Source organism: Bidens hawaiensis, unplaced genomic scaffold (assembly GCF_021521415.1).
Source record: "Bidens hawaiensis isolate Kalapana, Puna unplaced genomic scaffold, B.hawaiensis_p1.1 tig00025295_1, whole genome shotgun sequence".
In the NCBI taxonomy this organism is placed as follows: Eukaryota; Viridiplantae; Streptophyta; class Magnoliopsida; order Asterales; family Asteraceae; genus Bidens; species Bidens hawaiensis.
This window is the reverse complement of record NW_027494034.1, coordinates 1-208,765: the sequence shown is the minus strand read 5'-3', so window position 1 is coordinate 208,765 and position 208,765 is coordinate 1. Positions and strand designations below refer to the sequence as shown.

The 208,765-nt window shown below is 37.7% G+C and overlaps 1 protein-coding gene, 1 long non-coding RNA gene and 2 pseudogenes across 3 annotated transcripts; 1 reads left to right on the top strand and 3 right to left on the bottom strand.

Moving 5' to 3' along the window:
• Positions 1-5,854: 5,854 nt before the first annotated feature.
• Positions 5,855-6,829, top strand: LOC143571264 (replication protein A 14 kDa subunit B-like; annotated as a pseudogene).
• LOC143571265 (uncharacterized) lies at positions 6,051-174,622 on the bottom strand. The gene is made up of 3 exons (XR_013142067.1): positions 174,447-174,622; positions 174,202-174,349; positions 6,051-6,080 (listed from the first exon to the last, which is right to left on the bottom strand). It is a non-coding gene; the product is annotated as an uncharacterized LOC143571265 (long non-coding RNA).
• Positions 141,672-176,027, bottom strand: LOC143571263 (alpha carbonic anhydrase 1, chloroplastic-like; annotated as a pseudogene). Its single transcript, XR_013142066.1, has 7 exons — positions 176,011-176,027; positions 143,160-143,215; positions 142,784-143,115; positions 142,465-142,571; positions 142,285-142,387; positions 141,893-142,071; positions 141,672-141,812 (listed from the first exon to the last, which is right to left on the bottom strand). The product of XR_013142066.1 is annotated as an alpha carbonic anhydrase 1, chloroplastic-like (transcript).
• On the bottom strand, positions 175,088-176,298 carry LOC143571267 (alpha carbonic anhydrase 1, chloroplastic-like). The gene is made up of 4 exons (XM_077056738.1): positions 176,146-176,298; positions 175,592-175,821; positions 175,275-175,381; positions 175,088-175,202 (listed from the first exon to the last, which is right to left on the bottom strand). The coding sequence occupies exons 1-4, from the start codon at positions 176,213-176,215 to the stop codon at positions 175,088-175,090; spliced, it is 522 nt and encodes a 173-aa protein (XP_076912853.1). The 5' UTR covers positions 176,216-176,298.
• Between the last annotated feature and the right edge of the window lie 32,467 nt (positions 176,299-208,765).

The following is a 208,765-nucleotide window of genomic DNA, read 5'->3' as shown; positions in this document are numbered from 1 at the left end:
GGTGACCCATGACCCGCTTATGTTTTTTACTATAAAATTGTTTATTAATTATAAATAATATCTTTTTCTTTTTAAATTGGATACTAAATTTTAGTATATTCCTATTTTTTAGGATTTTCATATCAAATAATTGGTAAGATTAATTTTTAATTTTTTTTTACCAAAATTATATGTATAGGAGTTAAAGAATAATAAAGCAATAAATTTGATTGTTTATTGGATTACATCGAAACAGAAGGCAAGCGGGCAACAAGCTGCGCCGCTACCCCTTTTTGAATCGCAAAACCCAATCTTTTAAAAACTATATTTGCTGATCTTGGAGATGTTATAACCCGTTTAACAGATATCTGGTTTTGGTAAGACCCATACCCATGAATTTGGGTTAAATCAATGTGAGGCCTCCATTTAAAAATTAAGAAATCTGGTGGCTTCCATAAAAGGGGGAGCGACCACATCGCGAAACATAGGATTTTTTGGGTTTTCATTTATATAGACTATATATATATATATAGGGAGAGGATCAAGAGAAAACTCACATTTAGAGAGAAAACTAAAAAAACTCCTAAAAACTTCTAAATAATTATTTTAAATTAAAAATAAAAAAATATTTTCAAAATTCTGTTTTAGCCATTATTCTTATATTTTCTTATATTTCACTTGAAAAATATAAAAATAAATAAAAAAAACCCGCTGTAATACACATACGTATTACTGTGCGATACCGTTGTATTACACATATGTATTACTATGTATTTTTGAGTTTAATAATGTTTTATTGCATATATTCAATATTTGTGTATTGTATATGTGTAATAGTGTTGTATTATATGAAAAAAAAAATAATAATAAAATAAAAGTCGATGTGGTGAACATGTGCGTTAATGTTGTATTACACATACGTACTAATATGTATTAGTCTTATATTGCATATATACAATAGTGTGTATCAAATATGTGCAATAGTGTTGTATTCTATGCAATACAAACACTTTTGCATATATGCAATGCACACTATTACACATGCGCACTATACCAACGAGGTTACCGACAAGTTTTTTTTAATTTTTTTTTTGAACCAATAACAACATATAAGAATAATGAGAAAAAAAAAACTTTAAAAAAAAATAAAAAAAAAATAAAAATATTTTTTTAGAAATTAATAAATGATTAAGAATAAGATTCGAATGTAAACCCCTTTCTACATAGAATTCAAATGATCATCATTGTAAGTACCATTCAAATTAATTTGCGTATATAAAAGCTTATCAAGCCTAAAATTGATATGCATAGTATTCAACGATGGTCCTTTTCATAGGTGTGAAGACCATGAACAATTTTTTAGTAAGCATTACATCTCATGAATGCTGTTATCTCCCACGCTACAAGTTTAATACATATTATTTTAAATAGACAGTAGATGTAGGGTTTTCTTTTTCACTATTTAACCCTAAAGTATTTTTTATATAATCAGTTCTCTGTATATATGATTGTTTATTGGATTACATCGAAACAGAAGGCAAGCGGGCAACAAGCTGCGCCGCTACTCCTTTTTGAATCGCAAAACCCTAAAATAGTAGAAACTTCGGCTAGGTATATTCTAGTGCTATTTTTTTTAATAGCTAAATTTTTTTACACGTATTCTAGTGTTAATCTTAGTGGCAAGAAAGCAGGGCCGTCTCCGAGAATTTAAATACCTAGGACGAGCATAAAACAAAAGGTCCGCAGGCTAATGAGTAACGAAATATATAAGAGCATGTTTGGGATTGAGTTTGAAAAATGCATATTGGCTTAATAGCTTTTTCAAAAAGCCATTTTGAAAAGCCAGGACTTGGGGCTTTTGAAAAACTGTTTTTTTAACCCTTTCAAAAAGCTAAAATAAAAAAGATTTTTATGATTGACAAACACATTTTAACTTATTGGCTTTTTGAAAACACCAATAAACCAATAAACATTTTTCAAACTCAATCCCAAACATGCTCTAAGATATTTTTTTAAATGACATTAACGTTATAATAGTAAAAATAACAAAATTATAGTAATAAACTCAAATACAATAATAATTAACGTCTAACCGATGATTCGTGAAGCTCTTCTAGCATTCATGACAGCAAATTGTTTGATCATCTATTCGCAGTTTATACTATCTAAGATTTCTCTCTCGATGACTATCATTGCTAATCCATTAAGTCTTTCTTGAGACATTGTGGATCGTAAATAAGATTTTAATAACTTCAACTTTGAAAAGCTTCTTTCTATAACTTAAATAGTTAACAATATTCTATATGCAATCCTAGCATTTGGGATTTTTTCTTGGGTCTCGTTCAAATGATTCAAAACTTCAATAGGGCTACTAATTCCATGGTATATAATGTGTCTAATGAACTTAACTTTATATAAAGTTCCTCGCCATTAATATCCGATCTTCTTTCAAACTTAAGTGCATTTTTAAGAAAATTACAAGATAACTTAAGATCTTCATCTTCAATTTCCCTCAAGTTTTGTGAAAACAAAAATCCAAATAATTTCTCATAATTTTTGAACTGATCAAATATTGTCTCAAGAGAAGTAATAGCTTGATCAATAATATATAAAAATAATTTACTTTAAAATTCTCTTGAGGAGTAAATGAAGCTTCTTAGTTACTTGAACACTCATCACTTTGTTTTTCCTTTTAATTACACGTTTTTGTGCAAATGTCGGGTCAATACCCATTTTAAAAGCAATCTTCTTAGCTTCATCTATCGCTTTTGAAAAACCATTTTCTCTAAAATCCTTGAAGAAGTCTATCAACCGGTTTATTTGTTATTATCGTTTTTTTTTTAAAACTTTTTACTTAGTTTGGACTCAATACCACAAATGAATTATGGTAACTCAAAAATTGGGCCCAATATGTAATAAGAGGATTAAGATTTGTTCCTATTCTATAAAGAAATTTAACATATATATATATATATATTTTTTTTTTTGTGCCCCCGAAAAATAGGTGCCCCAGCCAGCTGTCCGGGATGTGCCACCCAAGAGCCGGCTATGTAGGAAAGCTTGGGTTCTTCAGTGCAGACCTAAATTCGATCTTCACTTGTATCACTTTGGATGGATACTGGAAATAAATGATTTGAGTTATGCCCTGTTTAAGGTTGTCAGTTCAGATTCCAAGCCCACACAGGTTTTCTTCCCATCGTGTGTTAAGTCAGAGAGTTCTGCTCTTGTGACGGCACAATGGCTGTCAAGTGCCAGCCGACGGTATGGTTTCCCGAGGGAACGCCCAAGCCAAGCTCTGAAGCCATCGTAGGCTCAGTTAAGACAACATAGTCCGGCCAAAATGGGACATCGAGACTCTCGAATTTAGAGAGTGCGGTAACTTAGATAAAAGAAAGTTGCCGTTATAAAAAAAATAAATAAACCTCTACACGTTTGCCTCTTAAAATACAACAAAGGTTTATAAATATATTATAAATAAATATATTATAAATAAATAAATTATAAATAAATAAATTGTACAACACGATAAGTTGACCCGGTAGTCTAGGTCGTTTTGTTTTTAAGTGACTACTGCCTAACATTTGTTCCACTAAATACTTTTGACTAAGTTTTAGCTAACAGACACTATGATGGAATTAATCTATTCTAGAAGCTACAAACTTTACAGGAGAAAAATGGCATCCAATGATAATTGATAAAGAAACTTAAATATGTTTTCTGCAGTCGCTTGAGCAATATATGAGTCATAAATAGGTTAGCGAGTCAATTTGTCTAGTTATTGCTCGATTTCGAGAACGGGTGGCGTGTAGGTCTGGCTAACTGATACGTCACCCATTCTCGGGATCATAGGCCTATAGATCTCTATGTTGTGTATGATCCTGGAAACGGGTGGTGTATCGGTCAGCCAAACGACTTATACACCACCCGTTCATGGGAACGAGGAATACGATCCTAGGCCTATACACGTATGGCTTGATAATATTATTTTTTTTCTTGTAAAGTAGATCCACATTCAAATCAAAACTCTTCAATTGTTTGCGATTACCACTTATTGCTGGAAAATCAGTAATGGAGTATCCCGTATCCATGCCCATTGAATCATCATGCCCCACGTCTGACCCATACTGTCAACCACCGGTAATCAAAAGAAAGATGCACGATGTGTGGAGTTATTTCAACAAGTATGTTACAACATGCACTTCACATACTCCATCTCAAAACCAAACAACAAACATTAGCCAATCTAGTTGAACTTTTATCACTTTGAGAGGATACTTGTTCTTGTCGCGCAGTCAACTAACAAAAGACATAGGATTAGCTATAAACTAGTGTGACAGATGAGAAGCTCTTATGCCAGCATGTTTGGTTTGAGACCGAAGCTCTTATCTCAGCACGCTTTGTTTGAGACTAAAGTTCTTATGCCATAGACATAATATTGACCTACATGAGATTCTGTTAGTTTGGGCTAAAAGGTGGAAACTATAACTATTATAACTGACTTAATAATTAAAGAGAATTTCACGAATGGTCCATGTGGCTTGATTCAAATTTTATGCATGGTCATTAATGTTTAAAACTTGCATTCATGGTTCTTAACCACCAACTTTGGTTAATTATTGATCCAAAAAGATAACCTGGTTAACTTTTGGTGTTAAATGGTGCACGTGAGGGGTAGCTTGGTCGATTTAATTATTTCATTTCTCTCATCCCCCAACCTTAAACCTCAAGACTAGATCTTCTAATCACAAAATCAAAGATGGTTCATTGTTAAGAAATGTACTAAATCTTTACCATATATTGATTACTATGTAATTATGTAATTTGGCATTATGTGATCATGTATGCTTTGTATTAACTATCATGGGTGGTTTCATGAAATCAACTCAAGCAGATTTTCAAATCATAGATCCATTATCCAATCAAAACGCTTCAATAACCAAGACTCATATCTAAACATATTATAACCAAGAGTTAACATTAAATTAATAGTACTTCTTTTTAATATAACCTACATGAAAAATAAAACATGGTATGAACTCTTAAATGCTCCAAAAGTTGAGTACCAATTATGGCCATTTAATTGATATTTGGCCATAATAATCAACAACATTCTAAAATGCATCTATTTTATGCTTTACAAAGCCACCACACACGTCACACGTGACTAGAAATAAATGGTCTCAATAAAATATCTTATTTACCTTACTAGAAACAATTGAATTGATAGTTAAAAGAAGATTATTAGAAGGTATGAACTTCATCTCAAGTTGGTATAATTTTTGAAACAAAAAAGAATGATAGCAAATAACTAGAAAGAGAGAGAAAGATGAGAGAACTAAATAGACCTAACTACCCATTCACATGCAACATTTGATACCAAAAGTTAACCGGGCTATCTTTTTGGACCAACAACAAAACCAAAGCTGATGATAGAGAACCATACATACACGCTTTAAATATTAGCGATGCTGCATAATATTTGGCTCAAACCACAAGGAACGTTCGTGGCATTCACTCTTTAAATGATTTTAAGTTTAAAAGTATATGTTTATCCTCTTCCAAGCTTTGTCTAGTGTAGGGCTAGATATTTGTGCTAACAAAGCCCTATAAAAAAGGCCCAAATGCTCTGAAATCAACTTACTAGTTGGCGGGAACCTTTACCGCCGTTTTGACTTTAGGGCTCCAAATATATAAAACAAGCCCCATTTGAATAAATTTCAATTTGCCAGTTAATTCTTCAGATTCTCAGCACACAGCAACAGGTTAGTACCGAATGCTCCTCTTACATATTGGTCACATTTTATCTCTGCACACCAACTGTTCGACAAAAGTCCTGTGTGATTGAATAAACTTTAATATGCCATGTTTGTAGTTGATGGATACATCAAACCCAGCTGTTCTTGTGAACGGTGATCTTCTTCGTGGGTCGAAGAGTGCGGACAGTGGTTCAGGTTGTACCGCCTGATGCCGGTGGTCTGACGGGTAGATCAACGGACGAAAAGCAAATTGATGTGAAGGGTCAAATGCCGGCGCTCTTACTACTTTTGTTCAAGTAATTGGTGTTGCCGATAGTGCACAATCTATTTGTGCTGAAATTGTGACTAATTTTGGTGATACATTTGGTATGTTACTTTTTTCCCCAAAGATTAAAACTTGTTTCTTGATATGTTGGTCTAAAAGAGGCATGTTTATGATACCGAAAAAAACTGAACCCATATAGCTAAACATAAACAAAACTGATGGTTTCGTTTTATGTTTTTGAAAATTTGAACTTTTGCTTTGGTTTTTGGTTTTGCGTCTAATTAAAACCGAAAAAACCTAACTGCAATTGAATGTATAGATTTTCAAAATTTAATTTGTTTTTTGAGTAATTATACTAATTTAATATATAATTTAACTCAAATATTTTAGGCAAAATATATGATAACCAAATATATTATTTAGTAATATAGTCATAAATTTAATAGTTTCGGCCAATTTTTTCTTTTTTGGCCTTAAATTTTAAAGCCCAAATGGTAAAGCTGGAAAAAAAAACCGAATTGAACCCAACTATAACCTAAAAAACCAAAAGCGAACAATTATGCACACATTCTACTCTAAAATAAAGCACTGGTTACTAGTAATTATGTTCTTTATTTAATTGGATTTGTTCAGGTATCTCATTTACATTTGGTGTTAAATCAGTGGTCTGTATCTTGATTTGTTTGATTATTTTATGACATGATTAAATCTCATTTTATTTATAGTTATTTTGTATCTATACGTTTTGTGTATTGTTATTGTAGATGCAAATAATTTCAACCAGCTTTGCCAACTTGCTAATGGAGATTTCAGGCATTTGTTTATTTGAAGACCATGTGTACTACAAAATATAAATGGATCAGAAGAGGCATGAAAGTTTTTTTAAACCTCTTTATTTTTGTTTGTTTGTCAATGATCTGGTATTGGTATCGATAAATATAGAACTATCAAACATATTATTCACAGTTTCACCCTCTAAATAACTTGCTATTTGGAGGTAAAAATTTCAATTTTGACATATCTATGGGTAACAAAGAATAATGCAAAGCAAAACAGACTAACCAAGTTGAAATTTTGATACTTAAGCCCATCCAAACTGTTTTATTTAAAGTGAAGTTTTATTAATCATATTTTACATGTGACGCAGTTTTATGAAGATTAAAAAATGTGGATGCTGAGTGTTTAGAATAAACCCAAATTAGCCCCTACCCAATTTACTCATTTGATTAGTTATTCATTAAATCCATTTGCAACCTTAATTTAAAGATTACACTTGGCGGGTCTAGACATTTAACTCAGTGGGAGCAAAAATAACTGATAAATGATCAATTATAACAAAACTAAATACATATCGTAATTTTTATATGATTTTATCTTTTGAAAATGTTTATTTAAAGCTTCATTCATTTGCTTAGTTTCTAGTATTTGTATTATATGTACTTTAACAGAATATAGAAAAGCCTTCCTATTCGTCATCTTCCCTTAATGTTCGTGACTTCTGCTTAGTAATATAATCACCATTTTGTATATTGCTTTGATCACCGATTGTCCAATTCAATATTTTATTGGGTTGGGTTGGAAGAAATTTATAGCATGTGGGCCTAATAGGAAAAACTAAAGGGAGCCTAGATATCTTTTTACCAAAAACAACACTAAAAGAACTAAAATTTACAAAGCCTGTCAAAATCTGGGTGGGGCCGTAATCCCCCCTGAATAGAGGTGCACAAAAAACCCGAATTCCGAAACCGGACCCGAAAAAAAATACCCGGAACTGGTTTTTGTTATACCCGGGTTTTTAATACCAGAACCCGTACCCAACCCTACCCGTAGGGTACGAATAGGGTATGCATTTTATTACCAAAACCTAAACCTGGAAAAAACCAAAAAACACCCAAAAATAGGGTTTTTCAATATCCGGAAATAAGGTATTTAAACACCCGGTTTTAGAATACCCGGTTTTATACCTGACCCGAACCCGATGCATAGGGTTTGGTTTTTAGAGACAATACCCGGACCTGAACTCGACCCAGGTATTACCAATACCAGATTTTCAATACCCGGTCATACCCGAACCCGGGTATTTGAGAAACCCGATTTGTGCACCTCTACCCCTGAACAATGCTTCAGTCCACCACTGCTTACTGCAGCTCTATAGCTTAAGTGTTTATAACAGACGCGAAAGCATGTTATTTGATCATATGTTCAAAGTCATGCTTTTAGTTAGGAACCACTGAGATGCACAATTTGTATAAGCTCATTTCTGGAAACCTATATGGGTATAATGTGGGATATGCTTTTAGGTACTCTTTGAGTTTAACAGGGCCGGCTTCAGGATGCTGACACAGTGAAACACAATGCTAATGATTTTAGTATTACAAATCATTTTATGTCACTGAGAGTTACACAAATTGAAATGAGTATAACTTTAGGATGAACTCTCATACGGTTTAAGATGTGTGGACTGTGAAGTGTAGCCTATATCCCAATACCCAACGAATGGCATGGTTCAAGGGGATGATGATGAAAAGTTAATGATACGTTGGTCTACGCAAGTTGTTGGAACGTATTCCGAAAGGGGAAGGCTCCTACCGAGTTTAAGAGAGAACGGAGATCGGTTTTAGATTAAAGAGTGAGTAAGTGTTGTATTATTTGTGAATGAATTACATTGTTCCTCCTCTCCTCTTTTATAGAGGAGAGTATCATACATATTATCTACCGGGTTTATTAACATTGTACGGGTCCTTTGGTCCATTCTGCTTTCCTTTGGCCCGACGAGTTCGTAGATCTTTATCCCAAGGTTCCTGTCTCTTATCCCGGGACATGCGTGCATCGGGCCACCCACTAGATTAGACGTGTAGCATGTGAGGTTTCCATGGCAAATCATTTCCCTCTAAATGAGCTTCTAGAATGTTTGGGCTATTGGGCTTCTTGTTGTTGGGCTTGCTCTTGTTATTAGGTTGGAGCCTGCTCATGAGGTCCATTTCATGGGTAGGCTCTTCACAAGTTAGCTTGATGTACGCGCTTAGTGAAGTGTTGATGTTTGTATAAACTAGCCATGTTTGGTTAACTTAGGCCTTATTCATTAAGGCAAGTTATGGAGATAATCATGTAGATATCACTAGCTCCAAAGCTGACATTCAAAGTGAATGATCACAAGATTATATATAGCACTTAAATTAAAACCTAGATGATTTACATGACCATCAATGCACCATCTAGTTCTATCAAAAATAAATGAAATGCAAGTATTTTGTGAAAGGATATGAACATGAGTAACCAGCTTTCATGAAAAGGTGGTCTCATTAAAATTGTTGCTTAATATATATGTCACAGATTCATTAAAAGGTTTTGGTTAATCTAACTATCTATATAATTGTCTACCATAAAATCCTACGTGTCGCTCTGACTTCACTACCCACCCCTTCTAGAGCCTTCGAATTGCTTGATTTTTGAATAGAGCTCTCTCATTGATTTAAGCCAGTTTGACCTCGTTTAACCCTTACACAGGTCATAACATCTCAAATACGGGTACCGTTCCTACTAAATCATTGATCACATAACTCTCCTTCACTCCACAAACCCTAGCAACACTTCAGCCTCCATAGTTCCTCTTTTCAGAGTTCCAAAGATTCATGAAATCCTAAACCTTGATCAGCCCCTTCCTCCTCATTATACGATCTTTTCTTTGTGCTTCAATGTTAGGCCCATGTCTACTTTGTTTTGGGGTTTGAGAAAAGACGGTGGGTCTAAGGAGGAGAAGAAAAGCTTAATAATCGCATCTGTTATCTTAATTCAATTTGAAGAGGTATGTTACAGATTAAGGTTATGTTTGGTTGGAGGTAATGGAATAAAGGGGGAATGGAATGGAAGAAGGAATGGAATGGACAAGGGAATGAAATGTATAATTACCATTCCTTTGTCTTGTTTGGTTAACTTATAGGAATGAAATCAATTATTAATTTTTGTTGTTTGGTATCCAAAAAAATTGTAGAAATGAAATACAAATAATAAAAACACTCCTATCTCAAAATACTTTTTACCCCCCGGCACCGCCCCCCCCCCCCCCCAAAAAAAAACTCTACAATGGCGACGGTGGTAGCTCCGGCAACGAAAATAGTGGTGGCGGTGGCAGTGGTGGTGGAGGTGGAGTTAGTGGTGGTGCTGATGTTAGTGGTGGTACCGATGGTTGTTAGGTGGTGGTGTTGTTGAGAAAGTAAGGTGAAGGAGGAATGAAATGAAAAAAAAGAAGAGGGGTGGGAAGGAATGGGATTCCATGTGTAATGGATGATTCCATTCCATTAAGCAACCAAACACCACTTTTTTCATTCCAGCGTAATGAATCATTCCATTCCTACTATCATTCATACATAACAAACACTACCTAAATCATAATGTTCAATTTTCCTTCATGAGTTCGTTGTTTTAACGATTTTAGAATAATCGATTATTAACCCTAAATACATAACAAAAGTCATGTTTTTTTTATTTGTTAAATACTATCTATACAACACCATGCATTTGAATAGATATGCTTTAATGAAAGCTTTGTGATGAGTAACATATTTTGGATTGCAAAGCAAAGTTTATATTTACTTTGAATGATCGAATATAATGATGAGTATTGTTTATTGCTTGATGATCGAGGAATGTAATGATGAGTATTGTTTACTTTGTACATTGTATTTAATGGATGCATACCAACTGCTTGATGAAATGCCTGTGCGAGATTATAAATTTATTTTAGTTCATCAACCAAAGGCCAAACCAATTTGAGCTAATTTTACATGTATGAAGAAAAAAAAAGTGATTTTAGCTACTTGGCGTGTGCTTTGGTTAAACTGTAACTTGTGATTTATTTTTTTAAACTGTTAACTTGACATTTTGTTAAAACTTTGCGATCAAGTTTCAATCTTAAGTTGACCAAATAATAATTAGACCTCCAAAGTAACTTTGGCAAAGTGTAATTAGTGTCGTCATAAGTTATTTGTATAGGAAAGTTAGATATTGTTCATTTACACGAATGAACAACATCTATACCAGTATTAAATTTTAAGGTTTTAGGTTTCGTTGACTTAGATTGATTTTATTACCAAATTACCCTAGGGTTTTTAAAATTAATGTTTTCAGGTTATGAGTCGGGCAGGTTGTCACACCCCGATTTAGGGCCTGGGTGCGACGTCCCGTGTTGGTATCTGGTTTTGTAAATATATCAGAGTAGCGGGTTCATTTTAGCGGAAGTCTTAAAGTGTTAAAATCTTAATTTACATTATCAAAATTTCTCGGGAATTAAATACCCGAGATTTTAGTTTACAAAACAGTGATATTAATATTACAAGGATTGAATAATATTCAAAATTGAGCCATCTCAAGCGATCATCTAATGACTCCAATACTTGTATATCATTCATTATCTAGTTACCTGCATGGGTTGGAAAAATACGCCAGCTATATGCTGGTGAAACGTTGACTCGATAAAACAATTTATAACAGTCGTTAAATACAAATATAGTTTTCTGTTTCATCAACTCAACAGGAACGCCTGTCATTCCCGGTATTTGTACCACTGCCCTACACACACAATTTAAAGGTTCCCTGAGTACATAGCCCCTGTTCGGAGACAACCTTCCCCTAGGCTATGTATCCCTGTTGGAGAACTGGTTATGACTGAGTTGGTTTTGTATGTCAATTATCAGTTATGTTTGGATCCAGACACATGTGTATTTGGTCTGCGTTGCTTTTTGTTATCTATTTTGTATTATAACGATTTAGAGACAATAATCTCATGCAAACATTTATCAGACTCTTTGCAATAAACAACCTGTCTATTACAAGAGTAAAATCAGTTCAGACCATAAAAGGTTAACGTGTTCACCTTGTATTATCAGTTTTGGTGATATCAGCACTTCTTTCCTCAGTATGCTATTGACCTATATTTGTAATAGGCATGCATAAGTATCTAGAAGGTTTATCTTATTTAGCAGACTTTAAGTCTGTTTCAGTTTCAACAGACTCGAGGTCTGTTTAGCAGACTTGGAGTCTGATTCAGTTCAGCAGATTCGAGGTCTGATCAGCAGACTGTTAGGTCTGAACTAACCTTAGTAAAGTTATAGTCGTTTTATGAAATTACTTGGTATTTACATATGACGTTTGGAATAGCACGCTTTGGCCTAATAAAGGATATCACGTTGGCAAACTTCTTCAGATAAGTAAACGGGTCCCGCGGTTGATTGGGATGTGTACGAATTACTTTCCTTAGGCAAGAAGAGTCTACTAATGCTATCCCCCTTCCAGTTACTACGTTCCCGTCAAAATATATGGAAGCAATATTATTATATTCAATAAAACATTACTTTGAAAATAAGTTATGTTTAACGACTATAATCATAGCTAAGTTCTAATAACTATATAATAAAGTAACTTAACCATAATCCTACCTTAGTCAGCTAGTCGGAAGTGAAAACTAAGAAGATCGGCAGCAGTTCAGCTCATGCTTCGCTTACGAAATCAACAGCTCGTTTAACAGCGTAACAACACCTCGTTTCTTAGCGAATTCAGCCCTCGAAACCTCGGAATGCTCTAGCATGCTTACAAATGCTAACTATGTGAAATCTAAGGTGAAAATGGGATGAATGGGGCTGAACCCGTAGCTGCACTTTTATACTCGAATTCTGCAGACCATCGCGTAGCGCGATGGCCTTTCCCCAAGGCCGTCGTGTAGCGCGACGCCGCAATTAACCAGGAGACGCCACCTGTCGACACGTGGTTGGACACGTGGATTTGATTACTTAACAGGGTCTCGCGTGGCGCGATGTCCATGGTAGGTTGACCGTCGCATAGCGCGGCGCCCCACATTTTCTTGAACTGTGTGATGGATCATCGCGTAGCGCGATGGTTTAATCCTATAGACCATCGCGTAGCACGATGGGTCTTAATACAAATTTTCATTTTTAAGACCACATTCTTCGGGAATGTGGTATTGATGGGTTTGACACTGATTATGGGTGTGCGATGGATCGTTTACGTACTTCACTTCCCGAATTTGAACTTAGCGGGTTCTCTAATAAGGACACTGCCCCCATAAAGTCCAACATGCTTTGGCGAGTGCCTTATTTAGTGGAATCGCCCAGAGTTTAGAAGCGAAGTTTGATCTATCTCCTCGCCAAAAAGCAATGTTTGAATGCCTTCGAGCTCCTCGGGCTCAGGATTTTTTAACGGTCATCCCTATTGAAGGATTAGGTCAACACATGTCGGGGTTGGAGTACCGGGCTACCCTTAAGTACTGGCTAATGATCCCTATGTTTCCGATTGATGAGCCTTGCCTAGTTTGCCGCAAAGTCTGTTTGGATTCCTTTGGGGACCATGCGGTGCATTGCAAAAAATTGCCTGGTTTTAAAAACAGACATGATTTGGTTAGGAATTTTCTGTGTGATGTTCTTAAACGGGCAGGGATCTCTGTTAAAAAGGAGGCCCCTGTTAACTTTCTTACGGATCCGCTCGAAGGGAGGTCAACGTTACGACCAACTGATATTCTTGTGTTTGGGTGGGCAGGGAGGAAACACGCTTGTGTGGACCTTACAGGAGTTTCTCCTCTTGTCGAGCTCAGGGACCGCGGATTTGTTGTGGGTCAGGCTGCGTTGAAGGCCGAATCGGGCAAAGTTGTCAAATACGAGAAAGCCTGTTTAGAAAATCAACATGTGTTTCTCCCCTTTGCGTTTGATACATTTGGGTTTCTGGCCCCGGAGGCTGTGAATTTTCTAAACAGGGTTCAGCGTGTCGTACAGAGTACTTTTTCGTCTCTTACGACCCAACGCTTTGTTTTTAGTAGAATTGGTTTTGTTATTCAAAAGGGGGTTGCGGCGCAGCTTGTTGCCCGTTTTCCTGGCACTTTATTGTAATCGTTTTGATTTTAATGAGAAATTGCGTAACAAAAAAATATATATATTATGACAAAAATTTTTTTTAATCCTTTAACTTTTAGAATTTGCACTTTTAGCCTAAAATTAGATGGGGTATTTTCACGGTGTTATACAGGTTACGCTTACAGGTCTTGGGGTTATGGGTCAGAATGATTTCAAGCCGGGTGCGTTACAGGTAGGTTTGCTTCATACTTTGGAAAAAAGGTTTGATACTGGTACAATAAATTGTTCAGCTTTAAAGAGGGTGTACCCAAACACAAGTTCGAGGTAAGGCTGAGGGGTGTGGGGCGCTAACCTGGGCGTGTGAGTCCCTCCGCTCGCGCCCCCAGGCGCTAACCCCACACCACCGGGGCGCGAGCCGGGCGCGAGCGCGGAAATCCAGGCAGGCGTGAGTGTGGTCGCGGGAGAAGAGAGAGGAAAAGCTGGTGGGCCCGCCCAAAAGAGCCGTTGAGCTCGGTTTTTTTTTTTTAAAAAAACCTTTAAAAACTCCTATATATTACCCCAAAATCAACCCATTTCAACCATATCAAACACAACTTCAAATGCTGATGGAAAAACAAAAGGAACGTATCCGAAAGAGGTTGATCGAAGAAGACCAAGCCGAAGAATAAGAATAATGTTTTTTTAGTACTTTAATTTTTATTTTATATTTAGATATTAATGTGTTTTTTTTAATGTGTGTTTTTTTTAATAATTTATGAGTTTTTTTAATAATACGTTTTTTGAATATATTTATAAAAAAATAAAAAAAAAAATCCGCTGGAGCCCCTGCTGGAGCCCCTCCACACCAGGGCCAGGGGCTCCAGCGGGGGCTCCAACACCCATCTTATCCAGTTTCTCTCTCTGCCACACGTCACAATATTATTGGCTGGAGCCCCCACTCGCGCCCCCGTTAGAGCCCCCCACACCCCTCAGCCTAACAATGGGTGTATAATTTCATCATTTCAAATTACAAACTGATGTAACTAATAAGGACTTTCTTTTTTGGCAGATAACGCAAACAACTACAACCACACAAACAACATTTTGTGCATCTTTCTACAACATTATATTATTACTTTTGAAGTCTCTTTGTCAACGTATGGAAATTTGATAGATTAGTATATGGATATTGGGGTCATGTGGTATGATAATGACACTATAATATTTGTTGTCTTAATGTGTAATTGTTGCAGTGTATTAACGTGTGAATATTAGGGTCATGTGATATGACATTGAAAATCTAATGCTTTGCTTTACAATTGTTTGCAATTTTTGTTAAAGTTATTGATTAGTTGGATCTTAGTAATGAATGAGAATAAAGCCCCTTTTTTCTTATTGAAGATTCTATCTCATATCAGTGGTGGGTTGTTGGAGGTGGTGGAAGAGAGTTGATGGCGGTGTTTGTAAACGGTGGTGGCGGCGGTATTTCCGGTTGCTATAGTGACTGGCGTCCAAGGTAAACGTTTGGAAGGAGGGAGGTGGATGGTGGTGAGTTTATCATAATCAGAATTAACCTCTTCATGTAATCAATTCAGGTTCGTTCGAAGTCTGCTTACAACATTTTATTCTATTATTGTTGTGATAATTTGATTATTATTTTGTGCAATAAAATCCATTAGGTATTGAATTCAGTTAAGGATTTGATTGAATTGAATAGTTGTTGTTGAATGTAATTAGTATATGATGAATTGATATTGTATTAATTTGATTGAGATTTTGAGATTATTACTGTAGTTGCAAAGCTTTCAAGATACCCATTTAAAAATGGTTGAGATTGGATAAACTCATAAAAGTGTGCATCAATTTTGGTTTTTATGATGTCTCAAGTGGATCTTCCTCGTGAAGCTGTTAATTAGAGTCGGTGTAATTACAGTTTAAGAAGATGGAGAGATGTTCTTGTACATCCTCCAGTTTTGATTGAAAGTTTTGAGCAAGGAGAGAGTGTTGCATATTATGTTGATGACCTTGAAGGAAATGAATGGCTTTAAAAGTATTAGATGATCTCATTTCTCCCGCTCAAATTCAAATGACATTATATTTTTAGATAGTTGCATTATATTTTTTGATAGCATTTATTGTGATTATTATGTTTATTTCCTTCTCACTTTAGAGGATTAATTTGTATGCATATATACTATTGACAACAGACTCAAATTGTTGCTCTTCTCACCAATTACCTTGGATGGAAGATTCAAATTGTTGCTTTTCTCCAAGGCTTAGACCTCCACAGATTTATTGATGGCTCTCACCCCGCACCTGCCGAAACCATCGTCACTGATGGAACCAACAACCCAAATCCTGAATTCTCAGCTTGGTTTCGCCAAGACCGTTTGCTTTTCGGGGCTCTCGTCGGTACCCTATCCGAACCCATTGTTCCCCTAATTTCCAACGCATCATCTTCTTTAGAAGCTTGGCAGATTCTTGCCAAAACTTATGCATCCCCATCTCGTGGGCACATAAAACAACTCCACCACCGTTTGAAACAATGTTCCAAACGTCCAGACCAATCCATTACCGAGTACATGCAATCCATTAAGACAATCGCTGATGAACTCGCTACTCTTGGAAAACAGTTGGATGCCGAGGATGTTAATGATGCTGTCCTCGCAGGGCTTGACCAAAACGCCTACAAGTCCATTATTGACTCCGTTCATGCTCGTGACTCAACCATCTCCTTTCATGAACTTCATGAAAAATTAATCAACCAAGAGCTCTCCTTAGCCGATGCTATCAACCCCACTATCAACATGCATCAACCTGCTACCCGCTTTTGCGGCTAACACCTGTCAAACCCCTACCAGCTGCAACTCCTCCAAACCGTGGCACTCCCGAAATAACAACTCGGCTGGCATTTTACCAACCCCTATTACTGGTCCCGGTTCGTGTCCCTTTTTAGGCAAATGCCAATGTTGTGGCACTAAAGGCCATACCCTCACTTCCTGCCATGTTTTCAAAAAGCTTTGCCCACAAGTTTTTTTTACCCACTTCTCAAAGAAACAATTCACAGGGGACACCACAAGCATATTGCATGGGCACCAACCACAACACCTACCTTTCCAACCCACCGTGGCTATTTGATAATGGGGCCTCTCATCACATCACCAATGACCTCAATGCGTTATCACTCCATACCCCGTATGACGGGACCGAGGAATTAGTCATCGGCGATGGTTCATCCCTTACTATCACTCATGTTGGTTTAATCACTCTTAATTTTTCAAACGTTTCTTTTGTCTTGCATAACGTCCTTTGTGTTCCTACTATATCCCGTAACATCATTTCTATTTCTCAATTATGCATGGATAACAACGTACTAATTCAATTATCTTTCATGAATTTTGTTATCAAGGATTCCCAAACCAACGCTCCTCTCCTACATGGAACAAGTAGCCATGGAATTTATGAACTCCGCCCCACCAAGCCACCTCAAGTCTTCTCTTTGCAATTCAATAAAGATCTCCTATGGCATCACTGTCTAGGGCATCCTCAAATTAAAGTTTTGAAACATCTATCTTCTTTTGTTCCTTCCATTAAACTTTTCATGATTATTGTAATGATTGTTGCATTAATAAAAGTCACAAGCTCCCTTTTCATAATTCCTCTTTATCATCTAATGCACCTTTACATTTAATATTTTCCGATGTGTGTCCCGTTCACTCTTATAATGATTTTAAATATTACATAATATTCGTCGATCATTTCACCAAATATACATGGATTTATCCCTTAAAACACAAATCCGATTCCTTAACCACATTCATTTGTTTCCAAAAGCTTGTAGAAAATTTTTTCTAAACAAAAATTAAGCAATTCTTTTCTAACAATGGAGGTGAATATATCAAGCTTGCACCCCATTTTGCTTCTAGTGGCATAACACATCTTACTTCCCCACCTCATACACCAGAACATAATGGATATGCTGAAGGCCGTCATTGACACATCGTCGAAACGGGTCTCGCATTACTTTCACATGCCAAAATGCCTTTGAAATTTTGGCCATTTTCCTTCACCACTGCCACATATTTAATAAACCGCTTGCCCACCTCTACACTTAAAAATGACTCTCCATTCTTCCGCTTATTCCAAAAACTTCCTAATTATGATAAGCTCCATTATTTTGGTTGCTTATCATACCCATGGCTACGACCTTACTCAATCCACAAACTCCAACCACGTTCAATACGATGTATTTTTGTGGGCTACTCCTCTTCTCAAAGTGCATATCACCTCCTTGACCCACTCACTAACAAAGTGTACACCTCTCGTCATGTACATTTTGTTGAACATCAATTTCCCTTTGAAAACCTCACCAAGACTCATACCCCACCTTCACCTACACCTGAATCATGGCTCCCTCTTATCATCACTCACATACCCCCATACATCCCTCCTCAAACCATCCAACCTACACAACAATCTTCCTTGCCCAGCACCCTTAATTCTTCCTCAATCTTAAACACAAACCCCATCCAACCTATGGACACCCTTCCCACCAACACCGAAACCCACCATTCACCACAAGAAAATTCCACTCCAACATCATCCACATCCAATACATCTTCTGCTCCTATCTCCCAACCCGTTACACAGCCACCCACCAGTCGGACCCACCGTAAACCAAACCTCAAATATCATAACTCCGACTTTGTTTTATACAACACCACCACCCAACCATTTCCCGAACCCGCTAATATTACTCAAGCTCTTAAATATTCTGCTTGGCGCAAGGCCATGCAAAATGAGTATGATGCTCTCATAAATAACAACACTTGGACTCTCGTTCCCCCCGATTCTATTCCCAACTTAGTTGGGTGCAAATGGGTTTACCGAACTAAATTCAAACCTGATGGGTCCGTCGATCGACTTAAAGCACGTGTCGTTGCTAAGGGTTTCCACCAACGACCTGACCTAGACTATATAGAAACCTTTAGTCCGGTCATTAAACCCGCCACTCTCTGCATGATTCTTTCTCTAGAGGCCTCTCAAAATTGGTGTCTTCGTCAACTAGACATTAATAATGCTTTTCTTCAAGACGCTCACTGAAACCGTGTACATATCTCAACCACCCGGTTTCATCGATCCTTCTCTCCCGACCCACGTTTGCAAGCTTAATAAAGCCATTTATGGTCTTCGACAGGCATCACGTGCCTGGTATGAAGAACTAAGGTAATTTCTTATCTCAGCTAATTTCAAACCCACTGTCTCGGATTCTTCTCTTTTTGTCCATCGTTCCACCACTTCTCCTATTTTTGTTCTTGTATACGTTGATGACATAATCATCACCGGCCGAAACACCGCTATGGTAAATGATTTCATCACCTCCCTTTCTGCTTGCTTCTTTCTTAAAGACCTAGGTAATCTTTCCTATTTCCTCGGGGTCGAAGTTTTACCACACTCACATGGTATCTTTCTTTCTCAAGCAAAATACATTCTTGATATTCTTAATCGAGCTAACATGATGGATAGTAAACCCGCATCTACACTTATGGCTACCTCGGTTCCTCTCAATAAAGAAGATTTTTCGCCCATACCTAACCCCACAGATTACCGAACACTTGTCGGTTCCCTACAATATCTTTCCCTTACCCGGCCTGATGTTGCATTTACTGTTAACAAGTTATCACAGTTTATGCAAACCCCCACCACTCACCACTGGCATGCTCTCAAACGCCTGTTCCGGTACTTACAATGCACCATACACCATGGGTTACTTATTAAACGCAACTCACCGTTGCACTTACATGCCTTCACCGATGCCGATTGGGCTGGTGACAAACTGACCTATTTTAGCACTTCTGGATACATCGTATACCTTGGCTCTAGCCCAGTATCCTGGAGTTCCAAAAGACAGTCTTCTTTGGCACGTTCTTCCACCGAGGCTGAGTTTCGCGCAGTTGCCTCAACCACCGCATAACTTCAATGGATAATGTCTCTTGTGTTGGAACTTGGATATCGGTCTATTAGTTGGACTCGGTATGCCCAAGACACATATTATTATTGATGTGGCTAGTACGTTATGATCCAAGTCGGGTCATACCCAATAACAAGCTAGACAAACACAAATAATATTTGTTTATATATGATATGATCATAACAAATAAATATTAACACTTGAGTTATTTAGAAAGGGGTTTCTAAATACAATATACTTGTGAAATAAATAAATCATATGGATGATTTATACTTTGAGAGAGAGCATTCCATAGTGTTATTTAAGATGGTTAAATAACAATATGTGGAAATGGTTACCAAGCATGTTACCTATATTGTGTTATGTTTATTTTGGGAAATAACACAATTGAGTTTTATGATATAAAAGAAAAAAATAATAATAATGATAAAGGAAGAGGGTGGCCGGCCCCCCTCTCTTTCTTTCTCCCTTATTATTTTATTAATATATATTTCCTTAGTGGGTGCATGCAAAGGGTGTGAATGGTGGACTTGTAAGGTGCCATTTTGAAAGACCAAACAACTCATTCATTTTTTTTCACAACACAAGAACAAGATACAAACTCTTCTCTCTAGATTTTCTTTTCTTCTTGTATTTGGCCAAAAGGAAAGGAAAGGGAAAAAGATTATCAAGTGTTTAAATCCTAGCTAAGAAGGTGTTTGTTGCAAGGCTTGGGGTATACAAGCTTGAGGAACTCCCATTGAAGTTCTAGCCAATCTTTTCATCATCTCTTTTACTCCTTCCTTGGATTTGAAAGGTAGTCATAACATGCATGGACTTATAGTGACATGCATGTGTTTGATAGTATGCATTTTGTATATGGATCCGGGATTGGGTTTTGCATGTGTAAAATCGGTTTTATACATATCAAACTAACAAGATTTAAAACTTTTTATCCGCTGTGTTTTTGATAAAAGTAAGGTTTTATCGCTTTGATAATCTTGTTAAAACCCAACAATGGCATCAAGAGCCGCTTATACGGATGCATGCTTCATTAAAACAAAAAATTTTCGGGTTTATGGCGGGTTTCACCATATGGCCGAAAAGGTTTTTGGGGTTTTGGTTTCCCCATGGTTTTTCAAGGTTATACTTTACATGCATGTGGTAATCTTGAAAAACTAGGTCATTTGGATGATTGATTGTATTGTTTGGACATAACCCGAAAACTTTCGGTTTGGTTAGATATGGCCGTAAGTTTTGAGGGAAAAAGGGGAACCATATTGGTCTTGTATTATTGCATATTTGGATGTGTATTGGATGTTCATAACCTAGCCTTGGCCTTGTGTTTGGTTGAATGATTGTGTTGATGTGTTTGTTCATTCAAGTGGTTGTTTGTTCATTCGATATGGTTGTAAAATTTATTTGGATTTGTAATCTATTTATTCATTCATTTGGTTTGTAATAATAAGTAGATTAGATGCATTTCTTTTACTAGAAAAATGTATTAGGACATATTTTGTAAAAGAAGATGCAAGGATGGAGGCCCAAATAAAGTGAAGACCACAACACGGGGGTGAACACTTGGAGCATTTGGATGCGGGATCAAGTGGGAGTTAACCGACACAAGATTATGTCCTTTCGGCTCCCTTAGGAAAGACCTTTTTGACACACTTGTCTTCGGTCAACAAGTGTAGTCAACATTAGGAGGCTATGGTTATGAACTTGTGGTTGTATGTTTTATGCTTGCATTGTTGATTTTCTTTTGTTTGTGTTATTGCAATATGGTTTGCTAACTACTTAAAATCAACAACTAGCATAAAATTGGTTCCTTAGAAATCGTTAGGTAATAAAATTGGTTTTATTAAAGTCTAATGATTTCATAATAAAATGAGTTTTATTAATAGGAATTTTGAAAATGGGGTTTTCAACTAAATACCATACATTTGAATGCATGCAAATGGAAGGTACATAAAAGGTTTTCCAATCTAGAATTTAGAAAACTAAAATCCATTTTATAAAATAAGTCGAACACCATCCTTTTGTACAACACTCGAATCACTTGGGAACTCGGTATGGGATAAAGGTCACCTAACCATGTTGGAGGAAACTTGTGAGTTTGAGGTGGGTTTACCATACTTGTGGGATAAAGGTCACCTAACCACATGTATGTGTAAACTCACACGTGTGTATAAGTAGGATGACTTAAATTGGAAACCATGTAAATAGGGTCACCGAAACATGGTATACAATGGTGTTGATGGGATTAGACATGCCAACTAAACATAAGATATTTAACCGATCCCATAAAACTAGAAGTTGCGAAGGGTTGCAATTGTCAAACGTTGACTACCTTGTTAATTTAAATAGTAGGATAAAGGTCACCCTAACTACTATTTGAATGTAACGTTGGGTTCTAGATTTTAATCATTAATTGTCTTGGAGACATAAATGGTATTAATGATTAAAATTAATTATTGATATCGAAAATACTAAAATTGAGCTTTGTTATATTTGTAGATGGCCGCAATCAACAACCCACATACCGTTATTATTCCACCCGTTAACAACCTATCACTTAGATCTATTCTTGACAAGGATCGTCTAAACTATTTAACTTTATGGATTGGTATCGAAACTTGAGAATCGTTCTCAAGCAAGAAAAGAAATACTACGTATTAGAGGATCCTATTCCCGATGAACCTAGTGTTGACGATGTCCAAAACCATAACGATTGGGTTAAGCACAATGAGGATTCGGTGCAAGTTGCTTGCCTCATGTTGGGAACTATGATTCCCGAAATTCAAAAGGATTTTGAACTTCATGGGGCATACGATATGATCACCCAACTTAAGGAAATGTTCCTTACACAAGCTAGGGTGGAACACTTCGAAACGGTTCGAGCACTTTGATGTGTTGTAAAACACACGTATTTTCCGCACCTTTTATCTACGTAATATATTATATTTTATGTGTTTTTACTCGTTTTAGATAGGTTTTACATACATTTATTAATCTTGTAGGTTTTGGGTAAAAGAAAGGAAGAAACCGGGACTTTTCGAGCTTTTTACGAGCCTTTTACGCATACAAGTTCAAGACAAAGCTCAAGGCCCGACCCGTATGCATCATGGAGGCCCAAGACCATATTATATTATATTATATAAAAAAAATAAAACCCTAATCAGCCAAAAGAGCTGCTGGACGGAATCAACAGCAGCACAACAACAATCAACAGCAGCACAACAACGGCAACAGCAGCAAACAACAGCTAACAGCAGCCCGGAACACCCAATATCCTTTCTTTCATAACATTGTTCAACAACTTTAATTCTCTTGTTTAATTGTTAACTAGTTTTGCACTTGATTGAGAGATTGAATTGTTTATGATTAGTGTTGATCATTGGATGTTTGTTAAGATGATTGGTATGAGTTTAATGATGGTTTTATTAAGTGTTTGCTGCTGTCCAAAAATTATGCTCGGCTAATCTTGTTAGTTATACCTAGAAATGATGATTCTTGTTAGGTTTTGATAGGTTTTATGGATTGTTTGATTGATAGACTTGAATTGTTATTGTAAAGTTTGATTTAGACATGAAATAGGTTGTGTTTAAGGGCTGGAAATTTTGGTGATTTATTGCATAAACCCCGTGTGTTGATTAATTAGTTTTGCATTGATTGATCGATGCATTGTTTGATTCTAGACTTTGTGTTTAGGGTTTGTTTGCGGTAGGTACCACCGTAGGGTTTTGTTGCATGATTTATTGGATTAAGTACAGCGGTTAGACACCTTCTTTGAGATCGAGAGGTGATAGGAAGTAGGGTCGTCTCATTGCCTTTGCATGCTAGAATAGGAATTGCGCGAGAGCGAGTTCGTTTCTTGTCAGGTTTAGGTGTTTTGAGCGACTAGTTGATCTATTTTGGTTTAAGTTGAATTGTTTTTCTATCCTTGGTTGTGTAGTATTCATTACCATTAGGGTCGAGTATTGGTGAGACCGAGAGGTGATCCTTCATTAGAACACGTTAGTAATTATTTCCCGGTTTGGTCGTTTTAGCCGATTTTGAGTAGTTTAGGCTTGTTGAGTGAGACCGAGAGGTAATCCAGTGAGCCCGAGCGATCCTTAGTCGTGTCATCTTTAGGGACCGGTGTCTTGAAGTCATCCAATCCATTAGCTTGTTAGACCTACAATTTGATTCAGACCTAGGTAGACGTTTTTCTCCCATCCGAAGTTAACACTGTCAGTTTTCCGTTAAGTTTTCTATTTTTGGTAACTTTTGTCAGTTAGGTCAGTCAGTCTAGTTAAGTCATTTTATAAAAACAAATTTAAAAATCAAAAATTAATTAATTATTATTCTTAGGTAGGTCGTGTCTAGGGTCGTAATCGTTAGCGTCTTTCGTGTCTTCGTGTTCGATACTCGGACTTCCTAGAGTTATATTACTTGCGACCGGTACACTTGCCGGTTGTGTGTGGTTAGGATTTTCGTTTTAATTAAAGCTTCGTTGTGAGGGTTATCCGACGCACATCACACTTCATGCATGTCTTATGGAAGAAACCCAATCCGTTTCCTCCTACGTGCTTAAGATGAAAAGCCACATTGATCGTCTCGAGCGCCTTAATTGTTGCATCTCAAACAAGTTAGCCACGGATATAATCCTAAATGGGCTAACCAAGAAATTCGAGGCTTTGGTTATGAATTATAACATTAATGGGTGGGACAAGAGCATTGGTGAGCTTCATGCAATGCTCAAGACGGCCGAGATGGGAATGGGTAAAAAGGTTTTACCCGTTCTCACGATCAATGAGGGAGGCAATAGGAAGAGGCATCACCCAGAACCTAAGGCAAAGGTTGCCAAAGGTAAGGGACAAGTGATGGCTAAGTTAAGGGAAAGGTGAAAGCGGGACCACCCAAACCGAAAGAAAAGAAGCCAAAGGTTTGCGCGGAGGATCCGTGTTTTGGATGTGGGGAGATAGGGCATTAGATGAGGAATTGTCCAACCTATCTAAAAGAGTTGAAAGCTAAGAGGGATGCGGGGCAAACCTCGAGTATAACTTTCATGATTCATGTTGATCTTAATATTATTTCCTCTAACACATGGGTATTGGATACTGGATGTGGAACTCATATTTGCAATTTGTTGCAGGGGTTCAAAGGAAATGAAGGATTCAAGAAGGGAGATATTAGTCTCTTCATGGGCAACAGAGCAAAGGTTGTTGTCGAAGCCCGAGGGGACTACGTTTTGAAGCTTCCAAATGGTTTGGAAGTTATTTTAAATAATGATTTGTATGCTCCTAGTTTGACTAGGAATATTATCTCCGTTTCCTTGTTAAGACAATATGGTTATGATTTTAAGTTTATGGATGATTGTATTTATGTTTTCATGAATGATGTATTTTATTTTAAAGCAATGCCATCTAATGGCATTTATGAATTAGTTCATGATAACACATCTTATGATAACATGTTGTACCAATCAAGCACCAAAAGACTCAAAATGGATTTGAGTAAGACTTATCTTTGGCATTGTCATCTTGGTCACATAAACAAAGATCGCATACATACACTTCAAAAGAATGGTCTTTTGGAATCCAGTGATGATTCATTTGATAAATGCGAGTCTTGTATGTTAGGAAAGACGACCAAGGACCCCTTTAGTGGAACAAACCAAAGGGCAAAAGACTTATTAGGTATCATACATTCGGATGTATGTGGCCCTTTTAAGGCAATGACAAGGAATGGTGAAAGATACTTCAATACCTTTATTGACGACTATAGTCGTTATGGGTATGTGTACTTGTTAAGACACAAAGATGAAGCTTTTGAAATGTTCAAAATCTTCCAAAATGAAGTACAAAATCAACTCGATAAAACCATCAAAGTACTTCGTTCGGATAGAGGAGGTGAATACCTAAGTGATGCTTTCCAAGATCATATTAGAAATTGTGGGATCATCTCACAACTTACTCCACCCGGAACACCACAACACAATGGTGTGTCTGAGAGGAGAAATAGAACTCTATTAGATATGATTCGATCTATGATGGCTAGAAGCACATTGCCTCTATCATTTTGGGATTTCGCTTTGCTCTCCGCGGCCCGTATTCTAAATATGGTCCCAACCAAGAAAGTGGACAAGACACCTTTTGAAATATGGAATGGAAGGGCTCCATCATTAACATATTTAAAGGTATGGGGTTGTGAGGCTTATGTCAAGATCAACACCCAAAACAAACTTGAAAGTCGGTCCACTAAGTGTATCTTTGTAGGATATCCCAAGGACTCCATAGGATATTATTTCTACAACCCAACTGAGCAAAAAGTGTTCGTTGCTCGAAAGGCCGAGTTCTTGGAAACTAAGTTCCTTATGGAAGGTACTAGTAGAACGGTGGAACTCGAGGAGGATTGAGAACCACAAGCCGATACACGTTTGGTTGACACTAGCAATCAACAAGAGGTTGTTGAGAATGATGAAATGGTTGATCAAAACACACCAAACGTTCGCAAATCCGGTAGAATTAGACATCCACCCGAAAGATATGGATTTTTCATGGATGGATGCTATGTGGTAGATTCGGATGAACCCACCACATATCGTGATGCAATGTCACAATCCGATTGTGACAAATGGCTTGAAGCCATGAACGTAGAGATGCAATCCATGCATGACAACCAAGTATGGGATTTGGTTGTACCACCTCTTAATTCCAAACCGGTTGGAAGTAAGTGGGTTTTCAAGAAGAAAACCGATATGCATGGAACCTTGGATACTTATAAAGCAATAATTGTAGCAAAAGGTTTCACTCAAACTCAAGGGGTTGACTATGATGAAACTTTTTCTCCCGTAGCAATGCTAAAGTCTATTAGGATATTGTTTGCCATAGCCGCACATTATGACTATGAGATATGGCAAATGTATGTCAAAACCACTTTTCTAAATATGCATCTTTAGGAAGATGTCTATATGGTTCAACCCGAAGGTTTTGTCGATCCACAACATCCTAACAAAGTATGCAAGTTAAAGAAATCAATCTATGGATTGAAATAAGCATCTAGAAGTTGGAATCACCGTTTTGATGAAGAAGTTAAGAAATTTGGATTCATCAAAAATGGTGATGAAGCTTGTGTATATAAGAAAGCTAGTGGGAGCATCATTACCTTCTTAGTATTGTATGTTGATGACATACAACTATTTGGAATGATAGTCCAACCATGGAAGGTGTAAAAGCATGGCTTGGAAGTTGTTTTTCCATCAAAGATCTTGGTGAAGCTGCCTATATTTTGGGAATAAAGATCTATAGGGATATATCAAGGCGGTTGATAGGTTTAAACCAAAGTGCATACATTGACAAAATCTTGAAAAGGTTCAAGATGGAGAACTCTAAGAGAGGTTTGGTACCTATTCAAAGAGGAACGATATTGAGTGTGTCTCAATGTCTAAGCTCAAAGGAAGAGCAAGATAAAATGAATGGGATCCTATACGCATCGGCTATTGGATCCATCATGGTATGCAATGGTATGCACTAGACCGGATGTGTCATGCGCTTTAAGCATGACAAGTAGATTCGGTATGCCCAAGACACATATTATTATTGATGTGGCAGTACGTTGTGATCCAAGTCGAGTCATACCCAATAACAAGCTAGACAAACACAAATAATATTTGTTTATATGTGATATGATCATAACAAATAAATATTAACACTTGAGTTATTTGGAAAGGGGTTTCTAAATACAATATACTTGTGAAATAATAAATCATATGGATGATTTATACTTTGAGAGAGAGCATTCCATAGTGTTATTTAAGATGGTTAAATAACAATATGTGAAAATGGTTACCAAGCATGTTACCTATATTGTATTATGTTTATTTTGGGAAATAACACAATTGAGTTTTATGATATAAAAGAAAAAAAAATAATAATGATAAAGGAAGAGGGTGGCCGGCCCCCCTCTCTTTCTTTCTCCCTTATTATTTTATTAATATATATTTCCTTAGTGGGTGCATGCAAAGGGTGTGAATGGTGGACTTGTAAGGTGCCATTTTGAAAGACCAAATAACTCTTTCATTTTTTTTCACAACACAAGAACAAGATACAAACTCTTCTCTCTAGATTTTCTTTTCTTCTTGTATTTGGCCAAAAGGAAAGGAAAGGGAAAAAGATTATCAAGTGTTCAAATCCTAGCTAAGAAGGTGTTTGTTGCAAGGCTTGTGGTATACAAGCTTGAGGAACTCCCATTGAAGTTCTAGCCAATCTTTTCATCATCTCTTTTACTCCTTCCTTGGATTTGAAAGGTAGTCATAACATGCATGGACTTATAGTGACATGCATGTGTTTGATAGTATGCATTTTGTATATGGATCCGGGATTGGGTTTTGCATGTGTAAAATCGGTTTTATACATATCAAACTAACAAGATTTAAAACTTTTATCCGCTGCGTTTTTGATAAAAGTAAGGTTTTATCACTTTGATAATCTTGTTAAAAGCCAACACTATTGTCACTTCGACAATCTATTGTGACAATCTAAGTGTTACACATTACACAGCAAACCCGGTTTTTCATTCTCGTATGAAGCATCTCGCATTAGATTTTCATTTTGTCCGTGAAAAGGTTCAAGCAAAAACTCTTCGTGTCACCCACATTTCTGGCGACGATCAACTCGCGGATGCTCTCACTAAACCACTACTTAAACTCTGACATCATTTTCTTTTATCCAAGATTGGTCTTCTTCCCAGAATGTCCATCTTGCGGGGGCATATAGATGATCTCATTTCTCCCGCTCAAATTCAAACGGCATTATATTTTTAGATAGTTGCATTATATTTTTAGATAGCATTTATTGTAATTATTATGTTTATTTCCTTTCCACTTTAGAGGATTGTTTTGTATGCATATATACTGTTGACATCAGTGATTAAATATACGATTACATTATTTCTTTTGTATCCTCATAAAAAGTTCTCTTGCTTATATTGGGATGCACTTTTAAAGATGCTTTAGGTAAGAGTGAAACTTTTGTTTGCTTTAACATTCATTTATGTTTCGGATCGATAATAGTGAATGGTTCATGAATGTAAACGAAGAATATAATTGAATAGAGTTTAAAATAGTTAAAAGGTAATGGGAAGAACATGTTTAGCCTAAAACGTTAATAAAACTAGACAAATTGTAATTGACCTGAAAAGTTTTTAAATGAATATATTGTTGAATGTAAGCAAACTAACTTGGTAAAATGCAAACTAACATAAATGAACTTAAAGGGACAAACAAAAATGAAATTAAATTGTCCTTTTTTTAGTTTTGACTGCTCAGGAGAAACAAGGATACAAGGACAACAACATGCTTTATACAAGGACAACAACATGGTTTATAAAGGATAAGGTCATTTGTTGTAAAATATTTATTATCTGTTTTTGTTTTTTAGAATTTATGAGCATTATCTATATTATTGTAATTAGCTCATTTTGTAAGGATATATTAAATAACTAGATTATGAAATAGTTAAAACTAATGTATTTGTAAGATTATATCGCTGGCATATTATTAATAATTGATGGTTTCTTGTATTGCCACAGGTGTTATAAGTTCCGCACATATGAGATAGGCGTCCTCACTATATTATCAATTATGCATATGCTTTTTTGCGATTCTTTCCGTTCAATAGGTTTAATCAATTCATGCTTTCATTGTTCATTACCATCAATTCATGATTTTTGGGTGCTGTGTGTTAAGTATTGGTTAATGTGTGGTATTATTTTTATTTAAATTGATGAACTCTTGGTCATTTGAGATTTACAGCAAGAAATATTAAAAAAACTAAAAACAACCCGTATAACACGCGGGATTAAAACTAGTACTTAATATATACACATATCTGAAGTATAAGTCCAAAGAAAGTTCTGTATAAAAACTCCTACACCCTCCCTCTTTTTCTACCTAAATCTTAAGTGCCTTAGATTTGTTCTAGCAGATTTTCTGCAACTTAATTACATGGTGAAAATGAGCCTAGCTTGCCTAAGTTCGAGCTCGACGCATTTAACTTACAATATATCAATCTCAAGATTGTCTTGTTTTGAGCTCTCTTCTAAAGCATGACTCGCTTGTCTATTATTTCTCACTTAATTTATTTATATATAACATAATATATATTATTTAATTAGTTTTTATCATAATTAAACATATAGCAATAGTTATTATGTGTATGCATAATATAATATAAAATTTTGATTAAGATGAACCAAGTATAGTATTGTTTGCATCAAACCAGAAGGCAAACATGCTTTATTTGAACTTTTACTTGTTTGTTAAATAGATATTATATAACTAATAGGCTTGTTTAGGCTTCCAAGCTTGTTGAGCATGATAAGTGAAACTTGGCTCTGACTTGACGAGTATCTTTTTAGGCTCGAGGTTGCTTAAGCTTGACTAGATTTGAGCTTATAGCTAGCCGATTTCGAGCAACTCATGAACGCATTTTCTCATTTACACCTCTAAACTCAACTACCGTGACCAAATTTTAATTTTGAAAAATATAACACATCACTAAAGTATTAACCAAGTTGCAACGTCTTGCCAATATTTTTTCTTAAATGAAAGCAAAGCGGAGGCACGCCATAACTAGTGGTTTTGGGTTAATATTGTAGAGTAACTTCCTTGTTTTAACAACCAAAGCTGAGCTCTCAACTGTGATTTGTTTACAAAGGCGTTATTATTCATCCATCTTACATTATTAGATGTATTAATGTGTATCAGTTGTAAATCAGCTATGGTTGGATGCATATATTTTTAACAGCCACTTGATCACTGGCGGACACTAACCCATACAATCATTTTGATTCCAGCTTCAGAAGGAAACCCACTATCGGGGAGAAATCTCATTAGCCAACCTGGAACCCTCTATTTTTTGTCGCATGTGAAACTTGAACCTAAGATATCACCTCAACCACTTTGGGGCTAAGATAGTTTGATCTAAGGCGGCATTTATGCAAACTAAAACATAAGCATTAGTTTTCTTAGTTGATGCAAATGAATGAGATGTTGGAACATGTGTATGCACAATCGAGTTAATAAATTGTAGCAATCTTAACGTCATCGACGCTTCAAGGTTAAATAGTTATAACTTATATTCATTCAATTTAACGATTTTGCAACTTGTGAGGTTAGTTGGTACTTGGTAACTGAAGAAACACTAACCGGACCCACGACAGATTACTGATAACCTGGGGGTTAGATAGATGTTTCCCACGAGGGGTTAGACCCTTGGAAGATGGTTCTTCTGATAACCTGCAAAACAGACACCGTGAGCTCGTCACTGAGAAGGGGGGGGGGGGTTCCTCCTTGTGACCACCCTCCGGCGTGAGAATCAGACTAGATTGCTCTTTAAATATAAAAGTATATTAAGAGATTGCTAGAGCAGATATCAGGTATAATATGATGATAATGTGATAAGATATGATAAGATCAGATGGTCATACCATTTGTGGTATTTATAGCCGAAGGTAGGTTTCCAAGGAGGTATGGCCGGCTGCAACAGTGTTCCTGTTCACCAACAGTAGCCTACGCACGTGCCCTGCTGGTAGTTGGTGGGTAGGTAGCGGCTGATAGCGACCAGGCCTGCTGTATACTATTCCTTTTCCACCAACTGTCAGCTACGCACGTGGTATGACAAGAGTTGGTGAGTAGGCAGCGGCTAATAGTGACATACAGTGTAGGAGCATGCTGCTCGCCGTACTGTTGTCTATAAGCTGTCGTATCTTTAGTCAGATCTTTTTCCCATACCTCGTCAAGTACAGTACAGAAGATCTTCCCGTATCGTACGGACTGGCTTATTTGGGCGGGAGTATTCCCCCTCCCGCCCTTGTGCGGGATTGTTCCCGGCTTCGCTCATTCCTTCAGGTGACACTGAACGATTGAGAGCTAAGTGCCTTGTGCGTGTAGCCTTGCTGCGCGGGTGGCCTTCCCTAATGGCTTGTATCCGAGGCTGCGGGGACAGGCGGAGTCCTTTACCATTGGGAGGCATTTCCTGCGGGACCAGCTTGCGTACTGCGCGTAAGGACGTCACGTCTCTGAGCATGGTTGGTCCTGCGGATCCAGTTGGTTTCTGCGCAGACGTCCCTGTTTAAGGTGAGTCTTGCGGGTCCAACTGGGCTCTGCTGGGACCTACCTCTTCAAGTCCCCCCCAGTCCAATGTTCTTCTCATGCGTGTTTAATAAAGTGAGGTGAACTTTTGGACTTAAGCAAAGGGTTTTGAAGAGTTTTTTAAGGTTTTCCCGCGGAAGTCCTTGTCACTTGCAGAAATTCCCGAGTTTCCTGCTTGGTCTTTGGGTATGATGCGGGTAGGTCTGTAACCTCCTCGCAAGTCAGGAGCGTTGAGTCCCACTTGTGTGGACTCTCCATGAGGTTTTGGTAGTTTTGAACATAGTGATCAATTATGTTAAAACCACCAATTCCATCCTGGAGCTTCAAACAACGTAGTTCTCGACGTTCCCGCTATGCGGGGATGTTATTTCCGTTTCCGCAAGCATTGCCCAGAAGATCCTTCTTGGTTTCAATTCCCAGCGGAGCGCTAGGTATGTGAAGGGTTTTGCCTTAACACTGTACCAGCGCTCGTCTTACGGTTACTTTACTTCCAAGGTATTCCTGGCGTCAATTCCCTGCGGGTGCTAGGTATGTGAAGGGTTTTGCCTTTACACTGTACCCGCACCCGTCTTATAGTTACTTGGTTGCCGAGGAATATTTGGCTTCAATTCCCTGCGGGTGTTAGGTATGTGAAGGGTTTTGCATTTACACTGTACCCGCATCCGTCTTACGGTTACTTGTTCGCCAAAGTTTACTTGGCTTCAATTCCCTGCGGGTGCTAGGTATGTGAAGGGTTTTGCCTTTACACTGTACCCGCGTCCGTCTTATGGTTGCTTATTTGCCAAGGTTTTACTTGGCTTCAATTCCCTGCGGGTGCTAGGTATGTGAAGGGTTTTGCCTTTACACTGTACCCGCATCCGTCTTACGGTTACTTGTTTGCCAAGGTAAGGGGTATTTTCCCGCTTACTTTTTAATATTTTCAAAATTTGAATTTTGAAATTCGAAGGGTTGGTGGAAAGATAGGAACAGTCCAAACCTCTGAAACGTCGTGCGACGGTTTCTTCTGACTGTGTCAGGACGTGCAGGAAGTTATGGTGACGTGACAGTACATGGTCATTCCAGACGCTTTTCAGGCGCGTGGGCGCGATTTTTCGGGCGCGTGGCCGCGAAATTACTGGCACACGTCCTTTCAACAGCTGTTTCCAGCTTGCTTTTTGCCACGTGTCATAGTTTCATTGCACCTTCGATTTCTCTCTCCTCCGCATTTAATTCACCGCATTAATTGCGATTACTATATAAAGGGGGAGAGGGTTCTTTGTAATCCACACTTTCACCCTTCTCTTCTTTAGCGATTTCCGGCAAATACTCCCCTTTTCAGGCAAGCATTTTCCCGAAATCGTTTTCTTCTCTCTGCAATATGTCTTCCAATGATGCTGAAGCTGTAGCCGACGATAGGAGTACTGCTGGCGAGTGCCAGTGTGCTCTACCTGTCGATCAGTACCAGTACGTTGTCAGGAAATTCATGCTTGAGTCTCTTGAGCCTGAGTTTCCTGAACCCCACCAGACTGTGTACGATGCCCCCAGTGGCAAGATCGGGGTATATGCTGCATTCTTTGTTTATGGGAACCTTAGGTTCCCATTGACAAAGTTTGTGTACCGTGTCCTGGAGAGGCACGGTGTGCACCTAACCGAGTTGCATCCGATGGCGATTGCCAAGATCCGGCACTTCGAGTGGGTGTGCCGGATTCTGGGTATTGAGCCCTATGTGGACCGCCTGATGACCTTCTATACTTGGAGGTGCATCCAGGGGTGGTACACCTTGACAACCCGTATTAAGGGTTTGAAGATCTGCGTGACCGAGCGCAGTCTCCGATCGTGGAAGCGGGAGTTCTTCTACGTTTCTGCCCGTGCCATCCCCATTGCCATGAAGTTTAAGAAGGGGCAAGCGCTTCCGAGCCTTCATGCTTCCAGCTACCAGGAGGCGGAATGGTTCGCGAAGATATCCCGGGTCCAATCTCCGGTTTACCGGTTTGCGGAGTCCGGGATGGTGATGCTGGGGATGAGCCGGGTATGGAAGGATGCGTCCCGGTTTCCCATCCTTCTCGAATACGGTTTGAACTCTATTCCTTATGGTATGTCTTGTCTTTTTTGCTGATATGAGTTTGTCTTCTAACTGCTTTTCTTTCAGAGGGGAACAATTTGGAGTCGCTCCTGTACCCGCGGGAAGCTGACGGTCCCGTGCGGGTGGGTACTCGTGCTCTTGACGAGAACGAGTTGCCCATCCTGGAGCAAACGGCGGATCGGTTTGTGGAGGTCTATCCGCTGGGCCACGAGATCCTGAGCCAACGGCGGCCAGGTAAGGCGATACTCTATCCTCAACCCCTCAATGCTGTACCCGCTGCTGGAATTCCTGACATCCTGTCTTCTTCTGAGGAATCCGCAGATGGTCCTCCGCTGGTGCGGAAGAGGAAGGCTTCCGGTGGGAAAGGGAAGGAGAAGGTGGCCTCCACAGCCGATCCAGTGGTCCTATCTGACAGCGAGTCAGATAGTGAAGAGGTGGCGGGGAACCCTGGTGGTGAGAAGACCACTGTTCCGGAGGCTACGACTGTTACCTCCGGAGAACCATTGACGACGACGGTGACCGGCATCAAGAGACCGGCTCCATCGGGCTCGTCCCCGCCCGTCCGTACGTTAGGCTCAAGAAAACCCGTAAGTACAAACATCCTTGTTTTCGTAGATTTATCATACTTCATAAATTTATTAACCCTTATCTTCTTGTGCAGGCGTGGATGTTGACGCATTCCAGGGTGGAGCGCAGAGGAGTACCTCTCCGCCGATGACGGTAGGCTCGGTCAGCCTACCTGAGGCGACGACCCAGGCGCCTGCGCCTGCTTCCGCTGGATCAGTTGCTCAGTCCCTTGAGCCGACTGTTCCAGCCAAGATGACGTCACCGCCGGTGGTAAGTGCGATTTTTACAGCATCTTTTACCGAGCCGGCGGTTACGATTGCTGCAGATTCTGCTGGCAGCGACTGCGGCGGTTGCCACCATGCCCCCGCCACCGGCACCGACGGCCGGCCCATCAGGTACGCATGGGAGTACTCGCCAATCTTTGCCACCTTCCCATCTGCCTGACCTTTTGGATGGGTTTCCTTTGGGTTCAGGTGATGGGTTCGGCGGCTATCGGCCTGTTATAGACCCTACAGGTGCGTAGGGTTCCTTTGGCCCTTTTTCACTTTTATTTTTTATCATCTTTTCCTAACTGCTTTTTTGTTTTTGCAGTGTCGGATTCCAATGAAGTGTATGTTCCGCGATGGAACATACGCCGAGGAACAACCCTTCGTACCCCTGTGGAGTGCGTGGAATGGGCTCGCCACGCTGCTCCCCATGGTGCGTTGGGGGGAAGCCATGGCTAGCTACCAGGAGGGTAGGCTAACCAATGAGCTTCGGGTTCTCCAGGCCCGGATGCAGCCACGCGTCGAGCTGCTTTGTCGTGAAAACGACAAGTTAAAAGCAGCTCGCGCCAAAGACGTATCTCAAGCGCGGGCTCTTCGGGAGGAGAACCAAAAGTTGGCCGCAGCTGCTGCGGAGAAGGAGAAGGCCTTCAAGGCCCTCGAGGTTGAGGTTCAAGCGCGACTCGAGGCCCGCTCCAAGGCTGCCCAAGCTGTTAACGAACAGCTTCGGCTGGCTAAGGAGACTGCGAGGAACGCAACCGAGAGGGCCACCAAGGCTGAAGCCGTTGCTGAGCCTTTACGCGTGGAGAACGAGGAGCTCAAGGCCAAATTGGAGGCTCTCCAACGTGCTCATGATGCCTTGGCGATGGAGGATGCCAAGAAGCTTCAAGAAATCCTGGACCAGAGGGGCGTGCTTGATCACACCGAGCGGAAGCTTAAGGGCGTTGAAGAGGCTGCTGCAAAGGAAGTGCTACTTGCCAACCTTAACAAAAGCGCAGCCGAACGCGCCTGCACCCAAGCTCAAGTCGCCCTCCAAGAAGCTCTGGTTGCCAAGGAATGGCTTCTTCGAGAGGCGTTGCCTCAGGTATGTTTAGCTTTACGTCTTCACGCTTTCCTTTGTACATAGAAAAGGTGTTTGACACTTGTATATTTTCTTTGTAGGTTGTGCATCGGGTCTTCTCAGAGACTACTTACGATGATGCCATGAGCGCAGCCCTCAACGCTTTTCACGAGGATGGGGAACGGGCCGGCTTCCTGCTTGGTCTAGGGTTCGTTGAGAAAGGCTTCCCGCCTTCCAACTTCCCTTTGTACAATGTTGATACTGAAGCCATATACGACCAAGCAGTAAATCAATACGCCGCCTTCCCGCATCCAGTGGTGGAGAAGGTGAACCAAGTAGCTGCTGCTGATGATGGGCTAGCTATCCTCAAAGCTTTCCTTGAACTGCCACGCTCTACCGATGGGGCTGGTCCAAGTGGAAGTGGCCCTGAAGCCTGATCCTGAAGATCCCTTCCCACTGCTAGGATAGTTTTAGCTTGTATAGATTTATTTTCTTCTTTTCGTAGGCGGGTAGTTACCCGGCCATTCTTGTAATAATTCATTTGTGAAATATTAATCTTTTTGCGTATAAGATTGTTATTTCCTTCTTTGGGTTTCTTGCTTTATAAACTTATGACTTGCATACTTAGTTTAAATTAGCAATTTTCCAAGTGTAGAATAAGTTAACCTGTTGAACGTGGTTGATAATAGGTGTGAAGTTTTGCTTCCTCTTTCGTGATTGTGCGGGTAGAACCGTCACTTGCACCTAGTAGGATGGCGAAACTTTACCCTTATCTGACCTCCGTGTAGGTTTTCCTCATCTTTTGAGGATAAGTTAACCTTTGAACGTGGTTGATAATAGGTGTGAAGTTTTGCTTCCTCTTTCGTGATTGTGCGGGTAGAACCGTCACTTGCACTTAGTAGGATGGCGAAACTTTACCTTTATCTGACCTGCGTGTAGGTTTTCCTCATCTTTTGAGGATAAGTTAACCTTTGAACGTGGTTGATAATAGGTGTGAAGTTTTGCTTCCTCTTTCGTGATTGTGCGGGTGGAACCGTCACTTGCACTTAGTAGGATGGCGAAACTTTACCTCCCACGGATGGCGCCAATGAAGAAACACTAACCAGACCCACGACAGATTACTGATAACCTGGGGGTTAGATAGATGTTTCCCACGAGGGGTTAGACCCTTGGAAGATGGTTCTTCTGATAACCTGCAAAACAGACACCGTGAGCTCGTCACTGAGAAGGGGGGGGGGGGTTCCTCCTTGTGACCACCCTCCGGCGTGAGAATCAGACTAGATTGCTCTTTAAATATAAAAGTATATTAAGAGATTGCTAGAGCAGATATCAAGTATAATATGATGATAATGTGATAAGATATGATAAGATCAGATGGTCATACCATTTGTGGTATTTATAGCCGAAGGTAGGTTTCCAAGGAGGTATGGCCGGCTGCAACAGTGTTCCTGTTCACCAACAGTAGCCTACGCACGTGCCCTGCTGGTAGTTGGTGGGTAGGTAGCGGCTGATAGCGACCAGGCCTGCTGTATACTATTCCTTTTCCACCAACTGTCAGCTACGCACGTGGTATGACAAGAGTTGGTGAGTAGGCAGCGGCTAATAGTGACATACAGTGTAGGAGCATGCTGCTCGCCATACTGTTGTCTATAAGCTGTCGTATCTTTAGTCAGATCTTTTTCCCATACCTCGTCAAGTACAGTACAGAAGATCTTCCCGTATCGTACGGACTGGCTTATTTGGGCGGGAGTATTCCCCCTCCCGCCCTTGTGCGGGATTGTTCCCGGCTTCGCTCATTCCTTCAGGTGACACTGAACGATTGAGAGCTAAGTGCCTTGTGCGTGTAGCCTTGCTGCGCGGGTGGCCTTCCCTAATGGCTTGTATCCGAGGCTGCGGGGACAGGCGGAGTCCTTCACCATTGGGAGGCATTTCCTGCGGGACCAGCTTGCGTACTGCGCGTAAGGACGTCACGTCTCTGAGCATGGTTGGTCCTGCGGATCCAGTTGGTTTCTGCGCAGACGTCCCTGTTTAAGGTGAGTCTTGCGGGTCCAACTGGGCTCTGCTGGGACCTACCTCTTCAGTAACAATACCCCTCTGGCCCTCTTAATATAATCATAAATGTTGCTTTCACGCCTACACCATATTCGTTGTACCGTGCACTATTCTAAATTTAAGCATGCAAGCCATTGCATGTAGGCCTATAAACGAACCGAACGTTCGGTGAACTATTCGTGAACCGTTCGGCGGAATGTTCCGTTCGTTCATTTGTGTTCATGAACGTTCGTTTATGCTTGTTTATTTATGTCCGTTTATGTCTGTTTATTTATGTTCGTTTATGTGTTAATAGAAAATAATTAAATATTATCTAGATAGGTCATCTGCTTAAATGTTTTATATTTGTTAATTTGTGTTTATTTAAGTTTTTTCATTTAAGTTCGTTTATGTTTATTGTGTTCATTTACATTTGTTCATGTATGTTCGTTTATTTTTGTTCAGTTATGTTCGTTTAAATTTTAAACAAACGAACACAAATGTCTCTTTTTAAATAAACGAACATGAACAAAAATATTTGTTTGATTAAGTGTCCACGTTCTTTTAAAGTTAAATGAACGAACACGAACATTCCTTTGTCCGTGTTCATTCGAATTGTTACATGCTTTCATTTTTCACATTGATGAATACATCGGTCTTAATCTCTAAGCTCTGCCGATTTTATTTGTGTTCGTTTGTGTTCGTGAACACATTAATTTCCTTAATTAACGAACACGAATATAAAATCTCGTTCGGTAAGTGTTCGTGAACCGTTCGTGAACACATTATTTTCTTAACGAACGAACATGAACAAGCCTTGTTCATATTCGTTCGGTTCGTTTACAGCCCGAAATTTACATATTGTAATGTTTTTGCTATTTGAAATTTTGACGCATGGAAGAATAATAGACTCATATTCTTCTTTAGTAATGTTTTTTTTTAATTTTGTCATGTAACGTTTTAATTTAAGTTAAAAGTTTAACCTAAATTAATAATTTATCTTACTATTAATGTATTTTAGTAGTTGATATAATGTTTAATATACATAAATCTCGTGTATATTTTATTTAATATTTTATTAGTTTTGTTCGGTTTTATGTAAGATTTGTATATTAATAAAATATTTTTATATTTTAGGTTCTGGGTTTCAGTTGTGGTGAAAAGAGGACGAAAAATAAGTGAAAATGAGTCAAACCGGAGAACCGGAGGATCAGGAAACAAGCCGGACTAGACCAAGAATGAACCGGACCGGACCAGGCCGGTTCCTCTCTCCAATTGCCGGAGCGTTGCGCGACGGGGTGGGGCCAGGCCCGCCGCGCGGTGCGGTGGGCTAACTTCCAGAACCTTCCTATGATTTTTAGGGTTTGGGCTTGATTTTTCCTATATAAAGACCCTAAACTCAACCTTAACATAACCTGAAGAAGCCATCCGAATTTGTGGAGTTCCAAGGCTTAGGATTGCAACTTTTGAAGGTTTTAGAGTTGAAGAATTATTTGGTGGAGTGCTCATTGTTTGAAGATGAAGAACACGGGTTCTATCTTTTGTTTTCTTTCGTTTTCCTTTATTATCACCATGAATTCTTCTTTGATTGTTTTGTTTAAACTTAAGATGCTTAGCTAAATTGCATGAACTACTTAGGCTTATGATGAGCCTACTTTGACGTTGTGATTTGACTTGGGATTATTTATCGTTGTGGTTTTTATGATTTAATAAAAGATTTAACTATATTAAATTGATGCATATGGGTACCTAGGATTGTTTGATGAGTTTTATTCCATAGTTTCCTTGATTATTGTTTGTCATATGATATGTTGTTATTAGGTCAATTACTTCGTGTTCTTGATTATTTTATAATTGATTTCATGATAAGATCATAGGAATAATATTGTCAAATAAACTTAAATGTGCTGCTAACCTAAAATCTTTAAAGTGATATGTTATTGATAGATCTTTATTATTTAATCTTGCTAGATTTAGTTCTTCGTAAGGAGTTCGTCTAGGTTTGATTAGTTATTATTGTCTATTAAATCAATTAAATATATTGAGTTGCCTTTGATTTCTGCGCTGTAAGGTAGAATTTCATTATAAAGGAACTAAGTCCTAATTAATTAGGTGACCGTAAGGGAACTTGATTTTTGATACTGGTGTGCGTTAAAACTTATTAGAAACCCATAGGTTTCTTCTTGAGAAGGGTCAGATGTCCTGTTTGGGTTTTCTTTTAAGTGTATATTTTACGATCCCAGTCCATAACAAAATAGTTTTTCCGGTTTATTAACAGCTGAAATTAGGGAATTCTAGCCTAGGTAGTTTTCTCATAGTCATCTTATTTAATCAACAAACTTGTGTTTTCGTTTAAATTACTTATTTTCTTAACTTAGTTTTTAATAATTAGTTTAATTTTTATATTTTAAACAAAACCCCCTCAAACAAATCTACATTAATAAGCCGTGTCTGTAGTTGAGTCTAATTAGCAAATAAACGTAATTTAGAGAGTCTTGTGGGCTCGATATTTGGACTTACTTAGCTTTACTAGAGTCGATCGGTTCACTTGTAGGTTAGTAATTTAGTCGAGTTTTAGACTAGAGTATTACTTATTGTCTATTTTAAGTTAATTTAGTTAATAATTATTAAACTATTTTTAGCACATCCGTAGTTTTATAATTTTATTAAGCGGAAATGATCTGAATGTCCATTTTATCGGCCAAAGTAAACAAAATTTACATTTAACCAGTTTTTCCTGAAACGTCAACCCCAATCCAGGTGGCCTGCCTAGCATCAGAAAAAATCTCAAAGATTCAGCCAAAAATATTTTTAACCAAAAAATCACCTGACAAGATTTTTAACCAAAAAGCTTCAACCAAGCGTCAGAAAAAATCTCTAAGGAAGACGGAAAAAAATATCGTCAGAACACGAGATAGGACCAGTCGGAAAACTAAAAAGTCTTGTTGAAAACCAAAAAAAATATCGTTGGAAGCCAAGAATAATCTCGTTAAAAGACAAAGAGAATCTCACTGGAACACCTATAAAATCCCATTGGGATGCCTAAAATACTTGTCAACTGAATGGCTTTTTACAAAAAAATCTGGGTGTCTCGAAATAATATTGACACGTGACATGACCTGGTTGGACCATTGAGTGAGGAGGTAGCTGGAGCACCAACAAAGCATGAAGTAGACAAAGATGCTTGGAACAACTTGTGAACCACAATTTTATAGGACCATAGTACCATAGTACTACAAGGGAGCATAGTACTACAAGGGAGTGGCTGGCACTAGAGCACCATGGTCTTGCAATGGGCTTGCAAGTGGCGTCGCAAATGGTGGCTTGTAAGTTGCATGCAACGTCTTGGATATCGTAGCCATGTAAGAGATCGGCACAGCAGAAAATGGTTACACGTGGTAGTGAAATGGTGACGCCTCATCAGTAAACCTTTATAAGAGAGTGTTGAATACTATGGTGGTCGTAGCAAGGTGCAAAAGTCGACCGGGTAATAATATCTTTAGAACTACAGGTGTGAGATTCTATAACTTGTAGTTCGAATAGTACCAGGAACAATGTGGTAAGAGACTTAGAGCCTTGTCTATGATACAGGTGGCAGCAGAAGTGGTGACGACTAGGGTTTGTATATACTTAGAGTGTGACATTCGTCATTTTTGGTTTACTTTGGATTTGTTTTTGTTGTAAACATGACCCTGTTTTGATTTTCGTATCTTTGGATATTAATAAAATGATGGATTTTATGTTACAATCGCGTTTCATACTTGTCGTGTTGTTATATCATCCTTAACGGTCCTTAACTCACTTAATTTACGCTAAAAATCGGTTTTAAACAAGTCTAGGGCCAAAAACGTTAAAAAATAAACTTTCTGGAAAATACCTCTCGTCATGTCACACCACCAGGCACCCCTTTGTTGGTTGCGTGACACCACAAGGTAGCTACAACAACATATTTGGTTTTCGTTTTCGTTTCCAATTGTTTAAGTACCTGAACTCGAGTCTTTTCCATCCAAACCAACCAAGATTTATCCCATAAAATTTTTTTACCAACTATAAAACATATTTTTCTCCAGATTTCTTTTATTATTTATATTATTTTAAAATAAATGGTTTTACTTTAATTTCAACTAACCAACTTCACGCAAACCATTAGTGGAGAGTTGGGGTTAGTATATGCAACCTTGATTTATAATATAAGTGCTTGCCATCGATTTTAGCTGCTCGTACTTCATACTCTTTCTAATTTCAGATTTTCAAGGCTTCTTTCACTTTTTCTTAACAGACGAGAAAGATGATCGGCTGCAAGATTTTCAGGACCCTTTTTGCCCTTGATTTTGATGTCGAATTCTTGTAGAAGTAAAATCCATCGGATCAGATGGGGTTTTGCATCTTGTTTGCTAACAGGTACCTAACTGCTGCATGATTTGTGTGAAGATGGTGTCTGAAAGGACTAGATAAGAACAGAATTTATCGAAAGCGAATACTACGGCCAAAAGCTCCTTTTCTGTAGTCATGTAATTCTCCTGAACATCATTGAGAGTTTTGCAGGTGTAGTAGATCGGATGAAAGTGCTTATCGTTCCTTTGTCCTTAGTCTGCTCCAAGTGTAAAGCCACTTGCATCACACATAAGTTTGAATGTTAATGTCCAGTCTGGAGCTACCATAATTGAAGCATCCACAAGCTTGCCTTTCGAAATTTGGAATGCATTCAAACACTCTTCGGAGAAGATGAATGGTTCAAGAAGTTGTGTCATTGTTCGGGCTATTTTTGAAAAGTCTTTTATGTAACGACGATAAAAACCCATATGGCCAAGGAAACTTCAAATGGATTTAACGGATGTGGGTGGTGGAAGTTTTGAAATGTTTCAAAACCATAAAATAGAATTTTTCCCAGTTTAGCACAAGGTTGGATTCCTCATATCGTGCTAACATCCTTTTTAAATTTTCAAGGCAAAGATCGAAGGAATCGCCAAAGATGGAGAAGCTATCATGAATACTTCCATTGAATCCTCTATCATATCTTGAAAGATAGCCAACATACAGCATTGAAAAGTAACTGGAGCATTGCGTAACCCAAAGGGCATTCGTCGGTAAGCAAATGTTCCAGAGGGGCATGTGAACTTTGTTTTCTTCTGATCTACAGGTGAGATTGGAACTTGAAAATAACCAAAGAATTCGGCAATAAAGCAGTAGTGCATCTTTCCTTATAGACGCTTAAGCATCTGATCGATGAACGGGAGAGGAAAATAATCCTTCCTAGTGGCATCGTTGAGTTTACAGTAACCGATGAAAGCTCGCCATCCCATGATGGTTCTCATAGGAATCGGCTCATTCTTGTCATTGGTTACTACTGTCATTTTGGGACTACTTGAACATGAATTATCCAAGGAGAAGCTGATACGGGTAAATCAAACCCGCGCCAAGCACTTTGAGAACTTCCTTCTTCACCACATGTTGCATATTTAGATTCAGTCGACTTTAGTGCTGCACTACGGTTTTGAAGTAATTAGAATCTTGTGGGTACAAAATGACGGGCTATTGCCTTTAATATCCATAATTTTCCAAGTGATGGATTTCTTATGAGATTTGAGAACTTCGAGTAGTCTTTCTTTCTCATCTCTCGAAAGGTCGGAATAAATGATGATAGGTAAATGAGACTTGCCTTCAAGGATAGCGTACTTGAGGTGCGTGGGTAATTCTTTGAGTTCTAGGGTAGGACAGTCTGAGCCAGAAATAGTGCCATAGTCGATCACTACAGGGAAATTATACTGAACATGGCCATGTTGAGGACAACACAACCCATGTTTTCCTAATTATTTTTTAAAATCTTAATCTAAAAACTAAAACTAAACCTAAACATGCTAAATTTTTGTCGTATTCAATAGCTTGACTCGCGGTTATGCCAGTTTAGTTCATGGGATGGAGGTGAAGTACCTCCATCATGGTTTCTAGGGTTCTCCTAAGTAAAGTTTAAGTCGGTGACCCTTTACCTTAAAGTTATGTTTATCTTTTTGAAAATGTTCAACGATTCCATACTCAAAAACTTCTTTAACTATGAAGGGTCCGGACCATCTAAACTTCAATTTTCTGGGAAATAAACGAAGGCGAGAGTTGTATAGCAGTACCTGGTCGCCTGCTATTGTTTTTCACCTTTTAGACGTGCATCGTGAAGTATTTTCTTCCTTTCCTTATAAATCCTTGAATTGCCATATGCTTACACCCTCAGCTCGTCTAGTTCGTGTAACTGCATGAATCGTTTTTCCCAGCAGATTGCAGATCAAGGTTGGTGGTTTTAAATGCCCAATATGCTTCGTGTTCAAGCTAGGCTGGAAGATGACATGCCTTTCCGTACAACAATTTGAACGGTGTTGTGCCTATAGGACTTTTGTATGCAGTAGGGAAAGCCCAAAGAGCGTCGTCTAGTTTCTCATACAAGTCCCTACGATTATGACTGACAATTTTTTCCAGGATGACGTTTGATACCCCGATTGGTGACTTCCATCTGACCACTTGTTTGTTGTTGGTAAGGGGTAGCGAGTCGATGATGAACCCCATATCTAGCCAATACTTTTCCACTTGCGCATTGCAGAAGTGTGTTCCTCGATCGCTTATAAGTGCTTTAGGAATACCGAAACGAGAGAATAATTTCTTAATAAATTTGACTACCATCCTAGCATCATTAGTGGGTAAACCTTGGGCTTTAACCCATTTGTATATGTAATCTACTGCAACTAGGATGTATCGTTGACCAAATGATGTTGGAAATGATCCCATGAAGTCGTTGCCCCAAACGTCAAATACTTCACAGACCTGGATTGGTCTTTGTAACATTTCTTCTCTGGATGAGATGTTGCTTGCACGTTGGCATGCATCGTATGAGCGAACCATTTAATGTGTTTCTTGGTAAATGGTAGGCCAATAGAAGCCGGCGCCAAATACTTTCTTTGCTGTTGCCGATGCTCAATGATGACCTCTTGATGGTCCTCATGACATTGTTTCTGTTTTGGTTAAAAGTTAACGAACGTGATTTTACAACCAAATTAGTAAAATGGGACTAGGTGCTTGTAAAAATGACTTAAACACAGAGATTTGTTGCGAGGAAAAAAACCTGTTATCCTTAGGATAACAAGAATAAAACCCCGGGTGGTGAAAACTATCACCACCGATTTATTAATAACATAGTGGTTACAAGTGTGGAGCTGAAACTCGATCGTGATTACAGAGAATGTGAGTACTAGTAAGTCTCGTGTGTATAGAGTGTGTGTTATGATCCAGAATCTAGCTCTATTTATACAAATAATAACCTAACAAACATTCCTAAAATTCCGGAGATACATTTAGTCACGTTTCCTTTTTTAACACGTCCTATTAACTGCAAGTGCGGGTCTTTAGGCAATTATGGCGACATCTCTTGACCTGGTAAACAAGGAAAGACGGCGAACAATATTGTTAGTTATACAACATATTTAGGATACCCGTTACCTTGGAGAATACCATATTCTGGAATTATCCTGAATATATTGCTTGCTGAAGATGCTGAAAATCCGAGCCCTAACAATTGTCCCCAAATTTAACAGTTGTTGGCATGGATTATAGCTGTAAAATTTTTGAAATTCGAACCCCGCGTGGCGATAGATTGGCCACCCGTGTCAGTCTTCCGTGAGTGAGTACACCCTAGGTCGTCCATATATCTACCCGGATAAATAATGCTTTTCTTCATCGATTTCTTTATCCAGGTAATATTCTTCTTTCTTTCTCTTCCATATCTCTGGGTTTCCAAAAGTAGGATAACTTATCTTCAATCTGTATGTTGATATATGTATCTAATTGATATGCTTTATCTTGTTTGTGCAGCTTTTGAAAGCAAGCTAAACTCTTTTTACCTCATCAACGAGGAAGAGAGGACCTTTTTCTTCCAGTCGGCCATTCAAGAATCCTCCCAGTCAGCGGTCTCCGCTATGTCTGGTAGAAGTATTAACATGTTAGTTAAAAAATTTAAGGATCAGAGATACTAACCAGCGTTGTCTTTGTAGGCAAATCAGCTCCTGTTTTCATTCTTGACGATATTGATAGCATGGTCTCCACCCGTAGCACCAAAAAGAAGGAAGCCGTTCCTGTTATCCTACCAAAGCCCGAAAGCAGTCGTGCCAAGGGATCAAAAAAGAGGAAGACCCAGGATACCTCCGACTCCTATCCGACATGTGATCTTGAGTTCAACCAGGTATGTCTTTGTACTTTATCCTCATATCTTGTATATAATGTGCTGAGGATATTTTGACTTAAGCAGGGGCTAGGATTGTTATATTCCAAATTCAACTATCTCTATCACGAACTCCTTGAGGCCAACACTCGTATTACCGAGATACTGAAGATTGGGACTGCTAAGACCAATATTCTCGACAAAAAGAGCAAGGAGAACGAGGACCTGAAAAAGGAGCTCGCATTGGCCAGGAGGGAGTTGGTTCACCAGGAGGCAAGTGCTTTGATGAGGATCCAAGAGGTTGCTGAGGGAGCCAAGAAATCCGCAGCGATCTCGATCTTTCATTCTCGTGTCAAGATGGCTAAGGAGGCCAAGGTTGCTGGTGTCGACACTCCTTTCTGGGATGTGGTTGCTTGGGAGAGAGTTTTGGCTTAGCTTAATGGTGAAAGTGTGGAGGTGGCTGGTCCGAGTGAAGAGGAGGAGGCTGTGGATGTGGCGATCAAGGATGCAGTGAAGGTGGTCGGTGATGAGGTGCAATTGGGCGATGATAACGGTAAAGAAAAGGCTTGAGCCTGATTTTTTAAGGTTTATGTGTTTGTGTTTGTGTTTGTTGGTCTGATGTTGGGTTGTATGGCTGTTGAATAATTTTTATTTTCTTGTCTTGAACAAGTAAGCTTAGGATAATAGGATACATGGGTGGAGGGATCTTGACTTTCCAAGACGAAGCCCATGTTATCTTGACTTTTGGACATCTGGCAATGTTCGGGTGGAGGGATCTTGGTTTTTCAAGACGAAACCCAGATGTTGCCTTTTTTAATTTCCTGCATTTATGATTAGTAATAATATAATCTTTTGGATTTAAGCATCGTGTTTATAACTTATCCGAATAAGTTTTGATTGAAATATTTCATATCTCCAATTTTCTGAAATAAATTATTCCGAGTATAATGTATCCTGAAAATACGCTTCTCGAACATTTTGAGGACTACATATCTTTAAGACTTTTAATAAAACATCTTGAGGTTCATGTATCCTGAGCATAAGATATTTTAAAGATTATATATTTTTGGAAAATATAACCAAAAGACTTATTAGGAGTGAAAATAAAATATCTTAAGGATAATATATCCTTATGCCTTGTGTGAGTTATAAAAATCAAACCAAAAGATCATACCTTGAAATATAAATTGTGTGATAAAACTAAGTGTAAAGAGTACCTTTGTGGGGATCATTTATAAATCTAGTTAGCTTATATATGATGTCTCCAACTGTTGAGCAAGTATCATGTTTCTGGAATTTTGCGAAGTCAAAAACAACTTTGTAATTTAGCGATTTGTCCGATCTTCGATCTATTGAAACAAAGTTAGATAATCCTTGCAATAAAGCCCATTTACTGGAGACAAAGCCTTTGTACTGGCGATAAAGCCTTTTCACTGGCGACTAGGCCTTTACTTGAGAGACATGCAAATGTCTAAGCTTGAGATAAAACTGGGGAAAGTCCTAAACATATGGGCATGAAAATGCCAAGACTTTAGATAACATGAAAATGTTATAAACCTTAGATAACATGAAAATGTTATAAACCATATGTGTGACACGTCTGCCACTTATCTTAAGGATTCGGTATATAGCCAACAACAAACGGATTATCAGCTGGTCTGGTCCGCCTGCCTCGAACTATATCTGAATCATCGTGCGCTCTAGGCGGCGTTAGAAAGGTGAAGACCTTTAAACCTTAGAAGATATCAAGGATATCTTATTCGTGCGCTCCAAGCGTTCGTTAGCAAGGTGAAGACCTTCAAACCTTAGAAGATGTCAAGGATATCTTATTCGTGTGTGAGGTGATCAGCCTCTGACTGTTGTGAAGATGACATATCCCTGGGATAACTGCAAAACACTAAGCTCTTAATGAGGGGTGGTTGTTAGCCTGGCTAACACCCCTCCGATGCTTAAGTCAGTAAACTTGATTTAGAGATAATAAAGTTCAAAAATATAAAAATAGATGAGGGAACATACCTTTATCCTGAGGAAATGAACATACCAGTTAAGGATATTAACAAAAATATGCCTTAAGGTGGATAGCATTCCAAGCTCTTGGTATAGGAACACCTTCCATAGTGATTAATCTGTAGGCCCCTTTTCCTGCTTCTGAATAAATCAAGTAAGGACCTTCCCACTTTGGAGCTAGCTTTCTATCTGCTGGGTTAGTGGTATGCTAAAATGCCTTTCTTAATACCATATCTCCTACTTGGAATATTCAAATCCTGATATTCTTGTTGTAGGACTTAGCTATTCTTTGTTGGTATGTAGCCATTCTGATCCTGGCGAGATCTCTGAGTTCATCAATGGTATCCAGGTCTTCAGTAAGGCTTTGGTTGTTGGACTCAGTATCTTGGATGCTGGTTCTTGCTATGGGGATCACCATCTCTGTAGGGATAACAGCTTCGGCCCCAAACACCAAGGAGAAAGGTGTTTGTCCCGTTGCATTTTATGAAGTGGTTCTATTAGCCTAAAGAACAAATGGTAGTTCTTCAGCCCATTTTCCCTTCTTGGATCCCAATTTCTTCTTCAAATTGTTGATGATGATCTTGGTACTAGATTCTGCTTGACCGTTAGCTTGAGGATGTACTAGAGTTGAAGTCACCATCTTGATTCCCCGACTTTCACAAAAGTTGGTTGTTCTACTACTGATGAACTGTGATCCATTGTCACAAACAATCTCTACCGGGATACCAAATCTTGTCAGGATATTGCGTTTGATGAATGTGATCACATCCTTTTCTTTAACTTGGACAAATGCCTCTGCTTTGATCCACTTGGAGAAGTAATCTGTCATGGCCAGCATAAAGGCCTTTCCACCAGGAGCCTTAGGGAGCTTTCCCACAATATCCATTCCCCATTTCATAAATGGCGTCGGGGATATGATAGGATATAATGGTTCAACTGGTTGATGCAAGATGTTGTTGTGTCTTTTAGAAGCATCACATTTTCTGGAGAAGTTCATTGCGTCCTTCTTCATTGTTGGCCAGAAGTAACCTGTCCTCAGTATCTTGGATACTAAGGCTCTACCCCCAGTGTGGTTTCCACAATCACCTTCATGTATATCCTTGAGAAATTCTTGTGCTTCTTGATATTCTAAGCATCTCAAGTATGGACCTGCAAGTGACTTTCTATACAAAACATCATTTAGGATAATACACTGGGTTACCTTCATTCGGAAAGCTCTTGTATTTTCTCCTTCTGGGATCTTGTTATCCTGAAGATACCGTATTATAGGATAGGTCCAGGATACTGGGTCATCCTCAGTTTTTGAAATTTCCATAATTTCGTGGTTCTCCTTTGTTGTTGGAGTCAAGATATGTATGATGGGTATCTTGATGTCATCAGGTATCTTGAGAGCTGATACTAAATTTGCCAAAGCATTTGCTTCAGTGTTTCTTCTCTTGGTACCTGTACTATATCAAATGTTTCGAAACACATAGCTAATTTCTTAACTATTTCAAAATATTTTACTAAGTTTTCTGCATTCACTGAATAAGAGCCATTAAAATGGTTAGCTAGTAACAAAGAATCAACATAAACTTGAAGATACCTGACCTTCATATCCTTAGCTAATTGTAAACCAGCTATTAAGGTTTCATATTCGACCTCATTATTAGTAGTCTGAAATTCACAGAATATAGATAGAGGTATAATGTCCCCCTGTGGCGATTTTAGCAGGATACCTAGACATGTTCCTCTTATGTTGGAAGCATCATCAATATGCAAAGTCCAACTCTCCTTGATCTCCAAATGTTGAACTTCCATTTCTGCTTCCTCAAGTATATCCTGGCTAAAATCAGCCACAAAGTCGGCAAGTTCCTGAGATTTGATTGTTGTCCTCGGTTCATACAAGATATCATATGCACTAAGTTTCACAGACCACTTTGCCATCCTACCTGACATTTCTGGTTTTCTCAAAATAGCTTTAATAGGATAGTTAGTTTTTACATGAATAACATGAGTTTCAAAATAATGTCTTAATTGAGTAGAAGCCATTATAAGTGCTAAAATTAATTTTTCAAAATAAGAATACCTGGATTCAGCATCTAGTAGACTTTTACTTACATAATATATCGGATGTTGTTGACCTTCGTGATCTTTGACGAGTACAGCACTGATTGCATTCCCCGAAACAGCTAAGTATAAGGATAATGGTTCACCGTCAACTAGATTCATCTTGAGTGGTGCTGAGGATAAGTATTCCTTCAGGGATACCAATGCCCTTTCTTGCTTCTCTCCCCAGTCGAATTTTTGATTTTTCCTCAGGATATCATAGAAGTCTTTACACTTCTCTGAAGATCTTGAGATGAATCTGTTGAGAGCTGCTATTCTACTTGTTAACCTTTGGACATCTTTGACATTTCTTGGTGATTTGATATCCAGGATAGCTTTGATATGCTCAGGGCTCGCTTCTATTCCTCTCTTGGTAACCATGTATCCAAGGAACTTTCCTACTTTGACACCAAAATGACACTTGGCTGGGTTCAGCTTCATGTTATATTCGTCCAGGATGTCAAAGGCTGTTGCCAATTCTTTGAGATGATCCTCAGCCTTTCTTGACTTTACCATCATGTCGTCTATGTAGACTTCCATCGTGTCCCCCAGCTGGTCTTTGAACATCATGTTAACTAGCCTCTTGTATGTTGCACCTGCATTTTTTAGTCCAAAAGGCATTGTAGTATAACAGTATATACCTGTGGGATTCATGAAGGCTGTATCTTCTTGATCTGAAGGCTCCATTTGAATTTGTTGAAATCCTGAGGATGCATCCATGAAGGTTAGCAGCTCGTGGCCAGCAGTTGCATCCACCATTGAGTCAATGTGTGGGAGTGGAAATGGGTCTTTTGGACAGGCCTTATTCAGGTCTGTGAAATCCACACACACTCTCCACTTTTCATTTTTCTTCTGGACAAAAACTAGATTGGCCAACCATCTAGAATATTGGACTTCTCTTATCATCTTGGTTTTTAGCAGCTTCTGCACTTCTTCTTTTATGATAGTATTTCTCTCAGGAGCAAACTTCCTTCGCTTTTGATGTACCGGCCTGAAAGATTTATCTATACCAAGTTTATGAGTAATTATAGATTTAGAGATACCTGTCATATCTTCATGTTTCCAGGCGAAGGTAGAAGCTCTTTTCTTTAGAAAGGATATCAACTCCATCTCAATATCCTCAGGAATACTTGATCCTAATAATACTTTGATCTCAGTATCTTGAGGATCCAAAGATACTTCCTTTACATCCTGTTCTCTTGCTTGCAGGACCTTCCTTGGCTGTTTCTGTAATAGCTATGCTTGAGTAGGCTTTGTAGTCCACTTCATTGATGAAGCATAACATTCCTTGGCATCTTGTTGATCACTTTCGATTTTGATGACTCCCTAAGGACTTGGGAGTTTCACACATTGATGATAAGTTGAGGGTACTGCCTTCTTGTTGTGGATCCAGGGCCTGCCTAATATCACATTGCAACAAGATAATGAGTCAATAACACAAAATTTTTGTAGAGAGTTAGTTCCCTCAATATATATTGGAAGTTTGATTTCTCCCAAAGTATTCTTTGTCTTGCCACTAAACCCTTCGAGGACTGAGGATTTCGGGATAATCTCCGTTTCTGGGATATCCATCTTCTTCAAGGCATCCATTTGGATAATGATCACAGAGCTTTTTCCATCAACGAGTATCCTGCGCACAAAACAGTTAGCTATCCATAAAGTGATTACCAAACCACCATGGTTGGGATCCACAAGATCACATCGATCCTCCTTGTCGAAGGATATGATCTTTTGAGTTGTCAGAGTGGAAGTGCGGAGAGGTCTTTCTCCGTTGTCCATCTTTGTTTCTTTGGAACACTTCTTAGCTGCTGAATATGAGGTTCCACAGATGTCGGATCCTCTTGAGATAAAGGATACAACCTTAACTCTGGGTGGAGGAGAAGGTGCCCTTTCAGGAATCTTGACAGGATCCTGACTCTTGTTCTTGTTTCTTCCAAACAGTTCTGTTGGTACATGATGTCAGTAGTTCAGTGTCAAGTGTCTGTAATCGAGTTTGTTAGATTTGTATTTGGATGTAAGCGAAGTTAGCTCACAAGTTCGCTGATACAGGCGAACTTATGAACTAAGCGAAGTTAGGGACAACTTCGCCTGAACATGCCAGGCGAAGTTGTCGTGTTTATATATGGCTAGGTTACGGCTTAGAACGTGATTTTTGATTGTATGAGTCAGTTAACGTGTTGTGTAATCGGTGATCATTGATATCACGTGTTTTTAGTTGCAATACAATGAGTATTTGTTTATTGTAACGTGTGTTCGATCGTGTTAACGTATATCGTCTTCTACGCTCATAACGTCTTACGTAGGGATTCCGCACCTACGTAGAACGAGATATTCCGTGTAGATCCGGCTGGGAACCTACAAGTTCCTTCAGGTATCCTTTGCTAAGAAGGTATCCTATTTCTTTCCGAAGTGCTATGCAATCTTCAGTGCGATGGCCAAAGTCTTCATGGAATGCACACCATTTGGGCTTGTCTTTGATGGATCCGGGCTTTTCATTTTTCTTAGGCTATCTGGCCTTGTCACCTAAATCCTGCATGGCACATATCACACCACTAATATCAATATTAATACAATATTCAGAGATTTTAGGATACTTTTCATCATCTTCATCTTCTTCCACGGCATTTATCCCGGAATTATCCTGTTTGGAATATGGATTTGTCCTGGAGAACTTTTGTGGAGAGTCTGATTTCCTGTTGGTAGACTCATACTTCGGGATAATCAACTTTCCATGAGCCTTCTTGTCATCCTCTAGCCGAATGTATCTTAACGCCCTGTTTCTGACTTCATCAAGATTCCTGCATGGAGTCATGACAAGATCATCATAGAAAGAAGAATCCTTCCTTAATCCCATCTTGAAGGCTTCAATAGTAGCTGCCATGTCAAGGTTGGGGATTTTCAAAGCTTCCCTGCTAAATCTGGTTATGTATTCCCTTAAGGATTCATTGTTATGCTGAACAATTCTATATAACTCACCTGTCATTTTCTCAAAAGATCTACTACAAGAAAATTGATTATTGAACAAGTTAATTAAATGAGAAAATGTGGTAACAGTGTTAGAAGGAATACTCAATAACCATTTGAGGGCTGGCCCCGTCAATGTTGAACCGAATCCCTTGCATAGGCAAGCTTCTTTGATGTCAATGGGGATGGGGTTGATCTCCATCCTTTTTTTATACTGAGCTACGTGTTTCTCAGGATTCGTAGTGCCGTCGTACAACTTCATGCTGGGAGTTTGGAACTTCTTGGGGATTTCTACGTAACATGTAGGCCAAGTGAACCTGGATAACCTGTCGTTACCTGCGGGGACTTCAGCTATGGGACGTATTATCCCTGGGATATTGGAAATCATGTCTTTCATTTTCTGAAATTCCCTTGCTATCTCTAGAGATATCCCCTTATCCTGCACAGATCCACGATTAGTGTATAAATTTGCATTAAATGAATTGTTACCGAGATTGTGGATAGGCCTTTGGTATCCTGAGCCTTGACGACAAATATTTCCATTGAGTGTATCCTCAGGATAAGGTGACGTCTGCATTGGGATATCATCCCCGACATGCACTTCAGAGGACACCATGGGAGATCCTAATGAGAATACGCCAGCTGGCATGGTTGAACGAGGATGCATGTTGATGGATTCTGGCCTTGTTGGTCTAGGTAATTCCAATAATACCGAAAGATAAGTTCCCCCGTATCCTGGTTGCTGCTGAGACGGAGTACTTGTTGATTGTGTCCCCAAGGATCCGAGATTCTGAAGGATGGATGATCCTGGAGAACCAAAATCAAGAATCCTGGGCATGATTGGAGTAGCCTCCTAACCTGGCCTCTTTTTGATCCCTTCAATCTCCTTAAATAGCCTTGAGTTGGTCTTTTCTTGATGCTCCATGTGTGTTTTGACCTGTTTCATCAAAGCCAAAATGTCATTGTTAGAAATAACCGGGTCTACCCGTGTAGAGGATCCCGCGAATGGTGGAAGTTCTCCTCTGGGCTGAGTATTATTCTTCGGCAGTGGTGGAGGTCCTGGGGTGACATTTGAAGCAACAGTGACCACCGGAGCAAAGACTGAACTGGTTTTTGGTTGTGAGGCCATTTTCAAGAGAATGAAAGTGATTGAAAATGAAATAAACGGATTTCAAGGATTGAAGCACCGTAGCCCCACGGTGGGCGCCAAATTGTTTTGGTAAAAAATTAACAAATATGATTTTACAACCAAATTAGTAAAATGGGACTAGGTGCTTGTAAAAATGACTTGAACACAGAGATTTGTTGCGAGAAAAAAACCTATTATCCTTAGGATAACAAGAAAAAACCCCGGGTGGTGAAAACTATTACCAACGATTTATTAATAACAAAGTGGTTACAAGTGTGGAGCTGAAACTCGATCGTGATTACAGAGAATGCGAGTACTAGTAAGTCTCGTTTGTCTAGAGTGTGTGTTATGATCCAGATTCTAGCTCTATTTATACAAATAATAACCTAACAAACATTCCTAAAATTCCGGAGATGATTTGACTCCTTCCATTTAGTCACATTTCCTTTTTTACCAAGTCCTATTAATTGCACGTGCGGGTCTTTAGGCAATTATGGCGACATCTCTTGACCTGGTAAACAAGGAAATACTGCGAAAAATATTGTTAGTTATACAACATATTTAGGATACCCGTTACCTTGGAGAATACCATATTCTGAAATTATCCTGAACATATTGCTTGCTGAAGATGCTGAAAATCCGAGCCCTAACAGTTTCATAATAATGCGTGTTTCTTCTCCATGCCGCATCTTCAGATGATATAATCAGCCCCTATGCAGAATAAGTAAGAATCATCCCAGAAGTAATACCAGGCTTCAAAGAATAATTTCTTCCTTTGCTGACAGGTCCTTTGAGAATGATTCCGCTTGTTGGACTCGGTCTGCCCAAGACACATATTATTATTGATGTGGCTAGTACGTTATGATCCAAGTCGGGCCATACCCAATAACAAGCTAGACAAACACCAACTATATGATATGATCATAGTAAATAAATATTAACACTTAAGCTATTTGGAAAAGGGTTTCTAAATACATTGTACTTGTGAAATAAATAAATCATATGGATGATTTATATTTTGAGAGAAGACATTATATAGTGTTATTTAAGTTGCTTAAATAACAATATATATATATATATATATATATAAGACTAATTAACTTTGCATGATACTTATGTTATACAATTACTAAGAAATAACATAAGATTATATAAATGTTTTATGTTATGAAAAGAAAATATAAAATTTGAAAGGGAGAGAAAGAGAGCCCCCCCCTCTCTTACTTCTTTCATTTTATATTATTATTATTATTATTATTATTATTATTATTATTATTATTATTATTATTATTATTATTATCCTAGTGGGTGCATGCAATGGTTTGGATTGGTCACTTGGAAGGTGCATTCAAACAAAAGACTTCTAGCTTCTCTCTTTCATTTTTGTATGCATCATAATTCACAAGTAAATTTCTCTCTTCCTCTCCTTTTTCTCTCTAAATTTTCGGCCAAAAAAAGAGGAGCCAAGGGAGGAAGAAATTTTGAGTGTAAATCCTAGCTACAAGGTGTTTGCTTGAAGGCTTGAAGGGGTATACAAGCTTGAGGAACTCCTACCTTAAAGTTCTAGCCTACCATTCATCATCTCTTTCACATTTCCTTTGGTTGTGAAAGGTATTTTTGACATGCATAAACTTATAGTGTCATGCATGTGTTTGATAGCATGTATTTCGTATTTGGATCCAGGTTTGGGATTTGCATGTATAAAATTGGTTTTATACACTATAAACTAACAAGATTTAAAACATTTATCCGCTGAGTTTTTGGTAAAAGTAAGGTTTTATCACTTTAATAATCTTGTTAAAACCCAACAATGACATCAAGAGCCGCTTATACGGATGCATGCTTCATTAGACTCAAAAATTTTCGGGTTTATGGTGGGGTTTTATCATATGGCCGAAAATTTTAGGGGTTTTGGTTACCCTATGGTTTTTCAAGGTTATACTTTACATGCATGTGGTAATCGTGAAAAACTAAGTCATTTGGATGATTGATTGTGTTGTTTGGACAAAATCCGAAAATTTCAGTTTTGTTAAAGTTTAGGCCGAAAGTTTAGGGTCAAAGGGGAACCATTTTTTGGTCTTGTGATTATTGCATATTTGGATGTGTGATAGATGTTCATAACCTAGCCATGGCCTTGTGTTTGGTTGAATGATTGTGTTGATGTGTTTGTTCATTCAAGTGGTTGTTTGTTCATTCAATATGGTTGTAATATTTAATTGGGTTTGTACTCTATTTATTCATTTATTTGGCTTGTAATAAGTAGATTAGATGCATTTCTTTTACTAGAAAAATGCATTAGGATATATTTTGTAAAAGAAGATGCAAGGAAGGAGACCCAAGTGAAGTGATGGAGACCACAACACGGATTGAGCCCTTGAAGCATTTGGATGCGAGATCAAGTGGGAGTTCACCGACACAAGCTTAAGTCCTTTTGGGTCCCTTAGGTGAGACCTTTTGGCGCACTTGTCTTCGGTCAACAAGTGTAGTCAACATTAGGAGGCTATGGTTATGAACTTGTGGTTGTATGTTTTATGCTTGCATGGTTGATTTACTTTTGTTTGTGTTATTGCAATATGGTTTGCTAACTACTTAAAATCAACAACAAGCATAAAATTGGTTCCTTAGAAATCGTTAGGTAATAAAAATTGGTTTTATTAAAGTCTAATGATTTCATAATAAAATGAGTTTTATTAATAGGAACTTTGAAAATGGGTTTTTCAACCAAGTACCATACATTTGAATGCATGCAAATAAAAGGTACATAAATGGTTTTCCAATCTAGAATTTAGAAAACGAAAATCCCTTTTATAAAATAAGTTGAACACCATCCTTTTATACAGCACTCGAATCACTTGGGAACTCGATATGGGATAAAGTTCACCTAACCATTTTGGAGGAAACTTGTGAGTTTGAGGTGGGTTTACCATATAAGTAGGATAAAGGTCACCTAACCACTTGTATATGTAAACTCACATGTGTGTATAAGTAGGACGACTTAAATTGGAAACTATGTGAATAGGGTCACCGAAGCATGGTGTACAATGGTGTTGATGGGATTAAACATGCCAACTAAACGTAAGATGTTTAACCGATCCCATAAAACTAGAAGTTGCAAAGGGTTGCAATCGTCAAATGTTGACTACCTTGTTAATTTAAATAGTAGGATAAAGGTCACCTAACTAATATTTGAATGTAACGTTGGGTTCTAGATTGTCTTGGAGACATAAAGGGTATTAACGATTAAAATTAATTATTGATATCGAAAATACTAAAATTGAGCTTTGTTATATTTGTAGATGGCCGCAATCAACAATCCACCTAACGTTATTATGCCACCCGTTAATAACCTATCACTAAGATCTATTCTTGATAAGGATCGTCTAAACTATACCAACTTTATGGATTGGTATCGAAACTTGAGAATCGTTCTCCAGCAAGAAAAGAAATACTACGTAATAGACGAGCCTATTCCCGATGAACCTAGCGTTGACGATGCCGATAACTATAACAATTGGGTAAAGCTCAATGAGGATTCGGTGCATGTTTCTTGCATCATGTTGGGAACTATGATTCCCGAAATTCAAAAGGATTTTGAACTTCATGGGGCATACGACATGATTACCCAACTTAAGGAAATGTTCCTTACACAAGCTAGGGTGGAGCGCTTCGAAACGGTTCGAGCGCTTCATGCATGTCTTATGGAAGAAACCTAATCCGTTTCCTCCTATGTGCTTAAGATGAAAAGCCACATTGATCGTCTCGAGCGTCTTAATTATCCTGTCTCAAAGGAGTTAGCCACGGATTTGATCCTAAATGGTCTAACCAAGAAATTTGAGACCTTTGTAATGAATTACAATATGAATGGATGGGACAAAAGCGTTGGTCAGCTTCACGCAATGCTCAAGATGGCCGAGACGGGAATGGGTAAGAAGGTTTTACCCGTTCTCACGATCAATGAAGGTGGAAATAGCAAGAGGCATCACCCGGAACCTAAGGCAAAGGTTGCCAAAGGTAAGGGACAAGTCAAGGGCAAGTTCAAGGGAAAGGCAAAAGTGGAACCACCCAAACCAAAGAAGCTAAAGGTTAGCTCGGAGGATCCATGCTTTGGATGTGGGGAGATTGGCCATTGGATGAGGAATTGTCCAACCCGTCTCAAAGAGTTGAAAGCTAAGAGGGATACGGGGCAAACCTCGGGTACAACTTTCATGATTCATGTTGATCTTAATATTATTTCCTCTAACACATGGGTATTGGATACCGGATGTGGAACTCATATTTGCAATTTGTTGCAGGGGTTCAAAGGAAATGAAGTATTCAAGAAGGGAGATATTAGTCTCTTCATGGGCAACGGAGCAAAGGTTGTTGTCGAAGCACGAGGGAATTACATTTTGAAGCTTCCAAATGGTTTGGAAGTTATTTTAAATAATGTTTTGTATGCTCCTAGTTTGACTAGGAATATTATCTCCATTTCACTTCTAAGACAATATGGTTATGATTTTAAGTTTATGGATGATTGTATTTTTATTTTCATGAATGATTTATTTTATTTTAAAGCAATGCCATTTAATGGCATTTATGAATTGGTTCATAATAACACATCTTATGATAACATGTTATACCAATCAAGCACCAAAGACTTAAAATGGATTTGAGTAAAACTTATCTTTGGCATTGTCGCCTTGGTCATATAAACAAAGATCACAAACATACATTTCAAAAGAATGGTCTTTTGGAATCAAGTGAAGGTGATTCATTTGATAAATGCGAGTCTTGTATGTTAGGAAAGATGATCGAGGACCCCTTTAGTGGAACAAACCAAAGGGCAAAAGACTTATTAGGTATCATACATTCGGATGTATGTGGTCCTTTTATGGCAATGACAAGGAATGGTGAAAGATACTTCATTACCTTTATTGACGACTATACTCGTTATGGGTATTTGTACTTGTTAAGAAACAAAGATGAAGCTTTTGAAATGTTCAAAATCTTCCAAAATGAAGTACAAAATCAACTCGATAAAACCATCAAAGTACTTCGTTCGGATAGAGGAGGTGAATACCTAAGTGATGCTTTCCAAGATCATCTTAGAAATTGTGGGATCATCTCACAACTTACTCCACCCGGAACACCACAACACAGTGTTATGTCCGAGAGGAGAAATCAAACTCTATTAGATATGGTTCGATCTATGATGGCTAGAAGCACAATGCCTCTATCATTTAGGGGTTTCGCTTTGCTCTCCGCGGCCCGTATTCTAAATATGGCCCCAACCAAGAAAGTGGATAAGACACCTTTTGAAATATGGAATGAAGGGCTCCATCATTATCATATTTAAAGGTATGGGGTTGTGAGGCTTATGTCAAGAACAACACCCAAAATAAACTTGAAAGTCGATCCACTAAGTGTATCTTTGTAGGATATCCCAAAGATTCTATGGGATATTATTTCTATAACCCAACCGAGCAAAAAGTGTTCATTGCTCGAAAGGCCGAGTTCTTGGAAACTAAGTTCCTTATGGAAGGTACTAGTAGAACGGTGGAACTCGAGGAGGATCGAGAATCACAAGCCAATACACTTTTGGTTTATACTAGCAATCAACAAGAGGATGTTGAGAATGATCAAACGGTTGATCAAAACACACAAAACGTTCGCAAATCCGGTAGAATTAGTCATTCACTAGAAAGATATCGATTTTTTATGGATGGATGCTATGTGGTAGATTCGGATGAACCCACCACATACCGTGATGCAATGTCACAATCCGATTGTGACAAATGGCTTCAAGCCATGAACGTTGAGATGCCATCCATGCATGACAACCAAGTATGGGATTTGGTTGTACCACCTCTTAATTTCAAACCGGTTGGAAGTAAGTGGGTTTTCAAGAAGAAAACCGATATGCATGGAAACTTGGATACTTATAAAGAAAGACTTGTAGCAAAAGGTTTTACTCAAACTCAAGGGGTTGACTATGATGAAACTTTTTCTCCCGTAGCAATGCTAAAGTCTATTAGGATATTGTTTGCCATAGCCGCACATTATAACTATGAGATATGGCGAATGGATGTCAAAACCGCTTTTCTAAATGGGCATCTTGAGGAAGATGTCTATATGGTTCAACCCGAAGGTTTTGTCGATCCACAACATCCTAACAAAGTATGCAAGTTAAAGAAATCAATCTATGGATTCAAACAAGCATCTAGAAGTTTGAATCACCGTTTTGATGAAGAAGTTAAGAAATTTGGATTCATCAAGAATGGTGATGAAGCTTGTGTGTATAAGAAAGCTAGTGGGAGCATCATCACTTTCTTAGTATTGTATGTTCATGACATTCCAACCATGGAAGGTGTAAAAGCATGGCTTGAAAGTTGTTTTTCCATTAAAGATCTTGGTGAAGCCGCCTATATTTTGGGAATAAAGATCTATAGGGATAGAACAAGGCGGTTGATAGGTTTAAACCAAAGTGCATACATTGACAAAATCTTGAAAAGGTTTAAGATGGAGAACTCTAAGTGAGGTTTGGTACCTATTCAAAAAGGAATGATATTGAGTGTGTCTTAATGTCCAAGATCAAAGGAAGAGCAAGATAAAATGAATGTGATCCCATACGCATCGGCTTTTGGATCCATCATGTATGCAATGGTATGCACTAGACCGGATGTGTCATGCGCTTTAAGCATGACAAGTAGATTCCAACATAATCCGGGAAGTAGCCATTGGATGGCGGTTAAGAGTATATTGAAATACCTTTGAAGAACTAAGGATATGTTTTTAATATACGGTTCTGGTGAGGAGTAACTCGTTATAAAGGGCTACACGGATGCGAGTTTCCAAATCGATCGAGATGATTCTCGATCACAATCGGGATACGTTTTCGTTTTGAATGGTGGGGCAGTCTCTTGGAAGAGGTCGAAACAAGATGTGGTAGCATTGTCCATCATAGAATCGGAATACATCGCAGCCTCATTGGCAGCTCGGGTGGTCCGTACCATTCAGGACCCTCTAGAAATCTTTTGTGACAACGAGGGTGCGATTGCTCAAATCAAGGAACCTTGTGCTCATCAAAAGACGAGGCACATTGAGCGGAGGTTCAACTACATAAGGGATGAAGTTGAGAAAGGAAAGATATGTATTCGCAAAGTTCACACCGATCAAAACATTGCGGTTCCACTCATGAAGCTCCTTGAAAGGCCAAAGCATGAAGGTCACACTTGTGCCTTAGGACTTGGATATTGTAGTGATTGGATATGATCTAATTTGTATTTAGATATCGGAAAAATTGTTATTTTCACTCATTCATATGATTATGGTTTATCATTATGACATTTTGAGTTATGTTCCATTTTAGCATGTTTAAATCCATGAATAATTTAATAATTATTCTAAATGTCCATAGTCGCTCATAATTGTGAGAACAAGTATGAAGGTAAGACTATTATGAACTTGGATTGGTAGATATTCATAAGGTATGAATATAGAGCAAAAGGTTGCTGCCAAGGTTTATAGATATTTATGGGATATAAATATTGGACTGACCCGAATGTTACTACATGGAATCTTTGTGATTGATCATAAGTAAATTTGAGTAAAAGACGAATATCATAGTATCCTCCGACCTGAGATACATATTGGCTCTTCATATTCACCAAGTATTATGCTTTGACTTAGTTCTTCGCTACTCTGAAACATGACAGTACATAAGTCTAAGATCAAGTATAGTACTAGGTGATTGTGAAAGACACATGTATTCAAAAGGGGATTTGTCCCTCTTATTCGTTGAGAGCAAGATGTCTAAGGCCTGCAAAGTTAAATCAATAGAGAATGATCACTCTGTGTCTCTGGATTTGACATGACATCTGTGGCAAAAGGATAAATGATAGATTCACCTAAATCATTTCAAGTAAGGGACTTGAAGGGGATGATGTTATTGAATGGCACTTCCTCATGCGTATTAGGGGTAGTAAACCGTAGTTAGGTGGTATTTGCTACTTGCATCAATCTTCTATGTATCTTGTGCAAGTGGGAGATTGTTGGACTCAGTCTGCCCAAGACACATATTATTATTGATGTTGCTAGTACGTTATGATCCAAGTCGGGTCATACCCAATAACAAGCTAGACAAACACCAACTATATTTGTTTGTTTATTTATGATATGATCATAGTAAATAAATATTAACACTTAAGCTATTTGGAAAAGGGTTTCTAAATACATTGTACTTGTGAAATAAATAAATCATATGGATGATTTATATTTTGAGAGAAGACATTATATAGTGTTATTTAAGTTGCTTAAATAACAATATATATATAAGACTAATTAACTTTGCATGATACTTATGTTATAAAATTACTAAGAAATAACATAAGATTATATAAATGTTTTATGTTATGAAAAGAAAATATAAAATTTGGAAGGGAGAGAAAGAGAGCCCCCCCCCCCTCTCTTACTTCTTTCATTTTATATTATTATTATTATTATTATTATTATTATTATTATCCTAGTGGGTGCATGCAATGGTTTGGATTGGTCACTTGGAAGGTGCATTCAAACAAAAGACTTCTAGCTTCTCTCTTTCATTTTTGTATGCATCATAATTTACAAGTAAATTTCTCTCTTCCTCTCCTTTTTCTCTCTAAATTTTCGGCCAAAAAAAGAGGAGCCAAGGGAGGAAGAAATTTTGAGTGTAAATCCTAGCTACAAGGTGTTTGCTTGAAGGCTTGAAGGGGTATACAAGCTTGAGGAACTCCTACCTTAAAGTTCTAGCCTACCATTCATCATCTCTTTCACATTTCCTTTGGTTGTGAAAGGTATTTTTGACATGCATAAACTTATAGTGTCATGCATGTGTTTGATAGCATGTATTTCGTATTTGGATCCGGGCTTGGGATTTGCATGTATAAAATTGGTTTTATTCACTATAAACTAACAAAAATTAAAACATTTATCCGCTAAGTTTTTGGTAAAAGTAAGGTTTTATCACTTTGATAATCTTGTTAAAACCCAACACCGCTGGCTTTGTAATTTTCTATGTCAGTGAACCAAGAATGATGTCCTTCACGACTCTAGATATGCATAAGAAATTCGTGCGGAAAAGTTGTCTTTTGTCTTAACCCTCGCCATTTCTTGTAAAGCTGGGCATTCCAAATGAGAAAGATGATTGGCTGCGACATTTTTAGAATCGCTATTTTCCCTGATTTCGATGTCGAATTCTTGTAGAAGTAAATCCATTGGATAATATGGGGTTTAGCATCTTGTTTGCTGAACGAGTACTGTTGGTGCATGATGTCAGTAGTTCAGTGTCTAGTGTCTGTAAAGATGAGTTGAGGACCAAGAGAAGGAATGATAGAGACGATGATCCCAATGCGTCGAAAGATGCAGGTGGTGAGCTACCAAGAACTACTCAAGCTCTTGGAACTTCCACAACTCAGGGGGAGTCGACAACTGCAGCTGGTGGTGATGATGTCAGTAGTTCAGTGTCTAGTGTCTGTAATAGCGTTTGTAATGTTTTATGTTTTGTATAAGCGAAGTTGCTAACAAGTTCTCTGATATGGGCGAACTTGTTAGACAAGCGAAGTTAGTGACAACTTCGCCTGAACATGCCAGGCGAAGTTGTCGTGTCTATATAAGGTTTAGGTTAAGGCTTATTTAACTACACACAGTTTTCCAGAGAGTATTCGAGAGAGAGAGTCTGTAATCAAGTGATCTTCGTATCACGTGTTTAAGGTTGGTATACAACGTGTTTGATTATCATATCGTGTGTTAATCGTATTGTTTTCTATACTCGTAACGTCTTACGTAGGGATTCCGCACCTACGTAGAACGCGATATCTCGTGTAGATCCGGCTGGGAACCTACAATTGGTATCAAAGCTTTTGCTCGATTGTGTGGTTCGGGATTATCACGCGGGTATAGAAATCGTTCCGTTCGACTATTCGCGGGACGAGTTTTCTGAGCTTTTGTGCTATACTCTCCTCCTACAATCTTAAACAACCCATAACACCTTCACAAACCTCGAAAAACCCAGAAATCTAATCTGCAGAAAGTTCGTGTTCATCAGGCGAAGTTGCCGTCACTGTTAGTAGGGTTTCGGTGAAGATATAAGGTTAAGCGAAGTTATCCACAACTTCGCCTACCTCTTCAAGTTTGCTTACCTCAAGCGAAGTTACCCACAACTTCGCCTACCTCCCAAGTTCGCTCAGATTAAGCGAAGTTATTCTCAAGTTCGCCAATCCAGCGAATTTAAGAAAGTGAGCGAAGTTACAAATTCACGCGAAGTTAAGCTTTAAGCGAAGTTATCCACAACTTCGCCTACAGAGCTGTTTGAAAATAAAATTTTTGATTTTCGGATTTCTTTGAGTTTTGAGAAAGATGTCTTCGATAAACATTACTGAACTGGTAAAGATGGAAGTAGAAGCGGGGTCGGCTACAAAGGCACCCAAGATGCTTAAGAAAACTGATTATGTAGCGTGGAAAGATCGTTTTGAACAATATGTCAAGTATCAAGATGCCAAGATGTGGGTATGCATACAAGATGGTTACATTCCACCTACTGCTGAGTATGAGGGTCGTGATCAGATCAAGAAGTAAAAAGAGATGGAAGATGAAGAGAAGAAAATGTATGAAGCCGAAAGCAAAGCTCATGCAGCAATTACAATGGCTCTTCCACAAGAGATTCTGCACACTTTCAGAAAGTATAAGACTGCTAGAGAGCTTTGGGAAGCTCTTGAAAACCGTTTTGAGGGCAATGTGGGAATTCGTGCTTCGAAGATTAAACTTCTAAAAACCCAATTCTCGGTCTTCAAGTATCTGAAAAATGAATCACTTGTTGATATCATCACTAGATATTATCATCTGATGACTAAACTCAGCAACTATTCAATTGCATACAAAGAAGATGAGATTGTTGAGAAGCTTCTTGATGCTCTCCCACCAAAATGGGAGATGTATACTGTGTTGATGAGAGAAGATAAAGACTTTGCTGACTATGACCTGGAGACAGCAGTTAACAAGCTAAGAACGTTTGAACTGAATATGGTACGAAAGGAGACACCTACCGATCAGGTTCAAGATCCGGGTATGTATGGTGCATAGGTTAACTCTGGATCAAGTTCGAAAACTGAATCATCTGCTTATTACTCTAAGGGAGAGTCAGGCGCGAGCTCAACACATGAGGGACATGTATCTCTCAACATGAACGGTGATGTGTGCTATGTAGCTGGAGGGTCAAATGCTTCTCAACCTCAAGCGACCAAGAGTAGTTATTCCCCAAGTGTTTCAAACAACAACTACTCGAAGATGCCCATGAGTGTCAAATCTGCTGAACAGCAGTTTGCTCTCTATGCATCTTTTATTGCTTCGTATGAGAACTACATTCAGGGTAAGATCGTTGATCCTGCAGTTTTGGAAGAAGACTATGACCAGATCGATGCTGATGATCTGGAGGAGATGGATCTGCAGTGGCAGATGGCCATGATAGTGAGAAGGGTAAAGAGGTTCATGAAGAAGACTGGCAGGAAGTTTGTCGGTGAGAGGCCAGGGTTTGATAAGACGAAGGTTCGCTGCTACAACTGTCAGCAGAATGGCCACTTTGCAAAAGAATGCAAGAATGAACGTGTAGAACGCAGTCAGAACAGATCTACACAGCAAAGTGGTAGTGGTAATGACTATAGAGCCATGATTTCCAGACAGAACGAGGAGTACAACTGGAATCTGCATGTTGAAGAAGTATTTGAACAGGCCAACTTGGCAAACATCGAAAATGCAGATAGTGAGAAGGGAACTGGCGAAAATGAAGCGTACATGGCAGATGTAGCAGACCAGCTCTCCGAGGTAAGTATCGAACTCCCTTGTACTAAGTGTGAACATCTGTCTGAACAACTGACAACTCTAACTGATCAGTTTGTTAGTTTGGATGCGCAATATAAAACTTTAAAAGAAGATCATCATTTCACTAAAGCTAGAGAAAATAGTTACAAAGTAAAAATTAAAGCTAGTGAAACAGATATTAAAAGTCTTAAAGCAAAGCTTGCTGAAAAAATTAAAGTGATTGATCTTAGCTATGAAGTTCTAGAAGAGAAAACCAAACTAATAGCTGAGAGGGAAAAACAGATAGCTGATCACCAGGTAAAAGTGGTGGAACTTAACAGGAAACTTGAACAATTCAGAAATTCCTCCGCTATACTTGATCACCTCGTTAGTGATCAAGGTTCCCCAAAAAGGGGAGGAATTGGTTATCATGAAGTTCCACCACCTTTCAATCATAATTACACTTATGACCCTAGTAATCAGAAATCTGTCGATGTTGACTATGGTCAGACAGTTCCAGTTCATGTCACTGCTAAAGAACCAGAAGTGAGTAAGCCTGTTGCAAGTATTAAGATTTCTGCTCCGAGTCATGTCTTATCTAACTCAGACAAGTCCTCTGAGTCGTGTGAGACAAAACAAGAGGAAGTGTTACCAAAAAGTGGAGAAAAAAATAAAACACCTGAAAAGAAGTCTCCACTAAACCCGTATGTCCCACCATATGTGAGACAAACGAGCAGTAATACAGCCTCAACATCTAAGACAACTTTTGATAAGAAAGTTGAAAACAGGTGTTGTTTTAGATGTAATCAACAAGGACATCTTGTTGCTGATTGCCCTCTGAAGCAAAAATTCAGAGGTGTGAGGCCTTTAAAATCTGAGAAAAGAGCTAACAGTAATCAATTTAATGATAAAACTGAAAACCCATCGAATTTCAGAAAATGGACTAATCCAGGTTTTCAAAGAAATAGATCTCAGTTTTTCACTGGTAACACCCAAACCATAACTAATAATTCATTTAATTCAAGACGGTTTGGATGGCCTCATAGACAATCCACAAGAAGGTATCCTGTTAGGACTCACAGAAATGATTATGATACTAACTTTGGACAGCCAAGGTACGGGATGTATCGACCCAAGACCAAGAGGTCTTGGGTCCCAAGATTCTAATAATCTGCTTTAATCGTGCAGGAACAGTTGAACAGGGCTTCCAACAATCAATGGGTTGTGGATAGCGGCTGTTCCCGGCACATGACGGGTAACAAGAAATTGTTACAAGACTGGAAACCTGTTCAAGGTGGTAGAGTGAGTTTCGCAGGAGAGAGCGGTGGAAAGATCACAGGAATTGGGACTGTGACTAACGGGAAGATGACGCTAGAGAAAGTTAACTTTGTTGAAGAACTGAAGCACAATCTGCTGAGTGTTTCGCAGATCTGTGACAAGGATTATACCGTGCATTTCACGAAGAATGAGGCGATAGTGTTGTATCCTGGTTTTAAGATACCAGAGGACTGGATTGTTATGAAGGCTCCAAGAGTGAAGAATACGTATATCATGGATACGAGGTCTACTGAAATGGCCACTGAAGAATCGTGTCTTTTGTCGAAAGCGACTGAATCAGAGTCCGAATTATGGCATAGGAGAATGGGGCACATTCATCTTCGTAAGATGAACTACCTTGTCAAAAATGGGCTTGTGTTGGGGGTTCCCTTGAAGAATTTCAACTTCGAAGACAAATGCTTATCATGCAAGAAGGGAAAGCAACACAAGAAATCCCATCTCACCAAGAAGGTCAATTCAATTGTCAGTACCCTAGAATTACTTCATATGGATCTCTTCGGTCCCGTGAATGTAAAAAGTCTAGGAGGAACATTTTACTGCTTGGTGATCACTGATGATTTCTCTCGATATTCCTGGGTATATTTCCTGAAGACAAAGGATGAAACAGTGCAGATGGTAAAGAATTTGGTTACCAAAGTTGAGAATATCATGGGGAAACGGGTTAAATTCATCAGGAGTGACAATGGAACTGAGTTCAAGAACTATGAGATGGAGATCTTCTGCTTACAGAAGGGGATAGAACACCAATACAGCGCACCGTCCGTAACAAAATGGAGTGGCTGAGAGGAAGAACAGAACTTTAATTGAAGGAGCTAGAACCATGCTGGCTGATTCGAAACTTCCCGTGGTGTTCTGGGCTGAAGCTGTTGCAACAGCCTGTTATATCCTTAATAGAGTGTTAACTGTTAAAAGATTAAATAAAACATGTTATGAACTTATGCATGGGAGAAAGCCCAACTTGAGTGGTCTTGAACCATTAAGGTCCCCGTGTTCGATATTAAAGACCAATTCTATATTTGGTGAAGTAGCCGACGAAGGAATCTTAGTCGGATACGTTGTTGGGACTCCCAACAGACGGGTCTTTAATACATCGACCAGCAAGGTTGAGGTGGTGTGTAACACTGATATCACAAGTTACAAATCACCAAAACCAAGCACGGGACCCGCTGGGGTTTTTGACTATGATAGACTTTTTAAATCTTTTAACATGCCTTATTTGGATTTTGCAGAAGATGAGGAACGAATTGTTACGAAGATGATATGCGATGAGGAAGACACTTTGGTGCAAAGACCACAGTATGATGAATGTCAGTCTTCCTCGTCAAATGCTGTCAATACTCCTGCTGCCTCTACTGAAGAGGAATTCATCAATCCATTTCACTCTCAACATCAATCAACCATGGATGAGCTATCTTCGAACTTGGAAGATAATCTAAATGTCAGTTTGGTTCCGACTACGAGAATTCACAAAAATTACCCGTTGGAGAATGTGATAGGTGATCTGTCCGCCGGTGTACAAACAAGAAAAAGCGTGAATGAGCACACCTGTGTTTACACAAGCATTAAAGACACGGGCATTATCAACGAATGCTTGTACACCTGCTTCATCAGCCAGATTGAACCAAAGAACTATCAAATGGCTCTTAAGGACAGCTCGTGGGTCGAAGCCATGCAAGAAGAGTTAGCTCAGTTTAAGAAAATGGAAGTATGGAATTTGGTTGAAAAACTGAAGAATGTGCATGCGATAGGCACGAAGTGGGTCTTCAAATGTAAGAGAGATGAGAAAGGGGTTGTTATCAGGAATAAGGAGAGGCTGGTTGTTAAAGGCTTTAATCAGCAAGAGGGGATTGATTACAATGAAGTATTTGCTCCTGTGGCAAGATTGGAAGCCATTCGACTGTTTTTGGCATTTGCTGCTCATAAGGAGATGAAAGTTTTTCAATTGGATGTGAAGAGCGCGTTCCTAAATGGTAAAGTCGATGAGGTTGTGTACGTTGAGCAACCCCGGGTTTTCCTGACCCAGACTTTCCCGATCACGTGTACAAGCTAAGTAAAGCGCTGTATGGACTACATCAGGCACCTCGTGCCTGGTATTCAACCTTATCAGATTACTTGCTTGAGAATGAGTTTGAAAAAGGTAAAATTGATAGCACATTGTTCTTCAAGAGAAAGGGTAGCGACTTTCTGCTGGTACAAGTCTACGTGGACGACATTATCTTTGCTACATCAAAGGTCGCCATGTGTCAGGAGTTTGAGGCCGTCATGAAGAAGAGATTTGAAATGAGTGCCATGGGTGAACTAACTTTCTTTTTAGGATTGCAGGTTGATCAGAAGAAAGACGGGATGTTCATTCATCAGACGAAGTATGTCCATGATGTTCTCAAACGCTTCAAGATGGAGGACAGCACTCCATATGATACTCCAGTCTGCGTCAATCACAAATTGGGTGCTGATTCAGACAACGATGCAGACGTGGACCCAACCCAATATCGGGCTATTATAGGTTCTTTAATGTACTTAACTGCTTCTAGGCCTGATATAATGTTTGTTGTTTGTCTTTGTGCACGCTTTCAGGCAAACCCAAAAGAATCTCATTTGAAGGGTGCGAAGAGGATATTGCGGTATCTCAAAGGCAAGCCGAAGCTGGGGTTGTGGTAATCGAGAGGAGGAGACTTGGAGCCAGTCGCTTACACAGATTCTGATTATAGAGGGTGCAATCAGAGTCGGAAGTCTACAACTGGTGGATGTCAGTTTCTTGGTGGCAGACTAGTGTCGTGGCAATGCAAGAAGCAGACCTCGGTCGCAATTTCAACCTGTGAAGCAGAATACATGGCAGCATCCAACTGCTGCTCCCAGGTTCTTTGGATTCAACAACAGTTGCGCGATTATGGTCTGAATTTCTCACTTACTCCTATTTGCATTGATAACACTGTTGCTATCTCAGTAACTAACAATCCCGTGAAGCACAGTAAAACTAAACATATTGACATACGTCATCATTTTATACGGGATTGTGCTGAGAAGAAGCTGATTGAGCTCGAAAAGGTTGACACGTTAGATAATTTCGCTGACTTGTTCACGAAAGCGTTTGACAAAACTAGATTTCAAAACCTTGTTGAGCTAAATGGGATGATCAATCCCGAGTAACCATGTCATATGTTTGTGTTTATGAAAAAAAAAAAAAAAAAAAAAAACGTCACTATCGCTTAGAATTATGTCGGTTGCCTCAGTTTGAAGAACATGTCTTCGGATATGTTTGGTCCTCATTTCTACTTGTAGAATATGAGGATAGCCATTAACCAGATGACTGAAAGTGACCGGGGCGGTTTATGATGAGTTTTTCATTCTTTCGCTGAAAATTAGTCGATCATACTTAGTTAGAAGGACACATACTAGTATGTGGTCGGTCCAGCTGATCCATTGGATCTTCGGGATAGCCGTTTCCCTGAAGACTTTGAGTTGGTCGGGGCGATTGATGTTAAAATTTTTCTTTTCGGGAGATGAAATTATTTTTCAAGTCTACTACTTCGTAAGAAGTACCTTTACTATGTTTAACAGAAAATTGATCTAACCTTGGAAAGTGATAAATATACTAACTCTGTGTGCTTAACTAGTGAAGTTATAAGGCCTAAAAGACTTTAGAACAGTCATTGTATGTCATGATAGCTTTTTATGGTGCGTAAAAGTAGAAGTGATACTAACTAAATCTATTCGATTTTATGTGGAAACTCCTTAAGAGTTGTGCTTGTCTTCATACATATCTTTCCGAATGATAGGCAGAAAAGCGATTACCCAGTCATACACGAGCCCGTGAGTGTTCTGATTCCCGTGAAGATAGAGTGTCAAGACGCTGCAGTGATCCAGATTCGGGACTTGCAGTTATTTTCTACTTGAAGTTGTGTATATACATGTTAGATTAAAAAAAATGTATGTATTCTAGAGTTAATAATGTTAATGATTATCAATCAAGACGCAAGAAGTTGAACGGGAAACAGAGTCTAAGATCGAAGAGTAATTACTACTTAATCTGACACTACGGGTCGAGGTCAATTCGGGGTGACATGGGGAAAGCCAAATACGCCTTGAGAATAGATAGGAGGCATCATAATCTCTGAGTTGTTGCCCACTTAAGTTTTGAGCTTTTTTGAACCTAACTCGTATCACAGAAACGATGAAAACCATTTTAAGTAGATTACCTGCTTACAACCTGTTTCTTTATGTCATAATACAGCTGAACACGGATCTGTGTGACAGTCACGAAATTAGTATGATTCCTGTTCGGATCTTTTCTAAAACATGGTAGTCCCTGTCGAGACTGAAATTTGATCCCGTGTACTTTAATTTTTTCAAATTTTTGTTACTTTTGTAATTGTTTGATTTTATACCTGGTTACTTGGTCTTGATCGTATCATTTAACGCTTTAAAGGATGTTTTTTAAAACTTTATTGAAAATTGTTAAAAGTATAGGTGTTTGTTTTGTAATTACAGGCGAACTTGTTGATAACTTCGCCTGGAATAGGCGAAGTTGTCGATAACTTCGCCTGTACTAACTTTGACCCTATATAAAGGAATTTAAAGGTCAAACGATTTCATTATTTCAAAATACCAGCGAATTTATCCTCTGATATTTCAGCGAACTTATCGATATCACAAATCAGTTTTTGTTACCTCGATTCAGATCAAATTAAAGGTGTGTAAGGTTAGATTATCATATTATCAATGTTTTTGAGGTTGATCATCGGTCGTTTCGACTCGATTATCGACCTCGTCTTTCGAAACCTTAAACACCCGATTTCAAACCTGTTTTTACGTGATAGTAAACTACTTGAACGTCTAAAACTTCATAAAATCATGTATTTCGGAGTCCTCGATCTCCGAAATCATCATCTACACGTCGTTCAAAAACTATAACTGTTGCCGATTCAAATTCGGCGAAGTTACAGTTTAGGCGAAGTTATCCGTAACTTTGCCTGAGGTTTAACTTCGCCTGATTATTGATTTTGAAACAGCTTATGAGGCGATGTTGTGATTAGGCGAAGTTATCCGTAACTTCGCCTGGACTATTTTACTTAACTATTATCAGACGAAGTTCAAGTTGAAGCGAAGTTGTTTCCCAACTTCGCCCCAACTTTAACTTCGCCAATACAAAATTGATCACAACTTCGCTCATGGTAACAGGCGAACTTGTGATTCGCTTTGAAGTTTATCTAACTTAACCTGTTTGTTGCAGATATGGCTGCTGTTGTTGGAGCAGGTGGTGCAGGCGGTGATGACGGAGGTGATCACCAGAGACAGTTCTTCCCGGGTCACAACATGTACATAACATTAGACCCGGAGGTGAGCGGAGTTGATGATTTCCGCGAAATCATCACTTTTCTTTTACGCTCGAGGATATTCCACGCAATTACAACAACTCTGCCAATATCCTTGCCCAATATTGAGGATTTCTGGCAGACAGTGGAATACGACTGTAGAGTCGAGCCCCCGGTGATGCGCGCAACCGTCAACAATCAGATTGTTCAGTTCTCTTCTGAACAAATCCGGGCGGCTTTACGATTTAGGAACGAGACAAGGGATGACCCAACCGAATTTGTAGCTCCTTTCCGTGATGGAGCGTTTTTAAGGATGGGATACTCTGGTCCCTTGGGGGATACACAGAGGAGGAAAGGCTTTCTACTAGACCAGTGGCGCTTTCTCATGCATGTTATGATCGTTTGCATGTCAGGGAGAAAGGCGGGCACTGATGGCATGGGCGCGACCATGCAGTCAGCGATGACTGCTCTGACTTACAACAAGCGATTCAGCTTTAGTCAGATGGTCTTTTATGAGATTGATCGTCAACGAAGAGCGATGGCGCGTGAGCGATTCATCATGTATCCAAGATTCCTACAAATGATCTTGAATCATGTTGCTCCAACTCTTCCTCAGCGACGTCCGATCCGATATGTTGAGAGTGTGAACAAACGGATCTTCGCCCAATGCAGATCCTCCAGTGCGAGGAGCAAACCTGAGCTTCGTCCTCGTCATACTCCACTCTTTGGGTTCTTAATCAACCCGGGGTATGTGCCTGCTCGTGGGGATGAGTTTAGGGACCCGGCACCACAACAGGCAGGAGCACCTCAAGCTATACCTGCTGCTCCTGTTGTGTCACCGGAGGAGAATGTGGACCTTGACGCAGAATTTGGTGGTCAAGGCTTCTTTGATATGGATCGGGTGGATCCAGAGGAAAATGTACAGGTCTTGGTAGCCCAAGTGTCGACTTTGAATGTTACTAGAACAGCTGCTACGGTGGCTGGTTCTGATTCTGATGTTGAAGTGGCAGAGGCGAGAAGGATTATAGTGACTCGAGAAAGACTACATTGGAAAAGAAAGAGAACAGATGATGATGACGAGTCAGACTATGAGGAAGAGGTACAACAGTTGATAAGGAGGTCAAGAAGGGAACGGATAGGTGCAGGATCGGGAGCCGGTGAGAGCTCTAGGGTGGTACGTTTCACTCCACCAGCACTATCCGGTATGACAATGGTTCCCTCATCCCTACAGGTTACAAGGCCAAGCGCTACGGGTGTTCCCGTAGTGGCTACCTCATCTACATTTGGCCTCCCACCCACTACTTTCCAACTTTCGACTCCTGAGATCGTTTCATTGCCGCCTCCGACCGTTACTCCATCGGAGGTCGTGGCACAATTTATAGAGTCGACTGTTGTGGCCACTGCAGGGTTATCAATGACGATACCACCTGCGGTTACGTCTATTTCTATTTCTGAGGTCCCGGTGACATCGGAAATCCCTCCTCAGTACTCTCAAGACATATCACAAATGAGGTTCGATTTCGATGCAACCCTCTCAGACTCAGAACGAATAGCAGCACTTGAACGGGTCATAGCAGAACAATCAAGGGTGAACCTTATCCAGACCCAGGCTATTCAACGCCTAGTTGCAGAGAATCAGATGCAGTCGTCCCTGCTGGTAGAACATGGAAAGATCATAGATGCTCTGAAGGAGTTATTGGCATCTCAGGGGGAGACGAGCTGTAAAGGCGATGAGTTGAGGACCAAGAGAAGGAATGATAGAGACGATGATCCCAATGCGTCGAAAGATGCAGGTGGTGAGCTACCAAGAACTACTCAAGCTCTTGGAACTTCCACAACTCAGGGGGAGACGACAACTGCAGCTGGTGGTGATGATGTGGTGGTGGTGGACGTAGAGGAGATGGATGATGGTTTGGTTGGTGATGATGATGTATTACCGAGTGATGTGATAGAGAAGATTGGAGAAGATATTGTGATTGATTATGAGATTGAAGAGGGAGAGATAGTAGAAGAGAATGTGGAGCATGACATTCCAGATGTTGAGAAAGCCGATATGAGTAAAGAGATGGTAAGTGATGAGTCTGAATGGGAAGAGCAGCCTAGATGGAAAGAAGGCTACCCTCAGTGGTTCGTCAAAACGAAGAAACCGGCGGTCCCTACAATGTTTAAGAAGAGTTACAACATTAAAGGCTATGCTGAAGCGAAGAAAGGGATTATTTGCTGGATCTATGATGAGCAGTTGAGGCTCTTCGTGATTAAAAGGTATGACGGTGTTCAGTATTTTAAAAGACTGTTAAGATCGTTGAATACACTGCCGGAATGTGAAGTGAAAGACTTAGCCAGATTGGGGTTAATCAATCGAAGTGACGATAATATGGCTAGAGTTATTGGGAAAATTGTTTGGAAAGAGAGTATAAAAGAGAATAAATTTGAGCTGTTAAAACCACAAAAGGGAAAACTTGTTGAAGACAAGGATAGAGGTTTGAGAGCTAATGGAAAACCTTGGATGATTATGAAGTATAAACCGATCCGGTGCCTTAAAGAAGTACCGATGAAACTAATGCCCAAGGATGTGCTTAAAGACCTAAAGTGGTGGTTTGTAGATTGTGAGACAGCTGAGGCAGTGATGGAAGACGAGGATGAACAAGAGGTGCTAAGAGTTTACGATCCGATGCATTTGGTAAACTAATCGCAAGCTGATTTGCAGGTGTTGAATGACAAGAAGATATTTTATATTCCTGCTTGGAAAGACGAAGCGAGGAAATATCAAAGAGTTGTCTCGGTTTGTGTTCGAGAAGGAGTGCATGCTTGAAGATAGAAGATTGAAGATTACAAGACACGTGTTTGAAGCTAAAGAGATGAAGCTACTGCCAAGGGGGAATCTGTTGGTGCATGATGTCAGTAGTTCAGTGTCTAGTGTCTGTAATCGCGTTTGTAATGTTTTATGTTTTGTATAAGCGAAGTTGCTAACAAGTTCGCTGATATGGGCGAACTTTGTTGGTGCATGTCGTGTAACAGATGATCTTTTGTGTTTGTTAGAATTGAGAGCAACGGTCAAAGGGGAGACTGTTGGTGCATTTTGTGACCGTCGCTATGCAATTCTGACCAGCGGAACGCCACAGGCGAAGTTAGAACAACTTCGCCATAGGCGAAGTTAGCACAACTTCGCCTACTGAAGCCCAGGCCCGAGAATGTTTTATATATATACACGTGTGTCTTGTTTAGGTTTAGTGAATCTAGAAATTAGTGTGTGTTTTGAGCAGTTTGTTTGTTTAGAGAGAGTAAGAGACAAGGAGAGTCGTGTGAGACGACCCGAGGTAGAGCTCACCTCGGGTCAGTCGTGTTTTCTGTTTGGTTACGGTATGTAACGTGTTTGTTTGATTATTATATAAGAATCTCCAGATTTGATTAAAAAAAAAATAAAAAAACTGTTGGTGCATTTTGTGACCGTCGCTATGCAATTCTGACCAGCGGAACGCCACAGGCGAAGTTAGCACAACTTCGCCTTAGGCGAAACTTCGCCTAAGGCGAAGTTGTGCTAACTTCGCCTGTGGCGTTCCGCTGGTCAGAATTGCATAGCGACGGTCACAAAATGCACCAACAGTTTTTTTATTTTTTTTTATTTTACGATAAACATTTACATAGACTTCAGAGTAGTAAACAACTGCAAGTCCCGAATCTGGATCACTGCAGTTTCTTCACACACTATCTTTACGGGAATCAGAACACTTACGGGCTCGTGTATGACTGGGTAATCGCTTTTCTGCCTATCATTCGGAAAGATATATATGAAGACATGCAAAACTCTTAAGGAGTTTCCACGTAAAATCGAGTAGATTTAGTTTGTATCACATCTACTTTTACGCACCATAAAAGCTACCATGACATACAATGACTGTTCTAAAGCCTTTTAAGCCTAATAACTTCACTAGTTAAGCACACAGAATCAGTAAATCTATCATTTTCCAAGGTTGGATCAATTTTCTGTTAAAACATAGTAACAGAACTTCTTACGAAGTAGTAGACTTGAAAAATAATTTCATTTCCCTAAAATAATTTTTGACTTCAATCGCCCCGATCAGTTCAAAGTCTTCAGGTAAACGGTTATCCTGCGAATCCAATGGATTAGCTGGACCGACCACATACAAGTATGTGTCCTTCTAACTAAGTATGATCGAATAATTTTCAGCGAAAGAATAAAAAGACATCATAATCGCCCCGGTCACTTTCAGTCATCTGGTTAATGGCAACCCTCATACTCTACAAGTAGAAAATGAGGACCAAACATATCCGAGGATATGTCCTTCAAACTGAGGTAACCGACATAATTTTAAGCGATAGTGACATTTTTTTTTATATATATGCACAAAAAGCATGGTTACTTGGGATTGATCATCCCATTCAACTCAACAAGGTTTTGAAATCTTGATTTGTCAAACGCTTTAGTATATAAATCAGCGAAATTATCAAGCGTATCCACCTTTTCAAGCACAATCAGTTTCTTCTCAGCACAATCCCGTATAAAATGATGACGTATGTCAATATGTTTAGTTTTACTGTGCTTTACGGGATTATTAGTTACTGAGATCGCAGCAGTGTTATCAATACAAATTGGAGTAAGTGAGAAATTCAGACCATAGTCGCGTAACTGTTGTTGAATCCACAGAACCTGGGAGCAGCAGTTGGATGCTGCCATGTATTCTGCCTCACATGTTGAAATGGCGACTGATGTCTGCTTCTTGCATTGCCAGGACACTAATCTGCCTCCTAGAAACTGACATCCTCCAGTAGTTGACTTCCGACTCTGATTGCACCCTCCATAATCAGAATCTGTGTAAGCTACCAACTCCAAGTCTCCTCCCTTCGCGTACCACAACCCCAGCTTAGGTTTGCCTTTGAGATATCGCAAGATCCTCTTCACACCCTTCATGTGAGATTCCTTTGGGTTTGCCTGAAAACGAGCACAAAGACAAACTGCAAACATAATATCAGGCCTAGAAGCAGTTAAGTACATTAAAGAACCTATAATAGTCCGATACTGAGTTGGGTCCACATCTGCGTCATTGTCTGTCTCAGCACCCAATTTATGGTTGACGCATATTGGAGTATCGAATGGAGTGCTGTCCTCCATCTTGAAGCGTTTGAGCACATCATGGACATACTTGGTCTGATGAATGAACATCCCATCCATCTTCTGATCAACCTGCAATCCTAAAAAGAAAGTTAGTTCACCCATAGCACTCATTTCAAACCTTTTCTTCATGACGGCCTCAAACTCCTGACATATGGAGACTTTTGATGCAGCAAAGATAATGTCATCCACGTAGACTTGCACCAGCAGGAAGTCGCTTCATTCTCTCTTGAAGAACAACGTGCTATCTATCTTCCCTCTTTCAAACCCATTTTCAAGCAAGTAATCTGATAAGGTTGAGTACCAGGCACGAGGTGCCTGATGTAGTCCATACAACGCCTTGCTTAACTTGTACACGTGGTCTGGAAAGTCTGGGTCAGGAAAACCCGGAGGTTGCTCAACGTACACAACCTCATCAACTTTCCCATTTAGGAACGCATTTTTCACGTCTGACTGAAATACCTTCATCTTCTTATAAGCAGCAAATGCCAAAAACAATCTAATGGCTTCCAATTGCCACAGGAGCGAACACTTCATTATAATCAATCCCCTCTTGTTGATTAAAACCTTTAACGACTAGCCTCGCCTTGTTTCTTATAATAATCCCTTTCTCATCTCTCTTGCACTTAAAAACCCATTTTGTGCCTATCGCATGCACATTCTTTGGTTTTTCAACCAAAGTCCAAACTTCCATTTTCTTGAATTGAGGCAGCTCCTCTTGCATGGCTTCGACCCACGAGCTGTCCTTTAGAGCCATTTGATAATTCTTTGGTTCAATCTGGCTGATAAAGCAAGTGTACAAGCATTCATTGATTATGCCTGTCTCCTTAATGCTTGTGTAAACACAGGTGTGCTCATTCAAGCTACGTCTTGTTTGTACACCGGAGGACACATCACCAATCACATTCTCCAAAGGGTGATCTTCCTGAATTCTCGTGGTCGGAACCGAACCGACATGCAAATGTCTTCCAAGTTAGAAGAGAGCTCGTCAATGGTTGTTCCTTGCTGAGAGTGAAACGGATTGAAAAATTCTTCTTCAAGAGAGGCAGCAGGAGTATCGATAGCATTTGATGAGGAAGGTTGACATTTATTAAACAGCTGTCTTTGCACTAGATTTTCTTCCTCATCAAGGATCATCTTCGTAGCAACTCTTTCTTCTACTTCTGCACTATCCAAATAAGGTATGTTAAAAGACTTAAAAAGTCTATCATAGTCGAAAAACTCAGCAGGTCCGTTGCTTGGTTTTGGCGGTTTGTAACTTGTGATATCGGTGTTACACACCACCTCAACCTTGCCGGTCGATGTATTAAAGACACGTCTGTTGGGAGTCCCAACAACATAACCGACTAAGATTCCTTCATCGGCTACTTCACCAAATTTAGAATTTGTCTTTAAAATCGAACAAGGGGACCCGAATGGTTCAAGACCACTCAAGTTGGGCTTCCTCCCATGCATAAGCTCATAACACGTTTTATTAAGTCTTTTAACAGTCAAGACTCTATTCAGGATATAACAGGCTGTAGCAACAGCTTCAGCCCAGAACACCACAGGAAGCTTCGAATCAGCCAGCATAGTTCTGGCTCTTTCAATTAGCGTTCTATTCTTCCTCTCAGCCACTCCATTCTGTTGCGGAGTATACGGAGCGCTGTACTGGTGCTCAATCCCTTTCTGAAGGCAGAAGATCTCCATTTCATAATTCTTGAACTCCGTTCCATTGTCACTCCTGATGAACTTAACCCTTTTATCCATAAAGTTCTCAACTTTGGTAATCAAATTCTTCACCATCTGAGCCGTTTCATCTTTTGATTTCAGGAAATATACCCACGAATATCGTGAGTAATCATCAGTGATCACCAAGCAATAAGAAGTACCTCCTAGACTTTTTGCATTCACGGGACCGAAGAGATCCATGTGAAGCAATTCTAGAGTACTGACAATAGAATTGACCTTCTTGGTGTGATGGGATTTCTTGTGTTGCTTTCCCTTCTTGCACGCTAGACATTTGTCTTCAAAGTTGAAACTTTTCAAGGAACGCCCAGCACAAGTCCATTCTTGACAATGTGGTTCATCTTCCGAAGATGAATGTGCCCCATTCTCCTATGCCACAATTCGGACTCCGATTCGCTCGCTTTTGTCATAAGGCATGATTCTTCCGTGGCCATTTCAGTCGACCTCATATCCATAATATACGTATTCCTCTCACGTGGAGCCTTCATCACAATCCACTCCTATGCAATTCTGACCAGCGGAACGCCACAGGCGAAGTTAGCACAACTTCGCCTACTGAAGCCCAGGCCCGAGAATGTTTTATATATATATACGTGTGTCTTGTTTAGGTTTAGTGAATCCAGAAATTAGTGTGTGTTTTGAGCAGTTTGTTTGTTTAGAGAGAGTAAGAGACGAGGAGAGTCGTGTGAGACGACCCGAGGTAGAGCTCACCTCGGGTCAGTCGTGTTTTCTGTTTGGTTACGGTATGTAACGTGTTTGTTTGATTATTATATAAGAATCTGCAGATTTGATTATCCCGTTCTTGTATTTGTTCGTGTATGTGTTTATGTACGTGTTTGTGTTCTTCATCTTTACACCAATAAACGAGTCTAGGAGGATTCCACACTCCTAGACCTCGTGCGGATCTCGTATCGATCGGCGACGCCCCGGGGGGACTTACATGTGGTATCAGAGCACATGACGGGATGGGCGGAAGATGAAGAACAGCACCGCAGGCGAAGTTATGGGATTCAGGCGAAGTTGCCGTCACTGTTCGTAGGGTTTCGGCGATGTTATTGGCCAGGCGAAGTTAGCAGCCAAGCGAAGTTTTAGCCAGGCGAAGTTATAGCCAGGCGAAGTTATGGACAGGCGAAGTTGACTTTAGGCGAAGTTAACGAGAAAAAAAAAAGGTGTGTTTTGGAGTTTTCGTCTGTATGGCCAGGTGTACACGATTATTGTGAGACCGAAGATGTTGTTCCGTCAACGAGTGATCTTGTTATCTCTTGGTCTTACGTGTGAACAAATATGTGTCAACTCTGGATATGGAGTTGAGTTTGTGAATGGGATATTGTTTGAAACTGGATATTGACACATATTCGGGTGTTTGTGGGCAATGAAATTGTTGTTGTTCGAGGTTGACCAACTGAAGAAAGTCAAATTGAACTGAAGGTTTTCGTCATTACTGGATTGCGGTCAGAGCATATTATTTATGTTATTTTTAAGGCGTTCGAGAATTGGATCCTGAAACGTGATGCTTATTTATTAGAGTGAAAATTCTGGAACAAGTTGGATTTAATCGGGAACTAAAGTGTTTATGTTCTTGATCGTTATCCCTGGTGATTGAAGATGCTTCGGATTAATTAATGGTCATGTGTTAGATTCTGTCAAGGTGGTTTTGTGATGAAATTGATCACTTGATGTTGAGTTGTTGAAGATTAAACCTTATCGTATGCCGACGAGTTGGTGAAGTTGTGGAGGAAGCCCAACTTCACGTGTTGGTGAAGTCAGATGGACTCACGTGATTGGTTGAGATGATCTATTGGTACGAGGATGCATGCATTTCAAAGACCTCAATCTATATTGTCGGAGAAGCTTACACTGAAGGGGAGATCTGATATGGAAGACGTTGGGTGATTGGTAGATTTGTGAAGCTACATGACAGATTCAGACACGGCTGGTTGACTGCAAACAGAAGATCATCAGTTAAGAGGGGGACTGTTGGTGCATGTCGTGTAACAGATGATCGTTTGTGTTTGTTAGAATTGAGAGCAACGGTCAAATGGGAGACTGTTGGTGCATTTTGTGACCGTCGCTATGCAATTCTGACCAGCGGAACGCCACAGGCGAAGTTAGCACAACTTCGCCTTAGGCGAAGTTAGAACAACTTCGCCATAGGCGAAGTTAGCACAACTTCGCCTACTGAAGCCCAGGCCCGAGAATGTTTTATATATATATACGTGTGTCTTGTTTAGGTTTAGTGAATCCAGAAATTAGTGTGTGTTTTGAGCAGTTTGTTTGTTTAGAGAGAGTAAGAGACGAGGAGAGTCGTGTGAGACGACCCGAGGTAGAGCTCACCTCGGGTCAGTCGTGTTTTCTATTTGGTTACGGTATGTAACGTGTTTGTTTGATTATTATATAAGAATCTGCAGATTTGATTATCCCGTTCGTGTATTTGTTCGTGTATTTGTTCGTGTACGTGTTTATGTACGTGTATAATCGTGTTCTTTGTCTTTTACACCAATAAACGAGTCTAGGAGGATTCCGCACTCCAAGACCTCGTGCGGATCTCGTATCGATCGGCGACGCCCCGGGGGGACTTACAAACTTGTTAGACAAGCGAAGTTAGTGACAACTTCGCCTGAACATGCCAGGCGAAGTTGTCGTGTCTATATAAGGTTTAGGTTACGGCTTATTTAACTACACATAGTTTTCCAGAGAGTATTCGAGAGAGAGAGTCTGTAATCAAGTGATCTTCGTATCACGTGTTTAAGGTTGGTATACAACGTGTTTGATTATCGTATAGTGTGTTAATCGTATTGTTTTCTATACTCGTAACGTCTTACGTAGGGATTCCGCACCTACGTAGAACGCGATATCTCGTGTAGATCCGGCTGGGAACCTACAAGTACTCAATTGTCGCATGATCGGTGCAAACTATGGCTTTTGAAAGAAATAGATAAAAACGAAATTTGTCAAAAACGAATACTACGGCCAAAAGCTCCTTATCGGTAGTTGTATAATTTTCTTGAGCATCATTAAGAGTTTTGCTAGCGTTGTAGATTGGATGTAAGTGCTTATCTTTCCTTTGTCCTAGAACTGCTCCAACTGCGAAGTCACTCGTATCACATATGAGTTCAAACGGTAGTGTCCAGTTTGGAGCTACCATAATTTGAGCGTCTACAAGTTTGTCCTTCAAATTTTGGAATGCATTCAGACATTCTTCAGAGAAGATAAGTGGATCATTCTTTTCAAGAAGTTGTCTGGATCATCCTTTTCAAGAAGTTTTACATTGTTTTATTTTACATTATTTTACATTGTTTCATAAACCTTGTGTTTTATTTGTTATTACTTATAATCCTCTTGCATTAGTTAATTGAATCGGTTTTGATTAATTGATTGCTTGTTAAACTCGTTACTTGGTGTTTTGGGTTTATTTGCGGGATGCGCAACCGTAGGGATAAGTGGGTAATATATCATCTAAAATCAGTTAGAATACATCTTCTTTGAGACCGAGAGGTGATAAGAAGTAACATTGTCTCATTGCTTTTACTTGTTAGAATTAAGACCGCGCGAGAGCGGGTTTTGTCTTGTCAAGTTTGAGTGTTTATGTGCAATTAGTTGGTTTAATTTGGGTTAAGTTAAATTGTTCCTCTATCCTTGGTTGCGTAGTATTCGTCTCCATTAGGATAGTGTGTCGAGGAGACCGAGAGGAGAGTCGATATTTGAACACGTTAATAATTGTTTTTCCGGTTTGTTCTTTAAAAATCAACTAAAATAAGTTAAAGTTTGTTAGAGAGACTGAGAGGTAATTTGACTTTCTTAAACAAGTGTTGGTTGTGTCATCTTTTATAACCGGTGTCTTGAATATTTTCAATCCATTGTCTTGTTATTTCTGTCAACATGATTCATTCCTAGGTAGACGTTTTTATCACTGCAGTTAAAGTTTTCAAAGAGTTTTGTTAAAGGTTTTCGTTTAATTAAGTTAAGTAGTTTAATAAATTCTAAAATAAATCAAATGAATATTATTTTGGTAAGTCTTGGTTAGAGTTTTCTTAATCATAAACGTTTTCACGTGTCTTTGAGTTCGACATCCGGACTTCCTTGATGCTATACTATTTATGATCGGTACACTTGCTGGTTTTGTGTGGTTTCTATAGGATTTTCGTTTTTATAAATTTAAAGCTTAATTGTGATTCGTTCTTTATTTATATTATACATTTTCACACATCAAGTTTTTGGCGTCGTTGCCGGGGACACGGTTTGAGGCGTATTAAGAACGACTCGAGTTAAGACTTGCCTTGTTTACTACTTGTCTTTCTTATTTGTTTTGTTTGTTAGTTTAAAATAGTGTAGCTAATTATAATTTCTTTTATTTACTACCTGTCGTACAAAACCGTCTTCCAGTTCATCTACATCCGTCGGTAATACGTTCTCTTCTCTTACTTTTTCTGAACCCGTCATTAGGGATAGGATTATGGGCGACGCGAATCCACTACCAAGGAGGACAGTTGCAGACCGGGCCCGTCCGGTCGATGCTGGCACGAGATCCAGCATTGCTCCACCAGCTATAGGAGTTCAAACGACTTGGCAGATTCCATCCAATGTTCTGAACATTATTGCTCATTCTGCTCAGTTTCACGGGTTGCTCCACGAGAACCCGCATTCTCATCTCACTCGAATTGCACGTATCTGCGACACGTTTCATCTTGCCGGCGTATCCGAAGACGCCATAAAACTCCGAATCTTTCCGTTTTCACTCGTTGATCATGCGAGTCTGTGGCTTGAGTCCCTCCCACAGAGATCCATTGCTACTTGGGCTGCCATGCAGACCCAATTTCTTGAAAAATACGATCCTCCAGCTAAGGCCGCTCATTTGCGTAACCAGATTCATTCTTTCCAGATGGAGGACACCGAGAGCTTCTACGAGGCGTGGGAAAGGTTCAAAAATCTACTCGCGTTATGTCCAAACCACGGCCTACAAGACTTGGCGGTTGTCGAGAAGTTCTACAACGGAGTGACGTACGCAACTCAGAGTATGCTCGACACAGCTGCAGGAGGTAACCTACTGACAACGAAAGATACGGATGAGTGCATTGCCTTGTTTAACGGTTTAGCCATGAGTGGATACCAGCGACCACCAGTCAAGAGTACCAAAACCGTTGATTCCCTATCACGCGGCATGCATTCGGTCGACACGAGTACCGCACTTGTGGCACAAGTTGAATCGTTAGCAAAGATCGTGAAGGACTTGCAGGTGAAAAGTAAGTTATGCGAGATCTGTAGAGGGGGACACGATACCGTTCAATGCCCCGTAGGTTTCCAGGAGGAGGCATTCGACTTCGTTAATAATCCAAACCGAAATCAACATTCTTTCAATTCTTATAATTCGGGGTGGAGAGGTAACCAAAACTCAAACTGGAGGAACGGAAATCAGTCCGGCTTCCAGCAACGTCAGAGCCTATTCCAGGATTCCGGTGAGGGAACGAGTAGTGTGGAGAAGAAGCCCACGTTAGAGGAGATGATGGCATAGCAGACACATATGTTGTCGCAGTATATGACTCGGGGGGACTCCCGTCACAAAGAAACTCAAGAGAAATTCCGGGAACACGAGTCATTCATGAGAAATCAAGGAGCGTCAATTCAAAATCTTGAGCGTCAGATGGGAGAGATAGCAAGTCGTCTAAATGAGAGGTTGCCAGGTACACTTCCGAGTAACACTGAACATAATCCGAAGGCGTTTGCGAAGGCTGTGACGAAAAGGAGCGGTGCGGGGGCACGCAGCGAGCCCGTGATTCAAGAGGCGACGAGAGGAGTCGTTAACGAGCCTGCGGTAGATGTAGAGGAGCACGTAGACGAGGAGATTCAGTTGGAGTCTCCACCGGCCAGGGTGCATCAGAGGCACAGCCCAGGAAGTACAGCACAGGCCGAGAACCAGCCACTACCCAGCACACCACCGAGAGTCCACAACCTAGACTCCTGTATCCCGGGAGAGTCCGTAGGGATAGAGACGAGGAGCAGAACTCCAAATTTCTTGATCTTCTGAAGCAACTTCATCTTAATGTCCCATTCCTTGAGGCACTCACGCAAATGCCCAAATATGCAAAGTTCCTTAAGGATATTCTTTCGAACAAAGAGAAGTTAGCCGAAGTCTCTTCCATTCCTCTGAGTGCTGGTTGCTCTTCCATTCCTCTGAGAAAGTTACCAGAAAAGATGTCCGATCCTGGGAGTTTCACAATTCCCTGCATCTTGAGTGATAATACGGTCGTCCATGCGCTGGCAGATCTTGGTGCCAGTATTAATCTCATGCCGTATTCTGTGTATCGCAAGTTGGGTCTAGGCGAACCGAGGCCTACCCGTATGAGTATCCAGCTTGCTGATCGTTCTGTGAAATACCCCCGAGGGGTGGTCGAGAACATGCTTGTTCGTGTCGACAAGTTCATCTTCCCCGTGGACTTTGTCATCCTGGACATGAACGATAACGATAGTGTCCCACTCATCTTAGGCCGACCATTCCTTGCCACTGCACAGGCATTGATCGATGTCTGCGAGGGTAAATTAATCTTAAGAGTTGGGGATGAGAACGTCACCTTTGACGTTCGACAGTCACTGAAACACCCCAAGGCTGCTGATGACTCCTTATACTTCATTGATACCATCATGGAGCATGTTGGGGAGTTTCTCAGCGAAATCTGTGGAGGATCTGCCTCCGACACCCAGATTCCCGATAGGGAGATTCCAGAGATTGAGATGGTTGCCATAACTAATCAGTCCTTTGATTCCGACACCGAGTTGCATACCCCTGAATCTGGCGTGTCTGCTGAGATCGTACGAGACGATCCGATGGACCGACCTTCGGTCGAGATTCCTCCTTCTTCCTTAGAGATTAAGGATTCGCCTGCCCACCTTGAGTATGCATTTTTAGATGAAGAGAGGAAGCTGCCAGAAATCATTGCATCTACTTTGACGGAGATCAAGAAGGCGAATGTGGTTATCTTTGATATCGAGGGTTGTCATGAAGAGCTTGTGGAGGATACCTCTATGGAAGTAGATGATACGCAATTTGACCCAGGAGGTGACATTGAAGAAATAGGAAGATTAATTTTCAGGGAGACATCACAGAAGAGGGAACATGTATACTTGGATCAAACGAACTTGAAAGTGAGGATACGACATACGAAACAAAATAAAAAGTTGACACACGACAAAGATGACATCCTCCTTCATTACACGACTCGTATAAAGTTTGGTCCGGGCAAGTATAAGTCTTGGTGGTCCGACCCGTTTCAGTTTTTCAAAATCTCTTTAAATTTTTCTGGTAAGTTTTTCCTGACTACTAGTAGACGAATAAAACGAAACGGGTCGAGTGGGAAACGGATAAAGGAGAAGCCACCTAATTGAAATTGAGATTTGGGGTCAGGCTAAGGACCCGTTAAACTAAGCGCTCTCTGGAGGCAGCCCGAGATTTAGAGTTTTGTTTCTTTTATTTTTGTTAATTAAAAATTTTAAAAAATTCCAAAATTCAAAAAAAATATATATTTAAAAAAAATCAAAAAAATAAAAAAAAATTCAAAAACACAAAAATATGTTTATTTCTTATGTTTTTGTTTTCTGTTTTGTACGCCGCTACATGCGAGCGAGTTTGAGTTGTTACAGGTATTATTATGCGCATGGTAGCTCTGATGGCGTTTTGGAACTGGTTCACCCGTGGTTACGGCCGCAAATGAAATGCTATACGGTCGTTCGAGTCATATACAGACGATGAAGAATCTGCATCTAAACCAGGGGAGTAACCCGTTCTCTATTTTAATTTCTGTTCTTTAAAGTTTTTATTTTATGCTTTACGTTTTATTTTTATTTTATTTCTTTTCCTTGTTCTCATCGAGGACGATTTCGTTCTAAGTGTGGGGATGAGAATTTATTTTACTTAGTTGTAGAAAAAAAATAAATTTAAAAAAATTAAAAAAAAAATAAAAAGTTTTCATTTGTTTTTCGTTTTCGTACGTTGTTTAAGTTTTTTTTTTAAAAAAAATGTCCCTTGTTTTTAGTTTCTTTTGCGTTAAAGTCGGAGATGATGATTTTATTCGGAAATCGGTTTTTCAAACTACTAATAATATGAGATAAATAAAAGAAAACGCACTTAACTTGGAATGTGTCGGTAGGCTCAGTCTTGAAAATGAAAGGGCAAATTTGATAAAACGGTTTAAACGGAAATCTTTTGTGGGTAAAGCGTCTTGTCCGTGGAAAATAAGCAATGAAAGGTCGGGCCATACTCAAGCCTCAAATTTTGGTATGAAAAATTGGAAATATTATGAGTTTTAAAAATCTGAATACGTTATCATATGATGCATGGGTAGGTTTAACGTTAGAGTATGCCGTGTAGCCTGTGATATAAATCTTAAAATGATAGTTTAGTGTTTTACACCTCATCGGCGTATGGTTTTATAACCTTAAATCCTGTATTGATGGGATGCTTCGGGTCCGGAGACCATGGGTCTGTATGCAATCTATTTAGCTGGGTATTCACAATTCCTAAGTGGGGTTGTGGATATTTAAAATAAAGCCAAAGAGCAAACCCTTTTAAGTCTATAAACATGATCAAAATAGTACGAAAGTACAAATACACTACAGACTTGATCATCCATGCTGTTAGTCATGTGGGGTCCCCTTGCTCGCGTCTCATTACCATTAAGAAACGGACCACAAGGGACACGCTATACTCACCTATGGTGAAGGATTTGGGGTATTGCTTGATAACGGGGGTATGTCATGTTGTGGGGAGCACTGGCTATAAATAATTGAACCTTAATCATATCTAATGGCTGCTTGGTAGACTTTGATGCTTAAGCTTAGGTGGATAAACAATACCCTTGATCGTCTTAACTATTCATAAATATGGAGCAACAAAGTTTTAATTCTGCTAATTTTGAGGTTTAAGTCAAGTTGGGGTGGTCTGGTCTGGTAAAAGAAGAAAATAAGCGGGTCTTAATTGTGTAAACCACTAAGTAATATTATTGTCGGATCTTATTTGTCCCAATAAAGATTAAGGCATGGGTTTAGGTGGACAACAATATCGATGATCGCGGTTTTTGCGTTTTTCTGAGCTTTAAAATCTAACTTATATGTTTGATTTAACTTTGATTTTCCGATTCTGATCCAACTGCATTAGACTTTTTCAGGGACGAAAAAGTCTAATGCAGTTGGATCAGAATCGGAAAATCAAAGTTAAATCAAACATATAAGTTAGATTTTAAAGCTCAGAAAAACGCAAAAACCGCGATCATCGATATTGTTGTCCACCTAAACCCATGCCTTAATCTTTACCGGGACAAATAAGATCCGACAATAATATTACTTAGTGGTTTACACAATTAAGAATGGCTAAGGAAACTTCAAATGGATTGAACATATATGTGGGTGGTGGAACTTTGGAAATGGTTTCTACTTAGCTCTATCCTTGTCTAGTCCTTCTAGAGAGATCTTGTGTCCAAGAACAATGCCTTCCTTTACCATAAAATGACATTTTTCTCAGTTTAACATAGGGTTGGCTTCCTCACATCTTGCTAACATCTTTTTAAGATTTTCAAGGCAAATACTAAAACAGTCTCCGAAGGCGAAGAAGCCGTCCACGAAGACTTCCATTGAATCCTCAATGATGTCGTGAAAGATAGGTACCATACAGCATTGAAAATTAACCGGAGCATTACGCAGCCCAAAGGGCATTCGTCGGTAAGCGAATGTGCCATAGGGGCATGTGAACATTGTTTTCTCCTGATCTTTAGGTGAGATGGAACTTGAAAATAACCAGAGAATCCGGAAAGAAAGCAGTAGTGCATCTTTCCTGATAGACGCTCGAGCATCTGATCGATGAGCGGGAGAGGAAAATGATCCTTCCTAGTGGCATCGTTGAGTTTACGGTAGTCGATGCAAACTTGCCATCCCGTGACGGTTCTCATAAGAATCCGCTCATTCTTGTCATTGGTGACTACCATCATTCCCTTTTCTTTGGGACTACTTGAACAGAACTTACCGAAGGAGAATTAGATATGGGGTAAATCAAGCCTGCATCAAGCAATTTGAGAACTTCCTTCTTTACCACATCTTGCATATTTAGATTCAGTTGCCTCTAGTGCTACACTACGGGTTTTAAGTCGTCTTCCATTAGAATCTTGTGAGTACAAAATGACGGGCTACTGCCTCTAATATCTATGATTTTCCAAGCGATGGCTTTGTTATGAGATTTGAGAACTTTGAGTAGTCTTTCTTTCTTATCGCTCGAAAGGTCGGAATAAATGATGACAGGTAAATGAGACTTGCCTTCTTGGATGCGTACTCGAGGTGTTTGGGTAATTCTTTGAGTTCTAGGGTAGGCGTATCTTTGATAGAAGGTTTGGCTTTAGGCTCTAGATCTCTATCTACTGTTTCAAATGTTTCCTATGAGTTGCTCTCTTATTCTTCATCTTCTTGACAAACAACTTGTTCTTCGGAATTGAAGACATGTGTCTTCTCCTCAATCATTTGTGTGTTGTATTCTTCGATTTAAGTTGTTTTTCGTAGATGAAAGCTAAATATTGATTCACATATTTCCAAGAAGTATGTTGAATCATCAATGTACCTTGGATGTTTCATTGATTTGCCTATGTCGAAGGTTACCTCCTCATCCTCTACCCTGAGAGTAAGTTTGCCGGTGCAAACATTTATGAGTTGTCTATCGGTAGCTAAGAATGGTCTTCCTAGGATAAGGGGAAAAAAGTTGTCTTCTTCCATGTCTAGAATAACGAAGCCAACTAGAAAGACGAATTTATCGATTTTGACTAGCATGTTTTCAACTATGCCTCTTGGGTATTTTACTGATCTATCGGCTTGTTGAATGCTCATATAGGTTGGAGTAGGTTATCCAAGTTCTAGTTTGGAGAAGTGTCACACCCCGACTTAGGGCCTGGGTGCGACACCCGTTAGTTGGTATCTATTTTGAAAATATATCAGAGTTGCTGGTTTTTAGCGGAAGTCTTTAAAATATAATATTCATTTATAAAATGTCGGGACACAACCCCGTTGAATATTTCAAATACCTGTCTTTTGAAAATATATTTCTTTATAATATTTTGAGTAAAACATTTGAGCCATCAGATCACCTCTAATGACTATGTCTCTAATCTTCTATCAGTCTTGCCTGTCAGTTCTATTCTTTACAGTTTCCCTAAAATGCGGGGGGGAAATACGTCAGCACACAGCCGGTGAATGAAGCTGACTCAGTTCAATACCATTGTGAAAACAACAATAATACCTTTGTGATAATACTCATTAGGCACCCAACTCAATTGGGTTAAAATTTCCCTAAGTACATGTACAATTAATCATATACACAATATCATTTTTCTGAACAGTTCGTAGACTTCCAGAGGCATGTTTGATGATATGCATGGCCTCGGGGAACTCCGAGTCACCATGTATAAATGGATCCAGACACATGTATACTCTTAATTTGAGTATGCCCGTTTCTTATTATTGTAACACAAAGTTTTAAGGATTCGTAAATCCCATACAAACAGTTCAGACTTTAAAAGAGTTGTAAAAGTTTAGGGCGTATTCACCTTTTATGATTGTGATCAGTTTCTAACACTGATTCCGGTATATTGATCAGTTTCGGTTACTGACCCCTGTCTGTAAATCAGTTTCTGTTATTGATTCCTGTTTCAGTTTTCAGCTTTCTGATTGATTAACTGATTTTTATCTCGGACCTATAGTACGAGATTAACATTTGTATAAATATTTAGATCAACGATCTAGCTTCAAACCTCGTAGTCTGTTTTGTATAGCTGTAAACTTGATAATTTATTTGTTTGTATAAACATGTGGACCTTTAGTCCCTTTGTTTATTTATTAATTAAATATCATGTTTCTTATTCAGGAAGAACATTTATATCAGGTTTCTTCTTCAAGAAGAAACATTACTTTAACTATAACCTGTGTGAATGAATAGTATATTTCTTAATCATTAAGAAATAATATTTTAACTATACCTTTGCATGTAAACGATTACGTTTCTAAATCATGAAGAAACAATAATTAACTATAATCTTTGCTTATGAAAAGCTATATTATGTTTATCAGTGATTAAGGTTTGGGCCATACCCCCGACTATGGTCTAAGGTATTATAATAATAATAAAATTATATTTAAACAGAACCCCTACCTCACACGGGTATTCGGAGTTGGTTATCTAAGATCGATCGAGCGGCACTTCTACTCTACATCACGTACTACACCTTAAACTGTCAGAGCTTCGGAGCTTGGCACGTTCCATGAGACCAGCACGCTTCTCGAGACTAACTATGTGAAAGTAGTGTGTGAAAAATGTGTGTTTGAGGTGTGAGTTGGGAAGTGCCGATCACCCCCCCCCCCTTTATAGCTGAATTTGGGTACCATCGCGTAGCGCGATGGTCCCTTCACATAGCACATCGCGTAGCGCGATGTAAGGGGAATGACGCGTGGCTGCTGACTCTGCCCTAGCGTCTGCCTAGTGTCCCCCAGTTAAGACACGTGTTGCTGCGTCATCATAGTCCATCGGGTAGCACGATAGGTTCCAAAATTCAAATTTTTATTTTTTAGTCCCTCGTCTTTGATAACTTGTCACTTCTCGATCATACTTCCATTTTCCAAAAACACTAAAGCGGCCCTTATGCGGCTCGCGGCGATGCGAGAAAAGTGCAAAGTGCACCATCAAAACGCCATATTACGCCCATCGCCCGAGTCCGTGTCCGTGTGCATGCGCGGAAGGTGCGAACTATGGAGAGTGGTTAGCCACATTAAAACATTTCTATGGAAACTTGCTTCTTTATAAAGAGCTTCCATTTCTTTTCTTATTTCCATGTGGGATGAAACTTTTCTTCCTTATTTATACCTATGGGGAGTGCTTCCCTTTTCTTCCATCTTTCCATGTAGGATGGATTTTTCTTATTTTCTTAACATAAGATGTTTTATTTTTCATATTTCATTTTTCCTATAACTTATCTTGAGAATATTTTTAATCCTTCAACTTTCAAAGTTGACAACTTTAGTCCAAATTAAATATGGGTTTTTCCTAGGTGTTACAGGAAGACCGTATAAGACATTAAGTTAATGCTAGCTCCTAAATCGGCTAAGGCATTTCTGATAAACAAGTTTCCTATCAAGCAAGGGATAGTGAAACTTCCAGGGTCAATCATCTTCTTTGGAAGTTTGTTATAGAGAATGGCGGAACATTGTTCACTGAGTATCACGTGTGATAGTTCTTCTAGCTTCCTTTTGTTGAATAGAACCTCTTTTAAGAGATTTGCATATTTTGGCATTTGGGAAATGGTGTCTATGAATGAAAGGCTAATATGCAATTTCTTAATGAGTTCTAGGAATTTGCCATAGTGTGCCTTCATCTTTTCCTTCTTCAGTCGGGTTGGATATGGAATTGGTGGAACATATGATTTCACAAATTCTTTAACAGGTTTAGGAGTAGTTGGATTTGGATGATTGTTGGCTATGTGAAGAACCTCAGTCTCACCTTCAGATTGAATTGGTGTGACTTATGAGTTGTTTGTAGTAGTTCTGCCACTTCTTAAGGTTATGGCATTGGCTTGAGCGTTGAGGTTAGTAATTATGTTACTAGGGAGTCCTGCAGGCGGTCTCTCGGAAAGTAGCTGGGCTAACCGACCTACTTGATTTTCAATGTTTTAAAAAGAAGCCTTCTGGTTCCTTAGCTCTACTTCGTACTTCAGGAATCGGTATTCGGTCAATTTATTTGAAGCTTCAGTGCTTGCTATGAATTGCGTAAGAAGAGACTTCACTGTAGATCCACCAATTGGTTGTTGGCTAGCACTTACTCCTTGGTTTGAGACGGTTGGTTTTCATTGAAAGGTTATTTATCAAAGCCAAGTGGAGTTTGATTATTGGCTCCATCCCTCCAGCTGAAGTGAAGATGGTTTCTCCAACGAGGGTTGTAAGTGTTGTCATACATGTTATTCTGTCGACCTACGAAATCACATTCTTCGATGGCTATACTTTGGCAGTATTTGACTTTGTGATCTCCCCCACACCTTTTATTAATACTTATTTATATTAATAAATTTTAAAAATAAATACTCAAATATAATAATCTTTTTATATTAATACTTTTTTAATTAATAGTTTTTAAAAATATAGAATTAAAAATAATAATTAATTTTTTTATAAATACATTTTTAATTAATAATTTATAAAAATATATTAATTAATCTTTAAAAATACAAAGATGAAGTAGCAAGTTCAGGCGATGTACCAGTCTACATCGAGGGAGATTTGGAGTTATAGACTTACCCCTATACGCAGATTAAGGCAAAGAGCATCGCGGCTTTGAATTCGAGCTGATTTTTTTATAGCGACGTATGTATTAAAAAAGTGAATTGTTTGAAAAAACAATGATACAAATACAGAAAACACACACACACATATATGCTGCGTATAGTTCTATACATGACGTATTACTTTTAATTGATGCCTGGGGGGGGGGGGGGGAATCCTTATAAGCAACATATAGTTCTATACGTGGTGTATGAAAGGATCCCCCTCTCCCGAGAGGATGTCTAGAGAATTCTCTATTTAAATAACAACATACGCATTAAACAGTCAAAATTAATGTCCATTCGTCTTAAGGATTAGACATGTTGAGTTTGTGCAAAATATTGATGTAATTCAATCTATATAACAGTATTCAAAAACTATTTTACTGACGTGTAAGAGTCATGTTAATTTATTTAGACCGTTATCTTAAATACTCTTTAGAAGTATTTCCAAATTTACATATATTTGCACATCATTGAGTTACAATCCTGTATATAGAGGTGTGTATGGATTAATGAGGGCGTGTCACACAGGTATGCTAAAAATTGAGAGGATTTGAAGACTTAAAAGGTGTGTATGAAGATTCATGAATGAACTTGTATATATTTATATATTTAAATATAAAACTAAATTTATAAAAATAAAAGTACGTAAAATTCATTAAAAAAACAACACATATTTTGTTTGCCCTTGTAGCATGTCTTTGTCGTTAACATTAATAGCTCTCGACACATATGTCTGTGGCATTTCAAATCGACTGTGAAGACTTTGTAGAAGAATCAAGTATTCATTATAATGAGATGGATACCTTCCTCTAGAGTGGTATTTTTGTAGAAAATTGTAAAAATATGATAGTAACGTCTCAAATACCTAATAACCGACTGGAGCAACTTTTGAAACGGATACCGGTTAGAGTGGTATTTTTGTAGAAAATTGTAAAAATATGATAGTAACGTCTCAAATACCTAATAACCGACTGGAGCAACTTTTGAAACGGATACCGGTTACATACCAATCTAGTTGAGTTCACTTAAACCAAATACTTGGTCGAATAAGTGAATCGAACAGGGGGGCTGAATAAGATTTTCAAAATGTTTGAATTTTCTTCACAAACTCTCATTTACCGACTAAGGTGTTTTTTACGTGACAACTAAAAAGTTAAAATATTTTCATATTTTTTAAATCAGTTATATATGTTTAAATTTTAAAATATTTTTGATGTCTCATTCCGTTTTTCTATAATATCAATTAACAAAACCAAAAGATTCTCCGACGTAAAGGTGGGGCCGTATACAAGATTCGTTTCATAGTAAGTGGTAAAATTTAATGAAGAAATACTGTAAAAATCCGAAAGATTATCAACTGTGTCATTAGAATTGAGATTCATGCCGACGTAAAATATTAAAGTGGCTAGTTAAATCAAAATGTTTAAATAAGCTCTAGTTAAATCAAAATGTTAAAATCAAGATGAAAATCATAGACGGTAACGCCTCCTATTTTCAACTTTAAATAAGTTCAAATAAGTTTAGACACCATCCTATTTTCAACTTTAAAGCTTCTTGATTTAAAGACTACTATGATTTTCAATCTTCTTACATACCGTCTACTCGTATGAAGTTTTATAAGTCAATCTCAAAAATCACGTATTGACTGTGCATTCAATTATCATTTTAGTATTAAAAGACAGGTAAATATCACCTTGTATAAATCATAATGTTTCCGCACTACTACAAAAACGTCCATTAACACTAGTCAAAAAAATGTTTTATAACATGAAAAGATTGGCCGTTGAATAAAGTGTAATCCTTAGCTTTAGAAAGAACAGTATTCAAAAAACATTAGAAATAAGAAGATATAACTAGCGGTGTTTATTGAACACACTTATTAACACCGTTTAACCAATATTTTAAAACAGTTGACATCTCGTCAAGTTAATCCATTTGATTTCTATTTTTTTTTATATAAATTTGATTTGTAAATAAACCGTTAACATCTTCAATATAATATCTCATGTACTCTTTCCTAATTGCTAAAATATCTGATTTCAATTACCATTTTGTGATACTATTAATTTTAAATATATAGTAACCATTTGTATATTAATTATGGTTTTTCACTTTCAAAATAATTCTCTATATATTAACTTCATATCATGTAAGTTTGGGCGTCAAATAATAATGAGTATGAACTTTAATTACAATGAGTTGATGCGATTAAAAGCCGTTTAGGTTTAAACTTGATTGGTTTATTTTATTTTATGTTATTTCTTTATATTTTTAATTGTTTTATTCACATATACATATTTTTTTAGACCGCTAACTCAAACATCATTTACACATACACTTAAATTTACACATTTGTCCGCTATAGAACTAAAACTTTCAAGCATTTAGAACGAAACACTTTTTTACGCACATTAATTGATATCATTAAGCTACAAATCATTTGATATTTATATACACATGTAATTACCTATATGAAACTCAAACTCGAGTTCTTGTTTAGAAGAGGTCCAATGCATACTCGGGCTTAGCTCTATTTGAATTTTTAGCGAATCAATCTGAAGTTACTTATACGGGGTACAGCTCGTTTATGTTGAAAATAAAAAAAAACACTTGTATCTACTTTTTAATATCAATACACAATGGCTCAGCTTTGTTGGGGCTAGGGGTTGCCCCGGCCCTTCCCGTTTTTCTGGTCGGTAGTGTATATTTTCCTATATTCGGCCGAAAACTTTTATAGGTGTTGGAGCTCACCCCCCCCCCCCCCCCCGTATTGAGCTCAGCCCCCAAAAATAATTTCTCCATAGAGTAATACTGATTCCCACTGATTTTATTTTATAAAAACCCAACATTTGATTTTATTTTATATAAAGTCTGTTTGTTATTAACTTATTATAATTTACTTTTTTTTAAAGAAATTCTAAACTTTAAGGGCTTGTATTGTAAATATGCTAGAGTTTTTAAATCAATAAAATATATCAAATAACAAGTGACGGTTTGAATTAGGGTTTTGCACATATCCCTTCGCGCCTATGCACACGTCTCCAGACTCCATCGGCAATCCAAACGTCCGTCAAAAGGTGAAACGGAAATAGCTGCAGCCTGCATCGATCGTCCACAGCCGCCAGCACCAGCCGAACTGCCACCTCTTCGGCTCTTCTCGCCACCAACGCCAACTGGAATACCGGAGCCCGACATTCGTAGCCGGTAATACTTAATTTGGGTTGAAATTAGAGTTAAATTGGGTTAAAATAGGGTCGATTTTGTATAAACTCAGAGTCAAATTGGATGAAAATTACTAAATTAGGTTCAAATCATACTGTTGCTTTTTTATGAACTCAGAACTCGATTTGTATGAAACATTTGATTCAAAGTCCATAATCAATGAATTCAAAGATCTTAAAGGTCGTCGGGCAGCTTTATAATTCTTCAATCAGGTACTCATTCTCAGATCGTCTTAAATATTTTAGGTCTTTCGTTGTTGAAAAACTATCTATTTGTTTTTTTTTGTAAGAATGGTCTTTTGAATGAATAAAGAAAAATTAGTTATTTAGATTTTATATTGTTTGACCCGACCTGAACCGCCAACTAGAAAATTTTTATATTGTTTGACTTTGACCGACTCAAACCGAACCGCTAACCCAAAAATTTTTGGATCCATAACTTCGCCCCCCCCCCCTCTCCCTCCCGATAATTTTGCTCATGTTTCGCCACTGTCAATACATGCATGATTATGTATGCACGTATTCACTCACATATAAATTTTTGTATCGTATATATTATAGTTAAAAACTCTTCGATTTCCCTTCCATAGACAAAAAGTCTTACCTAGTAGAGTTACCTCTATCTAACACCTAAGAGCTTGTGAGAATTATTGAGGTGAATGATTAGATGCTGAAGATCAAGACCCCACCTTACAAGAAAACGTTAGTCATTTACATGGTATTGACCGTGATTTGGTCTTGTGACCGGATCTCCATTCCATGCAAGAGTACGAACTTTGTGAGAATGATTTTATTATAGTATAAGGTAACGTATAAGACCAACAAAAGAATTATGGCATGATGATAATTCAAGAAGTTTTTTAATAACAATAATCGTCGACAGCTACACGTTTGTGATAAAGTCGACATTGCCCGTTCAGCAAGGCATGCAACTAACTATTAAGTATTAACGTCTAACAAAAATGATAATATATTGATTTATATTATGATATTTAATGTATAGTAAATTTATTAATATTTTTTTATCCATTAAAGCTTTGCATTCTTTATTAGTTGTTATCCCGGCGCGTTGCACCGGTGTACCTTCATTATAGTTGTTTCTACATCTAACTAGGCAGACAGTTATACCGGTGTACCTTCGTTGTAGTTTCTCTGTTTAGCTAGGCAGTTAGTGCGATTTGTTAATTGTTACAAAAGTTCCTTCCATTTACGGTGCTACGTTTAGCTAGGCAATTTGGTGTACGTTTTACACCAACGCTTATCGTCTATCTCCCACCTTGCAACAATCGCGTCGGTCACACGATTCAAGCACACATAAAACATGGTACGTTATAATAACTTTACTACCACACCACCTTTTCTATTACTTGATAGTAAGAAATCTATAAATACAAAAATCTATTTCTATTTAAAAAAAACAAAAAAGTTGAACCAAAAAACAAAAAAACGAGGTTTGAGCAGGATCAAACTCGTGACCGGTCATTCATTACAATACTACACTATCGCCACAACAACTTCAATGATTGTTACTATAGTTGCTTTCAACTATTAAATACTAAAACGGATTTCGAAATATTAAAAAAAAAAACTTCGTGGCTGCCACATGACAGCCACTGATTGGACATTACCAAAACCACTATAGCAACTTAGGTTTCCTTTAATATATAGTATAATAAAAATAACAACCAAGCTTATTTATGGTTTTATGTGGTAAAAACCAACCAATGATGAAGACATTTACCTAAACCTGATCTTAAATGAGCTTAAAAAGTGATATAGATATTAAACATTCAATTACACTTTTAAGAATTCAAAAATAATAATACTTTAAAGGGCTGTTTAGCAACCTTTACACTTGTAAGTGCTAAATTAACGTGGTTTGGTCTTAGTGGGGGGCCTACATCCACATGCTGCAACTAGGGTTATTTCATTAAGCTCAGACAAAAGGTTATAATTACATGATAACGATATATATAAAGAATAAATTAGGGTTTACAGCTTGGGCCACAAGAAACCTAGCATGGGACAAAATCGGGCCCAAGATCTCTAAGCCTTCACACACCCAATAATCTACCACTCGAAGGCTTTCGCGATAAACTCCAGTCCGCCATCCAAGCACAAAGCAATCCGGTCATCCCGTAACTCCAGTAATCATTAATGACAGAAATCCTCCAAGCCTCCAGTTCTAAGAACAAGCTAAAACTTCAATAACAGAAGTTCTCCAAACCTATAGTTCCCTAGGAACAAGCTAAGATTTCAACCAATTCACCTAATTGTAGCAGCCCTTGCATCAGTTTCCCGAAAGACCCATTGAAACTCCATAGAGCTTCAATTTAGTCATCACAGACCCGGCCATAACAAATCCCGCCAATGACTCATCCTCAATCTCAACCGGCTCCCACTGATTCGCATTATCGGCTCCGGAGACTTCTAGAGGAAATAGCGCTCTCCAAAAAAATGGCAAGCACCCAGGAGAGATTTTATCATTCGGAATCCCAGTCTCAAAACCCAACGTCACATTGTAACCGTGTCAGAACACTACCCGCGGTCCCACTATTACAAAATCCCCGTCCAGGTTTAAACCTCCGAATACGCTCAAGCTGACATCCTTGTAGCTCCAGGATTCATGCTTGTAAAATGAATACACTTAGCTCTACTTGATTCAGCAAGACAAGACTTTACAACTGGGAAGTTAGTTCACTTGTTCTGGCTATACATAAACTTATACCTTTCCAAAGTCTTCAACATATTCACCAATACTTCACTACAGTGGGTAACATGAAGTGAAGCACCCCCGAATCTTGAACCAAAGAGTCTCACTGCCTTCCACTGAGTCCCAATGCTCAAACCCTGACACATTCTCAGAAGTAGAATTTCTTATCTTTGGACATCGACTCTAAAGATGTCCACACCTCCATGCAGCCCACCAAGTCAACTGTGCCCAGCTCCCACTGTCCATGTTATCCCAACCCATTGCCAAACCAACACTCCATAAGATGAATCCCCAATTGTACTTCCCGATAAACGTCTTCATCTGGCACAAGATCCCAGATCCCATCAAATGTCATACTACTTATCACCATCGAACAAGATAAAACTTCATAGTTCCAAACGAACAAGAAGTAGCAATCACAGTTCCAGACCAACTAATAGACAAACGGTTATAACAACAGTAGAACTTTCATGAAAGCAAGCGGTACCAAGGATTCTTTAATCGTACACATGATCAGTTAACCCAAACCCTAACCGAAAGATATTCCGAACAAGCAATAGTTCATATGACTTGCCACTAAGCTATTTTTTCACTTATGTCGTTACCAGCACACACAATAGGAATACTTTAATCATTGATGAATCCTCACACATGCTTGACAAAGCCCATATCATTCCACAAACTGTGGTCTCCATGATACCGAAAGCAACGCTCCTCGTCAATCAAAAGTAATCACGCCGCTTTCATTAACAAAATATTTTAAACCCGCCGGTTCCATTTTCAAATGTTTATCCCACGTCAAGATCACATCCAAGTTCTCTTGACAAACCAACCAACCGAAATCCAAACCGTCAAACCTTTCGATCACGGTCATCCTGTCTTCAGTCATAACAATAACTGATATAATACTTAACATACATAATTCTCGTGTATTTTATTTAATATTTTATTAGTTTATGTTCGGTTTTTGTTAGGATTTGTATACTACTAACATATTTGAATAAATGTAGGTCCCGAGACTTGTTCGTGGTTAAAGAGGGCGAAAAATGATAAAAAAAATGAGCTAAACCAGCGAACCGGAGCATCAGGAAACGAACAGGACCGAACCAGGAGTGAACCGCACCAGACCGGGCCGCCCCCCCCCCCCCCCCACCTCATTTGGCCAAAGCGCCACGCGACCGCGGAGCCCAAGCCCGCGGCGCGGTGCTGTGGGGGTTTTTCCAGAACGTTCCAACGAATTTTGGGTTTGGCCCTTGTATTTTCCTATTTAAACACCCTTAAACTCAACTTTAAACATAACCTGAATACCCTAGCCAGCCATGACGAATTTAGGAGCCTTAGAAGTGATCTTTTGGAGGTTTTGAAGGCTTGGAATCATACGGTGGCGTGCATGTCGATCAAGAACGAATGCCACGGGTTTTATCGCCTTTAATCTTTCGTTTATTTTGTTTTCCACTATGAATTACATTAGTATTGTTTTGTTTGGAATTACCATACTAGGCTAAACTTTATAGACTGCCTAGGCTTATGATGAACCTTTGTTGATGTTTGATTTTGACTTGGGATTTATTTATCGTCATGGTTTTATGAACTAGGAAAAAGTTTAATTATATTAAATTGTTGTATATGTATGCTTAGGGTTGTTTGTTAAGTTTTATTATTCCATAGTTGCCTTGATTATTTCTTGTCATTATGATAGGTTTCTATTAGGTCATTTACTTTTTGTTTTTGACAATTTTATGATTGATTTCGAATAAGATCATAGGAATAATATTATTTAATTAAAGAAACCTAAGTGTGCTGCTAACCTAAATAGCTGTAAAGTGCTAGGTTATTGATAGGTCTTTGTTAATCAGGATTGCTAGATTTAGTTCTTCGTAAGGAGTCCGTCTAGGTTTTGATTGATTAACTTTGTCTATCGAGTTAATTGAATATATTAGACTGCCTTTGATATCCGTGCTGTATGGTAGGATTTCGTATAAAGCAACTAGTTTGTAATTAATTAGGTGACCGTAAGGAAACTTGATTTTTAATACTGGTGTGCGTTAAAACTTATTAGGAACCCATAGGTGTCTCTTGGGAAGGGTCAGGGGTCTAGTTCGGGTTTTCTCTTAAGCGTCTATTTTACGATCCCAGTTCCATAACTAAATATTCTCCCGGTTAATTGATAATTGAAACTTAGGGGATTCTAGCCTAGGTGGTTGTTTGTCATCATCTGAATAAAGTCCAAGTTCTAAGTTTAGTCGTCTTTAGTTTTCTTAATTAGTTTAAATTAGTTTAAAATTAGTTCATTAGTAACCCCCCCCCTAAAAAAATAATAAATAAATAAGTCGTGTCTGTAGTTGAGTATAATTAGCTAGTAAACGTAATTTAAAGAGTCTCGTGGGTTCGATATCCGGACTTACTTAGTTGTACTAGAGTCGATCGGTTCACTTACTGGTTAGTAGTTTAGCTAAGTTTAAGAGTCTAGAATTTATTACTTAGTGTCTAGATAAGCGTGTTTTTATATAACTACTTTTAGCACATCAGGTTTTTGGCGCCGTTGCAAGGGACTCTTGGCGATTGCGTTATTAGCTTTGATTAGATTTATCTGCTACATACGTGTTACTTGTTTTGTTATGTTTTGTTTTGTCTTTGAGTCGTAGGAGTTTAATTAATTTTAGTTTAATTTTAAGTCTAGTTTATTTTATTTATTCTTAGTTTTTATTTTCATATTTACATAGAGTTTGTTGATTTGGTCTTGTGCGCTTCTCAGGTTTATGCCACATCTTCGTTCGCAAGGACCACCTCCATTAAAGTCAGAAGCCAGTTCATCATCACCGATCACCATAGATTCTCCACCGAAGTCATCACCACACAGTTCACCGCCGTCGAGTCCCAGAACCATTCCCGATATTCAAATGGCCGACAACCGAACTGTTTACCAACAAGCCTTCCAGGGTTTCACCGGAGACCACTCGCCCATCATCACCCCCGTAATCAATAATGCTAATTCCTGGCAGATTCCATTTTATGTCATAGCCAATCTAACCCAAAGTAATCTATTCCATGGCCGTGACGATCAAGACGCATCAGCACACATCAACCGTCTTACCCGTATGTTCAAAACGTTCAATTTGCAAGGTGCTAATAAAGATGCCATTTTTCTCCATTTGTTCTTACTTACAGGTCATGCCGTCACTTGGCTCAATTCGCAACCTGATGGAGCATTCACTACTTGGGAGGCACTGCATATCGCTTTCTTGAAGAAATACTTCCCGCCTGCAAAAGCTTCTCGCCTTCGTGATCAGATCCACTCTTTCCACATGGAGCCGGATGAGCCGTATTATCAAGCTTGGGAGCGTTTTCAGAGTTTACTGGCCCGTTGTTCATAGCATGGTCTTACTCCATGGGCTCTTGTTGAGAAGTTTTACAATGGGCTGACATATGAGACTCAAGCGCGTTTCGACACTACTGCTGGTGGTAACTTAATGGATAAGAAAAATGTAGTTGAGTTTAATGAATTATTTGAGAGTTTTGCCCAATCTGAGTTTACTAAAAAGCCACGTAACGGAAATTCAAATCCTATCACTAGTACACCCTCATCCGTCCGAGTTGTGCACCAGGTTAATCTGGATACTAGTGTGGTTGCTGCCTTAGAGAGTCTAGCCAGTGAGATTAAAAAACTTAAGGCCAAGATAGATAAGTGTGAGTTGTGTAGAGGAGAACATGGGACTTTAGACTGTCCACTGATGAGTCGGGAGCAGGTAGAGTTCATAGGAGAGCAGAGTAGGGTTCCTAATGCATTAATTGGTAATAATAATTCAAACTGGAAAAACTATAAAAATAATAACCATAAATCTAATTTGTGTTCTTCGGTACCCCCTAGTTTCCAATCAAATTCAAATCTTAACCGGGGGCAAGATCAGTCGTTTAGTGGGAATCAAAATAGTCAAAGTTCGAATAATGGGCCAGATCTTAGTAAGAAGTTGGACGAGATGATGCATCAAATCCTTACTATAGATCAAGTTACTCAAAAGAACCTTGCCGATCATGACCTGCTTTTTAAAAATCAACAATCGGCTCTACTCGACATGCAAAGGTCCATTGGCGATATTGTTCAACGAATGGATGAGAGACCCCGGGACAGTTTTTAGGTTCTACTCAGCAAAATCCGGTAGCTCGGTTAAATGCCAGTTCTACTCGTAGTGGTAGGGTTTTAAATCCGGAGAGAGAGATTGAGGTAGAGGAGAGAGATGAGTTAGTTGATGAGGAGATAGTGATGGAGACTCTTGGGAGGGTGCAACCTAGGCTAGGCCTAGAAAGTACCGCACCAACCAGTGAACCCATAGTTAGAGGGAGTGAAGAGAAGAAACCGAGAGATATTAGGCCTTCACCGCTTATAGATCATGCTCGTGTCCCGTATCCAGCCCGTCTTAAGAATCAGAAATTTACTAGAGAATACGGGAACTTCTTAGATATGTTTATGCAGCTTAGGATTAATCTTCCATTTATCGAGGCTCTCCAGCATATGCCGAAATATGCCAAGTTTTTGAAAGATCTTCTTAAACGAAAGGAAAGTCTGGAGGAGCTTTCGACTGTTCCACTGAACGAAGAGTGTTCGATAGTAGTTCTCAATAAGGTACCCAAGAAGTTACCCGATCCCAGTATTTTCACTATTCCATGTTTGTTCGGTAGGGATACCTCGTGTCAAGTGTTAGCAGACCTAGGAGCTAGCATAAACTTAAGGCCATATTCGTTGTTTGAGAAGCTAGGCCTAGGATAACTCACCCCACTCGTATGTCATTTTCTTTAGATGACCATTTAGTAAAGTACCCTAGGGGGAACATAGAAAACTTGCTCGTGAAAGTCGATAATTTGGTTTTCCTCGTAGATTTTGTGGTTTTAGATATGGAGGCCGATGAGAGAGTTCCTATTATTTTAGGTCGTCCATTCTTGCGTACTGCTAGGGGACTTGTTGATGTTTTTGATGGTAAGATCACTCTTAGAGCTAGCGACGATAGTGTCACCTATGTTGCTAAATCCATGAGACACCCGAGTGGTCAAGACGGTCTCATTGATCCATGTCATCCCGTTTATGCGATTGAGTATTTTATTCCCAGCATGGATCCACGTCTTGAGCACCCCCGTCTCGTCAGAGTTTGTATGGAGGAAGAGAGAGAGGTCGCGAGTTCTCGAGAGGCGATGGAGTTGGATAGAGAAAGAGGTGGTGGAAAGCGAAAGTTTGTGGAGTTTGGAGGAGTTAGATATGAGATTGGTGAGTGGTCGTATCGTGATGCAGTTTCTTGGAGGACCATGGAGTTTGACCGTGGTGGAGGAACCTCAACTTAGACAGTTGAGTAGTTCACATAGGAGAGTGTCTTGAGTAAGAACTCAAGTGTAGAGTTTGTATATTTGTCCTATAGTTATTTTTTATTCTTGTCGTGTCACTAACGTAGTTTTTTGTAATTCTTCTTTGTTTTTTCTTTTAAGTTTTTGCAGGTATTTGAGCTATAAGAGATCCCCATGAAGTATAATGCAAAATTCAAGTGTGGGGATGGAGCAGCCGGCCTATATACTTTTTCTTATTTGCTGCTGTTATTCATGTTTTATGCATTGGTTAGGTTGGTCGGTCTGGTAAAATACTTTGAATGTTTTAACATCTATCAAGTTGATAAGATATGTTTTAGATATTATTTGATGTGTTTGCCGCTTCCGTTCGTGAGTAAGAGAAGGAGATACTGTTTGATGCGCATGTTCGGAGTTGGAGGGCAGTCATGGAAGAAGACTTTGGCGTCATATTTCATGCGCATATTACTAACTAAGTCTTTTCCATTATCTAGCTTGTTTATTTTTGTTTTTCATTTTTAGATTTTTAGTTTTTTGTGTTTCAAATTTCTTTTTATTTTTAATCCTTATCCTTGCATTGAGGACAATGCAAAATTTAAGTGTGGGGATAGTACATTTGAGTCGTAGTTAATTTAAAAAAAAATGGAAAATGTCCCTTGATTTTGTTTCTTTTTGCATATAAATGGGTGATGAGGATACTTATCGGGGATCGGTTTTTCAAACTACTAATAATAAGATATAATAAAAACAAGAAAGCACTTAATTTGGGATGTGTCGGTAGGCCCAGCTGATAGTGAAAGGCTTTTGAGAATGTAATAAATATACCTATAATTAAATCATTATGTCTTGTGGGTTCTCATCTTAGGAAAACAGAAAAACTGAAACGTCTAAAGTAATGAATAAGCACCAGCGTAGGTTAAAACCTTGTAAATCTTAAAATTTGATTTCATCTACATAAGTAATGAGCATATAAGTATACATACATACATATATATACATACATATATATATATATATATATATATATATATATATATATATATATATATATATATATATATAAAGTTGAAATGATCCAATAATTTAATGTGTCTCCCTCTAGGATAGTGACTTGGAGATGACATCTATGGATGAGGATCGATAAAAATAATAAATAAAATCCAACAACCTATGTGTTTTTTTTCGAGTTGGTAGCTTGACTGATAGGCCTCTGGGTGAGGATTAAAAGAACGTTCATGTATAATGACCAACAGCTTACATGCTTCTTACTGGGCTAGCAACCACGCTGAGAACATCCATGGGTGAGGTCTAAATTATGTTTAAATATTAAATTGCTCAAATAATTCAAGTATTTATTTATGAAGTTAAATTTTAATAGTTACAAGTTTTTAGGGTGCACTGGTAGAATAAATCTTTTTTAGTTTTCTCTTTGCTTTGACATTCCGGAAAAAAATTAGGTGGATATGTGATTCTAAGTGTAAGACCCTTAGACTGAGTGTTAACTTGAACTTAATGTTAAACATGATTAAAGGTCTGATCTGTCAGCGGTTGAGTTTAAGTGGACAACAATATCGGCAATCGCGGTTTTTGTGTTCTCTGAAATTAATTAAGATAACCTATATTTTTTTAAGACCGTGTTTCTCCATAGCAGTGAGACTTTTTCAGGGACGAAAAAGAGATAAGTGTGGGGATATTTGATATAATGCTTAATATACATAATTCTCGTGTACATTTTATTTAATATTTTATTAGTTTATGTTCGGTTTTTGTTAGGATTTGTATACTACTAACATATTTGAATAAATGTAGGTCCAGGGACTTGTTCATGGTTAAAGAGGGCGAAAAAAGATAAAAAAAAATGAGCTAAACCAGCGAACCGGAGCATCAGGAAACGAACCGGACCGAACCAGGAGTGAACCGGACCGGACCAAGCCACCCCCCCCCCCTCATTTAGCCGGAGCGCCGCGCGACCAGGGAGCCCAAGCCTGCCGCATGGCGCTTGGGGGGTCCAAAATGTTCCAACGAATTTTGGGTTCGGGCCTTGTATTTTCCTATTTAAACACCCCTAAACTCAACCTTAAACATAACCTGAATACCCTAGCCGGACATGAAGAATTTGGGAGCCTTAGAAATGATCTTTTGGAGGTTTTGAAGGCTTGGAATCATACGGTGGTGTGCATATCGATAAGAACGAATGCCACGGGTTTTATCGCCTTTAATCTTTCGTTTATTTTGTTTTCCACTATGAATTCCGTTAGTATTGTTTTGTTTGATTTTACCATGCTAGGCTAAACTTTATAGACTGCCTAGGCTTATGATGAACCTTTGTTGATGTTTGATTTTGACTTGGGATTTATTTATCGTGATGGTTTTATGAACTAGGAAAAGGTTTAATTATATTAAATTGATGCATATGTATGCTTAGGGTTATTTGTTGAGTTTTATTATTCCATAGTTGCCTTGATTATTGTTTATCATTATGATAGGTTTCTATTAGGTCATTTACTTTGTGTTTTTGACTATTTTATGATTGATTTCGAATAAGAACATAGGAATAATATTATTTAATTAAAGAAACCTAAGTGTGCTGCTAACCTAAATAGATGTAAAGTGCTAGGTTATTGATAGGTCTTTGTCAATCAGGATTGCTAGATTTAGTTCTTCATAAGGAGTCCGTCTAGGTTTTGATTGATTAACTTTGTCTATCGAGTTAATTGAATATATTAGACTGCCTTTGATTTCCACGCTGTAAGATAGGATTTCGTATAAAGCAACTAGTTTGTAATTAATTAGGTGACCGTAAGAAAACTTGATTTTTAATCCTGGTGTGCGTTAAAACTTATTGGGAACCCATAGGTGTCTCTTGGGAAGGGTCAGGGGTACTGTTCGGGTTTTCTCTTAAGCGTCTATTTTACGATCCCAGTTCGATAACTAAATATTCTCCCGGTTAATTGATAATTGAAACTTAGGGGATTCTAGCCTAGGTGGTTGTTTGTCATCATCCGAATAAAGTCCAAGTTCTAAGTTTAGTCGTCTTTAGTTTTCTTATTTAATTTAAATTAGTTTAAAATTAGTTCATTAGTAAACCTCCCCCCCCCCCCAAAAAAAAAAACAAATAATAAATAAATAAGTTGTGTCTGTAGTGGAGTTTAATTAGCTAATAAACGCAAAAAGAGTATCGTGGGTTCGATATCCGGACTTACTTAGCTGTACTAGAGTCGATCGGTTCACTTGCCGGTTAATAGTTTAGTTTAAGAGTCTAGAATTTATTACTTAGTGTCTAGATTAGCGTGTTTTTATATAACTACTTTTAGCACATCAATAACAAACAGAAACAAATCGAAAACACTGAATAGAAATAACAATGGCGCGGGCCTGAACTTGACGGTTTCTACTGAACACTTTCAAAACAACCGATCGGTTCCGACGATAATAGATAACTCAGAAACTAAAAATTAACCATAAACAGTTACCTCTGACTGATTTTCCACGGAAAAATCTGACCCAAAACATTTGTTCTTCACAAAACAAGATTCCCCAAAACACGGTTGATAATTAGCAATCAAACCTGAACTCAGAATTAAGAACCCTAACCTTAGACCATGTCGTATTCCAAAAGTTTATAACCAAAACCTAATTGACTGCTTCGAAGAGTTTTAACCCGGTACTTGCGTCTCAAACCACCCACCACGACTAACTTGAACTTGATCGAAGACCATGTCATCCCATAAGAATTAAAAAATTCTTATTATTATTTTAATTCTTTCCTATTTCCTTGATGCATTGAATAACCATAGACAACAAAAAAACACCTTTTTTTTCCTACTACTTGTTCGCACAGATTCCAATGTTATTAAATCTACAGAATTGCACAAGCTAAGAAAAAAAGAAATAACCTTTGTTTTCTTTAGCCGCAAACACCGTGAAAAAGGAAGCATGTGCCGGCATCAGGGAACCAAACCTTAACCGACCTCGATCTTTAACCTCAAACAGCCCCTAGCAACGATCCCTATGGATTTTTCTAGTAATCCAGTCGGCAAACACAACCGACGAAACCAACCTTTGATTAGAATCTTCCAATTTTCAGACGAGCGAATGGGATAAGCAAACCTCTACGAATCGTCTCAGTGCAAAACCGTGTGTTCAACAAGCCAAAGCTCTAATACCATTTGTTAAGATCAAAGTGGTGATGCAAAAGCGAAACAACACACAAACGAGCACAAACGATTAAACACGCAGTAACAGAAGATAATAAATGACGCAAGAACTTTAACGTGGTTCGGACCCAGTCGGGGGGGGGGATACATCCACGGGCTGCAACTAGGTTTATTTTATTAAGCTCAGACAAAAGGTTACAATTACATGACAACGATATATATATAGAGAGAATAAATTAGAGTTTTCAGCTTGGGCCACAAGAAACCTAATATAGGCCAATACCGGGCCCAAGATCTCTAAGCCTTCACAAACCCAACATTAAGGATGTGGCACATGAGTGGCAAACTAAGGGCTATGAACACATGAGAAGGGACATAGGGATAACATTCTCATTCAACATCATTTGAAGCTTAATGGTTAAGAGGCTTGTTAATTGATTTAGTTAGATGTGTCATTTTGGTGAACCAAACAGTTAGGGGTTGTTTGGTAACCTCTTAATGGTTAAGTTTCAGAAACACGCTGAATAATTCAGATGATACCTCTTAATCGGTCAGACTTCTTATCGATGCAGCACAATATTGCCAAACGCCCTTTAAGGTTGACTGATTCAAAGGTAGTTTTTTAATGGAATCATTGATAGGCTACCAAACCATCCCTAAAACTTATAAGAAATTCAAAATTCAACATGTAAGTTATTATTTATATATATTTTTAAGATTATATGTTATTAATAGGAACAGAAACAATATCATTATTTATGTATAGATTATTATATAGTTATGAGACAATCCTTACCAAAAGTATTATGTAATTATTTATAAACACTGATTGTAATGAAAGGAGCAACGATTGTGACATTCTTACATGGTGTTACAAGTCCAGGCTCAACCCTAGAAACCGTCCTTCTTCCGGCTGCCTCTTGGCTCTTCCACCCATTAATCCTCCATAATCTCCATCACTGTTCTTAATATTCCTTATTGTTCCATCTCTTGGATAAATCAGCTTGTTCTATGAGAAACGGCATTCTCGGTCCACGGCCTAACCAAGCTACTCATGTTGCATGCGCGCCAACATATACTGAACAAGCATTATACACGATGTCTCCGCACCCGCCCGAGACCTCGTGGTATATGGATAGCGGCGCGACCAGTCATACGACTAATAACCCGGGTAAATTCCAATCTTTTTTTAATAATAGCATTTTACAAAATATAATCGTTGGCAATGGCACAACTATCCCAGTAACCGGGTATGGCCACCAAACCCTCCCCTCACCATTTCCCCCACTTAAACTAAGCAATGTACTTTATGCACCAAAATTGATCAAAAACCTTATCTCCGTTCGTCAGCTTGTAACCGACATTTGGTTTTCTATAGAATTTGACCCATTTGGTTTTCTTGTAAAAGATTACAAGACTCGAATCCCTATCCTCCGGTGCAATAGTAGCGGTGATCTTTACCCACTTATGCCATCCCTCATTTTCAGGATGAAATCACCATCCACTTTTGCTGCTATCTCTCAAGAACTTTGGCACCACCGTCTTGGTCACCCAGGCCAAAATTTATTATGTTCACTTAAACGTTCTAGTTCTATTAATTATGAGACTTTGAATAAAGCTATTTGTTCTTCTTATGTGTTTGGAAAAAGTACTTGTTTACCATTTGTTGAATCTAATACTTATACATCTTTTCCTTTTGATATTATTCATAGCGAGCTGTGGATGTCGCCCGTTTTGAGTAGCGGCGGTCATCGATACTATATATTATTCTTGGATGATCGCACAATTTTTTTATGGAGGTACCCATTGGCTAGGAAATCTCAAGTTTACTCAGTTTTTTGCACATTTTACAAACTGATTGAAACACAATTCGAGCGTAAAATTAAAACCTTACAATGTGATAACGGTACGGAATACATTAATAACTCATTTCAACAATTTTGTGCTGCTAACGACATGCTATTTCGCCTCTCATGTCCACGTACGTCATCCCAAAATGGCAAAGCGGAACGCAAAATTTGCGCGATAAATAATAGCATCCGTACACTTCTAGCCCACGCCTCTCTTCCTCCCACTTATGGCATTATGCACTTGACATGGTCACCTACATTCTCAACATTCTACCAAGCAAACTCCTAAACTTCTCCAACCCCACTCAACTTCTCTATAACCGTTCCCCACTTTATGACCATCTTCGAGTCTTTGGATGTCTATGCTACCAATTACTACCCTCAAACACTATTAATAAACTAGCCCAACGCTCCATCTCATGTGTCTTTCTTGGCTGCCCCTCTAATCACCGAGGATATATATGTCTAAATCTCAAAACAAATCAAATCATTATCTCACGGCATGTCGTCTTCGACGAAACCATATTCCCGTTCACTTAAAACACCACACCCCTGTCATCTTATGATTTTTTATCAAGCCCCCCTCATCCTCTTTTGTGGTCACATGTCGATCCATCCCCTCACCTGTCACACCCCGATCCAGGGCCTAGGAATATGACCAGCAGTTGGTACCTGTTTTTGTAAATATATCAGAGTAGCGTGTTCATTAAGTCTTTAAATATTAAAATATTAATTTACATTATCAAAATTACTCGGGAATTAAACACCCGAGCTTCAGTTTTACAAAACGGTGATATAAATAATACAAGGATTCATAGTATTCAAAAATGAGCCATCTCGAGCGATCTTCTATGACTCCAATCCTTGTATACATCTATTGTCATCTAATTACCTGCAAGGGTGGGAAAAACACGTCAGCTATATGCTGGTGAAATGTTGACTCGATAAAACATTTTTAACAGTCGTTAAATACAAACATAGTTTTCTGTTTCACAAACTCAGCAGGAATGCCTGTCCATTCCCGGGATTTGTACCACTGCCCTACACACACAATTCAAAGGTTCCCCGAGTACATAGCCCCTGTTCGGAGACAACCTTCCCCTAGGCTATGTAACCCTTATGGAGAACTGGTTAAGACTGACTTGGTTTTGTATGCCAATTATCATTTATGTTTGGATCCAGACACATGTGTATTCGGTCTGAGTTGTTTTTATTATTTATTTTGTATTATAACGATTTTAGAGATCATATCTCATGCAAAAATTTATCAGACTCTTTGTAATAAACAACCTGTCTATTACAAGAGTAAAATCAGTTCAGACAGTAAAAGGTTAACGTGTTCACCTCATATTATCAGTTGGAAATATCAACCTCCTTGACTTCAGTATGCTATTAACCTATATATCATAATAGGTTTGCATAAGTACCTAGTTGGTATTATTCAGCAGACTTTAAGTCTGTTTCAGTTTCAGCAAACTCGAGATCTGATCAGCAGACTTGAAGTCTGATTCAATTCAGCAGACTCGAGGTCTGATCAGCAGACTCTTAGGTCTCACCTAATCCTTAGTATAGTTATAGTCGTTTTATGAAAATACTTTGGATTTACATATGACGTTCGGAATAGCATGCTTTGCCCTAATAAAGGATATCACGTTGGTAAACTTCTCCAGGTAAGCTAATAGGTCCCGCGGTTGATTGGGATGTATACGAATTGCTTTCCTTAGGCAAGAAGAGTCTACTAATGATATCCCCCTTCCAGTTACTACGTGCCCGTCAAAATAATAGTTTTGGTAACATTACTTCACTTGGAAGCAACATCTTTACTTTATAAAATATTACTTGGAAAATATTAACAGTTTAACGACTGTACCCTTAACTAAGTTATATCTATGTATTTAAAGCAACTTGTAAAGTAACTTAACCTTAATCCTACCTTAATCGGCTAGGCGGAACTTAAGAACTTAAGAAAACAGCAACACTTCGGCTTGTGCTTCGTTCACAAGATCAGCAGCTCGTTAAACAGCGTAACGACACCTCATTTCATTGCGAAAACAGCCCTCGGAACCTCAGAACGTCCTTGGCACGACTCCGTAGGTTAAGTGTGTGAAATGAGTGTGAAATTAGGATGAATGGGACTGAAACCCGTAGCTGCCCTTTTATAGCTGAGTTTTGTAGACCATCGCGTAGCGCGATGGCCTTTTCCCCAAGGCCGTTGCGTAGCGCGACGCCGCAATTTACCAGAGGCTGCCACGTGTTGACACGTGGTTGGCCACGTGTCCCGGTTTACTTAACCTGGTCATCGCGTAGCGCGATGGACCAGTTGGGTTGGCCGTCGTGTAGCGTGGCGCCCCCCTTTTTCTTGAATTGTGTGATGCTCTGTCGCGTAGCGCGACGAAGTTCATCAGGAGACCATCGCGTAGCGCGATGGGTTTCAAAACTCAAATTTTTCATTTTCAGTCCTTTAACTTTCAGAATTGGCATTTTTAGCCCAAAATTAGATGGGGTATTTTCACGGTGTTACATCACCCCGGTTTTCCTACACCGTTAGCACAACCCATCCCGTCCTTCCCCACACTTACCTCCTCATCACCTTCCAGCAACTCCAACTCACCCTCACATGCCATACATGATTCTCCAACATCTCCCATATTAAATACACACAAACACACACACCCATGCCCACTGTTACCCAGACCAACCTACCATCCCACTCCTCACCCACCTTAGAAACATCACCCACCTCGGCTCCTCCCTCGCCGTGGTATGGATGGCATCTCCAAACCAAAGCGTTTCTTCAACCTCCACTCTTCCACCATCATACCCATTCCTAAAAACCCAATCCACGCTTTATCCATACCGGAATGGTCGAACGCCATGGCTAATGAATTTAATGCTCTTATTGAAAATGAGACTTGGGAATTTGTGTCGCGCCAACTGAATATGAATATTATACGTAGCATGTGGTTATTTAAACATAAAGTACATTTGGATGGCACTTTGGAACAATATAAGCACGATTGGTGTGTGATGGTTGGTTACAAAAAGTGGGTATGGACTGTGGGGAAACGTTTAGTCCCGTGGTAAAACCCGCCACGATCTGAACCGTGTTGTCTATTGCACTTTCTAAATCATGGGTGATACACCAACTAGACGTCACAAATGCCTTTTTACATGGAAAACTTAATGAAACCGTTTATATGTATCAACTGGTGGGTTTTCGTGACAAGCGGTTTCCCAATCATGTATGCTCGTTAAAGAAGTCTCTATACGGTCTTAAGCAGGCTCCACGTGCGTGGTACCAATGGTTTACCAATTATGTGCTCTCCTTGGTTTTACGCAAAGCCGGTGCGATACCTCGTTGTTCATCTTTCAAAGAGATGATCAAACCGCTTACTTGCTACTTTATGGCGATGACATACTTCTTATCACAAATAGCGATTTACTTCGACAACGCCTAATGCGTTGCCTTTCTACCGAGTTCGCCATGAAAGAACTCGGACCGTTGAGCTATTTTTTGGGAATATCAGTCAAACGAACTGGTGATACAATGTTTTTGTCTCAGAAGATATATGCGAAAGGCATCATCAAGCGGGCCGGTATGGAATCTTGCAAACTGGTACCTACTCCGATTGACACGCATGCTAAGCTTAGTTCAATGTTGGCGAGATATTCGATAACCCAACTTTATATTGAAGTATGGCAGGTGCGCTACAGTATAACATTTACTCGGCCCGACATAACATACACCATCCAACATGTTTGCATGCATATGCATGCGCCTCGATCGGACCATTGGGATGCGTTATAATGGATTCTACGATACGTTCAAGGTACATGTGATTATGGTATAACTCTTGGTCCTTCGCCTACACCTTCTCTGCTAGCCTATACCTATGCGGACTAGGCGGGTTGTCCAGACACATGTCGATCCACGTCAGGTTATTGCGTGTACTTTGGCAATAACCTCATCTCATGGTCGTCAAAGAGACAAGCTACATAATCTCTCGTTCGAGTGCTGAAACTGAGTATTGTGGTGTTGCAAACATTGTGGCCGAAATTTGTTGGCTTCGCAACCTTCTTCTTGAACTTCATCACCCGCTCTCGCGTGCCACACTTGTCTATTGTGACAACGTGAGCGCCATTTATCTATCTGGCAACCCCGTTCAACACCAACGTACGAAGCATATTGAGCTAGATATACATTTTGTTCGCGAGCAGGTGCAACGAGGACGTGTTCGAATCCTACACGACCCCTCTCGGTATCAAGTAGCAGATATTTTCACGAAAGGTCTGCCGCGTGTACTTTTTGAAGATTTTCGATCCAGTTTAAGCATACGGTCTCCTCCCGCTTTGACTGCGGGGGTATAATAGGAATAGCAACAATATCATTATTTATGTATAGATTATTCTATAGTTATGAGACAATCCTTACCAAAAGTATTATGTAATTATTTATAGACACTGATTGTAATGAAAGGAGCAAGAATTGTGACATTCTTACAATTATATACATGTATCTGGATTCAATCCAGGTAAACATATTCGAGTAATCGAATGGATTTCATCTAAAATTCATCTTGAACACGTGAATTTTTTTAAGCTAATCTAATACACAAGCACAAAATAAAACAAAGGAGTGTCACTGATAAGCAATTCGTCACTAATGCCTTTATAAAGGTGGTTACCGAAGAAAATCCACCGGTAAATGCCGTTGAAAATATGGGGGGCAATCTCAGTTCTGACAAATTGCCGATGGAATACGCAAAGTATATTTCAACTAAATACTGACGAATTTTAATAGCAGGCCCCCCTCTAAATTTGGCTGACATAATATCAAGTGATTCGGGTTTTCTTCTCACGCTTAAGTTTTAGATCTTTAAATAACATACCGGAATTGCTTTGTAAATAAGTTATATTTCAACGACTAGTTCTACATATACACATTGTTAAATAAATAATTAGTTAGTACTTAGTAGGATTTCCTTTTTTTCCCACGGGAAAATACGTTAAAAAACCTATAAATTTCTAACAATTTGTCACCCTGAAATATGATATAAAATTCATTAGGTTGTAAACGAACCGAACGATCATGAAGAAGGTCTTGTTCATGTTCGTTCGTTAAGAAAATAATGTGTTCACAAATGGTTGACGAACACTTACCGAACGAGATTTTATGTTCGTGTTCGTTCATTAAGGAAATTAATGTGTTTACGAACGGTTCATGAACACAAACGAACACAAATAAAATCAGCAAGGCCTAGAGATTGAGACCGGTGTATTCATCAATGTGAATAGTGAAAGCCTGCAAACGAATCGAATGAATATGATTAAGGGCATGTTCGTGTTCGTTCATTTAACTTTAAAAGAACACAGGTACTTAATCGAACAAATATTTATGTTCATGTTCGTTTATTTAAAAGTGGACATTTCTGTTCGTTTATGTTCGTTTTTTAAATTTAAACGAACATAACTGAACAAAGATAAACGAACATATATGAACAAATGTAAATGAACACAAACAAGCATAAACGAACTTAAAATGAACAAAACAAAAATATGAAGCCTTTAAACAAATGACCTATCCAGATCATATTTAATTATTTTCTGTTAATACATAAACGAACATAAATAAACAAACATAAATGAACATAAATAAACGAACATAAACGAACGTTCATGAACATAAATGAACGAACGGAACATGTGTTCATTTTTGTTCATGTTCGCTCGTTTATTAAATAAACGAACATAAACGAACCTTCCGCCGCACAGTTAATCGAATGTTTGGTTCGTTTACATGCCTAAAATTCATAATTTAATTATTTTAATGCCACTACAGTATAGTGACGTTTCTCATATCAATATATCATCATTCCTAGATTTATTTGACAATTTTCTTGGAATACGATTTAGACATAATCTATTCAACCGAAAAAAAAAGAGAGAAACAAATCGACAGATACAGGGGGTTTTACCAACGATACAAGGATAATGGTTAGATATGAGATCTTATGGTTTTAGGTTTGAAACCTGACTTAAGAGTTTTACCACATTTTTTATATATGATGTTTCCAAGTGAGTCAGACATAAAACGTCAAAATTAATATGGACGGCTGGTATCCTATCTTAAGAAAGCATACTCAAATATTACAGGTAATTCCAAACATTATTAGAAAAACATATATATTCAACACAACATGTATTTCGGAAATCGAGAGGCATGTGACTTTCATCTTATCTGTACTTAGGTATCATCTAGCAATCTCCTTATGAAGATTATTCGATATGTCCACCATTTTTAATAATTAACTTAATTTCACATGTATATTCTCAATATCACAAATTAGTTTACATGTATATTCCTTCTTTCTTTTTCTAGTTCTTCTTCTTCCTCTTCTTCTTTGTCTTTTTTCTTTTACTGTTTTTCAAAATAAGATAATACATTTTTGTTTGTCTTTAATAATTATTTGTTTCTAATAGTATATACAATTAAATTTGTCCCACAAAGACAAATACAGAGTTAAACTACTATAGAAGAATTATTGAAATAATATGAAACAGGGAATTGAGCAATGCTCAATTATTATATATAAACAAATTCTGGTATCGTCAATAAAGATTATTTGTCTTCTCATGAGTATTTCAATAATGATAATAGTAAATACTTTTTATATATATTGTAGCGATTATAAAAGGACCGATGGAACGGCAAACACGAATGAGTAAGTTAATTGATATATAACTTTTATCGTCTCTTTAGGTCACGCTAATTTTGATAGTGTGTGTTCGCCATTCCATCTTCTCACTAATATTGGTATGATCACCACTATTATGTTTAAGGAATGCAGAGAGTCAGAGACCACATTTACAAATTATACTTAATCTTGATAGCATAACCACACACAAATACAATGTGAGCGGTGAATATTACAATTCACAATTAACCTTATAGAGCACTTCTCCTTTAATCTATGAACTTTTTTTTTCTTATATGAAATACGTTTTAAACTTTAAAGAGTTAGAGGTCACTAAGAAATCATTTACAAGTTTAAGTCTTACTATGTAAAATACTTTGTCAAATTTCAGAAAATGTTTAATTAAATACTATGAAAAGTATGTTTAAAATTAACGAGGTCCGGTATCGAAAATACCGATCCCGAAAATCACCAAATCTTGGTGCCTGGTACCGAAATATTTGATTCGGTACCGGTACGGGACCGGGACGGTACCGGTATTAAAGGTAAAAATTCGGGAAATACCGGTACCGGTACCGTACCGATCCCAAAACTCAAAACTTTGGTGCCGATTCGGTACCGAATACCAAATGCTCATCCCTACATGACACAATCTTGTAAGTCATGGCAGCGATTGACTTTTTCGAATGTGCATCTATGCACATCGTGTCTATTTTTTTTCTTGATATTTTTTAATAAAATAAATTAATCATTTGAATATTTTTTGGGATGATTGGAGAACGTTAGGTAAAAACATATGAATAATTATACTTAGTATTTATACAAAATGTCCATATTTCATTAGTATGTTATCAAATAAAAAAATATATTACACAATATAATGTGACCATGTATGCCGTATGCACTAACAGTTTCTTTGTTTTTATGATGAAAAAACATGTAATAGAGCTCCAAAATATAAACTACACGCGTTAAGGAAGCTGCATATAACCGTGTTCCCATTTGTTGTTGAAGTATAAAGGGGATTATCCCCTTTAATCAAATGCTCCCTTTTAAACATAATTTTAGACGAGATATGAGAGGTGTGTGTTTAAGCCTATATTTGTCCAATCGGATCAAATAACTACTACGAGGCATTTACGTAGCTTACATATACATATAACACGTTTCAAAATAGGCAAAAAAATGTAACGATCATTAAACATTAATAGAGGGCCCGTACACATCAAGGGATCTCTATTTATAGAGGAGACCAATAATCTTCATCTCTTGTATATGACACTTGTATTATTATTGTAGTATTGACCTGAAGAGGTAGGTCCCAGCAGAGCCCAGTTGGACCCGCAAGACTCACCTTGAACAGGGACGTCTGCGCAGAAACCAATTGGATCCGCAGGACCAACCGTGCTCAGAGACGTGACGTCCTTACGCGCAGTACGCAAGCTGTTCCCGCAGGAAATGCCTCCCAATGGTGAAGGACTCCGCCTGTCCCCGCAGCCTCGGATACAAGCCATAAGGGAAGGCCACCCGCGCAGCAAGGCTACACGCACAAGGCACTTAGCTCTCAAATCACTCAGTGTCACCTGAATGAATGAGCGAAGCCGGGAACAATCCCGCACAAGGGCGGGAGGGGGAATACTCCCGCCCAAATAAGCCAGTCCGTACGATACGGGAAGATCTTCTGTACTGTACCTGACGAGGTATGGGAAGAAGATCTGACTAAAGATACGACAGCTTATTGACAACAGTATGGCGAGCAGCATGCTCCTGCACTGTATGTCACTATTAGCCGCTGCCTACTCACCAACTACTGCCATACCACGTGCATAGCCGGCAGTTGGTGGAAAAGGAATAGTACACAGCAGGCCTGATCACTATCAGCCGCTACCTACCCACCAACTACCAGCAGGACACGTGCGTAGGCCACTGTTGGTGGAACAGGAATACTGTTGCAGCCGGCCACACCTCCTTGGAAACCTACCTTCGGCTATAAATACCACAAATGGTATGACCATCTCATCTTATCTTGTATCACCATAATATACCTGATATCTGCTCTAGCAATCTCTTAATATACATTTATATTTAAAGAGCAATCTAGTCTGATTCTCACGCCGGAGGGTGGTCACAAGGAGGAACCCCCCCTTCTCAGTGACAAGCTCACGGTGTCTGTTTTGCAGGTTATCAGAAGAACCATCTTCTTTGGGTCTAACCCCTCGTGGGAAACATCTATCTAACCCCCAGGTTATCCGTAATCTGCCCGGGGTCCGGTTAGTGTTTCTTCATTGGCGCCATCCGTGCATAAAGCTAGAACTTTATTTTTCTCCAGTTTTTTCAAACTTTCTGCAAAGATGGTTAAAGAAATTTCGGTAACCACAACCCCAGTTACTGGGGGGAATACCGGCAACACAGTATTTACAAACACTACCCCGGTTACCCAAGCCGGGGCAAGTGAAGTAAATTTTACGAACACTACCCCAGTTACCCAAGCTGGGGCAAGTGCAGTAAATAATCGCTCACTGGGATTCACCGACACCCAGTTTGAGAAACGAAGACTCCCCCGCCAAACTCTCGATGAAGTTAAGGCATGGGCGGAGGCACGACAAAAGGAACTCCAGGCTGAGTTGGACGAACGCTTGCGTTCCGTACAACAGGCCGACGAATTCGAATACTTGGAGGATGACTCGGAGGAATCCGACTCCGACGCGAACCCTCGCCACAGGGCAAAAGGGAAGCGTAAGGAAACGGACTCCCAACCGAGAAGGCATTTTGGACAAGCCTTCAAACCAAAAAGCACAGGAGGAAGTCCACGTGACTTCTCCAAAGCATTCAGACCAAACGTTGCAAATGCGGGAACGTCCAAATTTGCAAGGGACATTGCGGAAGCAATCGCCCCGAAAAGTGCCAAACAAATGTCAAGCATAGGCACATATGATGGTATCTCTGACCCCGATGATCATTTGAACAGATTCATAGCGGGGGCAACTGTCAGTAGTTGGACAGAACCTACGTGGTGTTACATGTTCCAAATGACGCTTGTGGGGGCTGCTAGAGCGTGGTTCGATCGTCTACCGGTCAACCACATCTACGACTGGGCAGACTTCCAACAGAAGTTTAGCCAACACTTCAGCCAGCAAAGAAAGTATACCGAGGAGCAATGGACAATCCTCAAATGCATTCGAGAGAAAGACGAATCTTTGCTGGACTTCATCACTCGCTTCAACTCGAAGAAGCTTAGTCTGGGTAACATTAGCGAAGATCTTGTTCGAGCTGCTTTTATTCAGGGCGCGAACGACCCAGAGCTCATCCGCACCTTAACGGGTAAAGATGGCATGCCATCCACATGGGATGCCATCATGACAGCAGCTAAACGCTTTGCGGAAACTGAGAAGCAACTGGGTAGAGATCTCCCACAGAGCACAAACCTCTACACCCAGAAGACAAGGGAAGACAACGTCCTTACCGCCCGATTAAACAAAAAGCGAAAGCTAGGTATTTGGCAGTCAAGGATAAACTTTGACACCTCATCCAGCTTGCAAAATCGGTTAGGCGGAAGGGATAACGTACAGTCAAACAAGAACTCCAGATGGACGCCGCTCACCAAAAGCGTCACCGATATATTCGCCACCGAGGAGCTCCCATGGCCAAAGCCTCAAATAATCCGACATCGTCACAATGCTGATCGGAGTAAATACTGTGACTTTCACAGGACCAAAGGCCACAACACCGAAGAATGCATAGACGTAAAGGACATGGTCGAAGCATTCGTCAGAGATGGGACGCTCGCGCACCTCGTGGCGCAATGAACGCTGAGCAGGCTGATGCGTGTAGAACCCCAGCTGGGGAAAACACGAATAAAATTCCAGCTTCGATATGGAGACTACATGCTGCGTAAAGAACGAGATCCCGAACCAGGTGCGTATCGGCTCGATGGCACTCCCATCCCAACAACATGGAAGGGAGCTTATTTACACAGTTTGCATGTAAATCAATTCCAAATTTGTAAAGAAAAGGCCAAGAGCCACTTCTAATGGAAATGATTCTCCTTAAAACATCGATGCTGATGATTTTACATTTAATACTTTATGATGTATTCAACACTAATATGCTGGTTTTCACCGCATAATTACGTGGAAAGTCGTTGCATGGGGAAGGCGGCAAAACCCGCATAAACCCAAAAAACGACAAACCTTCACGCAGGTCAGTTGAAGGGGAAAAGTTCAGTCATCCCATTAAATGAAAGTGCCGGTCTATCCGCATGAATCATGAGAGGAAACTGAACACTAACCTATCAACAACCGCGCGTCGAACGGTTTATTTATTCAACACTAATATGCCGGTTTTCACCGCATAATTACGTGAAAAAACGTTGGCTGGGGAAGGCGGCAAAACCCACATAAACCCAAAAAACGACAAACCTTCACGCAGGTCAGTTGAAGGGGAAAAGTTCAGTTATCCCATTAAATGAAAGTGCTGGTCTATCCGCATGAATCATGAAAGGAAACTGAACACTAACCTATTGACAACCGCGCGTCGAACGGTTCAAAACAAAATTCCTAAAAAAGGATGAGGAAAACCTACACGCAGGTCAAATATGGGTAAAGTTTAGCCATCCTACTAAGTGCAAGTGACGGTCCTGCCCGAACAATCACGAAAGAGGAAGCAAAACTTCACACCTATTATCTACCACATTCAAAGGTTAACTTATCCTCAAAAAAGGATGAGGGAAACCTACACGCAGGTCAGATATGGATAAAGTTTAGCCATCCTACTAAGTGCAAGTGACGGTCCTACCCGCACAATCACGAAAGAGGAAGCAAAACTTCACACCTATTATCTACCACGTTCAAAGGTTAACTTATTCTAAAACACTTGGAAAATTGCTAATTTAAACTAAAGTATGCAAGTCATATAGCGTTTATAAAGCAAGGAATCCAATAAAAGAAGCGGTCTTACCCGCACAAAGATTTATATTTCATAAATATTCGTTACAAGAATGGCCGGGTAACTACCCGCCTACAAGAAAATAAATCTGTACAATAAAATAAATCTATGCAAGCTAAATCTATCCTAGCAGTGGGAAGGGATCTTCAGGATCAGGCTTCAGGGCCACTTCCACTTGGACCAGCCCCATCAGTAGAGCGTGGCAGTTCAAGGAAAGCTTTGAGGATAGCTAGCCCATCATCAGCAGCAGCAACTTCATTCACCTTCTCCACCACCGGATGCGGGAAGGCGGCGTATTGATTTACTGCTTGGTCGTATACAGCTTCGGTATCTACATCGAATAAAGGGAAGTTGGAAGGCGGGATGCCTTTCTCAACGAACCCTAGTCCAAGCAGGAAGCCGGCCTTTTCCCCATCCTCGTGAGAAGCGTTGAGGGCTGCGCTCATAGCATCGTCGTAAGATGTCTCTGAGAAGACCCGATGCACAACCTACAAAAGAAAATATACAAGTGTCAAACCTTTTCCATTTACAAAGAAAAGCGTGAAGACATGAAAACATACCTGAGACAACGCTTCTCGAAGAAGCCATTCCTTGGCAACCAGAGCTTCTTGGAGGGCAGCTTGAGCTTCGTTACGGGCGCGTTCGGCTTCCATCTTGTTAAGGTTGGCAAGCAACACTTCTTTAGCCGCAGCCTCTTCGACGCCCTTTAGCTTCCGCTCTGTATGGTCAAGCACCCCCCTCTGGTCCAAGATCTCCTGGAGCTTTTTGGCGTCTTCCATCGCCAAGGCATCATGAGCCTGCTGGAGAGCCTCTAATTTGGCTTTAAGCTCTTCATTCTCCACGCGTAGAGGCTCAGCAACAGCTTCAGCCTTGGTGGCCCTCTCGGTTGCGTTCCTCGCAGTTTCCTTAGCCAGCCGAAGCTGTTCATTAACAGCTTGGGCAGCCTTGGAACGGGCCTCGAGTCGAGCCTGAACTTCAACCTCGAGGGCCTTGAAGGCCTTCTCCTTCTCCGCAGCCAATGCGGTAAGTTTTTGGTTCTCCTCCCGGACAGCCCGCGCCTGAGCTACTTCTTTAGCACGAGCTGCTTTTAACTTGTCGTTTTCACGACAAAGCAGCTCGACGCGCGGCTGCATCCGGGCCAGGAGAACCCGAAGCTCATTGCTTAGCCTACCCTCCTGGTAGCTAGCCATGGCTTCCCCCAACGCACCACTGGGAGCAGCGTGACGAGCCCATTCCACGCACTCCACAGGGGTACGAAGGGTTGTTCCTCGGCGTATGTTCCATCGTGGAACATACACTTCATTGGAATCCGACACTGCAAAAAACACAAAGCAGTTAGGAAAAGATGATAAAATATATATATATAAAATGGGCCAGAAGAACCCTACGCACCTGTAGGGTCAATAACAGGCCGATAGCCGCCGAACCCATCACCTGAACCCAAAGGAAATCCATCCAAGAGGTCAGGCAGATGGGAAGGTGGCAAAGATTGGCGGGAAGCCCCATGCGTACCTGATGGACCGGCCGTCGTTGCCGATGGCAGGGGCATGGTAGCAGCCGCCGTGGTCGCCGCCGCGGTCGCTGCCGCGGAATCCGCAGCAATAATAACCGCCGTCTTGGTGAAGGATGCTGTAAAAATCGCACTCACAGCCGGCGGTGACGTCATCTCGGCTGGAACAGTCGGCTCAAAGGAGTGAGCAACTGAACCAGCGGAAGCAGGCGCAGGCGCCTGGGTCGACGCCTCAGGTAGGCTGACCAAGCCTACCGTCATTGGCGGAGAGGTACTACTCGGCGCTTCACCCTGGAATGCGTCAACATCCACGCCTGCGTAAGGAAGAAAAGTGTTAAAAGATTAAGCTATGAAGATAAAAGCTAAAGGAAAGTTGTACTTACGGGTTTTCTTGAGCCTAAAAGTACGGAGAGGCGGGGACGGACCCGATGGAGCCGGCCTCTTTGCGCCGGTCACCGTCGTCTTCTTTGGCTCTCCGGAGGTGACAGTCGCAACCTCCGGAGCGGTGGTCTTATCACCACCGGGATTCCCCGCCACCTCTTCGCTCTCGGTCTCCGAATCAGACCGAGGCGCTGGATCGGCAGTGGAGGCCTTCTCTTTCCCTTTCCCGCCGGCAGCCTTCTTCTTCCGCACCAACGGAGGACCATCTGCGGATTCCTCATCAGAACATACGATTAAAGGAATTCCAGCAGAGGTTTCAACATTGAGGGGTCGAGGGTCGAATAACGCCTTACCTGGCCGACGGGCACTAAGGATCTCATGGCCTAGCGGATAGACCTCCACGAACCGATCCGCCGTTTGTTCTAGGATGGGCAACTCGTTCTCGTCTAGAGCGCGAGTTCCCATCCGGGCGGGACCGTCAGCCTCCCGCGGATTAAGAAGCGACTGCAGGTCGTTCCCCTCTGAAATAAACAGGAAAAAAGTTATAAGCAATTCAGAATCAACAATAAGAGACAAATCATACTGTAAGGAACAGAGTTCGAACCGTATTCTAGGACGATTAGGATCTTTTGCGCATCGGCAGCCTTCCACACCCGGCTCATCCCCAGCATCACCATCCCGGACTCCGAAAACCGGTAAACCGGAGATTGGACCCGAGATATCTTCGCAAACCATTCCGCCTCCTGGTAGCTGGAGGCGTGAAGGCTGGGAAGTGCTTGCCCGTTCTTGAATTTCATGGCAATGGGGATGGCGCGAGCGGATATGAAGAAAAACTCCCTCTTCCACGCACGAAGACTGCGCTCGGTCGCGCAGATCTTTAAACCCTTAATACGGGTTGTCAACGTGTACCACCCCTGGATGCACCTCCAAGTGTAGAAGGTCATCAGGCGGTCAACATAGGGCTCAACGCCCAGTATCCGGCACACCCACTCAAAGTGGCGAATCTTGGCGATCGCCATGGGGTGCAACTCGGTCAAATGAACACCGTGCCTCTCAAGGACTCGGTAAACAAACTTTGTCAATGGGAACCTAAGATTCCCATAGACAAAGAATGCTGCATAAACCCCGATCTTGCCTCTGGGGGCATCGTACACGGTCTGATGGGGTTCAGGAAACTCAGGCTCGAGTGACTCGAGCATGAACTTCCTGACAACATACCGGTACAGATCGCCGGGCAGAGCACACTGGCACTCACCAGCAGTACTCTTGTCATCGGCTGTAGACTCGAGATCACGTGAAGACATCTTGTAAAAGAAGACGATTTCGGGAAAATGCTGGCCTGAAAAGGTGAGTATTCGCCGGAAATCGCTAAAAAGATGAAGAGAAGAGTGAAAGTGTGGATTACAAAGAACCCTCTCCCCCTTTATATACTAATCGCAATTAATGCGATGAATTAAATGCGGAGGAGAGAGAAATCGAAGGTGCAATGAAACTATGACACGTGGCAAAAAGCAAGCTGGCAACAGCTGTTGACAGCTTGCATACCATTAATTTCGCGGCCACGCGCCCGAAAAATCGCGCCCACGCGCCTAAAAAAGCGTCTGGAATGACCATGTACTGTCACGTCACCATAACTTCCTGCACGTCCTGACACAGTCAGAAGAAACCGTCGCACGACGTTTCAGAGGTTTGGACTGTTCTTATCTTTCCACCAACTTAGAATTTCAAAATTCAAAATTTAAAAATATTAAAAAGTAAGCGGGAAAATACCCCTTACCTTGGCAAACAAGTAACCATAAGACGGATGCGGGTACAGTGTTAAGGCCAAACCCTTCACATACCTAGCACCCACAGGGAATTGAAGCCAAGTAAACCTTGGCAAACAAGTAACCGTAAGACGGGTGCGGGTACAGTGTAAAGGCAAAACCCTTCACATACCTAGCCCCCACAGGGAATTGACGCCAGGAATACCTTGGAAGTAAAGTAACCGTAAGACGAGCGCTGGTAGTGTTAAGGCAAAACCCTTCACATACCTAGCGCTCCGCTGGGAATTGAAACCAAGAAGGATCTTCTGGGCAATGCTTGCGAAAACGGAAATAACATCCCCGCATAGCGGGAACGTCGAGAACTACGTTGTTTGAAGCTCCAGGATGGAATTGGTGGTTTTAACATAATTGATCACTATGTTCAAAACTAACAAAACCTCATGGAGAATCCACACAAGTGGGACTCAACGCTCCTGACTTGCGAGGAGGTTACAGACCTACCCGCATCATACCCAAAGACCAAGCAGGAAACTCGAGAATTTCTGCAAGTGACAAGGACTTCCGCGGGAAGAATCTCCATGGAAAACCTTAAAAAACCCTTTTCAAAACCCTTTAAGTCCAAAAGTTCACCTCACTTTATTAAACACGCATGAGAAGAACATTGGACTGGGGGGACTTGAAGAGGTAGGTCCCAGCAGAGCCCAGTTGGACCCGCAAGACTCACCTTGAACAGGGACGTCTGCGCAGAAACCAATTGGATCCGCAGGACCAACCGTGCTCAGAGACGTGACGTCCTTACGCGCAGTACGCAAGCTGTTCCCGCAGGAAATGCCTCCCAATGGTGAAGGACTCCGCCTGTCCCCACAGCCTCGGATACAAGCCATAAGAGAAGGCCACCCGCGCAGCAAGGCTACACGCACAAGGCACTTAGCTCTCAAATCACTCAGTGTCACCTGAATGAATGAGCGAAGCCGGGAACAATCCCGCACAAGGGCGGGAGGGGGAATACTCCCGCCCAAATAAGCCAGTCCGTACGATACGGGAAGATCTTCTGTACTGTACCTGACGAGGTATGGGAAGAAGATCTGACTAAAGATACGACAGCTTATTGACAACAGTATGGCGAGCATCATGCTCCTGCACTGTATGTCACTATTAGCCGCTGCCTACTCACCAACTACTGCCATACCACGTGCATAGCCGGCAGTTGGTGGAAAAGGAATAGTACACAGCAGGGCTGATCACTATCAGCCGCTACCTACCCACCAACTACCAGCAGGACACGTGCGTAGGCCACTGTTGGTGGAACAGGAATACTGTTGCAGCCGGCCACACCTCCTTGGAAACCTACCTTCGGCTATAAATACCACAAATGGTATGACCATCTCATCTTATCTTGTATCACCATAATATACCTGATATCTGCTCTAGCAATCTCTTAATATACATTTATATTTAAAGAGCAATCTAGTCTGATTCTCACGCCGGAGGGTGGTCACAAGGAGGAACCCCCCCTTCTCAGTGACAAGCTCACGGTGTCTGTTTTGCAGGTTATCAGAAGAACCATCTTCTCTGGGTCTAACCCCTCGTGGGAAACATCTATCTAACCCCCAGGTTATCCGTAATCTGCCCGGGTGTCCGGTTAGTGTTTCTTCATGACCGATTAAGTCCATTTTTATCATTAATGTTACTTGTAGAGTAACAATATGCAAGTAGTTGGTAAGTTGTCACATCTTTTCATAAGCACGTAGGTTGAGGATACCACAAAATTTAACGAGTCTCAGAGCATTCTCATTCCATCCATTATCTTCTCTTTCATCTTTAAATTTTTAAAAAAAAAAAATCAACTAAAAGCTAACTCTATCCCATCCACTATTTGTTTACCCCAACCTTAAATTATAAAAAGTTGTTATACCAACTTTTTATATATAAAAAGTTACTATTCATCATTCTTTAAATTATTGTGAATACATAAAAACGAGAAATATAATAAAATAATTGTTTGTGAGTATGATAAAGATAAAAATGATAGATGGGTTCTGAAAGATTTTTAAAAATGAGTATTAAATTTTAAAAACTATTAATTTTAGTTAAATTATAGAATAAAAAATGATGGATGAAATGTGAATGCTCTTAATTATTGATTGATGACCTTGATCTAAGGTTGGAGCGTCCATCCACTCCCTACGTACACATTTTTTACAATCTCTCTCATATTAGCCTCACATTCTCTTTCAATCCGTCTTTCACCGCAATCCATCTTTTATACATTTTATATATTTATTGTTTTTTAAAAACCAAATTAACTAAACTATTAAAAAAACAAACTAACTAAACTATTTTAAAATACAAATTAAACAAACATAATATAAAATTAAATAGGAATATTGGCCTCATATAATCCCAACTATGGCCCATTGGCAAATATAAGGACCAACTATCGAAATGGCAAAATATAATCCCAACTACGCATGTGGGTGGAAAATTAACGGGAAGTTAACCTTCCGTTAGTTTTTGTGACGTGGCGGCTGAGTTGTCACGTAACCGGCTGACTGGGATGCTGACTGGTATATTAATTAAAAAAAACATATAGATTAAATTAACGAGGATGATGACATGGAATTCGTAATATACTAAAACCTAATAATTTCGTCACTCCTTAATCAATTGACCAGTCACCATTCACTCTCACCCTAATTGTCTCCTTAATCAATTGATCGCCGTTTCACTCTCACCCTAATTCTCTCCTCAATCAAGCCCCAATTTCTTCATTTTCGTCTGCTTCACTCCAAACCCTAGAAACACTGACAATGGGTGATAATATTATCATCGACTTCAAGACAGGTGGGAAATTTGAGGTCGAACCTCCGAAGCTAAGGTATGTTGGTAATGTAAAAACTACTTCATTAGAGTTAGATGTTAATAAGCTATCCTTTTTTGAGATACTTGGATATGTAATGGATTATGGTCCGTATGAAAAGAAGGAAGATTTGTGGTTGTATGCCATGATACCCGGTGATGGACGTGTGAAATTGTTGGATAGTGATAGTGTAGTGCATGAGATGGTTTCCTTGTTAGGTGCATCAGAACGTTTGATCATATATGTACAAACCCAAAAGATAACCAAACCAAAGCCATCGGAGCCCAATTATCCTCAAGCCAAGCCCATTAACATGGAATCCCAGCCCACCCAGCCCATTAACATGGAAGCCCAACCCACCCAGACCATTAACATGGAAGCCCAGCCCATTAACATGGAAGCCCAGCCCACTAACCCTCAAGCTCTTGCTAACCCAGTCCTAGTTATTGCAGCCACTTCTCCATCAACTACCTTAAGTCCTCGTAGGTATTCCAAGAATACAGCAAGAAAGCAGGTATTCCCAATTTCACCAGTTAAGATTTCAACACCAGTAGTCAACATTTCATCACCACCAATTGTTCAAACTCCACCTTCACCACCAATTGATAAACCTGCATCCCCAATTCATAGTAGTTCATATGAGTCTACTGATGTTGGATCTGGTGATGATTCAGAGGATGAATCTTATAATTTCAATCTGGATGATGATGAGGGATCTGAGGATGAAGAGTTCAGGAGCTCATTTGTTGCAAGAAAACAAGTGAATGAACGGGCTGTTGAAAAACAAAAGAAGCTTCTTGATGATTTGTTGAAAAACAAAACAAGTGAAGATGCAGATGATTTGAAACTTCTTAAGTCATGTGGGGACCAGTCACTTAGACACATACAGTAGTTATGAAGATTCAGATGGTGATGTTCACACACCTGGAAATAGTGAAGATGATGAAATAAGAGGCAACAAGTACAGAGAAAATGTTCCAATTGTAGGTAAGCAAACTGATTGAGCAAATTTTAACTGGTCTGTTGGAATAAGGTTTATAAGTAGGGAGGCTTTTAGATCAGCTGTGAAGAAGTATGCCGTGGTAAATGGTAGGAATCTGTCTGTTTCTTCTAGTAACAAGCACAGAGGTGGCAGAATAAGTAGTAAGTGTGTAAAAGGGTGTCCATTCAAGTTGTTTTGTTCATATGATACTGGAAAAAAAGCTACATGATTAAATCTGTAACAAATGAACACAGTTGCCAAAGAAACATGAAAAAGAATAGGCAATTGACTAATTTATACATTGCTACTGACTTTTTACCAATGTTTAAAGCAAAACCAAATTGGTCTGCCAAAGATATTCAAGATGTAGTTAGAGAAAAGTATCATGTGATCATAAACAAGTGGATGGCTTATAATGCCAAGAGTTGTGCTTATAAAATGTTGCATGGGTCAATGAGGGATCATTACAGCAAACTTGGTTCATATATAGCAGCATTAAGAAAGGCAAACCCAACATCAACATTTGAACTAGTTACTGTCCCACCAGGATACAATAGGGAAGATTTGGAAGCATCCCCAATAGAATCTTTTTTCAGGTACATCTTAACTTTTAATGATTATATAGTTTTAGTTAATATATAGAAGCTTTAACATAGAATTGGTATGTTTTCAGGTTGTTTGTATGTTTTGATGGTTTGAAAAGGGGGTTTCTAGCAGGTTGTAGGAAAATTTTGTGCCTAGATGGTTGCTTCCTTAAAACCTTTCTGGGTGGTATTTTATTGGTTGCTATTGGTAGGGATCCAAATAATCAAATGTATCCTGTAGCATGGGCAGTGGTTGAGGGTGAAAACAATGATAGTTGGGAATGGTTTATGCTTGAGTTAAGTAAGTGTTTAGATGTGACTGATGATGGGAAAGGTTGGACATTGATCTCAGACCAACAAAAGGTATTTGTGACTTAATCATTTGTCACATTTACATACATATACTAATATTTTGGTCTGTTGTGATAGGGACTTGTTAATGCTATTCATGTGGTGTGGAAGAATGCTGAACACAGAAACTGTGCAAGACATATTTTTGCCAATTGGCATAAAGACTACAAGGGTGAAGAGTACAACAAACTTTACTGGAGGGCATGTAGGGCTTATACTGAAGTTGATTACAATGCTGCAATGAAGGAGATGTATGATATATCACCTGATGCAGTGGAAGCATTAACAAAACAAAACCCTAAATGCTTCTCAAGGTGCTTTCTTGAAACTGATACCAAATGTGATGTGATAGTAAACAACATGGCAGAAACTTTCAATGGAACCATAGTTGCAGCTAGATCCAAACATGTCATTGATATGTTAGAGGATATTAGGGTGCAAGTAATGAGCAGGCTAGCAACAAGGTACACACAGATGTTACAAAAAAATGTGGTTGTTTGTCCTAGGATTCAAGCTAAGATTAATAAAGAGAAAACTTGGGCCCATAAATGTAAAGTATACCCCTCATCAACAGTTGTATTCCAAGTAAGTGATTTTGATGAAGACTTTGTAGTGGACATATGTGAAAGGTCATGCACTTGCAGAAGGTGGGACTTAACTGGTGTACCATGTAAGCATGTTTGTGCATTGGCTGGGTTCTTGAAAACAAATGCAGAGGATTTTGTTAATAAGTGTTATCTTAAGGAGCAATACTTGAAGGCTTATGAATTCAGTATTACTCCTTTGCCAAGTGAAAGGTACTGGCCACATGTGGACTTACCTCTTGACCCACCTCCTGTGAAGAAAATGCCTGGAAGACCAAAGAAAAACAGGAAGAGAGACCTACATGAAGATCCAAAGAAGCCAGGAAGGTTGACTAAGCATGGAGTTGTTATGAAATGTAGTTATTGCAAGTCCACAACGCACAACATCAAGAAGTGCCCGGAGAAACATAAGGGTAAAAAAGTGACAGATGTGAAAAACAAAAAAGGAAGGCCAAGAGCACAACCAAAACCAACACCAACACCAACCCCAACCCCCAACTAAGGGTGTTTCAACCCAGTCAAGTCAACATGTGTCTGGTAAGTTTCATTTTTTATGTAACAATATTGTCTTGTTTGTTATTTAATCATGTATGTTTCTCTCATTTATGATAGTCAGGTTCTAAAAGGCCAAGGGGATGGGACAGACTACCAAAGGGTAGATTCACCAAGGCCAAGTCAAGTCAACGAAGCCAGTCAACCAACACAGTCAACCAACACAGTCAACTCAGCCAAGCCAACCAACATATTCCTCTGTTGCAACAAGGAGTAAGAGCAAGGGAGACAAAGAAGCTAGTTGAATAGTGTTGAATTTGGTTGAAATGTGTTTTTAAGACAAGTAATCTACTATTTTGGATGAATGTAATCTGTTCTGGTACTAGTAACATGTATGCTATGGTTATTTTGTATGACTTTATGTGTGGTTATTTTGTATGACTAAATGGTTATTTTTGGATGAATGTAATGGTCAACTGTTTACTTTTTGGTTTGATTTTGACCAAGGGTATTTTGATCATTTCTGGAATAAGGGTATGGTTATTTTGTTAGTGCAGATTGTTAGTTAGTGCAGATTGCTTATTAGTGCAGATTGCAGATTAGTTAGTGCAGGTATGGTTATTTTGTTAGTGCAGATTGCAGATTGTTAGTGCATATTGTGGATTGTTATTGCTTATTAATGCATATTGCAGTTAGTGCAGATTAGTGCACATTGATGATATTGCACATTACTTAATGCAAACCATTGCAGTCATATTAATACAGGTTGCACATTGAATTCAATAACAAAATGATGTGTCCAAGTAGATTAAACAATTGCATTCAACTTACAAACAGCCAAGTCAACATAACAAAATGATGTGTCCAAGTCAAAATAAGAAACTGATTATCAAACCTAAAACATCCAACATATTGCTATCATTACAACTATTAAACCTAACACAATTTGAAGCTTCCAATTGTTCTTTTTCAGCAAACACAGATCCTTTAGTTTCTGGTTTTCTTCTTGCAAAAGCATGTTCTGTAACTTCAAGTTTTTCATCCTTAAATCTTCAAGTTCTTGTTCTTCTCTGGTTTTGCATATGCATTGGCCATGCTCCTTCAAAAACTCATCAATCTCTTGTTTCCACATGAAGAATTTGCAATCTTCATTCTAAAAACACACAAAGATTGTAATTGACCAACAGAATTTGATAATTTGTACATTGGACGGGAGTACTTACAGGCAATAAAGGGCACCCATAGAACTCTTCTCCATTGCGAACACTTTTATGCCCAGCAACTCTAACAACCGAAAGCAAATCATGTTTACAATACACCTTCCCATCAAAATCAACCATAAACCTTTTAGGGTTTTTCTTACGGCGAGATGACGAAGTGGAAGACGAGCTCAATTCCATGGATTCGTGTTTCTAGGGTATTTGAATGATCCCAATTTGGGGGTTTAGGGCGTAATTGAACGAACCAGGTGGTTTTGATTTAATCTATATGTTTTTTTAATTAATATACTAGTCAGCATCCCAATCAGCATCCCAGTCAGCTGGTTACGTGACAACTCAGCCGCCACGTCACAAAAACTAACGGAAGGTTAACTTCCCGTTAATTTTCCACCCACATGCGTAGTTGGGATTATATTTTGTCATTTCGATAGTTGGTCCTTATATTTGCCAATGGGCCATAGTTGGGATTGTATGAGACCAATATTCCAATTAAATAACATTATAATCAGGTATGTATTTCGAAGATATCGCACTGACCTCATTCTTTATGATCATATTGTGCAAAATAACGCTAGTGTACATGATCTTTCTTATTTATCTAGGATGCATTACCCATGCCGATAATCAATTTATTCACAATTTCGATTTCAAAACACCAAAAGCCTTTTAACGCTTTTTTGTCTTCTTTTTTGTTGCGAAAAATGGATAGTGGTTGGTTTATTTTATAGTTTTAAATTATTTAATAAGTTTTTAATTTAAAATGTAACGGTAATACAATTTGAAAGAGACATTGGAGGCAGGGTGAACAAGACGGCTACGTCTGGCCGGGTGACTTTTGTTTGGCCTCGAGATATCCGGGGCGGTGCTCTTGCTGGTACATGGGCACCCCCGGACCGGTGATTGTACCCTGTCCACCCTAAGACAAGGCAGGCAATAAACATTGAAGTTTATTTCTTCTTTTGTAAACCATATGATTAATTCAAATATTTATAGTAGGGTTTAGATCAAATAATTATTTTTATTGTGAGAAATGTACAAATAACTAGAGTAATTATGTTAACATTAGAGTTATTGTTATTACTCTATAATTTTTAAACTAAAGTAATTATTATTTCATTATTTTTCTAATATAATTACTTTAGTTGAAAACTGTAATTAATTATTTGTATATTTAGTATGCTAATTTTATTTCTACGGTATCCACCACTTTTATAATAATAATTACCGAGTAAAGTAATAATTTAACATGTGCCGTTCAAATAATAATAAAAATAATAAATTATTAATTATTTTTATTATAATTTCTTTTATCATGGATTTTAACAATTTTTTGTCTTGAATTGATCTACACTTGAACCAAAGTTTCTCTCTTGTATAAATATCTTCCAATTTGTACATTTAAAACGCTCCCTCCCACAAGTATTTTATGAAAACTTAAATCAAGTACTGTGAGTCACTGAGTCCACCTAAACATAAACAATGCCGCAAGTAGATTCAGAACCTCAACCTCCGGCATGCCACGTCGGCGACCGTAGAATCACGTGCGAGACACTCGCCGACGAGCTACGAGATCAGGACATTCCAGAAAGCACAGTAGTCAATTACGCGCCAGAATCATTCTGGCTCTCAAAGGACTCTGAATTCGACTGGTTCGATCGCAACGCCTTCTTAGATCGAAACGAATCGATTAAAGGAAACTCCAATTCGATTAATCTGACTCCGATCGTAAATCCGAACGCTAACGGGAGTTCGTTGCAGATATCGTTTTTGAATTCGAAAGCGCCGTTGAAAACGAGCAATATTGATTCGAAGCGTAGGAACTGTAAGCTTGCGAACATATTATTGTTTCCGAAGAGATCCGATTCGATTGGTAAAGAACCGGCTGCTCTTTCGATGACTGAACCGTCGTCGCCGAAGGTGTCGTGTCTCGGTAGAGTTAGATCGAAGAACTGTCCTCGCCGGAGGAAGGTGAATAGACCGGCAATCGAACCGGAGGAAAAAGGTGTGACTCGACGGAAAACCGGGTTTATGTGCTGTGTACGGTTGTTGTTTCGATCTGGTTGTTATGGTGGTGGAAAGAGTAACGGATCGTCGGAATATTCGGTTCCGGGAAGGAATAATGTGGCAGTTGTCGGCCGGACGGAAGACTTGAGGTGAGGTGAGATGTTGACTGAACAGACCGTCAACCGTTGACTAGGGTTGTTTGTTAGGCTGGGGCCCACCTAGCCGATAGGGCACGGTAAAAATAGTCCTGCGAGCTGTAAAAGACTAAAAGGTAAAGTTAAACCATTTGTTTACTTATTCAATTAGTGACGGTTGCATCGATTTCTTTGGTGTTTATAAATATTTCTTTTTCTTGCTTCGTATTTTTTAATGTGTATATAGCCGGCATTGATAAGAATCAATTTTAATTAAAAATAATAATAATAATAATTTGTGGTTAAAAGAATGGAGGTAATGCGATTAATCCAAAAACGCAACAAGCGACCAAAATTTCAAATTTAACCTACCTAAGTCTCCAAAGTCGTGATTTTTGTGCATTTTAAGCCCGACTTTCGGGGCTCAGATGGGCTAGATTTAAAATTGGTTGCATTCTACGTTTTCGAGTTGATCACATGGTTACAAACTGTACTTGCTTGTATGGAGTATTTGTAAAACACTTGTAGATTTGTGTGTAAATATCAAGTGCTTTATTCATTATTATATTAGTGTTTGATGTGTGTTATATTAAAAAAGTAACACTAAAAAAACACTTTACGTTTAAGGTTTTACCTCATAGAGATGCATGTAATCATTATTTTTTTTTAAGATATTTTTGTATTTGAGTATAACTTTGGAATTAAATATACCTTTTAAGAAATATAAATAAGACATCAACGAAATTTTGTGCAATATGATAAGAATGCAGCATAACTATTAATAATTTTATACCTCAAAAAACTATTTAAACGGGGCAAATATTAGGAGTTTTATCATGGTAAAATACATGATGTGCGTATAAAAATGACTGTAATTGGTATGAAATTGATATGCAAATCGAAATCTTTAATCTCGTCAAAGAGCCAAACCGTCGAGTTTTCATCTTCATTGCTCTTTATGTGTAAATCAATCTTTCATAGATTTTTTGGTTCCTCAATGACTAAAATTTGATAGGCTTATCTTGTTTGTGGTTTGGAGATTTGGCGAATAGTATGATAAAAAAGAATTTCATTATTTTGAATTTCAGTTATGAGTTTTAACCTTTTTGTGAACTTGAGCATAAATGATAATTTAGTATACAAACAAGTTGTTTGATGTAATGCTTAAATCAAAACCCAAAGATTTTTTTTTCTCATGTAATTAATTTAAGATGTGAATTGAAGGTTAGGTAAGAGATTAGATTGGAAAAAAAAATCAGAAGATAAAATTTAACCAAATTGTTGTTCTTATGTTTCTATTAAATATATTACCATATAAGTCATTTATGAGAATAAAATTTTAGGAATATAAGCGTATTAGAAAATTATAAAAGAATATATTAACTCTAACACTGTATTTCCGAGTTTCATTTAACAATGGAAGGGGAAGGAAAAGAGAGCAAAATATGAAAAAAAAAAAATCATATTCCAGAGATTTTTTAAGAAGAGAATGAGAGGGGAAATGAAGCAGGGGCGAATGTAGCTAGTAACCATGGGTAGCATCTGTTACCCCTCAACTTTTCATCAGTAGTGTAAATTTTTTTTTTTTTTTTGATAATTTTCGTATTTCGTTACCCCTGAAAAAATATAGCGTTACCTCTCTTTGTTTAAAGCCCAACCAAATTAAAAGTTAAAACTAATTAAAACTCAACTAAAGTTTAAAGCCTAACCAAATTAAAACTCAAACCAAATATAACTATTGTTCATTGTTCTCTTATATTTGGGCTTTTGTTTAAGCCGGACATCAGCATGCAACAAAACAAAGTTTCATTCAGCCATCGTCCACCCCACGATGCCTCGACCCCCTGTTGCCATCCTTCGGTCATCGGACCTCCATGCCACAGCCGAGTAGCCTCTTTCATGGTTCGACTTCTACTTGTTTAATTTATGTATTCTTCTACTTTTATCTAAAATTGTAATTGTTTAATTTGTTTATATAAATTGTTAATTTGGAATGCTTATGGACAATTGAATATTTGAATGATTGATTATAGTTTATTGGATATTTGAATAATGTAAATAAAATTGATTAGGATTTGAGGTTTATGTGTAAATTGGAATTGATTATAGGTTTATGGTTTAAATTTTGTTTCTTGAAAATTAGGGAGCTTGAAAGATAAAATGACAAAGCCTTATTAGCAATCCAAAATTCCAAGAAAATGATGATATCGATCCAACACTAAATTAAAAAAAAAAGAAATTATTATATGAAATGGGGTAAAAATGAATTTGTTTATTTATAAACTACGGTAAAAAAGTATTCATTTACATTGTATGAAATATGGTTAAAAAAAATTTGAACGTCACTCATGAGATTTTCGTCTAGATCCACCACTGAAATGAGAGACAATGCTTGAAAATTTGAGCATATTATTATGCTCCTAAATTAGAGAGATTAGAAGAGAAAATATTTGAGTATAATAATAATAATATAGTTTACTTAAAGGGTATAATAGGAAAATTGTATTTTTTTTTCCTTTCCTCTTAACTTGAGAACACCTAAAATGTTTAATTTTTTTTTTCTTTCATTTCATTAACCCAGGGAACATGAAATATAATCACACATTTTACTTTCTCTACCTTTCTTTCTTGTCCTAATTCTACTTACTCCCCCTCCCCTCCTTAAAGCTTCTTTTAAGCCAAAACTCTTTTGAACAGTATGTTATATAAAAGGAAATTAAAAGACATTTGTTCTAATAGTAACAAAGTGTTAGATAAATGTATTCCTGTTAAAATGATGAGTATTTAATTCGTGAGATAGATAAAAAGATATGGATTTAAAAGTATAATTAAAGAACACCTAAGTTTACCAATCTAATACAATACCAAATTAAATACTTCTAAACCTCTTTTGTGGATCCTAGAACAATGGATCTAGTTTCACTTGTCTAAATAGATAAGCATACCACAGTCCTCACACTTGTGTTTTTTCTATACTGTAAGTTTTCCTCTAAATTGGTTTATTTAGTTCTCTTGAAGAAAGCTTCACAAAATAATATTTCGTCCATCGTATGAAAACTATCATAACGATCAATATTAGTTATATTACAGCTGGGAACTCACAGCTTTATTTTTGGACATAAAAATACTTGGGATGAAAACTTCTACAAGAAAATCACAAATCCTTGAATTTCTCATCCAAACATTAAGTGTGAAATTCTAATTCTTCTCTTGTTCATAACCGAGACTCCCAAACGTGTTAATGACATTTACTGCCAGGCATGGGATTTCTCTAAGTCAACACAATCATCACAATCATTCCCTTAAGGGATTTATCGCCATAAATCATGTTTGTCCAACCATGCTAAATGAGACATGAGCGACTTTGATAACACTTGTAGATTCAACATCACATACCAATCAATATTGTTTCCACTGCCTTGCGTAACTTTGCAACCATGAGATCACGATTTTAATTCTCTACGTAACAATACCAGGGGTGGAAGCTTATCGGGATGTCGCAAATCATGAAATTTCTCTCGCCAAAAATATGTTGATGGTAATATTTATGGCTTGCCTATAAACTTAAAATCTTTTTTGTAACAATAGATGTGAGATTTTTTTAAAGTGTCACGTTATCAATTTCTATTATAAATGCAAAAATGAAAATTAAGCCGTATCTCATGTGTCAAAAGATAGTAACCCGAGATATTAGTTTATTCAGTGGGATTGTTATCTATTAGTTCTTTTTTGAATAGTATGTAATATTAATAATATGTTTGTTTTGATATTTCACGACAACTAAAAAGGGAATCAGCATATCTAAAGAGGCATGGGTTGAGAACACACAAAAAGTGAAGACACGTATTTGGCTTTTCAACCTTTAATCATGTCATTGAACTAGCCAAACGAACTAAGGTATGTTTGGACTCACTTTGGCATAAACAAACTAATTGTTGAAGTAACATAATAATCAATGTACAAACCACGATTACAAAACGCAAACCCTAGACGACGCTAAGGTTTGAATTCTAATCATACACTCCTTTTTATACTTGTTAAAAGTTAAAACTATTACAATGTATATATCTCTTACACAAGTCTATGTAAAAGAGATTTGCAGTATAGAGTGTTTCCCCAAGTTTTAGCAATAAAAAGTATACTTTAAAAGTTTGCCGCCGAACAATCAGAAGCGAGTCTTAACGAAAATATGAAACTTTGGCGAGATTATCGACATACCTAAATCTTTCCCTTTTATTCTTGTTTCATATCTTCTTGTGCTTGTGAGAAAACAAGATCTTAGAAACACAAATCTTCTTCTGCTCGTTTATAAACTTCACGTTGCTCCACTTGCAACTATGTATAAATATGATTTTCGATTAGACTAAACTCATAGGGGTTGGTGTGATTAGTTTGGAAGACTGGCGTTGAACTTATTAGTAAACGGTTAGTGGATCATTTGCAAAGAAAAGATTGGCTTTAAACTGATTTGTAAATAGTTAGTGGATCATTGACAAAGTAGTCACGTAAACAACAAACCAATGTTGTAAAACTAGGTTTACAAGGCGAGTACTCCCCGAATACTTACTACAAGGTATGTCATTGGGGCGAGTTTCTTTAACAACGCCTAGTTATTAAGAATCGATCAAAGGTGGTCAACTTCGGCTAGAAACACATCTAGTCGGTGAACTTGGGTCGATTTCGACTTTAAAAAATAAAACATAATTCGTATTTCTATAATATTAAAGAACAAATATCATTTTTTTAACTAATGATTAGCAATTTAAAATAATTTATTATTTAAGAATGTATTTTTCTTATTTATATTGATATTCACCTATTTTGTTATAAATATTAGTAAACTTATGATATTTGACATATATATAATATCCAAAACTTAATTTTCTTCTTACCATCTCTTCAAGTACACCCAACTTCCCAGTACAATCATACAGCAAACTGCGTGTGATGGATCGTTAGTCTTCATGCAAATGAACATCTAGTTGGCTTTTCATGTGGCTTAATCAAATGGTTTCTTTTTACAAAAGGGTAGCATTTGATTCAGCAAAAGATCTAACAAAAGTGGTGATTATTATATATTATAAGACGCTCAGTTACATTTACATAAAACTCGTTAGTTGTATATCATGCTCTATTAACATCAATTAATAGTTTTTAATTTGTAAAGGAAATATTCATTTTGGCAAATAGACTGGTATAAATGGGACCCACAACCACATGCCTCAAATAGTGCATATCTAGTAGAGGTATAAAAAAACCGGGTTGGGACCGGTTTTATGTAAACCGAACCGGTTTTACAATAACCTCGGTTTCAGCTGAACCGATTTCCAAACTGACCCAAACCGTCAGTTTCAGGACCGGTTCCTCTTTAGATCTATCAAACCGGTTTTAAAGCCGGACCGGTTTGGGTTAAAACCAGTTAAACCGCTTTTAATCTAGTTAAACCGGTTCTAAACCGAACCAAACCACAATGGACCAGTTACACAACTCTTGCTCTAAAACCGGTTTCTAAACAGAACCGGTTTGGGTCAAACCGGTTTTGACAAGGCTTTGACCAAACCGGTTCGGTTTAGGAAAAAACCGGTTTTGTACACCTCCAATATCTACTATCTAGTGATCTATACGGGAAGCATGTGTTCTTTGATTGTTTAAAAAAATGTGTTCGTTGATACTTGAGACACAAAGAGAACCATTGGAGTGAAGGGATGGGACCCACACCGGTACTACACAAAAATAAAGTTTGTTTACTATAATTTTTTTTAGAACGGCAACTTTTTTAGATTTAGGCTACCGCGCTCTCCAAATTTGGAGAGCTCCGATACCCCACTTTAGCCAAACTATAATTAATATTTATTTCAACTTAAGTACTTAAGTCATTTAGTATTTAAATAATGTCACGATTAACGTGATGCACACTTTCTTTTGATCAAAACTTGTGCATACATAATTTTAATTAAAAGTGGTTCATATCAGCATCATCATATAGCTTTATATGTCTTCCGTTCAGTGGCTGAACTGGTCTTGAGTTACGCTTGTCATCCACAAGCAATGGCGCCTCTAACGCGTCTACTTGCTCTCGTGAAATTGAGCATACCTATAATTTTCGTTAAACCCAAATGACATCTTTTAAAAAGCTAGAGAAATTAATTTATAGCAATGAAATCATGATCATACCTTGCCAAGAATGCTCCAAATCACGCCTTCGGTGCATGGAGGCGTAGAAACGATCCGACATATCGGTAATACTTCCGTGAGTGTTTCCTAATTTCCGTGGTGGTGATGGTTCCGATAGGAATCTGGGCTTGTTTGTTACTATGAACCATTTTCCTCAATTGGGCCAGTTTGGACTGGATCTATTTAGTGTAGCAAATTGAATATCAATTGCTTGTATTTATTGCCATCTTTGGATACATACCAGTGATTGGTTCCGGTTTTCGTTTTGTCATTTGGTTATGTTTTTTTTTTTCTTTATCTTCTTCTTTGAATTTTGCAGTTTCATACACGCCCTTAATATACATAGTTATTATACCATGAAACATTTAATTTCCAATTATGTAACAACTTACCTTAGATAGAAGAGGGTCAGGATGATCATAACGGTAAAGAATGGCTACAACTGATACTTCCCCATCATTGGCTTTGTGAACCAAATGTAGCTCAGCAGCATACCTATAATTTTGAAGTATTATGTTAAATGTTTGACTTTAAAAGTCAAAGTGTATGGTTAAAACATAGGAAAGACATACCGAAGACCATTGAGGTGATGCTCGGAAGGTGAATGCCAATGCATTTGAATTAGACTATAATTTTTACCATTTATTCTCAACATTCCTGCATTTCCATCATAATTAATCTGCACCAGTTTTACCAATAACAATCTTGGTCAAAATGAAATGTTCAAAAGTCAAAGTCATATAAAAAACACATAAAGTCAAAATTGGTAGAAAGATTTACATGGTCCAACATTGAGCAAGATCAAGTTAAACATTAAAGATTAACTCCAAAAGTCAAAATTAAAGAAAAAAATCAACATTGATTAAATAAACAACATCAGCGAATACAAACCTGAACATTGTAGAGATTGTCCACAAGAGTAGCATTGACAGCAATATTATATTCGATGTCTAACGGCTTTAGGTTTCGATCATGATCGCATTTTGACTCTACTATGTTGACCGGAGACTGATGCTTTCCTTTAGAGCAGGCCGAGTATGCTGGGCTTAGACTCCCCCATTTTGATGGGTCAGATGGGCCCAAGTAAGTGAACTCCGGTGGTGGAGGTGCTCCCCCATTCACTGTTTGCCACCATTCAGTAAAAGAACAATCACAAATTACAAACCAAATATCCAAAAAGAACATATTTTAAAATTAAAACCATCACTTAACAATGGTTATAGCTAGACTTGTACTAGTTTTCAGATTTTGCAAGTAACATGTAAACAAACATTTAGGACTTTCTTTTTTCAAACATTAAAATCAAAATACGATAACTTTTAACTTATAAAAGTATATATATTAGCAGCCGCTTAATCTACGTAACAACTTCAAATTCCAACACTGAGTTACAATACTGTATAGATTGAAAATTGCATGTTATAGATGAAGAAATACATGCATATATGGAGATATAGATCATACCGATATTGGCGCATGTTCCAAGGAAGAAGGTCAAGGCCATGGAGAAAAAGGAAACATCTTGAATAGCCATGGGTAAATATAGAGAGATTCTTGCTTATGGCTTATGAAGATGATAACAGGAACAGGCTTATATATAAAGGATTTATTTTGTCACCTGCATATAACATGTTTATATTCCTGTCTATATATATAGACAGAGTGTGCTTTTGGAGGATAGCCAAATGCCTAAAGTATGTGACCTTTTGAATAATCTTTGTAAAGTAATGATAACTATTTTTAAGTGTTGCATCCTTTTAGTTACTGGTTGGGGTTATTTTTAAACAATAAATATTCTATAGCAAAAATAATGTATTTTAGTGCTTGTAAGTTGTAACTTTGTCCCAAAAAAACTTCTAAGCCATCCAACATGGCTGCTAGAACCTCACCAATTATATCTGAACTTGTAGAGTCCTTACCATAAAAAAATGCCTATTCAAGACGTTCCATTAAGAGGTTCAATTTTGCTTTGCAGTCTATAGATTTCTTGATTTTAGTTAAGTGTTTTCATCCTAACCAATCTACCTGTATTAATAAACAAAAATAATGATGATGATGCGTCATACCACATTCAATCTTAATTTTAATTTTTCTCTTATTTTCTAATCTTCACATTTTTTAATCCATGCTATCCATGGGTCATAGGTTTTATTGGTATCACCCATTAGTTATAACCCATATGAAAAAAAAATTAATGTAATTTAAATAACATTTACTTTTACTAACCTATTGCATCTAATTTTACTATTAGATATAGAAAATTTGACCATAATTTCTAAAAAAAAAACATATAAACCATTGAATATCTATAATAAGTTTAAAATTGAATAGTGAATTATTATTATTAAATTAGTTAAATAATGATTTACGAACCATTATTGTATAATAATTAGTGACATATGTTTATAATAGATACTTAGTTTTGTGTGCACTTCAAATTTCGTTGAATAAATACAATATTTATAATCTTATAATTTGTAAAACACTATTTAACTTACATTCGTATTGATCATATAGAACATCTTTAATATGTTTAGGTACCAATAATTGATTTTATATTTTTATGTCATCTTAAAACATTATTTCAATCTTAAGAAATTGTTAAATTTAAATATTGCATTTAAAGTGTGTGTGATTATATTAAAATTAATCTATAAATTCAAAAGAAAATCCCTAAATTACGTATGATTAAATACCTAAATTTCGGTTATTTAACAAATCCCGTGTGATACACGGGTTCAAAAACTAGTTGTTTATAAATAAAAATAAGAGCTTTTATATATCTCTCCTTTTTAAATCATTAATTACATATTTCTTCAATAACAAAAACAAATTACATATCTCCCTTCCTGAGATTATTAATTACATATTTCTACAAAACAAACAATCAACATATTTCCATTTTTTTTCACAACATATATATTATATATTTATCTGGACACCTTAGTTGACGTCAAACAAGTAACGTGTAACCGGACGAGTAACCGACAGATATAAATATGTAATATATATGTTTTAGTAATGGGAAATATGCAATTAATTTAGCAATTTATACATACATACATATACATACATACATATATATATATAGGGAGAGGATTAAGAGAGATCCTTCTTAGAGTGAGAACTATAAAATTAATAAAGAAATATTTTTAATTTAATTAAAAAATATATTTTTAAAATATTTTTTCTTTCATCCTTCTTATGTGTTGTTATTCTTCATCAGAAAAAAATATGTAAATTAAAATAAATAAAAAAAAATAAAAAAAAACTCGTTGTAGTGTACATATGCAATACATCGACTTGTTTTCTATTGCATATGTGCAATAGTGTGTATTTTATATGTGAAATGGTGTTGAATAACATATATGAAATTTTTGTATTGTATATGTGATATAGTGTTATATTATAATATTATATGCAAAAATAAAAAATTTGATATAGTGTATATGCACATTGGTGTTGTATTATATATGTGCAATCATGTGTATTGCATACATGAAATATTGTTGTATTTGCATATACTCAATAGTGTGTATTGTATAATGCAATTGCGTTGTATTATATGCAATACAAACTATTGTATATATGCAATACATACTATTACACATATGTACTACATCGATAATTTTTTATATTTTTAAAGGAACATATCAACTTATTAGAGGGATGAAAGAATAAAAAATTATAAAATATTTTTTTAAAGAAGTTAGAAAATTTTTTTTATTGATTATCTAGTTTTCTCTTCAAGAATAGCTTTCTTTATATCTCACCCCTATAGATATATAAAAATGTGCCATTGATTTTTCGATTTGGGAATACACGTAGTCGTTGATGTAAGATGGTGTTGGTAAAAATCCCAAATAAATAACATCCGGGCCTTGAATGTTATTATATGTTTTATGTACAATTGGACACTTGTATTTTTCTTTTGAATATGACTCAATTAATTGTTTTTCGTATTTGGAGGTTTTGACTTTTAACACGGTTTTTAATCTACTATAAACCACAGTCGTCACCTGACTCACCTTCACCAGACCACTCCCACCACCTCACAATTATTTTTACAATTTGACCTCCACCACAACCTTTATTATCCCCACGTTACCATATACACACCAATGTAACTTTTATTCTTAAATGTGGACCTGTCATAATCTATATCTTTATTTAGTCCTTTAACCCTTTTGTTGTCTTCTGAATATGCTGGTAGGCCAAAATAATTAGAGGTTGGCAATCTACAAGGTATCTATACCATGTTTGACTTTAAATAGGTAACATACAAGCCAAGTGGAGAAACATTTGAAAAACCTAAACCTTAATGTTCACTCATCTTAAAACAATTTTTTTTTTCAAATATCTTTCTTTTAATTCTTTTGAGTTCATTATTGAAATTTGAAACATTTGAAAAAGCCTACGCCCTAGTGCTCATTCATCTTAAAGCATTTCTTTTAAATATCTTTCTTTTATAATTCTTTTGAGTTCATAATTTATACTTCAAGGAGTGCTCCAATCACTCCAGTGTCATCTGTAGTGGCAGTGCCAACATTCATGGCTTCATGCATTCCAAATTAAGTGGTAATCCATTTTGGATAATATATGCCAACTTCTCTTGGAAATTATTTAAAGACCAAAAACCACCTACCTAAATATCAGACATGTATGTCATCTCATGAATGATTGTGGGTTTATTTAACATCTGGGAAAATAGTGAAAATTGGTTTTCACTTACAGCTAATAATATTAAACACAAATATGTAATTCTTATTAGTAATATAAATATTATTTAATAGGTTTATGTTCTCCATGATGAGATCTTGACAACAAACCAAAATGTGTGAAAAAATGTGGCTAAGATGAATGATATTTGTAATACCGATACTCAAGGTTTTGCGTTGGAAACGTGTAAAGATTGGAAATGAAAAGGAACTTGTCCTACATGGGTAGGTGGAATTTTGAAGTGTGCGTGTATATATAATATATATAGGGTGGGTTATTATATAATAATGGCTTATCGTACATTACGTACGTGACCTTCCAGAGCGTTGGATTAAAAAACACGCTATAGCAGTTTCGTAAATAACCCAAACTAGTTCATGATCAAATCATCGATTACAAATCCATTCTGAACTCATCGCTCTATCTCATCCAATTTCCATAATCAAAGATTAAAGTATGAAATCTCTAAAGTCAAAACCAAAATCAAAATAGAACGTCGTTGAATATCAAGAATCTTCAAAATTGATCAAAAAATGATGATTTAATCAATCAAATTGATGTGAATAATGATTTAGATTCATCAATCGATTATGAAATTACAAAATAATACACTAAGAAATTTAACGCTGAAATCACTAAAACGTTTAAATGTTCAAGTTTAGAAGTTTAGAAAAAAAATCCAAGAACTATGTACGTTTAAACGTTCTGACAAAAAACGAACACCTTTAAACGTTCTAAACAAAATTAAACTTTCTGGCCAAAACGAACACCTTTAAACGTTCAAGTTTAGAAGTTTAGAACAAAAAGTTTAGAAGTTCAGAACCCAAATCAGAGCTCAGATATGAAATTAAACGTTCTAGACAAACCTTTAAACGATCAGAAGCTCAGATATGAAATTAAACAATCTGTAACATGAAATTAAACGCTGAAATCACTTCATATACTTTTTTAATCATCAAAAAATTATCAATCAACCATCGATTTAATCATCGATTTCATCACATGAACAAATCTTGAACGTATTTAAAGTTCTGCAAATGAGTGTCTGCAAATGGCGTCGGTGACGATGATTGAATTGGCGCAACGGTTAATTAGGATGGAAACGAATTGAAATAATTTACAAATTTGCCACCGCGTGTTTTTTGAAATCAAGGGTTTCGGGTGTTGTACGATTAGATATTATTGTATCGGATCCTTTATATATATATATATATCTATATAGGGGTGTGTTCTAGTGAAAACTCATCTTAAAGAGAAAACTTAAAAACTCATAAAAAACTATTTTTAACTTTTTAATTTTTTTTTTTTGAAGTTTCTTTTTTTTCTATTATTCTTATATGTTGTTATTGGTTGAAAAAAAAAACCTTGTCGGTATAGTGCGCATGTGTAATAGTGTGCATTGCATATATGCAAAAGTGTTTGTATTGCATAGAATACAACACTATTACACATATTTGATACACGTTATTGTATATATGCAATATAAGACTAATACACACATCGAATACACATTAGTACGTATGTGTAATAAAACATTAACGCACATGTGCACCACATCGACTTTTATTTTATTACTATTTTTTTCCATATAATACAACACTACTACTCATATACAATACACAAATATTGAATATATGCAATAAAACACTATTAAACTCAAAAATACATAGTAATACACATGTGTAATACAACGGTATCGCACAATAATACGTATGTGCATTACAGCAGGTTTTTTTTTTTGTTTTTTTTATTTTTTTAATATTTTTCGAGTGAAATATAAGAAAATATAAGAATAATGGCTAAAACAGAATTTTGAAAATATTTTTTATTTTTAATTAAAAATAATTTTTTAGGAATTTTTAAGAGTTTTTTAGTTTTTTCTCTAAAGGTGAGTTTTCTCTTGACCCTCTTCCTATATATATATATATATATATATATATATATATATATATATATATATATTGTGTGTATATTATATGAGAATTCAACGGAAATTGTTTCCTTGGCCATAAGGAACAAGTAGCAATCCTAATTAGTGTTAACCGCCGTGACCTCACGTGGGCGCAATGTGACACTTGAGAGCAGAGTTTATGTTTTTCGAGGCTGGTTCCACACCAGTAGCAACTTGCCATTAGCTGCGAGCTCAATATCAAAGTGGGGGTGCGAGCTGATATCAGGTTGTAGGACGCTCCTACCCCGTAGTTGCTACTTCTCGTCGTACGAATGGTTTGGGCTACTATCACTCAATTAGTATTGTGTAGTTTCTACTTATCAGTAGGAAGTTTCTATTGAGCTTAGTTTTGTTTTCAGGTTTACTATTGGTGGCTTAAAGTTACAATTAAGCAGTTGAAATTGGAAATTATAAAATCAAACCATTAACCCAAACAAATTGCAGTACATATGTTTAATACACTTTATGTTCTCTATTTAACGATCGGGTTATTTCTCTTTTGTTTTCACAATGCTATCTTAGTTGAAATAGACCTATACACGGATTTCATAGCAAAACACACAAATCGATTTCTACCAATTGTACATACAAAAAACTCATTAGCTGTATATCAGCTTCTAACAACCTCAAATTATAGTTATTAATTTGTAATGGAAATATTCATTTATAAAATGGGTGAGGAGTACAGGGAGGTCTGGAAACGCCGAACTTCTAGGGATAAGGGAGAGCATCTTCATAACAAAGGGACGTCATTTTTCGTCTCTAATATTCCTGATGGGGGTGTCTATCTCGGATCTGTGGAGTGTGTTCTGGACCTCTGGTCGAGTGGCGACATATCGGATGCCTACGTGGCCAAAAAGAAAGATCACGGGGGTGTGGCTTTGGTTTCATAAGATTTAAAGGGGTGTCCAATGTGGAGGAGTTCACTAAGGAGTTAATGGGTCCTAAGATCTTTGGGGCTGTCATGTCTATTTCAGTTGCTCTATACGATAAGAGGGGTGGTTTGGTGAGGTCTAAGAAAAAACCAGGTGGTCAGGGGGCGCTGGAGAGGACCTGTGAACGCGGTGCAGGTAATAACTCATTTATTCAAATAGGGATGTCTTACAAGACGGTTGTGGAACCCAAGTCTTTCCTATCCGAGGCAAATTGTAGGGAGAGCTGTAGTCGGGGTGGCGAAGTGTGGTAAGTCACTGTGTCAGGCAAGGTTGATGTTATATGAGGCGGGTTTCATGGAAGCGGAGCTATCATACGTGGGGGGTGGGGGGGGGGGGGGGCTAAAGGTCCTTTTTGTGTTCGAGAATCAATCTCAAGCATCTGAATTTCTGAGTGAGAAAGCTTATGCTTGGGAGGGTTTCTTGTCCGATACCTCAATTTGGGGCGGGTAGGAGATTATGTTTGATCGTATTGCCAGTATTAAGGTGGTCGGCCTGCCCGTGATGCTTCGGGATCCTTTGGTGTACGATAAAATCAGCGAACTTTTCGGTTCCTTTGTTTGTCCATCTAGTTTTTCTTGGGAGAGTTCGGATATTTCATCTGGCGATTGCTTCATCCTTAATAAGAGCGGTGGCGGGATAGACGAAGAAATAGTAGTTAAATGGGAAGGAAAAGATTATCATGTTTGGGTTGTTGAGGAGATGAAGACGTGGGTGCCGAATTTCATCGAAGTATCAAGTACTCAGTGCTCTGGTGGGGGTGGTTCAAGCCCCTTGTTGTCGGAGCCGGAAAGGGGGAAGGGGAGTTTGTGCCACCATCTCCAATGGACGTTGGGGTCATAAAGCAACCGGAGTTGCAAAAGGGCGTGAAAGTTCTAATGGGAGATGAGAGGACGGGGCCAATTCATTGGGTACGCATGGATTAGTTGGCGTGCATGGGAAGTCGATGCCGGTTTGCATGGGGAAAGACAACGAACCTAATGTGGAGGCACTGTATTCTTTAGTGTCGGATGTGGTGGGTCCTCATATTAATGCTAATTGGACTGAATTGGATCGTGGATTCACTCCCGCTCTAGAGAAAGATCAACAAAATGGAGGAGCCCATATACTAAAAGTCCACTTGTAAGATCTAATGAAGATGGGGCCCACAGTGGTATTTTTTTCCCTTGCTTAGATCAGATGTATGTCAAAGAGGAGACATCATATAACATATGTTTGTCTGGTGATCAATCCTAGCCGAATCGGGATGGGGTGTTGCCGGTGACAGGAGGCCCGCCAGTAGGTGGTGTTGCCGAATAAGGTAATCTAAAGCGATTTAGTTTGGATGTGGAAGTCAAGGAAACATTGAGAGTGGGGTCTAAATTGGGGGTTGGTCTAGAATAACACATAGAGAGGGTTAGATCAGTGGTTTCAGGTGTGGGTGGCTATGAAGCCACCATGAATTTTATTTATGTTAACATTAGGTGGAAAAGTGAGTCCAGGAAAGCTGATTGGATTCGAGGTATTAAAATGAGCAATGGGGCGAATTGGCTCTATAAGAAACGAAGTCGGGTCGTCTACTTGGTAAACAGGTACTGGGGCTGATAGTTATGTGAATTTGACTCGGAGGATGCCATCGGTCGCTCAGTAGGTTTGCTTAGTATTTGGGACCCGTCTCAATTTCTCTAAACATGCACGATTAAGCACTAGTGATTCTTGGTTACGAATGGGATCATAACACCATTGGGATATATTGTGAATATCTTCAATGTTTATGCTTTGAATGATTCGGCTAGTAGGAAAGTTCTTTGGAATGAGTTTCTTGTAGTAAGGAGGTCCGTGTAAGGCATGTGTTTCTTCCTCGGGGATTTCAATGAAGTTAGGCGACTGGAAGATAGATTGAATTTTGAGTGCGTGGCCTCAATGAATTTATTGAGGATGCATAGTTGAAGGAGTATCAAATGGGTGGCGGAGTTATTACGTATATCTCCGACAAAGGTGACAAATTTAGCAAATTAGATAGGGTGTTGGTGTGCAAGGACTTTATGGGTACTTGGCCTCTTGATTCTTTGACTCTTCTTTCTAAAGATTGTTCAAACCACATGCCTTTGCTTCGCTTTACCGTCGAGTCTAATTTTGGCCATATTCCATTTCGTTTCTTTAATTCTTGGCATGAGTTGTCGGGCTTAGAAGAATTTGTGGTTCTCCAATGCTGTCGATTCAGGTTCACGGACCCGACGGACTTGGCGTTGGCGACCAAGTTAAGGAGGCTGAAATACCTAATCAAAGAGTGGTTAGTGGTTAATCGGAAATGTAATTTAGGGGTTTACTGATGTATATAAATTTATACATCTTTTCGGCACTAAAATATCTCCAATAAGCATAATATCGGCAATTATATTAGAATAATAGCCACTAATGTTTATAATTTCTATCTATAGGTAAATATAGCCCTAAAAAATAAAACGAGCTGATATACGAAGAAAAGCGGATAAAAACTATGAAAACAAACTCAAGGCACCCCATGATGAATCAAGGCATGACCATGTCAAGAACATACGAAGAAAAGACAAAATTCAGGAAGTCTCAGCATGGCCATGTTAATTTGTAACATCCAACTTTTTGTTAAATAATAAATGACGGAAAGTTTTGTTATTTAATTGTGTGTCGTTAAGTTAGTCGTGTGTTAAGTGTTTGGATAATATTTGGATTTGGAATTGTGAGTGGGTTGTGGGGCCCATGGCCCCCTATATAAGCCTAACCTCTCCATCCTTTTCACCATTTTGTTACCTTTCACCACACACACACACACTTTCTCTCTACATTCCGGATCCAAATCCGTGTAAAAAGAAGGAAGAATCTCGTGTGTAGACATCATCAAACAACAATAATCACGTCCAGATCTACGTATTGTCCAGATCTGAACTCAAACCCGAAGCAAAAGGTAGGTTTCGGTTTAAATGGTTATGTTTTATGGTTAGAACCGGCATGCAAACAGATATAATAATAGATCGGGTTGTGAAATGTAAGAAAAATATAAACTTGGTAAGTTATAACCTCTTAGGTGCACTTTAAGATAAAAAGGTGGCGTTCAGACTATGAGAGAGATGGGTTCAGGATCAGGTGCATGGGGTCAGAATGTGTCGAAAGTTGAGAAAGAGTAAAAATCAGGTCCTGAGAAGGAGCCACGAAGTAAAATGGCTTTAAAATGGTAAAAGCGAAGAAAGGAAGGCATTTTGCTTCGCTCAGCCATGAGAAGCGAAACAGTCATTTCGCTTCGTTCAGCGATGAGCGAAACAGTCATTTCGCTTCGCTCAACCATGAGAAGCGAAACAGTCATTTCGCTTCACTCAGCCTTGAGAAGCAAAACAGGTTATGCGAAGCGAAATTCTTTGCGAAATTCCTCCCATGCGAAGTCGTTTAAGTTTTTATTAAAATGTGACCCGATTCATTTTCTGATGTGTTTTTTGTTAAAGGACCTATCAACCCCAGCCAGGGGCTCTGCCCCTTGGACCCTGCTAGGGGCTGCCGCCCCTAGACCCCGCTACCAGGGACGCTGCCCCCGGACCCCCGTTAGTTGAGAGTTTCATTAACTTAGATGTAGGAAGTAGTAGTAATGGATAATTGACAAGCGTAATGTATTGTACAGTTAGCCGTGCACAACTAAGGAAGGGCATTACCATTAACGGTGAGAGAAACCGACTCCAGGTGAGTTCTAGCCCCATTTCCTTGTTATGTTTTCGGGGTTGTGTGCATACTCCTATGTGGTAGTTAAAATGCTTATCTTAAGTGATAGGTATATGATACGTGTATGATCGTGCATTGAATGTTATTACCATATGATGGTTATGTGAATGAATGTGTATGTAAATATTATATGCATAAGACAAGTAAAGTATGCGCTTATGATAGGGACCAGACCCTCATAATATCTGAGATGATAGGGACCAGACCCTTACAATATCTGAGATGATAGGGACCAGACCTTCATAATATCTGAGATGATAGGGATTAGACCCTTATAATATATGAGATGTTAGGGACCAGATCCTTATAATATCTGAGATGTTTAAGATAGAATAGCTTATGGTATACCATAGGGTTTTATGAAAGAAAGTATGTAAGTACGTATGCATGTATATAAAGTATGTGTGAAAGAAGTAATAGCAAAGTAAGGTATGAATACGTATCTTCGGACGCGTATGAGTAAGGATAGGAATGTATTGTATGTTAAATTGATTAACTAGAACTCACTCAGCGTAGCTGACTTTTAGTATGCGCGCAGGCAGATAGGTTAAGGCAGCTGGCTTGAGGAGGGACACATGGCACGAGCTAAAGAGACTGGCATCTATGAAGAAGTGTCATGACTATTTTATGTTATGTTATGAAAAGACAATTTGTATGTTAAGACAAAAATGAATGTTTGTAATGTGATGTTTGAAGTTTTAAATTATTCCGCGAAAGTTTAAATTAACTCTGATTTTAGAACTGTGTTTATGAGTAAATCCAACACCAAAGTAGGGTTACCGGGATCGAGGCCTTACATAATCTCAAAACACCCCATGTTGAAAGTACAAAAGAAAAGGATAAAATAAAAGGTTCTAAAGCTCAACATGGCTCATGTTCAACCTAAACACGCCCATATTGATAGTACAAGAGCAAAAACAAATTTGGACTCTTCTAGACTCACCACGGCCGTGTTCAAAGGTTAACACGACCATGTTCTCTCTCCTTCTGTACCATCTGACAACGAGCATTAAATATAATAGGACAAAGTGATCAACATGGCCGTGCCCAACTCAACACGGGTCGTGTTGAGACCCCATCTCAGCCTATAAATTGAATGCTCATCTTCCACATTCAACACACCTTCAATAACATTAGATCCACTTCACCCACCTCCTTTCACAACCATTAATAAGGGAATTATCCCATCCATCCACCCTTTTAAAATCAAGGAGATTAAGCTCTTAGAAGAAGTCATTAGCATAAAAGATTAATCATCCAAATTGGTTGGATTGTTCTAATTTGATCATGTTTATAATGAATCTTAATTTAAGTTTAATAATATTGGTTAAACATGTGATTGGTTTACAAAAAGTAAAGGTTATGCTGTTATCATCACTTGATGAGGAATGCTAAAAGACTCTTAAAATTTACACCAAGTGCCAAGCTTGACGATAAGCCGAGGAACTTCCACTCTTGTGAGGCATTGGTTAATAAAGATATGAACCTTAAAAGACATACCAAGTGCCGATCTTGACGATAAGCCGAGAAATTGCCACTCTTGTGAGGACTTGGTTGATAAACTATAAATCTTTAAAAGAGACACCAAGTACCGAACTTGATGATAAGCTGGGGAACTGCCATTCTTGTAAGGGTTTGGCTAAATAACATGAATCCTAATATAAACATGTACCAAATGAAGTATTAGTAGTGATTGATCATCTTAAAATGGGAATGTTGACAATGTTGTGAAAACGGATTATTGATATTTATCCACTAAAATCGGTTAATTACTTGCCAAGCGAGTCTGCAACATAACTTATTTCAAACAACTCTTGGATGGTTATTACATGAGTTCTATAATAGTCCAAGAGTTGTGTTGGTTAATACTTGGTAATTCAATGTTCATCCTTTACAGCTTAACTAATCTTAATTGGTATTTTAAGTATACTACAAAGGTTATTTTTACTAAAATATCAAGAATAATTCACTTAGTAATTTAAGGGACTGTCTCATCTTTAAAGTAAGTTACCTTAAATACTTAATATAAACCACCTGCTTACATAAAATGATGTTTTAGTGGAGGTCATGAAGTTATGCATATCTCTTTCTTTAATTATCATGAAATAACATGACTTGGATATAAGGTATTATTCCCACATTTAATCACCATAGCAAGCTTCTATCACATGTTTACCAATTAATTGTTAAACCAAGTTAAGAGGAGTTTTAATCAAGATGATACACTTATATCCTTGATCATCTCCATAAAAATATAAAAACCCCAAAATATTGTCTTTAATATATGCTTTTAAATTTCTTTTAAAGTTTATTTGTCAAACCAAAACTACTATGACGTCTACTTCCGGTTATAATAAATACAACGATGTAGTAGTAAAAATAAAACAAGCGTCTCCGTGGATCGATACTTGGTTCTTATCGATACTATTCTACATATACGATAGGTACACTTACCTATTTGTTTGTGGTCTGGTTAATATAAAAAATCATTTTTATAAATTTAAAACTCGATATTGTGTGAAAATAAACCTTTTGAAAAACTTAACACTTTTTCACTACACCACGCTTCGCATCAAGTTTTTGGCGCGGCTGGGGATACACGATGAATTTTTTTACAAACAATCCAAGTATGTATTAAACCTTGTTTATAGTGTATATCAAAAAGAACAAAAATATTTTTCTAGCTTCTTTACTTTTATTTATTTATATCTTTCTAGTTATAAGTTGCTTTAGTTGTGCTTAGTTTAGCTTAAATTTTGGAAAAGATTTTGGAATTTTATACAGATAAATTTTATGCAAGTTTTTAAGGAGTTCTTTGATGCGGAGTTTTTTAGATTTTGTTGTTTGGCTTCGTTCATCACATTAATTTCTAAGGTGAAAGATCCGGTCACTTAAAGAAGTTTTGACTAATTAGTTTGGTGGGGGTGTGTTAATAAGTTGATTTCAAAGGTGCTAGTTGGTAGACTCAAAAAGGTAATTGGGGGCCTTGTATCAGAAGAACAGTCAGCTTTCCTTGCAAATCGAAGTATTCAGGATGGCCCGTTAATTTTGAAAGAAATGTTGGCTAGGTTAAATTAGTCAAACAAAAGAAGTATGATCTTTAAGGTGGACATTAAGAAAGCTTATGATACATAGAACGGGGATTTTTGGTTTCAATTTTAGATCAAATGGGGTTTCTAGTTAGACGGCCAAGTGGGTTTTGGCTATTCTTTCGGTAAGACGAGCGTCGGTGTTGTTAAACGGGTCACCTGCCCAAGAATTCCAATATTATTGGGGGCTCAGGCAAAGGGGGCCGTTGTCTCCTTTCCTGTTTGTGATTGCTATGGAGGTGCCTACGGGAATGTTGAAGCTGGTGGCAGAAATGGATATGTTCCATAGTCTGAAGTGTGGTCGGCGAGTCCTGTTTTGTCTCATTTACTTTATGCCGACAATGCGGTTTTCATTGGTGATTGGAATTCCGATAACACGCTTACTTTTTCTAGAGTATTGAGGTGCTTCTATTTGGTTTCATGGTTGAAGGTTAATTTAGCGAGGTTCATGTTTTTGGTACGTGTGTGGATAGAGCCGATTTGGAAGATATGGCTACTGTCTTTCGTTGTAGGGTTAGAGAAATTCCATTTGTTCATTCTGGTCTTCAATTTGGGAGGAGTATGAATGTGATAAACGCGTGGGATCCGATCTTCGACCTCTTCATGAAGAGATTGTCTCGCTGGAAAGCCAAACATCTTTTTTTTAGCGGTCGTATTACGGTGCTTAATCACTTCTCAACTTGCTACCAACCTACCGCTTCTCGTTATTTAAGGCACCGGAAGGTTTTCTATATAAGCTTGAGCGGTTAGGGAGGAACTTTTTTTTTTGGGGAGGTCCGGAGGAGAAAGCTAAGGTAAATTGGGTCACCTGGGACAAGGTGGTGGCTACGGTCAAGTTTGGGGGTCTCGGTATTGGGCGTTGAGAGAGGAGAATTTGGCTTTGATGGAAAAGTGGTGGTGGAGATTTAACAACGAAAAGGGGACTTTGTGGTGGAAAGCCATTTGTGCCTTACCGCATTCCGCCAGGTCTTGGTCGGTGATACCGGCTAAACTTTTCCTTCCGTGTCCATGGAGCCATATTGTAAAAATCTCTTTGGTTCTTCAAATGTCTGAAGTCGATCTTGGAGGGAGTTTCCGGTTCCATGTTAAAAGTGGAGGTTAGATGTGTGGGTCGATCCAATTCCGCTGGTGTTAAATTTCCGAGTCTCTCTTCATTAGAAAAGTTCAAGGATTCCGCAGTGGCTGATCGGTTATTTATGTTAGATGGGTGGATTTGCAGAAAATGGGAGTGGAAAAGGAGTCTGTCTGGCCTTGTTGAATTCAAGGAATTCAGAAGCTTACTAAGTCTTTGCCAAAAGGTAGTGATGGAACATGGAGTTGACAAACTGGTTTGGAGTATGGATCCTTTAGGGGTGTGTTCTTTTAAATATTTGAAAGATTGTATAATGAAAAATTCTTGCAGTAGTCCAAGCTACATTTTTGAGCGGGGTAAATATTTTCACACCCCAACCAAAGCAGCGGAACATCTGGGACATAATGTATTGATCGGACAACAGCTCAAAAAAACTAATTAAAGCGACAATAATTATTTAATTTATTAACACTAAAGCAAGTACACAATTGCAATAACCAAATTAAATACAAAATAAATTTGTATTTTTGACTAAATATCCTAAAGCCAAACTAACTATCTTTAATTTTGATAACACCAAATAGTTGAACCTGTAGCAAATGTTGGTGAGAATACATGAGTTTAGGTTTATATATGTAGATAGATAAAATCGTAATTCATATGTAAAAATGAGCATTACTAATCTTATGAATATGTAGACAATTAAATAGATATGGACTAGTTCCTATTGATACAAAATCAACGTACTTGAGTAAATGTATGATTATACTAGATGAGAATAAATGAGGATGAGGCTAAACCACCAAATAATAAAACAAACACTTAAGCACATAGAGCATATTCATATGAAATAATCAAACATAAACATAAATTGAATTGTGTTTTGAATAGATTTGTTAATAAAACTTGAATAGTACATACGATATACATGCTACCCCCAAAAATATAAGAAAGATTAAAAAGGGGTATGTAAACTTACCTTGAAATTGGTAGGAGGAAAGATTAAGATCTTGGTTAAGCGTGTGAATGCCCTAACGTGTAAGACCTAAATAATAGTAATAAGGCTAATTTTAGTTTGGGTTTGTTGAATAATTAACTAAGGATTATAATGGTATGATGAAGCAATAACTTGTCTTGAAAATTTCAAGGGAAAAGAAAGATGAAAACAGAATTGGACAGCTTACTGTCACAGAATAGCTAAATTAAAAATAAATATGAAACAATTCCCAAGAATTTAAAAAATCTTCAGAAAACTAAATCAATGTGTTAGCAAAAACTTTCATTTAGAAAGTTTGGTCAAATTCGGACCCGAGATAGGCTAAAATAGTCAATCGTCACAGAGGATACAAATCTGCGCACTAATTTTAATATAATGATTGTAAAGCCGTACGAAATAACAAAAATATAAATAAAATAGATCTTAGAACCGTAACTCAATAAAGTTAATGATAGGCTTTGGACTTGCATCTTTACAGTTTTTTATGATCAAGTTATTACTCAACCTTTTTCGAACAATTCTGCTGTCAACCTGGAATATTGTAAATAACAATGTTTTTGATGCTTTGGAATGAATTTTGATAAATAAAATTATGAACCACTTGTGGTTTGATAAATACAATATGTTTGGTCATGTATCATCAAAATCCTTATGGTTCATGAATTAACATAAATTAAACAAAACAAAACTTCAAGAATGTAAGAACTTATTAAGGTGTGACCTTATGTTCTTTGTCTTCTTAAACCCATACACCATGGCATATGGATTAGGTGGGATCACAAACATGATTACATCATAATTTTAGAACCTTTTATAAACAAAAAGAAAAATAAGAGGGAACGAAGAACAAACACATAAAACATGATCAAGAACAAAGAAAATATGAAGAGTATAAATTAACACTTTACTTGGAGGAATGATTTAGTGAGGGAAGAAGAGACGAATGAACAAAGGACATAAGATGAAAATGAAGCTTATTTATTGTTGTGATAAAAAGGGGTTAAATAGGTAAATCTTGGAGAGAAAGTTGTGTTTAGAATATGCTATAAAGATGCTTTTCTGTTAATAAAAGATGCCAAGTAAAATACTAAGGATAAAAATTAATTTAAGATGACCATAATTATTTATGTTGCATGTTAAAATATTTGTTTAGGCATTCCCGGTTCAACGTACTAAATGAACGGCTGCACATGTAATCAATGAAATGAATATAGATTCAAGTATTTGTAGATATAAAAATAATGTTAATAACTTGAAATGAATAATTTATGATTCAATAATAATAATAATAATAATAATAATAATAATAATAATAATATAGATGATGAATGAGAACTTTATTAAATTTGATTATGCGATTACGCAAAGAACAAGTTTTACCAGGAAGCTTAGAAATTGACATTTTTAACCCCTAAACTTTGATTAAAGTATAAAATACGTAAAATAAGGCTAAAGATCAAGTTAAGAAATTAAAAGAAGATCTGAAAGTTTAAACGCGTCGAGTTTTCGGGTTTAAAAAATTAAAGGATGATACAACTATGTCCCAAAGAAAGTCACTTTTGTGCGTTCTGGGCGGTAATAAGTCGTCTACCTACGTTTTGGTAAAAAGAAGGATCCTAGTAAGCTTGGTTTGGTTCCCCATTTGTGGCGGGGCTAAGGAGTTTGTCGAGCATGTGTTCATTTCGTATAGCCTTGCTATGTGGAGCTTGATAGTGCAATGGTGTAATTTGCTTGCCCATTTTACTCCTCGTTTCTCAATGAGAAAGCTAAACTCTTCCATGCGTTCTGTCTGGTCGCGATTGGATTTTGTGGAAGAAGAGGAATGCTTTGGTGCATAATGGGACTCCCCGATTCAAATAACGAATTTAGTTGAGGAAATAAAGGTGATGGGGTTCCTATGGTTGAAGAATAGGTAATCACAACTTTGGCTTGTTTTGGGATGATTGGCATGGGTTCCGGGTATAAGTTTTGTGTTTTTGTTGTTCTTTTATGGTGTTTTCCATGGTGTTTTAATGGCGAGTCTAGCTCCTTCCTAGTGTTTTCTATTATTAAATATTTTTTTGTTGGTCGTTCAAAAAAATGAAAATATACATTTGGCAAATGGTGGATCACGAGGCTGGTATGTGTCACACCCCAATCTAGGGCCTAGGCGTGTGACCACAAGTTGGTACCTGCTTTTTAAATATATCAAAGTATAAGGTTTCAAGGCGGAAGACTTGATTAAAATATTATTATATTCAAAAGACGGTAATTACACACCCAGTGGTTGGTACAAAAGAGTTTGGAATTATAAAACCATAATTTACATTATTTTATTATCAAAAACTTCAGCTGAGCCATCAGATCGTCTAATGGATAGTCATCATCTCCAATTACCTATTCTTGATTACCTGTAAAACAGCTTATAAAATACGTCAGCAACACATGCTAATGAACACGTTGACACAAAGCATTTTGATACTTAATTATCCCCTAGAGACATCGTAGGCATCGGCCCAACGTGGCTTAGGAAATAACCAAGTTCTGAAAGTCTGAGTTACTATTATAAACTTCAGCTCAACTCGAAACCGCTCAGTGAGCAACGCTCAAGATCGTAGCCACTACCTATATACACAAGATTATCCCCACTCAAATATTGTAGGTCCGGCCCAACGTGGCAGAGGCATAATCAGGTGTTGTGGTGTGCCCATCGTCTACCCACATATATAAGGATCCAGACAAATGTATACGATAGCCTAAGGGCCAGCGATTGCCTTTGTTTATAAAGTTTTAGGGATACATAATCCCATGTATACATTTAAAGACTCAATTTACATAGTTGTAAAGAGTTTGGACATATTCACCTTTGTTCTTGGTCAGTGTGTCTCACTGATTTATGCTTTCTTGTTACCTCGGACCTACAGTACAAGAATAATGTTTTATAAATACTAGATCAACGATCTAGCTTCAGACCTTTAGTCTGTTTACATAACCTTTACCTTGATGTTCACTTCTTTATAAAACATAAGGACCTTTAGTCCTTTATTTGTTCATCATTTATACACTACGTTTCTTCTTCATGAAGAAATGTATATATCGAGTTTCTTCTTTCATAAGAAACATTTATAAAATTTTTATTTAAAATAAAGAATAACATTCCATCTATAATCTCATCTCGTGAAATCTATATTTCACTTATTATATGATCAAGGTACGGGCTATATCCCCGACTAGGGTCCAAGCCATATATAATAAAATAATCAGGCAGAATCCCTACCTTGTATAGCTTGCTTAGAAGAAATGCCTAAGTTTTACTCGGCCAGCACTTCTACTTATCGTCGGGTAAAGAAATAAGCCGACAGAGTTTCTACTACTTGAGCGTACTTTGAGACAATGAGCGTGTCGAATGACGGTACGTTTTAGGAGACTATGTTTGTATGTAAGGTGTGACGAGTGAATGGGGTTTCACCCTTTGGCCGCCTATTTATAGGCCGAAAAGTTGTTACTTCGCATAGCACGAAGTATTGCCGGTTTGTTCGTTCGCTTAGAGCGAAGTGCTAGTTAATCGTCATTGAATATCTTTGTCCTTCGCGTAACGCGAAGCATTCCTTTGCGACACGCGAAGTAGACCAATAGGTATGGTAAATTGATAACTAGACCTGCCACGTGTCCTATGATGTGTTGCCACGTGTCGATCAACGGTTTGATTACTTTGTGGCTACTTTGTGTAGCGTGAAGTGTTTGAGTCCAATTCCTCTGCATCGAGCAAAGGAATTAAATTTTCAATTTTTTATTTTTAGTCCCTGGACTTTGGTAGCTCGTCACGTCTTGATCTAACTTTCATTGTTCAAATATACTAAGGCGGCTCTCAAGCGGGCAAATTGCAAAGTTTGCCATCAAAGCGCCACATTGCGCCCATCGCCCGAGCCCGTGCGCGTGCATGTTGCGTGCTTCTCACCCTCCTCTAGGACTACTGAGAGTGGTTAACCACATAAGAATATTACTATGGGAACTTTCTTTCTTATAAAGAGCTTCCAAGTTTTATAATTTTCCAATGTGGGAGATAAGTTTTCTTTCCTATTTATACTCATGTGGAATGCTTCCACTTTCTTCCTTTCTTCCATGTGGGATGAAGTTTCTTATTTCCTTAGCATAAGATGTTTATCTCATTTCCCCATTACTTATCTTATGAATATTTTTGGTCCTTTATATTTATAAATTTGTCAAATTTGGACCATAATTTTGGGGATGTTACATCCTCCCCACCTTGAAATGAATCTCGTCCTCGAGATTTGCTAAAACAGATGTGAGTATTTCTTTCTCATCTCTGATTCCAACTCCCAAGTAAATTCTGGTCTTCTTCCTGAGTTCCATCTTATCTTGACTAACTTTAGCTTAAGCCATTTAAGTTTCTTAAATTTGAAATCTTCAACTTGTAGAGGTTGTTCTACAAATTTTAGATTTTCATTGATTTTGACATCCTTTAAAGGCATGGTTAAAGTTAGAGACACGAAATACATCATGTATTCTTTTCATTTATTTTGGCGAACACAAGCAATAAGCTATGGTACCGATTCGTTCTAATACTTCGAATGGTCCCACAAAACAAGGACTTAATTTTCCTTTCTTGCTGAATCGTACCACACCTTTCCATGGTGATACTTTAAATAAGACTTTACCACTTATTTGAAATTCTAACGACTTATGAAGAACAACTATATAATTCTTTTTTCGATCTCTTGCCATTTTAATTCATTTTGTAATACCTTATCCGATGTTTCTTACACTATCTCTGGTTCAGATATTTGATTATCTCTAGTTTCAGACCAACATACAGGCATTCTACATTTTCGTCCATATAATTCTTCGATTGGTGTGGCCTAAATACTAGTGTGATAACTATTGTTATACGAGAATTCCATCAAAGGAAGGTGATCATCCCAAATTCCTCCTAGATCGATCACACAAGCTCGGAGCATATCTTCAAGCATTTGGATTGGTCTTTAACTTTTCCCATTAGTTTGAGATGATTAGCAGTGCTAAGACTCAATTGCGTCATGCAATGATACGATGTTGTTCATGTATATTCGTGCCAATCTATCCATAGAGTAAGATTCATTGATAGGTAAGAAATGAGCGGATTTAGTCAACCTATCGATAATGACCCAAATAGCATTATGCTGACGGGTAGTCTTAGGGAGTTTTGTAATGAAATCCATATCATCTCCCATTTCCAAATAGAACGTTTAGGTTGTTGAAGCAAACATAAAGGTTTCTGATGCTCGGCTTTAACTTGTAAACAAGTTAAACATTTAGCAACATATAAAGCAATATCTCTTTTCATTTCATTCCACCAATAGTTTGACTTAAGATTTTGATACATCTTATCACTACCGGGACACATCATATACTTTGATCTATGAGCTTAACTCATAATCCTTTCACGTAATTCTCCAACAATCGATACTAAAATTCTGTTTCCAAGTCTGAGTATGTCGTCATTCCTTTGACTAAAGAATCAATTGTACCATTATGCTTTTCTTTGGAGATTAGATTTTCTTCGATTGCTTGCTTCTGAGCTCTTTTGATTTGTTCGATTAGATCTATCTGTAGCACTAATCTTAAAGCTCACACTCTCTTGGGTTTCTCATGTTCTTTTCAACTTAATGTGTCAGCTACCACATTTGCCTTACCCTCATGATAAATGATTTCGCAATCATAATCATTTAAAGTTTTCATCCATCTTCTTTGACGCATGTTAAGCTCTTTCTAATCAAAGATGTGCTTTAAACTCTTATGATCGGTGTACACGATAAACTTAACTTCATAGAGATAGTGCCTCCATAATTTCAAGGAGAAAATTATAGCACCCAACTCTAGATCATGAATCGTATAATTCTTTTCGTGTACTTTTAATTGATGAGAAGCATAAGCTATTACTTTCTTTCTTTACATTAGTACACAACCCAAACCTAAATGGGATGCATCACTAAATACAACAAAATCTTCTGTACCTTCTAGCAAAACCAGTATAGGTGCGTTAGTTAGCTTTTGCTTAAGTAAATCAAATGCTTCTTGTTTCTTAGTCCCCATTCGTACTTAAAATTCTTTCAAGTTAATGAAGTTAAGGGAACTGCTATACGAGAGAAGATTTCAATGAATCTTCTATAATATCCAGCCAAACCTAGAAAACTTCGAAGTTTATTTGGTGATCTAGGAATCTCCCATTTGGCTATTGCTTGCAGGGTCTACTTGAATTTCACTTGCGTTTACGACATGGCCAAGAAACTGTACTTCGTGCAACCAGAATTTACACTTAGAAAACTTAGCATACAATTTCTCATTTCGGAGTAATTCAAGCAAGATTCTAAGATGAGCTTTGTGATAATTCTTCTGATTTAGAATAAATAAGTATATCATCGATGAATACGATTGCAAATTTATCTAAATAAAGCTTACAAATTTTGTTCATCATATCCATGAGCGCGGCTGGGCATTAGTAAATCCAAATGGCATTACAATGAACTCATAATATCCATACCTTGTCCGAAAAGTTGTTTTTGGAATGTCCTCTTCTTGAACTTTTAAATGATGATATCAAGAGCGTAGATTTATTTTCGAAAAGAAACTTTCTCCTTTCAATTGATCGAATAAATTGTCAATCCTTGATAGAGGATATCGATTCTTAATAGTTACTTTATTCAAGGCTCTGTAATCGATACACATCCTCATTGATTCATTTTTCTTCTTGATGAATAATATCGGAGCTCCCCAAGGTGATGAACTTAGACGAATAAATCCCTTCTATAGCAATCTAATTGCTTCTTCAAATTCTTCATTTCCGTTGGAGCTAATAGATATGGGGATTTGGCTATTGAAGCAGTTCCAGGCATCAGGTCTATTCTAAATTCGACTTTTCGAATGGGTGGTATACATGTAAGTTCATTTGGAAAGACATCGGGAAAATCAGATACCATAGGTATGCCTTTGATTTCCTTTGGCCTTGATTCCCGAGTAACATAGGCCATGAATGCTAAACAACCTTGGTTTAAGAATTACTAGCTTTAATCATGGAGATTATGCTAACTTGACTAGCATCTTTGTCACCAGCGATTTGAATTGTTCACTTGTTAAGGGCTTGAAATTCTATAGTTTTCTTATTAAAAATGATACGAGCATGGTTATCAGATAACCGGTCCATACCTAGAACTATATCAAAGCAAGCCAATGCTATGGGTAATAATTGTACAGGTATGACATAACCTGCTAACAGAATCTTTCCGTTTTCTAAGGTTTCAGAAATTTTAACTATCTCACCATTAGCTGTCTCGACATTTATAGTTATGTTCAATTTCTTTAAAGGTTCGTTTAATAGACTGCAAAATTTATAATTTATAAAACTTTGATTTGCACCGTAATCAAATAAAACTCTTGCATAAACATTATTAACTAAGAACGTACTGGTGATGGTGCCTGGTATGGCTGCAGCCTTTTTGGTGCGAGTACGAAGACTCGAGCATTTCCCTTCTTCCCATCATTCTTGGTGCCACTTCCTCTAGCACCTCCATCAGCAATATTTCTGTTTAGACATTCAAAGCTGAGATGCCCCATCTCCTTGCAATTAAAACAAGTCATTGCTTTCTTCCAGCAATCAGCTACAACATGCCCTGGCTTATTGCATGAATTACAAACTGCAGATGTAGAAGCTACAAATCGGCATCAGCCGAGACGATGCCTTTTGCATATCTTGCACAATGGATAGTTAGAGGTAAAACCTCCCGTCTTCCTATCAACCTCCTTACCCTTGATACGGATATTTCCTTTTCCCTTCTTGTCATTTGTTGCATCTCTCCTCTTATCCTCTTCCTTATTTCGGATAAGATCATTCATAAAATAACCAGCCGGCGAAATCGGCGGTTTGTGGCATATGAGACCTTACGATGTCTTTGATGTCTCTCGGTAAACCCCAAATATAGCGGGTCACCTTGCTTGATTCGGGTGTTACCAATTGTGACGTAAGTCTACAATACTCTTGAAATTTGGTATTGTAATCTTTCAAATTTGTTCCAACCACCTTGTGGTTCAAGGACTTGGTTTGAATTAAGTCTATCTCATACATCGAGCAACACTTCTTCAGAACCAAACTTTTAAATTCTTTCCATGTTAATTTGTACATGGGTCCTCATCCTCTAGACATTAACAGAGTGTTCCACCACTCTAACGCTTCTCCCTTGAACATCTAAGATGTCTACTGAATCTTTACTTCTTCAATACATTTGCTTATTATTACGATTGACTCCATCTCTTCCAGCCATCTTATTGTTGCTATGGCGCCATTATCACCATAAAACTCCTTCGGTCCATAAGTTTTAAAATCTTCGAGTAAACAACATTCGATTCTCAACTTCTTTTTAAAGGTTCGATTGAAATCTTCACCAGTATTCAAACCATGATCACTTTCTTCATCTTGATGGGTAGGGTTTGGGCAAGAATTAGATTGTTTCAATTTTGTGAACCGATTTTTCTTTTATAGTTGGTAGCAATGTATTCATTGCATTTATCATTTCTTGTATTTTTGTCATTAGCTGCTTATGATTCTCTTGAGCAAGCTCAGTTCTCGTTCGGTTGCTTCTTGAATCAGATGCTTCCTTATTTTGCGAAGGATTACTTTAATTCGGCATTCTGAAATTATAAAGAAATTGATTTAGAACCAAAGGTTTTATTTATATACCAGTAGACATAATATCTTACAAATCGTAATACATTGCAACCAAACAACTTCAAACACAAGTATTATAACTGACTCAGAGATAAATGATACAGATACAATAGGTAGGATTTCTAATCTTGCATATAATCTTTTATCATTTTCTTCATCTTACTACATTTATGTAGTAATTTGCTTCCCATTTTCTTTCTCTTGTTACTTTCAGTAGCAACCTTTCTTCTTAATTCATCGGTTTCATGAAGTGCTCGATCATTATGTTCTTCTCGGAATTGTGGCATGACATTTGGATATCCATATTGAGGTGGTGGATCTTGATATCCCATCATAACAATGTCATACTGATTCTTTGGGTATGGTGGTAGGGGATTTGATTCAACCGATAGATTGTAAAAAGTTTCGGCGGCTTCCTCTTGTTGCCTTATTTCTTCAGCTTGTTCCGATATGGTAGGAACAATACCAGAATATGGTGAGAAACTAGGTGAAAATCCTTGAACATAAGGATCTTGAGAATCATAACAAGGGGACATGTGAAACATGGGATCTTAACAGCCAATGTTTGGTGAACAATCACATCTTGGATTGTCTCGAACACAATGGCTTCCTTCATCGGTATTCATCTCTTCCAAAGTTTCTTCTTCAGGATCCTCCTCGGATTCTTCCTCAGGATCCTTTTCGGATTATTCTTCCGAATTGATCTCTACATCATCCTTGTTTAAAGCTATTGTATAGTCACCTTCTCTTGAGGTTGTATTGCCCTCATCTTGGGTCTCCTAGATGGACCCGCAATGGAATCATTGTTGGAATCTATTGGGTTATAGGATGGAGTTCCAAAATGCCATCTACTTTGATCGGAGTGATACTGCATCCAACTAGATGTGTCTTGTTCGGGTTCGGATTTGATTGGTTCGTCAACTTCCATCCTGTCAGAAAGATGAGGAGTCGGTGGATCACTTGGTATAAGGATTGGTATTTGCTCTATGCGGGGGAAATATACAGGTTGACTTCCATAAGGTACTATAGGCACAACTGGCCGATCCTGACTAAAGAAGTCAGTATAGTAGCTATCACTTCCATCTCCTACATGATCGGGAATAGCGAGTTCTGGATAATTCGCCATTCTACGTTCTTGACGAAAAGTTTCCATATACTTCTTGAACGATATATATTAGAATTTGAATAATGAGGGATAGGAAAGAGTACTAACCTATCTTATCCCTATAATATAAAATATGGAAACTTATCCCTGATCCAAGTTTAGGTATTGTTATATACCTAATTAGCTAAGATCGATGGCTCTGATACCAACATGTCACACCCCAATCTAGGGCCTAGCATGTGACCACAAGTTGGTACCTGTTTTGTAAATATATCAGAGTTTAAGGTTTCAAAGCGGAAGACTTGATTAAAATATTATTATATTCAAATTAAGGGGATTAATCACCCGGTGGTCGGTACAAAAGAGTTTGAAATTATAAAACCATAATTTATATTATTTTAATATCAAAAACTCAATCTAAGCCAACAGATAGTCTAATGGCTAGTCATCATCTCCAATTACCTATTCTTGATTACCTGTAAAACAATTTATAAAATATGTCAACAACACATGCTAGTGAACGTGTTGATACAAAACATTTTGATACTCAATTATCCCCTCGAGACATCATAGGCCTCAGCCCAACGTTGCTTAGGAAATAACCAAGTTCTGAAAGTCTGAAGTACTATTATAAACATACTCAAACCACTCAGCGAACACCGCAGTGTCGAGAACTTAGCAACTACCAATATACACAAGATAATCCCCTCTCGGACATTACTTAGGTCCAGCCCAACGTGGCGGAGGCATTAGAAAGTGTGGTGTGGTGTGCCCACCGTCTACCCACATATGTAAAGATCCAGACAAATGTCTACGATAGCCTGAGGGCCAAGGATTACCTTTGTTTATAAAGTTTTAGGGATACATAATCCCATGTAAACATTTAAATACTCAATTTATAAAGTTGTAGAGAGTTTAGATGTATTCACCTTTGTTCTTGGTCAGTGTGTCTCACTGATTTATGCTTTCTTGTTACCTCGGACCTATAGTACGAGAATAACGTTTTATAAATACTAGATCAATGATCTAGCTACAGACCTTTAGTCTGTTTTGCATAGCCTTTACCTTGATATTTATCTCTTTATAATACATAAGGACCTCTAGTCCCTTCTTTTTCATCATTTATACACTTCGTTTATTCTTCATGAAGAAACGTATATATCGAGTTTCTTCTTTCATAAGAAACATTTACAAAATCTTTATATAAAATAAAGAATAATATTCCATCTATAATATCGTCTTGTGAAATTTATACTTCACTTATTATATGATCAACGTACGGGCTATATCCCCGACTAGGGTCCAAGCCATATTTAGTAAAATAATTGGGCAAAATCCCTACCTTGTATAGCTTGCTTAGAAGAAATGCCTAAGTTTCACTCGGGCAGCACTTCTACTTATCGTCGGGTAAAGAAATAAGCCAACAGAGGTTCTACTACTTGCGCATACTTTGAGACAACAAGCGTGTCGGATGACGATACGCTTTACGAGACTATGTGTGTATGTAAGGTGTGACGAGTGAATGAGGTTTCACCCTTTGGCTGCCTATTTATAGGCCGAAAAGTTGTTACTTCGCGTAGCGAGAAGTATTTTCAGTTTGCTCGTTCGGTAGCGCGAACGGCTAGTTAATCACCATTGAATATCTTTGTCCTTGCGACACGCAAAGTAGACCAATAAGTTTGATGAATTAACAACTAGACCTGCCACGTGTCTGTCAATGGTTTGATTACTTCGTGGCTACTCCGCATAGTGCGAAGTGTCTGAGTCCAATTCCTTCGCGTCACGCGAAGGAATTAAATTTCAAAATTTTCATTTTTAGCCCCTAGACTTTGGTAGCTTGTCACGTCTTGATCTAACTTTCATTGTTCAAAAATATTAAGGCGGCCCTCAAGCGTGAGAAGTGCAAAGTGCGTTATCAAAGCACCACGTTGTGCCCATCGCATAAGCCCGTGCGCGTGCGCGTCGGGTGCTTCACACCCTCCGCTAGGACTACTGAGAGTGGTTAGACATATAAGAATATTAATATGGAAACTTTCTATTCTTACAAAGAACTTTCAAGTTTTATAATTTTCCAATGTGGGAGGAAAGTTTTCTTTCCTATTTATACCCATGTGAAATGCTTCCACTTTCTTCCTTCCTTCCATGTGGGATGAAGTTTCTTATTACCTTAACATAAGATGTTTATCTCATTTCCCCATTATTTATCTTATTAATATTTTTAGTCCTTCATCTTTATAAATTTATCAAATTTGGACCAAAATTTTGAGGATGTTACAATATGAATAGGACCCGCAACCACATGCCTCGATAGTGCATATCTAGCGATCTATCTATTCTTTGATTTATTTTTTTCTAAAGACCAATATTATTAAATAAAGCAAAAGAAGAACCTCTTACAAGACACAAGTGGACCGAAACAAAGCAAAAGGAAAATACAGCAAAATTAAACGACCAACTACATGCAAAATAACCAATTAAATAGGGAAATTAACGAAGTTGAACCGGCAGTCTGGCGCCATATCTTCCACTCTAAACTTGTTCTTTTGCTCCATTGATACTTGAGACCGAGAGAGAACCCATGGAGTGACGGGATGTGACCCACACCGGTACAACACAAAAAATAAGTGCTTTTTAATGATGAGATTTTTCCTATTTGTGTCCCTGGTTAGAGCATGGTCGCACAATGTGTCCCAAAAAGTCAAAAAATATACTTGCGTCCCTGTGGTTTAAAAATAAGGCATATTTATCCAACGGAATCCTGAAATGACTATTATATCCTTTTTAACGTTCATTTTACGCCCATGTGGTTTAGGAAAATTCAATTTCGTCCTTCGTAAAAAATTTGAAAAAAAAACTAAATTTTTTTAACTTTAAACTTTATAAAAACTTATTATTATTATTTTAATCATTTTTACCCTACAAAATTAAAAAAAAAACATATATATTTCTAAAAATATTTTAACTTCAAATTTTCTAAAAACTATTTTTTATCATCTTTACCCTCCAAATTTTTATACAAAAATCATTTTTAAAATCATTTACCATCCAATATCTAACATAATCACCCAATATCATAATAAAGCTGTAAACATCATTCAATATCATAACATAAACAAGCCCAAAAATAAACAGTGAGCGTGATCAAGAAAAATCACACTTGTTCTAAAAAAAATACTCTGATCAATTCAACTGTAAAACATAATAATCTATTAATAACAGTAGTTATTTACTTACAGAATCATCGCCACCGCCAAGACTATGGCATGAGAGGTCACTCTCGCTAGTAGTCAACCGACTATCATGTGAGAATAGTCAAACCCGCGAAGGCGTGCATTGACAACTGGGTTGTTGTCATTGTCACTGTCACCCTTAACCCGACAAGGTCGGATTATTTAAGGATTTGACAACAAAACTAATCAAACTAGGATAGTTATTCAAGAATTTAAGTTAAGATCTAAGTCGACGATATAGGGGTATCTACGGTAGTTAGGTGGTGGTTAGGGGAATCAATGGCGATTGGGGTGGTGTTTGGAGCCGATTGAAGTAGGGTGACGACAACAATTGGAGGTGGTGGTGTTTGGAGCCGATTGAAGACGAGAAGATGGACATGGAGGGAGAGACGGAGATAGTGGCGGATCTGGAGATGGTTGTATGAATCCGGAGATGGTGACGATGATCGATGTAACACCATGGAAATACCCCCATCTAATTTTGAGCTAAAAATGTCAATTCTGAAAGTTAGAGGATCAAAAATGGAAAATCTGATTTTAATGTTTCTTCGCGCGACGCGAAGCTGATTCTAAAAATACTTCGCACTACGCGAAGTATCTGGAACAGAAACTAATGTAATAGAGTTTCACGCTACGCGAAGTAGTACTTTGTGCTACGCGAAACCTCGTTAAGTAATCTAATACACATGTCCAATCATGTGTCAACACGTGGCATGTCCTCGCAAGGTACGTGTCCTGACATGTCAGAAGGGCAGTTCGCGCGACGCAAACGGCTAATGTTTGTCCTTCGCGCGACGCGAAGGAAGCTAAAAACGAGTATAAATCGAGCAACTACGGGTTTGAGCCAAACCATCCTAAAGCACCTTCTTATACACACACTTAGCCTAGAGGTTCGTGCCCGAAGTTTTTCGACGTTCCGACGGCTTATTTTCACGAGGTTTGTGCAAGAAATGAGGTTCCGAAGCCCTGTTAACGACCTATCGCTTTATTAAGCGAAGTCCTACCGGCAAGTTGCCAATCTTTTCTTGTTCTTATTCGCGAGTAATCGTTTAAGGTAAGAATTATGCTTTATTACTTTATTACATAGATATTTAGAACCTACTTAAGAGTACAGTCGTTACCCTATAAATGATTTCCAAATAATGTTTTACTAAAGTAACGACGTTACTTTCATAAGAAGTAATGTTACCAAAACTATATATTTTGATGCGCATGTAGTAACTGGAAGGGGGATATCATTAGTAGATGTTTCTTGCCTAAGGTAAGTAATTCGTACAAATCCCAATCAATCGCAGGGCCCGTTTACTTACCTGGAGAAACTTGCCAACGTGATAGAACCTATTAGGCTAAAGCATGCTATACCAAAAGTCATACGTAAATACAAGTATATCTTCATAAAACAACTATAACTCTATCAAGGGGTTAAATCAGACTTAAAGTCTACTGAGTTAAATCAAACCTAAGGTCTGCTGATTAATCAAGAAACACCATCAAGGTATTTGTGCATACCTATTACAAATATAGGTTAACAACATACTGAAAGGAAAGGTTTCTGAACGACACCAAACTGACAACAACAGGTGAATACGTTAAACCTTTTACCGACTGAACTGTTTTGACTCTTGTAGTAAACAGGTTGTTTATTGCAAAGAGTCTGATAAATGTTTGCATGAGATTACTTGTCTCTAAAATCATTATAATACAAAATAGCTAATAAAAAGCAACTCAGACCAAATACATATGTGTCTTGATTCATACATAACCAACCTATTAGCATACAAAACCAAATAAGTCATAACCGGTACTCCAACAGGGTCACATAGCCTAGGGGAAGAATGTCTCCGAACAGGGGCTATGTAACTCGGGGAACCTTTGAATTGTGTGTGTAGGACAGTGGTACAAATCCCGAGAATGACAGGTGTTCCTGCTGAGATTGTGAAACAGAAAAACTATGTATAACGACTGTTATAAATTATTTTATCGAGTCAACGTTTCACCAGCTCATTGCTGACGTAATTTTTCCAACCCTTGTAGGTAATTAAGTGCTGGTAACAATAGACAAGGATTATGAGTCATGAAAATAGAAGATCGTTCAAGATGGCTCAACTTGAAAATAATCCTTGTAATACTAATACAACATTATTTGGTAACCGAATACTCGGGTGTTTAATTTCCGAGTAAATTTTTAATATAAATTAATATTTATATAAAAATCTTCCGCTAAAATAAACCCGCTAGTCTGATATATTTACAAAACAGGTACCAACTGATAGTCACGCCCCTAGTCCCTGGACCGGGGTGTGACAATGGAGGTCGACGCAGGCGGAAGTGAGGAGATGGGGATGGAGGTGAGTATCCAAATCTGGAGGTGGTGGATAGGTGGAGGTGAACTTCAATAGTTGGTGGGAAAGACATATAAGTATAGAGGCTTATCTTAACAAAGAAGGAACGAGAAATGACGCATAGCGTGTAAATCCAGATACAACAAGGAAATAAATGGAATATCATGTCTTGTAAAGGTGAAAAGACTATGCCGCCCCTGGATTTAACTCCATTAAATGGTTCCGAGACTCAATTTTCCACGTTTTGAAACAACATGGATGCAAGTATATCATTTTGACTTTTAGGGGTGCATTTTTTAACCGAAGGGACGCAAATAGGAAAAATCTCTTTAAAGTAAGAAAAAAGGGTTATTTTTATTTCAACTTAATATAATATTAAGTAGATTAAGATTCAAATCTGTGTCGCAATTAATGTGCACAAGCTATTCTGTTCAAAACTTGTGCATACATAACTTTTATCAAGAGTGGTTCATCTCATCATCATATAACTCTATATGTCTTCCATACAGTGGTTGGACTGGTCTTGAGTTATGCTTGTCTTCCACAAGCAATGGTGCCTCTAACTCGTCTACTTGAGCTCGTGAAATTGACCGTACCTGCAATTTTCATTAAACACAAATGACAACTATTAAAACAAAATCCAGAGAGATTAAGTTATTGCAATGATATAATGATGTATCATGATCATCATACCTTGCCAAGAATGTTCCAAATCACGCCTTCGGTGCATGGGGGTGTCGAAAATGATCCCACGTATCGGTAATACTTCCGTGAGTGTTTCCTGATTTCTTTGGTGGTGATAAATCCGATAGGAATTTGGGCTTGTTTGTTACTATGAACCATTTTCCTCAGTTGGGTCAGTTGGGATTGGATCTGTTTATTGTAACAAATTTAATATCTATTGCTAAATTTAATATCTCTTGCTTGTATTTATTGTGTCTTGATCATACCAATAATGGTGTGCATGGTCGGTTTTGAGCTTAGATGAACAAAAAATCAAATTTTGGCTTTTAAGTTTTTCAAAACTATTTGATTTCAGTTTTGCCATTTGCTACTTGATAACTAATTGATATTATATATTTGGATTATAATATTTGGGTTACAATATTTATTAAATTTTTATAAATGGCTTAAAGTTCACAAAATAGATATATTAAAATCCTTAAATTAAATTCAGTTTGCTTTTTTGGTTTAATGGCATTAAAAACTGAAATTGAACTTAAAGTTCGGTTATTACAAAAAACATAAACCAAACCGTCGTTTTTTGTTTGGGTTGGTTATTTCGGTTCTTTTTTATCTTTGGGATTTTTCGATTTCATACACTATATAATTATTTAGCAACTTGCCTTAGATAGAAGAGGGTCAGGATGACCATAGTGATAAAGAATGGCAACAACTGATATTTCACCATCAATGGCTTTGTGAACCAAATGGAGCTCAGCAGCATACCTACAGAGATATTATGTTAAATGTTTGACTTTAAAAGTCAAAATTTATGTCTAAAATAGAAGAAAGGCATACTGAAGACCATTGAGGCGATGCTCAGAAGGTGAATGCCAATGCATTTGAACAAGACTATAATTTTTATCATTTATTCTCAGCATTCCTGCATTTCCATCATAAGTAATCTGCACAAGTTTTACCAATAACGATCTTAGTCAAAATGAAAGATTCAAAAGTCAAAGTTAGATAAAAAATAAAGACAAAATTGGTTACATGGTCCAACATTGAGCAAGATCAAGTTAAAACATTAAAGATTCCAAAAGTCAAAATCGAGGGTCAAACTTAAAAGAACAAAATCAAAATTGATTAAATAAGCGACATGAGCAAATAAAAACCTGAACATTGTAGAGATTATCTACAAGAGTAGCATTGACAGCAATATTGTATTCAATGTCTAACGGCTTTAGGTTTCGAGCATGATCACATTTTGACTTCACTATGTTGACCGGAGACTGATGTTTTCCTTTAGAGCAGTTCGAATATGCTGGGCTTAGACTCCCCCATTTTGATGGGTCAGATGGGCCCAAGTAAGTGAACTCTGGTGGTGGAGGTGCTCCCCCATTCACTGTTTGCCACCATTTAGTGAAAAAAAAAAACAATCACAATTCACAAATAAAAAAAAAAAATTAAATCATCACTAAACAATGGTTATAACTAGACTTTATGTACTAAATTTTCAGATTTTGCAAGTAAGATGTAAACAAACATTTAGGAGTTTTTTCAAACATTGAAATTAAAATCAGATGTTCTTAACTTATAAAGTATATATTAATATCAGCAGTCGCTTATTCTATGTAACAACTTCAAATTCCAATAAAATACTGTAAAAACTGATAAATTCATGTTATAGTAGTAGAAGTAGACACATACGGAGATATAGAGATCATACCGATATTAGCGCATGTACCAAGGAAGAAGATCATTGCCATGGAGATGAGATAACTAGCTTGAGTAGCCATGGATGAATGTAGAGAGATTCTTGCCTATGGCTTATGAAGAAGTTGATGATATGAATAGGCTTATATATAAAGGAATTATTTTGTCACCTGCATATGACATGTTTATATTCTTGTCTATATATAGTCAGAGTATGCTTTTGGAGGATAGCCTAAAGTATGTGACCTTTTGAATATTTTTTTATAAAATAGTAATAATTCTGTAAAGTGGTGCATCTGTTTTGTCACAGGTTGGGGTTATTAAACAATAAATATTCCCTAGTAAAATAACTAAAAATAATGTGTTTTAGTGCTTGTAAGTTGTAACTCATCCCAAAAATTTCTTAGCCATCCAACATGGGTGCTAGAACCTCACCAATTATATTTGAACTTATACAGTCCCTACCATATATAATGCCTATTCATGATACCAATAAACTCCATGCACAATATATAGATTCCTTTTAGTGGTTCAAATTTTGGTTTGCAGCCTATAGATATCTTTTTGGTTAAGTTGCCATCCTAATTGTTTATACATGCATCTTGAAATAAATAAAATCTAGGTCTTGAATGTTGTTTTCAACCGGTTTTATGGACAATTGGGCACTTATACTTGTCTTCTAAATATGACCATAATTAATTGATTTTTGCAATCGGATGTTTTGACTTTTAACACGATTTTTAATCTTCTACAATCGCTACAAACAACGGTCATCACCTTCACCTGACCACCACCACACATTTATTATAACAATTTGACCTCTACAGCAGCCTTATTCATCATCCCCACATACCGTATACGTATTCTTTGAAAACAACTGCTATCGAGACTTTTGGGTAAGGATCGATTATGACCCAAAACGCATTCAACTGACATAATGATTTATATAACTGTGGTAATCCTAAACATAATAGAAACCTTATTTGAATCAAACTAGTAGAAAAACTTACTTAAAAAACCGTAGGTTTGTAAGTACGATAAATAACCCTATACCTACACTAGATTACTCGAACATTCTTAAAGGTGACATATATTGATCTGTACGTTTCTTTATTTAGTTCTTTAACCCTTTTGTCCTGTTAATATGCTGGTATAAAGTGATCACGTTCAGCCAATTGGTGCTTGGTGGGCCAAAATAATTAGAGGTTGGCAATCTTCAAGGTATCTATTCCGTGTTTGACTTCAAATAAATAGGTAACAAACAGCCAAGTATTGAAACATTTGATAAATCTTAAAGCCTAATGTTCACTCATCTTGAAACAACTTTATTATTATTATTTTTTTTTTAAATATCTTTCTTTTAAAAGTTCATGATTTCTACTTTAACTAAGGAGTGCTAGCTCCAATCACTCCAGTGGTAGTGCCAGCAATCACCATTCATGCATTTCGGCCACATACAGTGGTGGTCCATTTTAGATAAAATATGCCAACTTCGCTTAAAATTACGTTATAACCAAAAACCACCTAAATATCAGACGTGTATGTTGTCTCATAAATGATTGTGGGTTTATCTAACATTTAAAAAAATAGACATTATCTACCTATACTAATAAAAAAAAATAATTCTGGACACATGGCATTCTGTGCTTAATTCACACCATCAAATTCCCGTCAAAATCACTTTTCTTCTATTAATGGAAAAGAAAAAAAAATATCTTGGTTCTAAATATAATATTAATTATAAATTCAACATACCATATTAATTGGTTAATTTTCATTGATTGAATTATTAATGCTATAAATTATATTATAAATATACTTAATATAAAAAGAATATTAATATATATAATAGTTATGTGTCATAAATATATTTTCTTTAAAATTAAAATGTATATAAATTAAAGAATTTATGTTCAAAGAGTACATTAACATTTAATTTTTGAGACATCTACCTATATACTAATAAAAGAAAATAATTCTAGACACATGACATTTTGAGGTTAATTCTCACTATCAAATTCCTGCCCAAATCACTTCTCATCTATTGATGTAAAAGAAAAAATATATCTTGGTTCTAAATATAGTATTAATTATAAATTCAACATACCGTATTAATTAGTCAATCTCCATTGATTGAATTATTAATGCTATAAATTATATTGTAAACATATTAATATAAAAAATATATTAATATATATATGTATATATATATATATATATATATATATATTAATTACGTGTCATAAAGTCATTTTCTTTAAAATTAAAATATATATAAAAGAGTTTATGTTTAAAGAGTACACCAACATTTAATTTTTGAGACATCTTCATATTGATGAAAACTATAATAATTTTGTTTACTTTTTACAAATATTCAATGTTTAATAAGTCTTAAAAATCATAAACAAATTTTTCATTTTTTATATTTAGTATAAGAGACATCATGAAAACTATTCAAAAAGGAAAATCTGATGTCTTTTTTGGTTTATGGTTTAGGGTTTAATGTTTAGGGTTTAGGGTATGGAGTAAAAAACATTTTTGTAAAAGACTTTAATTACATTTTTCAGATCTAAAGGCCTTTTTAAATGTTGGTTTCAGTAGCATTGCTTCATTATTGTATACCGATGATAGAATAACTCATTCTTGATTTAAAATTCAAATACATTTGATGATATAAAACGACTATATTTGTAATAAATTTTTTACAAAATATAAAGAGACTTAATTATCTTTTATTTTATTTATATTAAATTATTCATTGTAATTTATACATTAACTTATACCGTATAATATACGGGTTTCTAAAACTAGTTATTAATAATATTTAGTAAAAATGGGCTTTTCACTTATGGGTACTCATTTTGAACACAAATAATTATATGCAATTATTATTAATAATATAAATATTCTATAATAGGTTTGTGTTCTCCATATAATGAAGACTTCACAGCGAACTAAAACGTGTAAAAAATGGAACCGAGATGAATTATATATCGATACTCAAAGTTTTGTTTTGAAAACATGTAAAGATGGGAAAAATGAAAAGGAACTTGTCCCACATAGGTTAGTGGAACTTTGAAGTGATACATTAATGAGAGAATTCAATAGAAATTATTTTGCTAAGCACCATGTCGTGGGCGCAATATGAAGCTGGGGACCGGGGGGGGGGGGGGGTGCGAGTTCATATCGAGTATGAGGCTCCTATTCCGTAGTTGCTACTTCTCTTCATGCGGATGGTTCATGCTACCATCACTCTATTAATATTGTGCATGTTTTACTCATCATGTGCGAGTTGCCACTAATCAGTAGGAAGTTTCTATTGAGCTCACTTTTTGTTGCCAGGGGTTACTGCCGATGGCTCAAATTTACAACTAAGCACTTGAAACTGGAAAGTTATAAGTTTCAATCAAAAGACTAACCCAAATAAATTGCTGAGTCAAACTATTCATTTGCTGAGTCAAAGTAAACAAAATGTTTATTGACCAGTTTTTTTCTATAATGTCCACTCTCAATCTTGTTGACCCACTCACTTTTTAATCATTAGCCAACGAGATTTTTAATCAACAAGATTTCAAGATTATTTTTGACAAGTGACAGAATCTGATTGGTTAAAAATTTTGTCGAATAGTGATTAAAAGCCGTCGATTCGATGATATTAAAGAGTGAACATTCTGAGAATAAAATGGTTTAACTGGAACATTTTCTTTACCTTAACAGTTTAAATGGACATTTTGATTATTATTACTATTTTTTTTAATTAGTATGTAGGTCTTGTACACGAAAATTAATGGTCCAGATTCCAAGCTTCAATCTATGAATACTAATCGTACCATCTAGAATCCAAACTTAATTTTGTGAATATTATCCTTCCATGTCCATTCTATGCCCATTTATTTTCAAACTTAAAAATATCCCACTTCATGTCTACTCTCAATCACTTCATCTTCTCGTTGGTCTTTCGTCTATCTGGACTAGGCCTATAAATGAATCGAATGTTTGATGAACTGGTCGTGAACCGTCAGGAGAAAGTTCGTTTATTTGTTAACTGAACGAACATAAACAAAAAATTTGTGTTCGGTTAATTAAACGAATGAACATGAACACATGTTTCGTTCGCTCATTTATATTCGTGAACGTTCGTTTATTTATGTTCAATAATGTCCTTATTTATACTCGTTTATGTTCATTTACATATTATTAATAGAAAATAATTAAATGTTATCTTGAAGATTCATCTATTTAAAGATTATATATTTGTCACATTTGTGTTTATTTAAGTGTGTTCATATATATTTGTTCATGTTTGTCTGTGTTTATTTTACATTTGTTTATATATGTTCATTTATGTTTGTTTATCTTTGTTCAATTATGTTCATTTATGTTCGTGAACCGTTTGTTTAGATAATAAACAAATGAGCACGAACATGTTCATTTTTTAAATAAACGAACACAAACACAAATATGTGTTCGATTAAGTGTTCGTATTCGTTTAAAGTTAAATGAACGAACACGAACACATGTTCGTTCGGTTCATTTACAGGCCTATTCCGGACATCACCACTCGGTACAAATTCAATCACCATCATTAGTTCATCACTCGTTAGATCTAGCTCACTAATCTTAAAATTAGTTCGATCACCACTCAATAACCAGACACATCACATAGTTTTACAAATTTATTAAACTCGTGCTGATCTAGCTCACTAATCTTATTATTCTAGCTATTGTTGGTAATTAACCGAGCCGGACCTATAAGGTTCGGGCCTATGTATTCCATTATGGTGTACAGAGTTAAGAGGTTAGTTCGTAGTTGAGCATAATGTCAAGTAGTCGGCATTAATGAAGTAGTTGCTATAACTAATGTGGTTGGACATTTATGTCAAGTAGTTGGACATAAATGAATGTACTTGGCAAGTTGGCTAGCTAGTATAAATAGATCTAACAAGTTAGAGTTAGATATCACCCACCACTATCATCTTTCAAAGTTTGTTGTATTAAGGTTTTGAGCTAGTTTCCTTGATATAATAATAAGTGAAGTTTGATATATTTTTTTGTTCGTTTATTGATTGGCTTGGGACTTGAATTGGTATCAGAGCCATTCAAGGACCAATCGATAAGCGTTCGTCGCTGCTAAAACATATTGATTAAACAAAGTCGTGTTTGATCAAGTCATAGGTGACTCAGCTACACCACCGCCGCTGGCCAAGGAGGGCAGCAGCTCGGGCTCGTTTCAATGCCCAATGTTAACAGCAACAAACTACACGGTATGGGCACTCCGCATGAAGGTTATCTTTAATGTACATAGCGTATGGGGTGTGATAGATCCCGATATGACTGATGAAAAGAAAAATAATGTGGCAGCCGCCCTACTTTTCCAATCTATACCCGAACAACAGATTATGCAACTTGGCAAGCTGGACTCGGCAAAAGAGATATGGGAAGCACTCAAAACCAGATATCTAGGTGCCGAAAGGGTAAAGGAAGCAAGGCTCCAAACATTGATAGCCGAGTTTGATGCCTTGAAGATGAAAGATTCAGAAAAGATCGATGATTATGAAAACAGAATAACGGAGATCTCTTCGAATTCTGCCACGCTCGGGGAGACTTTCGAGCAGTAGAAATTGTCATGAAATTTCTCAGAAGCTTACCTCGTCGATTTGTTCATATTGTTGCTTCGCTTAAACAAATGCTAGATCTAAAGACGGTTGGGTTTGAAGATGTAGTGGGTCGACTTAAGGCTTATGAAGAACAAAACAAAGACGAAGAACTCAAATCTGTAGATCAAGGTAAATTACTGTTTCATTATTTCGATAACCGGAATCATGAATCAAGTAGAGGAAGGGGTGAGGAAATGGTGGAAATCGGAGTAGGGGTCGAGGTCGAGATAATAGACAAAACCAAGGAACCCGAGACAATTTCAAACAAACCGATGAAAAATAGAAGGGTAAAGATCGGTCAAAGTTACAATGTTACCAATGTGATCAGATGGGTCATTTCGCTTCGTCGTGTCCCGAATGAAGAAAGGAAGCAACTCTAACCGGGGCCAAAGAAACCCTAATGATGTTACAACAAGTAGATGAGTCGGTCTACTTAAATGAGGAGAAAGTTTTACCAAGCTGGTACCAATCCGAAGGACCAGAAGGAGGGATTTGGTACCTTGATAATGGTGCTAGCAATCACATGACGGGAGAGCGGTCATTCTTTTCTAAGCTTGATGAAACAGTGGTAGGCCGAGTCCATTTTGGTGATAATTCCCAAGTCAAAAATGAGGGGAAAGGCACTATTATGTTTCATTGCAACAACGGGGAGGTAAGACAAATTAAAAATTTTTATTTTATACCTAGTCTTTGGTGTAATATTTTGAGCTTGGGCCAAGCTACGGATAATGGGTGTGAGGTTCTTTTGAAAAGGAACGATCTTTAGATGTATGATGCTAGCGGTAGGTTAATAATGAAAGTACCAAAGACGAACCGACTTTACCAGGTCAAGATGTGTGTGGCAAAGAACATGTGCTTACATGTAAAAGAAGTCCCCACCGATTAGGTCACACCAAGTTGACTCATTGAAGTCAATGGCTAGCAAAGAACTGGTGGTCGGGTTACCGACTATAAACCCGACACATGAAGTTTGTGAAGCTTACCAAATGGGAAAGCAAACGAGGGAGGCTTCGAAGATTTTGGAGTTAATATATGGAGATTTATGTGGTCCGATTATCCCTCCCACTTTAACTGGAAACCAGTACGTATTTGTTTTGTTAGATGACTTTAGTCGATACATGTGGTCATTCATATTGAAAGCGAAAGACAAAGCATTTGGTATGTTCAAAAGTTTCAAAATATGTGTAGAAACAGAGACCAGAGTGAAAATAAAAACTTTTCGCACGGATCGAGGTGGAGAATTTACTTCTCACGAGTTCATGTAATTTTGCAAGTTTCACGGGGTAGCTCGTCAACTCACCGCCCCATACCACCTCAACAAAATGATGTGGTGGAGCGAAGAAACCGAACCTTAATAGAGATGACGAGAAGTATTTTGAAGGCTTGGAATGTACCTCAAGTTATGTGGGGTGAAGGGGTTAGACATTCGACTTATGTTCTAAACCGAGTAACAAACCGAGAGGCAAAAGACAAGACTCCATATGAAGCATTCAAAGAACGGAAACCGAATATAAGCCATCTAAAGGTATTTGGTTGTATTGCGTTTGCAAAAATTCCGACCCAACACCTAAAGAAACTCGATAATAGGAGCAAGAAATTGGTGTATCTTGGAAATAAGCATGGTTCCAAGGCTTTTTGTTTGTTTGACCCGACCACAAAGAAAGTTGTGATGAGTCAGGATGTTAAATTTGATGAAGGGAAAGGGTGGAATTGGTCGAATGAAACGGTTGATGGGCGTGTTTGGCAAGATTTTGTTATCGATTGGGGAGAGAAAATTGTGCAATTCGATAATGAAAACGAGTATGAGTCTTCTTTTGAACCAAACAACAACTCGAGCTCATCATCTAACCTGAACAATAGCATCAATTCAGTTTCGGATCACAATTCAGGTCCGATACTTAGAAGGTCCACATGGGTGTCAGTTCCACCAAGATACCTTGATGATTATGTACTCAATGAAGATTTAATGCTTTTAATTGAAGATGAACCTACAAAATATGAAGAAGCAAAAGAAAGTAAAGAGTGGGTTCAAGCAATGAAAGCCGAGTTGTATTCGATCGAGAAAAACAGCACATGGAAGCTTACGGTTTGTCCTAATGGGGTGAAGCCGATTGGGGTAAAATGGGTTTTCAAAGTCAAGAAAAATTCGGACGGATATAAATAAGTACAAGGTACGATTAGTTGCAAAGGGGTGCGTGCAACGACACGAAATCAATTACGATGAGGTCTTCGCACCCGTGGCTCGACTCGAAACGGTTCGACTTATTCTAGCCCTAGCTGCGAGTGAAGCATGGGAGGTACATCACATGGATGTAAAATCCGCCTTCTTACACGGTGATTTACTAGAAGAAGTGTTTGTTGAACAACCGGATGGGTTTGTAAAGGAAGGAGAGATTCATAAAGTGTATAAACTCTCGAAGGCTCTTTACGGGCTAAAACAGGCTCCAAGAGCTTGGAACTCAAAGATAAAAAGAGTTCTAAGTGAGATGGGTTTCAAAAGATGTATCGAGGAACAACCGTATACGTGAAGAAATCAACCAAGTCCATATTGATTATTGTGGTATGTCGATGATCTCTTGGTAACCGGTTCCAAAATTGAAGAAGTAAAGGTGTTCAAGGGTAAAATGCGGGAACAGTTCGAGATGAATGATTTGGGAAAGTTGTCATATTATCTTGGTATTGAAGTGAATCAAGGTAATGACGGGATCTCGATTAAGCAAGAAAGTTATGCGTTAAAGATTCTAAACCAAGCCGGTTTGGAAACGTGTAACTCGGCTCAATATCCGATGGATTCCGGGGTTAAGTTCGATTGAGACGAGAGTAGGGTTTCGGTTGATGGAACCGAGTGTCGAAGACGTGTTGGATGTCTTCGGTATCTCCTTCATACCCGACCCGATCTAGCATACGCGGTTGGCATTGTTAGTCGGTATATGCAAGACCCAAAGGAATCCTACATGCAGGGGGTGCAACAGATTCTGAGGTATGTTCAGGGAACGACAAGCATGGGTATACGGTATCGACGGGGCGATACCAAATTATTAACCAGTTTTAGTGACAACAGTCACAACATTGATGAAGACGACGGACGAAGTACCATCGGGCATGTGCTCTATTTTGGCAAAGGACCTACCTCCTAGTGTTCACAGAAACAAGGCATGGTTTCTTTGTCTTCGTGTGAAGTCGAGTATATGGCAGCATCGACAGCCTCTTGTCAAGCCGTATGGCTTCGAGCTATGTTAAGTGAAGTAACTGGGAAACAAGTGTGTTGGTGCATTTTGTGACCGTCGCTATCCAATTCTGATCAGCGGAAACGAAGTACGAAGTTAGAACAACTTCACCATAGGCGAAGTTATAACAACTTCGCCATAGGCGAAGTTGTAACAACTTCTGCCATAGGCGAAGTTAGAACAACTTCGCCATAGGCGAAGTTATAACAACTTCGCCTACTGGCCCAAGCCCAAGCCCGCGAAGTTGTTTTGTCTATATATATATGTGTCTTGTTTAGGTTTGAGTATCCAGAAAAGTTAGAGTGTGTTTTGTGTAGTTCAATTGTCTAGAGAGAAACATAGAGGGAGAGTCGTGTGGGACGACCCGAGGTAGAGCTCACCTCGGGTCGGCCGTCATTTGTTTTCGTGTTTGGTTTGTAACATGGTTTGGTTATGATATAAAAGATCTGCAGATGTGTTTATCCCATTCGTGTGTTTGTTCGTGTATGTGTTTGTGTGTAATTGTGTTCTTCGTCTTCTACACCATTAAACGAGTCTAGGAGGATTCCGCACTCCTAGACCTCGTGCGGATCTCGTATCGATCAGCGACGCCTCGCGGGGACTTACAAGTGGTATCAGAGCCTTAGGCTCTTATGCTATGGTTCGAGATCTGCGTTTTGGTGTTTTTGGCACGTTTCTGATGCGTTTTTGGCCGAACAGCCGCTACAGGCGAAGTTATGGGGTTCAGGGGAAGTTGTCGCTTAAATTTTAGGGTTTAGGCGAAGTTATGGCCAGGCGAAGTTATGGCCAGGTGAAGTTATGGACAGGCGAAGTTATGGACAGGCGAAGTTAAGGAGGGGCGAAGTTGACTTTTAGGCGAAGTTGACTTTAGGCGAAGTTAAAAAAAAAATTTTAAAAAAATTGTTTGGAGTTTTCGTCTGTATGGCCAGGTGTACACGATTATTGTGAGACCGAAGACGTTGTTCCGTCAACGAGTGAAACTTGTTATCTCTTGGTCTTACGTGTGAACAAATACGTGTCAACTCTGGATTTGGAGTTGAGGTTGTGAATGGGATATTGATTGAAACTGGATATTGACACATATTTGGGTGTTTGTGGGCAATGAAATAGTTGTCGTTCGAGGTTGACCAACTGAAGAAAGTCAAATTGAACTGAAGGTTTTCGTCATTACTGGATTGCGGTCAGAGCATATTATTTATGTTATTTTCAAGGCGTTCGAGAATTGGATCCTGAAACGTGATGCTTATTTATTAAAGTGAAAATTCTAGACCAAGTTGGATTTAATCGGGAATTAAAGTGTTTATGTTCTTGATCGTTATCCCTGGTGATTGAAGATGCTTCGGATTAATTAATGGTCATGTGTGTTAGATTCTGTTAAGGTGGTTTTGTGATGAAATTGATCACTTGATGTTGAGTAGTTGAAGATTAAACCTTATCGTATGCCGACGTGTTGGTGAAGTTGTGGAGGGAACCCAACTTCACGTGTTGGTGAAGTCAGAAGGACTTCACGTGATTGGTTGAGATGATCAATTAGGCACGGGGATGCAAGCATTTCAAAGACCTCAATCTATATAGTCGGAGAAGCTTACACTGAAGGGGAGATCTGATATGGAAGACGCTGGGTGATTGGTAGATTTGTGAAGCTATAAGACAGTTTCAGACACGGCTGGTTGAAGAGCAAACAGAAGATCATCAGTTAAGAGGGAGTCTGTTGGTGCATGTTTTGTAACAGATGATCTTTTGTGTTTGTTAGAATTGAGAGCAACGGTCAAAGGGGAGTCTGTTGGTGCATTTTATGACCGTCGCTATGCAATTCTGATCAGCGGAAACGAAGTACGAAGTTAGAACAACTTCACCATAGACGAAGTTATAACAACTTCGCCATAGGCGAAGTTGTAACAACTTCTGCCATAGGCGAAGTTAGAACAACTTCGCCATAGGCGAAGTTATAACAACTTCGCCTACTGGCCCAAGCCCAAGCCCGCGAAGTTGTTTTGTCTATATATATATGTGTCTTGTTTAGGTTTGAGTATCCAGAAAAAGTTAGAGTGTGTTTTGTGTAGTTCAATTGTCTAGAGAGAAACAGAGAGGGAGAGTCGTGTGGGACGACCCGAGGTAGAGCTCACCTCGGGTCGGCCGTCATTTGTTTTCGTGTTTGGTTTGTAACATGGTTTGGTTATGATATAAAAGATCTGCAGATGTGTTTATCCCATTCGTGTGTTTGTTCGTGTATGTGTTTGTGTGTAATTGTGTTCTTCGTCTTCTACACCATTAAACGAGTCTAGGAGGATTCCGCACTCCTAGACCTCGTGCGGATCTCGTATCGATCAGCGACGCCCCGCGGGGACTTACAAAGTGGAAAGGGCACTCTTGCTTATTGATAATACTTCAGCCATAATACTCGTTAAGAATCCTGTTTTTCATGAAGGGCCAAACACATCAAGGCCCGATATCATTTTATTCGGGATGCTGTTGAAGAAGGGGATGTAGTGGTTGAGCATATAAACGGGAAAGAATAATGATCTGATATTCTAACCAAAGCTCTTGAAAGACTCAAGTTCAAAGAGATGCGCGAGTTACTTAGAGTTGAAGACCTCCCAAATCCAACTCGGAAATTAAGGGGGTGAATGTTGGTAATTAATCGAGCCGAACCTATAAGGTCCGGGCCTATGTATTCCATTATGGTGTACAGAGTTAAGAGGTTAGTTCGTAGTTGGGCATAATGTCAAGTAGTCGGGCATTAATGAAGTAGTTGCTATAACTAATGTGGTTGGACATTTATGTCAAGTAGTTGGACATAAATGAATGTAGTTGGCAAGTTGGCTAGCTAGTATAAATAGATCTAACAAGTTAGAGTTAGATATTACCCACCACTATCATCTTTCAAAGTTTGTTGTATTAAGGTTTTGAGCTAGTTTCCTTGATATAATAATAAATGAAGTTTGATATATTTCTTTGTTCGTTTATTGATTGGCTTGGGACTTGAGGTATACCGTTAATGGGAATCCTCGGTGGTGTTGTACTTGCCTTCTAACCCATTATCTATACTATATATAAAAAGAATCTCAAGGACCTCTTAATTTTAAGAGGTCCAATATATAATGCAACATGTACAAGTTTCAATGCATAAAATTTAAACGAATTAGGGGTATTTTTGACTTTACACAAATCACTAACTTTAATTTCTAATTATTATTTTATATTTACAATATATACCCCTTAAAACTTACAATATATACCCTTAAACTTTAGTTAACTTTTGTAAAAAATAGAAATGTTTGTATATTTTACCCCTTATCTTTATAAAAAAATTGACAAACTTATTTTTTTTTTGCTTTCGTCTATACTTTTAAATATATAATGTTCTTAAAAAACCGAACCAACCATTACGACGTGCTTGTTTTTGTCGACGATTCGATATAAAAAAAATTCAAAACCGATTTGCAGATTATAATGTACAAGTCAAAGAAGCATTAAAAAACAACTTAGATATGCAACTAAAAACCTATAAAACGTTTATAAACACCCTCATTCTATTTTACATTATCAACTATGAAATTACAAAACCAACCCTCTCAATTATACAATTCAAATTACAAAACCATTAGAATAAAATCAACTCGATGTACATATAAACTTATATTTAGTTGTGAATCACAAAATTATCCACATATCAATATATACCAAAAATTTATTAATATCAAATGATTGACAATTTTCAAGGTGGGGAAAGAGTTTATTATAGGTTCGACGAAGTTGAGAACGATAACAACAACTTTTATCCGACCGAGTTACTAAACTCACTAAATGTTAGTGGTTTGCTGCCTCATAAACTTCGATTGAAGATTGGATGTCCAATGACATTGATACGGAATATCGATCCATCACATGGTTTATGTAATGGCACAAATGTTTGATTTTACATGTTTTTTCTTTATGTTCTTTAATCATACTAAGTTAATCATTTTTGTATCAAAATATATATAAGAGACCAAGTATTATTTTCTTTTTTTTTTCTGTATCAAAACTTGCTATAGAAGATGCAGCAATGCAAGGAGCCAATAAAAAAGAATCTCAGCCTCCACCAAATGTATCAACAAAACCTGGGCATCAACCTCTTTGTGAGTCGTTAGATAGCAAGTTCACCAATAATGAATGGTGGTTGAAAAAATTAAGATGAAATAATTAGGATATGAAAAAAATATGACTAAAATTTATTATTCTTGTTTTAGTTTATTGCACTTTTATTATAGTTTACTAAATTAGACAATAATTTTAAGATAGAAATACAAATTTTTTCCTTTAAAATAGTTGATTTACTAATCATGTCCTTTAAAAAGTTTACTTTCAGGTGGTATCCTTTAAATAGCAAAGTACCTCGTTTTTAATTCTTTACACTAACGGACGTTAAGTTTTTTAGTTTGTCATGTGCCATACATGTCAGGGCATTTTAGTCATTTGACTTATTTGCTTTAAAAAATCAAAAATTTAATTGAACTTTTAACTGACCAAAAATAAAATAATTAATATTCAAATTAAATAATTATGGGCCCACCAAATTCATCACCATCACCAGCCAACTAGTAGTTGTAGCCCCGACCCAATCTTCTTCCTGACCATCAAAATGGAGACCATGAATATGTTTGGCAAAGAGTTTTTAAGAGCTTTTAGCTTCAAGCTTTTAGGTAAAAGCTCATATTTAATAAAAAAAAAACTTTGTTTGGTGGCAGAAGATTCAAGCTTTTAACTTTGGAGAAAAAGCTTCATGTTTAAACGCTATTAGTAGTAGCGTTTCAGAAAAGCTAGAAGCTTTTACAATTCAATTTACAACTTTGAACTTGAACTTTTATCAACTTTTGTTAATTTTTATAATAGTTACATATTTTATCCTTATTCAAAAGTAACTATCCCCCTGAATCTTTAAAAGGCTATAACTTTTTCACATGTTAATATTTTTTTGAACAAATTACATAATAAAAAAGAGCATTTTATTCTATTTAATATTAGTATCATATTGCTATACTTTTTAAACTTTAAAAAATTAGTATACTACTTAATTACCGGTTATGATTGACAACAAGTCGAGTCAGACGAGCTTGAGTCATGTGTAAGACCAAATTAGGGTCAGAACGAGTTGACACAAAAAGGATTAATTTAGTTCGGTTCGTGTCGGTACGGTTTTGAGTCAAAAGGGGCCCGGTCATAATATGTTTTAGATTAAAACGGTGCCGGGTCGGAAAGGGTTTCAGATCAAAAGAGGTTGGTTTAAAAAATGATCTATTTGAAATTACTGTATATTTCAGTTTTGTTTCTTGATTTTCGCCACCGATTGCACGCTTACTACCTTTGCATGAATTAAGTGTCTGCATTCGGGTTATGTATGCACTATTATCAAGTGAATCACATACCGACACTGATTATGCGGTTGATGTCAGGTTGCGCGCGCACTCAACTGCGCCGCGCGAGCGCCCAACTAGTTTTATTAAAAGCTCCAGTTACTCTGGTAAACACCTAAATATATCTAAAAAACCACCAGCTTCCAGCTAACAGCCACCAGCTAGTTTTGCCAAACATACCCCATATTGTATACTTTTTCCGGCAATATACACAAACTCTGAAGATTTATAGAAGTTGTCTTTTGTATACTTTTCCGGGTAGTTCCCTCTCTTCCCACGTTCGCCTTCCCCTTCGTCAGTTTCACAATTTAACCACCCGTTCGTTATTCCGATGAGATCTGGTGGTCCTTGTTTGTTTTCCCCGCACGAGAGAACGATTCAAATTCGCATAAGTGAACCGCCAAAGATGAGTTGGGTTCGACCTTCACCGCCGCCATTGTTATATATCTCCTTATTCTCTGTTCGATTTTCCGATCAGATTTAAAACCGACCACTGCAACCACCTAATGCACACCACTCCTCCCCGTCTCTGTTTGATTTCCAGTCACCGGTGGGATGGGATTTTTTTTTATCTGCAATTTTGATCCTGAGATCTCTGCCACTCTTTCTAGATCTCGGCTTCCGGCAATCAATTAGAGCAAACCACCAGTGAACGATACATCTACTGGTGGTGGTTCCGGCGGTTCTTTTAGTAGCGGTGGATGACACATCTGTGGTGGCGTTGAGCATCGTTCAAATGGATGAGGCCATGAGGGAAAGAGGAGTGCAAACGGTTCACCGGAGTTAGAGGGACTATCGTCGGAGACGAGATGAAAAAACAGTAGTAGAAACTAGGGTGGGTTTTGAAGAAAAGGAAAGCAGTGAGAGACATTATTTAAAATATTGTTTCTTTGTTTTAACTTTTTTTAAAAAAATCAAGTTACATTGGGTAAACAGACATAAATGCCCATCACATGTTTGACACATGCTCCCACTTAACGAATATTTTGGATGTCAGTTAGTCTAAAGGACGAAAAGCAAGGAAACATGTCAATAAAATACACCGCTTATAATTAAACTTTTTAAAGGACCTGATCTATAAATCTGTTATGTTTAAAGGACAAAATTTGTAATTTGTCTAATTTTAATGTCAATTTATTTTTTATTATATATGTGTAATAGTTATGAAAAGATAAATCATGTTGATGCTGCTAACTTGAAACAGTAATAATAGTAAAAACAGTTATATAATAAAGTTTTGTAAAACATTATACGAATAACAAAACTAACGAACTAAAGTACTATTATACAATATCTCACAAGTTGACTATTGAACCAACATAAATGACTACAGTGTTTCAATTTATCGTCGCCGTCGCATCACGCGGGCACTCTACTAGTTTATACAAATGAGGGAAGCATTCATTAAAAACAAATTTAAGCATTCATTATCTCCTCTTCATGTATCCTTTATTTCTTTATGTACACTGTTATGAATCATTATTATTAGTGTGACTCTCCACATGCATAACCTCCATCTATTCATTTCCTTGTATTAATGTAAAAATCCTTATAAATAAAGGCATCTTGTATTTGATTATACACATCAATAAAAATCAATATTCTTTCTCTTTATCATCTCTATATGTGTATGGATTGAGTATAAATCTTGCTAATAGGTCATTGTTTCACAACACATTATCAGCATGAAAAGTGTTTATTAAATTTATGTTGTAGTAGACAAATAACAACTGATTTTACTTATAAGTAATTATTGATTACATGTTTATTATGTTTTGAGAACTACTGACTCTCCAAATGCATAACCTCCATCTATTCATTTCCTTGTATTAATGTAAAAATCCTTATAAATAAAGGCATCTTGTATTTGATTATACACATCAATAAAAATCAATATTCTTTCTCTTTATCATCTCTATATGTGTATGGATTGAGTATAAATCTTGCTAATAGGTCATTGTTTCACAACACATTATCAGCACGAAAAGTGTTTATTAAATTTATGTTGTAGTAGACAAATAACAACTGATTTTACTTATAAGTAATTATTGATTACATGTTTATTATGTTTTGAGAACTACTATAATTGAATCTAATCGTTATGTTTCTAAATAATTGGATAAGTATTTAATACTCATATCGTAACTCATTTTTCCTCAATTTCTAAGTACTTGATGAGGCTTATGCATATTAGTAATAAATTTGCAAGAATTAAGGATAAAGAAATATAATTTATTTTTGAGTGTTATCTAATTTTATGAGATAGTTTGATGTTGTTATATTTTGCGAGTGATAAAATCAAGAGTTATAGAATATTATGTTTTCAATTTATAATAATTGTAATAATTATGTCAAGTTTTTAATTGTTATCAAGAGTTATATTTGACTGTACGCTTATCTTCTCCCATGAGTTAAAAAATAAGTAAATAAATAAAAGAGAGATGATGCTTTGTATTAAAGAAGAATAGATGTCTTGTATTGTTTAACTTCCATCAAAAAGTCTCTTATAGTTTCATAGTAAATTTAATCTTACATGGATGGTTTCTTTTATGAAAAGTTTTTCAATTATCATGCATTTAATTTTTTGTTATTATAAAATTATAAATGGTATATTCATTTTTGTTATCAATTGGCATTGATGATGGTTGCATTAGTGATATAGAGAAAAAGTATTAAGAATTCATCCAAGTATATTGTTTCAAATATATATTTATATTTTATTTTGTTAATATTATCGTTAATATATATTGGATCGAATATTTTTATTTTACATTATACAAGTAGAATATTTTATTCCCTCGATGGAATGGTAAAATAAACGGTAATTGTAAAGTTTCATTCCATACTAAAGTTTTCTTTGAAAGATGAATAAATTTTGAATCTAAAAATGATTTATTTAATAAGTTCAAATGCTTCTTAATTGTCCTACACTTATAAGTTTTGATGAATAAGAAAGCATAAGAAAATTATATTTATCGGTTATTATTGCAATATTTTATTCTTTTAATTTTATTAAAGTGATTATGTAATTTGCTTTATATGATTACATGCTATAACCTTTGTATTTTATATGCGAACCTTGTATTCTACATGCTACTTTTTGTTTGTGTCATTTGTATTAAATGGAATAACTAAACCTAGGGGTGTTCACGGTCCGGTTTAAACGGTTTTTGGGTTAAACCGTGACCAAACCGTTAGTACTGGTTTTTGAAAATTGAAAATTGAAACCGAACCGTCAACAATCAAAACCGAACCAAACCGAACCGTTACTAACGGTTTGGTCCGGTTCGGTTTCACGGTTTAAAGTTTTAAACTTGTTATGTCTTTATAATAAAAAGCCACAAAAGATAAAATAAAATATTATCCAAAATGCATAAAATAATCTTGTTACAAGAGCATACTACCCGTTTATAATTATATGAATCTCATCATTCAAATAAAAGAGATAAAGTATAAAAACAACTATCTTATGAAATAAATTAAAAACACAAGTCTTAAGTTTATAACTACATATTGTGGTCTGCTACTACACTTTGAAGCTAAAAATAGATTTAGCTTATATTCATATTAATTAATCGAATCAAATATTAAATATAGATAACTAAATATATGTATTATAAAATATATAACAAAAACTAAAATATATTATCCAATCTTACGGTCTGGTCCGGTTTATTCGAACGGTTTTTTATATAAACCTTAAACCAAACCGTTCATTACGGTTTGAAAATTTTCAAACCGACTGACCGAAAGTTAAAAACAAAACCAACCGCGAAACCAAACCGACGACCGTTTTGGGCGGTTTCACGGTTTAAAACCGAACCGTGAACACCCCTAACTAAACCAGAGTTGGTCAATTAGCTCTATCTAGAACGAGATAGATATCTTAGATAAGACACCACATGTGCCATACTCCCTAATATCTTTATTATAGTTATAATAGGTCGAACCTACGCTAAGACGTTAGACCTACAAGTACAATATGCGAGCATGTAACTTCTTCTCAATTGATATTTATGTGATGATAATATTATTTATAAGAAAATGTTGAATAAAATAGTTATTCATTTGTCACGCTTCATATATGCTCATGAAGTAGCAATGTTATTACAAGTGTATAAAAGGTTTGAAATAACCACAATATGAGACTTGTGTGGTGCATATTCATTCCTTGAGGTGAATGTGATGGTAAAATGATCATTTTAAAGAACATGATCGTGTAAATAACTGAAGAAATTGTAATGACGTTAATTCATTCATGGAAATGAATGTGATGATATAGTAAGCATTTTAAAGGCCGTGATCATGTAAATTATAAGGACTATAATCCATTGAAGTGAAAGTGATGATGAGATCAACCGGGTAATGGTGATCATGATTATAATGAGATCAACCGGGTAGTGGTGATCATGAGAATAATTATATCTACCGAGATTATAACGACACTCTTAATTATGAGATCAACCAAATTATTAATAAAAAGTGACCACAAGTTGCGGTACACTAAGGGAGTGATCATGAGAATATAATAATACTAATGGATAGTATGTCGTGTGTTAAACAAACACTGGTGAAAGTAAGCATATATGATCAAAAACTAGAAATGTATGGATCATGATTGTTTAATATATTGGCTCGACCAGTTGGACCATTCCGGGTCATTGATGATGTGAAAATATTGAAGAACCAGAAGACTCTTCATGGTAATTAAACATACAATGTTTGCTCTCAACAAAAAATTAGTCATTAACCAACTATGTTGGGTGTAAATCTCTAATATACTATGGAAATGTAAATGATATGTGTATCCCGACATGATACCATTTAGTGTTTTGAAATCGATGCATCGTCTAAATGGCTATCAAATTCGCAACCTGAAGTTTGCGTGACTTGTAACTTAGCTGATAACAAACACATTATTCTAGACGATTTTGATAAATGTGGTGATCTTAATTCCCATTTTAGTGGATTATTGGAGTAAATGTTAAAGTTGTTAACAAAAATCTTTTTGCTTTTGTCGAAGACGATGAACAAACGTCTATGATTGGTTGCAAATCCAATAATCATAAGAGCAAAACTTCATATGTATGTCGGAACATGTGTTTTTACATGATGCAATATTAACAGATCAGGCCAATAAGTGATAACACGTCCTCCCCATTGCAATTGGTTTTCGGTCAGGAACCAAATACTTCCCATTTGTAGTTTTAAAAATGCAATATGCATTGAAATTACTCCACCACAATGCACAAGTATGGGACCTCAAGTAAGATTGAGAATATATGTTGGATATGAAAAAGTATTGATAGTTACGTATTTAGAGTCATCAACGTGGGATTCGTTTACGACTCAATATTGATTTTTACTTAAACAAAATAATATTTCCAACGTGAGGGGGAAATAAAAAGCAGTTGGAAAAGTAAAAAGTTGTAATGAATTATCATTATGTTGATCCTCAAGTTAAAAAGTGAATTAACTACCAGATGCATTCATTGACCTAAATAGAGTGACTAGCTAAGTCACATATAACAACTGCTAGTGCTCCAACAAATGTTATTAAAAGGATAATCAAACATTGGTGATGAGTCTATGGCATGCCTGAAGCGTGATAGACTATTCGGTTCAGAAATTAAAAATCCTCGAAAATGAAGCAAGTAATGAAAATGGTCAAGTCGAGGTATAATGAAAGATTCTCTTTAAGAGATGATTGACATGATGGTTCTAGAAAAGAACCTCAGGTACCTGAAAATAATAGAGATCTCAATAAACTATATCATGTCTAGATATATATGGAATCGAAAAAAAATCGACGTCGATGATAAATACGTATTTAATACAGTGCTTGAAATAATGAAAATAATGAGGATCAAGAACTAAGTTCTGCAGAAATTGAGAAATTAAATGATTGGCCAAAATGAAATGATACAAATAATGCATAACTGAATTCTCTCATGAATCTGTTAGATTTGGATAAATGGTCAATACAACTAAATGTTGTAAAATATATTAAATATAAAAGAGATTTTTTTGTGCAAAAGCGTAATAAGAAAAAAATATGCAAGTTAAGGCATAATTGGTGGCATAAAGATGAGGAGATATATTCTCTAGTGGTGGATGCAATATATTTTAATCTGGTAATACAAGAGAGAATTTATATGCATCATAAATATTATGATAATGAAAATATACTTAAAAATTTAAATCGCCAAAATCATATGAAATTAGTTCTCTAGAACGATATGATTGCAATATACAAATTCGAGGTTTAGTGCATGAAGTAAGCATTTAAAGATGTTATTCATATGCATCAATAAGCATATGGTGATATTCAATAAAATATGTACAAGAATGATACAATATGAAATGATAATTATATAATTATAGATGACATATTTGAATATGATATAGAAAATGATGTGGCAAATAAATGCCAAATAATTGAAGAGTAAATTTGAATACATGATTGGTTAACATGGAAGGAAGTCCATGACGGATGTAAAATCTCTTGAATAGTATATTGTATACATGATTAGTCAACACGGAAAGAAATTCATGGCAGATTATACACGCATAAAGCATTTTCAAGAAATTTGTTATGAGAAATTAGTAAGTTCTATACATGGACTACAAAAGCCGAGTTAGAAACGGTATAATCAACTTGATGATTATCTCAGGGAAAAGAGATGCGAATATGAGGTACTCGATCCATGTGTTAAATACTTTAATATTAATCAACAATATCATGTTGATGATTGTATTGTATCTCATAAAGAAGTGGTATAGGGTCGAGCATTTGTATAATGATATTTTTGTACATCAGTTAAACTACATCAAGATGATGCTGGAACACTCTAATGTAGAGAAGGTTCATCTCTATAAAGATTAAAATTTTAAATAATTTGGTATAGAACAAGTTACCATTATCATCTTCTATCAAGAAATGGAAGTTACTCGGCCAGAAGTATCATAGTTAATTGTAATTTATGCAATATTTTTTGCTAGTTATACACAACTAGATATATAGTATGTTTATAGTGAGGAGACATCGAAATGATATAAAATAAATATTTGATACTTTCAAGGTATGATATATATGAATTTATAGTTTACTAACTCATACAAAAGTTTGGTTAGTCCTATTGATGCATGGAATACAATACAACAAAGTCTCAAATATTATGATATTTTTTTAGAAGACAAGGCACTACAAGTCATACATAAAGATAGTACATTATTATTTGACACAAGGAACTATGCACTTCAAGATCAAGTGGTGAATTATTAACAACAAAAGTCTCGGTTAAACTTTCTTAGAAGATCGGAACTCGTCACTTAAAGGATGTATAAATGAGGGGGAGTATTATACATGTTGCACTCTTTTTTCCTTAGCTATGGTTTTGTCCCAATGGGTTTTCCTAGCAAGGTTTTTAATGAGGCAACATTATCAAGCGTATAATACACTATCTTATTTCAATATTTGGATAGTCAAGGGGGAGTGTTATGAATCATTATTATTATTAGTGTAACTCTCCACATGCATAACCTCCATCTATTCATTTCCTTGTATTAATGTAAAAGTCCTTATAAATAAAGGCATCTTGTATTTGATTATACACATCAATAAACAATCTTCTTTCTCTTTATCATCTCTATATGTATATGGATTGAGTATGGATCTTACTAATAAGTCGTTGTTTGACAAAATACACTAATTTTTTTTATTTTTATAATTATTGAATAATATGGAGATGTAACGGATATTATCTATAAAGAAGTAAATGTGACTTGTCGGTGACACAAGACTCTTTTTTGAATATTTTATTGTTTTTTTTTTTTTGCCTTTCAAAATATATATTTTTTTTTTTGGTTTTTTAAGTTATGCTCATACCCAATGAATGTAACAAATACTAACCATATTTGTGTCTACTTGCCATCTAACGCTTGGGTTTTACCAACGTCCATGTTTCAAAGCTCAAGTTTTACCAATGCCCAGGCTTCACCGACAACACCCTGATTAACACTCAGGTTTTATCAACGTCCAGGTTTAACCATCCGAGTAACAGCTGCTTTATATATTTTAATTTCTTTTACATGCATATGCTAATAGTCATTTTATTTGTTAATTTCATGAACTTATCTTTTGTTTTTAGTTATGGTACCGTAAAACGTAACCGATACCGGCAGAATATAACTCGAGTCATCGTCGCAACGCTCAGCTGAAAAAACGTTGTTTTAAATTAATTACATTTTTATACAACAAGTTGTATGAGTGTAGCTACTACATCTTTTTGTTTTTTTTAAATATATTAATTTGAAGAATCTATGTTTTAGTTGGTGCCGCAAGGCCCTAATTGGGCTAAATGACAACACCTCAATGGTCCAAAATTTTGTTTTTAATTTTTTTAATAGTTAAAAGTTTTTTCCTTTTTTTTCTAGATACTTAACAAGCATTATTTTTTGTTTTACTGAAATCGTGTTGATTTACCGCCACAACGTCTGGGGCTAACAATGCTAAGGTTTTACCGACTCATCGCGCAACATCCAGTACCTACAACGCTCGGATTTTGCGAAACTTTATTTTAGTTCCGATACCATAACAAATGTAAACAAAATCTATGAAATTCGTGTTGACCCACCGCCGAAAAGCTCGGATTTTTACCAGCACCCCGGTTTTACCGACTCACCACCACAAACGCCTGAATACAAGTCGACTCGACGTTTTGATGATCAGGTTTTACCAACGCTCGGGTTTACCGACCAAAAAAACATTGTTTTAAATGTGATAACAGAAAAAATTATATGTTATACGAGTGTCCTAGAGTCACTATCTCAGAGTCTGGGACCGACCGCGACGTCACCCTATTGGCTCACCTTAATTTTTATCTTTATTTTTTTTTCGTTTTGTTTTAGTTCCAGTACCATAACAAACGTAGCTAATACTGACTAAATTCGCGTTGACTAGCTGCTGTCGTCCGGGACCAACCGACACGACCTCATTGGCCTACCTCAATTTTTATTCTTATTTTTTGTTTCCATTTTGTTTTAGTTCCAATATTGTAATGGACGTAGCTACTATTAACTGAATTCGCGTTGATTCGCCACTGCAACATCCGGGTTTTGCTGACCGATTTTACCGCGTAACACGCGGGTAAATCAGTAGTTTATAACTTATAAGCGGTAAAGTCTGAAAGAGGCACCACAGGTCCACAAGATAGGTCTATACAGTATACAGTATACACAACATGACCACAAATCGAACCCATAAATAAGGGTCCAACTATGAGCCCAATAGGCAGTTAAGCCCTCGTGCATTCTTTGATCGGGTACTAACTCGGCCTAGTCAAAGGCTTGGCCTTTATCAGGGCCTGCAAAGTGCAAACTGTATCCACTTTCAATTTTGTACTACATTTTTTTTTCTTACTTTACATTTATTTTATGATACACATGTCGTTTTTCATATTAATGTAACTTGTTTGAGGTGTTGGTAAAATAAAATTTACACTGTATTAAGTTAGATACAAATACTTTGAATTATGCTATTAAAGGAAAACTTATGTTAAACAACTTAAACACAAACATTTTTTTTTCTTAAATACATGTATTTTCTTATGCGTCGAAATAGGCGATTAATATAAAGCATTAAGATTATTGTTTGGCCTAGCAACACCAGAGAACGCATGTCAAATCTAAAGAACATAAATGATGACACAGCTTCAAACATTAAGGCTAGGTATGGATGGTCACCTAATTGATGGGTTGGCCTCGCTAAGCTGTGGGACAATTTAATCACTCCCGATGTCTACAATCGATGCTACCAAGCAACCTGGAAAGCCATTTACAGCTTCATGCCCGTCGTATGTCTGTTAAATATCACTTCACGTTGGTCTCCGATGTCTACAATCGATACTACCAAGCATCCTGGAAAAGCCATGCACAACTTCATGCCCGTCGTATGCTTGTTAAATATCACTTCACGTTGTCTCCTCCAATATCTCTTGTTGCAGAGGTCATTTATATCTTTAAAAGGATTAAATAATAGTAACTGTAGCAGCAATTAATTAATCATACATTCACAAAAAAAAAATATGAAGACAATCTCACAAGATTTTTTCCAACATGATCAATTATTCATCCCATACGTGATAGTGTCGTACAAGTGTATAAATTGTGAGCATACACTCTAGCAAAGTGGGGAAACTAAGTTTACCCCTAACGTCATATCTTCTTGAAAAACTGTACGTCTCACTTCATATCGGTAACTATTCATATGAAACTGACACCTAAACATAGCTTCATCATACATGGGATTATTAGAAAAATAATAATGTAACATACGGTTATTAGCAGCCTCACTATCCTGGTTTGTTGAAATTATGGACCGGTTCGGGTAAGTCAATACGGCCAACCGGGTATGACCCGTGAGAGTTACACCGTGAGGTAACGAACCATTAACCCGCTTAAGTTAGTTAACCGGGTTAGACACTTTAACGAGATAAAAATTACATTGAGCGGATTTTGAAGAATTGGACTTGTTGGCCCATTAGGTCTATAACTAATGAGATTAGTTAAACCTAATAGGAGGCTATATAAATATATGAAATTTTAATAACCTGACAACTAATCCTAACAAGTCCATCTCATCCTTCCTCCATCCAATAGCCAGCCACCTGCTTCACCGCTGACGCCTGACCAGCCACCGCCGCCTGTCTGCCACCGCCTGCCGCTGCCACCACTGCCTGTCTGCCGCTTGCTGCCGCCGACCGCCGCTGTCCGTACATCACCACCGCTGTCGTTGCCGTCGTGCACCGCCACCGTTGGTCGTTGATCTCGTTGTGTCACCTAGCTCGGTTCGTTAGCCTTCGGTGTCTCAACCGGTTAATTATTAACCAAGGTAAACTTAAATATATTGTTAGTTTATAATTATATATTTAATGTTTTTGACTCGTACTCGTATTGTCTGTAACCGGATCCTGTTGAGTTTAGTTTTAGTGCCGATTAATTATATAATTCCGCTGCGTATAATTATTAATTAATATGATTAATTATTATTTGTCACATTTATTGAACCGGATTTAATAAACAAAATTTTAACTGATCACCACTGAAACCCAACAGTGGTATCAGAGCCTTGGTTACAACATACGAGTCGAATCCGGTATTTTCACCAGTTCTACATCATAAACTTCAAGGTAGTTGACGTTTTTGATCTAGATAAAATATTAGGGCAATTTTAGTTGGGTCAAAATTTTATTTATTTTATTTGACCAAAATATTGCCCGACTTATTTTTCGTTGAATATGTAAATCTGGCGCGACCTTGTTTGTTTGGTTGAATGATTTTTATATGGATGGTTCAAAAGTTGTATTTAGTTTTCGGTTTTATTTTATGGTTTTTGGCCACCTTGATGGTTCAAAATTGTAATAGATAGGGTTTAGTTTTTCATTACTTGTATTAGTGTAATTTTGTAATGAAGAAGACCCGAAGGAAACCAAGGACGAGGACGAGCTCATGGAGTTCTTGAAGTTAGTGGGAGCTACCAAAGATGACGGGATGCACCAAGAGTCCATCCTTGTGGTTGTTTTGTGTTGTGACCCCTTGACCCGATTGATCTTGCTAATAGGTTCTAGCAAGATCAATCACTAATCTTGGCAATTTAAGATTTACATATTCTGTTTGCTATTTTGGTTGCTTGCTTGATTATAATAGGATTATAATACCACCAACCTAATACCAAATATATTAAAATAAATTAACCAATCAAGTTTTGCAAAATTAAACTAAATTTAATTTTCCATAACTAATAACTTAATAGGTAAAACTATTAACTTAAAATTTATTGGTATTATCGCGACAAACTTAGTTTTAATGGGTTATATAAAACTAAGTGTCCTAAGAGATGAAAGGGTTCATCAAGTTGTATCGATCAATAAAGTAAAACTGGACTTTTACTCTATTTGGTAATATTTAAAATTAATCCCAATTTAAATCAATAGTCTACGCCATCCTACTATAAGTCACACTTGAGGCATACTGCGAAACTTCAAGTGTTTGGAGCTACAGCACCGCACTTGATTTCTAGCCTATCCCTTCAAGGTGAAAGGGTTTCGTTGACACATACGGCTCTTTCATAAGTGACTATACTAGGGCGACTATTACTTTACTCTCTTGTTACGTGCTACAGCTGTCTGGAGGCTAAGGTGGGCATAGATAAGGCTAAACGTATCTACTTAGGCAAATGTTGTCTTAATAGGCCTTATAAACGAGAGTTGCGCTCTATTCACAATTGGCAATCGTTGTCTATCTGCCTAACCACTTACTAATGTTGTGTGCTACAGCTGCTGATGTAACACAAAGTGTGCATCTTATTATATCGAATTATCTTCATATTTATCCCGAACTCTATGCAAATTCATTATTTTATGTACTTATTTAAGTTATTTGTGAATTTGCAGGTCCGGGCGCCTGCCCGACAAAGAAAACATGAAAAAAATGGTGTTTCGGAGGCAAAACAGTAAACTGCCAGACCTGCACGTCCATGCCAGCCCGTGCATGGGACCGTGCCAACCAGGAAATGTGCCAGTGCATGATCTAATGCTGAAAAAAGTCAAAATAACCAGCCCGTGCATGCCCGTGCCAGCCCGTGCCAGAACAGAGAAATCTGACTTTTTGGTCAGATTAAAGCCAATGGTTGACTTTCCACAAATAGGCACGGCCGTGCGGGCCTGTGCACCTGCCCATGCACGATGTCCAGAAAGCTTAAATACACTCCAATTATCCTTATTTTGTGGTGTGGAGTCTTGGGGATTTTCTCTCAATCAAGTGCAGCAATTTTAGGGGATTCTTGGAGGCTTCCACTAACATAAGATTCATCATTCAATCCTTCAATCTTTGCTTGATTTTGGTTTGCATTTCTATGTTTAATAGCATGTTTTGTAAGCTTATTTCTAGATTGATTGTAGTTGTATTAAGCCTTATAGGCTAAAAACATTTACTATCTAGACATTGTTGAAGCTTTTACTATTGTGATTTTTATCTATGTATGGTTATGGTAATTTGGTTTTCTTTCAAGGAAATGTTGAAGTTATGAGTTGATATTGATGGTGTTCATGCTTGTTAGAATTGCATACCTTGTTAGTCTTACTAATGTTTAGGCATTCATGTTGGAAAACTATGTTCTAGATGTTTGTTTTTAAACTTTGAATGTTCATGTTTCTTTGTTTACATTGCTAAGTTAGGAATGACTAGTAAAGATTAGTTTGGTTATAATATTATTGATGAGCATTTAACCCTACACTTGATATTGGAAAATTGATGAGTGTTGTTATGATTCTTGACTTGGTGATGACTTGCTAGTTAAAGTTTCATAAGTTGATGTTTAATTCATGAGTTTAGCTAATTTAGTGTAATTTTAAGTGGTTAGAATGTTGTTCATGCTAGCTTTCCTTTGATTATGAGACTTTGTTGTTTTGACAAACAAGTTAGTCTATGTTTAATTCTTAATTGAAAACCCATCATGATGATTAATTGTTAGTATTAGGTTGCTTGATTGTAATCTAGTATTTATGCTTAGATTCATGATGTTTACCATATCATTGCTATTTTATCACATTGGTAGAGTGGATGCATGTCTAGGTAGTTTTGTTGGATTGATTATTTCTTGTATTTTTACTTGCTTTGTTGTATGCTAGTTTAGTTAGTTAATAACTCAAATTAAGATTTCTTTGTTCGGTTAGTCATTTACAAAGATTTAGTACTAGAAAATTACCGTATCCATGGATTGACACTCGGTTCTTGCCGACACTTTATTACAAACGATAGGTACACTTGCCTTTCGTGTGTGGTTTAGTTGTAGGTGAAAACCTATTTTTAAAACCCGATTTGTGTGGAACTTTTATCCAAATTTATATATATATTCACACACGTCAGCTGCCATTAGTAACTGGAAGCCAGATTCTCAAGTTCCTATTTACTAATGTTATTGGGTCATTAATAATAGGATTAAAACATCGAAAATACTAATAAAATTTACTTTTGCTTATTTAAACAGATATCTACTGATAGTAACTCCCCATTCACCCTCAAGGCTATCCTTGAGAAAGAAAAGTTGAATGGCACCAACTTTCTTGAGTGGCACTGCAACTTGGGACTTGTTCTCAAGATGGCAAAGAAGCACTATGTTCTCGATGGACCTGTTCCAACCGACCCTGAAAACAATACTGCTGATGCCAAGAGGGTTCTTGACAAGCATATGGATGACTCGGCTGAAGTCGCCTGTATTGCTAGCCACCATGTCTTACGAGCTTGCAAAAGGCTTGGAAGATTTGGATTCCTATGAGATGCTTGAGCAACTCAAGGGCATGTTCCAGAAAAAAGCCCGTCAAGAACGCTATGACACCATGTAACATCATAAAAATTTTGGTTCAAATTTGACAAATTAATAAAACTTAAGGACTAAAAATATTCATGGCAAATGTAAAAAGAAAAATAAGACAAAGAATGGAAGTAGTTTATGTTAAGGAATGGAGTAAGGAGACTCCATCCCACATCGGAGAAAGAAAGAAAAATAAAGCACTTTATAAGGAGAGAACATTCCATGGAAATGTTCTTAAGTGGCCAACCACTCTCCCTAGTCCTAGCGGAGGGTGCGAATCACCCGACGCGCACGGGCACGGGCGCAATGTGGCGCTATGATGGCGCACTTCGCACGCTCGCATCGCCGCTTAAGAGCCGCCTTTGTATTTTTGGATGATGATGAGATCAAGATATGGCAAGTTACCAAAAGACCAGGGACTAAAAACGAACAGATTCAAAGTTTTGCATCTTCAAGATACGCGAAGAATCCAAGTTGTGCATCTTCGCGATACGCGAAGATGCAGTACACGTGGAGAGACAGGAACGACACGTGGCGACACGTGGCAAGCCTACGCGGCGACTCAGCGAAGCTAGTGCAGCTTCGTGATACGCGAAGTTGCACAAAAATTTCTATAAATAGGCCGGCCATGGGGGGTGGTCCTCACCATCCAACTCACACTTCCAATTACACATTGTCTCGATTTACGTGCCACGACCCGAGATGGCGATATCCTGACAAGCCTTACCTCGAAATGCGTGCCATAACCCTACTTAAATACCCTCTCGACTTACCTTCAAGTAGAAGTGCTGTTCAAGTAAAGCACAAGCATTTCTATAAATAAGCCATTCAAGGTAGGGGTTCTGCCCGATTATTATAATATAAATGGCTTAGACCCTAGTCAGGGATATAGCCCGTACCTTGATTTTATAAAGTGGAAATAAGATTTTATAAAGTCGAGATTATAGATAAAATAATACTTCTTTATTTTATATAAAGATTTTATAATAGGAATTTGAAATATATGTTTTCTTCACGAAGAAGAAACAAAGGTTTATAAATGATTAAAAAGAAAGGACTAGAGGTCCTTATATTTATAAAGAGATAAAATTTCAAGGTAAAGGTTATGCAATCGGACTAAAGGTCTGAAGCTAGATCGTTGATCTAGTACTTATAAAATGTTATCCTCGTACTATAGGTCTGAGGTAACGAGACAAATTGGGGAGAAACACCAACCAAGAAGAAAGGTGAATGCGTCCAACCTTTTATAAAACAAAGTCTTAAATGTTTGCATGGGATTATATCCCTAAAACTTTATAAACAAAAGTAATACTGGCCCTCAGGCTATTGTATACGTTTGTCTGGATCCTTACATATGTGGGCAGACGGTGGGCACACCGCACCACACTTGCTAATGCCTCCGCCACGTTGGGCCGGACCTAAGTAATGTCCGAGAGGGGATTATCTCGTGTATATTGAATAGTTGCCAAGACCTCGATGCTGCGGTATCGCTGAGAGGTTTCAAGTATAACTAGAGGTTTATAATAGTATTCATCGACGATATACTTATTTATTCTAAATCAGAAGAAGAACACAAAGTTCATCTTCGGATTTTATTGGAATTACTTCGAAACGAGAAATTGTATGCAAAATTTTCCAAGTGCGAGTTTTGGCTGCATGAAGTGCAATTTCTTGGTCACGTTGTTAACGCCAATGGAATTCAAGTGGACCCCGCAAAGATTGAAACAATAGCTAAATGGGAGATTACTAGGTCGCCAACCGAGGTCCGAAGTTTCCTAGGTTTGGTAGGATGTTATAGAAGATTCATTGAAAACTTCTCTCGTATAGCAGTTCCCTTAACTTCACTAACCCGAAAGAACGTTAAGTATGAGTGGGGAACCAAGCAACAAGAAGCGTTTGATTTACTTAAAACAAAAGCTTACAAATGCACCTATACTGGCCTTGCCAGAGGGTACGGAAGATTTCATCATATTTAGTGACGCATCTCATTCAGGTTTAGGTTGCGTACTAATGCAAAGAAAGAAAGTAATAGCTTATGCTTCTCGTCAATTGAAAGTACACGAAAAGAATTATACGACTCACGATCTAGAGTTGGGTGCCATAATTTTTGCTTTAAAGTTATGGAGACACTATCTCTATGGAGTCAAGTTTATCGTGTACACTGATTATAAGAGCTTAAAGCATATATTTGATCAGAAGGAACTTAACATGCATCAAAGAAGATGGATGGAAACCTTAAACGATTACGATTGTGAAATCATCTATCACGAAGGAAAAGCAAATGTTGTAGCTGACGCATTGAGCCGAAAGGAACATGAGAAACCCAAAGGGGTTCGAGCTTTGAGATTAGAACTACAAATAGATCTAATCGAGCAAATCAAGAAAGCTCAGAAACAAGCAATTGAAGAAAACCATATTTCCGAAGAAAAACGTAACGGCACCATTGATTCTTTAATAAAAGGAGACGATAACATACTCAGACTTGGGAACCGAATCTGGGTACCAATTGTTGCTAATTTGCGCGAAAGGATCATGAGTGAAGCTCATAAATCAAAGTACATGATGCATCCCAGTAGTGATAAAATGTATCAACATCTTAAACCAAACTACTGGTGGAATGGGATGAAGAGAGATATTGCTTTGTACGTTGCTAAATGCTTAACATGTTTACAAGTCAAGACAGAACATCAAAAGCCTTCAGGTTTGCTTCAACAACCTGAACTTCCTATATGGAAATGGGAGATGATAACAATGGATTTCATTACGAAACTCCCTAAGACTACCCGACAACATAATGCTATTTGGGTAATCGTTGATAGGTTAACTAAATCCGCTCATTTCTTACCTATCAATGAATCTTATTCCATGGATAGATTGGCACGGATTTACGTAAACAACATCGTAGCATTACATGGTGTGCCATTATCTATCATATCTAATCGTGACAGTAGATTTACGTCTCATTTCTGGAATAGTTTCCAACAAACGTTAGGAACTCGGTTAAATCTTAGCATTGCTTATCACCCTCAAATTGATGGGCAGAGTGAAAGAACAATTCAAACGCTTGAGGACATGCTTCGAGCTTGTGTGATCTATTTAGGCGGATGTTGGGATGATCATCTACCTCTGATGGAATTCTCGTATAACAACAATTATCACACAAGTATTCAAGCCGCACCATTTGAAGTTTTGTATGGGCGAAAATGTAGAACGCCTGTGTAACGGTTCCGGCAAATTCAGGTATACCCTAGCCGGAATATACTATTTACGTGTTATTTAATACTAAATATATGAATTATAATGTGTTTATACGAGTATATAAGATTCACAGTACGAATTATACTCGAATGTACAGCTAGTCGTATTGAAATTACGATTAATTGATTATGCGATCAAACGAGCGATAGTTATTGAAACCCGAATGAATCGAGGGTTCAATTATAGACGAGATATATGATATTTAGTGATGTTACGAAGTATTAAAGCTTCGGGATAAGTGGATTAAAGCACAGAAAAAGGATTTCGATTTAATAGTACGTCGGTACGTTAAACGAAACCTTTAATACCAAACCGAGCAAGAGACGACCGATCAAGCCGAAAAAGATGCACGATAATTAATGATATGATGTTTTAAGTTAATAAACATCATGGTTTAAGTTTTAAAGTTTTTAAATCGGTTTTATATAAATTTCTTTTTTAAAAGCCGAAAAACGACCGTTTTAAGCCGAATTAGACGTTTAACTGAAAAACGAACTGAACCAGATTATCCAAAACATTATCCAGATCACGGAAATCCAAATGAGTGGACTAGATTGAACAAGTGGGTCCCACCCCACCCATCCTTTAGTCCGATCGGACTTCCCACACACAAACCATTTTCATTTTCTTTTTTCACACACCCAACTCAACAAACCTTCAACTCTCTCAAACCTTTGATCAAAAACCCGAGTTTTCAAGCAAGAACACAAGGTAAAAACCGAGT

What these genes read in the sequence shown, in the direction of transcription:
- LOC143571267 (XM_077056738.1), bottom strand. Translation starts at nt 176,215, where the DNA reads ATGGCTACTCAAGCTAGTTATCTCATCTCCATGGCAATGATCTTCTTC. An exon ending in TGGTACATGCGCTAATATCG is followed by an intron (nt 175,822 to 176,145) that starts GTATGATCTCTA and finishes GGTGGCAAACAG; the next exon opens with TGAATGGGGGAGCACCTCCA. An exon ending in CATCGCCTCAATGGTCTTCA is followed by an intron (nt 175,203 to 175,274) that starts GTATGCCTTTCT and finishes ATATCTCTGTAG; the next exon opens with GTATGCTGCTGAGCTCCATT.